Source organism: Cnephaeus nilssonii, assembly GCF_951640355.1.
Source record: "Cnephaeus nilssonii genome assembly, chromosome: 23".
Lineage (NCBI taxonomy): Eukaryota > Metazoa > Chordata > Mammalia > Chiroptera > Vespertilionidae > Cnephaeus > Cnephaeus nilssonii.
The window spans coordinates 18,067,841-18,352,840 of NC_137094.1; the positions used below are offsets into that span (position 1 = coordinate 18,067,841).

Here is a 285,000-nt window from a genome sequence, read left to right on the forward strand (position 1 = left end):
TGAATGATTTTCTGTGCATAGTTGCCTTCCCATATTTCACAGAGCCCTCAGTCCCTCTCTCGTTGGTTCCTTTGAACACAGCAGGCCTCCTTTTATTCTCTCTACTTTGCTACTCATCACTCTTCTGTCCTGTCTGACATCTGCATGTCCGAGTGCTTCAGGGCTCAGACTTGAGTTCTTCCCTCATTCTGTATGCTGTCCCCGGGAGATGTCACTTACCTGGTGATAATCCCACCTGCTGACCTGGCTAGCCCTCAACATTCAACTCTGTAGTTTAGAATCCAATGTTGATTGTCCCTGGGCAGCTGAACCCTCCTGTGCCCAAGTCAAAAGTTGAGATGTTCCTCCCAAGGAACTCTTTCTACTGCCCGTACCACCTTACCAAAAGTCATCTCCATTTACCTGCTCCCTTATGAAAAAAAATAAATAAAAAATCCTATACTAGTATAATAAAAGGCTAATATGCAAATTGTCACTTTGACGGAGAGTTCAACCAGGGAACGGCCGGCAAATCTCCCACAGCCCCTCCTCCCGGCTGGCCTGATCAGCCGAGATGGGGGTGGACAGACCAGACCCAACCCATACATGAATTTGTGAACTGGGCCTCTAGTTTAAAATAAACAGGTGAGTCCCTTGACGATTACTCTGACACCCAACACTCAGTAACGTTGTTTGCTACCACCAAAATGCATCCCAGATCTGTCCTGTTCTGCGTAGCTTCAGCCGTCACTTTGGCCCAATCTCCACCAAAAATTCTCCCCCTTCCTCAGTAGAATCCCTGATAGTTCTCAAGGATTGTTGGGTTTTCAAGTCAATTCATTCAAAAATTGCAGACATCCCTGGCCAGTTGGCTAAGTGGTAGGAACACTGGCCCACAGAACAAGGGTCCCTGTTTCAATTCCCAGTCAAGGGCACATTATTTGGTTGTAGGTTGGATCCCATGCCCAAGTTGGGGCATGTGTAGGAGGCAACCAGTCCATATGTCTCCCTCATATTGATGTTCCTCTCTCTCTCACTCTCTCTATCTCTTCCCCTTCTCCCTCATATCCACTCTTTCTCTAAAGATCAATCATATCCTCAGATGACGATTAAAAAAAAAAATCAAAGACAAATGAAAAGGGGGAAAGTCCTACTTAAGAAGGAGCTATATATTCAGGTCAGTTTGAACTCACCTTGTCCACGAACAGAGAAGACCCACAGAGTGAGGATGACCTGGACTAGGAACAGCATGGTGGGGCTCCCAGGGTGTGTTAACACAGATCGTCCAGCGCTGCTGTTTGGGGTATATGAGCTGATACCAAGTGTGGCTCTGAATTTAAGTAACAGTACCCGGAAGCTAGTTGACTGAGGTCACTAAGTAGATATCAAATTTCAAAGAATTTTGCTAATGCCCTCAATTTCCGTGAATAATTTCAATTCCTTAATTTGTTCTTCTCCAACTTTCCTTGGAAATGTATAAATTGACTCCAGATCTGTAATTTTTAAATGAATCACTTCTTGAGGATGCGTGAAGTTCTTTCTCACGCAAGAGATTCACATGGGAATAGCTCTGACTCCATGTCCCTGTGACTGTCTCTTGTCCTCTCGTTGCTCTCACCCGACTGCAGTCCTTAGGGGTCAATGGACACCAGCCAGTGTGTCCACACAGTGTATGGTCCTGTATGTAGGGCAGCACTGATTTTTTGTAAATTTACGACAGACCACACCACCAAGTCCAAGGATTCCGCACATTCAATGTTTTTCATATGTTTTGTTTTTAGAGAGACACGGAGGCAGAGGAAGAGAAATATAGAAACATCCATGATGAGAAACATCTATCTCTGCCTCCTGCACGCCCCCTACTGGGGAATGAGCCCATAACCAGTGTTTGTTTATAAAAGGAAAGATTACTAATTGCTTTTATTCATTTCTTTTACTTTCAAATCATGTATGATATCAGAAAAAAATCACGAATGAAAAGAACATAGGGTTTAAAGGGGATGACGACAAAACCTATGCAAATGAGTCCTGACCCTGGATGAACTAGTTCTCTTGGTGCATGGTATGATGTCCAACCAACAGAGCCACACTGGCCGGCCTAGGTACCTTTCATTTGAGGGCACCACATATTCAGAGGCATGACATGGAGAAAATGGGAAGCATAAAGTCTAACCCAAACTGAGAACTAGTTTGGCTAATATACTTCTGCTTAAATACAAATTGGAAACTAGTTATCACAGAGCTTCCATTGGACAGGACTTGGATTTGTTTTCCTGTGCTTTCTGAATGGGTTCTGAGAAAACAGAAATTCAGTTCCCATATTGACTTAGGGTCAGGGAAATTGTTCATTGACCAGGTTCGTTAAGATTTGTAGCTCTAATATAACTGATTATTTTTGTCAAATAGAAGAGCAAAGCTTCAACTCTGTCCAGCAGTTCAAACCCTGAAGGTGGAACCAATGAAAACTGCCCTTCATCCTCACAACAAGTCTTCTTCAGTCCACGATTCACCTCTGACTCCAGTAAGAGAACGTAAGGAAGTGGAGAGGGGGAGAGAGAGAGAGAGAGAGAGAGAGAGAGAGAGAGAGAGAGAGAGAGAGAAAGAGAGAGAGAGAGAGAGAGAGAGAGAGAGAGAGAACATCGATGTGAGAGAGACACATTAATTGTTTGCATCCTGCACATCCTCCAATTGGGACAGTGATCAAACCTGCAACTCAGGCGCATGGCCTTGACCAGAAACAGCTAAGGTACATCACCTGTGTGGGTGGCGAACATCCCAGAGACTGAGCCAAGGCCCTCGGGTCACACTACCGGGTCCACCTGATGAGCTCTGTGACCTTGGACAGGTGTGCCTGACCTTCCCTTCCCCTCAGCTTCCTGGTGTGTGAGGAGGAGCAGCTGCCTGCTGGGGAGCTGTGAGGGCCCACAGACCGGGGCGGAGGACAGGACTCGGCCCACGTTGAGGATGTACATTAGCTCTTCCGATAATTTCATCCTCTAAGCTAGTCATTGGGTTGAAGGTTTATTTGTTTATAAAGGAAAGATTACTAATTGCTTTTATTCATTTCTTTTACTTTCAGATCATGTATGATATCAGAAAAGATCATGAATGAAAAGAACATAGGGTTTAAAGGGGATGATGACAAAACCTTTGCAAAACAGGGCAAATCATTGAATTTATGTGCAAAACTGAACACAAAGCGGTGAGGTCAGAGGAGTCATTTCAACTGGTGTGTCGGGAAGGGTTAGTGGGGTTCCCCAGGTGTGAATAAAGAAGCCCTGTTGCCCCAAATATGTGGCCAGTCCCACCGACTGCTCCTCCTGCCTCAAAGCTTGCCAGTCTTCTGGCATTTCCTGCTCTTTCCCACTCTATTGCAAAGGACATAAAAGCAACATGTTAGCCTCCTTCTCAACTTAATCGTCTCCCAAAGATGTTAACGCAATTATATCATCGCTTACACTTGTACCAAGACAATAATTCTTCACCGTCGTGGGATTAGACTCCTTGCCAATAGAGCAATAAACAGCAAGGGCGGTAAGGGTGTGGCTTTCTGCCTGTTCAATTGGATGTTTACACAAACAAAACACGGGAGCTTAGAATGTATTGGGGAAAATAGTGCAATCAAAAATTATATGTCAAAATGTCCTTTCCGGTGTGGTTCAGTGGTCAGAGCATTGGCCCAAGGACCAAAGGTCTGGGGTTCAGTTCCTGGTCAATGGTGTGTACCTGGGTTGCAGGTGCTATCCCCATCCCAGTCAAGACTTGTGCAGAACACAAGCAATGGATGTGTCTCTCTCACCTTTCTCTCTCTCTCTCTCTCTCTCTCTCTCTCTCTCTCTCTCATCTCTCTGTCTCTCTGACTCTCTCTCTTTTTTCTTCCCTCCCTTCCACTCTCTCTAAAAATCAATGGAAAAAATATCCTCAGGTGAGGATTAACAACTATTCCTATATAATATACATTCAAATAATAAGTGGAAATAACCTCTTTACTATAGTCTCTTACTGGAGTCATAAGTGAGTCATGGACTGAAGACTTGTTGTGAGGAAGAGGGGCAGTTGTCATGGTTTCCATCTGCAGGGTTTGAACTGTTTGACGGAGTTGAAACCTGGCTCTTCTATTTGACAAAAATAATCAGTTATTTAAAAGTTGCAAATGTTAAAATATCTGGTCCATGAACAATTTTCCTGATGCTAAGTAGATATTTCAACTGAATTTTTATTTTCTCAGAACCTATTCTGAAAGCACATAAAAACAAATCCAAGTCCCGTCCAATAGAAGCTCTGGGATAACTAGTCTCCAATTAGTATTTGAGCAGAAGCGTATTAGCCAAACTAGTTCTCTGGTTGGGTTAGCCCTTATGCGTCCCATTTTCTCCACAGCATGCCTCTGAATACGTAGTATCCTCAAATGAAAGGAGACTCAGCCCAGCCAGGGTGTCTCAGCTGGTTGGACATCACACCATGCACCAAGAGAACCAGTTCATTCAGGGTCAGGACACATGCCCTGGTTAGGGGCTCATTCCCCAGTAGGGGGCGTGCAGGAAGCAACAGGTAGATGTTTCTCCTTGTACATGTTTCTCTCTCATCATGGATGTTTCTATCTCTCTCTCCCTCTTCCTCTTTCTCTCTCTAAAAGGAAATAAAACATGTGAAAAATACTGAATGTGAAGAATGTGCTGAAATCCTTGGACTTGTTGGTGTGGTCTGTTGTGAGTTTACCCAAAAAAAAATCAGTGCTGTCCTACAGACAGGACCGTACACTGTGTGGACACACTGGCTGGTGTCCATAGACCCCTAAGGACTGCAGTCGGGTGAGAGCAACGAGAGGACAAGAGACAGTCACAGGGACATGCAGTCAGAGCTATTCCCACATGAACCTCCTGGTTGAGAAAGAACCTCACCCATTCTCAAGAAGTGTTTAAAAATTAGAGTTTTATATCACTTTTTCATCCAGCCTTACAATAACTGTCCCTAAGGAAAGCTGTAAGTACGTGTCAGGGAATGAAGTCAAAAAATGATTGTGAAATAATTCATAAAAATTTACAGATATTCCAAAACTCTTGTAATTTGATATCTACCCAGTGACCTCATTCAACTAGCATCCTGGTATTTCACTTAAATCCGGGGTCTCACTCACACTTGGTAACGGATCATGAAGCAGATTTGAAACCCCAAACAGCAGCGCTGGACGATCTGTGCTAACACACCACGGGGAGTCCGGCCATGCTGTTACTAGTCAAGGTCATCCTCACCCTGTGGGTTCCTGGGCTCATGGGCAAGGTGAGTTGAAACTGATGGGAATATTTAGCTCCTTCTTAAGTAGGATTTTACCTTTATCATTTGTCTTTAATTTTTTTTAATCCTCACCCCAGGATTGATCTTTCAATCCTCTCTCCATTGATTTTTAGAGAGAGAGTGGAAAGGAGGGAGAAGAGAAAGAAAAAGAGAGAAAATGGGTAGAGGGAGAGGCAGAGAGAGACATCGATGTGAGAGAGACTGGGAGCCTCTCCCACAAGCCCAACCAGGGCCTGGGATGGAAACTACCACCGAGGTATATGCCCTTGACCAGGAGTCAAATCCACCAGCTAGGGCTATTTGAGGGTCATTTACCAAAACTTTGGTCTCTGCATTCATTAAGGGACAATCTCTCACAATAAGTCATTTGCAGGAATGATGAAAAGTACCAAGACCGGCTAAATAAAAACCACTTTTGGCCCAATTCATCCATCCCTCTGCAAATGGATGTTTCTACTGATTCACAACATGGAGTGCCAATATGGAACTATTATTCGTCTTCCAAATCTTAATGATGGCTACTAACAGTAAGAAAAATGAGGCCTCACACGTTTGTACAATCTCAGCTGTTACTATTTTGGATAGAGGCACCTGCCCTGGCAATGTTTTAACAGCACTGTTTACTTTAATGGAGATGATGAGAGTAGGGAATTACAATTTGTCAAAGGACTTATGCCCACTGCTTGAAAGCAACCACCAGAAGTTCTTCTATTCTTAACTAATTTAACAAAAGTTTCCCAGTAGTATTTGGTTGGTCTCTTAGGGAAACTTGTCATATATATATATATATATATATATATATATATATATATATATATATAATGTACATATACGTATATATCATAGCTTTTGACTTCAAGCATTGATATTAAGTTTAGCTATATTATGAAGTGAAAACTAAGATATATAGACTGGACTGCAATTGTGATATGAAAATATGATAGATATAGCAGATTAAAATGTGAGAGAAAATAAATGTATTTTTTATTTTTATTTTTAAAATATAGTTATTGACTTCAGAGAGGAAAAGGAAGATAGAAACATCAATGATGAGAGAGAATCATTGATCCCCTGCCTCCTGTACACCCCACACTGGGGATCAAGCAAAAAACCTAGGCATGTGCCTTGACCAGGAATTGAACCATGACCTCCTGGTTCATAGGTCAGTGCTCAAATACTGAGCCATATGGATGGGCTCAATTAGTCATTTTTTAATATTTACATTGGTCTTTTGTGAAACGGCTCATAACTGGGTTTTCTCTTTATTCAATTCTACTTCATCTTCTTTCTTATTGGCTTGTCATTGTAATTTTATACCAATAATTACTATTGACGGATGCATTTATGCCACTTGCCAATTGCTTCTAATTTCTCCCATGTGTTTCTAGGATTCTTTAGACCCTCTGCATTCTTTCACATTAGTCTATGCTTTTAGCATTTCATTTTACACAATTTGTTGGTGATTAGATATCTCTTTTTAGTGGTTGGTCTAGGATTTATAATATCTATCTTTGGCAATCAAATTGTAGTTGATTATTAATGAAAACTGAGGGGTCTTACAAGCCCCTTTGGACTTTGATATCTACTGAGTGATTCATGAACTTCACTTCCGGCAGCTAACCCTGACCATATGCCCACATCATTATGAAAGAGTGCTTCATATTTCTCAGCATGTATTGTCTTCCTTCTTGTATGTATTTATTTTAATTTAACATATTCTAGGGGCTCAAAGGTGATATATGTTAAAGTTAGAGGAATGGGAGGATATAAGAATTGAATCCAATGCCCACGGCTCTTATATCTAAACTAGAGGCCCAGTGCATGATTGAATCATGCACGTGTAGGGTCCCCTACACGCTTTCGGTTTCGATCCCAGGGGAGCTGGGTGCGGCGGAGGCTTCTGAAAGGCCTGGTGCCTGAGCGAAAAGGCACCCAGCTCCCCCGCTTTTGATGGTCCCCAGTGGGACGTGAGCTCACTGCCCCAGAGGCCCCTTCTGTGCCACAGCACAGCCATGGCGCAGACGCTGAGCTCGAGCCGCCGCGAGCTCAGCGTCCCGCCGGCCCAATCGGCCACCCCGGCCACCCCGAGTCCCGCCCCCCCGTGCCTCCTGGCCAATCGTGCGCATAGCGAAGGTACAGTCAATTTGCATATTTCTCTATTATTAGGTAGGATTGAACTGTAGTTGTGGTCGGTGTTTCATGGCTTCCTGCCAGTCTTTGTTCTGTAACCATTGGCTCACTTTGACAGCACACTGGATGAACGTGTTCTATGTGTTCATACTCGGTATTTTACCAGTTTTCAAGTCCATGGTACAATAGCTAGGCACCTGATTAGAATCTAGTACCTCTTTATGACCTGTTTGAAATATTGTATGTGCTAGATGGATATATCGATGTTGCATTTCATCATTTTGAGGGTATACTGAGCCATGGATAGATAAGCAAATCTAAGTAATAACCTCTCCCATCTATTGCCAACATGGGAATGACACAGTTGGTTTTCTTTTCTTTTTTATCTTTTTTTCTGCAGAAGTTTTATTGTTTCATTTGGTCCAATGCATGGGAGAGGTCTCCAGGGTGGTAAAAGGTTGCCTAGCAGTTTTGGGGAGAGGCTCAGGCAAAAGCCAGACACCAGAGGAATGCAGAGGGGCCCCTCCAAGGTTTCTGGGCCCCAAAGGCTCCTAGGCATGCTTGAGAGTGAGCCTCACACAGCATAGCCTCTAGGCCGGCCAGCTGCGGAGGTGAGCCAGGTGTGGCCCATGTTCTTGATGAGTTTCACCTCCTCACCCAGGAAGTGGTTCTCCCGGAAGTCACAGAGCTGAGGGGCTGCTCGAGTAGAACCAGGGTCCGCAGCTTCCAAAGGGCCTGGTCAGGCTCCTCTCCAAGTCCAGGGCTCCTTCCATAGCGTCCTGAGTTTTACCCACTCATTTGGGGAGGCTCCAGCATGTCCTGGAGAGAATGTGCTGGTTTGGCATCTTTCAGAGCCGCTCAGCGCCCTCGCGTTTCTTCTCAGCCAACTCATGGAAGACGTGGCCTGCACCCAGGAGAAAAAGAAGCCCAGAGAGAGGTAGGTGGGAGCCTGCTGATGCAGGCCAGGCAGTTATTGGCAGCCTCCCCTTCGGTGGAATAATTCTGATGGAGTTGGGAGCTCATGGTTGTTCAGCAATAAGGAGTTCAGGTAGAGATGCAGTGTAGGCTGGTCTTGGAGGCTGAGGATGGCTGAGGTGGTTCTGAAGGTGGTGACTGGAAAAGAGGTTGGGGATGGGTCGGAGGCTGGAAGAAGGGGCGTCCCTGAGTCTGCTCTGTCCAAACACTGTTGAGAGAAGAAACAGATCCGGGACAGCCAAGGGCACTGCATTAGCAACACTTAATCTTCTCTCTTGCTCTCTGGGATTATGTCCTTTGAAAAGAAGGATGGGCTACTGGCACCATTTCAATTCTGGTCTTACTGACTCTCTCCTTGGTTCAATCCCAATGATTCTTATCCTCTAAATGCCCTAAGATCATACTCCACCATTTCAAAAATTCTTCCCATTTTCCTGGCTTTCCAAATCTCACTTCCTCCTTTCTGAATTTCTCTGGGCTTCTATAGAGCATCCTTTGGATCTTGGTAGGTACCAGTGTGCTGCTTGTCAGAGCCACTCACCCTTGCAGCATGCACTCTAGAGGGGTTGGAAACCTAATTCTACTGTCCGCCAGCTGTGTGACCTTGTACAAGTTACTGAAACTCCCAAGACGACCTCATCTGTAAAATGGGGATAGTCATTATGGTCTCTACCTCACAGGATTCTTATAAGTATTACATGAGTTTATATTTTTAAATTGTTGAAAGCAGTGCCTGGCCCAACAAAAGCAGCCTGCGCACGTGTGTTTAAATTGACACTCCCTCACCTGATATTGTGTTCCCATCCAGCATCGCTAACAAAGGAAAAGGAATTAGTATACGAGCTTACTATTCACTGAGACATGTGAACTGGCTGCTCTCTGCTCTCAAAAATAGAAATTCTGGTCTTTTTAATCAAAATGAATAGTTTTCAACCTCATGGACTCTACATTGTGGGGTATGAAGGTAAGTTATGATGTTCATCCCATTACTACTAATTGTGGTTAAAGTAGGACATTTTAATATAAATATAAGGTTGAATTCTCAAGCACTCTCTTTTTTTAAAATAAATCTTTATTGTTCAGATTATTACAGGTGTTCCTCTTTTTTTTCCCCATAGCTCCCCTCCACCTGATTCCCCACCCCACCCCATGCCCTTATCGCCCGCCACTGTCTTCATCCATAGGTGTAAGATTTTTGTCTAATCTCTTCCCGCACCCATAATACCCCCTGAGAATTGTCAGTCCACTCCCTTTCTATGCCACAGTTTTTTGTGGGGTTTTTTTGACGTGTTTGGGAAGTGATTTTAAGGTGAAGATGGAGACAAGCATTTTTTATCCTTTCCTCTGAAATAAGAGTCTCAAAATGTCCCCACCGTCGTGGAGAAAGCTGAGAAAGTTAGGAGGGTGGTGGGGGGAACCAGAGGGGGAAGACATGGCATCTAATTTCTGGCCAGAGACGTTTCATGAACAGAACACATAGCATGTTGGTTTGTCACATTTTGAGCCACTTATTTCAGAGGATAGGGGGAAATGCTTGTCTCCATCTTCACCTTAAATCACTTCACAAACACGTCAAAAAATACTGTGTCATTCCCATGTTGGCAATAGATGGGAGAGGTTTTGCTTATCTATCCATGGCTCAGTATACCCCCAAAATGATGAAATGCAACATCTGCATATCCATCTAGCACATACAATATTCCAAACAGGTCATAAAGAGGTACTAGATTGTAATCAGGGGCCTAACGATTGTAACACAGACTTGAAAACTGGTAAAATATCGGGTATAAACACGTGTCTGGAAGGGACAGTGGAGTTCCCCAGGTTTGAATGAAGAAGCCCTGTGACCCCAAATATGTGGCCAGTCCCACCTACTGCTCTTCCTGCCTCAAAGCTTGCCAGTCTTCCGGCATTTCCTCCTTTTTAACACTATATGTCAAAGGACATAAAAGCAGTATGTTAGCCTCCTTCTCAACTTAATCTTCTCCCAAAGTTGTCAATGCAACTATATCATCGCTTACACTTGTACCAAGACAATAATTCTTCACTATCATGAGATTAGACTACTTGCCAATAGAGCAATAAATAGCAGTGGAGGTAACCGTGTGGCTTTCTGCATATTCAATCGGATGTTTAACCAAACAAAACACAGGAGCTTAGAATGTACTATGGGAAATCATACAGTAAAGTCATCTGTTAAAATTTTCCTTGTGGTTCAGTGGTCAGAGCATTGGTCCAAGGACCAAAGGGTCTGCGGTTCAAGTCCTGGTCAAGGGCATGTATCTGGGTTGCATGTTTCATCCCTGTGCCAGCTGGGGAGTGTGCAGGCTGTGTCTCTCTTCCATCGATTCTCTCTTTCACCCCTCTCCTCTCTCTCTCTCTCTCTCTCTCTCTCTCTCTCTCTCTCTCTCTCTGTCTCTCTCTCTCTCTCTCTCATTGCTTTTAAAAAGAAACAAAACATGGAAAAAATTGAATGCTAACAATGTGCTGAAATTCTTGCACTTTGTGGTGTTGTCTATTGTGAGTTTACAAAAATAAAAATCAGTGCTGTCCTACAGACAGGAACGAACAGTACGCTGTGTCCACAGACCCCTAAGGACTGCCGTCGGGTGAGAGACAGTCACAGGGACAGGCAGTCAGAGCTATTCCCGTGAGAACATCCTGGTTGAGAAAGACCCTCACCCATTCTCAAGAAGTGGTTAAATATTAGAATTTTATATCACTTTCGGATCCAGTTTTCAACTTATGTAAGGAAAGTGGCACAAATGCCTATCACAGAAGTAACTCAAAAATGATTGTGAAATCATTCATGCAAATTTACAGGTATTGCAAAACTCTTTGAACTTTGATATCTACCGAGGGACCCCAGTCAACTAGCTTCCCAGTACTGTCACTTAAATTCAGAGCCACACTTAGTAACAGATCATGAAGTGGATTTGAAACCCCAACAGCAGAGCTGGACGATCTGTGCTAACACACCCGGGGAGCCCCACCATGCTGTTACTAGTCAACGTCATCCTCACCCTGTGGGTCTCCTGGGCTCGTGGACAAGGTGAGTTGAAACTGATGGGAAGATTTAGCTCCTTTTTAAGTAGTACTTTGCCCTTTTTCATTTGTTTTTACTTTTTAAAAAATCTTCTCCCGAGGATATTTTTTCCATTGGTCTTTAGTGAAAGAGTAGATATTAGGGAGAAATGGGCAAGAGAGAGAGTATGTGAGAGACATATGGTCTGGTTGCCTCTCGCAATAGGCCCAATCAGGGCCCGTGAGGGAATCTGCCACCGATATATGTGCCCTTGACCAGGACTTGAACCCACCGGCTAGGGCTATTTGAGGGTAATTTACCAAAACTTTGGTCTCTGCATTCATTAAGGGACAATCTCTCACAATAAGTCATTTGCAGGAATGATGAAAAGTACCAAGACCGGCTAAATACAAACCACCTTTGGCCCAATTCACCCATCCCTGTGCAAACTGGATGTTTCTACTGATTCACAACATGGAGTGCCAATATGGAACTATTATTCGTCTTCCAAATCTTAATGATGGCTACTAACAGTAAGAAAAATGAGGCCTCACACGATTGTACAATCTCAGCTGTTACTATTTTGGATAGAGGCACCTGCCCTGGCAATGTTTTAATAGCAGCATTTGCTGTCATGGAGATTATGAGAATAGGACATTAATTTGTCAAGGGATTTATGCCCACTGCTTGAAAGCAACTACCAGAAGTTCTTCTATTCTTAATTAATTTAACAAAATTCTCCCAATATTATTTGGTTGGTCTCTTAGGGAAACTTGTGTTTTTATATATATTTCATAGCTTTTGACTTCAAGCATTGATGTTAAATTTAGCTATACTACAAAGTGAAAACTAAGATAGGTAGACTGGACTGCAATGGTAACATGAAAATATGATAGATATAGCAGATTAAAATGTGAGAGAAAATAAAAGTATTTTTATTTTTAAAATATAGTTTATTGACTTCAGAGTGGAAGGAAAGGGAGAGAGAGTGGAAACATCAATGATGAGAAAGAATCTTTGATCGACTCCCTCCTTCACAACCCTTACTGGGAATCAAGCCCCCAACTCAGGCATGTGCCCTGACCAGGAATTGAACCATGATTTCTTGGTTCATAGGTCAAAACTTTATGCCCAAGCCACACCGGCCTTGCAAAAAATTTAATATTTTTCAGGTTCATTTGAGGTTAGTGTCAATTAACATCAAACTCTGGAGACATAATTTACTTAACACGTGTGTCTAGAAGTCACATATATTTTCTACTAATTTTAATATAATCATTGCTAATATATATATATATATATATATATATATATATATATATATATATAGACAGGGTGCTCATTTGAATGCCCTTTTGTTCTTTGGAAGAACAAAAACATGATGTTCACTTTATTCTCATGTCCTTGATGATTTTCATGTGATTTCTGCATAAAACACTTGTCCTTTTACTTTTCAGAAATAGCATGTGACCCTCCAAGAATTGAAAACAGTCAGTACATTTCTAAAAGGACCAATTACCGACTGGGAGACACAATCACATACTACTGCACAAGTGGCTTTTTCCCTTCCTCCTGGGGAAATACTGCAAAATGTACTGACAAAGGCTGGGATCCTCCTCCAAGATGTAGCTGTAAGTTCCCTCCATATCTTGACCTGCTGTTTAATTCTGCAATTACTTCTCTTAAATTTAAAAATAAAGGGGATCAGCCTGGATGGCATGGCTCAGTGGTTGAGCATTGACCTGTAAACTAGGAGGTCACGGTTCAATTCTTAGTCAAGGTACATGCCCAATTTGAGGGCTCAATCCCCAGTCTGGAACATTGCAGGAGGCAGCAGATCAATGATTCTCTCTGTTCATTTCTCTCTCTCTCTCTCTCTCTCTCTGTCTCTCTCTCTCTCTCTCTCTCTCTCTCTCTCTCTCTTCTTTCCTCTCTGAAATCAATTAAAAAATTAATAATTAAAAAAATAAAGGTGACCTAATGAGTCCAAATCTTTGCCTCACTGAGAAGGTACAGCAGAGGGCTTCAAGGCAGTCTTTGATTTCCAGCCTCACTCAAGGAGATAGGCACGGGGCTCCCTTGTATGAGGGGGAATGAATTTAGGAGGCATTATGCACCTTCTAAAGCCATCCCCTGTCACACATGCCCCTCAGTCCACAGGGTATTTTTGTATATTTGCTCTTCTTTGTATATCAGTTCATTGCTCTTCCTTGTATATCAGTTCATTGCTGTTCCTTGTATATCAGTTCATTGTCAAAGGGGCCCGCACTTAAGCTGGATCTTCCATGGATGACAAATGAAATGATACACATAGCAGGTCAATGGCTCAGTGTTCATTCAAGGCCAAAGCCAAATGAATATGGACAGTCAGGTGCCTTAAAGAGGAAGCCCTGACCACTGTGACACAGACCTCAGTGAGCATAATAATGACAAGGAGAGTGATGATTTATGTGGATAAAATATCATTTAAATAATCATTGTGTATATAATGATTTGATATTTGTCTATATTGTGAAATGATCACAAAACAATTGTTGTTCATATCATCTGAAGATGATAATTTTTCTTGTCCTAGAAAGCCTAATGCAATGAGTGTAAGTATGGGCATATGAGAATCTAATTCATCAGTGAAACAAGGTATCTCTCATTACATTTATATTAAGGTAAAACATTACTTATCCTGTGTTTTGTTTGTTTTAATTGCTAGTAAATCCCTGTGAATTTCCAGAAATAAAGCATGGACTCCTATACAATGAAGAAACATATAGATCATACTTCCCAGCACCGATAGGACAATGGTTTTACTATTCCTGTGATGAAAACTATGTGACTCCTCCTGAAAAGGTCTGGCATTACATTACTTGCACACAAGATGGATGGACCCCGGAAGTGCCCTGCCGCAGTGAGTAAACCTCTCTGTCCTGTGCACGGGGCAATATTCAGAGTTCAGAGAGCAAAACATGAGCACCACTGAGCCCGTGTGAGAAAAATATGGGCAAGGGAAGAGTTCTATGAGCAGAAAGACCAATATAGATATTTTCTTTTACGACAGGTCCCTCATTAAAAACATGGGAGATGAAAAAAGACTTTATAACGATGTTGATATTATTTATACATAGTGCAGTTGTGAAAAGTACAGATAAATCATCTTTGATCTTGGTTTTTCTTTTTCAAACACATTTACTGGCAACTCTCGTTTTACTTAAATCTGCACATTGGGATACTTATGCCTTCTAGTTTAAAGATTATAAAATTTTTAATTCATGAGTATGGCTACATTTACTCTTTTTTATGATTATTGTGTAATTTTCAGGAAAGTGTATTTTCAATTATTTGGAACATCCACATTCTCCACCTCAAGAACAAAGATATTTACAGGGACAGTCCATCACTGTTACCTGCCCTTGGGGCTACAGTTTCCCAAACCTACAGAGAACAGTGACAGTGACATGTACGGAGAAAGGCTGGTCCTCGCCTCCCACATGCATCCGTAAGTGAACCACCCTGATATCCAGTCCATTTGGGATTTTCTAAAACCAGACGTATCCCTGTGGAAAGTTTAATGTGTCACCTCTCAAGGTGAATGGGCCACGCCTTCTTGGCTTTAAAACAATGGCCTACTTCATTTCCTGTTCCAAATGTGTTTGCAAAGTTTTAAATTTTTGATAACGAATAGGTCTTTAATATATTGTAGTAAGTGACAGTGAGCAATAAGGCATGAGTATTGTGAAATAATGTTAAGTGAAACAGAGATTAAGATCACGCACTGTGTGTGTTCATGAAAGAAGCATTGAAAATGTGGTTTAAATTAAAAATAAATACACTGCTTGCCCAATGTCACATGTATATCACTGTCCACCATTCCACCTATGAGTGTATGTATTCATGCTGTGAGGTTATCAATATGCAGTCATATCTGCCTTTTACATGTTAAGTACACAGGATTCTATAAAACATTTTGTGGGTGTTTAGAAATGAGAGAATAATTGTAATGGACATTGAATTATACAACAGGACCTAACTGAGCTGATCTTTAATTGGAGACTTCTTACATGTGTGTATCAAAGCAGTGATCACTGATTTGAACTGGGAATTCAGGAACATACTGAGCCCCCTGCACAATAACAGCCTGAGCCCCTAAAGGAGAGTCTTTGTCCAGCTTTGCCTACGCCCGGTACACGGGTTGAAATACATTAATTCACTCAGACTAAGAACATTTATAGATATTTAAAAAAGAAGACTGTTTTCAAGAAAAACTAGACTATATGCTACAGAAAGTGGGCAAATTGACTTAAAAAGCACACAACGAGATATCCGTTCTTACATTTTTAAAGCATGGCTTTCTATTTCATGGACTCCCTTTAGTGAAAAAGCTGTACCCTTTGCAATGCATTTTTAAAATCAATGTGGAGAAACTTTTTTTTTAATATATTTTATTGATTTTTTACAGAGAGGAAGAGAGAGGGATAGAGAGTTGGAAACATCGATGAGAGAGAAACATCGATCAGCTGCCTCCTGCACACCCCCTACTGGGGATGTGCCCGCAACCAAGGTACATGCCCTTGACCGGAATCGAACCTGGGACCCTTGAGTCCGCAGGCCGACGCTCTGTCCACTGAGCCAAACCGGTTTCGGCTGGAGAAACTTTTAATTCTGGGAATCATTAGGGCGGGTGTTTTATATAAATACATGGATCCTGTATCCAAGGACTACAGTCATTCTCTAAGACTCACACTCTTAGTGGTAGTATGTCTGCTACATAAATACATACATTACCTCTTACATTCACAAATGGTGTTGTCCTTCAAATGATAGCATCATATCATGATAGTAGTGTAATGTAGTAACAGCCAGTGCCATACTCACAGTTAAAAATTGGTTTTGACCAAAGGTTCCTAACCTATATTTAGAGGTTTTGAATGATAGGAAGAAGTATGGGTAAGGAAATCTATTCTTCATGTCATACAACTCATCCAGCTCACAATAACACTAACTCAGATAACTGTCACCTAATACTTCACTTATCCACGCACTGATGGTAAAGTTTAGTATTGCCAGCATGAGATTTTTCTTAGTTGGATTCTACATGATATGGCATTAGAAATACAATGGTGACCTTTATTTTGCTTCAGAACATTGTGACATGCCAATATTTGAGAATGCCACAGCCACAATCACTGGAAAACCATTTCGACCCAATGACACGTTGGACTACCAATGCCTGGATGGCTACGAAAACGAAGATGGAAATTCCCTGGGCTCCATGGTGTGCACTGAGAACGGCTGGTCCCACTTGCCAACCTGCTTTAGTAAGTGTTTTGATTCCAGCATTTCCTTTTCCAAGAATTGAAAAGTCTGCACGTATGGAGTCCTCGCTTGAGTGTGGGTGATCTAAGACATTTTGAACAACATGGTGGATACAAGGTTTAAAATGCAAAAGAGGGCCCTAGCCAGTTTGGCTCAGTGAGTAGAGCATTGGCCTGTGGACTGAAGGGTTCTGGGTTCGATTCCGGCCAAGGGCACATGCCTGGGTTGCGGGCTCGATCCCCAGTGTGGGGTGTGCAGGAGGCAGCCAATCAATGATTCTCTCTCATCATTGATGTTCCTATCTATCTCTCCCTCTCCCTTCCTCTCTGAAATCAATAAAAATATATTTAAAAAAATAAAATAAAATGCAAAAGTGGGACAATAGTTTCTGTTCAGCTTTACATGAATAGTTTCCAAGTAAACTACAATTTTTTCTTCAACAATTAAAATGTTCTTTCTCAGAATCTGCAGACAAGTGTGGGCCTCCTCCAGCGATTAGCAATGGAGCCATCACCTCCTTGCCATTGGAAGTGTATCCTCCAGGGTCAAGAGTGGAATACCAATGTCAGGCCTACTATGAACTCCGAGGTCCTAAATATGTAACCTGTAGTTATGCAAAGTGGTCCGAACTCCCAAGTTGCATAGGTAAGTTCTCAATATTCTTCTGGATCCTGAGACCATGAGGGTCATGTTTATGAGTTCGCGTGCGGTCTACTAGTCATGGAGTCATAGTCTAGAACTGTGCTCACCAACAGCTCTCCTGCTCAATGTTTCACATGCGGAGACTCGTGTGTAGGGCTATGAGCTTGGAGAATCCCTATGTAAACAATGAAAGATGGTCCTTTAAACAGGAACATTCAGAGAGGCTCATTCTGATACATTAACTGACCCCACCGTGGACCATACCTGACTCATCCTGTCCTGGGTATGTGTCCCCTTCTGTTGCAGATTATAGCAAACCCCAGTAAGTCCAGGACAGGAAATCAAAGTTACCACACCCAAGTCAGAATAGTCTAGAAATAGCTCCAAACTAGGTTATATGGAAAAGAAAGTACTGATTTCCAAGGTAAGTTCTAAATCTCAAGTTTAGATGGTTGAGTAGATGGACAAGTCTAAGATATGTCTCCCAGCACAAGACTTGTTCCTCACATGAAGAATAGGAAGCAATGTCCATTTTCTGGGGACACAAATCTGTTCAGTGACAGAGCTAAGACTGTATTTGAGTCTTGGAATTGAAATAAGCAGAAAGCATTTATGAAGATCATCAAAGACAACATCCAACATCTTGTAAAAAATTACACAGACATATGGTATATTAAAGCAAGGAAGTAAATTTTGCTTGGAGTAGTAAAGTTAAAAAGAAAAGATCAGACAAAGTGTTTTTAGCAGGTGTGTGGAACTCACATAATATATGCATCTGAATGTACTGGGAAACATTTCAAAATTTCTGGATATCAGGAGTCATATGTATTATTCTATTATGTTACATCATATAATAGTTAATGGGATATGTTGGAACATGACTTTTAGCTATGTCTAAGTCCTTGTCAAAGGCAATGATGGCTGAACTAGAATATAAAATACTTGCTTTAAAAGAAGAGTAATAGGAGTCCACGATATCTTCAAAATTTGACATAAGAAAAGTTGAAATACTGCCATTTGCAGCAACATGGATGGACCTTGAGAATATCGTGCTAAGTGAAATAAGTCAGAGAGAAACAATATGAACCATTTATTTCACTTATATGTGGAATATAAAATTGAAATAAACAAATGAAAAAACAATGAAATCTCACAGACAAAGACAACACTATAGTGGTTATCAGAGGGGAAGCAGGTGGGGCAGTAGTAGAGGGTAAAGAGGGTCAGATATATGTCAGTGAAAGATGATTAGATTTTGGGTGATGGACACACAATGCAATATACAGATAATGTTTCATAGAATTAAACATTTAAAGCCTATGTAATATAATTCACCAATATCACCCAATACATACCACTTTTTTAAAGTAAATTAAAATTTTTAGCATGTATAAAGTTCTACAATGTAAGAACAGTTTGCCCATATAAAAAAGAAAAGCTCTGAAACTTTATTACAATACTAGAGGCCTGATGCACGAAGCTCTGTGCACTTGTGGGGGTCTAGGACAACCTCGGCGGATGTCCACCCAGGGGAAAGGGGCCTAAGCTGTCAGTCAGACATCCCTCTGGCAGCCCAGGAGCCCTTGGGGGATGTGCAACTGATGGCTTAGGCCCGCTGTCCATGGGGAACAGGCCTAATGCAGTTGAACATCCTTAGAGCTGCTGAGGAGGCAGAAGAGGCTCCAGCCACCACCACTGGGCTCGCAGACATCAGCCTGGCTAGTGGCTGAGCAGAGCTCCCCCTGTGGGATTGCACTGACCACTGGGGGGCAGCTCCTGCATTCTGCATCTTCCCCCTGGTGGTCAATGTGCATCAAAACAACCTGTCATTCCCAGTCTTTCTGCCATTAGGGTAAGTTTGCATAATACCCTTTTATTATATACTAGAGGCCCAGTGCACAAATTCGTGCACCAGTGGGGTCCCTCAGCCTTGCATGCAGGATCAGGCCAAAACCGGCTCTCCAACATCCCCTGAGGGGTCCCATATTGCGAGAGGGCACAGGCCAGGCCGAGGGACCCCACCGATGCACTATCAGGGCTAGGGACGGATGCAGGAGGTTGGCCAGCCAGGGAAAGACTGAGGGAGGGCTTCCGGGTGTGTCCGGCCTATCTCGGTCAGTCCTGATTGGCCAGACCACAGCAGCAAGCTAACCTAACTGGTAAGAGCTTCTGCCCCCTATTGGTCAGTGTTCATCATAGCGAGTGGTTGAGCGGCCTTAGCATATCATTGGTATATTACGTTTTGATTGTTTGAACCGATGAATAGACAACCAGACACTTAGCATATTAGGCATTTATTACATAGGAGGATATGAATGTTACTTACAGTCACATTGCAAAGGCAATACACTTGGCCTACATTCTGGTACATTTGCTCTTTCCCTTATTTCATCCTTTAAGCTAGTCATTGGGAGGAAGGTTTATTTGTTTATACTAAAAGGCTAAATTACTAATTGTTTTTATTTATTTCTTCTACTTTCAGATCCATGTGTGATATCAGAAAAAATCATGAGTGAAAAGAACATAGAGTTAAAAGGGAAAGATGACAAAACCTATTATGTAAAAACAGGGGATATCATTGAATTTGTGTGCAAATCGGGACACAGGGCGGTGACGTCAGAGGAGTCATTTCAAGCCGTGTGTCTTGAAGGGACGGTGGAGTTCCCCAGATGTGAATGAAGAAGCCCTGTTGCCCCAAATGTGTGGCCAGTCCGACCGACTGCTCTTCCTGCCTCAAAGCTTGCCAGTCTTCTGGCATTGCCTGCTCTTTCCCACTATATTGCAAAGGACATAAAAGCAGTATGTTAGCCTCCTTCTCAACTTAATCTTCTCCCAACGTTGCTAACCCAACTATATCATCGCTTACACTTGTACCAAGACAATAAGTCTTCACTATCATGAGATTAGAATATTTGGCAATAGAGCAATAAACAGCCATGGACGGAACAGTGTGGCTTTCTGCATATTCAATCGGATGTTTAACAGTCAAACAAAACATGTGAGCTTAGAATGTACTGTAGGAAATAGTACAATAAAAAGTCATGTGATAAAATAGCCCTTTCTGGTGTAGTCCAGTGGTCACAGAATTTGGCCTGAGGACCCAAAGATCTAGGGTTAGAGTCCTGGTCAAGGACATGTACCTGGGTTGCAGTTTTGATCACTGTCCCAGTTGGAGGATGTGCAGGACGCAAACAATTGATGTATTTTTTATTTTTATTTTTAAAATATAGTTTTTTGACTTCAGAGAGGAAAAGGGAGATAGAAACATCAATGATGAGAGAGAATCATTGATCCCCTGCCTTCTGTATACCGCACACTGTGGATCAAGCCCACAACCCAGGCATGTGCCTTGACCAGGAATTGAATCATGACCTCCTGGTTCATAGGTCAATGCTCAAACACTGAGCCTTACGGGATGGGCTCAATTAGTCATTTTTAAATATTTACATTGGTCTTTTGTGAAATGGCTCAAAACTGGGTTTTCTCTTTATTCAATTCTACTTCATCTTCTTTCTTATTGGCTTGTCATTGTAATTTAATATCAATAATTACTATTGATGAATGCATTTATGCCACTTGCCAATTGCTTCTAATTTGTCCCATGTGTTTCGAGTATTCTTTAGAATCCTCTGCATTCTTTTACATTAGTCTATGCTTTTAGCATTTCATTTTATACAATTTGTTGGTGATTAGATATCTCTTTTTAGTAGTTGGTCTAGGATTTACAATATCCATTTTTGGCAATCAAATTGTAGTTGATTATTAATGAAAACTGAGGGGTCTTACAAGCCTCTTTGGACTTTGATATCTACTGAGTGATTCATGAACTTCACTTCTGGCCGCTTACCCTGACCACATGCCCACATCATTATGAAAGAGATCTTCATATTTCTCAGCATGTATTGTCTTCCTTTTCATATGTATTTATTTTAACTTAACATATTCTAGGGGGTCAAAGATGACATATGTTAAAGTTAGAGGAATGGGAGGATATAAGAATTGAACCCAATGCCCATGGCTCTTATATCTAAATTGAACTGTAGTTGTGGTCGGTGTTTCATTGCTTCCTGCCAGTCTTTGTTCTGTAACCGTTGGCTCACTTTCACTGCACACTGGGTGAACGTGTTCTATGTGTTCATACTCGGTACTTTACCAGTTTTCAAGTCCATGTTACAATAGCTAGGCCCCTGATTAGAATCTAGTACCTCTTTATGACCTGTTTGAAATCTTGTATTTGCTAGGTGGATATTTCAATGTTGCATTTCATCATTTTGGGGTATACTGAGCCATGGATAGATAAGCAAATCTAAGTAAAAACCTCTCCCATCTATTGCCAACATGGGAATGACACAGTTGGTTTTCTTTTCTTTTTTATCTTTTTTTCTGCAGAAGTTTTATTGTTTCATTTGGTCCAATGCATGGGAGAGGTCTCCAGGCTGGTAAAGGTTGCCTAGCAGTTTCCGGGAGAGGCTCAGGCAAAAGCCAGACACCAGAGGAATGCAGAGGGGCCCCTCCAAGGTCTCTGGGCCCCAAAGGCTCCTAGGCGTGCTTGAGAGTGAGCCTCACTCAGCACAGCCTCAGGGCCGGCCAGCTGCGGAGGTGAGCCAGGTGTGGCCCATCTTCTTGATGAGTTTCACTTCCTCACCCAGGAAGTGGTTCTCCCGGAAGTCACAGAGCTGAGGGGCTGCACGGGTAGAACCAGGGTCCGCAGCTCCCAAAGGGCCTGGTCAGGCTCCTCTCCAAAGCCAGGGCAGCCTCCATGGTGTCCTGAGTTTTACCCACTCATCTTGGGGAGGCTTCAGCTTGTCCTGGAGAGAATGTGCTGGTTTTGCAAGTTTAAGAGCTGATCAGTGCCCTCTCGTTTCTTCTCAGCCAACTCATGGAAGATGTGGCCCTCACCCTTGAGAAAAAGAAGCCCAGAGAGAGGTAGGTGGGAGCTTGCAGATGCAGGCCAGGTGGTGAGGGCAGCCTCCCCTTCGTTGGAATAATTCTCATGGAGTTGGGAGCTCATGGTTGTTCAGCAATAAGGAGTTCAGGTAGAGATGCAGTGTAGGCTGGTCTTGGAGGCTGAGGATGGCTGAGGTGGTTCTGAAGGTGGTGACTGGAAAAGAGGTTGGAGAGGGGTCGGAGGCTGGAAGAAGGGGCGTCCCTGAGTCTGCTCTGTCCAAACACTGTTGAGAGAAGAGACAGATCCGGGACAGCTGAGGGCACTGCATTAGCAACACTTAATCTTCTCTCTTGCTCTCTGGGATTATATCCTTTGAAAAGAATGATGGGATACTGGCACCATTTCAATTCTGGTCTTACCGCCTCTCTCCTTGGTTGAATCCCAATGATTCTTATCATCTAAATGCCCTAAAGATCATACTCCACCATTTTAAAAATTCTTCCCATTTTCCTGGCTTTCCAAATCTCACTTCCTCCTTTCTGAATTTCTCTGGGCTTCTATAGAGCATCCTTTGGATCTTGGTAGGTACCAGTGTGCTGCTTGTCAGAGCCACTCACCCTTGCAGCATGCACTCTAGAGGGGAAGGAAACCTAATTCTACTTCAGCTAGCTGTGTGACCTTGTACAAGTTACTTAAACTCCCAAGAGGACCTCAGCTTCCTCATCTGTAAAATGGGGATAGCCATTATGGTCTCTACCTCACAGGATTCTGATAAATATTACATGAGTTTATATTTTTAAAGTGTTTAAAGCAGTGCCTGGCCCCAAATAAGCAGCCTGCGCACATGTGTGTTTAAATTGACACTCCCTCATCTGATAATGTGTTTCCATCCAACATCGCTAACAAAGGAAAAAGAATTAGTATATGAGCTTACTATTCACTGAGACATGTGAACTGGCTGCTCTCTGCTCTCAAAAATAGAAATTCTGGTCCTTTTAATCAAAATGAATAGTTTTCAACCTCATGGACTCTACATTGTGGGGTCTGAAGGTCAGTTATGAGGTTCATCCCATTACTGCTAATTGTGGTTAAAGTGTGACATTTTAATATAAGGTTGAATTCTCAAGCACTCTCTTTTTTCTTTAAATAAATCTTTATTGGTCAGATTGTTACAGATATTCCTCTTTTTTCCCCCCATAGCTCCCCTCCACCTGATTCCTCCCACACCCCATGCCCTTCCCCCCACCACTGCCTTTATCCATAGGTGTAAGTTTTTTGTCGAATCTCTTCCCACACCCCTCACACCCCCTTCCCCCTGAGAATTGTCAGTCCACTCCCTTTCTATGTCACGGTTTGTTTTGACGTGTTTGTGAAGTGATTTTAAGGTGAAGATGGAGACAAGCATTTTTTATCCTTTCCTCTGAAATAAGAGTCTCAGAATGTCCCCACAGTCCTGGAGAAAGCTGAGAAAGTTAGGAGGGTGGTAGGGGGAAGCAGAGGGGGAGGAGATGGCATCTAATTTCTGGCCAGAGACATTTCATGAACAGAACACATGGCATGTTGGTTTGTCACATTTTAATGAGATGCTTATGAGAAGTGGTGCGTTGGTCTCAGATTACAATGACATCTCCCACCTGGCATTTAACAGGAATTCTGATTAACAAATAAAAGGGAGTTACACCCTACTAGAAAAATAAGTTGAGAAGAATTAGATTAATATTAAAACATTCTGAATGAAGGCGCACATTTTAATGTGAAAACTGCCACATAGCTACCATTTTAATGCACAAGTGGGATACTCCAGTTTTCCTTCTCGACATTGTGCTCGGAATGCAGATGCTGGTGACACTTTACGATAGCCACGTCGACACCTAAATTCAGTATAATCGTTTGTAGTAGCATAAATTTTTTTCCCATCTGACCATTTCAACGCTATGTTATGTTCTCTCATGATTTCTTCTGATATTACACATGCATCTGAAGGTTAAAAAAAGGAACATAAAATTTCAAGTATTATACAAATATTTTCCACAGACTTTACACTTTCATGTAGAATCTTCTACACAGACCCAGGAATTGATTCTCATATCCTTTTGCAAACCACTTCATTGAAAATCCACCATGTTGCTACAACTCTTTATAAACTATCTAGGATGTAAAAATGGGGTACTCTGTGGAATGTGTGATCACTGTATGCTATAATAAAAGTTCACAATGTCAACTACACTATGAAGGGCTTTCATTAAAGGATCCTTGAAGGGGGTGGTGGAAATGGATAAAGGTAGAAGGAACATAAATGGTGACGGGGAGAACAAATTAAAATAAAGAAAAGTGATAGTTTCTTGCTGTTGTTGCTCAAGAATTTTTCAGACTGTATACCCTCAGCCATGACTATTTGGTGGTCAACAGAAGAGGTGACAGTCCATGCAGTTTCTGTTGTAAGCAGCAGACATGGCATTCATTACACGGCTTTCCCAGGGCCCACGAGGATATTAAAGGACTTACCCAAGCACTTGGGTGGTTCAGACCACACTCCATCACGGCACGTTATTCTCCTGTTTCCCTCAAGTTCATAGTAGGCCTGGCACTGATACTCCACTGAAGACCCGGGAGCGTAGACTGCTCTTGGATACGTGGTAATGTCTCCATTGTCAATAATGGGAGGGGGGCCACATTTTCCTGTGGACTCTAAGAGAGGATATTGTTTGATTAATTGAGTGAGCAGTGGATTTTAAGGGAGCTGCGGAGTAGCAGGGAGCTACACTCACCTCCTCCCGGCCCCCAAACCCATTTACAGGAAACGATAGAGCAATCAACCTGAGTAACCAAATGAAAGCCAGCTGGACAGGAGCATAGTAACCAAGTGCTTACAGAAGCTGCACAGAGACTGGGAGGGGAGAATGAGGCACCCTACCCTTGCACTCAGGTGGGTCTGTCCACTTCCCACTTAGGCATGTCACCACTGCGTTCCCTAAGAGGTCCAAAAGGTGCCTGCATTGATAACGTGCTGTGTCCCCAGGTCGATACCTGGGCTTCTCGTTTGGTATAAAGGCATTTTGCACTGGGGGAGGGCTGCCACAGGAGGGATCTGAATAAAGAGAAAAAATGAATCTCTAATGCAGCGATCATTTAGACACAAGTGAGATTGAAAATCTTCATAAATTTACATGCAAGATTGAAAAAAAATAAAGCAATTTGGGGGGGGGGTAAGAGTTAAGCTTCTATATCTTAAACTTAAAATTTTTAAATTGATTTTTAGTTAGAGAGGAAAGGAGAGAGAGAGAGAGAGAGAGAGAGAGAGAGAGAGAGAGACATCTATTGGCTGCCTCCTGCATGCCTCCTACTGGGGATCAAGCCCACAACCCAAGCATGTGCTCTGACCAGGATCGAACCAGCGATCTCTTGCTACATGGGATGACACTCAACCGAGCCACACCAGCCAGGGCTACAGCTCTTTCTTTCTTTCTTTCTTTCTTTCTTTCTTTCTTTCTTTCTTTCTTCTTTCTTTTTTACTTTTTCTTTCTTCCTTCCTTTCTTTCTTTCTTTCTTTTTCTTTCTTTCTTTCCTTCTTTTTAAATATATTTTTATTGATTTTAGAGAGAAAGGGAGAGAGAGAGATAGAAACATCAATGATGAGAGAGAATCATTGATTGGCTGCCTCCTGCACGTTCCCACTGGGGATAAAGCCTGCAACATGGGCATGTGCCCTTGACCAGAATCATACCTGGAACCGTTCAGTCCTCAGACCAAAGCTCTTCCACTGAACCAAACTGGTTAGGGCTAGAATTGTTCATTAATCATCAAAATGTGATCATAAACAGGAAAACATATGCATTACACTGATTTTCTCAGAGTTCAGGAGGATATTAAAGGGCTTACCCAAGCATTTGGGTGGTTCAGACCACTCTCCATCACGGCACGTTATTCTCCTGTTTCCCTCAAGTTCATAGTAGGCCTGGCATTGATACTCCACTGACGACCCGGGAGCGTAGACTGCTTTTGGAAACGTGGTAACGTCTCCATTGTCGATAACGGGAGGGGGCCCACATTTTTCTGTGGACTCTAAGAGAGGATATTGTTTGATTTATTGAGTGAGCAGTGGACTTTAAGGGAGCTGAGGAGTAGGAGGGAACTATACTCACCTCCTCCCGGCCCCAAACCCATTTACAGGAAACAATAGAGCAATCAACCTGAATGACCAAATGAAGGCCAGCTGGACAGGAGCATAGTAACCAAGTGCTTACAGAAGCTGCACAGAGACTGGGAGGGGAGAATGAGGCACCCTACCCTTGCACTCAGGTGGGTCTGTCCACTTCCCACTTAGGCATGTCACCACTGCATTCCCGAAGAGGCCCAAAGGGTGCCTGCATTCATAACGTGCTGTGTCCCCTCGTTGATACCTGGGCTTCTCGTCTGGTATAAAGGCATTTTGCACTGGGGGAGGGCTGCCACAGGGGAGATCTGAATAAAGAGAAAAAAAATGGATCTCTAATGCAGCGGTCATTTAGACACATTTGAGACGGAAAATCATAAATTTATATGCAAGATTGAAAAAAAGATAAAGCAATTTTTGGGGGGTAAGAGTTAAGCTTCTATATCTTAAGCTTAAAATTTTTTAATTGATTTTTAGTTAGAGAGGAAAGGAAGGAGAGACAGAGAGAGAGGGAGAGAAAGAAACAGCTATTGGCTGCCTCCTGCATGCCTCCTACTGGGGACCAAGCCCACCACCCCAGCATGTGCTCTGACCAGGATCGAACCAGCGATCTCTTGCTACATGGGATGACACTCAACCAACTGAGCCACACCTGCCAGGGCTACAGATGTTTCTTTCTTTCTTTCTTTCTTTCTTTCTTTCTTTCTTTCTTTCTTCTTTCTTTCTTTTTCTTTCTTTCTTTCCTTCTTTTTAAATATATTTTTATTGATTTTAGAGAGAAAGGGAGAGAGAGAGATAGAAACATCAATGATGAGAGAGAATCATTTATTGGCTGCCTCCTGCACGCCCCCACTGGGGATAAAGCCTGCAACCTGGGCATGGGCCCTTGACCAGAATCAAACCTGGAACCCTTCAGTCCTCAGACCAAAGCTCTTCCACTGAACCAAACTGGTTAGGGCTAGAATTGTTCATTAATTCATCAAAATGTGATCATAAACAGGAAAACATATGCATTACACTGATTTTCTCAGAGTTCAGGAGGATATTAAAGGACTTACCCAAGCATTTGGGTGGTTCAGACCACTCCCCATCACGGCACGTTATTCTCCTGTTTCCCTCAAGTTCATAGTAGGCCTGGCACTGATACTCCACTGAAGACCCGGGAGCGTAGACTGCTCTTGGATACGTGGTAATGTCTCCATTGTCAATAACGGGAGGGGGCCCACATTTTCCTGTGGACTCTAAGAGAGGATATTGTTTGATTTATTGAGTGAGCAGTGGATTTTAAGGGAGCTAAGGAGTAGGAGGGAGCTACACTCACCTCCTCCCGGCCCCAAACCCATTTACAAGTAACTATAGAGCAATCAACCTGAATGACCAAATGAAGGCCAGCTGGACAGGAGCATAGTAACCAAGTGCTTACAGAAGCTGCACAGAGACTGGGAGGGGAGAATGAGGCACCCTACCCTTGCACTCAGGTGGGTCTGTCCACTTCCCACTTAGGCATGTCACCACTGCGTTCCCGAAGAGGCCCAAAGGGTGCCTGCATTCATAACGTGCTGTGTCCCCTCGTTGATACCTGGGCTTCTCGTCTGGTATAAAGGCATTTTGCACTGGGGGAGGGCTGCCACAGGAGGGATCTGAATAAAGAGGAAAGAATGGATCTCTAATGCAGCGATCATTTAGACGCATTTGAGACGGAAAATCATAAATTTACATGCAAGATTGAAAAAAAGATAAAGCAATTTTTGGGGGATAAGAGTTAAGCTTCTATATCTTAAGCTTAAAATTTTTTAATTGCTTTTTAGTTAGAGAGGAAAGGAAGGAGAGACAGAGAGGGAGAGAAAGAAACAGCTATTGGCTGCCTCCTGCATGCCTCCTACTGGGGACCAAGCCCACCACCCCAGCATGTGCTCTGACCAGGATCGAACCAGCAATCTCTTGCTACATGGGATGACACTCAACCAACTGAGCCACACCAGCAAGGGCTACAGCTATTTCTTTCCTTCTTTCTTTCTTTCTTTCTTTCTTTCTTTCTTTCTTTCTTTCTTTCTTTCTTTCTTCCTTTTTTTTCTAAATATATTTTTATTGATTTTAGAGAGAAAGGAGAGGGAGAGAGATAGAAACATCAATGATGAGAGTGAATCAATGAGTGGCTGCCTCCAGCATGCCCCCACTGGGGATGGAGCCTGAAACCTGGGCATGTGCCCTTGACCAGAATCAAACCTGGAACCCTTCAGTCCTCAGACCAAAGCTCTTCCACTGAACCAAACCGGTTAGGACTAGAATTGTTTATTAATTCATCAAAATGTAATCATAAACAAGAAAACATATGCATTACACTAATTTTCACAGAGTTCATGAGGATATTAAAGGGCTTACCCAAGCATTTGGGTGGTTCAGACCACTCCCCATCATGGCACGTTATTCTCCTGTTTCCCTCAAGTTCATAGTAGGCCTGGCATTGATACTCCACTGAAGACCCAGGAGCGTAGAATGGTGATATATATGTCATAATGTCTCCATTGTCAATAGCAGGAGGGGGCGCACATTTTCCTGTGGACTCTAAGAGAGGATATTGTTTGATTTATTGAGTGAGCAGTGGATTTTAAAGGAGCTGAGGAGTAAGTGGGAACTACACTCACCTCCTCCCGGCCCCAAACCCATTTACAGGAAACGATAGAGCAGCAAACCTGAGTAACCAAATGAAGGCCAGCTGGACAGGAGCATAGTAACCAAGTGCTTACAGAAGCTGCACAGAGACTGGGAGGGGAGAATGAGGCACCCTACCCTTGCACTCAGGCGGGTCTGTCCACTTCCCACTTAGGCATGTCACCACTGCGTTCCCGAAGAGGCCCAAAGAGTTCGTGCATTCATAACGTGCTGTGTCCCCATGTCGATACCTGGGCTTCTCGTCTGGTATAACGGCATTTTGTACTGGGGGAGGGCTGCCACAGGAGAGATCTGAATAAAGAGGAAAGAATGGATCTCTAATTCAGTGATTGTTTACAACTCAATTGAGACTGAAAAGCTTCATAAATTTACATGCAGGATTGTAAAGAGAAGATGAAGCAATTATTATTTTTTTTTTTTCGGTAGGAGTTAAGCTTCCATATATTAAACGTCTTTCCCATCCTCTCTTGAAGGTTAATAGACATAATTAGGCCAGTGAAAATGATGATTATGCTGTGCAAAACTTTTCAGTTTGATGTAGCTCTATTGGTTTATTTTTTTCTTTTGTTTCTCTTGCTCTGGGAGATATATCAGCAAGTATATTGCTATGTGAATTGTCTGACATTTGACTGCCTATCATTTCTTCTAGGATTTTTAAGGTTTTGAATTTTACATTTAAGACTTTCAACCATTTAATCACTGCAGAGAGCAACGTGTAGTTTTTGGTGTAAGAAGGTGGTCCAATTTTATTTTTTGGCTTGTATGTGTCCAATTTTCCCAGCACCATTTATTAACCAATGTAACTCCATTAAATTCAAGAAAAAAAATTGTAAAAAGTAATAGAAAAGAAAAAGAAAATGATGGTTTTTCTGAACATTTTCCTTGAAGTTTAGTAAACCAAACATCAATTATATATAAATTCAAAATGAATTTCTAAACCCTCGATGCTCTTCATAAATTCCTTACTTGGCATCACAATGTGTTTCGCCAACATCATGTTTTTGAATATTTATTTTAGGCCTTTGGAAGATAAGCGACAGTAGCCACTTTCTTAGACAGCAAGTCAAGAATTAACAGGCTTTGAGGGATATCACTTAGTAGTTGAAGGAAAAGATCACTTAAAAGATCCAAACAGCAACAGACTGTGGAATCTCAGAGGGATGGTGGGGGTGGGGATGTGAGTGGGAAGAGACAATCAAAGACCTTGTATGCATATATGCATAAGCCATGGACACAGACCATAGGCGGGTGAAAGATTGGGGCGGGGGCCAAGGCCAGGCTAGAAGGGGTCAATGGGGAGAAAAGTAGACTTTTGTAATGCTTTCAACAATAAAGATTAAAAATCAAGAGATCCACACTGAAATTGAGGAAAAAGAATATATTTACAATTTCAAAAAATACTTCAATAACTTGAGTGCCTAAGGGCACTGCAGTGAGCACTGTGCAGCTCATCAGGGAGATTCGGGTGGATGCAAAGTAATAAGAGGCTGAACCTACGGTTCCCAACAACCGTGGGCGTAGAACCCACTGAGAACTGCCACATCGGTTTTGGGGTCACAACCCCTGAGCTTCTGAGGCTGAGTCTGAGTGAGCCTGTGAGTTTGCATTTGACTTTCTGCCAATTCCCTGAGATGCTGACACGGCTGTGTCAGGGGTCACACTCTGAGGGCTCTGGGGCTCCGATGCCCACCATTGATACACATCCCATTCCTCTATGTGAGGCATAAACCTTCCTCCATCTGGTCTATACCAGAACAGATGTCTATTGTTAATGATGCTAGAAGCCATTCACCAAAATACCTTTGCATGTGGGTGTTCCTATCCATATGCCACCCTTGCACTCTACAAAATTGGATCCATCCATTTGACAATTTTCTGGACATCTATAAGTTACTTTTTCTCCTGACTTGTATGAGTTCTTCGGCTGGCCTATGAGGATGGCGTTGCCATAGCTGGGTGGTCTAGAACAAATTGTTTCTGAAAAAGCAACAACATGGACTTTTCAGTAAATCTTTAACATGTCAGCCAATAATTATACTCTAGAACAGTGGTCGGCAAACTCATTAGTCAACAGAGCCAAATATCAAAAGTACAACAATTGAAATTTTTTTTTTGAGAGACAAATTTTTTTAAACTTAGACTTCTTCTAACGCCACTTCTTCAAAATAGACTCACCCAGGCCAAAATGTTTTTGTAGAAGAGCCACACTCAAGGGGCCAAAGAGCCGCATGTGGTTTGCTGACCTCAGCTCTAGAATAATAGATACACACCAAACCAATGCCTACTGTTCAATGTTTTTCTTACAACTTGAAAATGTTAGCCATCTTGACTCAATTACATTGAATAATTTTACATTTATCCAAAGTGCAATGTGGGGATGGTGGTATTGAAAGCCTGAGGAGATGGGCATACAGGTCATGATTGAGACCAAACTTCTGACATCCAAATTCTTATTTGTCCACACAGGCCACAGACACTATGTACATAGTACATTTTTTGCTTCTGTCCAAATCAGTTTCCTATAATTGCATCAAACATCTTAAAATAACTATGTTGTTATGATTTCAGAGAGGAAGGGAGCTTCGGAGTAGGAGGGAGCTACACTCACCTCCTCCCGGCCCGAAACCCATTTATAGGAAACGATAGAGCAACAAACATGAAGGCCAGCTGGACAGGAGCATAGTAACCAAGTGCTTACAGAAGCTGCACAGAGACTGGGAGGGGAGAATGAGACACCCTACCCTTGCACTCAGGTGGGTCTGTCCACTTCCCACTTAGGCATGTCACCACTGCGTTCCCGAAGAGGCCCAAAGAGTTCGTGCATTCATAACGTGCTGTGTCCCCATTTCGATACCGAGGCTTCTCATCTGGTATAAAGGCATTTTGTACTGGGGGAGGGCTGCCACAGGGGAGATCTGAATAAAGAGAAAAAAATGGATCTCTAATGCAGCGATCATTTAGACGCAATTGTGAAGGAAAATCTTCACAAATTTACATGCAAGATTGAAAAAAGAAGATAAAGCAAATTTTTTGTTAAGAGGCAATCTTCTATATCTTAAGTTTCTTTCCCATCCTCTCTCAAAGGTTACTAGAGATCTTTGGGCCAATGAAAATGATGATTACGCTGTACAAAACTTTTTAGTTTGATGTAGTCCTATTTGTTTATTTTTTTCTTTTGTTTTGCTTGCCTGAGGAGATATGTCAGAAAACAAATATTGCTATGAAAAATGTCTAAGATTTTGTGGCCCGTGTTTTTTCTTCTATGGTTTTTATGGTTTTGAATCTTATATTTACGTTTTTAATCCATTTTGAGTTTATTCTTGAGTAAGGTATAAGATGGTGGTCCAATAGCATTTTTTGGGTTGAGTCTGTCCAATTATACCAGCACCATTTATTAGCCAGTGCCACCCCAAAAAATTCAATAAAAATTTAAAAACTTTTCAAAGTAAGAAAATGATGGTTTTTCTGAACATTTTTAAGTTTAGTAAAATAAACATAGATTATATAAAATCAAAGTGAATTTATAAACCCAAGAAACACATAACAAACGTATTACTTGGCAGCCAAATGTGGTTCACAAACATCATGTTTTTGAATTGTGATTTTAGGCCCTTAGAAAATGAGCACAGTAGCCAGGTTCTTAGAGAATCAGTCAGGTATTAACATGCTTTGAGGAATATTGCATGGCTCAGGAAGATGATCACTTAAGATTTCCACACAGAAACTGAGGACAAAGAAGAGTGCAGTATATTTACAGTTCCCTAAAAATACTCCAATAACTTGAGTGCCTAAGGGCACTGCAGTGAGCACTGTGCAGCTCATTGGGGAGATTCGGGTGGATGTAAAGTAATAAGAGGCTGAAGCTACGGTTCCCAACAACAGTGGGCGTAGAACCCGCTGGGAATTGCCACATCATTTTCGGGGTCACAACCCCTGAGCTTCTGAGGCTGAGTCTGAGTGAGCCTGTGAGTTTGCATTTGACTTTCTGCCAATTACCTGAGACGCTGACACGGCTGTGTCAGGGGTCACACTCTGAGGGCTCTGGGGCTCCGATGCCCAGCATTGATACACACCCATTCCTCTGTGTTGAGGCATAGACCCTCCTCCATCTGGCCTGCACCAGAACCGATGTCTATTGTTAATGATGCTAGAAGCCATCCACCAAAATACCTTTGCATGTGGGTCTTCCTATCCATATGCCGCCCCTACACTCTACAAAATTGGATCCATCCATTTGGTAATAGTCTGGACATCTATAAGTCACTTGTTCTCCTGACTTGTATGAGTTCTTCGGCTGGCCTATGAGGATGGCATTGCCATAGCTGGGTGGGCTAGAACAAATGGTTTCTGAAAAAGCAAGAACATAGACTTTTCAGTAAATCTTTAACATGTCAGCCAATAATTATACTCTAGAATAATAGCTACACACCAAACCAATGCTTACTGTTCAATGTTTTTCTTACAACTTGAAAATGTTAGCCAATTTGAATCAATTACATTGGATAATTTTACATTTATCAAAAGCGCAACGTGGGGATGGTGGTATTGAAAGCCTGAGGAGATGGGCCTACAGGTCATGATCGAGACCAAACTTCTTACATCCAAATTCTTATTTGTCCACACAGGCCACAGACACTATGTACATAGTACATTTTTTGCTTCTGTCCAAATCAGTTTCCCATAATTGCATCAAACATCTTAAAATAACTATGTTGTTATGATTTCAGAGAGGAAGGGAGCTTCGGAGTAGGAGGGAGCTACACTCACCTCCTCCCGACCCCAAACCCATTTACAGGAAACGATAGAGCAACAAACCTGAGTAACCAAATGAAGGCCAGCTGGACAGGAGCATAGTAACCAAGTGCTTACAGAAGCTGCACAGAGACTGGGAGGGGAGAATGAGGCACCCTACCCTTGCACTCAGGTGGGTCTGTCCACTTCCCACTTAGGCATGTCACCACTGCGTTCCCGAAGAGGCCCAAAGAGTTCGTGCATTCATAACGTGCTGTGTCCCCAGGTCTATACCGAGGCTTCTCATCTGGTATAAAGGCATTTTGCACTGGGGGAGGGCTGCCACAGGAGAGATCTGAATAAAGAGGAAAAAATGGATCTCTAAGGCAGCGATCATTTAGATGCAATTGAGACTGAAAATCTTCACAAATTTACATGCAAGTTTGAAAAAAGAAGATAAAGCAAATTTTTTGTTAAGAGGCAATCTTCTATATCTTAAGTTTCTTTCCCATCCTCTCTCAAAGGTTACTTGAGATCTTTGGGCCAATGAAAATGATGATTATGCTGTACAAAACTTTTTAGTTTGATGTAGTCCTATTTGTTTATTTTTTTCTTTTAGTTTGCTTGCCTGAGGAGATATGTCAGAAAACAAATATTGCTGTGAGAAATGTCTAAGATTTTATGGCCCATGTTTTTTCTTCTAGGGATTTTATGGTTTTGAATCTTATATTTACGTTTTTAATCCATTTTGAGTTTATTCTTGAGTAAGGTATAAGATGGTGGTCCAATAGCATTTTTTGGGTTGGGTCTGTCCAATTATACCAGCACCATTTATTAGCCAGTGCCACCCCAATAAATTCAATAAAAATTTAAAAACTTTTTAAAGTAAGAAAATGATGGTTTTTCTGAACATTTTTAAGTTTAGTAAAATAAACATAGATGATATAAAATCAAAGTGAATTTATAAACCCAAGAAACACATAACAAACGTATTACTTGGCAGCCAAATATGGTTCACAAACATCATGTTTTTGAATTGTGATTTTAGGCCCTTAGAAAATGAGCACAGTAGCCAGTTTCTTAGAGAATAAGTCAAGTATTGCCATGCTTTGAGGAATGTCGCATGGCTAAGGAAGATTATCACTTAAGATTTCCACACAGAAACTGAGGACAAAGAAGAGTGCAATATATTTACAGTTCCCTAAAAATACTCCAATAACTTGAGTGCCTAAGGGCACTGCAGGGAGCACTGTGCAGCTCATCCGGGAGATTCGGGTGGATGTAAAGTAATAAGAGGCTGAAGCTACGGTTCCCAACAACAGTGGGCGTAGAATCCGCTGGAAATTGCTGCAACGATTTCGGGGTCACAACCCCTGAGCTTCTGAGGCTGAGTCTGAGTGAGCCTGTGAGTTTGCATTTGACTTTCTGCCAATTCCCTGAGATGCTGACACGGCTGTGTCAGGGGTCACACTCTGAGGGCTCTGGGGCTCCAGTGCCCACCATTGATACACATCCCATTCCTCTTTGTTGAGGCATAGACCCTCCTCCATCTGGCCTGCACCAGAACCGATGTCTATTGTTAATGATGCTAGAAGCCATCCACCAAAATACCTTTGCATGTGGGTCTTCCTATCCATATGCCGCCCCTACACTCTACAAAATTGGATCCATCCATTTGGTAATAGTCTGGACATCTATAAGTCACTTGTTCTCCTGACTTGTATGAGATCTTTGGCTGGCCTATGAGGATGGCATTGCCATAGCTGGGTGGGGTAGAACAAATAGTTTCTGAAAAAGCAAGAACATAGACTTTTCAGTAAATCTTTAACATGTCAGCCAATAATTATACTCTAGAATAATAGCTACACACCAAACCAATGCTTACTGTTCAATGTTTTCTTACAACTTGAAAATGTTAGCCAATTTGAATCAATTACATTGAATAATTTTACATTTATCAAAAGCACAACATGGGGATGGTGGTATTGAAAGCCTGAGGAGATGGGCATACAGGTCATGATCAAGACCAAACTTCTTACATACAAATTCCTTTTTGTCCACACAGGCCACCAACAGTATATACATATTACATTTTTTTTGCTTCTGTCCAAATCGGTTTTCCATAATTTCATCAAACATCTTAAAATAACTATGTTTTTATTGATTCCCAAGCAGAAAGGAGAGGCGTTGGGAGATAAGAAACATTGCTTATGAGAGAGAATCATTGATTAGTTGCCTCCAGCATGCCCCCTACTGGGGATTCCATCCTACAATCTGGCATGTTCCCTCATTGGGAATCAAACTATCACCTACTAATTCATAATAATATGCTTAACCAGTGAGCCATGTGGGCCTGGCTACATCAACTATCTTAGAACATTATGGATTTATGAGGAAAAAACTGATAAACTCTCAATGAATTGAATAATGATGAGGTTGGTGAGCCGGGACCAGCTGTGAAACAGGAAGAGATGAGAAGTCAGAGGATGCCCATCAGAGCACGTGGACCGTGATCACGGATGACCTCAAATGAAATAATTTGGCTCCTGTTGCCAAAGTTTTTGGTATTACTAGGGCTATTAATTTTCTACCAGAATCCAGAACTTTCTAGAGATACCTTCTAGAATTACTACAGTGTTATAGTTTTACCATGGATGCTCTGAACTAAAGATATTCATCAGCCTTAGAATAAAATGAAATTCACTATACTTGTGCATTCTGGTGGACTGGACCATTTTTCTCCTGAGCATTCTACAGATGCAGGTCCCTGGATCTCAAAACCGATGTCACAGGTGTACGTATATTTTTGCCCATGTGGATAACTGTTTAATCTGCCAAATAGAACAGCATTGGCAATCTCAGGAGGAGGTCCACAAGGAAGTCCTAAGAAAAAGAAGAAAAGAAAAGAAAGAAAAAATGACTGTGTATTTCACTAACTGAACTTTACTTCATGTCCTCGTTGTCATATTTGGTACTTTCATCTTAAAGAAAACGATCACACAGGTGCTAATATCAGATGTCAAGAAAGGTACACAAATGCTTCTAAAACCGCCATGATGGTTGTCCAGCTGTCAGCTTGAGCAAGAACTTGGAGAAATGTGAACACATCCAAGAATGGGATTGTCAATACTTCTCTAACCAACCATGAGCAATAAGAAGAAACACATTGAGAATCATCTTAAGAAAAGTATCCTTCCTCTATTGTAAGACATCAGAAGGGACAATGGAAAGAGAACATAAATCTTTATAAAAACTGGCGACAAAGCCTTCATGGCAACCCATATGAATATGCAGGAATATGAACAGGTACACTTATATGAAGAGTTAGGTTTCATTTCACCACACTTCCAGTCTTAGCAGGAAAGAAATGCCCGAATTAAAAGTGATTTCATAAGGAGACAATAAAATGAATAAAAATTGATTGGATTTGTTTATGCAAAAATCGTTTGGCAAAACATGTTAATATATAAATGACATATAATGGCTTCTTTTTTTATATAATGGCTTCTTATGTTTATAATTCTAAAGAGTTACTTCTCATGACTTTGATGATGATGATGGATAGAACTTAGTTTGCCTGCTGTCCTCACCTACACACTGTGGTGGAGCACTCCATGTTCCCAAGTGGCATGTTATCCCATCTTCTTGAGACAATTTGAAACCATCCTTACAAATATAACTTAATGTGGTGCCATGCGCGTATAGCTTGGGTTCCGATGTTTCTTTTCCTTCTTCTGAAGATCTGGATGACTTAATGCTTCCATGTTCTACCTGAGGTGGTTGAGAACATGGAGTGTTTTCTATATGAAAAATAGAGGTTAAAAGGTCAAGCACAAGGATAATGTTTAAGTTAAAAATTAAAATCCATCACTGTTTGGGATTTTAAACTAGGAACATTGGAACAAATTCAATTATTTCATAATTAAAAATATGTGAAACTTGCAAAGATATATGCCCATAAAATTGATGCTACAATCCATTTGTCCCATATGCCTCTTCAGTCTCCTCCTGTTCATCTTGAGGAGTGAAATACGCATAGACAGAACTTTGGTATTTCCAGTCACCGGAAGTTTCTGTTTGCATTGGTTTCACATTAGAAGTGAAATAATGCTGGTTGATTTCTGCACCTGGATGGCATTACTGTTTGGAGATGAAGTGGCATGGATAGGGGAAACGGGCTCATCTTGTTCCTTTACACAAAGCGGGGGGAGTTTTACCCTCATCTGAAAGACAGTTGCAATGCAAGTGACCCACGACTCACCTACACAGCGCGGTATTGACTGCCATCGTCCATCCTGGCACACGATTTCCTCTCCTTCCTGCATTAGAAAGTTTTCTTGACAGAGAATAGATATTTTTTCTCCTTCTTGATAATTCACTGTCAGGGTCATATGTTGAGAATTGGGAATCTGAGGTGGAGGTGGACATCGTGGTGCTTCTAAAAATATTAAAATCAGATTTCTTGATGAAAAATCGTAAGTCAAAAATATTAAAATAACAACTCAGTGAAAAAAGTGATCAATAATAATGCACCTGGAAAGATCAAACTGTAATGCTCTGTTCTGTGTTTAAATATGTTATCTTTCCATCTTGTCACTCTAACATACCTCATGGGCTTATATTCTCATGGCCTTCCCTGAAGTTCTTTCCTTTATTCCTTCTGTGATCCATCTTGGGTAGCTTAGCTTATGTAAAATGCTTTCTGTATATTCTAGGCCCAAGGAAATTGGTAAAAATATTGAGGGTAGTGTGTCAAGGTGCCCCCCAGTTAAAGAACAGCAACACAGATATGAAAAGTGGGATGGCATTTGTGGTGGCAATAAGACGCGGAGTTTGCCAGACAGATATACATGAGCAAAGACAGATGCCTAGATGGGTAGATTCCTACAGCGATAGGTGGATGCAGACATAGATAGATGTGTAGATAGATGTGTACACCCACCCATAAATGCTTAGATAAATACACGTGTTTTAGGCATAGGCACATCTGAAGGTAAGAACTTGGTAGCAATGGGATTCCAACATTAATGCGCACATCCACTGCCCAATGTGACTTTAAAGCCACCGCACTGCTGGGTGGTTTGTTGAAAGCTGACCAAGGCACATGATACAATTCATATTCAGAAGCAGTGTTTTGGTTAGTTTCTAAATTACTTTCCAGCTACAAAATTATTGTCATAACACATACTTAGTAAAAATGTTTTAAGACACAAAGAGACACCTTTTACAAGGTAGGCAGAAAAAGCACATTTTGGAAATGATCTAAACAAGAGCTCACCGGTGCAGGTCACCTCAGGCTCCCATTTTCCGTTCATGCAGACGGAGTGTTTCTGCACTGATGTCCTCTCACACGTGTAACTGATTTTCCTATTATGCTCATAATGAATCCTACGTGTCAGTTTTAACTTATAGGGAGTTGCACCCGATAATTTACACGTCTTAAGTACAATTGTTGCTGTAAAATGAAAATATTCGATTGAAGACACTAATTATGAAAATCCAGGCAACTAATTAAAACAAACAAACAAAAAAAAAACACCCCAACACAACAATTAAAGAGTCCAGACTCTAATGAAATAGGACTTTAGGACCATAAATTCCACCAGCAAAGTTCTTCCTGATCATGTTGCATGAGGTGAGCTACAATGTGTGAACATATAGTCCTATGTCCAGTATTGAAATTTGAGAGAGAATAGTCATTCTAAAGCCATGTTGCCCTTTGGGAATGCCAGGACATAGTGGTTCACCTTTTGTCTGATCTTCATAGGAAAGAGTCATACATGACTAAATATGGTCCCATTTGAAATCTGCAAATTTTCACATCCATTTTTCTTGGTGCCAAACATCTCTACAGTATTTTTAGTCTACAGTCTTAAAATAGTAAAAGAAAAAAATTATATGTGGAGATAGAATATATGAATTTTCTAGGTTAATTATATATTTTAAAATAAATGTAATCTATACTAACAAGAAAAGTTGATCTAAGGTGTAGGGTATAGAATGTGAATGTTTCAGCGGATCTTTGGCATGATCACCAAAACCAGAATAAGAAATTTGGTTTTTAAGTCATAACACATTTTGTATATATGTTCTTAGAATCTTTGAGAAGCTATTTTATACACCAGATCATCCTAGAATGCAATAATATTATAATGCCATAATAATACATTTATGCTGGCTTCAGTGTGTTTTAGATATAGAATATGGAAGTTTTCATACACAGCTACATACTCCAAAAATGCAATGCTGGTGGAAATCCTTTTTGAATTTGATAAGACCTATTGGTGTAGATCTTAGGTAGTATTTGTTAATAATTTGTTAATGATAAAAATCAAATGAGGATTAACAGTACAAAGAAAAGTCAAGTAATTTGGCCAAAGAAAAGTAATGATTTTGCAATGAAACCTTGGGGGAAAATAATCTAAAGTAAAGGAGGCTAATTTAAAACAGAAAAGAGGCTTAATAATTAGTCTTATTTTTAGGATGGGTCCAGAGTGTTGAGGGACATAAAATGAGTCATCTTCTTCAAGAGATGATGACTGAAGGAAGATTTATAGTCATAAGGATGTGTGATGGTTTGGTATGTCTAAAGATCCTTGTTTTCTGAAAGAATTTGTTTATTCAGAGAAAAGAAACATCTTGATAGAGTGAAAGGCTGGTTTATAGGAAGTTACAAAATAAACACTGAAGAATAACATTTCAATCATGTGTCTTTAAGTAAAACTTAGCTTCGCAGGTTTAAATAATGTTAATATTAGGGACAGACACATAAAATTCTATTGCTAGTTTCTATTTTTCCTCTAGATCCTATTGAACTATAAACAATGAATGTTTGATTCATTATAATTGTCAACATGACATTTTCAAGACTATCTCTGAATTTCAAAAATATGGTTGCATGTAGAGTTTCACAATAGAAAATATCCAATGCTATTAAATGTCAATTACAGAAGTGTCTTCTCACCAATGCACTGAGGCGTTTGGGTCCACGTTCCCTTAATACATGTAACTGAGCTGTGACCAATCATTGTAAAGTCGTCTCTGCAAGTGAATGCTACTGAGTCTCCATGGTGATAGGTTGGCCGTGCTGGGGACACAACCTCGCCGTCCTCCAGCTCAGGTACGTCTCCACATGTACTGTGCTCCTCTGTGAAAATCCCACAACAAACATTCAACTTTAAAATGTAAGTGAGGTCTTGATATGAATAGAAACACAGAGTGTTGACGTAAGTCTAACGACTGAAATTGTGTGTACATTACCCACACACACGGGCAAGGGTGTCCACTCTCCATCAACGCACTGGATTTTCTTAGCGCCCTTCAGCAGGAACCTGGGTTTGCAGACATACTCCACCACCTCACCGTGTCCATATTCCTCTTTAGGTGTGTCTGCAACTGTCCCATTGGGGAGTTGAGGAGGTTGATCACAGGACTGTACTTTCTCTACAGAAGAAATACTGTGTAAGTAAAGGTTAAAGTGTCTCTTGTACAACTGAAAATCCAGTAAAATGAAGAAATTTTTTCTTTAATCTATGACTTATTATCTAACTTATTAGAGCATTCTTTTGAGAAAGGAAAAAGAATGGTGTTTACACCAGATTCATGGCTCCCAGTTCTGTTATGATACAGAACTAGCACATTGGACATAAATGTAAGCCCAGGAAACGTTTGATATTCTAGATCAGGGGTGGGGAACGTCCGGCCCAGGGGCCGTATAAGGCCCTAGAAATCATTTGGTCTGGCCCTGGCAAGGCATTAGGGGTGAGTTAATTAGATGTTTGACCAATTACAGCAGGACAATTTTTTTTTAAAAAAAGTAGATATATTACTTTCTTTTTTTATTAATATATTTCATTGATTTTTTACAGAGATGAAAGGAGAAGGATAGAGAGTTAGAAACACTGATGAGAGAGAAACATCGATCAGCTGCCTCCTGCACACCTCCTACTGGGAATGTGCCCACAACCAAGGTACATGCCCTTGACCGGAATCGAACTTGGGACCCTTTAGTCTGCAGGCCAACGCTCTATCCACTGAGCCAAACCAGTTAGGGCTGCAGGATAATTTTTTAAGTTGATAAATTTGTTTGGTCTGCGAATGATGTCATAAATATCCAAAAGGCCCTTGGCAGAAAAAAGGTCGCCCATCCCTGCTCTAGTGGTCTAAAACTCTATGCAAATCAACGAACAAATATGACTGTGCAACTTATAGCCATATTCACAGTCCATGGAAACATTTCATCAAAACGTTTTGAGCCGAAACCGGTTGGGCTCAGTGGATAGAGCGTCAGCCTGCGGACTGAAAGGTCCCAGGTTCGATTCCGGTCAAGGGCATGTACCTTGGTTGCGGGCACATCCCCAGTGGGGGGTGTGCAGGAGGCAGCTGATGGATGTTTCTCTCTCATCGATGTTTCTGACTCTCTATCCCTCTCTCTTCCTCTCTGTAAAAAATCAATAAAATATTTTAAAAAAAAAAAAAAAAACGTTTCGAAAAAATACCATCATTGGAGGCAAGCATTTGATCAACAAATTTTAACTCTCTGGTATATTGTACACAGGCTTGAATTAACTGTAAGATGCTTAAATATTGTTTAGACACATCCAGGGAAACTTGAGGTGGGACTCATGCTGTTAGAAATGTCCAATACCAGTGTTGGAAGTTATGCAAAAAATATGACAACAGAGGTAGCTTCAGTATCAGACACAATATGTCCATCTATGGAGACTTTCAATACATAGTTCAACAAATAATTGAAGATTACTTTCTTAAATAAGGAAATCTGAGGTATCTACTACCCAACACATGTTCCTCCAAAGTTTGTCTCTGGCTTAATGCACTGAGTTACAGACACACTGGCAGCCAACAGAAAATTAAGAGAGGAAAAGAACAGCTGGTTTCCAACATTCTAATTCTGGTTTGAGCAAGTGTCAGAGAAATAGTCACCTTTACATGTCGGAGGATTAGGGGACCATCCAAAGTGGTAGCACTGAAGAGAGTCTGGTCCAACAAGAGAGTGGAGTCTATTTCTGCAGGAGAATTTCAACACGTCTCCAATGACATATTTCTCTTTCCGGGGCTGAGCAATTAAGTTCTGCTCTATATCGGGAACGATGCATTCTCTTTCTATAAAAAGGGTAAATAATTTAATGAGAACATATGATTAATCAGTGCCTAGTAAACTTTATATGTCGTGCAAAAATAAGTGGCTGGGTGTTGCATATACGGAGAGGCGTCAAATAAAGGCTCTCCCTGGAAGTGCATTATCCATTATGTCTGACACATCCCTCACATTCATATGGGACCCTCTGAATCGCAATAGATGTGTCCTGAAAACTTGTTTGTAATATCAACTCTCTTATAGTGGATCTGATTTTATTACTTACATTAGTAAAACTATATGCTACGTTTTTGGTATTATCAAAACAATACTATTCTCTCGCATTAAAAAAAAATTAATGCTACAATTTTAAGTTGCATGCTTAAATAAAAATGGGTATTTTTATTTAATATACCTGGGGAACTAGGCCTTTTAGAGAGGCATTTCTCATATATTTCAGTAGAGGAACATTAAAAGTTGCTTAGTTAATAATTTAAATCAATTCCTACGTAGAATAAAATCCCAACTCTTTCACGCCTACACTTCCGATGTCATCTTATCTTTTCTCCCCTTTGTTGATCCAGACCCCAGGCTTCATGGTCTTTGAACATTTTTTTAAGAGTTCAAGTTCAGTGCTGGAAGCCAAGGGAAGGAAGGCCTACTGCACGAATCTCTTCGTGCAACGGGCCTCTAGTATGACTATAAAATTTTTAATAGAAAGCCATATTGGCCACGTTAAGTTCTACCGTTGTCTCTGTCAAGTCCACACCCTTTCCCTGTCATGTCTGGTGGGTGGCTTTGGCAATGCCAGGAGAATCTCATATTCCTGATTTTGCATTCTTTTCTAAAGAAGGCCCTTAGAGATGTAACACCTCTGGCTTCATACAACCCGGGGCTGCCTCTAATCCCAGAAAAGAAACACGTGGTGATCCTCTGAAAACCCTCCCCATGTAGGTGGAAGAAAATCCTAACTCTCTCATGCCTGTACGTCCAAGGCCATCTTATCTCTCCCTTTGTCAGTCCAGACCCCAGGCTGCGTGGTCTTCGGATATTGATTAAAAGAGGTCAAGTTCTTTGCTGTCCCTGTTGCATGGTCCTGAATGATTTTCTGTGCATAGTTGCCTTCCCATATTTCACAGAGCCCTCAGTGCCTCCCTAGTTTGTTCCTTTGAACACAGCAGGCCTCCTTTTATTCTCTCTACTTTGCTACTCATCACTCTTCTGTCCTGTCTGACATCTGCATGTCAGAATGCTTCAGGGCTCAGACTTGAGTTCTATTCTCATTCTGTATGCTTTCCCCGGGAGATGTCACTTACCTGGTGATAATCCCACCTGCTGACCTGGCTAGCCCTCAACACTCAACTCTGTAGTTTAGAATCCAATGTTGATTGTCCCTGGGCAGCTGAACCCTCCTGTGCCCAAGTCAAAAGTTGAGATGTTCCTCTCAGAGAACTCTTTCTACTGCCCGTACTACCTTACCAAAAGTCACCTCCATTTACCTGCTCCGTTATGAAAAAAAAAAAAAAATTCTATACTAGTATAATAAAAGGCTAATACACAAATTGTCCCCCCGACCAAGAGTTCGACCAGGGGGCGGGACCGGCCAGCCAACCGCCTGCGACCCCTCCTCCCAGCTGGCCTGATCAGCCGAGATGGGGGTGGACAGACCAGACCCAACCCATACACGAATTTGTGCACTGGGCCTCTAGTTTAAAATAAACAGGTGAGTCCCTTGACGATTACTCTGACACCCAATACTCAGTAACGTTACCTGTGTTTGCTACCACCAAAATGCATCCCAGATCTGTCCTCTATTCTGCATCACTTCAGCCATCACTTTGGCCCAGTCTCCACCTAAAATTCTCCCCCTTCCTCAGTAGAATCCATGATAGTTCTCAAGGATTGTTGGGTTTTCAAGTCAATTCACTCAAAAATTACAGACACCCCTGGCCAGCTGGCTCAGTGGTAGGAACACTGGCCCACAGAACAAGGGTGCCTGTTTCAATTCCCAGTCAAGGGCACATTATTTGGTTGTAGGTTGGATCCTATGCCCAAGTTGGGGCATGTTTAGGAGGCAACCAGTCCATATGTCTCTCTCACATTGATGTTCCTCTCTCTCTCACTCTCTCTCTCTTCCCCTTCTCCCTCATATCCACTCTTTCTCTAAAGGTCAATGGGAAAAATATCCTCGGGTGACGATTAAAACAAATCAAAGACAAATGAAAAGGGGGAAAGTCCTACTTAAGAAGGAGCTAAATATTCAGGTCAGTTTCAACTCACCTTGTCCATGAACCCAGGAGACCCACAGGGTGAGGATGACCTTGACTAGGAACAGCATGGTGGGGCTCCCCATGGTGTGTTAGCACAGATCGTCCAGCGCTGCTGTTTGGGGTATATGAGCTGATACCAAGTGTGGCTCTGAATTTAAGTGAAAGTACCGGGAAGCTAGTTGACTGAGGTCACTCAGTAGATATCAAATTTCAAAGAGTTTTGCTAATCCCCTCAATTCCCATGAATAATTTCAAATCCCTAATTTGTTCTTCTCCAACTTTCCTTGGAGAGTTATAAATTGGCTCCAAAACTCTAATTTTTAAATGAATCACTTCTTGAGAATGGGTGAGGTTCTTTCTCAACCAGGAGGTTCCCGTGGGAATAGCTCAGACTGCATGTCCCTGTGACTGTCTCTTGTCATCTCGTTGCTCTCACCCGACTGCAGTCCTTAGGGGTCTATGGACACCAGCCAGTGTGTCCACACAGTGTACGGTCCTGTCTGTAGGACAGCACTGATTTTTTTTGTAAACTCACAAAAGACCACACCACCAAGTCCAAGGATTCCGCACATTCAATGGTTTTCATATGTTTTGTTTTTAGAGAGACACAGAGGCAGAGGAAGAGAAATATAGAAACATCCATGATGAGAAACATCTATCTCTGCCTCCTGCACGCCCCCTACTGGGGAATGAGCCCCTAACCAGGGCATGTGTCCTGACCCTGAATGAACTGGTTCTCTTGGTGCATGGTATGATGTCCAACCAGCTGAGACACCCTGGCTGGGCCGAGGCTCCTTTCATTTGAGGACACAACATATTCAGAGACATGCCGTGGAGAAAATGGGAAGAGTAAAGGCTAACACAACTGAGAACTAGTTTGGCTAATACACTTCTGCTCAAATACTAATTGGAGACTAGTTACCACAGAGCTTCCATTGGACGGGACTTGGATTTGTCTTTATGTGCTTTCTGAATGGGTTCTGAGAAAACAGAAATTCAGTTCCCATATTGACTTCGGGTCAGAGAAATTGTTCATTGACCAGGTTCGTTAAGATTTGTAGCTCTAAAACAACTGATTATTTTTGTCAAATAGAAGAGCAAAGCTTCAACTCTGCCAAGCAGTTCAAACCCTAAAGATGGAACCAATGAAAACTGCCCTTCATCCTCACAACAAGTCTTCTTCAGTCCACGATTCACCTCTGAATACAGTAAGAGAATGTAGGGAAGGGGAAAAGGGGGGGAGAGGGGGAGAGAGAGAGAACATCGATGTGAGAGAGACACATCAATTGTTTGCATCCTGCACATCCTCCAATTGGGACAGTAATCCAACCTGCAACTTAGGCGCATGCCCTTGACCAGGAACAGCTAAGGTACATCACATGTGTGGGTGGCAAACATCCCAGAGACAGAGGCAAGGCCCTGGGGTCACACTACCGGGTCCACCTGATGAGCTCTGTGACCTTGGACAGGTGCGCCTGACCTTCCCTTCCCCTCAGCTTCCTGGTGTGTGAGGAGGAGCAGCTGCCTGCTGGGGAGTTGTGAGGGCCCGCACACCGGGGCGGAGGACAGGACTCGGTCAACATTGATGATGTACATTAGCTTTTTTGATAACTTCATCGTCTTATGTTGACCTAAACTCATCATTAGGTTGAAGCTTTATTTGTCCGTAAAGGAAAGATTATTATTAGTGCTTATTTCTTCTACTTTCAGAACCATGCATCATATCCAAAGAAAGCTTGAATGAAAAGAACATACGGTTAAAAGGGAAAGATGACAAACCCTATTATGTAAAAACAGGGGATATCGTGGAATTTATGTGCAAATCGGGACACAGGGCGTTGACGTCAGAGGCGTCATTTCAAGCCGTGTGTCTTGAAGGGACGGTGGAGTTCCCCAGGTGTGAATAAAGAAGCCCTGTTGCCCCAGATAAGTGGCCGGCCCCACCGACTGCTCCTCCTGCCTCAAAGCTTGCCAGTCTTCTGGCATTTCCTGCTCTTTCCCACTCTATTGCAAAAGACATAAGAGCAACATGTTAGCCTCCTTCTCAACTTAATCGTCTCCCAAAGATGTTAACGCAACTATATCTTCGCTTACACTTGTACCAAAACAATAATTCTTCACCGTCGTGGGATTAGACTCCTTGCCAATAGAGCAATAAACAGCAAGGGCGGTAACGGTGTGGCTTTCTGCCTGTTCAATTGGATGTTTAACCAAACAAAACACGGGAGCTTAGAATGTATTGGGGAAAATAGTGCAATCAAAAATTATATGTCAAAATGTCCTTTCTGGTGTGGTTCAGTGGTCAGAGCATTGGCCCAAGGACCAAAGGTCTGGGGTTCAGTTCCTGGTCAATGGTGTGTACCTGGGTGGCAGGTGCTATCCCCATCCCAGTCAAGACTTGTGCAGAACACAAGCAATCGATGTGTCTCTCTCACCTTTCTCTCTCTCTCTCTCTCTCTCTCTCTCTCTCTCTCTCTCTCTTTCTCTTTTCTTTCTTCCCTCCCTTCCACTCTCTCTAAAAATCAATGGAAAAAATATCCTCAGGTGAGGATTAACAACTATTCCTATATAATATACATTCAAATAATAAGTGGAAATAACCTCTTTACTATAGTCTCTTACTGGAGTCATAAGTGAGTCATGGACTGAAGAAGACTTGTTGTGAGGAAGAGGGGCAGTTGTCATGGTTTCCATCTGCAGGGTTTGAACTGTTTGACGGAGTTGAAACCTGGCTCTTCTATTTGACAAAAATAATCAGTTATTTAAAAGTTGCAAATCTTAAAATATCTGGCCCATGAACAATTTTCCTGATGCTAATAGACATAGCAACTGAATTTTTATTTTCTCAGAACCCATGCTGAAAGCACATAAAAACAAATCCAAGTCCCGTCCAATGGAAACTCTGTGGTAACTAGTCTCCAATTAGTATTTGAGCAGAAGCTTATTAGCCAAACTAGTTCTCTGGTTGGGTTAGCCTTTACTCTTCCCATTTTCTCCACGGCATGCCTCTGAATATGTTGTGTCCTCAAATGAAAGGAGACTCAGCCCAGCCAGGGTGTTTCAGCTGGTTGGACATCACACCATGCACCAAGAGAACCAGTTCATTCAGGGTCAGGACACATGCCCTGGTTAGGGGCTCATTCCCCAGTAGGGGGCGTGCAGGAGGGAGAAGGTAGATGTTTCTCTCTCCTTGTAGATGTTTCTCTCTCATCATGGATGTTTCTATCTATCTCTCCCTCTTCCTCCTTCTCTCTCTAAAAGGAAATAAAACATGTGCAAAATACTGAATGTGAAGAATGTGCTGAAATCCTTGGACTTGTTGGTGTGGTCTGTTGTGAGTTCACCCCAAAAAAAAAAAAAATCAGTGCTGTCCTACAGACAGGACCGTACACTGTGTGGACACAATGGCTGGTGTCCATAGACCCCTAAGGACTGCAGTCAGGTGAGAGCAACGAGAGGACAAGAGACAGTCACAGGGACATGGAGTCAGAGCTATTCCCACGTGAACCTCCTGGTTGAGAAAGAACCTCACCCATTCTCAAGAAGTGTTTAAAAATTCGTGTTTTATATCACTTTTCCAGCCAGCCTTACAATTACTGTCCCTAAGGAAAACTGTAAGTACGTGTCAGGGAATGAAGTCAAGAAATGATTGTGAAATAATTCATAAAATTTACAGATATTCCAAAACTCTTGTAATTTGATATCTACCGAGTGACCTCAGTCAACTAGCATCCTGGTATTTCACTTAAATCCGGGGTCTCACTCACACTTGGTAACGGCTCATGAAGCAGATTTGAAACCCCAAACAGCAGCGCTGGACGATCTGTGCTAACACACCATGGGGAGCTCTACCATGCTGTTACTAGTCAAGGTCATCCTCACCCTGTGGGTCTCCTGGGCTTGTGGACAAGGTGAGTTGAAACTGATGGAATATTTAGCTCCTTCATAAGTAGGGTTGGACCTTTTTCATTTGTCTTTTTTTTTTTTTTTCAATCCTCAATCTTTCAATTCTCTCTCCATTGATCTTTAGAGAGAGAGTGGAAAGGAGGGCAAAGGGAGAGAAAGAGAGAAGGAAAAACGGGTAAAGGGAGAGGCAGAGAGAGACATGGATGTGAGAGGGACACATGGAGTGGTTTCCTCTCACACAAGCCCCAACCAGGGCCCGGGATAGAAACTGCCACCCAGACATGTGCCCTTGACCAGGAGTTGATCCCAACAGCTAGGGTATTTGAGAGCCATTTACAAAAACTTTGGTCTCTGCATTCATTAAGAGACAATCTCTGACAATGAGTCATTTGCAGGAATGATGAAAAGTACCAAGACCGGCTAAATAAAAACCACCTTTGGCCCAATTCACCCATCCCTGTGCAAACTGGACGTTTCTACTGATTCACAACATGGAGTGCCAATATGGAACTATTATTCATCTTCCAAATCTTAATGATGGCTTCTAACAGTAGGAAAAAAATGTGGCCTCACATGTTTGCACTATCTCAGCTGTTACTATTTTGGATAGAGGCACCTGCCCTGGCAATGTTTTAACAGCTCCATTGGCTGTAATGGAGATGATGAGAGTAGGGAATTACAATTTGTCAAGGGATTTATGCCCACTGCTTGAAAGCAGCCACCAGAAGTTCTTCTATTCTTAACTAATTTAACAAAATTCTCCCAATAGTATTCGGTTGGTCTCTTAGGGAAACGATTTTTTTATATGTGTTTTTTATAAACGTGTTTTTATATGTGTCTCATAGCTTTTGACTTCAAACATTGGTGTTAAGTTTAGTGAAAACTAGAATATGTAGACTGGACTACAATAGTAACATGAAAATCTGATAGATATAGCACATTAAAATGTGAGAGAAAATAAATGTATATTTTATTTTTATTTTTAAAATATAGTTTATTGACTTCAGAGTGGAAGGAGAGGAAGAGAGAGTAGAAACATCAATGATGAGAAAAAATCCTTGATCGACTCCCTCCTTCACACCCCTTGCTGGGAATCAAGCCCCCAACCCAGGCATGTGCCCTGACCAGGAATTGAACTATGATTTCTTGCTTCATAGGTCAATACTCAACTAACTCCCAAGCCACACCTGTCTGCCAAAAAAAAAAAAAAAAAAAGAACATTTTTCAGGTTCATTTGAGGTTAATGTCAATTAACATTAAACTCTGGAGACATATTTACTTAACACGTGTGTCTAGAAGGTCACATATATTTTCTACTAGTTTTAATGTAATAGTTGCTAATCTATACTAATAAAAGGGTAATATGCAAATTGGTCAGGATGCCCTCACAGTAAGGACCAAACAGCAGGCTGCGTGGGGCGACCAGGCCGACAGGGGGGTTAGTGAGGGACGACCAATCGACTGAACAGCAGGCTGCGTGGGGTGACCAGGCTGGCAGGGGGGCAGTGAGAGGTGACCAGGCCAGCAGAGGGGGGCAGTTGGGGGTGATCAGGCTGGTGGTGGGAGCAGTAAGGGGCAACAGGCTGGCAGGGGGGGCAGTTGGGGGCAACCAGGCTGGCAGGGGGGACAGTTGGGGGAAATCAGGCCAGCAGGGAAGCACTTAGGGGTGATCAGGCTGTCAGGGGGTCAGTTAGGGGCAATCAGGCAGGCAGGCATGTGAGTAGTTAGGAGCCAGCAGTCCCGGATTGTAAGAGGGATGTCCGACTGCCGGTTTAGGCGCGATCCCCGGGATCAGGCCTAAACTGGCAGTCAGACATCCCCTGAGGGATCCCGGATTGGAGAGGGTGCAGGCTGGGCTGAGGGGACACCCACCCCATGCACGAATTTCATGCATCGGGCCTCTAGTATGTATGCATACATATATATATATATATATATATATATATATATATATATATATATATATATGTATATGTATATATATACATATATATGTGTGTATATATATATATATACACATATATATGTGTGTGTGTATATATATATATACATATATATATATGTATGTATGTGTATATATATATATATATATATATATATATATATATATATATATATATATATACACATACTAGAGGCCCAGTGCATGAAATTCGTGCACGGAGGGGGGTTGTCCCTCAGCCCAGCCTGTACCCTCTCCAATCTGGGACCTCTCTAGGGATGTCCGACTGCCCGTTTAGGCCCGATCCCAGTGAAATCGGGCCTAAACGGGCAGTCGGACATCCCTCTCACAATCCAGGACTGCTGGCTCCCAACTGCTTGCCTGCATGCCTTCCTGATTGCCCCTAACCGCTTCTGCCTGCCAGCCTGATCAGCCCCTAACCACTCTGCTGCCAGCCTGTTTGCCCCCAACTTCCCTCCTCTGCCAGCCTGGTTACCCCTAACTGCCCTCTCCTGCAGGGTTCATCACCTCCAACTGCCCTCCCTTGCAGGCCTGGTCCTTCTCAACTGCCCTCCCTTGCAGGCTGGGTGCCTCCCTACTGCCCTCTCCTGCTGGCCATCTTGTGGTGGCCATCTTGTGTCCACATGGGGGCAGGATCTTTGACCACATGGGGGCAGCTATATTGTGTGTTGCAGTGATGATCAATCTGCATATTACTCTTTTATTAGATAGGATAGAGGCCTGGTACAGGGTTGGGGGCCAGCCGGTTTGGCCTGAAGGGCGTCCCGGATCAGGTGGGGGTTCTCTTGGGGTGTGGGGCGGCCTGAGCGAGAGGCCTGTGGTGGTTTGCAGGCGGGCCACGCCACCTGGCAATGCAAGCGGAGGCCCTGGTATCTGGAATTTATTTTCCTTCTACAATTAGAACTTTGTAGCCTGGAGCGGAGCCAAGCCTGGGGCTCCCTCCAAGGCCGGTAGCCATTTGTATTGGGGTTATAATTGAAGCTTTGTTGCCTTAAGCGGGTGGACCCAGCCAGGGTGTGTGGAAAGCTTTGCTCCCCCTGTTGCTGGCGGCAACCCTGGCCTGCTCTCTCAAGCTCCATTCTGCCGCCATTTGTTTGAACTTGTTTACCTTCTATAATTGAAACTTTGTAGCTTGAGTGGAGGCTTAGGCCTGGCAAGGGCAGGCGGAAAGCTTGGCTTCCTCTGTTACCTAGGAAACCTTGCTCTCTATGGCTGTAGCCATCTTGGTTTGGGTTAATTTGCATACTCGCTCTGATTGGATGGTGGGCGTGGTTTGTGGGCGTGGCTTGTGGGTGTCAGAGGTATGGTCAATTTGCATATTTGTCTATTATTAGATAGGAGATATATATATATATATATATATATATATATATATATATATATATATGGACAGGGTGCTTATTTGAATGCCCTTTTGCTCTTTGGAAAGACCCAAAAAAATGACATTCACTCTATTCTCATGTCCTTGATGATTTTTATGTGATTTCTGCATAATTTACATTCTTTTACTTTTCAGAAATAGCATGTGACCCGCCAAGAATTGCAAACAGTCACTACATTCCTGAAAGGGCCAATTACGGACTGGGACAAGCAATCACATACTACTGTAAAAGTGGCTTTCTCCCTTCCACCCGGGGAAATATTGCAAAATGTACTGACAAAGGCTGGGATCCTCCTCCAAGATGTAGCTGTAAGTTCCCTCCATATCTTGACCTGCTTCTTAATTCTGAAATTACTTCTCTTAAACTTAAAAATAAGGGGGATCTGCCTGGCCAACATGGCTCAGTGGTTGAGCATTGACCTGTGAACTAAGAGCTCATGGCTCAATGTTTGGTCAAGGTACATGTCCAGTTTGGTGGCTCAATCCCCAGTGTGGGGCATATAGGAGGCAGCAGATCAATTATTATCTGTGTTCATTGATATTTCTCTCTCTCTCTCTCTCTCTCTCTCTCTCCCCCCCCCCTTCCTCTCTAAAGTCAATTTAAAAAATTAAAAAAATAAAGGGGACCTAAGAAGTCCAAATCTTGGCCTCACTGAGAAGGTAAAGCAGAGGGCTTCAAGGCAGGCTTTAATTTCCAAAGTATCCAATTCTAATTAAGATTAAAACCACATTTTTGTTAATAAAAACATAATTTTTTGTTATTCAGTGTTAAATATGTGATGTGTATGTACGAATATATATTTCTCTCACTAATACTCTAATATGTGAATTAGAACACTGGGTAAGAGCACTACCAGTCAACACCGAGTACATTAGATATTGATGTCTGGGTAACAAACACCCCTGAATAGACTGCCTCATACAACAGCCTCCCGTGTGTCAGCATTGGCGGGGTCAGCATTTGGGAGCCACTTAGCTGCCTGGTCTGGGCCGCTCCCTGCTGCACCTGGGATGCTGCCCAGGGCGTGTGCAGGAGCCTGCGCATCCGTCCATCTGGGCATCTCCATCGGAGGCCTGAGTGGAGGTAACCCTCCTCAGAGCGAGTGACCTGAGGGCCCTGGAGGCGCCTCCAGAGCATTGATGACCTGGTGGTCACACCCGGTCCCCTCGGCCACGTGAACTCTTCAGAAGCCCGTCCCTACGTCCAGCCTCACTCAAGGGAGGGGCACGGGGCTCCCTTGTATGAGGGGGAATGAATGTGGGAGACATTGTGCACCTTCTAAAGCCATCCCCTGGCACACATGCCCCTCAGTCCACAGGGAATTTTATTCCTGGGGGGTTGCCCTTTTCCCAGTGTTTTCTGTCTCTACAGTCTCATTGCTGTTCCTTGTATATCAGTTCATCGTCAAAGGGGCCCCCACTTAAGCTGGATCTTCCACGGGTGACAAATGAAATGATACACATAGCAGGTCAATGGCTCAGTGTTCACTCAAGGCCAAGGCCAAATGAATGTGGACAGTCAGGTGCCTTAAAGAGGAGGCCATGACCACATGACACAGACCTCAGTGTGCATAACAATGACAAGAGAAGAGTGACTATTTATGTAGATAAAATATCATTTAAATAATCATTGTGTAGATGATGATTCAATATTTGTCTATATTGTGAAATGATCAGGGAACAAGTGTTACATCATCTGAAGGTTATAACTTTTCTTGACCTAGAAAGCCTAATGCAATGAGTGTAATTATGGACATATGAGAATATAATTCATCAATGAAACAAGGTATCTCTCATTACATTTATATTAAGGTATAACATTACTTATCCTGTGTTTTGTTTGTTTTAATTGCTAGCAAATCCCTGTGAATTTCCAGAAATAAAGCATGGACGCCTATACAAGGAAGAAAAATATAGATCATACTTCCCAGCATCGATAGGACAATGGTTTTACTATTCCTGTGATGAAAACTATGTGACCCCTTCTGAAGATTTCTGGGATTACGTTACTTGCACACAAGATGGATGGACGCCAGAAGTGCCCTGCCGCAGTGAGTAAACTCTCTGTCCTGTGCACGTGGCAATAGTTCAGAGTTCAGAGAGCAAAACATGAGCACCGCTAAGCCTGTGTGAAAAAATACGGGCAAGGGAAGAGTTCTCTGAGCAGAAAGACCAATATAGATATTTTCTTTCATGATAAGTCCCTCATTAAAAACATGGGAGATGAAAGAAGACTTTATAACGATGTTGGTATCATTTATTCATAGTTTAATTGTGAAAACCACAGATAAATCATCTTTCATCTTGGTTTTTCTTTTTCAAACACATTTACTAGCAATTTTCATTTTACTTAAGCTGCATGTTGAGATGCTTATGCATTCTAGTTTAAAGATTGTAAAGATGATTTTTAATTCATGACTATGACTACATTTATTCCTTTTTATGATCATTGTGTAATTCTCAGGAAAGTGTGTTTTCAATGACTTGGAACATCTACGTTCTCCACCTAAAGAAAAAACATTTTTACAGGGACATTCTGTCAAAATCGACTGCCAACGGGGCTACAGTCTCCCATACCCACAGAGAACAGTGACGTGTACGGAGAATGGCTGGTCCTCGCTTCCCAGATGCGTCAGTAAGTGAACCACCCTGATATCCAGTCCATCTGGGATTTTCTAAAACCAGACGTATCCCTATGGAAAGTTTAATGTGTCACCTCTCAAGGTGAATGGGCCACGCCTTCTTGGCTTTAAAACAATGGCCTACTTCATTTCCTGTTCCAGATGTGTTTGCAAAGTTTTAAATTTTTGATAACGAATAGGTCGTTAATTTATTGTAGTACGTGACAGTGAGCAATAAGGCATGAGTATTGTGAAATAATGTTAAGTGAAACAGAGATTAAGATCACGCACTGTGTGTGTTCATTGAAGAAGCATTGAAAATGACTTTTAAATTAAAAATAAATACACTGCTTGCCCAATGTCACATATACACGGAGTGGCCAGATTATTATGATCTCTGAACGCATAATAATCTGACCACTCAGTGTGTGTTTGTGTGTGTGTGTGTGTGTTTGTGTGTGTGTGTGTATGTGTATATATATATATATATATATATATATATATATATATATATATATATATATTTTAGGCTCGGTGCATGAATTCGTGCATGGGTGGGGTCCGGCCAGCCTGGCCAGGGGGAGGGGGCATGGGCGGTTGGCCGGCCTGCCTGCTGGTTGAACTCCTGGTCAAGGGGACAATTTGCATATTAGCCTTTTATTATATAGGATATACACTGAGTGGCCAGATTATTATGCGTTCAGAGATCATCATCATCTGGCCACTCAGCGTACATCAGGATATATTAGAGTTGATCTTTAATTGGAGTCTTCTTACATGTGTTTATCAAAGCAGTGATCACTGATTTGAACTGGGAATTCAGGAATCTACTGAACCCTTAAAGGAGTGTCTTTGTCCAGCTTTGCCTACACCCGGTACTGGGGTTGAAATACTTACTATTAATTCACTCAGACTAAGAACATTTATAGATATTTAAAAAAATAAGACTATTTTCAAGAAAAACTAAACTATATGCTACAGAAAGTGGGCAAATTGACTTAAAAAGCACACAAAGAGATATCCGTTCTTACATTTTTAAAGCATGGCTTTCTATTTCATGGACTCCCTTTAGTGAAAAAGCTGTACCCTTTGCAATGCATTTTTAAAATCAATGTGGAGAAACTTTCAATTCTGGGAATCATTAGGGAAAGGAGGGTGTTTTATATAAATACATGGATCCTGTATCCAAGGACTACAGTCTTTCTCTAAGACTCACACTCTTAGTGGTAGTATGTCTGCCACATAAATACATACATTACCTCTTACATTCACAAATGGTGTTGTCCTTCAAATGATAGCATCGTATCATGATAGTAGTGTAATGTAGTAACAGCCAGTGCCATACTCACAGTTAAAAATAGGTTTTGACCAAAGGTTCATAACCTATATTTAGAGGTTTTGAATGATAGGAAAAAGTATGGATAAGGAAATCCATTCTTCATGTCATACAACTCATCCAGCTCACAATAACACTAACTCAGATACTTGTCACCTGATACTTCACTTATCCACACACCGATGGTAAAGTTTAGTATTGCCAGGATGCGATTTTCTTAGTTGGATTCTACATGATATGGCATTGGAAATACAATGGTCGTCTTTATTTTGCTTCAGAACATTGTGACATGCCAATATTTGAGAATGCCACAGCCATATTCACTGGAAAACCTTTTCGACCCAATGACATGTTGGACTACCAATGCCTGGATGGCTACGAAAACAGAGATGGAAGCAAAAAGGGCTCCATGGTGTGTGGTGAGGACGGCTGGCTCCACTTGCCAACCTGCTTTAGTAAGTGTTTTGATTCCAGCATTTCCTTTTCCAGGAATTGAAAAGTCTACATGTATGAGTCCTCGCTTGAGTATAGGGATCTAAGGCATTTTGAACAAAATGGTGGGTACAAGGTTTAAAATGCAAAATAGGGATAATACTTCTTATGCAGCTTTATGGAAATAGTTTTCAATAAGACTACAGTTTTCTCTTCAACATTTAAAATGCTCTTTTTCAGAATCTGCAGACAAGTGTGGGCCTCCTCCAGCGATTAGCAATGGAGAGATCACCTCCTTCACATTAAAAGTGTATCCTCCGTGGTCAAGAGTGAAATACCAATGCCAGGCCTACTATAAATTTCAGGGTCCTAAATATGTAACCTGTAGTTATGGAAAGTGGTCCGAACCCCCGAGATGCATAGGTAAGTTCTCAAGAATCTTCTGGATCCTGAGACCATGAGGGTGATGTTTATGAGCTCGTATGCAGTCTACTAGTCAAGGAGTCAGTCTAGAACTGTGCTCACCAACAGCTCTCCTGCTCAATGTTTCACATGCAGAGACTCGTGTGTAGGGCTATGAGCATGGAGAATCCCTAGGTGAACAATGAAAGATGGTCCTTTAAACAGGAACAATCGGAGAGGCTCATTCTGATACACAAACTGACCCCACGGTGGACCATACCATACGGGACTCATCCTCTCCTGTGTATGTGTCCCCTTCTGTGGGAGATTATAGCAACCCCAGTAAGTCCAGGACCGAAATCAAAGTTACCATACCCAAGTCAGAATAGTCTAGAAATAGCTCCAAACTAGGTTATATGGAAAAGAAAGTATTGAATTTCCAAGGTAAGTTCTAAATCTCAAGTTTAGATGGTTGAGTAGATGGACAAGTCTAAGATATGTCTCCAGCACATTCAAGACTTGTTCCTCCCACGAAGAATAGGAAGCAATGTCCATTTTCTGGGGACATAACATCAGTTCTGTGACAGAGCTAAGACTGTATTTGAGTCTTCGAATTGAAATAAGCAGAGAGCATTTACGAAGATCATCAAAGGCAACATCCAAGATCTTATAAAAAATTATACAGACATATGGTATATTAAAGCAAGGAGGTAAATTTTGCTTGGAGTACTAAAGTTCATAAGGAAAGATCAGAAAAAGTGTTTTTGGCAGGTGTGTGGAACTCACCTAATATATACATCTGAATGTACTGGGAAACATTTCAAAATTTCTGGATATCAGGAGTCATATGTGTTATTCTGTTTCTTCATGTGTGAACATGACTTTTAGCTATGTCTAAGGCCTTATCAATGACAGTGATGGCTGAACTAGAATATAAAATACTTGCTTCAAGAGAAGAGTAATAGGAGTCCACGATATCTTCAAAATTTGACATAAGAAAAGTTGAAATACTGCCATTTGCAGCAACATGGATGGACCCTGAGAATATCGTGCTAAGTGAAATAAGTCAGACAGAAAAAATATGAACCATTTATTTCACTTATATGTGGGATATAAAATTGAAACAAACAATGAAATCTCACAGACAAAGACAACACTATAGTGGTTATCAGAGGGGAAGCGGGTGGGGCAGTAGTAGAGGGTAAAGAGGGTCAGATATATGTCAGTGAAAGATGATTTGATTTTGCGTGATGGGCACACAATGCAATATACAGATAATGTTTCATAGAATTAAACATTTAAAGCCTATGTAATATTATTCACCAATATCACCCCATAAATAACATTTTTTAAGTAAATTAAAATTTTAGCATGTATAAAGTTCTACAATGTAAGAACAGTTTGCCCATAGAAAAAAGAAAAGGTCTGAAACTTTATTACAATACTAGAGGCGTGATGGACGAAAATCCGAGCACTTGTGGGGATTCCTCAGCCCGGCCTGCGCCCTCTTGAGGTCCAGGACCCCTTGGGGGATGTCCACCTGTCGGCTTAGACCCACTCCCCAGGGGATCAGGCTTAAGCTGGCAGTCAGACATCCCTCTCCCAGCCCGGGAGCCCTCGGGGGATGTGTGACTGATGGCTTAGGCCTGCTGCCCACAGGGAGCAGGCATAAACCACAGTCAGCCATCCATAGTGCTACCAAGGAGGCAGAAGAGGCTCCAGCCACCACCACTGCGCTGGCAGCCATCAGCCCAGCTTGTGGCTGAGTGGAGCTCCCCCTGTGGGATCACACTACCACTAGGGGCAGCTCCTGCATTGAGCATCTGCCCCCTGGTGGTCAGTGCGCGTCATAGCGACCGGTCATTCCCAGTCCTTCTACCATTCGGGTCAATTTGCATAATACCCTTTTATGATATACTAGAGGCCAAGTGCACAAATCCGTGCACCATTGGGGTCCCTCGGCTTTGCTTGTGGGATCGGGCCGAAACCGGTTCTCAAACATCTCCTGAGGGGTCCCAGATTGCGAGAGGGCACGGCCAGGCCGAGGGACCCCACTGGTGCATGATCGGGGCTGATGAGGGATGCAGGAGGTTGGCCATCCAGGGAGGGAACAAGGGAGGGCTCCAGGGTATGTCCAGCCCATCTCCCTCAGTCCTGATCAGCCAGACCACAGCAGCAAGCTAACCTACCAGTAGGAGCTTCTGCCCCCTTGTGGTCAGTGCACATCATAGGGAGCAGTTGAACGGCCTTAGCATATCATTAGTATATTACGCTTTGATTGTTTCAACCGCCGACCAGATGACCGGACACTTAGCATATTACACTTTTATTACAAAGGAGGATATGAATGTTGCTTCCAGTTACATTGCAATAGCAACACCCTTGGCCCACGTGATGTACATTTGCTCTTTCCATTATTTCATCCTCTAAGCTAGTCATTGGGTTGAAGGTTTATTTGTTTATAAAAGGAAAGATTACTAATTGTTTTTATTTATTTCCTCTACTTTCAGATCCATGTGTGATATCAGAAAAAATCATGAATGAGAAGAACATACGGTTAAAAGGGAAATATGACAAAACCTATTTTGTAAAAACAGGGGATATCATCGACTTTATGTGCAAACCGGGACACAAGGCGGTGACGTCAGTGGACTCATTTCAAGCCGTGTGTCTAGAAGGGACAATGGAGTACCCCACGTGTAAATGAAGAAGCCCTGTTGACCAAATATGTGGCCAGTCCCACATACTGCTCTTGGACTAAAAGCTTGCCAGTCTCTGGCATTGCCTGCTCTTTCCCACTATATTTCAAAGGACATAAGAGCGATATGTTAGCCTCCTTCTCAACTTAATCGTCTCCCAAAGATGTTAACGCAACTATATCATCGCTTACACTTGTACCAAGACAATAATTCCTCACCATCGTGGGATTAGACTCCTTGCCAATAGAGCAATAAACAGCAAGGGAGGTAAGGGTGTGGCTTTCTGCCTATTGAATCGAATCTTTAACCAAACAAAACATGTGAGCTTAGAATATACTGTGGGAAATTGTACAATAAAAATTTACACGTTAAAAATGCCCTGTCTGGTGTGGTTCAGTGGTCAGAGCATTGGCCTGAGGACCAGGGGTTCAATTCCTGGTCAAGGGCATGTACCTGGGTTGCAAGTTTGATCCCTGTCCCAGGTGAGGTGTGTGCAGAATGCAAGCAATCGATGTGTCTCTCTCACATCTCTCTCTCTCTCTCTCTCCCTCTCTCTCTCTCTCTCTCTCTCTCTCCCTCTCTCTCTCTCCCTCTCTCTCTCTCTCTCTCTCCCTCTCTCTCTCTGCGGGGTTTGAACTGTTTGACGGAGTTCAAGCTTGGCTGTTCTATTTGACAAAAATCATCAGTTATTGTAAAGTTGCAAATGTTGAAATATTTCCCTGATCCTAAGTCAATATGGGAACTGAATTTCTGTTTTCTCAGAACCCATTCTGAAAGCACATGAAAACAAATCCAAGTCACGTCCAATGGAAGCTCTGTGATAACTAGTCTCCAATTAGTATTTGAGCAGAAGTTTATTGGGCAAACTAGTTCTCAGATTAGGTTTGACTTTATGCTTCCCATGTCTCAATGTCATGCTTCTGAATATGTGGTGCCCTCAAATGAAAGGTGCCTAGGCCGGCCAGTGTGACTCTGTTGGTTGGACATCGTCCCACGCACCAGGAGGTCACAGGTTCATTCCAGGTGAGGGCTCATGCTAGGATTATGGGTTCGATCCCCAGTAGGGGGCGTGCAGGAGGCAGCAGGTAGATGTTTCTCTCTCCTTGTAGATGTTTCTATCTCTCCCTCTGCCTCCTTCTCTCTCTCAAAGGAAATAAAACGTGAAAACTATTGAATGTGAAGAATGTGCTGAAATTCTTAGACTTGGTGGTGTGATCTGTTGTGAATTTGCCAAAAAAAATCAGTGCTGCCCTACAGACAGGACCGTAGAATGTGTGGACACACTGGCTGGTGTCCATAGACCCCTAAGGACTGCAGTCGGGTGAGAGCAACGAGAGGACAAGAGACAGTCACAGAGACATGGAGTCAGAGCTATTCCCACGTGAACCTCCTGGGTGAGAAAGAACCTCCCCCATTCTCAAGAAGTGTTTAAAGATTGGAGTTTTGTATCACTTTTGGAACCAGCCCATTACTGTCCAAAGGAAAGCTGTAAGTACCTGTCAGGGGAGTACCTCAGGAGATGATTGTGAAATCGTTCATGCAGATTTTCAGATATTGCAAAACTCTTTGGACTTTGATATCTACCAAGTGGCCTCAGTCAACTAGCTTCCTGGTACTGCCACTTAAATTCAGAGCCACACTTGGTAACAGCTCCTGAAGCAGATTTAACCCCAAACAGCAGCGCTGGACCATCTGTGCTCACACACCCGGGAGCCCCACCATGCTGCTCCTAGTCCAGGTCCTCCTCACCCTGTGGGTCTCCTCGGCTCATGGACAAGGTGAGTTGAAAACAGAGCTGACCAGGCAGCGTGCTCCTACCTGGGACTTCATGTTACATCTACTTTCATGGGTCTGTTTTTTTAATGACTCGACTAGTAATCATAGTCTGTATTGGGAGATCATAACAGAGAATAACCTTTTTAGGAAAATGCAACCAATTATGTTGAATTTTGCTTCCCGAGTTCCACAGCAAAAGGGCTGGCAATGCCGATTACGGGAATATTTGAATGTGTTCATACACATTTGGGAACAATGGCAATTCTCATAATCGTATGTGTGGTGATTGTTTTATAGATTGCTTTGTGAAAACTCCTGAAAACATTCATTTCAAGTATGTGCCGATTACTGTATTTCAATTAACCCTTAATAAGCCTGTAAAAGTAATTAATATTGCAATCAATTTAGTATTTAGCAGTGGGTAAAAAGAAATATCTGTTTCAACAAAAAGTAAAATACATTCTTAATTTCCAATGGAATCTCAATAACTTTTACTAGATTTCTGAGTTCACTGTTAAGTGTTGAGGAAATAAATCAATGTATTTCATAGCATTATCTCTATTGTGCACTGACGTGCATTCTTTAGAATAATACATGGTCTCTATTATGTGTCAATGCAACCCTATAAAGTAAATAATTGTATCTTATAGCAAATATAATTGGTCGTTTCTTTAACTTATCTTTAATGCAAAAGCAATTTATTTTGTACATTAGTTCTAATAGCATTCATTGCATTTTAGAATCTGTAAGATTTTATTTACACAATGACATTTCCTCCCCCTTTACCCTCCTTCTGAATATTTCATCTTAACTATTCTATCATTTAAAATCCCTTATTTTCCTAAAATCAAATTCTCTCATTCCTGAGTCGCTGTGAATGAGACCTCTAGCATGCCTTAGAACACTTCATCCCGCCACTTGCAAATCACTGTGCTTTTTTCTTAGTTTACAGGAGGGATTCATTTATATAACTTGCAGCATGCCGGCTTTTGTCCATTAGGTCAGTTTACATTTGGGCAATTTCCTTCACTGGCCGCCACACAACAAAGCTTCCTACCCAGGTTAACAATGTTCTTCACTAATGAACTCTTTCTAAAAGTAACCTTTGAGCCCTGGTGTGGCTCCGTTGGTTGGGCATCATCCCGTGTACTGAACCATTTGCTGGTTCAATCCCCAGTCAGGGCACATGCCCGGGTTTGGGGCTCAATGGCCCATATCAATGTTTCTCTCTCTATATATATATATATCCCTCCTCTTTTTTCTTTCCCTTACAAATCAATAAAAAAAGAAAATCTTTTTTTTTTTTTAAGTACCTGGCCAGTATAGGTCAGTGGTTGACTGAGCAACATCCCATGAACAGGAGGAGGTCATGGTTTGATTCCTGGTCATACCCGGGTTGCAGGCTCGATGCCCAGTGTGGGGCATGCAGGAGGCAGTTGGACAGTGATTCTCTCTCATCATTGATGTTTCTGTCTCTCCCTCCCTTTCACACTGCCTAAAATCAATAAAAATATACATTTTTTTAAAGTTGGGTACCAGTCCACTCTTTTAAACGCTCTGTAGTAGGAGTTGTGCCAATGTTTGTCACGGGAAAGGAACCCACTTAGGGGCCAAGCCTTTTGTGCGGACAGAAACACCTCTGTGTATTCAGTTGGCACGGGTTGGATTGAAGTCCACACTCCCGGCACCTCAGCTTGTAACTGCTCCGAGATAAGGCCTTTAAAGAGGTGATTACCTTACAACAGGCCATTAAGGTGAGGGTAATAAAGGAGAATTGTTCGTTTATCCGGGATCCTATCTTTTCTCCCTTCAGGAAGAACTTGTGATTTTCCAGAAATAAAACATGGAAGCATATATGAGGAAAACAGATATAAGCCAACCTTCCCAGTGGCTACGGGGAAATACTTCTACTACTCCTGTGACCACAGCTTCGTGTCTCCTTCACGGTCACTCTGGACTCAGATAAACTGCACGGAGGGAGGATGGTCGCCCACCCCGAGGTGTATCCGTGAGTCAAAGCCCCCCTCCCCCCATTCCCCAATGAATGACTCAGGGACTCAGTGAAGGGGGCGGGAGAGGGGCATGCAGGAGGGATCCCAGAGTCTAAACAATTACCGCGTCAGGGACTGGTGGCACCAGCAAAGGTAAGACAGGTCTTTCTTTAGAAGTTGTATCAGAAAAATGTAGATGAAATATCTACAAATACCAATGGTCGGTCATTTCAACTGCTAGTATTTAATTTACTAGTAAACACGCTCACTTGTTAATTATAAGGACACAGATGTTTCTCGGGAGAGTTCATTTTTGACATGTAACCTCTGTCCACCACATGCTGTCCCCTCGGATATTCAAGGAGCGTTTTTACGAGTTTCCTTCTTTGTGTGGCTTTGCTGAGCTGCGTGTTTGTGAGTCTCACCAGTCTTCCTCTCTCAATGAGGGCAGAGGCGCGAAGAGAACGATTAGGAGAGAGAAAAAGGATGCAGGCAAGCCCGGGAGATGGAAGTGTAGGAAGCAACTGAGTCAATCGAATGAGAAAAACCACGTCACTTTTCTGATGTCCAAAAGAACGTGACAAACGTAAAAATGTGCTTTACATAGAAGTCATGAATGAGTGATGGCACACGTTCACATGTTCACTGGCATGAACTGATATTTAAGAAAATCCTTATTGCATTAGATTTCTGCCTGGAAGTTTGCCAAATGGAGCCGCTCTCCCGATGCAGGATTCCTATTGGTCATCCTTGCGTTTGCAGGACAGTGCTTCTTCCCGTGGGTGGAAAATGGCCATTCCACATCTGCAGGGCGGACGCACCAGGAAGGGGACAGCGTACAGATCGTCTGTGATAAGGGCTACAGCCTCGCCAATAACCAGGATGTCATCACGTGTGCGGAACGCGGCTGGTCCACGCCCCCGACATGCAGCCGCATCAGTAAGTAGAATGCTGTCCTCTGGGATTCTGTCTCCTTCATTTTATAAAGAAACTAGAGGCCCAGTGACCAAAATTAATGCACGGGGGGCGGGGGGGTGTTCCCCCTCAGCCCAGCCTGCACCCTCTCCAATCCGGGACCCCTCAGGGGATGTCCGACTGCTGGTTTAGGCCTGATCTTCCTGGGGATCCTGCCTAAACTGCCAGTTGGACATCCCTCTCACAATCCAGGACCACTGGCTCCTAACTGCTCACCTGCCTGCCTGCCTGATCACCCCTAACTTCCCTCCTGCCGGTCTACTTGCCCTCAACTGCCCCCTCTCCCCCGCCAGCCTGGTCACCCCTCACTGCCCTCCTCTGCTGGTCTGAGTGCTCCTCACTGCCCCCCCTGCCAGCCTGGTTTCCCCCAACTGTCCCCCCTGCAGGCCTGGTCACCCCAGTCAGCCTGTTGTTTGGTAGTTAGGTCGCCCTACAGCCTGCTGCTCAGTCGTTAGGCCGCCCCTCACTTACCCCCCTGCAGGCTGGTGGCCCCACGCAGCCTGTTCGGTTGTCCGTTCGGTTGCAATGGTCACTTAGGTTTTTATTATTATGTGTAGCTGTGGCTCTGGATGGTGTTCCTCAGTGGATAGAGCATCAGCCTTTGGACTGAAGGGCCTGGGTTTGATTCCAGTCAAGGGCATATGCCTGGGTTGCAGACTCTATCCCCAGTAGGGAGTGTGCAGGGGGCAGTCAATCAATGATTCTCTCTCATCATTGATGTTTCTCTCTCTCTCTCTCTCTCTCTCTCTCTCTCTCTCTCTCTCTCTCTCTCCCCCTCTCCCCCTCTCCCTTCCTCTCTGAAATCAATAAAAATGTATTTTAAAAAAGAAATAGCTGTAGCCCTGGCTGGTGTGCCTCAGTTGTTTGAGTGTCAATCCATGTACCAAGAAGTTGCTGGCTCGATCCCGGTCAGGGCACATGCTGGGGTTGTGGGCTTGATCCCCAGGAGGAGGAGGCATGCATGAGGCAGCCAATCGATGTTTCCCTCTCTCTCACATTCTCTCTCCCCCTTTCACTCTATCTAAAAATAATTTTAAAATGTTAAAAAAGAAAATAAAGGTTAAGTGCCTAGTGTCCCAAGGCACCCTGTGGAAGGTTGTATGAGAGGACAAGGACCCTCTGTGACCGTGAGCTATGTGTCAGACCATTTTTTCACCACCACAGGACAACGCACCTGTATTTCTTTCTGGCTTATGTGAGTCTCACCATTGCATCAATGGAAGGGCTGCAAAATGTCGTGATTCTCGCTTTAGATGATTAGAATTTCTCCAATTAATCCTTTCTCTCCTAGACCCCCTGCATGCCTTCCTATTACATATTGTGCAGGATTTGTACATGCCTCAGTGTTCTGTCAGATGGTTTTTGTCTCTTAATAAATCAAACAATATCCTCTCTTAGAGTCCACAGACAAATGTAGGCCCCCTCCTGCTATTGACAATGGAGACATTACCACCTTCCCATTGCCAGTCTATGCTCCCGGGTCTTCAGTGGAGTATCAATGCCAGGCCTACTATGAACTTCAGGGAAATAGGAGAATAACGTGCCGTGATGGAGAGTGGTCTAAACCACCTAAATGCTTAAGTAAGTCTTTTGATATTCTCGTGAACTCAGAGAAAATCAGTGTAATGCATATGTTTTCCTGTTTATGATCACATTTTTATGAATTAATAAACGATTCTAGCGCTAACCGGTTTAGTTCAGTGGAAGAGCTTTGGTCTGAGGACTGAAAGGTTCCAGGTTTGATTCTAGTCAAGGGCACATGCCCAGGTTGCAGACACCATCCCAAGTGGGGGCATGCAGGAGGAAGCTGATCCATGATTCACTCTCATCATTGATGTTTCTATCTCTCTCCCTCTCCCTTTCTCTCTAAAATCAATAAAAATATTTTTTAAAAGAAAGAAAGGAAAAAAAGAAAGAAAGAGAAAGAAAGAAAGAAGAAAGAAAGAAAGAAAGAAAGAAAGAAAGAAAGAAAGAAAGAAAGAAGAAAGAAGAAAGAAAGAAAGAAAGAAAGAAAGAAAGAAAGAAAGAAAGAAAGAAAGAAAGAAAGAAAGAAAGAAAGAAAGAGCTGTAGCCCTGGCTGGTGTGGCTCAGTTGGTTGAGTGTCATCCATGTACCCAGAGATCACTGGTTCCATCCTGGTCAGAAAACATGCTAGGGTTGTGGGCTTGATCCCCAGTAGGATGCATGCAGGAGGCAGCCAATAGTTGTCTGTCTCTATCTATCTATCTATCTATCTATCTATCTATCTATCTATCATCATCTATCTCTCCTTCCTCTTCTCTCTATCTTAAAATCAATAAAAAATTTTTTAAGCTTAAGATATAGAAGCTTAACTCTTAGCCCCCCAAAAATTGCTTTATCTTTTTTTTAATCTTGCATGTAAATTTGTGAAGATTTTCTGTCTCAATTGCGTCTAAATGATTGCTGCATTAGAGACCCACTTTTTCCTCTTTATTCAGATCTCTCCTGTGGCAGCCCTCCCCGAATGCAAAATGCCGTTATACCAGACGAGAAGCCCAGGTATCGACATGGGGACACAGCACGTTATGAATGCACGAACTCTTTGGGCCTCTTCGGGAACGCAGTGGTGACATGCCTAAGTGGGAAGTGGACAGACCCACCTGAGTGCAAGGGTAGGGTGTCTCATTCTCCCCTCCCAGTCTCTGTGCAGCTTCTGTAAGCACTTGGTTACTATGCTCCTGTCCAGCTGGCCTTCATTTGGTTACTCAGGTTTGTTGCTCTATCGTTTCCTGTAAATGGGTTTGGGGCTGGGAGGAGGTGAGTATAGCTCCCTCCTACCCCCCAATCAATAAAAACATAGTTATTTTAAAATGTTTGATGTAAATATGGGAAAGAGATTTAGACAGAAGCAAAAAATATCAAATGCACATAGTGTCTGTGGCCTGTGTGGACAAATAAGAATTTGAATGTAAGAAGTTTGATCTCGATCATGACCTGTATGCCCATCTCCTCAGGCTTTCAATACCACCATCCCCATGTTGTGCTTTTCATAAATGTAAAATTGTTCAATGTAATTGAGTCAGGATGGCTAACATTGCCAAGTTGTAAGAAAAACATTGTACAGTAGACATTGGTTTGGTGTGTATCTATGATCCTAGAGCATAATTATTGCCTGATATGTACTTTATAAGATTTACTGAAAAGTCTCTGTTGTTGCTTTTTCAGCAATGACTTGTTCTAGCCCACCCAGCTATGGCAATGCCATCCTCGTAGGCCGGAAGAAGAAGTCATACAGGTCAGGAGAACAAGTGACTTATAGATGTCCAGACTATTACCAAATGGATGGATCCAATTTTGTAGAGTGTAGGGACGGCATATGGATAGGAAGACCCACATGCAAAGGTATTTTGGTGAATGGCTTCTAGCATCATTAATAATAGACATCGGTTCTGGTGTAGGCCAGATGGAGGAAGGTCTATGCCTCACATAGAGGAATGGATGTGTATCAATGGTGGGCAATGGGGCCCCAGAGCCCTCAGAGTGTGACCCCTGACACAGCCATGTCAGCATCTCAGGGAATTGGCAGAAAGGCAAATGCAAACTCACAGGCTCACTCAGACTCAGCCTCAGAAGCTCAGGGGTTGTGACCCCGAAAACATTGCAGCAATTCCAAGCGGGTTCTACGCCCACTGTTGTTGGGAGCCGTAGCTTCAGCCTCTTATTACTTTACATCCACCCGAATCTCCCCGATGAGCTGCACAGTGCTCACTGCAGTGCCCTTAGGCACTCAAGTTATTGGAGTATTTTTAGGGAACCGTAAATATACTGCACTCTTCTTTGTCCTCAGTTTCTGTGTGGATATCAAGTGATCATCTTCCTTAGCCATGCGACATTCCTCAAAGCATGGCAATACTTGACTGATTCTCTAAGAACCTGGCTACTGTGCTCATTTTCTAACGGCCTAAAATCACAATTCAAAAACATGTTTGCGAACCACATATGGCTGCCAAATAACATGTTTGTTATGTGTTTATTTGGTTTGTAAATTCACTTTGATTTTATATAATCTATGTTTATTTTACTAAACTTAAAGAAAAATGTTCAGAAAAACCATCATTTTTTTACTTTGAAAAGTTTTTAAATTTTTATTGAATTTATTGGGGTGCCATTTGTTAATAAATGGTGCTGGTATAATTGGACAGACCCAAACAAAAAAATTATATTGGACCACCTTCTTATACCTTACACAAGAATAAACTCAAAATGGTTTAAAGACGTAAATGTAAGATTATAAACCATAAAACCCTGGAAGAAAAAACATGGGCCATAAAATCTTAGACATTTCTCATAGCAATATTTTATTTCTAATATATCTCCTCAGGCAAGCAAAACAAAAGAAAAAATAAATAAGACTACATCAAACTAAAATTTTTTGCACAGAATAATCATCTTTTTCATAGGCCCAAAAATCTCTATTAACCTTTGAGAGAGGATGGGAAAGAAACTTAAGGTATAGAAGCTTAACTCTTACCAAAAAAATTGCTTTATCTTCTTTTTTCAATCTTGCATGTAAATTTATGAAGATTTTCAGTCTCAATTGCGTCTGATGATCGCTGCCTTAGAGATCCATTTTTTTTTTCTCTTTATTCAGATCCCTCCTGTGGCAGCCCTCCCCCAGTGCAAAATGCCTTTATACCAGACGAGAAGCCCAGGTATCGACATGAGGACAAAGCACATTATCAATGCAGGCACCCTTTCGGCCTCTTCGGGAACGCAGTGGTGACATGCCTAAGTGGGAAGTGGACAGACCCACCTGAGTGCAAGGGTAGGGTGCCTCATTCTCCCCTCCCAGTCTCTTCTGTAAGCACTTGGTTACTATGCTCCTGTCCAGCTGTCCCTCAGTTGGTTACTCAGGTTTGTTGCCCTATCGTTTCTTGTCAATCGGTTTGGGGCCTGGAGGACCTGAGTGTAGCTCCCTCCTACTCCGAAGCTCCCTTAAAGTCCACTGCTCACTCAATTAATCAAACCATACCCTCTCTTAGAGTCCACAGGAAAATGTGGGCCCCCTCCCGTTATTGACAATGGAGACATTACCACGTATCCAAGAGCAGTCTACGCTCCCGGGTCTTCAGTGGAGTATCAGTGCCAGGCCTACTATGAACTTGAGGGAAACAGGAGAATAACGTGCCGTGATGGGGAGTGGTCTGAACCACCCAAGTGCTTGGGTAAGTCCTTTCATATCCTCCTGGGCCCTGGGAAAGCCGTGTAATGAATGCCATGTCTGCTGCTTACAACAGAACCTGCATGGACTGTCACCTCTTCTGTTGACCACCAAATAGTCATGGCTGAGGGTATACAGTCTGAAAAATTCTTGAGCAACAACAGCAAGAAACTATCATTTTTCTTTATTGTAATTTATTTTCCCCGTCACCATTTATGCCCCCTCCACTCTCTCCACCTCCACCACCCCCTTCAAGGATCCTTTAATGAAAGCCCTTCATAGCGTAGTGGACCTTGTGAATGTTGATTATAGCATACAGTGATCACACATTCCACAGAGTACCCCATTTTTACATCATTGATAGTTTACAACAGGCGTCCTGAAACTACGGCCCGCGGGCCACATGCGGGTGTTTCTGCCGTTTTGTTTTTTTTACTTCAAAATAAGATATGTGCAGTGTGCATAGGAATTTGTTCATAGTTTTTTAAAACTATAGTCCGGCCCTCCAACGGTCTGAGGGACAGTGAACTGGCCCCCTGTTTAAAAAGTTTGAGGACCCCTAGTTTACAATGAGTTAAAGCAATATGGTGGATTTTCAATGAAGTGGTTTGCAAAAGGGTTTGAGAATAAATTCCTGGATCTGTGTAGAAGATTCTACATGAGAGTGTAAAATTCTGTGGAAAATACTTGTATACTACTTAGTTTTCTTTCTTTCTTTCTTTTTTTACTTTCAGATGCATGTGTACTATCAGAAGAAATCATGAGAGAACATAACATAGAGTTGAGATGGTTATATGATAAAAAACTTTATTCTAGAACAAACGATTATGTTGAATTTAGGTGTCGACGTGGCTATCGTCAAGTGTCACCAGAATCTGCATTCCGAGCACAATGTCGGGAAGGAAAACTGGAGTATCCCACTTGTGCGTAAAATGGTAGCTATGTGGCAGTTTTCACATTAAAATGTGCGCCTTCATTCAGAATGCTTTAGTATTAATCTAATTCTTCTCAACTTATTTTCCTAGTAGGGTGTAACTCCCTTTCATTCATTAATCAGAATTCCTGTTAAATGCCAGGTGGGAGATGTCCTTGTAATCTGAGACCAACGCACCACTTCTCATAAGCATCTCATTAAAATGTGACAAACCAACATGCCATGTGTTCTGTTCATGAAATGTCTCTGGCCAGAAATCACCTCAGTGCCTATCTCTATCCATCATTGATGTTTCTCTCTCTCTAAAATCAATAAAACATGAAAAAAAAGTTGAAAATCAAGAATGTGTTGAAATCCTTGGATTTGGTGGTGTGGTCTGTTGTGAATTTGCCACAAAAAAAAAAAAAAATCAGTGTTGCCCTGCAGACAGGACCGTACACTGTGTAGACACACTGGCTGGTGTCCATAGACCCCTAAGGACTGCAGTCGGGTGAGAGCAACGAGAGGACAAGAGACAGTCACAGGGACATGGAGTCAGAGCTATTCCCACGTGAGCCTCCTGGTTGAGAAAGAACCTCACCTCAAGAATTGTTTAAAGATTAGAGTTTTGTATCACTTTTGCAGCCAGCCTTACTATTACTGTCCCTAAGGAAAGCTGACCAAGTACATGTCAGGGAATGAAGTCAAGAAAGGATTGTGAAATCATTCATGCAAATGTACAGAATTGCAAAAGTCTTTGAACTTTGATATCTACCGAGTGACCCCAGTCAACTAGCTTCCCGGTACTGTCACTTAAGTTCAGAGCCACACTTAATAAAGGCTCATGAAGCAGAGTTAAAACCACACACAGCAGCACTGGACCATCTGTGCTAACACACCCGGGAGCCCCACCATGCTGTTCCTAGTCCAGGTCATCCTCACCCTGTGGGTCTCCTGCGCTCGTGGACAAGGTGAGTTGAAATTGATGGGAATATTTAGCTCCTTCTTAAGTAGGACTTTGCCCTTTTTTCATTTGCCTTTACTTTTTTTTTAATCCTCACCCGAGGATATTTTTTTCCATTGATCTTTAGAGAAAGAGTGGATATGAGGGAGAAGGGGGAGAGAGAGAGAGACAGACAGAGAGAGAGAGAGAGAGAGAGAGAGAGAGAAACATCAATGTGAGAGAGACATACGGATTGGTTGCCTCTCACACTCACCCCAACCAGGGTTGTCTGTAATTTTTTAATAAATCGACCAGTAGACAGTTTCTGTGTTGTAAGGTAACAATAAATAATACCTTGATGGAGCCAGGCCCATATGGCTCAAGTGATTGAGTGTTGACCTATGAACCAGGAGGTCATCTTTCGATTCCTGGTCAGGGGGCATGCCTGGGTTGTGGGCTGGATCCCAGTAGGGGGCGTGCAGAAGGCAGCCTAGCAATGATTCTCTCTCATCATTGATGTGTCTATCTCTTCCCTCTCCCTTCCTCTCTGAAATCAACAAAAATGTATATATTTTTTTAAAAGAATACATTGATGGGACAATTACTAGTATCTGCATAATCCACATGTCCTTTTTCTTTTCAGAATTAACATGTGACCCTCCAATCATTCCCAACGGTGACTTTGCTCCTAAAATGAATCAATATGAACTTGATTATGTAATCACATACCAGTGTGGAAACGGCTTCTACCCTCCCTTGATGGGAAATAAGACAGAATGCACTCTTTTCGGCTGGCTACCTCTTCCAAGATGCGTCCGTAAGTCCCATTCATGTCTTGACCTGCTTCTTCGTTATGAAATTACTTCCCTTAAACACCAAGAAATGGGGCTCTGAGAAGCCCAGTCATGGCCTCGCTGAGAAGGTAAAGCAGAGGACTGACAGGCATTCTTTGCTTTTCAAAGTCTCCAATTCTAAGTAGGACAACATCCCGTCAGTGAAAAAAAAACTCTTAAATTTTGCTATTCAATGTTAAGTATGTGCATGTGTGTGTCTCAGATAATATAATTCTACTATCTGACCTAGGATATTGGGTAAGAACACTACCAGTCAACACCGAGTACATTAGATATCGATGTCTGGGTAACAAACGCCCCTGAACACACTGCCTCATACAACAGCCCACCATGTGTTAGTGTTGGCGGGGCCAGCATTTGGGAGCCAGTTAGCTGCCTGGTCTGGGCCGCTCCCTGCTGCTCCCTGGGATGCTGCCCAGGGCGTGTGCAGGAGCCTGCGCATCCGTCCACCTGGGCATCTCCATCGGAGGCCTGAGTGGAGGTAACCCTCCCCAGAGCGAGTGACCTGAGGGCCCTGGAGGCGCCTCCAGAGCATGGATGACCTGGTCACACACGGTCCCCTCAGCCACGTGAACTCGTCCAGCCTCACTCAAGGGAGGGGCATGGGGCTCCCTTGTATGAGGGGGATGAATGTGGGGGACATTGTGCACCTTCTAAAGCCATCCCCTGTCACACATGCCCCTCAGTCCACAGGGAATTTTATTCCTGGGGGACTGCCCCTTTTCCGGTGTTTTCTGTCTCTACAAGCTCATTGCTGTTCCTTGTATATCAGTTCATTGTCAAAGGGGCCCCCACTTAAGCTGGATCTCCCATGGGTGACAAATGAAATGATACACATAGCAGGTCAATGGCTCAGTGTTCATTCAAGGCCAAGGCCAAATGAATGTGGACAGTCAGGTGCCTTAAAGAGGAGGCCATGACCACATGACACAGACCTCGGTGTGCATAGCAATGACAAGGAACATTATTGTCTATTGATGGATTGATTTAGAGTAAAGTGGGCATATAAGTATTAGTTTCAGGTGTACCCTCTGATGATTCCATATTCATATATATTGTGAAATGTTCAGAAAACAAGTGTTATTTACATCACCTGAATTTTATAACTTTTCGTGTCCTAGAAAGCCTAATGCAATGCGTATTATCTGTACTGTAAGAAAGGGATATAATTCACCGTTGAAACAATTTAGCTCTCATTGGATTTTTGTGAATGCAAAACATTATTCATACCGTGTGTTCTTTGTTCTCGTTGCTAGCGAAACCCTGCGGATTTCCGGAAATAAAACATGGACGGCTGCTTCATGCAGATACATCTAAATCACACTTTCCAGTATATGCAGGGCGATCGTTAGCCTATTTCTGTAACTACGGCTACGTGCCTCCTTCACAAGCCAGCCTGGGGGTCATGACCTGTACACAAGATGGATGGTCACCGGAAATACCCTGCCTCAGTAAGCCAATCGCTTCATCCTGTGCACGTAGAAACATTCCACAGTGGAGAGAGAAAAACATGAGTACAACAAGGTCGAGGGAGGCGCTCTATGAGCAGGAAGACCAATGTAGGATTTTTCTTTTTTATGATAGATTCCTCATTAGCAATATGGGAGACTGCCCTAGCTCGTTTGGCTCAGTGTCAGCCCGCGGAGTGAAGGGTCCCGGGTTCGATTCCGGTCAAGGGCACGTGCCTCGGTGGCAGGTTTCCTAGCCCAGGTCAAGGCGCATGTAGGATAAGGTGACCAGACGTCCCGCTTTTGGCGGGACAGTCCCGATTTTTAACAATTTGTCCCGCGTCCCCCGGCGTTCTAAAAAAGTCCCGATTTTTGGAAAGAATGCACCACAAGCTAGGGAACGGCGGGAGAACGGGAAGGGAATATACGGTTTTCGGTGGCCATGTGGTTATTTAGCCAGGATATGAGTTTTATATTATTTTTGTTAATTTTATAATGTTAAACTTTAATAATAACCAATAATTGTTGAGAACAGATTATCGAGAACTGCTTATCAAAGTTCGCATTGTTGATCAGTTGTTAGAATTCGACCACTATTGTTTGGACTTAATGGACAATGGCATTTTGGGGGATTGGCAACGACGAAAACATTTTGTAACTGTCTCTCAGACGATACACATCGTACTGCGTGCTAGTAAGCTAGTTAAACAAGTGTAAGGTGACCAGACGTCCCACTTTTTAACAACTTGTCCCGTGTCCCACAGCGTTTTAAAAGAACCCCCACCCACCCACCCACCGTCAATGGTGTCCCGCTTTACCAATGTTAAAATCTGGTCACCTTAATGTAGGAGGCAACCAATCATTGTGTCCCTCTCACATCGATGTCTCTCTCTGTCTCTCCCTCTCCCTTCCACTCTCTCTAAAAATCAATGGGGAAATATCCTTGAGTGAGGATTAACTAAAAAAAGAAAAAGAAAATGGGAGATCCAAATAAAAACTTTATAACAATAGTGATGTCCTTTATTCATAGTTTAATTGGGAAAACAACAGGTTATCTTTCATCTTGATTTTTCTCTTTTAAAAAACACCGGCTGGCAACTCTAGTTCCTCTCAGGCTATGTGTTGTTTTTGGGTGCTCAGGCATTCTAACTTCAATGTTGCAAAGATGATTTTTTAATGTCTTAACCAAATTTATTATCTCTTATTATCCATTTACAATTCCTAGGAAAATGTTCTTTCAAGTCTTTGATACATGGATATTCTCCAGTTACTGAAGAAAGGTATGTCCAGGGCCAATCTAGAACCGTTATGTGCCATCGGGGCTACGGTCTTCCAAACCCACAGAATACGATGACCTGTGAGGAGAACGGCTGGTCCCCTCCTCCCATATGCATCCCTGTCAGTAAGTAAACAGCTCCAAGACCCAGTCTGTCATTTTCTGAGACCAGACTTATTTCTGTGAAAGGTCTTATGTGTCTACTCTCAAACTGAATGGACCAAGTCTTCTTTGTCTTAAAAGTAAGGCACATTTCGCCCTGGCTGGTGTAGCTAAGTGGTTAGAGTGTGGGCCCAAACACCCAAGGGTCTTCAGTTTGATTTCCCATAAAGGGCACGTACCTGGGTTGCAGGTTCGATCCCAGGGATATGCAGGAGGCAACCAATCGATGAGTCTCTCTCACACATAGGTTTCTCTCTTCCTCTCTCTCTCTCTCTCTCTCTCTCTCTCTCTCTCTCTCTGCCACTCTCTCCCTCCCATCCACTCTCTCTAAAAATCAATGGAAAAAATATCCTCGGCCGAGGATTAACAACAACCAAAACAAAGGTATTTTAGTTTTTTGTTCTAATTTTTTGACAGCAAATAGATTATATCATTGTATTGAATTACGTAACAGCGAACAGTAAGTCATGAATGTTACTAGGGTTCAATAAAACGGAGGTTAAATTTACAATACTTGAGTCATTTATACTGAAGCCATGCTGTGTGTTCACTGGAGAAGAATTTAAAATATAGCTTACATTAAAAATAAATACACTGCTGCCCAATGTCACATATATATTGCTGTCAACCATTTCACCTATGGTTGTATGTATTTTTTAAATGTATTTTTATTGACTTCAGAGAGGAAGGGAGAGGGAGAGAGTGATAGAAACCTCAGTGATGAGAAAGAATCATTGATCAGCTGTCTCCTACTGGGGACTGAGCCCGCAATCCGGGCATGTGCCCCGACCCGGAATTGAACCATGACCTCCTGGTTCATAGGTGGATGCTCAACCACTGAGCCTTGCTGGCCGGACTATGATTGCATGTATTAATGCTATGAAGTTATAAATGAGGGCTCTTACATGTAGTCCTATCTGGCTTTCACATGTTAAGTAGACAGGATTCTGTAAGTTGCTTTGTGGATATCATTTAGAAATGAGAGAATAGTTGTTATAGCCATTGCATTATACATCAGGATCTAGTAGAGCTGACCTTTCATTGGAGCCCTGCGTGTTTCAGAAAAGCAGTGATCACTGATTTGAACTGGAATTCAGGAATCTGAGCCCCGTGCGAAACAGCAGCTAAAGGAGGCTCTTTGTCCAGTTTTCCCTACACACGGTGCACGGGTGGAATTATTTACCGTTCATTCACTCAATAACCTTTGCAGAGTAAGAACATCTACAGATATTAAAAAATAAAACTGTTTTCAAGAAAAACTAAACCATATGCGACAGAAGGTGGGATGATTGACTTAAAAGAACCCAGGGAGATATCAGTTCTTACATTTTTAAAACATTGTTTTCCATTTCAGGGGCTCCCTGTAGTGAAAAAGCTGTACCCTTGGCCATTCGTTTTTGTACTCAATATGGATAAGTTTTCTATTCTAGGAGTCATTATGGAAGAGAAGGTCTTTATATAAATACATGGATCGTGGATCATACGACTACAGTCTTTCTCTAGATCAGATAGAAGGTTCCTAACCTGTATTTAGATGTTTTGAATGGTGGCAGAAAGGATGGGTAAGGAGATCTAGTCTTCTTGTTCTAAAACTTGTCCAGCCCAGAGTAACACGGACTCAGAGAGTTGCCACCTGAAACTTCACTTATCCACACAAACTGATGAGCTTCTCTTTCTTAGATGGGACTTGATTCGGCATTAGAAATACAATGGTCACCTTTATTTTGCTTCAGAACAGTGTGACATGCCAATATTTGAGAATGCCAGAGCCATATTCACCGGAAAACCATTTCGACTCAATGACACGTTGGACTACCAATGCCTGGATGGCTACGAAAACAGAGATGGAAGCACCAACGGCTCCATGGTGTGTGGTGAGGACGGATGGCTCCACTTGCCAACCTGCTTTAGTAAGTGTTTTGATTCCAGCATTTCCTTTTCCAGGAATTGAAAAGTCTACATGTATGGAGTCCTTGCTTGAGTGTGGGTGGGCTAAGGCCGTGGTGGGCAAACTGCGGCTCGCGAGCCACATGCGGCTCTTTGGCCCCTTGAGTTTTTAGCAAAGGCCAGCTTAGGAGTTATCTAATTAAGTTAATAACAGTGTACCTATCTATATAGTTTAAGTTTAAAAAATTTGGCTCTCAAAAGAAATTTCAATCGTTGTACTGTTGATATTTGGCTCTGTTGATTAATGAGTTTGCCGAGCACTGGTCTAAGGCATTTTGAACAACATGGTGGTTACAAGGTTTAAAATGCAAGAGAGGGAAATAGTTTCTGTTCAGTTTTACATGAATAGTTTCCAACAAAACTATAATTTTCTCTTCAACAGTTAAAATGCTCTTTTTCAGAATCTGCAGACAAGTGTGGGCCTCCTCCAGAGATTAGCAATGGAGACATCACTTCCTTCCCACTAAAAGCGTATCCTCCGTGGTCAAGAGTGAAATACCAATGCCAGGCCTACTATGAACTCTGGGGTTCTACAGGTGTAATCTGTAGTTATGGAAATTGGTCCAAACCCCCAAGATGCATAGGTAAGTTCTCAAGATTCTTCTGGATCCTGAGACCATGAGGGTGATGTTTATGAGCTCACGTACGGTCTACTAGTCATGGAGTCAGAGTCTACAACTGTGCTCACCAACAGCTTTCCTGCTCAATGTTTCACATCGGAGACTCATGTGTAGGGCTATGAGCTTGGAGAATCCCTATGTGAACAATGAAAGATGGTCCTTTAAACAGGAACATTCGGAGAGGTTCATTCTGATACATTAACTGACTCACTGTGGACCATACCTGACTCACCCTCTCCTGTGTATGTATCCCCTTCCATGGAAGATTATAGCAAACCCAGTAAGTGGCAAGACTGGAAATCAAAGTTAATATTCCCAAGTCAGAATAGTCTAGAAATAGTGCCAAGCTAGATTTTATGGGAGGGAAAGTGTTGAGTTTCAAAGGTAAATTCTAAACCTCAAGTTTGATGGACTGAGTAGATGGACAAGTCTAAGACGAATTTCACAGCACACGCAATATCTGTTCCAAACATCAGGACTAGAAAACAGTTACCATTCTCTGAGGCCATAAAATCAGGTCTGTGATAGAGATAACAAACAAGCAACAACTCATAGACACAGACAACAGGATGGTAGTTACCAGAGGGAAGGAGCGAGTGGGATAGTAAAGGATAAAGGGGGGGGTCAAATATATGATGACAAGAGATGTGATTTTGGGTGTTGGGTACACAATGCAATATACAGATGGTGCATTATACACTGAGTGGCCATATTATTATGATCTCTGAATGCATAATAATCTGGCCACTCAGTATATATATTAGAGGCCCAGTGCGTGAATTCGTGCATGGGTAGGGTCCGGCCAGCCTGGCCAGGGGGAGGGGACATGGGTAGTTGGCCGGCCTGCCTACTGGTAGAAGTGCTGGTCGAGGGGACAATTTGCATATTAGCCTTTTGTTATATAGGATATACACTGAGTGGCCAGATTATTATGCGTTCAGAGATCATAATAATCTGGCCACTCAGTGTAGAATTGTGCACTGGAAACCTATATAATTTTATTAACCAATGTCACCCCACTCAATTGAATAAAAAAAAGAAAATCAGCATGGTTAGCATGTAATACTTTCCACAATGCAATAGCACCTTGCCTGCAGGAAATAGACAAGGTTGTAAGCAATAGAATAATATATGAAATGATGCTTACAGACACATTACAATAGCAATAAACTAGTACCTCCCTCATGTCACTAAAAAAAACTTTCTGAAGAAGAAAATATTTATACTGATTTTACAGATAGGGTCACAGGGGGGATAGTGACGTAGATAAATGTGTTCATAATCAAGTAAGGATTCTAAAATTCTCTATGTATCTACCCTTGCATCCATGCAGCCTGCTTTTACCATGAAGAATGAAGATTAGATAGATGGTAGGTAGATAGATGATAGATAGATAGATAGATAGATAGATAGATAGATAGATAGATGATAAATGGATGTGGGTAGGTAGATGGATGGATGGATGCATAGATTGATTGATATAGAGATATAAAAATATATTATCAAGTATATATAGTTACTAGAGGCCCGGTGCACCGATTCATGCACCAGTGGGGTCCCTCGGCCTGGCCTACGGGGATTGAACCAAAACCGGCTCTCTGACATCCCCTGAGGGGTCCCAGATTGCGAGAGGGCACAGGCCAGGCAGAGGGACCCCACTGGTGCACGATCGGAGCCAGGGAGGGACCACAGGATGGCTCCACGGCATGTCCGGCCCGTCTCGCCCAGTTTGATGGGCCAGACCCCAGCAGCAAGCTAACCTACCAGTTGGAGTGTCTACCCCCTGGTGGTCAGTGTGCATCATAGCGACTGGTTGAACGTTTGAACAAAAGGTCAGACACTTAGCATATTAGGCTTTTATTATATAGGATATTTTAATAGAAGAATATTTATTAGAAATAGTGTGGTTTTCTATGGTTCTCTTTCCCCGTTTTGTGGGCTTAGAGAAAACTATTAGCATCATTTAACCCAGCAGAATGAGACTGAAGTGGGAGCATTTGTAGCCACTGCCAGCTGAGTGGGACATGGACAGGAAGAACCATGGCCACCGAGGAGCAGGCTCCCATGTCCACTGGATAGGAAGTCACTTTGTGGGTGCCCAACATCCCACAGACAGAGAGCCAAGGCCCTGGGGTCACACTGCTGGGTCCACACACATCGTCCAGCTGATGAGCTCTGTGACCTTGGACAGGTGCGCCTGACCTTCCCTTCCCCTCAGCTTCCTGGTGTGTGAGGAGGAGCAGCTGCCTGCTGGGGAGCTGTGAGGGCCCACACACCGGGGCGGAGAACAGGACTCGGCCCACGTTGATGATGTACATTAGCTCTTTCGATAACTTCATCGTCTTCTGTTGACCTAAACTCATCATTAGGTTGAAGCTTTATTAGTCCCTAAAAGGAAAGATTATTGTTTTTATTTATTTCTTCTACTTTCAGAACCATGCGTCATATCCAAAGAAAACTTGAATGAAAAGAACATTCGGTTAAAAGGGAAAGTTGAAAAAACCTATTATGTAAAAACAGGGGATATCATGGAATTTATGTGCAAATCGGGACACAAGGCGGTGACGTCAGAGGCGTCATTTCAAGCCGTGTGTCGGGAAGGGACAGTGGAGTTCCCCACGTGTGAATAAAGAATCCTTGTTGCCCCAGATAAGTGGCCGGTCCCACCGACTGCTCTTTGCTCAAAGCTGGCCAGTCTTCTGGCATTTCCTGCTCTTTCCCACTCTATTGCAAAGGACCTAAAAGCAATATGTTCGCCTCTTTTTAATTTTAAAGTAAACAGTATCATTGGTTACACTTGTACCAAGACAATAATTATTCGCCATCGAAGGATGAGACTACTTGCCGATGAACCAATAAACAGCAATGGCGGTAACTGTGTGGCTTTCTGCCTATTGAATCGGATGCTTACACAATCAGTATATATCTTAGAATATACTGGGGGGGGTATAGTGCAATCAAAAATGAGATGTGAAAATAGTAAAGTGAGCCTGGCCAGCGTGGCTCAGGGGTTCAGGGTCGACCTATGAACCAGGAGGTCACAGTTCGATTCCCAGGCAGGGCACATGCCCGGGTTGCAGGCTCGATCCCCAGTAGGGGGCGTGCAGGAGGCAACCCATCACTGCTTCTCTCTCATCATTGATGTTTCTCTTTCTCGCCCTCTCCCTTCCTCTCTGAAATCCATAAAAATATTTTTTTAAAAAAAGTTATAAAATAGTAAGTGAAATAACTCCTTTACAATATCCCCTCACTGGAGTCAGAGGGCGGATCCCTGGACTGAAGCATCGCTGAGGGGAGAGGCAGTGTTCAGGCTGTTTCCATGGGCGTGGTTTTACAGAGAATAGAAGAGGCATTGATCTTCTATTCGACAAAAGAATCGATTATTTTAAGCATGTGATCTTCAAACTACCTGGTCATTCCTGTTGCTAAGTAAATATAGGACCTGAATTTTTATTTTCTCTTCAGTTGTGTTGAAGACACATACAAACAAATGCAAGTCCCCGTCCGTTGTATCCCTGTGTGATAATTGGTATGTGAGCCCCTGAAACTGAAGGGTTGCGGGTTCGATTTCAGTCAGGGCATGTAGCTCTGTTGCAGGCCTGATCCCTGGCCCCTGACCGGGCACATGTGGGAGGCAACCAATCAATGTGTCTCTCTCACATCAATGTTTCTCTGTGTGTGTGTGTCTCCCTTCCACGCTCTCTGAAATTCAATGGGAAAAATATCCTCGGGTGAGGATTAACAGCAATAAAAAAATAAAGGAAGTGGACAATAGAAGACAGAAATATTTTGATGTGAAGATCAATAATAGAATGGGTGGAAGACGTACAATCAAACTAGAAATAAAGAGACCTGTTTAGATTTTTTATTTTCAGACAAAGAAAATGTTCATTATAAACAATTGAAATTCAAATCTTCAGGCAAGTTAAAACTTAGAGGTTTCTAATCCAACCATTTTCTTCTAAAAATTACGTTTCTCAAAGGATTTTACGATGTGTTGAAATATGGTTTCTATTTCTGCCATTCATATTTTAAAGGGTTCTTTAATAATATGACCTCCTGAGAGAGACAGAAAGAGAGAGAGAGAGAGAGAGAGAGAGAGAGAGAGAGAGAGAGAAAGAGAGAGAGTTGAAACAAGCATCATTTCTATTTAAATATTCATTACAATCTTAGCCCTTTGATATTTAATATAATTAGTTATTGTTTTGACTAGGTTTTTATAAAGCATAAGACCACACTGGAAAAATTATGCCACCAATTTATTTTTATAAACTCAACGTCACTTACTAATTCACACCATTTCCCCCCATTTTTCTGTTATTTACTTATGTTTCTCTTAGGAATTAGAAAGCCAAGATATACTAAAATATTTAAACAGCATATACAAATTTCCTATTCTGATTTTTACCACAGTTAAAAATACAGAGACGCCATCATCGTATTGTGTTATCATAATGTTTTTCTGATTTAAAAAAAAAGTTATTTTTCCGTTTGTCAAGAAGTGGAAAATATATGTTTTAAATTGTCCCATGAGAAAACACTTCAGTAAATGATTCCAAATTTGTGTAGAGAAACGTGTTCCTGGGAATAAATACCATTATTTTAATTATTGTTATTAACGTGCTCTCCTCTCAGTAAAAAGAAGAGCCACTGTGTTTCGAATCTCTATTAATTATTAATTATTCCTGAGCCTATACTGGGAAGTGGGAGAAAGTGTGATTTTCTACCTCAGAACACATAGGTTAATTTTTCCACATTTAAGTATTGCTCATCGAAATTGACTTATTTAGCAAATTGCCAATGTGTTATAAGTATCCCACAGCACGCAATGCTTCGAGTTCATTAATATTATTAGGAGCTTGCTTGGTGTTTGTTTGTTTGTTTTTAATATATCTATTTTTTATTGATTACAGAGAGCGAGAGAGGGATAGAAATATCAATGATGAGAGAGAATCATTAATTGGCTTGTTCCTGCACGATTCCTACTTGGAATCGAGCCCACAACCTGGGCATGTGCCCTGACCAGGAATCAAACTGTGATAACCAGTGAGCCACACCGGCCGAGCAACTTATTTGGTTTTTAAAAAACAGAGAACATTTGTCCTAGTTGTTTTGACTCAGTGGATAGAGCATCGGCCCATGGACTGAAGGGTCCCTCCGGGGTTCAATTCCCTTCAAGGGCATGTACCTTGGTTGCAGGCTCTATCCCCGGCTCTAGTAAGGGCATGTGGGGGAGGCAATCAAACTATGGGTCTCTCTCATCAATGTTTCTTTCTCTCTGTCTCTCCCCCTCCCTTTTACTCTCTAACATATCAATGGAGCCCTGGCCGGTTTGGCTCAGTGGATAGAGCATCGGCCTTCGGACAGAAAGGTCCAGGGTTCAATTCTGGTCAAGGGCTCCTCCCTGGCCCGGGCTCTGGTCAAGGTACAAGCAGGAGGCAACCCATCGATATATTTCTCTCACATCAATATTTCTCTCTCTTTCCCTCTCTCTTCCACTCTCTCTAAAATCAATGGGAAAATATCCTCAGGATTAACAAAACAAAAGGGGGGGGGGTATTATTGCTTCCCTTTATAACGAACATAAAGTGCGCGTGTTGTAGAACCTAATGTTTCTGAAATTGACCAACATGATGAATCTCTTGACTAAGAATATGACGAGAAAACAAAAGCCAGTTGTAGGAACAAGCCGCGTGTTACCTGCGTCTTGGAACGCATCTTGGATATTTTAGCTTCCCTCTGTCACACGGCACTCTGAGTTCCACGGCAAAAGCAGACACCTCCGTCATATAAGAATTTCTTCTACAGACAAATTCAATGTAGTCGCCATGGAAAACAAGTCGTCTATTGTCATAGCTCCATTTCAGAAGTAAATTATTCCTGTCCATTTCATCCAAAGATAACTTGCAGGGCTCTGAGAAAAAAAAGAAAGAAAGAAAAAAGGAAAAAAAATTACCTTGGTAGACCAGGAAGCCCTGTGTTGCCTGCTCGTGATGACCTGGAAGTTTCCAGGCATTAGAGAGAGAGAGAGAGAGAGAGAGAGAGAGAGAGAGAGAGAGGAGTAAGTAAACTAGTTAGAGTTAATATTTAAGTCCGAAAAAATGTTCCAAACTCTGCCCTAGCCGATTTGGCTCAGTGGATGGAGGATCAGCTGGTAGACTGAGGAGTCCCAGGTTCAATTCCAATCAAGGGCATGTACCTTGGTTGCAGGCTCAAGCCCTGGCCCTGGGGAGAAGGGTCTCATTTTATTAGGGAAACAGCCCTGGGCATTAGGATCTCATTCTATTGGGTCCAGCAGCCCTGGGCATTAGGATCTCATTCTATGGAGCAAACAGCCCTGGTCATTAGGATTTCATTCTATTGGGGCCAACAGCCCTGGACAGCAGAATCTCGTTCCATTGCGGGAAACAGAACGGGGCAGGTCAATCTCATTTTATTGCGGGCAACAGCCCTGGGCGGGAAGGTCTCATTCTATTGGAACCAACAGTTCAGGGCAGGAGGCTCTCATTCTATTGGGGCCAACAGCCCTGGGCATGAGGGTCTCCTTTCCATTGTGGGCAACAGAACAGGGCAGGTGAGTCTCATTTTATTGCGGGCAACAGCTCTGGGCAGAAAGGTCTCATTCTATTGGGGGCAGCAGCCCTGGGCATTAGGATCTCATTCTATTGGGTCCAGCAGCCCTAAGCATTAGGATATTCTATTCGGGCCAACAGCCCTGGGCAGGAGGATCACTTTCTATTGGGGCCAACAGGCCTGGGCATTAGGATCTCATTCTATTGAAGCCAACAGCCCTGGGCATTAGGATCTCATTCTATTGGAGCCAACAGCCCTGGGCATTAGGATCTCATCCTATTGGGGCCAGCAGCCCTGGGCATTAGGCTCTCATTCTATTGGGGCCAGCAGCCCTGGGCATTAGGATCTCTTTCTATTGGGGCCAACAGCCCTGGGCATTAGGATCTCATCCTATTGGGGCCAGCAGCCCTGGGCATTAGGATCTGTTCCATTGTGAGCAACAGAACGGGCCACATGAGTGTCATTTTATTAAAGGCAACAGCCATGGGCAGGAGGCTCTCATTCTATTGGGGCCAACAGCCCTGGATATTAGGATCTCTTTCTATTGGGGGCAACAGAACGGGGCTTGAGAGTCTCATTCTATAGGGACAAAAGCCCTGGGCAGGAAGCTCTCATTCTATTGGGGCCAACAGCCCTGGGCATTAGGATCTCATCCTATTGGGGCCAACAGCCCTGGGCATTAGGCTCTCATTCTATTGGGGCCAGCAGCCCTGGGCATTAGGATCTCTTTCTATTGGGGCCAACAGCCCTGGGCATTAGGCTCTCATTCTATTGGGGCCAGCAGCCCTGGGCATTAGGATCTCTTTCTATTGGGGCCAACAGCCCTGGGCATTAGGATCTCATTCTATTGGGGCCAACAGCCCTGGGCATTAGGATCTTGTTTCCATTGCAGGCAAGAGAACAGGAGTGTTGAGTCTCATTTTATTGCAGGCAACAGCCCTGGGCAGGAAGGTCCCATTCTATTGGGGGCAATAGCCTTGGCCAGGAGGCTCTCATGCTATTGGGTCCAACAGCCCTGGACATTAGGATCTCATTCCATTGCGGGCAACAGAATGGGGCAGGTCAGTCTCATTTTATTGCGGGCAACAACTCAGGGCAGGAAGGTCTCATTCTATTGGGGCCAGCAGCCCTGGTCATTAGGATCTCATTCTATTGGGGCCAACAGCCCTGGGCATTCGGATCTTGTTCCATTGTGAGCAACAGAACGGGGCATGTGAGTCTCATTTTATTGCAGGCAACAGCCCTGGGCCGGAAGGCCTCATTCTATTGGGGCCAACAGCTCTGGGCAGGAGGATCGCATTCTATTGGGGCCAACAGCTCTGGGCAGGAGGCTCTCATTCTATTGGTGCCAACAGCCCTGGGCAATGGGATCTCTTTCTATTGCAGAAAACAGAACAGCGATGGTGAGTCTCATATTATTGTGGGCAACAGCCCTGGTCATTAGGATCTTGTTCCATTGTGAGCAACAGAACGGGGCAGATGAGTCTCATTTTATTCCAGGAAACAGCCCTGGGCAGGAGGATCTCATTCTATTGGGGACAACAGCCCTGGGCATTAGGATCTCTTTCTATTGCGGGAAGAACAGGGATGGTGAGTCTCATTTTATTGTGGGCAACAGGCCTGGGCAGGAAGGTCTCATTCTATTGGGCCATCAGCTCTGGGCAGGAGGCTCTCATTCTATTGGGGTCAGCTGCACTGGGCATTAGGATCTCTTTCTATTGCGGGCAACAGAACAGGGCTGGAGAGTCTCGTTCTATTGGGGCCGACAGCCCTGGGCATGAGGGTCTCATTCTATTGGGTCCAGCAGCACTGGGCATTAGGATCTCATTCTATTCGGGCCCACACTCCTGGAAATTAGGATCTCATTCTATAGGGGCCAACATCCCTGGGCATTAGGATCTCATTTCCATTGCAGGCAACAGAACGGGGCAGGTCACCCTCATTTTAATGTGGGCAACAGCTCTGGGCAGGAAAGTCTCATTGTATTGGGGGCAGCAGCCCTTGACATTAGGATCTCACTCTATTGGGTCCAGCAGTCTGGATCATTAGGATCACATTCTATTGGGTCAAGCAGCCGTGGGCAGGAGGATCTCTTTCTATTAGGGCCAACACACCTGGGCATTAGGATCTCATTCTATTGGGGCCAACAGCCCGGGGCATTAGGATCTTTTTTTCCATTGTGGGCAAGAGAATGGGGCAGTTGAGTCTCATTTTATTGCGGGTAAAAGCCCTGGGAAGGAGGGTCCCATTCTATTGAGGCCAATAGACCTTGGCAGGAGGTTCTGATTTTATTGGGTCCAACAACGCTTAGCAGGAGGATCTTGTACTATTGCCCAGGAATGTTGGCTCCAATAGAATGAGATTCTCCTGACCAGGGTTCTTGCCCCAATAGGAGATGCTATTGCTCAGAGCTCTCAACCCCAATAGAATGAGACTCACCTGCCCTGAGTTATTGCCCGCAATAGGAGATGCTATTGCTCAGGGCAGTCAGCCCCAATAGAATGAGACTCAATTGGCCAGGCCTGTTGCCCGCAATAGGAGATGCTATTGACCAGGGCTCTCAGCCCCAATAGAATGAGACTCAATTGGCCAGGGCTGTTGCCCCCAATAGCAGATGCTATTGCTCAGGGCTCTCAGCCCCAATAGAATGAGACTCAATTGGCCAGGGCTGTTGCCCGCCATATGAGATGCTATTGCTCAGGGCCGTCCGCCCCAATAGAATGAGATCCTCCTGTCCAGGCCTGTTGCCCGCAATAGGAGATGCTATTGCCCAGGGATGTTGGCCCCCATAGAAAGAGACTCAATTCGACAGGGCTGTAGCTCATAATAGGAGATGCTATTGCTCAGCACACTCAGCCCCAATAGAATGAGACTCAATTGGCCATGGCTGTTGCTCATAGTAGGAGATGCTATTGCTCTGGGCTCTCAGCCTCAATAAAATGACACTAAATTTCCCAGGGCTGTTGCCCGCAATTAGAGATGCTATTGCCCATGGATATCAGCCCCAATAGAATGAGACTCACCTAACCAGGGCTGTTGCCCGCAATAGGAGATGCTATTGCTCAGGGCTCTCAGCCCCAATAGAATGAGACTCAATTGCCCAGGCCTGTTGCCCGCAATAGGAGATGATATTGCTCTTTGCTTTCAGATCCAATAGAATGAGACCTAATTGGCCAGGACTGTTGCCCGCAATAGGAGATGCTATTGCTCAGGGCTCTCAGCCCCAATAGAATGAGACTCACCAACCCAGGGCTGTGGCCCGCAATTGGAGATGTTATTGCCCATTACTATCAGCCCCAATAGAATGAGATCCTCCTGTCCAGTCCTGTTGCCCGAAATAGAAGATGCTATTGCCCAGGGCTGTTGGCCCCAATAGAATGAGACTCAATTGGCCAGAGCTGTTGCCCGCAATAGGATATGCTATTGCTCAGGACTCTCAGCTCCAATAAAATGAGACTCAACAGGACAGGACTGTTGCCCGCAATAGCAGATGCTATTGCTTAGGGCTCTCAACCCCAATAGAATGAGACTCAATTGCCCAGGGCTGTTGCCCGCAATAGGAGACACTATCAATCAGGGCTCTCAGCCCCAATAGAATGAGACTCAATTGGCCAGGGCTGTTGCCTGCAATAGGCGATCCTATTGCTCAGGGCTCTCAGCCCCAATAGAATGAGACTCAATTGGCCAGGGCTGTTGCCCGTAATAGGAGATGCCATTGCTCAGGGCTCTCAGCCCTAATAGAATGTGACTCAATAGGCCAGTGTTGTTGCACACAATAGGAGATGCTATTGCCCAGGGCTGTTGGCCCCCATAGAATGAGACTCAATTGGCCAAGACTGTTGCCCGCTATAGCAGATGCTATTGCTGAGGGCTCTAAGCCCCAATAGATTGAGACTCAATTGGCCAGGGCTGTTGCCCGCGATAGCAGATGCTATTGCTGAGGGCTCTAAGCCCCAATAGAATGAGACTCAATTGGACAGGGCTGTTGCCCGCAATAGGAGATGCTATTGCCCATAGCTATAAGCCCCAATAGAATGAGACTCACCTAACCAGGGCTGTTGGCCTCAATAAAAGATGCTATTAACCTGGGCTCTCAGCCCCAATAGAATGAGATCCTCCTGTCCAGGCCTGTTGCCCACAATAGGAGATGCTATTGCCAAGGGATGTTGGCCCCCATAGAAGGAGAGTCAATTTGACAGGGCTGTTGCTCATAAAGGAGATGCTATTGCTCAGCGCTCTAAAACCCAATAGAATGAGACTCAAATAGCCAGGGCTTAGCCCGCAATAGGAGATGCTATTGCTCAGGACTGTCAGCACCAATAGAATGAGACTCAATTGGCCAAGACTGGTGCCCACAATAGGAGATGCTATTGCTCAGGGCTCTCAGCCCCAATAGAATGAGACTCAATTGCCCAGGCCTGTTGCCCGCAATAGGAGATGCTATTGCTCAGAGCTGTTGGCCCCAATAGAATGAGACTCAATTGGCCAGGGCTGTTGCCCCCAATAGGAGATGCTATTGCTCTGGGCTCTCAGCCACAATAGAATGAGACTCACCTACCCAGGGCTGTGGCCCGAAATTGGAGATGTTATTGCCCATTACTATCAGCCCCAATAGAATGAGATCCTCCTGTCCAGTCCTGTTGCCCGAAATAGAAGATGCTATTGCCCAGGGCTGTTGGCCCCAATAGAATGGGACTCAACTGGCAAGGGCTGATGCCCGTAATAAGAGATGATATTGCCCATGGCTATCAGCCACAATAGAATGAGACTCAACAGGACAGGGTTGTTACCCGCAATAGGAGATGCTATTGCTCTGTGCTCTCAGCCCCAATAGAATGACACCTAATTGGCCAGGACTGTTGCCCGCAATAGCAGATGCTATTGCTCAGGGCTCTCAACCCCAATAGAATGAGACTCAATTGCCCAGGGCTGTTGCCTGCAATAGGAAACACTATCAATCAGGGCTCCCAGCCCCAATAGAATGAGACTCAATTGGCCAGGGCTGTTGCCTGCAATAGGAGATGCTATTGCTCAGGGCTCTCAGCCCCAATAGAATGAGATCATCCTGTCCAGGTCTGTTGCCCGCAGTAGGACATGCTATTGCCCAGAGCTGTTGGCCCCGATAGAATGAGACTTAATTGGCCTGGGCTATTGCCCGCATAGGAGATGCCATTGCTCAGGGCTCTCAGCCCTAATAGAATGTGACTCAATAGGCCAGTGTTGTTGCACACAATAGGAGATGCTATTGCCCAGGGCTGTTGGCCCCCATAGAATGAGACTCAATTGGCCAGGGCTGTTGCCCGCGATAGCAGATGCTATTGCTGAGGGCTCTAAGCCCCAATAGAATGAGACTCAATTGGACAGGGCTGTTGCCCGCAATAGGAGATGCTATTGCCCATAGCTATCAGCCCCAATAGAATGAGACTCACCTAACGAGGGCTGTTGGCCTCAATAAAAGATGCTATTGACCTGGGCTCTCAGCCCCAATACAATGAGATCCTCCTGTCCAGGCCTATTGCCCACAATAGGAGATGCTATTGCCCAGGGATGTTGGCCCCCATAGAAGGAGACTCAATTGGCCAGGGCTGTTGCCCGCAATAGGAGATGCCATTGCTCAGGGCTCTCAGCCCCAATAGAATGTGACTCAATAGGCCAGTGTTGTTGCCCACAATAGAAGATGATATTGACCTGGTTCTCAGCCACAGTAGAATGAGATCCTCCTGTCCATGCCTGTTGCCCACAATAGGAGATGCTATTGCTCAGGGCTGTCAGCCCCAATAGAATGAGACTCACCTACCCAGGGCTGTGGCCCGAAATTGGAGATGTTATTGCCCATTACTATCAGCCCCAATAGAATGAGATCCTCCTGTCCAGTCCTGTTGCCCGAAATAGTAGATGCTATTGCTCAGGGCCGTCAGCCCCAATAGAATGAGACTCAATTGGCCAGGGCTGTTGCCCGCAAAAGAGATGCTATTGCCCATGGCTATCAGCCACAATAGAATGAGACTCATTTGGCCAGGGCTGTTGTCCGAAATAGCAGATGCTATTGCTCAGGGCTCTCAACCCCAATAGAATGAGACTAAATTGGCCAGGGCTGTTGCCCCGCAATAGGAGATGCTATTGCTCAGGGCTCTCAGCCCCAATAGAATGAGACTCACCTACCCAGGGCTGTTGCCCGCAATAGGAGATGCTATTGCCCAGGTCTGTTGGCCCCAATAGAATGAGATTCAATTAAACAGGGCTGTTGCTCATAATAGTAGATGCTATTGCTCAGCGCTTTCAGCCCCAATAGAATGAGACTCAATTGGCCAGGGCTGTTGCCCGAAATAGGAGATGCTATGGCTCAGGGCTCTCAGCCCCAATAGAATGAGTCTCAATTGGCCATGACTGTTACTTATAATAGGAGATTCTATTGCTCAGCACTCTAAGCCCCAATATAATGAGATTCAACCACCCAGGGCTGTTGCCCGAAATAAGAGATGCTATTGCCCATGGCTATCAGCCACAATAGAATGAGACTCACCTACCTAGGGCTGTTGCCCAAAATAGGAGATGCTATTGCCCATGGCTCTCAACCCAGGCAACAGCCTTAGCCAATTGAGTCTCATTCTATTGGGGCTGAGAGCCCTGAGCAATAGCATCTCCTATTGCAGGCAACAGCCCTGTCCAATTGAGTCTCATTCTATTGGGGCTGAGAGCCCTGAGCAATAGCATCTCCTATATCGGGCAACAGCCCTGGCCAATTGAGTCTCATTCTATTGGGGCTGACAGCCCTGAGCAATAGCATCTTCTATATCGGGCAACAGCCCTGGCCAATTGAGTCTCATTCTATTGGGGTTGAGAGCCCTGAGCAATATCATCTGCTATTGCGGGCAACAGTCCTACCAATTAGGTGTCGTTCTATTGGGGCTAAGAGCACTGAGCAATACCATCTCCTATTGCAAGCAACAGCCCTGGCCAATTTCGTCTCATTCTATTGGGTGGTGAGAGCCCTGAGCAATAGCATCTGCTATTGGGGGCAAGAGCCCTGGCCAATTTCGTCTCATTCTATTGGGGCTGAGAGCCTTGAGCAATAGTATCTCCTATTATGAGCAACAGCCCTGTCGAATTGAGTCTCATTCTATGGGAGCCAACAGCCCTGGGCAATAGCATCTCCTATTGCGGGCAACAGCCCTGGGTAGGTGAGTCCCATTCTATTGTGGCTGATAGCCATGGGCAATAGCATCTCTTATTGCGGGGAAACAGTCCTGGACAATTGAGTCTTATTCTATTGGGGCTGAGAGCACTGAGCAATCGCATCTCCTAATATGAGCAACAGCCCTGTCGAATTGAGTCTCATTCTATTGGGGCCGAGAGCCCTGGGCAATAGCATCTCCTATTGTGGGCGACAGCCCTGGGTAGGTGAGTCTCATTTTATTGGGGCTGATAGCCATGAGCAACAGCATCTAATATTGCGGCAACAGCCCTGGCCAATTGAGTCTCATTCTATTTGGGCTCAGAGCCCAGAGCAATAGCATCTCCTATTGCGGGCAACAGGACTGGACAGGAGGATCTCATTCTATTGTGGCTGATACCCATGGGCAATAGCATCTCCTATTTCGGGCAATTGCCCTGGCAAATTGAGTCTCATTCTATTGGTGCTGATAGCCATGGGCAATAGCATCGCTTATTTTGGGCAACAGCCCTGTCCAATTGAGTTTATTGTATTGGTGCTGATAGCCATGGGGAATATCATCTCCTATTGCGGGCAAGAGGCCTGGACAGGAGGATCTCATTCTATTGGGGCTGATAGTAATGGGCAATAACATCTCCTATTGTGGGCCACAGCCCTGGTTAAGTGAGTCTCATTCTATTGAGGCTGAGAGCCCTGAGCAATAGCATCTCCTATTGCGGGCAATAGCCTGGGTAGGTGAGTCTCATTGTATTGGGGCTGAGAGCCCTGAGCAATAGCATCTCCTATTGCAGGCAACAGCCCTGGGTAGGTGAGTCTCATTCTATTGGGCTTGAGAACCCTGAGCAATAGCATCTGCTATTGTGGGCAACAGCCCTGTCTAATTAGCCTCATTCTATTGAGGCTGAGAACCCTGAGCAATAGCATCTCATTGCGGGCAACAGCCCTGTCCTATTGAGTCTCATTTTATTGGGGCTGAGAGCCCTGAGCAATATCATCTCCTATTGCGGGAAATAACTCAGGGCAGGTGAGTCTCATTCTATTGGGGCTGACGGCCCTGAGCAATAGCATCTCCTATTGCGGGCAATAACTCAGGGTAGGTGAGTCTCATTCTATTGGGGCTGACGGCCCTGAGCAATAGCAGCTCCTATTGCGGGCAATAACTCAGGGTAGGTGAGTCTCATTCTATTGGGGCTGACGGCCCTGAGCAATAGCAGCTCCTATTGCGGGCAATAACTCAGGGTAGGTGAGTCTCATTCTATTGGGGCTGACGGCCCTGAGCAATAGCATCTCCTATTTCGGGCAACAGGCCTGGGCAATTGAGTCTCATTCTATTGGGGCTGAGTGTGCTGAGCAATAGCATCTCCTATTATGAGCAACAGCCCTGTCGAATTGAGTCTCATTCTATGGGGGCCAACATCCCTGGGCAATAGCATCTCCTATTGTGGGCGACAGCCCTGGACAGGAGGATCTCATTCTACTGGGGCTGAGAGCCCAGGTCAATAGCATCTTTTATTGAGGCCAACAGCCCTGGGTAGATGAGTCTCATTGTATTGGGGCTGATAGCCATGGGCAATAGCATCTTCTAATGCCGGCAACAGGCCTAGACAGGAGGATATCATTCTATTGGGCTGAGAGCCCAGGACAATAGCATCTCCTATTGCGGGCAACAGTCTTGGCCAATTGAGTCTCATTCTATTGGGGCCAACAGCATTGGGCAATAGCATCTCCTATTGCAGGAATAAGCCCTGTTCTATTGAGTCTCGTTTTATTGGGGCTGAAAGCCCTGGGCAATAGCATCTCCTATTTCGGGCAACAGCCCTGGGTAGGTGAGTCTCATTCTATTGGGGCTGACAGCCATGAGCAACAGCATCTAATATTGCGGCAACAGCCCTGGCCAATTGAGTCTCCTTCTATTTGGGCTCAGAGCCCAGAGCAATAGCATCTCCTATTTCGGGCAACAGCTGTGGCCAAGGGAGTCTCATTCTATTGGGGCCAACAGCCCTGGGCAATAGCATCTCCTATTGCAGGCAACAGCCCTGGCCAATTGAGTCTCATTCTATTGGGGCTGAGAGCCCTGAGCAATAGCATCTCCTATTTCGGGCAACTGCCCTCGACAATTGAGTCTCTTTCTATTGGGGCTGAGTGTGCTGAGCAATAGCATCTCCTATTATGAGCAACATCCCTGTCGAATTGAGTCTCATTCTATGGGGGCCAACAGCCCTGGGCAATAGCATCTCCTATTGCGGGCAACAGGCCTGGACAGGAGGATCTCATTCTACTGGGGCTTAGAGCCCAGGTCAATAGCATCTTTTATTGAGGCCAACAGCCCTGGGTAGATGAGTCTCATTGTATTGGGGCTGATAGCCATGGTCAATAGCATCTCATATTTCGGGCAACAGCCCTGGCCAATTGAGTCTCATTCTATTGGGGCCAACAGCACTGGGCAATAGCATCTCCTATTGCGGGAATAAGCCCTGTCCTATTGAGTCTCATTTTATTGGGGCTGAAAGCCCTGGGCAATAGCATCTCCTATTTCGGGCAACAGCCCTGGGTAGGTGAGTCTCATTTTATTGGGGCTGATAGTCATGGGCAATATCATCTCCTATTGCGGGCAATAGCCTGGGCAGGTGAGTCTCATTTTATTGGGGCTGATAGCCATGGGCAATATCATCTCCTATTGCGGGCTACAGCCCTGGGCAATTGAGTCTCATTCTATTGGGGCTGAGAGACCAGAGCAATAGCATTTCCTATTATCAGGAACAGCCATGGCCAATTGAATCTCATTCTATTTGGGTTGAGAGCTCTGAGCAATAGCATCTCCTATTATGAGCAACAGCCCTGTCAAATTGAGTATCATTCTATGGGGGCCAAAATACCTGGGCAATAGCATCTCCTATTGTGGGCAACTGGCCTTGACAGGAGGATCTCATACTATTGGGGCTGAGATCCCAGGGCAATAGCATCTCCTATTGCAGGCAACAGCCCTGTCCTATTGATTCTCATTTTATTGGGGCTGAGAGCCCTGGGCAATAGCATCTCCTATTTCGGGCAACAGGCCTGGCCGGAAGGATCTCATTCTATTGGGTCTGAGAGCCCAGGGCAATAGCATGTGCTATTGCGGGCAACAGCCCTGGGTAGGCGAGTCTCATTCTATTGGAGCTGACAGCCCTGAGCAATAGCATCTCCTATTGCGGGCAACAGCCCTGGCCAATTGAGTCTCATTCTATTGGGGCTTAGAGCCCTGAGCAATAGCATTTGCTATTGCGGGCAACAGCCCTGGGTAGGTGAGTCCATTCAAATTGACCGTCACTCCAACACACAAGATGGCTGCCCCTATGTGGTCAAACATCCTGCCTCCCATGTGGACACAAGATGGCCACCACAAGATGAACAGCAGGGGAGGGCAGTTGGGAGGGACCAGGCCTGCAAGGGAGGGCCGTTGTGGGCATTCAGGCCAGCAGGGGAGGGCAGTTGTGAGGGACCAGGCCTGCAAGGGAGGGCTGTTGGGGGCGATCAAGCCTGCAGGGGAAGGCAGTTAGGGGTGACCAGTCTGGCAGAGGAGGGAAGTTGGGGGCAATCGGGCCTGCAGGGAAGGGCATTTGGAGGGAACCCTAAGCCTGCAGGCGAGAGTAGTTGGGGGGACCAGGCCTGCAGGGAAGGGCAGTTAGGGGTGACCAGACCTGCAGGGGAGGGCAGTTAGGGGCAAACAGGCTGGCAGGGGAGTGGTTAGGCATCAATCAGGCTGGCAGGGGAGTGGTTAGGGGGTGATCAGGTTGGCAGGCAGAAGCAGTTAGGGGCAATCAGGAAGGCAGGCAGGTGAGCAGTTGGGAGCCAGCAGTCCTGGATTGTCAGAGGGATGTCCAACTGCCCATTTAGGCCCGATCCCCTTGAGGTGTTCTAGATTAGAGAGGGTGCAGACTGGGCTGAGTGACACACCCCCCGTGCACAAATTTCGTGTAGCAGGCCTCTAATATATATATTTTTTCTCTTACCACGACTGCGCATTCATCTCACCCATACCACACCAGTACCTGGTGAATGGTGTATACTTAACAAGCACTTTTTCCAGCGAACTGGAAAATTTATGATCCAGAGGAAAGAATAGAAACCCATGGTGCAATAGGCTTTCTAACAAAATAACATACATGCACAGTGTGTAGCGATTCCAAGAGAACAGAAAGGGAAGAAAAGGTGGTTTCGTTTTATTAAATAGGAATACATACCTAAACACGAGGGCGGCTCGGTCCACACTCCGTCGACACAATAGGAATATATAGACCCTTGTAGGAAATAGAACATCGTACACCTGTACTCCACCGAGGAGCCGCTTTCGAAGGAGACATCTTGGAGGCTTATGTTAAGAATGTACGCATTATCAATACGGGGAGGTGGTCCACACTTGCCTTTGGATTCTGCAAAAATATACACAATGACTTGCTATCGTCAGAACCCAGTGCTCCCGTCATGGCTGTAAAAGACAATGACACATTTCATGGAAAAGCATTTACAGGGCAGCTCTCCAGCCCGGCCTGTGTAGCTCAGTGCTTGAGCGTGCAGGAGGCAGCCAATCCATGATTCTCTCTCATCACTGATGTTTCTCTCTCTCTCTCTCCCTCTCCCTTCCTCTCTGAAATCAATAAAAATATATATTTTTTTAAGTTAAAAAAAAAATCAATGGATCAGTCAGAGAAAGATAAATATCACATGATCTCACTCATTTGTGGATTATCGTGAACAGCATAAACTGATGAACAAAAACAGATCCAGAGACCGAGAAGCATCCATCAGACTGTCAAACTTCAGAGGGAAGTTAGGGGAGGGCGGGGGTAAGGGGGAGAGATCAACCAAAGAACTTGTATGCATGCATATGAGCATAACCAATGGACACAGACACCAGGGGGATGAGGGCATGAGCGGGGCGGGGGGGGGGGGGGGGGGGAGGGAGCGCAATGAGGGGATAAGGACAATATGTAATACCTTAATCAATAAAAAAATAAAAAATTTAAAAAATCAATGGGAAAAAAATATCCTCAGGGCAGATTAACCAAAAACAAACAAACAAACAAAAACACCCACAAAATTTACTTCTGGAAATTCAATGATATCAGCATAAGTCATCCTAGTGAAGCATGTGTGTGAACTGGAAAACTGACCAGATCCTTCCCAGTTCCATAGATGAGTGGGTGAAGGGGGTGCATTATCTTAGGTCTGACCCTTTGAACCCCAGGGGCGACACTGATCCCCCTACCCAAGAAATGGCAGAAGGCATGCGTTTACCTTTCCTCATGCATAAAGGATATTGCACTTGGCCTCGGTAGCACTGCACAGACAGCCCAGAGGACGGGGAGGATGGCGCTAAATCAAAACCCGGTTTGCACACAAAGTCTATCAGGTCTCCGTGGAGGACCTTCCCTTCGTACTCCCACCTCATCACGATGTTGTTTCTCTCCATGGCCTCCTCGCTGATCTCACACGGCTCTGCAACACCAAACGCTCTCGTCAGTTCTCTACTCAGCTGACTAATAGGAAAGCGACATGTTCTTTTTTTATAAAATATTTTTTCATTGATTTCAGAGAGGAAGGGAGAGAGAGAGAGAGAGACAGAGAGAGGAGAGAGAGAGAGAGAGAGACATCCATGAGGAGAGTCATTGATCAGCTGCCTCCTGCACACCCCCCGCATATTAAAAATAATAATAATAACAAAAAAAATGGTAATTATGTGAAGTGAAGGCTATGCTAAGTAGCCTAATTGTGTTCATCATCTCACAATACTAACCAAGTGTATCAAATCATCACATGGTACACCTTCGTCGTACGCAATGTTGTACGTCGAGGCTATCAATAAAGCCGGGGGAAGCCGTTTGACAGATTCCATGTGTGTCCGTCTTACCTAAGCAAAGAGGCGGGGAGGACCACAGCCCGTGGTCACAGGAGGATTTCTTTTCTCCCTGCATGATGTAGTACTCATTGCACATGTATTCCACGGACGCTCCCGTGGGGTAACTCTCCAACACCTTGTCCACAATGGCCCCGTGGGATATCTTAGGTGGATACTGGCAAATCTCAAAGTTTTCTAAGGAAAAAAAAGGTTATTTTTTAAATCGATATGAACTTATAATTGCATAACGATACGATACAGTTCCCGTACCATGGTGTCTGGATATGTGTCCAATATAATTTAGACAATTGATTTCTCAATTCACCGGAAGTGAGAAATGTTATTCCGCTCAAATATCTTTAAAATGGACTAAGCAAGACTAAACAGCAAATGTTTTGGTTTTGTTAGATATATTTTTATTGATTTCAGAAAGGAAGGGAGAGGGGGAGAGAGAGAGGGGGGGGGGAACATCAGTGATGAGAGGGAATCATTGATCAGCTGCCTCCTGCATGCCCCCCACTGGGGATCAAGCTCGGATCAACCTGCGGACTGAAGGGTCTGGGTTCAATTCCTGGTCAGGGCACATGCCTGGGTTGTGGGCTCGATCCCCAGTCTGGGGCGTGCAGGAGACAGCCGATCCATGATTCTCTGTGATCATTGATGTTTCTCTCTCTCTCCCTCTCCCTTCCTCTCTGAGACCAATTAAAAACATATTTTAAACAAACAAACAAAGGTGTGGATTACATACAGAGAATGAGAAATTGGGCACCCCCGGCTTAGCTATGGATGCTACCGTAGCGCACCTACCGACACACTCCGGGGGGCTTGTCCACATTCCACGTTCACAGGTGATTTCCTTGGAGCCACGGAGGTCAAAGCCGATGTGACAGCTGTAGGTCACGCGGTCGCCGCTGTAGTACGTGTCGGAGGTGTCGTTGGCTTCGCCGTTCTCCACTTCGGGGGGCTGATCGCAGGCGATCTTGTGCGTCTCTTCTGCAAAAGGCACAGTCGCAAGAGAAGAGACCATTTAGCGACCCTCACGCGGGTTTCCCCGGAGGGAAAGCTCGTGGGAGGTGTCGCTGACCGAGGCATTTGGGAGGGTCCGTCCACTTCCCGTTGACACAGCGCATCAGCTCGAGGCCCCGGAGCCTAAAGCTCAGCTGGCACTCGATGTAGATCACGTCTCCGTCCTGGTAATTGGGGGAGTTGGCTTTAAATTTGGCGTCTGGAGGCAAGGGTGGAGGCGGACACCGAGTTCTTGTTCCTGGGGGGAGAAATATCAGCACATTGAGTCATAACGTTACCCCCCCCCCAAGAAAACCCAATGCTCCAGGGGTAATAGGCACGTTCGTTGTGCCAAGTACCGTTAAGAAGGATGGCAGAAAGGACGGCTGATCGCCTGGCCGGTGTGGCGCAGTGGCTAGAGCGTCAGCCTGTGGCCTGAAGGTTTCCAGGTTCCATTCCCATCAAGGGCACATGCCCAGGTCATGGGCTCGATCCCCCATAGGGGGGCGTACAGGAGGCGGCCGATCAGTGATTCTCTCTCATTATTGATCTTTCTATCTCTGTCTCCCTCTGCCTTCCTCTCTGAAATCAATAAACATATATATTTTTTTTAAAAAGGAGGAGGAGGAGGAGGAGAAGGAGGAGGAGGAGGAGGAGGAGGAGGAGGAGGAGGAGGAGAGAAGAAGAGGAGGAGGAGGAGGAGAAGGAGGAGGAGAAGGAGAGTATGGCCGATAGTCCTAGTCAGTTTGTCAGTGTGGCTCAGTGGATAGAGCGTCGGCCCGCAGACTGAAGGGTCTCGGGTAGGATTCTGTTCAAAGGCATGTACCTAGTTGCAAGTTCGATCCCCGACCCAGTGTAGAAGGCAACCAATCGATGTGTCTGTCTCACATCGATGTCTGTCTCTCTCTGTCTCTCTCTCTCTCTCCTCCGTTCCTCCTTACCTCCCTCTCTTCCACTCTCTGTAAAATTCCAATGGAAAAAATATTCTTAGGTGAGGATTTAAAAAAAAAAGTATGACACACAGATTCTAGGGGCACCCCCTTGATCTCCACCTTCTGATGTCCAATTCCTTGTGTCCTGCTTGTCCCCAGGATCAGGAAGGGACACCTGCTTCTAACCCACAGAACCCAGCAAAGATGATGGGTGGCCGATGGAGGCGGCTATGGATACAAGATTTGCAACACGACATGACAGAGTCATCCTCGCTGAGGGACTCTGTCTAGAAGGCAAGGAGCAGCCTCCACGGGCAGCCAGGGAGAAAGTGAGGCCCTCGCGTGGGCAGCCAGCAGAGCCCCGGATGCCACAAGCCACCCCGTGAATGAGGAAGCCCGCTCCTGCCCCGTCGGGCCTTATCGAAGGCTGCCAACCATCCACACCCGGACCACAGCTCTGCTGGACCCAGACACAGGAGCCAGTGACGCGGTGCCCAGGATCCCGACGCCCAGAAATGGGCCAATAATACAAGTGGATTTACCCCACGGTTTTGAAGGGTGTGTTTTCCCATCAGGAAATGTGCAGCCAAACCAGAGCGTTCCCTAGCAAAGCTGTCAGCTGGGGGTTATTGGATCTAGTGACTCCCAATTTAAAAAAAAAAAATACTTATTATAAAAAGAGATTTAAAATGTATGAGATTGTTTTTAAAAACACATTGACAAGACATACCCACTCAACAATCCAATACAAAATGTCAGATGTCTTTACATGAACTGTATTAAAGTTTGCTGAAAACAGTAACCAATTTAAAAGACAATATTTATCTTAAAAAATAGCACTCAGGACACGAATTAGAGACTTTTTTTCCCCCATAGAATTAGAGCTGGTTAAGACATGATGTTTTGGCTAATAACTATGGATGGTGCCAGGTGGGTACTGGCAATATTGGGGGGAAGTACCCTATAAAGTATAGGATTGTCCAACCACTAGGCCACATACCTGAAACTAATACAAAATAATATTGAATGGAAACTGTAATTGAAAAAAATAATTTGAACATAAAAAAATAGAAGCATTTTATACAACAAGAGAAAAAAAGACATGATATTTTATTGGTAGGTGTGAAATTTTAAAAATTACCTTGGCATACAGGAATTTCTGGGTACCAGCCAAATTCGTAGCATTGGATTAAATCAGGTCCACTTAGATAATACTTTTCATGACAGAAAAACTGAACGACATCTCCTTCTTCATAGGTTTGCTTGACAGGTTGAAAATAACCATTTTCTATTGATCTTAAAGGGGTGCATATTGATTCTAAAAATGAAAGTAAAACACACACCAAAAAAATGTAATTTTTTTTTCCTGCTGGAATAAAATGCACCTACCACTTACACGCCATATGTGGAACGGACGTTACTAGATTTGCCGTATTTCATTTCACAAAAGGAAAGCTTGTCCATTTATATAAATATACTAGAGGCCCAGTGCACGAAATTCATGCACGGAGAGAGGGGGGGGTATGTGTGTGCCTCTGCCCAGCATGCACCCTCTCTAATCTGGGATCCCTCTCGCAATCCAGGACTACTGGCTCCCAACCACTCGCCTGCCAGCCTGCCTGCTTAATTGACCCTAAACACTTCTGCCTGCCAGCCTGATCACCCCCTAACCACTCCCCTGCCAGCCTGATTGACACCTAACTGCTCCCCTGCCTGACCGATTGCCTCTAACGGCCCTACCCTGCAGGCTGGGTCCCCCCTCAACTGCCCTCCAATGCAGGCCTGGTCACCCCCAACTGCCCTCCTCTGCAGGCATGGTCACCCCCAACTGCCCTCCTCTGCAGGCATGGTCCCCCCCCCAACTGCCCTCCCCTTCAGGCCTGATACCCTCCAACTGCCCTCCCCTACAGGACTGGTCACCCCTAACTGCCCTCCCCTGCTGATCCAGTCACCCCTAAGTGCCTTCCCCTGCCAGTCTGGTTGCCCCCAACAGCCCTCGCTAGCAGGTCTGGTCCCGCGCATCTGTCCTTCCCTGTAGGCCTGGTACCCTCCAACTGCCCTCCCCTGCAGGCCAGGTCACCCCTAACTATCCTCCCCTGTCAGTCCAGTCACCCCTAACTGCCCTTCCCTGCCAGCCTGGTTGCCCCCAACTGCCCTCCCTTGCAGACCTGGTCACCCCTAACTGCCCTCCCCTGCTGGCCTGGTCACCCCCAACTGCCCTCCCCTGCTGGCCTGGTCACCCCCAACTGCCCTCACCTGTAGGCCTTGTCCTCCTCAACTGCCCTCCCCTGCAGGCTGGTCACCCCAAACTACCCTCCCCTGTTGGTCCAGACACCCCTAACTGTCCTCCCCTGCTGGCCCAGTCATCTCAATTGCCCTCACCTGCAGGCCTTGTCCCCCTCAACTTCCCTCCTCTGCAGGCCCGGTCAGCCCCAACTGCTCTCCCTTGCAGGCCTGTTACCCCAAAACTGCCATCCCCTGCAGGCCTGGTCACCCCCAACTGCCCTCCTCTGCATGCCTGGTCCCCTACCCCAACTGCCCTCCCCTGCAGGCCTGATCACCCCCAACAGCCCTCCCCTGCTGGCCTAGTCGCCCCTAACTTCCCTCCCCTGCAGGCCTGGTTGCTCCCAACAGCCCTCCCCTGCAGACCTGGTCACCCCCTAACTACCCTCCCCTGCTGGTCCAGTCACCCCTAACTGCCCTCCCCTGCTGGCCCGTTCACCCTCAACTGCCCTCCTCTGCAGGCCTTGTCCCCCTCAACTGCCCTCCTCTGCAGGCCTGGTCACCCCCAACTGCCTTACTCTGCAGGCCTGGTCCCCCCCAAACTGCCCTCCCCTGAAGGCCTGGTCACCCCCAACTGCCCTCCCCTGCATGCCTCATACCCTCCAACTGCCCTCCCCTGCAGGCCTGCTCACCCCTAACTACCCTCCCCTACCGGTCCAGTAACCCCTAACTGCCCTTCTCTGCCAGCCTGGTCGCCCCCAACTGCCCTCCCCTGCTGGTCCAGTCACCCCTAACTGACCTCCCCTGCTGGCCCGGTCACCCCCAACTGCCCTACCCTGTAAGTCTGGTCCCCCCCAACTGCCCTCCTCTGCAGGCCTGGTCCCCCCACCAACTGCCCTCCCCTGACAGCCTGGTCCCCTCTACTGCCCTCCCCTGTAGGCCTGGTCACCCCCAACTGCTCTCCTCTGTAGGCCTGGTCACCTCCAATTGCTGTCCTCTGAAGGCCTCGTCCCCCCAACTGCCCTCCCCTGCCGGCCATCTTGTGGTGGCCATCTTGTGTCCACATGGGGGTGGCCATCTTTGACCACATGGGGGCTGCCATCTTGTGTGTTGGAGTGATGGTCAATTTGCATATCACCTGTTTATTATATAGGACTAAAGACCCAGTGCACAAATTTGTGCACGGGTGGGGTCCCTCGGCATGGCCTGCAGGGATCGGCCGAAACCTGCAGTCCAACACCACCTGCAGCTCCTGCCTGCTACTCCTGCTCATCCCGGCCCCGCTGCATCTGTCTGGTGCCCATTGGTCAGCTGAGCAGCACTCCCACTGTGGGAGCGCAGTGACCACCAGGAGCCAGCTCTTGCATTGAGCGTCTGTCCCTAGTGGTCAGTGTGCGTCATAGCGACCCGTCAACTGTTCAGGTCAAATGGTCACTTAGGCTTTTATATATACAGATTAATTATCAATAGGCTGATTTTAATGTAATTATTTGAGCGAAAAAGGAATTTGTTTTCCTAGTAGAGAGCTTCCAAGGATCAAAGACTACGCTAATCAAAACCAGAAGCAAAAAAAAGGGGGGGGGAGGAGGGGTAAAATTGACCATAATTAGCATCACATAATCAGCATGCACTTCTGTGGGAAGGAGAGGAGGTTGGCAGAGTGGACGTCACTGTGTTCCCAGGGAGAACCTACTGGTACATGATGGTGGGAGAAACCACCCATGCGAGCGACACTCGGCCTCCTCCTCCGACAGTCCGTTCGTGGTGTGGTAGCCAGGATCGCACCGGTACAGCACTTTGTCCCCGAGGCGGAACGTGGTCTGCGTTGTGGAGTAATTCCCATGAAGTAATTCAGGAGCCAAACATGTGTCTGACAGAAAGTACAGTTATATGTTATGAACGTCATCGCTGAACCTGGAAGAGCCAAAAGAAATCTCCAAGAGACTTTTCACTGAATCTTAAGAAACATATATGGCAGCTACCAATAAGTGGAAGCATGTACTATGTCCATGGATAGGAAGAATCAACAGCATTAAGATGGCCACGCTACCCAAAGCAATCTACCGATTCAACGCAATTCCTATCAAGATACCCATGGAGTGTTTTTACAGAAGTAGAGCAAACGTTTCGAAAATGTGTGTGGGACCCCAAAAGACCCCAAATGGCAACAGGGATCTTGAGAAAGAAGAACAAAGTGAAAGGAATCGCCCTGCTGATATCAAACTATCATACAAGGCCATCGTAATCAAAACAGCATGGTACTGGCATAAGAACAGACATATGGATCAATGGAACAGATTAGAAATCCCAGATCACACCTTTATGGTCAGTTAATAGTTGACAAAGAAGGCAAAAACATACAATGGAAACAAGACGGTCTATTCAATAAATGGTGCTGGGGAAAGTGACAGACAGATGCATGCAAATAAATAAAACTAGACCACCTTCTTATACTGCACACGAGGATAAACTCCAAATAGATTAAAGACTTAAACGTTAGACTCGAAACCATAAAAATCCTACAAGAAAACAAAGGCAGTAAAATCCCAGACATTCTCATAGCAATACTTTTTCTGATATTTCTCCTCAGACAAGGGAAACGAAAGAAAAAAATAAATAAATGGGACTACGTCAAACTGAAGCGTTTTTGCACAGCAAAGGAAACCATCAACAAAATCAAAAGACAAACCACCTAGCGGTAGAATATATTCACCAATGATACGTCTGATGAAGGGTTATTATCCAAAACGTATAAAGAACTTATAAAACTCAACACCAAAAAAGCAAACAGTCCAATTAAAAAATGGGCAAAAGCTCTGGCCAGCGTTGCTAAGTGGTTAGTAACTCTGGTTACTAACCGTGGTTGGCAAACTCATTCGTCCACGGAGCCAAATATCAACAGTACAACGATTGACATTTCTTTGGAGAGCCAAATTTTTTAAACTTCTTCTAACGCCCCTTCTTCAACATAGACTCACCCAGGCGATAGTATTCTGTGGAAGAGCCACACTCAAGGGGCCCAAGAGCCGCAGGTGGCTCGCGAGCCGCGGTTTGCCGACCACTGGGTTAGCCCATTGGCTCAAGCACTGAAGGGCCTCGGGTTCCCTTCCCAGTCGAGGGCACAAACCTGGGTTACACATTCGACCCTGGGCCCCAGTCAGGGCTCAGGTGGGAGGCAACCTTAGATTAAGGAAACACCTGGCATTCGATAAAAACAAGATAATCACTCCCAGCATTGGCAGAAATAATGAAAATTCTATTGCACTCACTAAAAACGCCCATCCAGCTCCGCCGGTGTGGCGCAGTGGTTGAGTGTCGGCCTATGAACCAGGAGGTCACAGCTCAGGGCACGTGCCCAGGTGGTGGGCTCGGTCCTCAGTAGGGGGCGTGCAGGAGGCAGCTGGTCCTAGATTCTCTCTTATCATTGACATTTCTCTCTCTGTCTCTCTCTCTCTCCCCCTCTCCCTTCCTCCCTGAAATAAATAAAAAATACATTGAAAAATAAATAAATTTAAAAAATAAAAACGCCCATTTGTATGAGAAAGGGGTAGGGAAGGCAGGGGAGGGGAGGAGGGAAGGGATGTAAGAGATCAACCAAAGGACTTGTGTGCATGCATCGTAGCCTAACCGATGGCCATGGGTACTGGGGCGGTCGGGGCTTGTCCTGGGGGTGGGAGTGGCCAGGGAGGGGACGATGGCGGGGGTAGGGGGGGGAGGAGACCTATGTAATACTTTAAACCAGGGGTCCTCAAACTTTTTAAGCAGGGGGCCAGTTCACTGTCCCTCAGACCGTTGGAGGGCCGGACTATTAGTTTAAAAAAAAAAACTATGAACAAATTCCTATGCACACTGCTAAGTCGGCTGCTCAGCAGGACAGGCAGCGGCGGCAAAAACACCCGGCGGGCCGGATGAATGTCCTCGGCGGGCCGCGTGTGGCCCGCGGGCCGTAGTTTGAGGACCCCTTTATTGTTCAAGTTTAAACCATAAAAAAAGGAAGAAAAGAAAAGAAAGGGGTAGCTTGGCCAGCTCCAGCCCCCGGTGTGGGGGCTGGTGGGTCACACGTACCCTGCTGCTCCCTGCAGGCTGGCGGCGGAGACCAGCCGTGGGCCAGGCACTGCACCTCCTCCTCGGCCCGCCCCGCGGGGGTCGTGAACCCCGGGGCGCAGGTGTAGCGCAGCTTCTCGTGGACGCTGTACAGCAGCTTGGCCTCGGAGACGTGGCCGTTGGTCAGGGCGGGCCGCGGGCACTTTTCTGGGGGGAGAGACATGTCCGCTGAGCGGGATGCCACGAGGCGCGTCTTCCGGGCACACGACCCGCGGCATCTCGGACGGCGACGGCGGGACACGCTCCCTCTGCGGCTCCCCGCTTCTGTTTCCGTTTGGAAATGGCCCGCGTTCGTTGGAAAAGCAACCCCGAGGACGTTGGCGTGCGTGGCGTGGCCAGCTCTCGGTTCTTAAGAGTCCTTCCTTCCTACCTCCCCCGTGCCCACGTTGAGAAAACACACCCAGAGCTCCCCAGTCGCTGTCACAAGTGGCAAAAACAAGGAATTTTTTTAATTGGCTTCCTACGGCTCTAAGTCCACTGGGTTTGTGGGTCGTTCACATCCTCAACTAAAGGACATGCCCACGGCAGGACCCTCCCCCAATCCTGCGCACGTCACGGACCCGTCGGGCGGCCTACGGGCAGTCACCCGCCTAAGCTCCCCTTCCCTTAAAAGGGACGCGATTGAAGGACAAGTTCAGCGATTATTTCCGTTCTCTTCACGGGGAACGATGAACAACAAATAAGGAAAGCAACGTTCTAAGGAGAAACGTTATTCACAGCATTTCAGAATATGCCTTCACTTTGTAAAAATGAAAGACGCCCGGCCGGCGTGGCTCAGCGGTTGAGCCTCGACCTGTGAACCAGGAGGTCACGGTTCGATCCCCGGTCAGGGCACATGCCCGGGTTGCGGGCTCCATCCCCAGTGTGGGGTGTGCAGGAGGCAGCCGATCCATGAGTCTCTCTCATCATGGATGTTTCTCTCTCTCTGTCCCTCTCCCTTCCTCTCTGACATCAATTTTAAAAGATTTGCATCAAGATTTCAAAAAAGATGGTGGGAGGAGGCCATAGAGGTGATAAATAAATGGGGATGGGAAAAACAAAATAAAGTAAAAGATACACGACAGTCCTTACGTTGTTCTCTACCGAAGGGACTAACCACATCTCATTGGCCGCTTCTATTTATTTATTTTTAATTGATGTCAGAGAGGAAGGGAGAGGGAGGGAGAGAGAGAAACATCCATGATGAGAGAGACTCATGGATCGGCTGCCTCCTGCACGCCCCACACTGGGGATCAAGCCCACAACCCGGGCCTGTGCCCTGACCAGGGATTGAACCGTGACCTCCTGGCTCATAGGTCGACGCTCAACCACTGAGCCACACGGGCCCGGGCGGCCCCTTCTGTTGACGACGGGAGGAGGCAGGTGGTGAGCCGGCCCAGGGCCCGGACTTACTGAAGCACCGGGGCTCGGGGGCCCAGCCCCCCGCGGTGCAGACGGTTTTGTCCTCTTGCTTCCCCGCGTCCGTGGTGTAGCCGGCCAGGCAGGAAAAGGCCAGTTTCTGGTCTACGGCCATTGGGAAGTAAAAGCTTTCAAACGTGTAGTAATAGACGGCGATCCTCCCGTTCTCCACGCGGGGCAGGCCGCAGGGCTTGTCTGCAAGGAGGGGACAGTCAGGCTGCAGCCGCGGGAACCACGACGGAGCCGAAACCCTGACATTCGTGGCCGGGCCACGCGACGGGGCCTGTCCACGCGCACCACCTACTTCGTTTTACCACCTACGTTTTTAAGGACTTCGGGGACGATCCCTTTCCATGGGAATTAACCAGCGAGCCCCCCCTCCTGCCCCCCAACACCCAACAGTCAGGTGGACCCTGGGCAGCCGCCGGCTCAGAGAGCGTTCCCCAACTTCATCAGACACCTTTCTACGAAACGGCGTGTGAGTCAACGCGATGCCACAGTTTCTCGGCAGAGGAAAAGAACCACAGGAAATGATCCGTGCAAGTATTATCGTTTTTAAAAAATATGTTTTTATTGATGTCAGAGAGGGAGGGAGAGAGAGAGACAGAAACATCCATGAGGAGAGAGAATCACGGATCGGCTGCCTCCTGCACGCCCCACACTGGGGATGGAGCCTGCAACCTGGGTATGTGCCCCGACTGGGAATCGAACCCTGACCTCTTGGTTCATAGGTTGACGCTCAACCACGGAGCCATGCCGGCGGGGCCATGTAAATATTACCTTATGGTGGGATTCCAAGCATCAAATAAGATGTATCCTACTTATTTCACTCTCATAACTTTATTTTTTTATATATATATTTTATTGATTTTTTACAGAGAGGAAGAGAGAGGGATAGAGAGTTAGAAACATCGATGAGAGAGAAACATCGACCAGCTGCCTCCTGCACACCCCCTACTGGGGATGTGCCCGCAACCAAGGTACATGCCCTTGACCGGAATCGAACCTGGGACCCTTGAGTCCGCAGGCCGACGCTCTATCCACTGAGCCAAACCGGTTTCGGCTCACTCTCATAACTTTAATTGCAGACCCTTTTTTTGGTAGAAAATTTGTAGGAAAGTATGTCACTAAAAGGCGATTATAACCTGGTAGGATATACATCTGAAGAGTGAGGATATTTTTTCCATTGGTGTTTAGAGAGAGTGGGAGAGAGAGAGAGAGAGAGAGAGAGAGAGAGAGAGAGAGAGATTGATGTGAGAGAAACACATTGATTGGTTGCCACCTGCTTGAGGCCCCCACCTGGGCCTGGCATTGAACCTGCAACCGAGGTAGGTGCCCTTGACGAGGAATCGAACCCGAGACCCTACTGTGCACGGGCCAACGCTCTAACCACTGAGCACACCAGCCAGGGCCCCGTTAGGGTACTTTATTTCAACAGATCCCCTCGGGTGTGCGCTTTAGGAGAGTCTATAGCTGTGGCTTCCCACTTTGCGTCCTCAGTCTGCTGACAACGGCCGCCCTGGTTTCTTACCTCCCGATAACACCCGCCGCTGGCCACCCGCCTCCCGCTCTCACTGGCCTCACGCGAGGCCGTCTGGCTATCAGGATGTCTTATCGTTACAGAGCCCACAGCTCCCGGTCTGTCTAAACTCCGGTCCTCATTCACACCGCCGTCCAGGTAATCATTAACAGAGCCACTCCACTCTCAAGTGTCCTTGTTTGCAAAATCAACAACGGGTCTCCCTACAAATCACTACTCCATGCCTTCAACCAGCGGAATAAATAGGATAAGGATCAATGCCAAGCCCGGTCAGCGTGGCTCGGTGCTGGAGCGTTGACCTATGAACCAGGGGACGGTGCGGTTCCCGGTCGGGGCACACGCCTGGGCTTTGAGCTCGATCCCCAGTGGGGGGCGTGCAGGAGGCAGCCGATCCCTGATTCTCTCTCATCATCGGTGCTTCTCGCTCGCTCGCTCGCTCTCCCTCCCCCTTTCTCTCTGAAACCAATAAAAATATATATATTTTTTAAAGTCAATGTCAAGAGCCGAAAACCTTTTCAATGCTTGGTGGTTCTCTTTGTCAAGTTCCCCACATTGAACTCTCCCTTTCGGAGCAGAGAATCCAATTGGTCCCGGCTTTGCGGCGTGAGGGAGGGATTCTGGCAGGAGGTGAGGGTTAAGGTTAGCGTACAACTTCTGGGGGACTGGTAGCCTGAACCCCCCTAGATCTCTGTCTCCTCTACCCTCAAACCTAGACATCCAAAGGGTTTGGGGCCTTGTCCTGCTTTTCTAAGTTAAGGTTGCTGTAAGAATAGTTCCCACGTTTTGCCCAAAGGAACCCAGTCCATCTAGATTTTATCACAAATTATAAGAAGTATTTTTTTTAATCAAATGGACACATCGAAGATGAACTACGGCATCAGACACGCAAGTGAAAAGAACGCCGGCATTTCCGTCTATGCTGTGGAGAGAACCAAGACCGTGAGAAGTGAAATTTACCTTCCGCATGGAGTTCTCCTGAGATGGCGAACAGGATGATGAAAGCCACGTCTTTGGGCCTCATCTTCAGGGGCGCGCTCAGCCAAGATTTGGAACAATTTTAAAGCCCCGGGGAGGGGGCGGGGGAGCCCTCGTTAAATACACAATGCTTCTGAGGAAAAAGTTAATGATTGACAGCACCCCTGTCCCCGGGTAACAAGCCCTGTGTTCCAGCTGAAAGATTCCCGAATCATACTCCAATAACACGGGCAATCAATACGTTTCACCCCCGAACCCAACAAGGGCGTGATGACCCAGAAAGGCCGAGGCACGAATCATTAACTCAGGCTGCGCTTAAGAAACCGGGTCAGCTTTCAACCTCGGCGCCCACAGAGTAAGGTTCGCCGCTGATTCCCTTATGGCCATGGATCAGGGGGAGAGCTGAACTTGGGGGCGGGAGAGGATAACCGACACCTGACCTTGCAACACTGCCGGGCCACGCCGCGGCCAGGGCAGTGACCTCGGGCCTCCTGAGCAACGGGAGGGGGACGTTGTCGATCGAAACAGCGCATGTTTGGAGCCGGGCGGTCAGCGGCAGGTGCGCCGAGGGATCGATGCTCCTGGGTGGACACCAGGCACCTGGCCAGGGTCTACCCTTGAGGACACACCATGAAAGACGGGGGAGCAGGACTGTTCTGGGGCGTCTGACGCAGTGGTCGGCAAGCTCATTAGTCAGCAGAGCCAAATATCAACAGGACAACGATGGAAATTTCTTTGGAGAGCCACATTTTTTAAACTTAAACTTCTTCTAACGCCACTTCTTCAACACAGACTCGCCCAGGCCGTGGTGTTTTGTGGAAGAGCCACACTCAAGGGGCCAAAGAGCCGCATGTGGCTCGCGAGCCGCAGTTTGCCGACCACGGGTCTAATGCATTGTAACGGGTTTTCACTTGAAACCACAAAGTCATGCCGGGAGGTGTGAGCTGGGATGAGTTCGATTTTGTAAACTTTTTAAAAAATTTTAAATATATTTTTATTGATTTCAGAGAGGGAGAGGGAGATAGAAATGTCCATGATGGTGGGACTCCTGCACGCCCGTTACTAGGGATGGACCCCACAACCCGGCATGTGCCCTGACCGGGAATCGAACCGTGACCTCCTGGTTCATAGGTTGGTGTTTAACCACTGAGCCACGCCGGCCGGGCGGTAGACACTACCTTGGCTTCCACAGCAGAGGCCCTCTCACGGGTTTTGTGCTACGTAAGTGAAGTCATCTAGTGTGTGTTTATGTCTGACGTCTCGTTTCACCTTTTGTGGGACCCACCCCCGTCGTGGCTGCAGCGTCTAGTCGCTCCCCTAGGTGGTCTGTATCTCATTGTTCCCATGCACAGGTCGCCTACGCATTTGACTCTTCATGGACATTCAGGTGGCTTCCCAGTTAGAGATTGAATATGGCCTCTGCTCATTTTCAATCATTTGTTTTTAATTTGAAAACTGTCCATCACCCCCACCATCGAGATAAAGTGGCTAAGCAGCTGTAGCCAATCAAGGCTACCAGGACTATCAGGGAGCTCATTAGACCAACCAACCAACCCGAAGGATCTGTGGTTTAGAGCTGGCAGCACAGATGGAACCACCAGTAACCCCTCGCCTCCTGTACGCTCTCAGTTCTATGTAAGCACCCAAACGACACCCACACTGAGGTGCAGGCAACTGGATAAACCCAGAAAAATCCAGAGTGTTCCCCCCGTTATGGAATGCCCCGCTTCTCCAGTGAGCCCCCGTGAAGGAGGCGCATCCCCCAGGGCGGGGCTGCTGCCTGGGGAGTAGCCACCCTCCGTCCCACTGTCTCATAAGAAACTCTGTCACGGTGACCTCTGTGCCGGCTTGTGAATGAATTCTTTCCCGCGAGAAGCCAAGAACCCAGAGAGGATCATGGGTGACCCAACCCCTGGATCACCTGGATTCTTTATATAATTTCTTTATTGATTTCAGAGAGGAAGGGAGGAGAGATAGAAACATCAATGATGAGAGAGAATCATTGATGGGCTGCCTCCTGCACGCCCCCTACTGGGGATCAAGCCTGCAACCCAGGCATGTGCCCTTGGCCGGAATCGAACCTGAGACCCTTCAGTCCATAGGTTGACTCTCTATCCACTGAGCCAAGCCGTCTAGGGCGATCACCTGGATTCTTTTCTGAACATCTTATCATTTAATTACATGTTTAAGCATCCATCCAGCCAGCCTTTTTCTTTATTTTTTGTTAATCCTCACCGAGGAGGATATTTTTTCCATTGGTTTTTTAGAGAGAATGGGAGGCAGGGAGAGAGAGAGAGAGAAAGAGATCATGTACGTAGAGCTATTGCTAAAAGAAACAATGACAAATGTACAAACTTTATTGGTACAAGTATTTCTTAAATTTTAATACAAAATCTGATTTTAGGAGTTCCAGAAAAAAATCCAAAACACTTTCCCAGCCATGATTAGCTTTACAGCGTCCTGTCCCTGCTCACGCCGACTGCTCCCGTCACGGGTAAGGCACGCCCAGCGTGTCCATCACCAGCTGAACAGCTTGCAGGGGCGTCGTGATTTCCTGCACGTTCTCCCTCCTCAAGACCCACTCCGGCTGGAGTCTGCGGAAGAACCGAGGCCTCGCGTTAACCACGTCCTTCTCCTGAAACAGCGCCTCCTGCTTCTGTCAACTCGCTGCTCCTGGCCACGGACTTCCCGGCCCGGTCTCACATCACTGCTCCCCATGCTCCCTCCCGCCACGCCCAGCGGCACCCCCTCTCCATCTGACCACCTCGCGGCAGCACCTGCTCCACCGGCGGGGATGCCACTGCCCTTGGGGGGTCCTCCTGTCCGGTTAGCAAGTCCCCGGCACCTCAGCTGGCCCCCCTCTACCTGACTTCTGGAGGAACGGGGCGGCCCTGAGGTTCATGTGGGGCCTCCCTGTCTGTGTTCTCTGCCCCCCAAGGTGACCACACCCCTCTCCTGGCTTAAAGGCTATGGAATGGGTCCTGGACCTCATGACCCTCACGTGACCTCTGCACTGCTCCTCCTCCCAGAACCACAGGCCCGACTCCCCGGCCGCAGCATCGGACGGCACTGCTTCCTGGGACGGCTGCCTCCGTCCAGGCTCTCCTCTCGGTCAGGGCTGCTCCTCATCGTCAGACACAGCACGCTGAGCGAGTCACGCACTCAGGATGCGTGTGCACCGGACACCACGCCGCAGAGCGCACCCTGCTTACCGTGCCACCATCCGGGCCCTGGCGGGACTTTCTGGGAGACGGGGAAGGCTCACGGAGGAGTTGTGACTTGGCCTGTGAAGTGTTCGCTCAGAGTCCGCTCTGTGCTTATGAGCTGTAAGCCTGTAGATGCTACACACACAGTCGGCAACCTTGGCCCTGTTCTGAGCATCCTGGAGAGGAAAGCGCGCACTGAATAGGACTGAGCAGTCAACTCTGCACTCCTTCCACCCGACCAATCAATCACAGCAAACAGCCATGACAGGCCAGCTAGCTCTCGGCTCTGAGGTCAGACTGGGGTCAATCGTAACCTGATTTATCAGGTGATGACAAAGAGGGCAAATATTCCACCCACCCTGACCCTTAAGTCTACACCGAGCAAAAGGGCAAGTACTCGTCAATGCCCGCTGTGTCCCGCTACCACGTCCTGTGACTTGACCTCCTCGCAGTCCCCCAGTCACACAGCCCCGCCGAGTCCGACCTCCTGCCCGACCACCACACCCCACACTGGCCCCTTCCCTCCCCCCCCCCACAGCCGACAGGCTCCCCGGTGCGTGCTTCCTGCGGCCCCAGACTGAGGGGGAAGGGGCCAGCTGTCAACTCACCGAGGCTCGGCCTGTCGCCTTCAGCAGAACGGCCAGCAAGCAGCAGGTCCTGGTGAAAATGCTCCCGCTCTTGTCTGCGACCCTGTCGCCCGGCTTCTCCCGGTACATCCGCAGGAGGCCCAGCAGCGTGTCCACGCAGCTGTCCACGGCGCACACCGCGGCCGCCGTCCTCTCGTACTTGAGGAGACAGGGGCGGGAGGGGACAGTGAGCGCGGCGTTGGCGGGACCAAGAGGAAGCCGAGCCACGCTCCTGCCCGCCGTCCCGAGTCCCTCTCCCAGGCACCCTGCTCCCCCTGCCGGACTCCCTGCAGGTCCCACAGGAAGGGGTCCGACCTCAGCTCTCTGCAGTGAACGCCCCGAACCCACGCAGACAAGGTGATGACAGGCCACCTCCGGGGATGTGCCCACAGCTGTGGCTGGGGTCGGGTGGGGGAGAGCCGTCCTCTCCCGCTCCACTGCCTGCATCGTGCCAGCACAGACCTGCGCCCCCACCGGAGGTCTAACGCCACGGAGCGAGCCGTGCCAGTGGCGGGCTGCAGCGCTCCTGGTCACCTGCCGCCAGGGGGCTCCTGTCCTGAGACGGCGCGGGCGGCCAGCACCGCTGGGGCGGACAGGACGGTCCAGCTCAGCCCACCTCACACGCGTCCTCAGGTGAGGACTGAAGCGCTGCCCTGCTCTCCACACGGGAGTAACAGCACCGACCAGCTCAGAGCCGGGCCCCCGAAGCGAGTGTCAGGAAGTGCCCGCTCCCGAACGCCCCGTCCAGACGAACACTGTCCCCCTAAGACGCCTGCAGACGCACGGACGGGACTGGGCATCGACATGCGGGGACGAGCGCACGGGCACCTCATTGCAGAGCGGACCTGCGTGAGGACCTGCTCAGCGAACTGGAGAGCTACCTTGGCGACGTGCAGCAGCACCTGCACGGCGTAGCTGACGACCTCCATACAAGGGACGCTGCGGTTACAGCTCCGGATCAGGAGGAACAGCTGCCCAATCGCTCCGCTCTGGGCCATGTCCTCGCAGCACCGTGGGGACAGCCTCGTGACCACCTCTGGGAGGGAGAGAGAGACTCAGCCGCACGAGGCCCCAGCCCAGCGGGGCCACGGGGCGCCCTGGGCCGGAGGCCGGCGTGGAGTCTGACCTCAGCCCAGACCGGCTGGCACAGGGACACTCGCTCACCCAGGTGCTTCAGGGCCTCAAGGACAGCCGACAGGTGCTTGTATGTCAACAGGTGGTAAAGGGCCAGCGCGGTTCGCTTGTACAGCTTGTCTTCTTCTCGAACCTCCCCACTCAGAGCTTGAAGGCTTGTGCGAATGGCTTTGATTTTTGTACAATTATTCTTCTTCCTCAGGGCGTAGCCTCTCCACAGTGCCTGGGAGACGAGCGTTGTTGGTTAAAGACCACACGCAGCACGCTTCGAGCTGGCACCTGCATTTATCTCCACCAAGTAAACATCCCCAGGGAGTTTACACGATGGACCAGACAGCTGGCAACGAAAGCCCCATTGCGGTTCCAAGAAACAGCTAACTGGTCTTTCTAAGAAGAAATGCACGAACATTCCTGTCCACAGTGCAAGTTCCCTCCCGACCTCAGACAGCTGGCTCTACTAAAATGCCAATGTCCTTTCATCAGTCTCACACACTCCCCCAGGGAACCTGGACAGGAAATTCTGGCAGCTCAGCGTTGATGACTTAGTCTAGGGCAGTGGTCGGCAAACTCATTAGTCAACAGAGCCAAATATCAACAGTACAACGATTGGAATTTCTTTGGAGTCAAATTTTTTAAACGTAAACTTCTTCTAACGCCACTTCTTCAAAACAGACTCGCCCAGGCCGTGGTATTTTGTGGAAGAGCCACACTCAAGGGGCCAAAGAGCCGCATGTGGCTCGCGAGCCGCAGTTTGCCGACCACGGGGTTAGGGCTAACAGCAGCTGTTTAAAGGGTGTGCGACTGTTTTCAAAACGTTAGGTTTCCCACCAACGAACTGCGAGCCGAAGCCTTGGCCTACCCCGCGGCGCTGCAGTCCCTCGCTCACCTGGATCCTCACGATCCCGGCACGGAGCTGCTCCTGCTTCTTGCGGAGGAGGAAGCGGCGCGCGGCGGCCTGTATCACCGAGGCCGCCCTGTCCTGCTGCCCCCGGCGAGCGTGAACTTGGCGCTGGATGGCGACGACGCTGTGACAGATCTGCATGAGCCTCTTCAGCCGCAGCCTCGCCCGGAACCATCTCTGTGGAGAGCATGCGAGGGTTTTACTTCGGGTGTGTGTGTGTGTGTGTGTATGTATGTGAGTGTGTGTGTGTATGTGTGTGTATGTATGAGAGTGTGTGTGCGTGTGTATGTGTGTGTGTCAGTGTGTGTGTGTGTGTGTGTATGTATCAGTGTGTGTGTGTGTGTTTAATTGATTGCAGAGAAGAAGGGAGAGGGACAGAGGGAGATAGAAACATCAGTGATAAGAATCATCGATTGCTGCCTCTTGCACACCCCACACTGGGGATGGAGCCCGCAACCCGGGCATGTGCCCTGACTGGGAATTGAACCCTGACCTCCTGGTTCATAGGTCGACGCTCAACCACGGAGCCACGCTGGCCGGGCTACTTTTGTTTGTAACGTAAACAGATGTACATGCACATGCACATTACTAATGACACCGACGTTTCAGCTGTAACAGGGCGCTGGAAACCACCCGTCAGCCTCCTCCGTGGCATCGCTTCCCACCCCTGCAGGCCACGCTGGTGTGCGTGAGCGTCTACGTCTAACCCTGGACACGTGGCGTCGCTTTCTGGTTTCTGTAAATCCCATCGAGTGCAGGGCCACTCTGCAATGCCTTTCTTCACGCGCTATGTTACATGTCAGTCTATGTTAAGTGTATCGTATGTACATACGATCGGGGTTCATAACCAGAACACATATAGAACTCCGATAAAGCATAAAAAAAAAATGCCCAACAGAAAAATGGGCAAAGTACATATTAGAAAAACCACGTTAAAAAAAATTTAAAAAGCCCAACACACAGAAGAATGTTAATCCAAAAGGAAAACGAGAGAGGATTTGCCACTCACTAAAATGGCAAAAGTCAGAAAGCCCGCTATAGGCACGTGTCGGTGAGAGTGTAGAGAAACGGGCCCCAGACTTCGCTGGGAGGAGCGTCAATGACATCAGAGCTGAGACGTAGCTGTGTCCCTGCGTCACACAACATCCACCTCTTCCTAAGCCGCCGAGTCATCCTCTCGGCTATTCAGCTAAGGGCTCAGTACGATGTGACCTAGCATAACGCACTTGGACATTACTTATTAAATATCCAAGGAGTATAACACACACGTCCCAGACGCCACTGCGAGAGGCTCACCTGGATACAGATGGCGGCACGCAGGCGCCTTTCCGCGCTCCGCACGGCCGCGTGGCGCCGATACGCTCTCTGGACCCGGACGGCAGCCAGGTGGTAGCGGGCGGCGGCTGCGAAGCGGAGGAGTCTGACTCGGGCTCTGCGTTCCGACGTCTAAAGGAGAGGAACACATTGGTAACCAGACACTCGACTCGTAAGACATCAATCAATGTCTCCTCCTGTACATCCCGCTATCAACCTGTGTAAGTCAGCGAGTTAACTTAAATGCTAACATTCTTTACACGGTAGCTAAGAAGTGCTGATCATCTTTCAAATATGCCCACGTGTGTAATCCATCCCTCAGGACATGGGGAGTGAAGTTACACTTCGTGCATTTTACTGAGTCACAGCACTTAGTTTAACTAGCGTTCCCGATAACAGCTAGTTAAGGCTTTGAAAGTGCTAATAATGATCACGAGGGGAGTGTGTGAATACTAAACTCAAAGGTTCCAGTGTCCCAGGCACAACTGCTGGAGATGGAGGCGTTCAGTCAGACAATGTGGGAGTTGGTGTCTCCAGGGTCTACAGAGGCCCAGCCCCACGGGCCTCTGGGGAAGCTTCCTGCCTGCAGGGGCCTGGCCGGCCTTGAACTTCTCAATGCAAAGTGTATGGGACCTAGGTTTGTCTTACAACATAGATTAACACAGTTCCCCCACCCCCCGCCACTAGCAGAATGACCTTGGGCAAGTCACCCTGCCTCCCTGGACCTCACTTTCCTCATCTGTAAAATGGGTATGCTAATGAGCACCACCTCACAGGGTTACTATGAGGATCAAATAAGTCAATATACAGCAGTATGTGTAATAATAAGTGGCTATAATCATAGTGATATTACATGAACATCAAAATGTCCAAGTAAAATTTTTATTTCTTTAATAAAAGGCCATAGGTACTACAACTATTCTAAAGATTTAATGTTACATATTTTAAGCAATTCACCAATTGTGGTTTACAGTATGTTTTTAAAGTGTGTGATTTTTATTAGACAAAATGCTACACCGATTATCACTTTATCCAAGTAAATGACTAATTCTGAAAGCCACTTTGAAGTTGGGTTTGAGGATCTCTTATAATTGCACGTGAATATATAAACAAAAATACTCACAAGTAGCACTTTGTGACAAGTTTCCACTGAGGACGGCGACGTGTCTGAAATAACGCCCTGGTGGGGAAGCACAGTCTTGTCTCTTCCGTCTCCCGAGGCGGCTCTTTGCAGACGAGCTGTGGGCCTGCTCAGACCCACCTGCACCGTCAGGACGTGCTCGCGAGCCCTCCTTCCGGAAAGTGTGGCCCTCCATCTCCTCTGGATGGTGACTGCTGACGCTCTCACGCTCAGGAACCTGAGGAGCAGTCATTGGGAAGCAAGTTCAGACCAATCCAATCAGTAAGTATTTATCGACCGCATTTACATAGATACTGGAGGAGGAAGAAAATACATGGAAGGCAATAACTAAAGAACATAACAAAGAAAAGTATAATTTATGCTTAGCTTACGTTCTAGCAACCATCATTGCGGACATGCACATGCACACATGCACACACGCATACACATGCACACACATGCACGCACACACATGCACACACGCATACACATGCACACACACGCCCGCCCGCCCCGGCGCCCAGCAGGGCTGCATTACCGTGCCCGCGCCCGCCCGCCCCGGCGCCCAGCAGGGCTGCATTACCGTGCCCGCGCCCGCCTGGCCCGGAAGCGGCCTTGCACGGCTCGCACAGCCTTCAGCACGGCCAGGTACCCCTTGCGCGCCTTCCAGCCCCGGAACCAGGCCTGGATCCTGCAGGCCGCCTTCACGGCACGTGCACGCCGCCTGGCTCTGTAGCTCCTCCACGCAGCCTACTCAACACAGAAACAGAGGCATGCCAGGAGGTGCTTCTTTACTTACTTACTCTGTGTAAATTCGGAGAACTGAAATCTTCGCTCAGAAAGAACGTCACTCAATAGAGAAGCCCCACTATCGCCCCCCGTTCCCCGGGAGAGCTGCGATCACACCTACGGAAACGCATCGGGAAGGCGGGGCCGCTGCCCAGCAACCCCGTCTGCGCTGTCTCGGCTCAGTCCCTCCCGGCGCCCTGGGCTCCCTCTCAAACACGCGCCATTTGGGGAGATCAGGAACACGGCCCTAACCCAGTACCCCTGTGCCCCGCGGGCGCTCGTCCCCTAGCCTCAGACACGGCGAGAATGGGAGCTTCACGGGGAAGGAAGTCCCAATACCTGGATCGTTACGGTGCTGGCCTTCATCTTCTGGAACCTCCGCCTCTGTAGAAAGCCCCGCGTCCACGCCTGAATGATGACGACACTGCTCCTGATGTGTAAGTGCCCTCGCCTCGGGAGCCTCGCGGACGCACAGGCGCGGTGGCGATGCTGCGTGGCCACGGTCGCTTCCCTCCGCAGCAGGAACCGCCTCCGGGCCCGCCGAGCCCGGAAGGACAGCGCCAGAGGAACCGCAGCCCGCCGCCGCCGCCGGACGGACCTGCTCCGACACCCGGCCGTGCGGAGGGAGCCCCGGGCCCGGGCACGCTCCCGTGCGCCCAGCGTCCCTGGGGCCGGTTCCCGGAGAGCTGGCGGGCTGGTGACCGCGGCCTCCCCCTGAGAATGAGCAGCCGGAGAAGCTTCGGCCCCCGAGGGCGGCCTGGCCGCGGGGCTCCGGGCGGCGTCCTGCTGAGCTCCAGCCCCGTCACGGCAAGATGCAGGGGGCCCAGCGCTGGCGGCCACCGCGCCCTCGGAGGCCTCTCCCGGCGCCCGTCTCCCTCTCGGGCCTCGACAGGCAGCCTCAACAGCTGGTGCGGGGCTGCGGGCTGCTGGGCACTGCCTTCCCCGCGCTGTCCCTCTGACGTACGCCCGGCAGTGACTCTGTAGAACAGCGGCTGCCCTTCTCCTGGCTCCGAAGGCGGCGCGGGCCCTGCGTCTCCGGTGCGAGGTCTGAATGAGGGTGGCGGCCCGGTGCCTGCGGTCGAGGTCCCTGTGTCCCCGCAAACCTCTGCAGGAAGGCTGCGGACCCGGGGCCGCTGGGGTTCGCGCTGCGGTGGCCGCTCTGCATCTTCTCTGAGCCACCACCACGGCTGCTCTCAAGTGGAGGGAACGCTTCCTCCTTCTGACGCCTCTGAAACGCGGCGGAACAGTGACGGCCGCCTGACGCTGCTCCTGACTCCGCTCCCCCACCGCGGGGTCCGGAGAACCCGCCTGCGTACAGGCCGCTGCCTTCGCGAGCGCACGGTGCTCGAGCACCCCGTTCTCATTTGCTCTGTCTCTTTCCTGTGTCACCGAGGGGGCCCCCCGCAGCTGCTGGTGGGAGAGACGCTGCCGGTGCCTCCTGTATGCGCTCTGAATGAGCGCAGCGGCTCTGTGCTGCTCCTGCAAGCGCCGTCCCGTCTTTGCTGCCTCCTGTGCGGCCGGCAGGGCCTCGGCTGCACCCCGCTGTCCGACACACTCTTCTCTCCGCAGCCTCGCCGCTCGGCAGGCTCGGTACCGCCGCTGGATCAGGACCGAGGCCCGTTTCAGGGCCTGGTACCCCGCCTGCGCTCGGTGCGTCCTGAAGGCGGCCTGGACCACGCTGGCAGCCCTGTGCATCTCGCACAGCCTTTTCCGCACCAGCCAACCTCGGGCCCAGGCCTGGATGGTGACAACGGCCTCTCGTAAGTGCAGGAACTGCAGGCGACGCTTGGCGCGAACGTTGGCACGATGCTTTCTCTGGACCCAGACGGCAGCGCTCCGGAGGGACAGGAACCTCCTCCTCAGCAGCCGGGTCCTGAACCGCCTCTGGATGACCGCTGCGGCCAGATGCATGGCCTGCACCCGTCTCCTGGCCCTCCTGCCCCGGAACGCAGCCTGCACGCGGACCGCGCTGCGCCGCAGGCTGGCGTAGCTCTGGAGCTGCACGCGTCCCGCCCTGGCCGCGCGGTACCTGCGCTGCACGGTCTCTGCGGCCCGCTTTAGCTGGAGGAAGGACGTGCGCGCGCGGTACCTGCGGTAGCAGCACTGGATCAGCACGGCTGCCCTCTGCATCTGCCGCAGGGTCCGCCGCACTCGCGCTCCTCGCCAACTCGCCTGGAGAACACGAACGGCCCGCAGGACGGCCACGTACTGCGCACGCTGCGTCCTGCCCTGGCGACAGGCCCTGTACCTCACCTGGATGACGATGGCGGCCGCTCGCACCTGGCGGAACCTCCCTTGTGCCTGGTGCATCCTGAACGCAGCCTGGATGGCCACGGCGGCCCTGTGCATGCGCTGCAGCTGCCTCCTGGCTCTCCGGCCCCGGCACGCAGCCTGGACGCGGGTCGCTGCCTCCTTCAGGTGGAGATACTCTCTGCGCTGCTGGCGGGCGGCTCTCACGTGCCGGTACCACCTCTGAATGGCGATGGCGGCGGCCCTGCAGGCCACGTACCTCCTCCTGGCCCTGAGCGCCCTGTACCGGGCCTGGATGACGGCCGCCGCCCTGCCGCGCGCTCTCCTCGCCCTCGCCCTCCGGAAGGCGGCCTGCAGAGTCACCACGGCCGCCTTGGTCTCCAGGTACAAGAGCCGCTGCTTCCTCCCGAGGCTGTGAGCCCGATAGCGCGCCTGGATGACGGCGGCGCACGCGTGTCGCTTCTGGACCTGCCTTCTCGCTGTCCTCCCCCGCCACGCGGCCTGCAGCGTCAGCGCCGCCTGCCGAAGCCCCGCGTACGCCACGCGCTGCCTCCTCCCCGCAGCCCTCGCTCTCCAGCGTCGCTGCAGGACCAGCGCTGCTGCTCTCAGCCGTCGAAACTGCCCCTGGGCCTGGGCCGTTCGGAACGCGGCCTGAATCTTCAGCGCCGCCTGCCGCTCCCTGCGAATCTGCGCCCGCACTTTCCAGCCACGATAGGCCGCCTGCAGGGCGAGCGCAGCCATCCTTGCCTCTGAAGACCGAGCTCTCAGGTCCCGAGCTGCCTTGCGGGCCCTGTACCACCTCTGGATCGTGACGGCGGACCGGAGCACAGCATGGAACCGCACCCTCTCCCTGTGGCCTCGGAACGCGGCCTGGATTGCACGCGCGGCCGCGGACTGTCGCCGGAGGAGCTGGCGTGCTCGGTGGCCTCTGTAGGCGGCCTGGATGACCAGAGCCGCGCTGCGCATTCGCAGGAAGCGCCGCCGCGCCGCTCCCATGCGGACGTAGGACTGCAGCGTGACTGCGGCTGACCTCTGCTGCCTCAGCTGCCTGCGGACCAGGTGGCCCCTGGCGCAGGCCTGTAGCCGGATGCAGGCTGCCCGCACCCGCCTGTACTCTTCCCTCGTCCGCGCGGCCGTTCTCAGGGCATGGAACCTCTGCTGGGTGAACAGGGCGGCCGCTCTCACACGTAAGAACTGTGCCCGGGCCTGTCTCATCCTCACAACCGCCTGCAGCTGGACGGCAGCGTGTTTCAGGCTCAGGAACCTCCTTCTGGCGACGTAAGTGCGGTAGTGAGACTGAATGGTCACGGCCGACGTGAGGGCGCGATGGAACGTCCTCCGGGCCCGCACCCCTCGGTACGCCGACTGCAGCACCAGCACAGCCGCGCGCGTCTCCCGGTAAGCCGCCAGAGCGCTCCGGGCTGCAACGTGAGCTCGAAAACGCGCCTGAATTACGAGGGCGGCGTTCTTCATCTTCCTGTATTTCTGCAGCTGCTGCTGTTTTCTGACGAGCGCCTGCAATCTGATGACCACTTTCCTAAGGCTCAGAAACCGCACTCTCTCTCGTCTCATCCGCCAATACGCCTGCAGCACGCAGGCCGCCCGAGTCTGTCTGCGCAGCCCCCGGGCTCTCGCGGCCCTGAAGGCGGCCTGCAGCCGGAGGGCCGCGGCCCGAGCCTGCAGGTAGCGGGCGCGCTCCGCCTTGCCCTGCAGGTGCGCGCGCCAGTGCCGCTGGAGCGTCAGGACCGACGCCTTCCTCCTCTGATACAGCTTTCGGGCTCGAAGGCCCCGGAATCGCGCCTGAATGACGACAACGCAGGCCCTGATGTGGCCGTATCGCCGCGCTTCCCGGTGCGCCCGGTACCACGCCTGGATGGCGGCGGCGGCCTTTTCCTCCCGGGCCCGCTTCCTGGCCCGCCACTGGCGGAAGGCCCTCTGCAGCGTGGCCGCGGCTCTCGTCTGGCACCGCAGCTCCCGGCGTTTCCACCTCCGGAACGCGGCCTGGATGACCAGGCACGAGGCTCGGAGAGCCCGGTAGCTCTGCTGGTCCCGCCGTCTCCTCACGCACACGCGCCAGTGCCTCTGGATGGTGACCGCGGCCCGCAGGCGGCGTCGGTAAGCAGCGACAGCAGCGACCATTCTTCTCCGAGACTGCAGGACGACGGAACAGTGTCTCAGCCGCAGGAACCGGTTCCTGGCGGAATGCCGTCTCCAGTTTCTCTGCAGGAGGCAAGGACGGACAGAGTAAGGGCATACCTCTGTACTCCGCACGTTCGAATGCGTTAACTTTTCAAACATATTGCTTAAGGAGCACGTTACATTAAAACAATGTCCTTTGAAAAAGATACCTGTCTCTTTTGTGTGTGTTTTCGTTTCTACATTGCTGCAGCTAGAGCCAACTCACAAATCTTTGTCTCAACCCTAATGAGATTACCTAAAACTGGGCACAATGCAAATATTCTTCAACAGATTACTACAGAATCAAAATGTGGACACGCATGCAGCGGACGTAGAGTGGAATGACGGGCACACAGGCCAGCACGGCCGCGGGGAGGCCTAAACCTCCAGGAAGAAGACACAGCAGAGGCGACAGGCAGCCTGGGGGCCCCCTCCGAGGAGAGCGGGCATCGCCCGTCTGCGCCTGCGGCTGCACACAGCGTTTACACGTGGCGGGGGGGGGGGGGGGGGGGGGGCACTCAACAAGTGCATCTGGCTTTTTAATTTTTCTAAGAGTTTCAGGCACACTGATGACATACACCAGGAAGCAACATCTCAAATGCTATTGAGATATTTGCTGACGTCGAGTCCCAGATAAAACGCAGAAGTCTAAACTACAATAATTTAAAAGTTGATCGTATTTCACTTTCTTCCTTTAAAAGTTATTAAAACTTCCTGAATTCCAAAGTGCCAGGACGCTCCACCTGAATCACCGATGCCGCCTGGTTCCATGCTCTCTCCAGGTGCTCCCGTTCTGCCCTCAGGACTTCCCGCCGCCGGCAGAGCCTCCGCCAGCGCTTCTGGATGGCCAGCGCGGCCTGAGCCTCCTTCCGCAGGCGCCGTCTGGTCAGGAACCCCCGCACAGCCGCCTGGATGGTTCTTGCAGCTTGGTCTCTCGCCTCAAAACAAGAAAGTAATTGAACCATCACGTGAGGCCCTAAATTATTACTTGTAAGAAAATCATTTGTTAAATATTAATCGAATTCGTCCTGGAAATAAAACACCCCACCCTCGTTGTGGGACACGCTCGTAGTTGGAGCTGGAGGACGGGCACCCTGGCGTGGTGAAGGGGCTGAGAGGTGGCCGTGCAGATACAGTTACGTGATGAAGCTAAGACTCCCAGGGAATATCGTAAGAGAAAGGTCACGGACATGTTTGACACCTCACAGATCGTCAGTAATCAACAGAGGCACTTAAGTGCGGTATGTCTCTCAGATGGTGGTCCAGTAAATTCATGCTTAACTTTCAAAAACGGGATGCAACGTATGAAAAAAAAAAAAAAAAAGAGGAGAAAAGACCCTAAAATAAAGATGCTCTACAGAATAAGGTCGGGTTGCTTGGTTACAATTTGAGCAAAAGAATTCACCAAAAGGAAGAGGAAACTGCCCCCTTAGCACAGAGTCCACGGGCTGCAAGCCCCGCGGTGCAGAGAACAAGCATCAACGAGAGGCGCTGCCAGAGCCACCCCAGCGTCCCTGCCAGGCGGGCAGGACAGGCCCGGTGATGACGGGACACCCAGGCAGAGGCTACACACGGTTCAAACTCAAGAAAATACCATTTTATGTTCCTGCAGCTTTTCGTCCTTTTGGGGCCACAAGGGAAATAGGAACTAACATCCCTGCCCCTGGGTCCTGAACGTTCTGAGAAATAAAACTATGGAAACCAAATGCTCCCTTTAGCAACCAAAGACCAACTGGGAGAGCTTCCCAGACAAAATGGGCAGCTCCCTGAGCCTCAGCTCCAGGCCCTGACTCCCCGCACAGACCTGCCTGCTCCCTGACCCCCAGCACCAGGCCCTGACCCCCACAGCACAGACCCACCTGCTCCCTGACCCCCAGCTCCAGGCCCTGACCCCCAGCACAGACCCGCCTGCTCCCTGACCCCCAGGCACCAGGCCCTGACCCCCACAGCACAGACCCACCTGCTCCCTGACCCCCAGCTCCAGGCCCTGACCCCCACAGCACAGACCCACCTGCTCCCTGACCCCCAGCTCCAGGCCCTGACCCCCACAGCACAGACCCACCTGCTCCCTGACCCCCAGCTCCAGGCCCTGACCCCCCACAGCACAGACCCGCCAGCTCCCGGGAGGTGGGGGAGAGTCCAGAGGAGGGAGGGCAGGGCCAGTCAGGCCTCTGTCTACTTCTCACACATTACGCGGAGGGTAAGTTACTCCACTGATCCTGCAGCTGACAGAGGCCGGGCGGGCAGGCGGGAAGGCACAGTGAACAAAGGAAACCAGGAGTGAAACAGAAGAGCCATCCCCAGCTACTGCACACGACCATCAGCACTCCCGGTGTACCTGATGGCACCGCAGGTCTGCTCTCAGCCTGTACTCTCTCCACGCCGCCTGGATGCGCCGAGCAGCCCGGGTTTCCCGGCGGAGGTCCAGCAGCCTGGCGCAGAGGAACGACAGGTAGGTGATCACCACCTAGGAGGAAGCGCGAGATGGAGCGACAGCGGCAGGCCCCTCCAGCCCGTCTCTGGGACGCTGCCTCCCGGTCCTCAGCGAAGAGGCTCTCCCTTCGCGCACCTTCTCGTCCGGGATCGTGTTTGACATGTCCGCGTGCTGGACCATCGCCGGGATCCCACCGAGGTCCCCGGCCGCAGCGCTCACCAGCTGGAAGTTCCTCCTCTCGTTCTCCAGGAGCTCCCGGTGCAGCTCGGGGCCTCTCCCTGCGAGAGAAGAACGCGATGATGAGCCGGCTCTGCCAACAGGCAGGCCTGGCAGAGTCAGCCGCCACGCCCACGACCCAGCGCGCCACGCCCACGACTGAGCACCACGCCCACAACCCAGCACGCCACGCCCACCACCCAGCGCGTCACGCCCACCGACCCAGCACGCCACGCCCACCACCCAGCGCGCCACGCCCACCACCCAGCGCGCCACGCCCACCGACCCAGCGCGCCACGCCCACCAACCCGCAGGACTGACCGAGCTCCAGGGCTTTCAGAGACAGGTCCAGGCAGCTCTCGTCCGACTCGGAGGAGGAGTTGAGGACCACGGAGCCCGACTGCGCGCACTCCACGGTCTGCGAGGTCCGCTGGCGAACGGCGTCCAGCGGCACGCAGCGGGGGTGGTAGTGGTGGATCAGGTAGCACAGCACGCGGCCGTCGGAGAAGGACACGGTGAAGTTGTCCACCTGGGGGCAAGGGGACGGGTCACCTGCCTCGGAGCAGCAGAGATGCGAACGGCTGTGTCCACCTTCCCTCCTGTTTAGTCCTCACCAGGCTTTCCCGGAAGACGCGGGCACACCGAACGCAGGCACGCACCTGGGTGCCGTAGAAGGCACAGACGGCCCTCGCCCACTCCAGCAGCAGCCTGACGCTCTCGGGACGCTGTTCCGAGGAGCCGCTCGGCCCCGGGTCCGTCTTCTTACCGACAACAGCGTCCGCACGGCGGGAGTGCGCAGGAATGCTTTTCTTCACCCTCCACGTGCGCTTCAAAAAGTCGATTTCTTCTTTTAACTCGTCTAAATTAAGAGAAATATCCACCTGAAACGTAAGAGAAAATGACTGCCTCAGTCCTTCGGATAACAGGCCTTTCGACAGAGTATCACTTTAACCCACAGAAGCTAAAGTCTATTTTTTAGACCAACGTCCGCATGGAGGCGATGGCAGGGCAGGGGTTTCGGGCCACACAAGCTGGGTCCCAAGCTCATGTCCACTTCCCACCCCGGACGCGGCCTTTCCCTTCGGTTTCCTCTCCTGGGGGGAGGTAGAGGGTGGGGTGTGAGGATCAGCCCCGTTCCTGGGACAGCACAGCAGCTAGGAGGTCACCGTTCCCACGGTCGGTCTACGCGCCGAGTTGACGGGAAGAGGACACGCCCCAGACGCGCTACCTGGAAAGCCAGGGCCATTCTCCACAGCAGCGCGAGCGTCTTCTCCCGGTGCCTGTCCACGATGTCCTTGGCCAGGATCGCGCTTCCTGCGGCGAGAGACGCCGTGAGCACCGGGGCGGGGCGGGGGGGGGGGGCAGGGCCCTCGGGGAGCGGCCGCTCGGGCTTACCCTGCTCGTCCTGTAACGGGACCCCTCGGGAGCGCAGGGCCTGCAGAGCAAGGTCAACGTTGTGCATCTTCTGGAGACGACTGATGGCGGGCATCCGGAGCTGCTTCGAGAGGTCCCAGTTCCGTGTGAGCAGCTCCATGGCTCGCCTGACAAACGGAAGGAATTTTCAGGTGAGAGTGTGATATAAAAACTAAGGGGGAAAGCCTCATTAAAATATGGTTACCACCCACATAACACCCCCCCACCCCACCCCACCCCAGTTAAAGAGTTAGGAAGACTCTAGAACATTCTCCTGAAACTCTCGCTCCAGCCAGCACGTGGAAAGCCGCGCCGCCTTCCCACACGGGAGCGGGGTGCTCACGGCTCTCAGCCACAGCCAACGCTGAAGCTGCCAGTTTGATCGGAGGAACGATCGTGCGATCTGACTCCGGACCCCGAGCTGTACCCTAATTCTAGGGTGTAAACCTGTCCCACTTGTGCAACCACTGCAGACAGTTACCCCAACATCTGAGGCTTCCCCCAACCCCTTCTAGGCACCGGTGGTTCCGACTCACACCCGTCACGCGCCACAGGGGAACCACTGTGGATAGGAGGTGGTGTCTGGGCCTAAAACTGACCCCATTTTCCCGAAAGTATTGCAGATACTTATTCCCGTTTTTTAACCCTAAATTCATTTCCAAACATGAAAAAGCAATGCAGACTGTGCAAATACAGAAAAAAAAGGTGCTTTTCAGAACATTCCAGTGAATCCCGAAGGAGACCAATTCTACGTCTCGTACTCACACAAGGCGCACCCCGCACTGCAGGTCCACGGCGAGGTTCGTGACGGCAAAGTCAAACTCGTCCAGGGGCGTCTGGACGTGGCTGACGGGCAGCCCCAGCCAGCTCAGGTGGCGGGACAGGTCGCCTTCCCCGCTGAGGAAGCTTCGCGAGAAGGCCAGCAGGATGTCTCTGCTCGCCTGTGGGGGCCCAGCGCAGGCATCAGACTCGGCCCTCCCTGCACCACCCCGGACAGTAACCTTTCAGAAACTGGCTCAAATGAACGCTCTCTAAGAACGAGCAGTGCTTGGCTAATGCGCCCGTTAGGAAAGACCTTCCCTCAAGCAGAAGCCCGGGAAGCCCCGTCTGCTCATCTCCAGGTTCAGAGCCGGCTGGCGAGCCTCAGGCCAACCCACAGACGGACACGCCTCTGCCCCGCCCCAGCCCCGCTCCTGAGCAGCTCCCTTTCTACAGAGAAAACGTGCGACAAGGCGAGCCCAGCCTTAGGCGTGGACCGGGCGCACCACAGACCAGGCGGGAACCGCACCTTGAACTCGGCGTCTTTGCAGAAGAGGCAGGGGTCGTGGTCGAGGAGCCGGGAGAGCTTCGCGCGGTCCAGGAAGCAAACCAGCAGCAGGAACTTCTTCAGCGTGAAGGCAGACAGGGCTTCCTCGTGGCCTGGAGGGCAGCACAGGAAGCGCGGCCGTCAGCCTGGCAGAGCAGTGTCCCCGTCGACGTGCGAGTGACAGGAAGCACACGTCGAACACCACGGGCCTCTCAGGCTCTGCCTGACCGGATGCACCGACTACCACGGTGGGCGGCACAGGTAGTATTTCCAAGGCAGGCACGCGGGAGAGGCGCGACGGCACCAAGGACTTCAGCTCCCCTCCCTCCCCGAATCCTGTTGGACACCTGAGCTACCCAGCACCAGCCCAGGGGCCACGTGCACAACAGAAACTCAAGCAGATCCCACCGCCACAGGCCACAGCCCACGTAGGGGAAGGGGGAGAGGGAGGGGAGGGGGAGGGGAGGGGGAGGGGAGGGGAAGGGGAGTGGGGGAGAGAGCGCAGAGAGGCAGGAGGAACTACAGGCGGAGGACATGCGGGGAATGGGGGGGGGGAGGACCCCGCTGGTGCTGTTTCCCCAGCAGGTGGTTTCAGAGGCAGAAACAACGAGCAGCCGCCATCTCTACGCGGCTGGACGGAGAAGGCGGCGGCGGCAGCACTGCTCACCGTCTCTGTACAGATGGGGGACAGAGGGGTGTCTGTACTCGGCGGCGATATCAGGGTTCCACAGGAGGCGGTTCAGAATAAACACAGCCAACCCCGTGACGTCGCTGTTGTCTTCCAAAGCGATGAGCTCCCCAAACACCGTCTGGAAGGGAACGAGAGCCGAAGTCAGGACCAGCACCTCTGAGCGGCCCCGGGGCTGGATGGGAAGGCGGACGACCCTCTTCGATCGAAGGGCCGGCCACGCTCTCCGTCCTAAGGAGCAGGGAAGGGACCGTAGCTGCCAAGCCACCTCTGCACACAGTGCGACATGTCTCTAACTCGGTCGGTTTTCACATTCTCAACACGACTGAGCCTTGGACGACGGGAAAACCTAAGTTCTGATGCCACCTTTATGCAGGGGTGCAGATGGCTGCCCTGCATCAGACCAGGGCAGGGTCACAGCCCGGCCAGGTGCTGGCCCTCAGGTCACTTCACATCACGCTGTGTCATCGGAGAAGAGGACACAGCAGCACAGCCCTCAGTGGTGTTATCAGGTTTCAATTCAAAATGGACTTAAAACAGCCTAGTTTTGTCAAAAAGGAGCTTACGCTACTTGTTATTCTGACTAGTACCACGTTATAGACATGTTTCAGAAACTAACGAAAAGGTGACTATAAAACTAAGAGGCGATGATCTACAGTGGCCTGGTCCCCTCACCTCATGAGCACTGTGATTTTAAACGGGAAGAACAGCTAACGAAATGCTCTCATCAGGGAAACCGTGTTTTACTTAAACGTCTCCTACAAGCAGGTTTCTCAAGCGTGGCCGCAGGGAGGGGGTCCTCACCTCCAGACCGATGCGCAGCCACAGCGGGTTGTAGGACAGCAGCCAGTCGAGGACCTTCTGCCGCTCTCCTGCAACGCAAGCACAGCGCAGCTCAGACCAGGCCCAGCCTCCACGGAGGACGGGGGCGGGCGGGGCCGTCACGCATAGGAAGTGACTCTAAATAAACGAACTGCCGCTCAAATACACGTGACGGCACCTACACACGCGAGACTGCAGGCACAAAGCCAGGCACGTACGCCGTGAACTCTGAAACTACAAGTCTCCGTGTTTAAAGAAAGAGCCGTAGGCTGCGGTCACGCGTACCCACATCCTTCCAGAGGTGTCTGTCCCTCCGGACCGCCAGCCGCCGCGCTGTGATCTCCACCTCGAGCTTTTTAATGGCCTTCACCATGTTCTCAGACGTGAACAAGCGGCAGGCTGCGTGACGCAGGTGATTGAGCCGGCGCCGGGCCGTGTACGCCCGCAGCGACACTTCCTCCTTGGTGGGAGCTCGGGGCACACTCAGCTTATGGTGGCTCTCGGCGCCCAGGAGCAGAGTGGCCGCGTTCACTGGGAGGAAGCGAGAGAGAGAGGGCTGGTAAGTGCGATGCTCACGTACCCTCGCACCCAGCAAGGAACGCGGTGGTCACCGCGCCCTCCCACGCGCTCTCCTCTCTCCCACCTCAAAACCAAGGCCCCGAGGCCCATCTACCACCACAACCTGCTGGTTCCACCGCAAAAGGCATCCCATCCCAAGCCTAGCCACTCCTCCCAACCTCCCCCACCACCCCCACTTCAAACACTATCTGCTCGAACCCAGACCGGGGAAGAGCCTGCTCGCTGGTTTCCTGCCTCCATCCTCTTTCTAAATCACAGATACGCCCCTAAGGAGTGCGGTTTTATAAACCAATTCCATTCTGAAATGCGATTTGCATTTTTATCAAACATGTTTTCTCTCAGGAAGGGAACGAACATCACCGGCTTTGTTTACTTTGGAAGAAAAGAAACGTGACCTTGGAGATCACCCAACCCAAGTCCTTTAACGTCACAATCCTGTACGGGAAGAAGGTGGAGACAAACGCCTCCGTGACGAGGCCACGCAAGCCGCTCGGTGTCTCCTCCGGGATTCATTCCTGGGACGGCTCTGGGTGGCCGTCTGCCTGTACCTGACTGACGGGGCATCAGAATAACCCACCCTCAAATGGCACTGGCTCGCATGTAAGAATGAAAAGTAAGAGGAAAACGTCAAGTTCCGTACGTTCAGCCCAGAATTCCCTAAAAACTCTCCCTGACACAACCTTCAGCGTTTCTGTCAATCAATGACGGAAGCGTGCCGTTACTATGATCAAACATGTGCCGTTAAAAAGGCACACTCCGTGTCGGACCCTCTCCATGGGAACAGGGTGCTGTTTCACTGACGCGAGGGCTGGCGTTTACCTTCCGAGACGTGTGTCTTCACGGCGAAGTCGTCGGGCGTCAGGATGAAGTTCAGCCACCACGTGAGGCCCTGCTGCTGCTTTTCCTTCCAGCGCTCGTCGTAAAACATGTTCTTGGCGGCGAATGGCATCGGGTGTCTAGGGATGTCTGAGGGCACAAGGGATCGGGGCGTGAGACCTTTTCCTTTAAATCGTCACAGGACACACAGCAACAGAGCACCCTGACTAGCAAAGGCGCCGAGCACAGAAAAGGGTTTCTCTCCCTGCTCGCTGGAGACCAAGTACAAAGGGAGAGCGAGGCGGCCCCTGCTGCTTTAACAACCCCGATTCCCAGGAGAGCTGGTTCATGAGAGTCAGAAAGCGCCCCCATTGCTACCGCACACACACCCTTTCCCGGTTCTTCCGGGCTCTCGTTCCACACACACCGCAATCCGACTCCACGGGAACACAATTCCTGCTCCACTCAAGGCCAGTTTCCCAGCCTGTGACGCCCATAGACACTTGCCTGTCTTCAAGCGTTTTATGAAGGTCAAACTAGCCTGGGCCACAGGAACCATGCGTGGTGTCCGTTTGTGTGTTTTAGAGTTAGGAGTTTTGAATGCTAAAGAATCTAAAATAAATTATAAAGCAGAACAAGAGCGTTAAAAGGTGACATGAAATCCCTGCATGAATGTTCCCCAGGTAGACGTGGCTTCTCCACGAGCCTGTCCGTGCAGCAAGCAGGGGGCGGACACGACGCGCCAGGCCGGACTGCGCCCCGGCGGGCCCATCACACCCACAGGACGCGAGCGGCTCTGCCCGTGGAGGAGGCAGAGGAAAGGGGTCAAGACTAGAGACCAAAGCGAACAGGAAGCTGCCGAGTGGCCACGTCAGCCATGATGAGAACCGGTTAATGCAGAAGCATGGAGACAGGTGAGGTGACAGTCCAACCACTGGGTCTTCGTAAAGGGGGCAGGGAGGAGGCGGCAGGGGTCTCAGGAGAGGAGAAGGGAGGTGGTGGCAGCCTGCAGCAAAGGGACAAGGTCACAAACCAGGAAAATGGAGCCGAGCTGAAAAGACTTAAGGGCTTCCCTGAGGTCGGAGGTCATGAATTTATTTACTTACTTATTACTTTAAACCCTCACATGAAGATATGTTTATTGATTTTAAAGAGAAAGGGAAGGAGGGAAGAAGGGAGGGAGGGAAGAGGGAGTGGGGGAGAGAGAGAAACATCGATATGAAAAACACCCATTGGTTGCCTCCCATTTGCGACCCAACCAGAAATCAAACCCACAGCCCGGCTCTGTGCCCTGACTGGACTGGGCATGTGCCCTCCACCTTCTGGTGAATGGTTGATGCTCCCACCAACTGAGCCACCCGGACAGGGCAGAGGTCACGCACTTAAGGACCCCCCAGCAGGGTTCAGGCATCGAGGCGGCAGCGCTGGCCTGGGATGGGGGTTTCTAGACAAGCACAGCAAGGGGAAGACGTGTGTGTGATGAGTGATGGCGTCCAGCTGAGTAAGAAGAACGGGGAGGCAGGCGGAAGTGGGGGCTGGGGGGGTGTGGGGGGATGAAAGGACTGCAGGGGCTGGAGGGCAGGAGGATGCTGGCGCCGGATTTCTAGAAACATGAGGAGTCGGAGAGATGGGACTGGAGAGCGGGATGCTTTGAGGAGGGCAGGGCCCCGTCCTGCACAAGGTCCCACCTCCCGCTGAGCGGATGGGGACTGCAGGTGCGGGTTAACCAAGCTCAGCAGCAGCCAGAGTGTGAAGCCAAAAGCAGCAGAAAGCGAGGCCGTTAGGGGGAAACAAGCTTTTATGGACAACTCACCGGCTTTCTTCTTCGGCTGTGACCTCCTTCTGCTGCCACCACCCTGTGCGGCGGGCGTCAGCGGCATTTTTGTTTTCTTAGCAGTGGAGGTCCTGGGCTCCGCGGGAGAAAAGTGGATTCTTTTGCTTTCTCGTTCCTCTGTGGGTCCCGTACCTGCGATCGCCCCATGTGCGTCCTCCCCGCTGCCTCCGCTCTTTCTCTTCCGCGCCGCGAAGGCAGTCTTGGAGGAAGGGGCTGTTTTGCTCCCGTTGGAGCTGCCTCCCGCTGGCTCTATGACCGGGAGGTGCGAGTGAAAAGCATCTTCCTCCCCTGGGTCGCCTGCTAGGTGTCCACACCCGCCTACTGCGCTGCGGAGGCACCGCCTGGCCTTCGGTCCGCTCGCCTCCGAGCTATGCTCTCTGGGACCCGGGGGCTTCGGTTTGGTAACCGTGGCCGAGAGGATGGGGCGGCGCTGAGGCTGCGCACTGGGGCCCTGTCCAGCGGGATCTCGAGCTGCGGGCAACTTGGGCTGCTTTTGTTTTGTGAAACTGGAACCATCTGGTATCATGTCCAAAGCCGTGGGTTCTTCAAAAACAGCTTCGGGAGAGTTCGAACCCTGGCTTCCAGGAATAAACAGTAAAACTTCCTTTATCCTCTGCCCCGGAGGAGACGGTGGGGCCTGAGCATTTTCTTTTGATAGCGGCGATAATTGACACGTTTGTTGAGATACAGACAAATAGGGCATATTATCTCTGACAAATTGATTTGGGGATACAAACGGATTCACTGACTCTGATTCTAGCTTCTGACTTAGTCCATAATTATCCTTAAGGAAGGAATCGGGACTTAAAATTGTCTGATAAATTTCATGTATAGTGTTTGATTCCAAATGCCTGGGCCTCGAATCACCTTTCAGAAACATGTCTGGTGAAACACAGGTCACTGGTTCTAGTTTATTACCAGCTCTGTGGCTACTCTTCACAAACGAATCAGGACTCAGAAAATCGCCGTGGCTCTGGGTCACGTTCAAAGTTGAAGAACAGTTTGGGGTAAGCACACGCTTACCGTCCTCCTCAATGTGGCCGCTGACACCAGTCGAGGAGTCAAAGGAAGTTTCCGGCATGACTTGCTCACTAAACTCTTGGCGCCTGTGGGCACCTGCTAATGTCCACAGCTGCCTGCTCTCAGGTGAATGGAGAGACGTGTAGGCGGTGGACCGACGGACACAGAGGGGCAAGCACGTGTCCCCGTGGCATTCGTCGAAAGTGGGGCTAATGGGTGAAATGGGTATTTTATTCTCTTGGAGGATCAGAGAATTGTTTTCTGTTGGGGAACAGCCTTCATTCCCACCCAAATTTTCACAAGCCTGTAGGGGGCTCCTCACTCTGTCCGCTTTGGGCGGAACACTAAACGTCTGATTGACATTCTGAATATCTGGAATCCTTTTCCTACGGTTTGAAGCGGCCGAAACTTTCTTCTTTTTAATGGTATCCCAAAGACTCCTCTGCAAAAATAAGCGAAACGTACAAATTAAGTTGATGGCTATTGTACATTACCTTTAATGAGAAAACCTATGTACGTTACTCACCGCAACAAGAGTGTTATCAAAGTAATTGTTACACATTATCATTTTCTTTTCTTTTTTTAAAATATATTTCATTGAATTTTTACAGAGAGGAAGGGAAAGGGATAGGGAGCCAGAAACATCGATGAGAGAGAAACATCAACCAGCTGCCTCCTGCACACCCCCTACTGGGGATGTGCCTGCAACCAAGGTACATGCCCTTGACCGGAATCGAACCCGGGACCCTTCAGTCCGAAGGCCGACGCTCTAGCCACTGAGCCAAACCGGTTAGGGCATTATCATTTTCTTAGAGTAAATCGCAGAATGATTAAAAGTTATTACCTTTTTCTTTCTTATCTCTTCTGCGTTTCCTAGTAATATGACTTCATGTTTCAGAATATCATTTACAAGAAATGTCAGGATCTCTCTTACTCGGCCTTCTTTTACTGGTGTCCAGTTAACAGAAATAACAATTTTTTCTTTCGGCTGTAATCAAAAGAATATTGTTAAATTACTGTAACAGTAGACTATGCATAATAACCAATACATATTATATACGACTCAAACTACAGTGCAAGATTAGTAACCGTTACTCACCAACACTCTACACCACAGTAACATGCAAGTCAAACACACTTTCCTAACCTATCTCATTTTAGTAGAAGGAAAAAAGCTACTAGCAATAACAAGGCTCACAATAAAATGAAATTGTAACAAGATCTTAGTTGTAAATAAAGCAATGGCACAGTCTCCAAATTATGTTTCATTATCGGGTTTTTTTTAATTTAAATCACATATTTCTACTTCTTTGGGACATGCATACTACTTCCAGTTCGAATATAGAAGAAGTTGTATTATTAAGACTTTTGCCCAAAAAATTCTGAAAAGAATCAATGAAACTCCTTTTCCCACGAGCGTCTGTGAGCACAGCCTCGCGACTACTGATAGTTGTTAAACCCCACGTGCCAGGCACAGTCTCAGGCTCTCCCGGACCCCTTCCGTCCTCACAGGGCCGGGAACAAGTACTGCGATCCTCCCCTTTCACAGGCCAGGGGACCAGGGGCCGGGACGCTTTCCGCACTCCGCTTTCTGTATTTCAGTCACACTCTCAGGGACCAGAACCCAGAGTTCAGAGCTGGGCATCTACGCCCCGCACGCAGCCTGAAAACCCGCCAGGACAGAAAAGACTCTGTGCCTGTGGCTGCTCAGGGCAAAAAAAAAAAAAAAAAAAAAAGGCAAGTTGTTTTCAAGCGGAAACTGTCAAACATCAGAAACATCTGGTTAAAAAAAACACACAAAACAATGAACTCGACAAAACAGTACATCAAGCAAAAGCAAAAAAAAAGTTCGTTCCACATGACAAAAAGGATTGTGAATTCTTATGCAGGCAGGAAACGATGGACCTGGGATCCCGAGGGAACTGGAGGGGAGGGCGGGGCCCGGGTGGCTGCCACCCGTTGACACTCAGGTGGGGGACCTCGGCTCACAGCCTGGGGCGGGGCCTCCCCCAGGAGCCCTTGGGACACAGGGGGAGCCTCCCAGCTCTGGGCTCACACACTCCGAGAGGCACTCCTCCCAATGGAAAAGCCGCCGCGGCCAAAAGAACTAAACCGGTGAGCAAACACAGATCCAGAGACAGGGAAGCAGCGATCAGACCGTCAGACCTCAGAGGGAAGGCAGGGGAGGGGGGGGGTGAGGGGGAGAGATCAACCAAAGGACTAGTGTGCATGCATATGGGACTAACCAGTGGACACAGACACCAGGGGGTGAGGGCATTGGGGGGGGGGGGGATAGGAGGGGAATGGGGGGATAAGGACACATATGTAACACCTTAATCAATAAAGAAAATTTTAAAAATAAATAAAATAAAAAAGAACTGACGTTCTGTGGTTCCGGTGACCAACGCCATGCAGAAAAGCCGCCGGGGAGATCACGGGAAACCACGCTGATGAGATGAACCTGAGGCATGCACCCTGAAAACCCCAGGGGGGCCACCCCGCTCCCACACCCCCGCACCTCCCAGAGGACACCACCACCAAACCCCAAAACCGCGCTGCTGTTTCTCTCCCGCAGCCGTTTCCCCCAAAGCTCCCCGTCTCCCTAGAAAAAAGCAGGGACCCGGACTCCACGTGGGGTCGGGGCCCCCCAACACGCACGGCCACTGAGACAGACGCGCACGATGACTGACAGGACGCACCAGGAGGCTCTGGCCGGGCCCGCCCCCGCGCGTCCTTCAAAGCGGGCGGAACGGGGTGCTGGTTAGCAGCGCCCTCTATCGGATGCCTGACGTCAAAACAGCCTCTCTCTCTCGTTGGGCGACTTGTCACGGGGATTGCGCAAGAATTTTTAAAAATGTAAGTCTGAGGCACTGACCTCTCTTGTCTTAAGATTGTCAAATTAAAATAATAAATTTAAAAAAAAAGACAGCAGCCAACACAACAATAGCGGTCCGGGGTGCATGAATCACAATTATACCTAATTTTTATTTTTATTTTTGGTTAGATCAGCAAAAAACATATATATGTGGAGGATCAGATGAGCAAAAGTTATATATATATATATATATATATATATATTTTGGGGGGTGGGGTGGGGGGGGAGGCCGGTGTGCTGCAGAATTCCAGGAGTTAGTTACGTGTGCCAGGAGGCGAACAAGGTTGAAAACCGGAGACAGGGAAGCAGCGATCAGATGCTCAAACCTCAGAGGGAGGGCAGGGGAGGGTGGGGGTGAGGGGGAGAGAGCAACCAAAGGACTCGTGTGCATGCATATGAGCCTAACCAGTGGACACAGACACCAGGAGGGTGAGGGCATGCGTGGGGGGGGGGGGGAGGAGTTTGGGATGGGAATGGGGGGATGAGGACAATTCTGTGATACCATAATCAATAAAGAAAAAAATAATAAAAAAAAGAAGCCGAAACCGGTTTGGCTCAGTGGATAGAGCGTCGGCCTGCGGACTGAAGGGTCCCGGGTTCGATTCCGGTCAAGGGCATGGACCTTGGTTGCGGGCACGTCCCCAGTGGGGGGTGTGCAGGAGGCAGCTGATGGATGTTTCTCTCCCATCGATGTTTCTAACTCTCTCTCCCTCTCTCTTCCTCTCTGTAAAAATCAATAAAATATATTTTTTTAAAAAGTCGCTGCTCTCTGCCAAAAGCTATTGAAAGGCTGCCCGAGGATGCTCCGCGCATGCGCGTTGGGGTGCGGTGCCCCCTCCCCGCCCCTCAGTCCCCCTCCCGAGATGGGGGACCGGGATGTCCCCCTCCTCTGAGGTCCCCCGCGTCTGTATCTGCCTCTCCGGGCCCCCACCCCACCCCCACCCCACCCCCACCCACCCCGGCAGGGCAGCGGGGGGACCGCGGAGGCGGGGGCACGGCCAGCCCGGCCCGCACACCCACCTGCAGCTCGAAGGCGCGCGGCCAGACGTGGAAGCCGCGCTCGGCGGCGGGCCCGCGGGGCAGCGTGACGGCGGCCGCCTCGGCGTTGGGGTTGAGCACGGCCAGCGGCAGCGTCCGCGCGGCGCCGGGGCGCAGGTCCCCGAAGCACACGAAGGGCCGCGGGCAGAAGTGGCTGAGGACCAGCACGGGCGGCGGCCCCCGCTCCCCGGCGCCCGCGCCCCCGCAGCCGCGCCGCGCCGCCATGGCAGCCCCCCGGGGCCGTGTCGCCGCGGGGCGCCCCGCCAAAGAACGCACGCCGCCTTTCCTTCCTCTCCCAGGCGCCGCACCCCGGAAACACCGGGAACGACTCCCCCAAAAACACTCGCCGGCCACACTGGGGCGACACAGGTGTGGCGGCTGCCTCCGCTTAAACTTCCCTCCTCCGCCAATGGGCGCGCGCGGAACCGCCCACGCTCCGCGCAGAGCCAATCAGCGAGCAGCGGCGCCCGTCAAGCCTCCGCAGGGGCCAATCGGGGGGCAGCAGCGCCGGGCCAATGAGACGGCAGCGCTTCATTTAAATGATGGCTCGGTCGCGCCCTGCGCGGAGGGGCCGCAAACCGAGGCGGGGTCTTTGCGACACCCCGGAACCCCGCGGCTTAGACGGGAAACCCGCCTTTTTGGTTTTGCAGAGAGGTTGCATGGAGGGCGGGGGAAGACGGAGGCGGCGGCGGCAGCGTTTCCTCCGGGGAGGTAGAGCCGTCCTTGCGGTTGCCAGGAGCAACCTTAGGCAAAACCGTTAAGGAGGCTAAGAGAGGCTCCAGCCAGCCTCCCGTCCAATGCACCCCCCAAACCCCGACCCCCTCACCCCGCCCAGGATCAGAGTCATCGGCTTTTCTCTCGCCGTTCCCAGGGCCGAATGGGAGAGAATGAAGACAGTGCCGTGCACAGTTTGTGCAAACATGCTTGTTTCACTGAGTGACCACAGCAGGGAGTCAGAGAGTTTACATGCTGGGTATTTATTTATTTATTTATTATCGGATTTATTGGGGTGACACTGATGAATAACATTATACAGGCCTCGGGTGCACAGTTGTACAATATTGCATTGTGTCTTTATATTGCATTGTGTGTTGGCTGGTTCTCAACTAGAGATGCCAGGAGCACAACTAGATGAAACCTGAGATTCTCGGCCATTCAGGACTGATGGTGACGGCAGGCCACCCCTGGACAAAGAACGCCTTGGTTTTTATCTCAGTTGTTGTTGTCTAAGAACATATTCCTAGATGCCCCCGGGTGGTTTTAAGCCTCAACCCTGTTGGATGGGACCCATTAACCTGTATTTTTACAGACGTGCGCTAGGGCCAGGAAGAGACAAAGCCAGGATATGGAACACAGGAGGCCCTAATCTTGCCCTTATGCCTCTAAAGGCAGTAGGAAACTCTATTTTTATGTTTTTATTGATTTCAGAGAGAAAGGGAGGGGGAGGGAGAGAGAAACATCCATGATGAGAGAGAATCATTGCTCAGCTGCCTCCTGCACGCCCCACACTGGGGATGGAGCCCGCAACCCGGGGCATGTGCCCTTGACCGAGAATCGAACTGTGACCTCCTAGTTCATAGGTCGATGCTCAACCACTGAGCCATGCCAGCCGGGCGGAAATTTTAAAAACATGTATGGGTATGGGTACACAATATCAGAAAAACATCCCTGGTTGAAAGGCAATGAGGAAGGTGAGACAGGACATTATATTCACGGATACCAAATGGGGCCTGAAGTGGAACCGTTACCTTAACAATATTTAAACAAAATGGTTACAGCGGTGTTCTGACCCCGTTAAGACTGGTGTACAATGAGAACACGACTACAGAGTTTTTTAAGCAAAAATGTTAGCATGAATGATCATTTCAAAAACACTTAATTTGTATTATTTCATACTGTGACTATCCTTTTTCAGATGAACATTGCAAATACAGGCCTTCTGACAGTCACTGAAAGGTTTGTTTCAGCTCAACAGTGTAGTTCATTTCGTTTACTCGTCATTGTTAATATTTAAGCGCATATTCATTAGCCACTTAAAAACCACTACATCATTCAATACATTTAACATGTAAAATATCTAGCTGGTGAGGAATAAAATGGACGTAGGTGTGCCCCCCGAATGCTCGGTTTTCCATTTGTTCGCGGTCTTGGACTCACCAAGGCGTGCAGAGGACTGCATCCCCAGGCTGAGAAACTGTTCCACACGACCTAGATCCACTTCACGATGACCCAAGAACTTTATTTGAAGTATCAAAGTAACAGAGAACTCGTTCCGCACACAACACACTTCCTAGTGGTCACAGAGGCGGGGCCTTTTCTATAAAGACGTTTGCACTTAGGAAACACGAGACAGCCCAAGTATCCAGAAAACGCGCCCGGTAAAACGTTACACATGATCGACACAATGATGCCTGTTGGTACTTTAGATGTCTCTTGGTAACTGCTCTGAAACGTGTCCTTAATGATTAAAACAAAACTTAGGGTTTGAGACGGAGAACTAAGTTCGAAAGCATTTCACTTGAATGATCATAAAGCCCCTTCATCGTGACATGTACCATACACGTGGAGCAGTTCAGCGCTCAGCTCTGTACTCATTTTTTTGGCAGCCACACCCATCAGCTGTACTCCAGTTTCATCTGTAAGTCAACTCCGACTGTTGGAAGGAATAAAAGTTTTGTAATGACACCGCAGTGTGCTGCCCAACTTGACTGCAAGCAGGAATACCGAGCAAAGAGGAGAAGTAGCCATGAGAAGTGTACATGCTCTTTATTCAAGAAATGTCTTAGCATTTCCAAACGTAATGCAAGCACTGAAAATACTTCTTTACTTAAGAATTTGGAGGGAAAAAACAAAGGAGGTATGTCCATCTCTGTATAACCTCTATTCCATTAATATAATCTTCGTTTCTATTTATATAATGGATACAGAGGCTAAAATTTAGGTTCTTTGGGAATTTTCCAATAGTCATAGACTTAAGATCAATCAATACACAGCAAGTTGATGTATGAAGAGTAAACAAATCATAGGCTTTGTCTCTCCCAAAATCTCGCATCTACCCTACAAGCTAATCCTATTACTTCCGTCTTCTTAAGGCTACTTCCGAAGTGCAGAGAGCATGCTAAAATTCCACCATAAAAGGACCGTTATGTAGAAATAGTTTGGAAGGAAATAAAGAGGCCGATCCCCCTCAAGAAACCGCTGCAGACTTTACCAAGAGACTACGCAAAAGCAATTGAAGGATCTAAGAAAGAACTGTCTAATTTTCTAAACTGGTTAGGAAACTATTCTCACCTGACCCATCATTCGCTCTAACAGCAAGTAACACTTGCCCATTACCCTATTTAAAGTTTTAGAGATGCCACTTGCTTCTTGCACATTCTCACCATGTTCAATTTGGCACTGAATCTTCCAGGAATCCAAACGCGACTCTCAAAGTCCTCACTCTTCCCGAGTGGATACACTCGAGTTGTATGTTGGTTGGGTTGTTCCTGCTCCTAAGGGGAGACTCATCTCAAGCCATCCCCTCTTCCTGTCCAGTTTCAGGCAAACTGAAATCAGAAGCTGTTCAGTATAGAGCTGTGTGGTTATGGTGACTGATTCTTGTTAAAAAACTGGGGGGGGGGGGGGGGGGGGCGCGGAGGAGGAGACAGACAGACAGACACAACTCATTTTATTTTATTTGTTCGATTCCTCTAAGAAGCATATAGAGCCAGGCCTGGGAGTGTCTTTGCAGTGACTATGAAGGCCAAAATAGACATAAAAAAAAAAAAAAATCAAACATTCACACAAGTACGCTAGTGCCTAGTTCCTTACATAAACATAAAGCATCCTAAAAAAAAAAATACCATGAAGTGCTGCCTGACCAGCAGGCCACACAAACGTAAGACCCAGAGCAACAACCAAATGAAAACCCTTCATCGGCGGAAGCAACGCGAAGCAACTACAACGCAGCATTCAATCCAGACCAGACGGTCAAAGAGCTAGTGCCCCGAGTCTGACTTGTCCCCCAGGGCCCGGTCGAATGATCCGGAAGGAGGAAAACGCAAACCTGCCAACATTAGCAGTCTAGCTGTGTCTTGAATCTGTTTGCAACTGTAGAATGACAAGCAATGCGTGATTGTTTTACTAGCCCTTAACTAACCGTTTACAGTTACTCCGCTAGGATGTTGTGACACTTGAAAAAGGTCGACAGAACATTGTTAGTGTACCTAACGTGACTCAAGAGGAAGTTACTCGGTCAAGCACCAGTTTAAACCCTACCTTGGCTACTCCGCCTTCTCCTGGCAATAAATGACTAAATTACTAAAAAGGATGCCAAGATCACTACCTTCGGAGTTGGTTAAATCTTGCTGGATGAAGAACAAACCCTAACCTTAAACGGTATTTTAGACTGCAAAAAAAAATAGGTGGAGTGTTTCATACAAAAATAACTTCAACTTGTCTTAAAAAGAAAAAAATCTAAGGCAAATGATTTCAATAGTGTAGTGTAAAAAATAAGCTTATTGTTATGCATTTAATAGTGATTCACTTAAGATAACATTCTATGAACTAAACCGAGGAAAACAGCGTTCTTACTTGTAATTCATTTGTCAGTCTGAATATTCCCAGAGCACTTTCTTCTGTTCTTATTTTTACACATATAAACACAAACACTTAATCTTAGTATTCAAACTAACCATTTTTTTTTAAATCCATAAGCCTAGGACTTCAACTGTGCTTCTTTGGACAAATATTTATTCGAACAACAAAGAATTTAAATTCTTTTGAACTACTGTAATAGCTACTAAAATCTTTGGTGCATTTAAGTAAAAACCGATCAGGTTAACAAATCTCTACCCTTTAATAAATTATTCCACTTACATATTAAGTGCTAACTGCTATCAGCTAAAACATTAATTTAAAACAATAAATTATGCTCATAAAATAAAAAAAAATTCTGAATGAGGCTAAGCTTAGTTGCAAAATTCAGAATTTAAGTACAGGTACAGAAGTAAGGTATTTTAGAGTTCATGGGGCATTTGTCCCCAAAACTCCCAAATAAGTACAAAAGGTTAAAATGAAAAGAGTGGGCCTCATTTCATATTTCTTGTGCCAACTTTAAGAACTATATACATTCAGTTTGCCCAAATCTATGAGGTTTTCACCAATTGAACGTTGCTGAGACTCTAATCTGGAAATTAGAGGCAGCAGATTGTGATTGATTGCTTGTTCCTCCGCTGAGACGCTCTCTCTCCATCAGAGTCACCCTTCCCCGCCCAGCCTGTTGAAGATGACGCGAGAAGACGCAGTGCCTGGCACCTGGGAGGCACGACGGATGCCATGTGTCCTTCTCTAGAAACCGGTACCTGCCACTCATCAATGATGAGGGCTTAACTGCATCCTCCACCTTGGACTCTCTCTCCCCAAACTGGGAAGACAGCACGTCCAACTCTCCCTCAGAGCTCGCTCTGAAGTTGAGACATGAGATAACTTGCGAAAGCAATTTATAAACCTCTATTCAAGGGTAGTGACCTACGATAACTAAATAGATTTGCATTTCATTTTACAGAAAAGATGCGTTCCAGAAAAGCTGCCTACTGTACACCAATTCCTACCAGCGAAGCATGTATTTAAAAGCATGAGGAGATTATTAAAAGGACCCTAAAGTGAATACCTTCGAAAAACAAAGTATTCTTTTCAATGTGAAAATGCAACACCCTTTTGTCCTGCTACCAAACAGAATACACCGTATACACACACACGTCTAGACCATCTGCCTTTATGCAAGCCCCAAGTCTTCCATGTGGCTATTAGGCGAGGCAGGGTACACTGCTAGGTATGATTTCTTTTCAAAAGAGGAACTTTTTTAGTTCAAAGCCGTGTTGTGCTTTATGTTAAAAACTAGAGGCCCGATGCACGAAGATTCATGCAAGAATGGGCCTTCCTTCCCCTGGCCGCCGGCACCGCCTTCACTCTGGCCCGGAGCCGCCTTTCCACCTTCCCACGCTGCCCAGAGGCCTGGAGCGGCTGGGGCAGCACATGGCGACGACGCAAGCATCCCGCCCCGCCCCCGGCCGCTCGACGCTTGCGTATGCAAATTAGCCCTCCATCTTTGTTGGGTTAATTTGCATACTCACTCCTGATTGGCTGGTGGGCGGCACGAAGGTACGGTCAATTTGCATCTTTCTCTTTTATTAGTGTAGATCATAAGGATACGTATTTCTCAAAGTCGATCTGAAAGACTAACCGACTAACAGTACCTCATCTTGTCAAGTTCAGTCATGTAAGTACCCAGATAGATTATCATTTCCACACAAAAGAATGTGTCGAAAAGGAGAAATAATGCATTAATTATATCTACTGGTCCTAGAATGATTATAACCAAATCTTCACAGCTGAGGCAAAAACTCAGGTTGGTTTTCTTATTTACAAGAGCTACTTGGGTCAAGTGCCTCAATTCTCAACACTTTTTCTCCTATTCCCACGAGTACGACAAACTGTCAAGTACCTTCCTTTCTTAAGTGCTTCAGCAACACATGTCCCCATTAAGTGGCTAAATTTTATTAAAACGTCATTTTATTTGTGATTTTTTTTTTCACAAGGGCTGGGCCAGACATTACAGTTTACATTTAAAAAAAAAAGTGCTTAAAGCAATTAGGGAGTGTAAACGGAACGGAAATAGCAAACGCTTAACATTGCTATTTTCCACTAGTTTACAAAAAATGACAAGCTAAGGAAGATCAACCCTGCCTGTTCTGATCCTCCCAGCAGCTCTACCAGGAAACAGTATCCTAGCTGACGTTTAAATTGACTTGGAGATAGGCAAAGTGCACATCTTTAAAGTATTTCACTGACTTTTTCCTCAATTAATTTTAATCAGTGAGGAGTCCCTGTAACCGCCATTTCCTTTCACCAAGTACTCAACTTGTGTCTCAGACAGCAATAAAAGTCAAGGATAATTAGACTCTAGGCTTCTGTGAAAAGCAGAGGTAAATCTGGACTCCATGTCCATTTGTGTACGCACAGTGGTTCCCTGTGATTAAACAACAGTGAGTTTAGATAGACACACAAGGGTATAATTTGGCACCTTTTCTAACAACTACGTGTGGAATATCTCGGTTCTGTTTCCTAGAGTGTCAGTTAGCCCAGGTCAACGAGACCACAAATCACCTGTTCATTACCTTTCATTAATTAGTGAGATGAAAATATATGCTGTGATACGTTAATGTGAAATAAATGGCAAATACGGAAGGTGAACGTACCTTGAACGATACCATCACGTTTTGCTTTCTACACATTAGCAATTGTGTCATTTAATGCCTAGATCTACATTTGCATTTCTTATTCATATTAACTGAAGCATAGCATAGGCAAAAACCAGTAATTTGGGTAATTATTTCCATTCTGCATTTCACTGAACACGCTCCTCTGACACCAGTTAGCTTTCTGGCTTGGAGTTTGTCAAAAGACCGAAGGATAATGACAACCTAAAATGACCAGATAACCAGATTAAGAAGCAACACAGAAATACCCAAGACTTCCTTATAAATTCAAATTCCTGATGCCCACTTGCAGAAACCTGGAGGAAATAATAACGAATCTTAGTTCGGATAAGGAAGGGCTGCGATTATCGGTAAACTCTCATAAATTCTTTCTTCAAGCCTACGTGGTCCTTAAACTCGTTTGGAAGATGGGGAAGGGAGACAAGAGGAATGAGACTAGAGAAGAATAAAATTTCCACTGATGATTCAAAAAAACAAAACAGCATCATGTCAACAGCTAATCGTTTTGAAAAGTTTGAGATTCCGTTAAAATTAGCGCTAAATAATCTTTTAAAAATCACAAAAATGTTCACTTCAAATACCTCGAAATGTGTCCAAATAGTCACATGTTCAGTAAACAGAGATACCTATTTTTTCTTGATTTGCGACGGCTCTGAGTACTTGAAAAGGAAGGAAACAGCAGCCTACTCAGTGAAAAGCCATCCTCGCCCGGCAGCCAGCTCGTGAGCATCCAACCAGCCTGCGGAACGTCTGGCCTTCCTCACGAGTGATGCTCAGCATCCGAGATGCCCTGCACGGCCGCGGCGCCGTCGAGGCCCAGCAGCGTCCCGAGGTAAGACTGTTCCCGGGGGTCCAGCATCTGCTCAGCGCGGACGGGGTGAACGATATTTGCAGGCTGAGGAGTCAGAGTGTATTTCTCCAGAAAAGCTAAGTCAGCTGCCCGGGGGTAGTCGGCGGGCGGCGGCTGTGGCGACAGGATGTCGTGCGAGGGCGGTGGGAGGGGGGCGCTGTGCCGCCCCAGATCGCTCGGGGCGTCGGGCATCTGCACGGGAACCAGCGTGACGGGCACACACACCTCGGCGGACACATCCTGCAACATCGTCTTGTCTTCCGTCGGATAGGCTTTGGCCTGGTCCATGTACTGCTTCGTGTCTGCCTGAAAGATCTTGTCGTCGGACGCGTACTGCACGGGCAAGGCCACGAGCTTTTCCTCGGAAGCGCTCGGGGGGTCGTCGGGGGACTTGATGCCATGCACGTGGTCGGTGTGGTACTTCAGCTTGTCTTTCCGCTTGAACGTCGCGTTACAGTACTGACAGTAGAAAGGCCGGGCGTCGGAATGAATGACCAGGTGCTTGGTCAAGGTTTTCTTAATTCTGAAAGATTGATTGCAGATCTGGCACTTGTATGGCTTTTCACCTGCAGGAACAAAAATGAAGTGACGTGTCAAAAGGCACTGGCTTGGGAAGACAATGGTTTTAAGTAGCCAATTTCCCATGCGGATTCTTACAAGAACTTGATCAAAGCAGTAATGTTACGTGCTATCACAAAACAGTGAGCTGGTCAAGAGAAGGGGCTCAAACGTTGAAAGATGTGGGTTTGAATTCTGGCTGTGCCACTTACTGGACAAACCTTAAGCAAGCTTCCCAATTATGAGCAGTTAGCCTCGGCCGTCATCATCATAGCTTGCTTTCACTCTCCTTTATTCTCACAGTGGCCTCTGTGTACCCCCAGATTAGGGCTTCTTCATTTGGAGGGAGGTGTGATTTTGCTTTTCATAAATTCTTTCCTGTAATTCTTGGCTGTTGGAATTACCCAAATCCCGTTATTTCCCCCATTCTGGTATTTATGAGCGCAATTATTTTTCTTTTCCGGAACAGCCGCCGGACAACACTCAGACTAAATATAAAACAAAGCAGCTGAAAACACATAAATGAGCCTCTTTCTCAAAAAGAAAGAGGAAGAGCACGAAAAACTCTTAATTTACATGAGACGTCAAACAAGGGCACACAGGGAAGATTCCACCATGCGAGTCTGTATTGCACAGTAGGGCGGCAGCGGAAGCAAGCCATTCTCCTCGGCCGGCCCGCGAGTGACAGCTGACCGGGCAGAGGAGAAGGACACGCGGGCACTGGTAGGCGAGGCAATGAGGCCATATTGGAATTACTTTTTTCAAAGGCAAGAAAATAAATGTCTTTAGAGAGTTCACAGATACAGAGGAACAAAAAACAAGCAGAAAAGAGGGGAAGGAGAGCCAAGCGTTGAGTAAATTCCCGATGAGGAAAGTTTTCCCCTAATTGTACAGAATGATATTCACAGCATTAACGCTTATCTATGATAATAAAAGTGTAGTATGCTAATTATACCGGACATCCTTCCAGACAACCTTCCGGACGAAGCCGGGGCTGCGAGGGAAGCCCGGGTCCCGGGTGCCAGAGGGAAGCCGGTGCCGGCAGCTGGGGGAAGGAAGGCCTACTCTTGCACGAATTTCGTGCATCGGGCCTCTAGTATCATAGAGAATGGAAGACCAGAATATTGCTCATTGATAACATCAAACTTTATATAAGGAGTAAAAATCTTAATGGGGGAAAAAACAAAACAACTTAACTGAGAACAACAAAGTTTAAATGCCTCTATTTTACTCCTGAATAATACACAAACATATATATATATGTATACATATACATTATATATATAAATTACCCATTAAGTTTTACCTGAATGCGTCCGAAAATGCATTTCGAGACTTGATTTGCCTTTAAAAAATTTCTTACAGACATCACACTGATGAAAGGTGGCTTTATATCTAAGAAAATAAAAAGGGTTGAGTTTTCTCAGCGTCATTTCAATAAACAATACACCACAAATCGAGGTACAATGGGGTCAGACAAGCACCTGTGAGACCGAGCTGGGCGCTGACGTGGCCACTGTCTTCGTGGAATAAAGACCACGTGACTCGAAAGAACGAAAGACAACCTGCAGTTACAGACGTGAGTGTGTTGGCAGGTACTTTCTCAACAGTTACATGAGGTGAGCCTGTCCCTTCCAGGGGAAGACACTGACAATACTTGTTGCTGATAAAATTGGAGCGTTCGAGCTAACGTAAGACTTCGGGGAAATCTGCATTTGCCCTTGATCTTGGCAGGGTCCTTGCACTCTGGAACGCTGGAGGAAGTATTAGCAAACGTGACTTGTTGACCCCGTCCTGTGAAATGTACTCACACTGGAAAGCCTGTAGCTCAGGGAGCCCCTATTTTCCGAACAACGAATGCGGGGTACGACAGTATCGTGTAGGTAACACACCCATTCAAAGTGCCAGACCGACCAAGAGGTGACAGGCATACGGGGATAGAACTTCATGCATCTTGTTCAGGTCCCAGCTTGCTCCTGCCCTTACGAAGCTACCACTTGCTGAGTTTTAGTGTGGCTGTCACGAATAACATCCACAATTATCTAAGAAAAGGGCTATGATAAGACCCCTCCTTTTACCAGCTGTGTATCTGAGGGAGGCTAGATTTCCTTCATTTCCTTCAACCAAAATAACACACGTGTCAGCAGATAGGACAATCCAGCTCTTAGCCCGTGGAAGAGATTTACAAGAATGTAAAACAATACCACTCTTTTGATAGTTTTGTTTTGTGAAGGACTTATTTTTCACATAATTGCTATTTGCGTGAGCATGTGATGGCCATATCATTACTAAATAAATTAATCAATAAGAACTTACATTTTTCTCATTCTAATTTCTAAGGATTCATATAATTTATCTAAACTATATATAATAGAGCATCTATGTTCTAAGTACATAAACTAAAGCTCCCGAGGTCCTGAACCATCTTTAAGGGCATAAGGGGTTGTGACTCTGGAGCAGTGGGCGTGCGGGCCCATCTTCCGCCCACTCGCACAGGATGCTGAGGCTCTTACTTCCTTCTCTGCGTGGCATCGTGGGTATTTTCACGGCCCAGCCCTTCAGAGCCTGCTGGCATCTTGGGAGCCCAGAGTACAATGACCCCTCTGAACACACTGATTCAATGAGTGGATCCCTGAACAAGGTCAGCGAAGGGAGCACCACACCAATGCATGAAAATGAGCAAAGGGCCCTAACCGGTTTGGCTCAGTGGATAGAGCGTTGACCTGCGGACTGAAGGGTCCCAGGTTCGATTTCGGTCAAGGGCATGTACCTTGGTTGAGGGCACATCCCCAGTAGGGGGTATGCAGGAGGCAGCTGATCAATGGTTCTCTCTCGCTGATGTTTCTAACTCTCTATCCCTCTCCCTTCCTCTCTGTAAAAAAATCAATAAAAAATATATATAAAAAAAAAAAAAAGAAAGAAAAGAAAATGAGCCAAGGATGCAAGCCGCCTGCCTCGTGGTCCTCCGGCCAGTCTGCAGCTTCTGCCTCTACAGATGCTGTGGAGCACGCTCAGTCTAGCAACTGAGTGTCCTGGCACCTCAGACCACGTCTACTACTCAGCACTTGCTCCTAATACCTCATCAAAGAGCATAAAAGTGTTCAACATGTTACACTCGACAACTCAGTTAAGCTTGGATCTCTAAATCGTATTAAAAAGTGGATCATCAGGACCATGCATGCCTCCTTCAAATAAAATGCCATGTTAAGTGCTTCGTGTGGTTAAAACGATTTAAGTTCTGACTACAAACATTCCCAGTAACTGCTGTCTCATCCTATATAATAAAAGGGTAATATGCAAATTGACCCTAATGGCGGAACAACTAGGAACAACCGGTCGCTATGACACGCACTGACCACCTGGGGGCAGACGCTCAACACAGGAGCTGCCTCCTGGCGGTCAGTGCGCTACCACAGGGGCATTACCACTCAGCCAGAAGCCGGGCTCACGCTGGCGAGCGCAGCAGTGGTGGCGGCAGCTGGACATCCCCCGAGGGCTCCTTGAATGCAAGAGGGCGCAGGCCGGGCTGAGGGACGCCCCCGCTGGAGGGCATGAATTTCATGCACTGGGCCTCTAGTTAAGTATAATACACAGGCAGTGTTATACACGCCAAGAGCCATGGCAGCCAAACACACGAATCCCCAAAGAGTGCCGAGCGTTTACATTCGTCATTAAGTTCAATGTCCCCCACCTCCTAGCTTCTGAACAACCGAGAACCAGTACCAAGGTATGCCTTGCTCAATTCCCATAGGTCTGCAGAGAAGCTACGGCAGTAAGAGAGAGCTGGTTAGCCCACCTGTCCCCAATGAAACAGCATAAACGGAGACGCCTCGTAACGCTCCTCCACCCCAGGCTGATCCGATGCGGCCCTGATGAGAAGCTGCCTTTTCACTTACTTCTGCCACACTTTCTCTCCCAGGTGCACGCTCTTGTAATGGACAGTGAGGTGGTCCCGGCGGCCAAAACATTTCCCGCATTCCTCACACTGATGAGCCTTTTCACCTTAAAGACCCAAGTACTTGATTATAATACGCACTTCAGTTTCTCCCCCCCAGAAATAAATTACCAAACAGGAAAATGACATGGGGAAAGTAAAGGCACCCTTAATTCTGGGCAATATATTTGCTTCACATTCCTTCCTCAAATACCTTTTGTCAATGAATCTACGCTTATTTTCATGGACGTGAACTCTATCCCCTATGTCAGCAGCCTTTTGCTGCAGACTCCAAATCTCACCTTTCGATGTAACAGAGCAAGATGAATGAAATTACTTCAAAACCCAGGGGTGCAGGGGAGGGGACATCTTAAGTGAACATACATTGAATCAAGACAAGGCTGTCTTACTATCTGAGAAAGGACCTGAACATTTTCAGATCTTTGTACTCTACTTTAAAAAGACTGACCTCTGTGGGGTTTTCTCACATTTACAAAAGGGCCAAAGTCTATATATAAAAGGCTAATATGCAAAGTGTCCCCTTGGGAGTCCAACCGGGAGACTGGGAGTTCGACCAGGAGACCAGGAACTTGATTGCTCGCTATGATGAGCGCGCTGACCACCAGGGGTGGCATGGAACCAAGGAAGGCCCCGGCCAGCAGCCCGCAGGCCCCGATCGGCCCTGATCACCGGCCAGGCCTAGGGACCCTACCAGTGCACAAATTTCGTGCACCGGGCCTCTAGGACAACTATAAAGGGAAATTCTAGATGAGTTCGATTTCTCATCTCTATTCTTATGTTCAGTTACAAAGGCTTGACCATTAAAAATCACTTTCTCAATACCAGTGTACAGTTAAACTACATGACCCCAGGATTATGAATTTAGAATTCTCCGCCTAAAAATGAAAATGTACAATTCCAGTGGGAACTTCGTAAGACTTTAACACGCTTTTGAAATGGTAACGGCTACTCAACCGCCCGCACTGGGATCACCTCAGCACATGATGGCCCACCGGCTGTATTCCTGATACTTAGCCGAGTGTACAGCGACGATAATAATAGCCACCTGCCCGCCCTGGCTGGTTTGGCTCAGTGGATAGAGCATTGGCCCGCAGACTGAAGGGTCCCAGGTTCGATTCCGGCCAAGGGCACATGCCCGGGTTGCAAGCTTGATCCCCAGTGGGGGGCGTGTAGGAGGCAGCTGATCAATGATTCTCTCTCATCATTGATGTTTTTCCCTCTCTCTCTCTCCCTCTCCCTTCCTCTCTGAAATCAATAAAGAAATAAATGTTTAAAAATGTGTTCACAAATAACAGTCACCTGCCCTACTGAGCACACAGATGTGGCCCTTTCCCACACTGTGCTCAGAGGGGGCTCCTGGAACACTTCCTGAACATCAATCTGAGAGGAAAATACAGAAGAAATCCCCAGAATATAAAAAATTACAGACACGGTATAAAGATCTGAAATCAATCAGCATGATTAAGGTACTCTTTTTTTTTTAAAAAAAAAAAGGGGTTTCAAAAATTCACTGCGACACGCAGCTACAATCATGTCTCTTCAAGCGTCCATGTTCCGCTAACTTCCGTCAACTCCAATCAAAATGCTAACTATTATCTTGGTGTCTCCCTTTAGGGAGCCAATGGCAGCAACGGCTGCATGTATCCACATAACGTGCACGATGCAAATGTTGAGCATTTGATTAAAACGATTTTAAAATATAGTTTGTAGTCATTAAAGACAACCACGTGATTAAAATGACAGTGAAAAAAAAAATAGGTCATAAAAGTATGTCCCTTTCAAATGCTTTTTAACCTTTTGCACTCGGATGGCGAGTGTGACTCGACACTGTTAGCATTAGAATAAAGGAATCAAGAAAAAAGCAAGCAAGTGCAAAGGGTTAAAAAAGGTAGTTAGAACCAGCGTTCAAAGGAGTGGCCTACATATACCCAATTATTAGACTAACTAGAGGCCCAGTGCATGAAATTCGTGCATGGGGGAGGGGAGGTCCCTCAGCCCAGCCTGCACCCTCTCCAATCTGGGACCCCTCGGGGGATGTCCGACTGCCCGTTTAGGCCCGATCCCACTGGGCAGTCGGACATCCCTCTCACAATCCAGGACTGTTGGCTCCCAAATGCTCGCCTGCCTGCATTCCTGATTGCCCCTAACCACTTCTGCCTGCCAGCCTGATCACCCCCTAACCACTCCCCTGCCAGCCTGATTGATGCCTAACTGCTCCCCTGCCAGCCTGTTTGCCCCTAACTGTCCTCCCCTGCAGGCCTGGTCATCCCTAACTGCCCTCCCCTGCAGGCCAGGTTAAAAAAAGGTAGTTAGAACCAGCGTTCAAAGGAGTGGCCTACATATACCCAATTACTAGACGAACAGTGAGCATTAATTAGCATTAGATAGCATGGACTGTTCAGGTGCTTACTACAAAGGCCTGGGGACAGCCTTCCCGAGCACCCCTCACCTGAATGGATCTTCTTGTGCTTGGTCAGGTGGTCGTGGCGAATGAAGGTTTTCCCACACTCGTCGCACTCGTACCTCTTATCGTCGTGATGCACTCGTAAGTGAAGTCTACGGGGAAGAGGAGTTGAAGAGCACTGGAGACGGGGACTCGGGAGGAACCACGGGCTCACTCCCCGCGGGGAGGGCGGGCGGTCTGCTCCCAGCTCATCCCTTTCCGGCCCCCTTTCCAGGACCCTGAGCCCTTCCTGCTCGGACCACCTGACGCCGGGCTCCCTGCTCTCCTCACCTCTTCGAACAAGCACTCAGCTCTGCCCAGGCTCGCACCACTTCCGGACGACACTGCTTCCTGGCCTTTCAGATCCTCCGTCTACTTCACTAAACCTAGCAAACGGCTAGGCTCGTATCTCAGAGCAGCCGAAGTGGGAGAGAACCCAGAAGGACTGGACGCAGACAAACGGGTGGGTGCCCGAGGGACACACACGGCTGGGGGCAAGTGACAGCCGGTAATTAGAGGAACCCTTTCGGAGAACTGGCAGCGCGGATAAAGCGACAGTCGAGGACTGAGTGAATGTACAAGTAATCAACTGTCTGACGATTACATCTTACTACTGTTCTTCACATTTAACCAAACAAAATATGGCTCATTTCGTAGTGACCCAAGGACAGATTATAAAAGGTTTACATTCTTAAAACTGACTTAACTGGAATTATTTTTATCCTGACCGTCCTCCAACCATGTATGTCCCAGAGAAGTGAATCGCTTGCTCATTGAAGTTGCCCACACATGCTGATTCCACTGTCACTAAGACTGTAAACGGACTGAATTACATGGAAAGGGAAGCATTCTGCTTAAACTTAGAGAGGTAAATAGCAAAGCCTTAAGGTTAACCTTCTTCAGAGCATTAATTAAAAGTAAAATTGTACACGTATCTCCCAGGACACAGTCACCTATTCATTCAGGGGGAAAAAAGCAACTTTTCAGAAACTGCAACTGTGGTCAAGGGTTCAGTTGCAGAAATAATTACATGAATTTCAAATAAGGAAGACTTTCAAAAACTGAGAATTCCGGAGTTTTCCATTTTGCCATATTTTCATACCAAACGATTCTTCGACAATCGAGAGTGAAGAAATACACTAAGTTTACAACAGCAGAGTTATACTAAATTGTGATTCAAAGAAAAGTAATGAAATAAATCTTTAAATGATGACAATTCAGACAGGAAAGCATCCAGCAGACTTGGTGATGAGGAAATGTTTAAAAATATTTTATAGCACAGAATGAAGACGATATTCAACGTTGTAGGGGGGAGTCTACAAGTGCTTTTGCACAACTTTGCTTGTTACAAGTGCTAAGGAATGTTTTAATTCAACACACAACTAAGCCACTGGTAAGAAAATAGAACTAAAATGAAGACGTAGCCCTAATCAGTTTGGCTGTGGATAGAGTGTCGGCCTGCGGACTGAAGGGTCCCGGGTTCGATTCCGGTCAAGGGCATGTACCTTGGTTGTGGGCACATCCCCAGCAGGGGGTGTGCAGGAGGCAGCTGATGGATGTTTCTCTCTCACCGATGTTTCTAACTCTCTATCCCTCTCCCTTCCTCTCTGTAAAAAAATCAATAAAATATATTTTAAAAAATAAATAAAGTCGTCATTTTCGCTTCCGTCCTAGGAAGAAAAAGGGCTGACGCACCTGTAGGAGCTACCGTGGCGGAAACGCTGCCCACAGATGCTGCAAAGATGGGGCTTTTCTCCACTGTGGATCCTCATGTGTTCCTTCAGCGTGGTTCTACGTTAAAAAATACACATTGAAACAAAAGATTTACTTAATGCCAGTGTGTACACGAAACAGAGCCCAGCAGGCTCACTAGAAACGTGTTCAAGCGAATGCTCTTCTTCTAGGATCAGTCTCACCGGCACACACACACACACACACACACACACACACACACACGCTTGTTGTTCTCTCTCCTCTTAAGAAACCAAAAAGTACAAAAACTGAACTTTGGCCTCCTTTGCCCATGATTTAACTATCTATCTTACACAAAACTTGGAGCAGAATAAAGAGGAGATACGTAATGGATACTGCTGAATTAGGGAGCTGTTTTCTCATCTGCCTGGAAGACCGAATCTGTAAGCCAGGGTGTTGGCCAGGATCAGGCCCGGGGCTCGCTGCCTGCAGGAGTCAGAACGCTGGGGGAGGGCAGGTGCCCAGCAGCCCTGGCCTGAGTGGGGGGTGGAAGAATCCAATGACCTCACTTCTCAAGCACCTTTACTCCAGGGGGACCCCAGGCTGCTGGTCCTTGTCCTTCTGTGGGTTCTGTGACGTCAACTAGGCTCTCCGTCCCTCCACTGCCTCCCTCATTCGGAGACCCAAGTCAGGTCCCCCTGACCCCCTGGCTTTCTAGCTATAAGCCTGCGTTGTTCTCGTTACCTTTCTCCTCGGTCTCTGTAGCTTACTGTCTTTAAGATAAATAAGTAAGTGAATCAACTTCAATGTATTTCTACGGGGGGGGGGGGGGGGGGGTGTTCCAGAAAAAGACAAAACGACACCTACATCACATTCACCATCTAAACTCACCCATCCTGACTTTATATCGTCGTCTACAGCATTTTACTTAAGTTATGCTCTTTTCCCCTTTATGCCTGAAATTAAAGCACGGCTCAAGCACGCCGTGTCTTGCGTCACTCTGATCCTCACCCGCGACACTTCTCATTTCTACGCGCCAGCCCCTGGATCTCCTGCGTGCGTGGGGACGCCTCACCTCTCCCGCACGGACTTCCCGCAGATGAAGCACGTCCACTTCCTCTTCCCGCCGTGCGTGCACTCTATGTGGCGCTTCAAGTTCCCCGTGTCGTTGAACTGGCGGCCGCAGATGTCACAGGGGAAAGGGCCTGGAAGGGCAGAACAGTGCAAGCCAAGCGTAAGGAGGAGATGCCACGGTCGACTTCCCCGGTGTGTGTGCGGCGAGAGGCTGTGGGCAACCTGGGAACCCACCGCTTGTGACTGGCATCTGCGGGGGGCGGGGCAGTGCTGAGGGGCTGAGCCCTTCCCCTGCGGGATCTGATCGGACCCTGTCTCCAGCCAGAGGGTCAGAACCGAGTGAACCTGCGGGACGGCCAGCCAGTGTCGGAGACCTGCCTGTCGCCGTGGGGAGAACCCACACGCGTTGGTGACCAGACGTTTCCGAAAGGAAGCGTTCTGTGTGAACAGCGAAGGAGACTCGCGGGGAAGGAGGGAGACGTGGGTGGTACGAACTGGGTTTCTCCCTCCTCAGGGGACTGACCGGGTTTTCTCCTTTACAGTATGTAGTAAGTGGATGCCCACAATGTCATGACACCATGAAATCACTTATTTACAAGTTATCTCCTCTTCCTAGAAAGGCAGATTTATAATCATGTCTGTATTTCTGGAATTGAAGACCCATCAATTCCCAACGGAAGTGATTTTCCTGGAACTCATGTCTAAAGAAATTTCTCGCATGCAACATGCAGTCATGAATGTTCCTTCAACCACGGTTCTTGCATTACACATATCACAATAGTATGTAACCCGGGCCACAGTCACTACAAAACCTGTTTCCATACGACGGCTTCTTAGACATGCTGAGATGAAACACTGTGCTAGAACAACTTACTAAACGCAGAGAGGTCTAAGCAAAAATAAATAAATAAGCCTCCAGCGGACGCTAGTGCTATATACTAGAACGGCAAAGCTGAAGTATTCCTCACCACACAATGGAGGCTTCAAAGTATTTGGAGAAAGATGGTCAATCTCTCTTCCCAGACAAAACCTCTCCCTATTTCCCAGACAAAGCGTTTTAAGTCCTTCAAACGTTTTATTCCGTGACATAACTGTACGGCCCTCGGTCACCAGAGTCGCCCACCTCTAGAATATATATTTGTCAATTTCCACCTTGAATGTGGTATCTAGAAATGCCATGCTCCAGATGAAGTTAAAATCGGTGCAACGACTACCTCCTAATTTTGAACAATATATTGTTATTAATATAGTTCAAAGCTACACTGGTGTCTGTCACGTCATGTGACACGGGTTCCGATTGTGCCTTGAAAGTCTCTGCTATAAATCCCATCTATAACACAGAGTTTGGATTCTGGAGGATTATTCCAGTGTCCCCCATGACCAAAAGTCAGATCGTCCCCATGCCGACGACTCCGCATTTATTCTTAAATAAATTTAACTTACTTTGTTTTAACCTTTTGTCCAGTTTTCTTTTTACATTTTTATCTTCTGCTGTATTTATCACCCCTACCAGCTTAACATTAGCTACAGATTTTATAAGCGCGAGGCACGTGGCTGTATCCGAGTTGTCAATGGGAAGGCTGGACAGGGCGGGAAAAGACCTCCACCTGGCATGACGATAACTCATCGCTGGGATTAACTACGGTGATTGCACCTCACCCACGACCTGCAGGACCACAAGTCTCCACTGTGCCCACAAGCACGGGGAGAGAATTCATCCAATACTGCCGGGGTTCTTGTGTCCCGGCCTTACAAAGGGTTCAGCATTCTGGAGAAAGGGGCTGATGCGTAGATGATTAAAGAGTCCGGAGACGAAAGATAATTTTGAAATGCATTGGGGGTCAGAGGAGCTTCAGCTAAAGGAACTGAAGACTCCCCTCCTTGACTCAGGACCCTGCTTTTATTAACACAATGTATCCTAAGGCAAGGTGGAGATAATACACTTCAAAGGGTAAGGTTTCAAAGGGTAGAATACAGAAGCGTTGTCAGTTTGGGGAATAGCCTACAGCTGTTCAGGTAGGCATTTGGCCAACAGGAGGCAATAAAATGCCCTGAGCTGTCTGGCAGCTAACAATCCTATTCAGGTTTGGGGGAAGTGCCGTTTTGCCATTCCAACAGGTAAACTACATATGTGGCTCACCCTTGTTGGGCCCACTAAGTCCCATCTACCTTTTGACGGAACTCTTGTAATTATTACATTCTGGAATTGGTTCCCGGCACAATGCGATCCTGAGTTCCAAACAGACAAAGTCTATTGCACTCCCTGAAAAAATTTTCCAACACAAAGAAGCCATATCCCAACCACTCCCAAAACTATCCGACTACTGGTATCAACGGTGAGTCAATGCAGTTCAGAACCACGGACACATCTGCCACCGAAACAATAAACAAACAGACGTATGTCCTCGTCTCCAGGAACTGCAGGACATGCCGTACCCCTCCCGATTGTCCGCCTCGTCTTCCTCCTCCTCCTCCTCGTCCTCCTCCTCCTCCTCCTCCTCGGTGGTGTGACAGCAGCAGGCTCCCCAGCACCCTGTGACCCCCACCTGCTGCCCCTGCTTCTGGAAAAAGGAATCTGCTTACCCAGATGGAACTTTTCTTGATGCTTTAACCGGGCAAACCGTGACTTGAAATGCTCTTCGCAGTAGGTGCACTTGAAAGGCTTGTCTTGAGAGTGCAGAATCATGTGTTCCTCCAGGTGAGGTTTCCGCGTAAAATATTTCTTGCAAATCTAAAAGAAACACGCACACGAAATGTAAGGGAACCCGAATTAAAAATTAAAATACAAACCTCGTGATGAGGAATAAACCCATAAATTCAAGTAGATTAAAAAAAAAAAAAGTGCCCTGGCCTGTTTGGCTCAGTGGATAGAGCGTCGGCCTGCAAACTGAAGGGTCCTGAGTTCGATTCTGGTCAAGGGTACATGCCTGGGTTGCAGGCTTGATCCCCAGTAGGGGGCGTGCAAGAGGCAGCCGATCAATGATTCTCTCTCATCATTGATGTTTCTCTCTCTCCCTCCCTCTCCCTTCCTCTCTGAAATCAATAAAAAAATAAATTTAAAAAAGTGCTGAAAGGGCTGCTCTGGGGCCTAAAAAGCCCTCTAGTTCTGGCTGAGGCTTCTTGGATCCCAGCCGCCATGCCAGAAGGAAGCTCAAGTAGCCCCACCAAGAGACCAAAGCAGAGAAGACGCAAGGGCTCCAACCAGCTGTCCTGACCCAACTCCCAGCTGTCGGCCAACACCAGGTGGCAGCGCTGAGTGAGCCACTCTGGAAGTGCCCCAGACCAGACCAGATCAGACCACCCGCTGGCTGCAAAGGACTGAGTGACGTCAGCTAAAACCACGTGGGACAGAAGAATCACCTTGCAAAGTCCTGCCCCAAATTCAGACGAATGACCAAGGAAATGGTGAGCGACAATAAAATGACTGTTGAAGGCCACGAGGTCGTGAGGTGGCTTGTTATGTAGCAACAGATGATCAGGAACGGAGGGGAAGTTCTAACGTTTGATACTCAAGGGCCATAGGGGTGTCACAGTTAACATACGCAAGCTCAAGTTCAAGGCATGATGATCACATCAAAATAAAGCCAAGACTATATTTGTCGGGTTCATCACCAGCCTTAATTTACCCAGCGTAGGATGTCATTGCATGAAAGGCAGATCTAAAAGGCAGCTGCGCTACATTTGTGTTGCGTGCAAGTCCAATTACTTTCCCAAAAGGCGCCATTACATTTAGTTTCTAATACAAATTAAAAGCTATTACCTCACATTTCCAACTTTCACTCTTAGTCTTCTTAATGGAAATAAATTCTTGTGCATTTTCAGGATGAAATCTGGAAGAGAAAGAGAAAAAGATGATCAAGAAAAGATTATATTAGTTAAATCAACATTCCATAGAATCTGTGGACAGTGATTACAAGAATCCCACAGAATTCCTTCCTTACCCAGACAGACACACATGAGTATGTTAAGAAGTGAATGCATATGCCTAAATTTATGCAGAAATCGTCAAAATGTCTAGACAGACTTTAAATACATTCAGGGAACTAGCTACTCAGAGATAATATTCAAGGTGATTCACTTAATTTTTGGGTTTGTTTTTTTTTTTTTGGCCAGATTTCAGTAAATTTAATGTCTTAGAGTTAAACAGTGTCTCTCACAAATTTTTATTTTATCAACTAAAGACACAGTTGAGCATGAGGAATAAGCTTCCTAGACTTCTAAAACTATATTATTTTGAAAACAAACTTGCCAAAACCCAAGACAGAAAACAAGATAACTAAACTGCTGTATCTGAAATTTCTACAGTCTAGACTAAGGAGCGCATTTCAACTTCAAAAGCCTTCGTCTCAACAGCATGAATAAAAAATGTCAACAAACTAACATTTGCCGCTCTTAATAAATTTATATTGATTTTTTTTTTAACAGAGAGGAAGGGAGAGGGGTAGAGAGCTAGAAACATCGATGAGAGAGAAACATCAATCAGCTGCCTCCTGCACACCCCCTACTGGGGATGTGCCCGCAACCAAGGTACATGCCCTTGACCGGAATCGAACCTGGGACCCTTCGGTCCGCAGGCCGACGCTCTATCCACTGAGCCACACCGGCCGGGGCTTCATAAATGTATAGTCTGCAAAACGTTAAGCAGCGACAGCACTGGAGACAAGTCCTCCACCGCGCGGTGTCCTGTGTATTTAAATCGGAAGGCAGGACACAGCGTGTGACGGGAGCGAGGTGGTACTCGCCTCTTCACGTGCTTGGCCAGCGTCTTCTTGCTGGCGTGCAGTTTGTTACAATAAGGGCACTTGTGCTCCTTCGGATGGAAGTCCGTCCCACTGCTGTGCTTCCGTCGGTGGACGGTCAGGTTAGACTTGGTCGAATAGCGCTGGTGACAGATGTCACACTCAAAGGGCTTCTCACCCGTGTGAACACGTGTGTGGCTCTCATATTTCCCTGGGAAGAGAGAGAGAGCCAAATTAAATTCGGTACCTTCGCCACAGTGACTGAAATTTGACAGTGCGGGGGGGGGGGGGGGGGAAGACCTCATGATTATTAGCCTAGTTAATACACAGACCCACACCCACACCTAAAGGAAGTTTACCTAAACTTGTAACTCTGATAAACCTCAATGACTTATTGTTTTGAGCTGACTGCTCAAAAGACACGTTCCCCCGAAAACCTGGGTCACCACTTGCCCTGTGTTCAAGGGATGAGAATGAACGCAGGCCTTGATCGGGAGACAGCTGTGCTTGGGTGTCCCACGGTAAAACGCGGAATGACTTTTCTCCGACATCACAAATAACGAGTAGGCTTTATAAATTAAAGAATGAAGCTACATTGCGCTTCAGATCAGTGTCCCACAATTCCTCGGGTTGTGAGCAGCGCTGGGGGCGGAGGGGAGGGACAGAATACAGTACAAAACATCAAAGTGCACTCACACCAGTTGGCACGTCAGAGACACGCAACCACACTAGATTCATGAATAACAAGAGCAGCCAGCATTCCTCAAACACCTTCTACGTTTCATTCGTTGTAAGCAATTCGATCCTCACAATAACCCCAGGAGAAGGTGCCGTTAGCATCTACCCCACTCTACTGACAAAGGACAGAAGGTTAAAGAACCTGCCCAAGATCTGGACTCAAAAATGCAGGCAGTGGGACATCCCCACAGCCCATGCTTTTTTAACCCGTATGTTCTAATACCAATTGCAATCTCTAAGTACTGGGGGGAAGAACACAGCCCCAATGAGGCTAAAGGGGGTAAGGGGTGGAATAAAAGGGAGGGGTAATGTAAAATACACTCAGAAAGGTAGGCTGGAAATAAGCCTGCAAGGTGACCAAGTTATTCCCACAATTACCTGCACTGCCCTTGGTTTAAAAAAGCTGCAAAAAGCTAAAATATCAGGACCTTCATCTTCAACAGTATTTTCCCAAATTATGCGCAAAGAACTTTCATTTCTTGGAGCCGTAAAAGAAGTATCCCAAAAGTGTCTGGTGATGGAATTATTTCAGGAAATGCCAGGTTATATAAAATGAACAGGTTTCTTCACCCAGACTTTGACAGCTAACACAGATGTTAGCACTGCTGTGCCATCAGTATGCTGTCGCATATTTTGAGAGGAAATGATTACCAATCCTATATAATAAAAGGCTAATATGCCAATCAACAGAATAACAGAACGACCAGTCGCTATGATGCTGATGCGCACTGGCCACCAGGGAGCAGACGCTCAATGCAGGAGCTGCCCCCTGGTGGTCAGTGTGCTCCCACAGGGGTAGCACCGCTCAGCCAGAAGCCGGCTCATGGCTAGGGAGCCCAGTGGCAACACTAAGCCATCAGTTGGACATCCCCTGAGGGCTCCCAGACTCCGAGAGGGCTCAGGCCGGGCTGAGGGACCCCACCCCCACCCCCCAGTGCATGAATTTCGTGCACCGGGCCCCTAGTACCTTATAAAACCAACTTCCACCTATACCAGTTACATGAGGAAGTCAACCCTGCCAGACACACGGGGATGGATTAAACTGAGTAATTTTACAAAGTCAGGTTGCACTCACACGTTCCTTTTATCATTTTATGTGGTAGAATACATCTCACAATTTCATCATAACTTTGATTTATATGGAAACTATAAATGGTTGCAATTTAGAAGTTCACATTAGAAAAGTTCATAAAATGAGACCTTCAAATATTATTTTACTAGCAAATATTAGATATCTTAAATATTCACTGACATATTTTTAACTTAAGCTGTTAGACATTTCCTACATATACTTTTCTAATAAGGGAAAAGTTGATTTACTCATTATTACAACCACCAAAGAATCTACTAATGAGGACACTTCTTAAAGACTCTTCCTACAAATCACAATCAGTACAGTTTTATTCTCAACTATAGAAGAGTCTAATCTGAAACCTCCCAGTTCTAAACAATGCCAGACACTGGAAAACTGACTGTATTTCTAACTAACATATTACCAAGTTCACGAGGAAATGGCATACACATGACGAAATTAAATCTAATATAACGTAATTCAATTTTCTATAATGACTCAAAAATAGCACTTATCTATGAAATTAAATTAGCATATAAATCAAATCTCTACATTCATAACTGATGCTCTGGAGTTTCTCAAACCAAACACACGAACCAATCACCTGTCACCTACTGCCAGGGCACGAGGAAGAGAAAATAAAGCCTTGTAAATACTTAAATTATTTCCTGAATCACAGCAAATTTAAACTAACAGGATGAAATCTGAGCTGAAAATCAAACACCCACGCTGGTGAAGTCTTCTTTTTAAAACTGACTTTCCAAGTTTCGTTTTCAATCATGGCCTCCAAAACACCCCTGCAAACTTAAGTTGTTAGAGACGGAAGGCACGCTCTCTTTCCTTACCTATCCGGTCAAAGGTTTTATCACATATAGGACACTGCAGGATTTTTTTGTTATTTATTTGAATGATCACGGGAGACAACCCCACGTGAATACTTCCTACAGAATCGCCCGTCTCAGGCTCCTCCTCCTCCTCCTCCTCCTCCTCCTCCTCCTCGGCATCACTCTGCTCCTTGTCACTCTGCTCTTCAAGGTCAAAGAACTCATTGGACATCTCCTCCTCTAGCACATTTTCTTCGGCGTTGCATTCGCTTCCCGGGTCCTCGGAATCATTTCTATCGGACTTCTCCTTATCCAAACGGTCCTGCATCAAATGGTCCGACCCATCGCCACTCTCCTGCTCGTCATCGCTGGTGTCGTCCAACTTCACAGGGAACTTGTGGTTCCTCTTGGACCTCCTCCTGGCGGAAAACCCTCTCTCCAGCATTTTTAACCCATGTTTCTTCCCCAGGAAAGGGGACCTGTGCGTCTTGGCCAGGTGCTTCTCCAGGGACTTCTTGTAGCAAAAATGCCGACTGCAGAATTTGCACTGATGGTTATCGGAGAGCCTTCCAGTTAACTCGCTGAGCGTCTCCTCCGGGGAGGACTCCTCCAGGAGCTGGGACGGGAACGGGGCGCCGCTCTCATCGTTGAGCAACTTGACCGCGTCGATGATGTCCAGGAACTTGGCGGCCTCCAGCACGAGGGGGATCTCGTACTTGGACACGAAGAACTCGGACGTGTAGAGGAACTCGAGCAGGTGCCGGAAGACGGAGTGCGTGACGTGGTCCAGCGTGACCACATCCGTGCCGGGGTTCTTGCTCAGGCACGCGTGGAAGTAGCTGCTGCCCACGGCCACGACCACCTTGTGGGCGCTGAACTCCTTCCCTTCCACCACGATGAGCAGGTCGCAGAAGGACGGCTGCTTCTGCCGGTCGGCATTGAGGTACCTGAGCAAATTCCTGTGGTACTGCCAGGAGCTCAGGAGCTTCCTGGGCTCGGGGGGAGCCGGGGGCAGGTCCTGGCAGCGGCGGAGGGCCTCCGGGGCCGGTCTCGGGGTGCAGGGAGCGTAGGTCAGCGGGTCACACGCCCCGGAGGAGGCGGCGGCGGCGGCGACATGTCCGTGTCCGTCGGGGGAATCGTGCCGGTGGCCCAGGTGGATTTTCTCGTCAAGACTGAAAGTCACCTTTCTCCTCTTCTTCATTGCAGGGCGACAGTTCCGGAACAAGAAACTTCATAAGCGTCGGAAGGGATGTCTCAAGGAAAAAAATAAAATAAAAATACAAATAGATTGTCTTGCCCTGGCCGGTTTGGCTCAGTGGATAGAGCGTCGGCCTGCGGACCGAAGGATCCCGGGTTCGATTCCGGTCAAGGGCATGTACCTTGGTTGTGGGCACATCCCCAGTGGGGGGGGTGTGCAGGAGGCAGCAGATCGATGTTCCTAGCTCTCTATCCCTCTCCCTTCCTCTCTGTAAAAAATCAATAAAATATATATATTTAAAAAAAATAGATTGTCTTGGAGATAGGCTGCTGGAGGGGCGTGCCCGAGGTTTCGTGAGCTGCAAAACAGTAAGAAGAACGGCGGCGTCAGATAGCTCCATGGCAAAGGCACCCCAAACCCCCCCAAAAACCCCACCCCACGCGCCCATCAGCCCTTCGGACATCACGGCGACAGGATGGCCAAGTCTCCGCGTCCGCTCCCCCGGGGCTGAGATTTCGGGGCGGGGAGCACGGAGGGCCGCGTTGGGAGAGACAACCCACAAAGGACTCGCGGGGGCAGCCCGAGCGCACCCGGGGGGCCCTGAGCGCGGGGCGCGGGGGGCAGGAGGGGCGCCCGCGACCCCCGAGGGCGCAGGTGGGCGAGGGCTGCGTCCGCGGGCGGCTCCGGGGCGCCGGGCCGGTGACAATGAGGCCTTCGCCGCCGCGACGTCCAAGGTCTCCCCGTTCACACGCTTTTCCGGGGCGCGCCAGGCTCCCGACTTTGGGGAGACACGGAGCGCCCCGCGGCCGAGACGCCACCCCAGGAGCGCGCCGCGCAGGGCGAGCGGGGTCAACCTCCCGGGGCGACCCCGTCCGCAGCGGCGCCCTCGCAGGCCCAGCCCCCGGCGGTGACGGCGCCCGCCGGCGGCCACCCCGCTCCCCTCCCCACGCCCCGGGGGTCCTCGGGCGAGCGCCCCCGCAGATGCATTACCGGGAACCCGGGGCTGCCCCGCTGGCTGCCGGCCGCCGCGCTCCACTCCCCGGCGCGCTCGCTCCAGCGCCGACCCACTTCCGGGTTCGCCCCCCCCCACCCCTCCCTCGGCGTCGGCCCCACCGAACACGTCACCGCGCGCGCCGCCGCCCAAGCCGCCCCGCGCCGGCCACTGCGCATGTGCGCGCGCCCCGCTGCGCGCAGTCTCCGTAAGCCCGCCCCGCCCGCTCTGGGGAGTCCAGCAGTGCGCATGCTCCGTCAGCCCGCCCCGCCCGCCTGGGGAAGTCCAGCAGTGCGCATGCTCCGTAAGCCCTCCCCGCTCGCCCTGGGGAGTCCAGCAGTGCGCATGCTCCGTCAGCCCTCCCCGCCCCGCCCTGGGAACCTAGCAACACCCCAAATCCGTGACTCTGGGTTTTCGGGGTGATTTGGCGGCTTGCAGGGATTGAAGCCCTGGGAAAGGAAGCGGGCCGGACGGATGGGAACTGGGGAGCAATGAGCAGGGGCGCCTTAGCACCAAGGATCGCACCTCCCTGGGTGCAGCTTTGGAATCGGCCACGCAGCCACCCACGGGGCCGGTCCCCAAACTCTGCATGGGAGGAACCCACGTGGACTGCGTTTCCTTCTTTTTCTTGAGTCAAAGAGCTAACGCGGTTGCTCCTGAAATTATTCTTTGATGTCTCGCTGTGCACAGAAGACATGGGGAAATGCACATATAAATAACATGCAGGCCAAGTAGGGCAGGCAAGGGAGCCAAAACAAAAGAAAAATGATGTGATGTCTCTAAAATATTTCTCTATTAAGCACACAGTCAATCATAGTCTTTCAGAAAATATTCAATAGGTGCATGTGCATGTGACCTGACTGTATCTTTCAATTTTAAAAAATGTAAAGAGCTTTGAAGCTCTTTTACTTTCCCAACATTTGAAAGTCGTATTTACATAATAGATTCAAACTCAGAGCAACTTTCTGGGGGCCCAGAAGAAATGAACAGCGACAGACATACATCAGTGCAGGTCATAAAACATTGTTACATTGAAATTTTTTAGATAAAAGCCCATTTGAATATAGCAAGCCTGCAGTGCAGCAACAGCCTAAATGTTTATGGATAAACTTTTTTTTTTTCCACTGGGGGGTGCAGTTTGTCAGTGTATCAAGATTTCCACAGCTCCTTTAGTGAGTGTACTTTATAAATAACTAGAGGCCTGATGTACGAAGATTCGTGCAAGAATGGGCCTTCCTTCCCCTGGCTGCTGACACCGCCTTCACTCTGGCCAGAGCAGCCTTTCTGCCTTTGCTCCAGCCCGGAGCCATCTTTCTGCCTTCCCACGCTGCCCAGAGGCCCTGAGCGGGTGGGACGGTGCAGAAGGCCTGCGTCATCACCATGGTGACAACGCAAGCTTCCCATCCCCAGCCGCTGGGTGCCTGAATATGCAAATTAACACACCATCTTTGTTGGGTTAATTTGCATACTCACTCCTGATTGGCTGGTGGGCGTTGGGAAGGTGCAGTCAATTTGCATTTTTCTCTTTTATTAGTGTAGATAACAAAGAGGTGATTATTTCCAAGACACTGTAGAATGTTGAGCAGAAAGAAAGGAAAGAAAGGAGGGGAAAGAAAGGAAGGAAGGAAGGAAGGAAGGAAGGAAGGAAGGAAGGAAGGAAGGAAGGAAGGGAGGGAGGGAAAGAGAGAGAAAGAGCAGGGGAGGCCTAAAGAGCATACTACAATGTTCTTTTTTGAGCCCTGGGTCTATGGGCCAGGCTACTTCTCTCTAGCGTTCCGTCTCCTTACATTTGCTTCATACATCGCGTCCAGGGTTTTTCATTAGCGAAAGGAAGTGGGAAAGAGACGCCCACTCCACTTTTCCTAGAAGAGGTCCCAAGAATATGTTCAGATTTTTTTTTTAAGCGGTGGGAAGAGAAAGCACAGAAGAAAACTAAAATTCCATGGCACGCGAGGATTCGATGAAATGCAAAATTCAGCGTCTGTCCATAAAGTTCCAAGTGCCCATGGCTGCTCTTGAGGTTGAGGAGTGGCATCCGAGACTGTCTGCTCGACACACCCTAAAATATTTACTAGCAGATTCTTTACAGCAATCGGCGGACCCCTGGGAAAAACGGGATGAATTACTAGCCTTTTATGAACAGAGCTGAAAAGAGCACCTCCTCAATCAAGACTAAAAGGAAGAGAATGGAAATTCTGGTAGCCGCTACCCAGTTGTAGACCCTGGGGAATATAGGCTAGGTTGCAATGTTGGTCAGGAAAAATGATGCTACTACAGAAGATTTTTTTTTTGTCTTCCTATTAGTACTTCCTTCACGTTTTAACATCTCTGATGTGACTTGTTATCGCTTAATTGGCAGCATTTTTTTTTCTTCCTTTGTGATACATAAAATGATGATGCACCTTACAAACGATGGTGTCTTAGACTCAGTGAAACATGACACTGGTCTGGAGTAATCACAAATAAATCCTTTAGCCCTAACCGGTGTGGCTCAGTGGATAGAGCGTCAGCCTTCGGACTAAAGGCATAAGAACACAGGGTTCGATTCCGGTCAAGGGCATGTACCTTGGTTGCGGGCACATCCCCAGTAGGCGGTATTGCAGGAGGCAGCTGATCGATGTTTCCCTCTCATCGATGTTTCTAACTCTCTATCCCTCTCCCTTCCTCTCTGTAAAAAATCAATAAAATAAAACAAAAATCAATAAAATATATATTTTTAAAAAACCAAATAAATCCTTTGCAATTAAAATATGTACATTTTTTTAGCTCCTCAGGTTAGATTGGACAACTTGTTTAAACATTGACCTCAAAGTCACTCTTTTAAAATTCTTGGTAGCGCAAATCCTTTTTCCAATTAAAAGAATTGCTAGCAGGGTCTGATCCAAACACCGTTACATATATTTTTTTTCCTACTCACCAAAACGTCCCCTAAGAAGCTTGAATGCTTCCCAAGAAATATTCCTGCTTACGGTCCCACATGCGTGTGTGTACCTGTAGTTGGTACTGGCACCTGGGAGCCCTACAACCGAGGCTGTCACTGTCAGAACGCTGACCCCCTCTTCATCCTCAGAGCCCTGCATAGCGAGTCCAACACTCCATGTGGAAGGCGTGACGCCAGAAAAAGAAAACAAACAAACGAGCCATTGTATCACTTCCCCCTCATCTAACCTTCCCAGGACCCTTCGCAGCGAGGAGACAGTTATTGGCACAGACAGGCTTCCCGATTAGGAGGTTCATTAGGGAGAAGGCACAGAATACTAATCGCAAGACGTTCATGCGCGCTGACAAGGCCTGACCCAGTGGGCACTCATCAATGACAGTGGAGCTGCGACCACGGGCCCGGCGGGGAACACGTGTTCCCCGTGGAGGAATGTAGCAAATGGGAGAAGGCCCCCATCACATGCCACTGCTTCTGGGGAGTCCCCCGAGAGCAGCCAGCTCTTCCCCGACGTCGGGGTTTGCTTGCTCTGCAAAAAGCTCAGGGGGCGTTTGCCTGTTACCGCAGAGCAGCTGAAACCCCGAGCTCTGGCGAAATCATGACTCTGCGCCTTAAATCATCAAATTGGGCCTGGCCGGTGTTGCTCAGGGGTTAGAGCGCCGGCCCTCGGACTTAAGGGTCACCGGTTTGATTCCGGTCAAGGGCACGTACCTGGTTACAGGCTCGATCCCTGGTCCCGGGTTGGGGTGCGTGTGGGAGGCAACTAATCTCTCTCACATGCATGTTTCTCTCTGTGTGTCTCTCTCTCCCTCCCTTCCACTCTCTCTAAAAATCAATGGGAAAAATATCCTCAGGTGAGGATTAACCACCCCCCCCCAAAAAAAAAATAATTGAACCAATCCTGAGTGGCTCCTTTGGTCAATACCAACTCTATAAGGGGGGGGGGGGGGTTCGGGGGGTACTCAGCTATTAACTTCGTAGTAATTGTGTGACAAACTCTTATTTCAGTGTTACAAGGGTACTCTATGAATATCCATCAAAACCACATATTTTATGCCCAGCAGGATATTTTCACAGTATGATTATAAAATGTGTGTTTAATGGCGCTTTTTCCAAAGGTCAGAATTTTCACCGAGGTCCTAGTATGCCCTCCTCATATGCTGGTTTGAGGCCTACAGTCTGTCCCCGCCCCCTCCTCCTGCCCCGAAGACCCCAATTCCTATTACCCAGACAGTCCCACTTTTCATAATAAATGACCGTGAAGTGTGGTGGGTCAGGGGGGAGTTGGGGAGTCCAAGGAGAGAAGGTGGAGAGAAATGGAGGACGGGGGAGAGATTGGTCAGCGTGGAGAGAGGCCTCGTCCTCCAGGGAAGTTCCTTCCTCAGCGCCAAAGTGAAAATGAACAGATGGGGAGCCCAAAGTGCTGAGGGTCGCAAGGACCCCCCATGAGTGGCCCTGGCCAGGTAGCTCAGATGGTTAGAACACCCTCCTGATGCACCAGGGTTTCGAGTTGGATCCCAGGTCAGGGCACATACAAGAATCAACCAATGAATGCATCAATACGCAGAACAACAAATCGATGTTTCTCTCTCTCTCTCTCTCTCTCTCTCTCTCTCTCTCTTTCTCTCTTTCTCTCTCTCTATGTGTGTGTGTGTGTGTGTCTGTCTGTCTCTGTCTCTTTCTTTCCCACTAAATTTATTTATTCTTCTTATTTTCTCCCTTTGTTTCCAGCAACATAGAAACCTTTAGAAGCAAAACTATCTTGGGAATGGAGCGGGGAGTCGGGGGAATGATGGCAAATGGATGAAAAGCCAGCTTCTTGTCTTCCGGTGGTTACTATAGCAATCATCGTGATGGGAGATTTTTTCCAGCCGAACGTGGTTTCTATAACAACATGAGAGGGGGCTTTAGAAATAGACCTGAGCGAAGAGATGCCTCAGGGGTCTCCCAACCCCGGGTAGACCACGGGATTAGCATCCTTGCAGAGGGTAGGTCTTCGTTGGCTTATATGATGGCAGCCTTAAACAGATTGCTTTTATTTCGTGCAGATTAGCACATTCGATTGTCCTATCAAGACCTGGCATTCGCTGATAGGATCTTAGGACTTCTTCCTTTTGGAAAACAATGGATGTCTCCATCCTGACATCAAAGTAGTCTTTTTTTTAAAAAATATATACTTTATTGATTTTTTACAGAGAGGAAGGGAAAGGGATAGAGTTAGAAACATCAATGAGAGAGAAACATCGATCAGCTGCCTCCAAACCCCCTGCTGGGGATGTGCCCGCAACCAGGGTACATGCCCTTGACCGGAATCGAACCTGGGACCCTTCAGTCCGCAGACCGATGCTCTATCCACTGAGCCAAACCAGTCAGGGCCAAAGTAGTCTTAAAGTGACTTCTCTCGTTATGTCGCCCTGTGCCTCGCCAGCACGGCCAAGGGGGAGCCTGAGTGGGGGCGGTGAAGGATTGAGAAAAGACAGACAAGAGAATGAAGCTGGGGCTGGGTGGGACACTGTCCTCTCTGATGGAGAGCTAGCGACAGCGCCACGGACTATGAGCCGTGTCTTTATTTTATAGAAGATGCCACGAGGCAAAGTGAGGGCATGGTCAAGCTGTTGACAACTTTCTTGTGGGTTTCCATTCTACTCAACTACATGCACCTGAACTCTATCAAGCCCACGTCACTCAGGCACGTGGGGCCACGTGTTCGGACCATAGGTTCAAGCTGACATCCACAGCTCTTGGCTATCATGGTGCTGGGAGGCTCTGCCCTCCACGCTGGGACTTGCACGTGGCCATGAGGGGACTGTGCCCTCTCATTAGCATGAGGCTTGAACCTGTCCAAACACTGTGGCCGCTCTCCACATTGCCCCTCCAATGGGGAAAGCAGTAACTATCCCCCATGACCAATTCTCTCCCAGGTCCCCTGAAGCTGCTCTAGGGAGACCCCGTACACCCCCTGATGGAGGTGACCTTCCTGCTCCAACACATGGAGCCAGAGTACTCCACCTTGACTGCGCTCCTTCCACCGGGCATGGCCCCTGTTCGACGGCTCATCTCACAGGGATCAGACGGGAAAGCTGGTTGAAGTTCTCTGAGTTGATTAGGTGTTAGCACAGTCAGCAAGTGACCTAGGCCAGTGGTTGGCAAACTCATTAGTCCACAGAGCCAAATATCAACAGTCCAACGATTGAAATTTCTTTGGAGAGCCACATTTTTTAAACGTAAACTTCTCCTAACGCCACTTCTTCAACATAGACTCGCCCAGGCCGTGGTATTTTGTGGAAGAGCCACACTCAAGGGGCCAAAGAGCCGCATGTGGCTCACGAGCCGCAGTTTGCCAACCACAGCTCTGAGGGACTCTACTCCACCTTATAACTGAGCTAAATGACCAACATCACTGTTTTCCCAGTAAATCGAATTGTTAGAAAATACAGGGAGTGTCCCCCCGCCCCCAAATGTATACAGAGGCTTTGAATAATAATAAAGGCAGTGTTTATTACAACACATTTCGTGTTCAAAATGGGGCTATCCGCTGGTAAAGTGTGCGGACACCTTTTGAGGACACCCTGCATCTACACACAGACACTCACAAAACAAAACGTTCAATGTTTGGGTGCTCCTTTCCTTTAAAAAACGGTCAAATCAGTGTTTGCGTCTCAGCAAAAATATATAGGTATAGTTCATGTATATTTGTATTAAAAAGTGGCACATATATATTTTTTTTAGCAACGGCAATACCAGAGTAGCACACACAAACAGAACTGCTTACAGTAACTACATAAAGTATTCTCTTTGGACAGAGATTTCCGAGTTGCTATCGTCAACCCTTCGTTGGGTATGTTTCTGGAAAGGGCCGGAGTCCAGTGACTGGGCTACAGGGTCTCCTCCCCTCCGACCTCCGCTCTCCGCCCTCTCCCACCCCTGAACTGGTCCACACCCCGATTTTGTGTATTGGGATTACTCATGGCCTTGGCCTGGAAAGAACTCTGAAAGAAAAGGCCTCAAACCCACTCTTCTAGAACTTCTAATAAGATCCAGTAGGTGGCGAACTTGACTTTGAGGAAACAATTTGGCAGACTATAGAAATTGGTCTGGAAATATCAATTCTACTTTACATGTATAGTGTGTGTGTGTGTGTGTGTGTGTGTGTGTGTGTGTGTGTGTGTGTGGTGTCCCCCCAAAAAATGTATACACACACTTTGAATTATTATAAAGGCAGTGTTTATTTTTAAATGTATTTACTTAATTAAATTCATTACTTAGGAGAGCACACCAAGGCAGTGTTTATTAAAATACATTTCCTTTTCAAAATTGACCTATCTGCTGTTAAAGTGAGTATACATTTTTGGGGGACACCCTGTATATATATATATATATATATATATATATATATATATATACACTGAGTGGCCAGATTATTATGATCTCTGAATGCATAATAATATACTAGAGGCCCAGTGCATGAATTTGTGCATGGGTGGGGTCTGGCCAGCCTGGCCAGGGGGAGGGGACATGGGCGGTTGGCCGGCCTGCCTGCTGGTCGAACTCCTGGTCGAGGGGACAATTTGCATATTAGCCTTTTATTATATAGGATAGACACTGAGTGGCCAGATTATTATGTGTTCAGAGATCATCATCATCATCTGGCCACTCAGTGTGTATCAAAATACATGCTATACAGGTCATCAAGAATAAAACAATCTATAGTAGGTACATCATAGAAAATAGAGCAATAAGAACTGAGGAAAAGAGTCCAGGCGTAGTTTTATTTCCAGGAAGGGATCCTGGAGGGAAGACACGAACATTGAGGAGCCGGTTAGACATTCCAAGATGTGGTCAGAAACCCAGAACCTGGAGGGGGGAATATCTAAAGCAGGGGACGATGAGCGGAGATTTCCTGTGCGGAACATAAGAGCTTTGCTCCCGGGGCAACCCTCCTGATAATGTGGGAGCCCCTATTAACTTCCCAGGGGTAGGCGCTGGAGGAGAAGGGTCGGCTGCCAGAGAGACTTCCATCGGAGATATTTGTACACATCCTCCTCCATAACCAAACCCATCGGTTTGAGGCCTACAGTCTGTATCCTTAGGATGCCGATGGTGTTGAGTCCCGTCGGCCAGCTTGGGATGGCACAAGGAGGAGAGTTCTTTTACTTTATCCTCAACCAGTGATGTGTAAGCTTCATCGATATTTTTACATTTTTGTAGATTCCTTTTCTTAAAAAAAATAATGTTCTTATTGATTTTTAGACAGGAAGAGAGAGGGAGGGACAGAAACATCAATGATGAGAGAGAATCATGGATCAGCTGCCTCCTGCACGCCCCCTACTGGGGATCGAGCCTGTAACCTGGGCATGTGCCCTGACCGGGAATCCAACCTTGACTTTCTGGTTCAGAGGTTGATGCTCAACCACTGAGTCACACCGGCTGGGCCTTAGTGAAAGCTTAATACCTGTGTTTGGTGACAAACATACGCACAGCCGTGGCGAACAGGAGTCTAGCTCTTTATGAACTCACTAGAGGCCCGATGTACAAAGATTCGTGCAGGAATGGGTCTTCCTTCCCCTGGCTGCCGGAACCGCCTTCTCTCTGGCCAGAGCCGCCTTTCCGCCTTCCCGCGCTGCCCAGAGGCCCGGAGCGGCTGGGGCGGTGCGGAACGCCTGCGTCGTCGCCATACTCGGCGCCTGTGTATGCAAATTAACCCACCATCTTTGTTGGGTTAATTTGCATACTCACTCCTGATTGCCTGGTGGGCGTTGCGAAGGTACAGTCAATTTGCATCTTTCTCTTTTATTAGTGTAGCTAGGTGCCCTTACCCCCACCCAGACCCTCCTTTTGTCTAAGCTGAGTGCAAATCCATGTGTCCACAATGCTAAGTCCTTGAGGAAAGCCCGTCTAAATACAAGGCCTCCTCAGGGGATCTGTGTTGGGCTCTGTCAGATAATCCCACTCAATCCCCGAGTGATTAGAAATAGCAAGACCAAATGATTCCTGTAATCTAAAAATAGGAGAACATAAGTCTCCGCTCCCATAATGAGGGCTCCTTCTGCCTTTTGCATAATTTATTGTTTCGTTTTCCGTTAGGGGCCTTGTTAATAGGCTCTTCATATAAGAGAGGGACCCGGGGATGTGAGTCGTTCATCCTCTCCCGCCTTCACCAACAGCAACAGCTCCGGTTAGCGCCGCGCGGCCGTAATTCATTCGTGTTTCTCGTGCGTGTCTGTGCCGGTTCTTTATGTGCGCATTTAATTCTCACAACAACTCCATGCCACAGGCACCATTATCTTCAATTTATGGACGAGGAAACTGAAGTGAGCAATCATGGTTTCCTAATAGCGTGGCAGGGAAAAGGAAAATACTGAAGCTGTAGTTCAAAGATCATGGGATGTTAATATGGAAACTCACAATGTCTTTAGGCTTATAGAGATAATTCCCCAGGGGTTTTGTTTGTCTGTTTAGTTTTTTAAAAACATATATATTTTTAAAATATTTTTATTGATTTCAGAGAGGCAGGGAGAGGGAGAGAGAGCTAGAAATATCAATGGTGAGAGAGAATCATGAATCGGCTGCCTCCTGTACGCCCCCTACTGGGGATGGAGCCCACAACCAGGGCACGTGCCCCAACCAGGAATCAAACCATGACCTCCTGGTTCATAGTTTGATGCTCAACCACTGAGCCACACTGGCAGGCTCCCCAGGGTTTTTGAGGTAAATATTAAAAACCTGCTATAGGTCTTGGGTCAATGGGCCACTGAAGAGATGGAATCAAGAGGTTTGATGTCAATGTGACCACGAGCTGATGGGATAATTCCATGGGACTCTTCAGCTTCAGCAGCACCTGCACAGGAAGTGGCTTCACAGGGACCTACCGTGAGCCCCGTAGCCTCCACGCTGGCCCAAGCCCTGTCACAGTAACCCTACCTGTGAGGACAGCGCTGACAGTGACACTTGTCACTGCTGGCCTGGTAAGTGACCAAATATCTCCCACCTTTTTCTTTTTCCTTAGAGTACAATCAAATTGCTTATAGCAAAGAGAAGGTAACAGTGCCTTATGGTTCAAGGCTTAACACCAAACCTTTGCGTTATCAGCGTCTAGTTCAGTGGTCGGCAAACTGCGGCTCGCGAGCCCCATGCGGCTCTTTGGCCCCTTGAGTGTGGCTCTCCCACAAAAGACCACGGCCTGGGCGAGTCTATGTTGAAGAAGTGGCGTTAGAAGAAGTTTAAGTTTAAAAAATGTGGCTCTCCAAAGAAATGTCCATCGTTGTAACTATTGATATTTGGCTCTGTGGACTCATGAGTTTGCCGACCACTGGGCTAATTTAATTGTATTCTTCAGTGCTCACCCATATCTACTGCGACACCGTGCATTGTCTCAAGTAGGTTACCAGGGTGCCCAAGCAACAGAACATTCTAGAAGAAATGGGGGGGGGGGGGGCGGTCGTGAGGGTTGGAATCAACAGAAGGCTCCATTTCAGCCATTCATGGGAGAAAATTTCACTAGCAGATGCTTCCTTTCCCTCCGCCGTGTGTGTTTGGACGCCTACCACACAGGAAAGCCCACGACACGACATTGAAATTCGAGGATCTTGCGTTACAATTCACAGAGTCAGCCGACAGGACGGCGGCGGTCCCCCAAGAGGGTGTAGAACGATATTCCAGAATTGGCGTCGTCTCCTAAGCATTTGCAATGTAAATGAGAACGCAAGCTATACACACACACGGTAACGGAAAACTATGCGGACAGGGGAGTCAGCCGCGTGTTGAAGAGGGGATGGTAGAAGCCGTAGAAAACTCTCTGTAACCCTTGTCATCGGGCCACCGATAAACATCGATGTGAATTTGGGCACGCAACCCGCCTGACCTAATTTTGGCCCAATTCTCACTAGGATCGCGATTGATAGAAATGGAAGAGCATTTCACCTCTCTTCTGTCTTGGCCCACTGGGTGTGTGTGTGGGGGAGGGGTGGGAGGGTAGGGGAAGATAAACATATGATTATTTTAAAATCTAGTTCCTCCTCTCTGAAATCAATAAAAACATATTTAAAAACTAAATCAAGAGAAGATTTAATGCTACAAGCTCCTCTCCATGTAAGAAAAAGAGATCAGCCCTAACCGGTGTGGCTCAGTGGATAGAGCGTCGGCCTTCGGACTAAAGGGTCCCAGGTTCGATTCCGGTCAGGGCACATGCCTGGGTTGTGGGCTCGATCCCCAGTAGGGGGACATGCAGGAGGCAGCCGATCCATGATTCTCTCTCAGCATTGATGTTTCTCTCTCTCTCTCCCCCTCTCTCTTCCTCTCTGAAATCAATAAAAATATATTTTAAAAGAAAAAGAGATCACACCATTGGGTCACAAGACCACTGTCACGGAGCTCAGTGGCGAGACTCCATGGTGATAACTGTGCCGGGGCCTCATCTCCAAAGTAATTAATCACAAGAAGCACCAGGCACCTGGAATGCTTCTCTTACAGATTTTCCTGTTCCCCAGATAAGACAGGATCTGTGTGTTTTCCTTAAATATACTTTTATTGATTTCAGAGAGGAAGGAAGAGTGAGAAAGAGATAGGAACATCCATGATGAGAGAGAATCATGGATCGGCTGCCTCCTGCACGCCCCACACGGGGGATCGAGCTCACAACCCGGGCATGTGCCCTTGACCGGAATCGAACCTGGGACCTTTCAGTCCGCAGGCCGACGCTCTATCCACTGAGCCAAACCGACTAGGCCAATTGGATCTGTTTTTTTAAAAAAAAAAAAAAGAAAGAAAGAAAGAAAGAAAAGAAAGGAGGAGCCCTAACCGGTGTGGCTCAGTGGATAGAGCATCGGTCTGCGGACTCAAGGGTCCCAGGTTCGATTCCGGTCAAGGGCATGTACCTTGGTTGCGGGCACATCCCCAGTAGGGAGTGTGCTGGAGGCAGCTGATGGATGTTTCTCTCTCATCGATGTTTCTAACTCTCTATCCCTCTCCCTTCCTCTCTGTAAAAAATCAATAAAATATATTTTAAAAAAAGAAGAAGAAGAAAGAAAGAAAGAACCCTAACACCCTGGGGACTGGATTCCACCTCACAGAGTTTCTGCAGCAAACCTTGTTAAAACCATTGACTGTGGTGGGGACGGGGTGGGGGTGGGGGGATCTATTCATACACATGGTTACAGGGAAGTGCAGGCCAACCTCCCCACAGGGTCCCGGCGGCGGGGACAGGGCTGGCCAGACTATAAATCAGAAGCTTCCCAGCGCTCCCCGCCGGAAGGAGAGAATGCAGGAGCCGGAGAGCAGGAGAGGATTTATGACGGCTCCGAGCGGCTCCCCGGCCCGGCCGATGGGGGAGTCTTGAGACTTAGGGGGAGAAGGAAATTGGAAATAGTTGGAGCTTTCTGCCCTAAGTCCGCTGGCGCACACCCAGCCCCGGGTTATAAAAACCCGTGGAAGCCGTTATTGAGCGACGACGGGTCCATCCCTCCGTGGGAAGGCGAAGCATTTAACAAGGACATGTTCCAGCTTAAGGGACTGAGGGTCCTCGGCGGGAGGGTCCCCCTGCACGACGGTGGGATCTTGATCTCACAGGTGCTTTTCGTTTCCGTCTTCAACTAGACGTTTCTTCTTCCGATGGTTGGAGGAGGACCCCAAGGGTCACGCGTCACAAATGCATTATTACTGGCGAGCAGCAGATTTATGTTGCGGTTCCACGGGGACATGTGATCCTTCTCGGGTTTTTATTAAAACTCCAAATTAGCGATGCAATCACATTCTCATTATTGGCTTATTAATAGTCCATTCTCCAGGTTTGGTTCTGGGTTTTTTTTGGCTAAGTTAGGATTATATTGTAAAGGGTTGATTAATACCTTCTCGAATGCCACTCCGTCCTTAATGGAAGGCCATCTCCTTCCATTTGCTCAGGACTGAAGTGGTGGAGACAGAAACAAAGTCCCTGCTTTGGGGCAGCTTTCCGTCTGTCGGGAGAGGCAACTCTACGTAAGAATAAATACGTGAGCCCTGACCAGTGTGGCTCAGTGGATAGAGCATCGGCCTACGGACTGAAGGGTCCCAGGTTCGATTCCGGTCAAGGGCATGGACCTTAGTTGCGGGCACATCCCCAGTAGGGGGTGTGCAGGAGGCGGCTGATCGATGTTTCTCTCTCATCGATGTTTCTAACTCTCTCTCCCTCTCCCTTCCTCTCTGTAAAAAATCAATAAAATATATATATTTTAAAAAGAATAAATACATGATAAGAATTATGCAAAGGGCAAAGACAGAGAAGAACCAGGTACTATGAGGGTCAATGAGAGGATCTAATTCCAAGCTCTCCTCAAGGGAAAGTCGTTGTGAGAACGGAACAGAAGGTCAAGTGTGGGAGCTAACAGCAGCCAATGACAGTTTTGGGGGGCGGGCACGGGTTCTGGGAGCGGGAACAGCGTTATCAGGCCCTGGAACAGAAGATGTTCTAGGATAGGGATGTCGCGATGGGAGTGGGGCCAGGATACAAAAGGGCATTTTAGGTGAATGATTGTGAATTTCATTCTAAAATAAAAGGAGTCATTGAATGATTTTGAAGTGTGTTTGTCACACACACACACTGAGTGGCCAGATTATTATGATCTCTGAACGCATAATAATCTGGCCACTCAGTGTATATCCTATAGAATAAAAGGCTAATATGCAAATTGTCCCCTCAACCAGGAGTTCGTCCAGCAGGCAGGCTGGCCAACCACCCATGTCCCCTCCCCCCGGCCAGGCTGGCCGAACCCCCACCCATGCATGAATTTATGCACTGGGCCTCTAATACACACACACACACACACACACACACACACACACACATATACTAGTATATATATATGAATACAGCATGGGCAAAAGTAGGTTTACAGTTGTCCGTATACAAAATAACACAATGATAAATAATAATACAAGAATGAACTCCGTGTTTCCCATACTCACAACTGCAAACCTACTTTTGCTCCGCCATGTATATAGTATACTATCTATAAATGATGTATCATATGTAAACATGTAGTATACATCTTTCATTTATTTTACATAGTATATTTTTTTCAGGTGCCCATGTTGCTAAAATAAAAATTTTTTAAAAAGCTCGTTCTGGTAGGTACTTTCTTTTATATTTAATATGTAACGTTTTTATAAAGTACTAAATCACTCCTGTTGTATTTCTCGTCTTGTCCCTCATCAAACTACCCAGCTAAATCGGCTCCAATACAAAATGGTGTCTCGCTGGGCCTCAGGAAGTGGGAGGAGGCCCACAGCGACCTTTCCTTGGAGTTTTAGGAGAAGAATCCAGGGTCCGCCATGTGGATACTGCCGGCTCTTCAGCTACTTTCTGGAAAAACAGCTCCTATTTTTCTTGCTGAAAATTCAAGCCATTGAAATATTTGAGGATGCGGGGGCTTGAGTTAAAATGTGTGGCTAAGCCCATTTTCCATCCAGTCCTAGCCATCAGATCTTTTTTTTTCCTCTCTTTAAATATATTTCTTTTTATGGATTTCAGAGAAGAAGGGAGAGAGACAGAAACATCGACGATGAGAGAGAATCACCAACTGGCTGCCTCCCGCACACCCCCTACTGGGGGGAGGGGGGCGGTGGACGGAGCCCAAAACCCGGGGTGCAGGCAGTCCCCCTTGTGGGCATGAACTATACCACGAATCACATGTCATCATGCCTCAAATCACAACAGTGTTGTAAGGTTGCTGTTAGAAGATACTATTCCCTCATTCACTGTCCCCTCTATGAGAACACAGAGTGAGGCCTCTCCAAGGTCAACATCAGGGTCAACATCAGGATAAGTAGTATTTTTCCTGAACAACGACTAGCTTGCAGGCTTTTATTTTTTTTATTTTTATTTTTTTTAAAAACATGATTTATTGAATTTCCATATGTTTTTATTGACTTCAGAGAGGAAGGGGAGAGGGAGAGAGAGGGATAGAAACATCCATGATGAGAGAGAATCATGGATCGGCTGCCTCCTGCACGCCCCCTCCTGGAGATCGAGCCCGCCACCCCTGCATGGGCCCTTGACCGGAATCGAACCCAGGACCTTTTAGTCCCCAGGCCGATGCTGTGTCCATGGAGCCAAAGACGCGAGGGCGCTTGCATGCTTTTATTTCCCCCTTCATAAAATGCGTGCAAATAAATCTTGATAAATGAAAAAAAGGCATGAAATAAATCTTGGGATGGGAGCTGTTTCCCAAGCTTGTCGGCCGCTAGAAATCTCACAGGTAAGCTGGGTTTCTCTGAGCTCAGAGCTTTTTCTGCAGCATATTTATGCATTGACCTCACCCCTGGGATTATTTAAATTTCCTGTTTCTGTTTCTTATGGTTGTCTTTTTTTTTTTTTAATTTCTTTCTAAGATTATTAGATCTTGGTGTATGCACTTTTTTTTTTTGTATGCATTTTTGTCGGCTCCAAGGTAGGGGGATTATAAATATTTTAAGTATTGGTTTTAGCGTCATAAAGAGGAGATTCTACCAAAATCAGAGGCCATTGCTAATAGTGCCTCATCAGCTAAAAGGATGGGGTTGACCAATGCATCTGCGAATCCTAAGAGGAGAAGCAGTGGAACATTCTAGAAAAGTGAGTTAGATTTGACTTCTAAAGAGCCGCCAAGAATGACCATGTGAGTTAGGAAGTCCTAGCTGCCCCAAATCTTTTTTTAAAAAATATATTTTTATTAATTTTAGAGAGGAAGGGAGAGGGAGAGAGAGATAGAAACATCCATGATGAGAGAGAATCATGGATCGGCTGCCTCCCGCACGCCCCACACTGGGGATCGAGCCTGCAACCCAGGCATGGGCCCTGACCAAGAATCGAACTGTGACCTCCTGGTTCATAATGCTCAACCGCTGAGCCACACCAGCCAGGCTGCCCCATATCTTCATGGCATAATGAAATAGTTTAGTTTTCACTCACGTGAATTCCAGAGTTGGGTTATCATGATCAACTGTCCTCAAAATGGTGATTCAGGGTCACAGGCCCACTTTTTCCTTTTTACCCCCTTTCCAAAATGTGGCTTTCAAGTTTCCCAAGTTTTTCTGCAGCAAGCCGAGGGAGGAGGAATGAGAATGCAGCGTGGCATCTAGGTTTTTATGGGCCAAGTCGTGAAAGTAGTGAAAATCTCTCTCTCTCTCTCTCTCTCTCTCTCTCTCTCTCTCTCTCTTTCGACAAAATTAATTTATTTCCCATAGTTTTGGAGGCTAGGAGTCAGCGTGGCAGCATGGTTCTATCATTTCTGAGAACGTCTTTATTGCCCGTTCTCCCTAAAGGATGGTTTCACTGACTATAGAATCCATGATCTATTCCTTCAGCATCTACAAAGTTCAACACCACTTCCTTCTGCCCCCCATGGTTTCACGTGAGAAATCTGCTGTCACCGTGCTGGTGTTCCCGTGCAGGTAATGATTTCCACTTGGTCGTTAAGTTTTCAGAAGTTTATTTATGAATTTATGATGTGTCTTGGTGTCAATTTACTTGGTTGGTTTTTTTTTTTTTTTCCTGTTTGGGCTTCATTCAGCTTTTCATATCTGTGGATTAATAACCTTTGCCAAATCTGGGAAGTCTTCACCCAATTTTTCTCGAATGCTCTTTCACCCCTGCCTTCTTGTTCTCTACTTCTGAGACTCTGGCAATACAAATTATGGGCCTTTTGCTATTATTTTTGGGTAAATTTCATTAATCTGACTTCAAATTCACTGATTTTTATCCCCTTTCACCTCATCTCTATGATTGAGCCCATCCAGGTAACTGTTATTTCTCCTGTTGTATTTGTCACTTGTATGATTTTTTTTTGTGGTAACATCTATTTCTTTGCTGATATTTTCCATTTTTTCCTTTCATGTCAACAGAATTTGTCATTGCTCGTGAAATCACTTTTATGATGCTGACTTCAAAAATCTTTGTTAGATAAATCCAGCCGCTGATTCAATTCAATGTTGGCATCAATGCATTTCCTTTTCTCATTCAAGTTGTCGTTTTCCTGGTTCTTGGGCTTACAGGTGATTTTCCATTATATCCTGGACATTTTCTATATCATGCTAAGAAACTCAGAATTCTCCTTGATTATTGTTTACATTTTACCAGGCAGCCACGTACGTAGGTTTGGCAAATGAGTCCCGGCTCACTTTTGTGGGCTACAGGTCCAATAATCAGTTAATTTTACAAGTGTTTATGGTGTTATTTTTTTAAAATATATATTTTATTGATTTTTTATAGAGAGGAAGGGAGAGGGATAGAAAGTTAGAAACATCGATGAGAGAGAAACATCAACCAGCTGCCTCCTGCACACCCCCTACTGGGGATGTGCCCGCAACCAAGGTACATGCCCTTGACCGGATTCAAACCCGGGACCCTTCAGTCCGCAGGCCGAAGCTCTATCCACTGAGCCAAACTGGTTAGGGCTACAGTGTTATTTTTTGTTTGCTTGGTCTCTCTAGGGCCATGGGGGCTCTCACTGGTCTCCGCTGATGATAGAAATGATCCATTTTACTTTTTTACATGCTATACATATGTGTATTTCTATCACTTGTCAGAGTAAATAAAATTTACATCACGATAAAAGAGATATAATGCATTCTATGAGCTCCATTCAAAGAAAGCATTGGAGTTGGTACATATAGCTGCAAATGATTCGGGTTTTATTGTAACTAAGAATGTGTGTATGACTCTTCGCGTGTATAGTTCCTTCCCATATTGAGAATGGCCGCAGATGCGGCTTCACTTTTCTAACGTTGTGTACTTAAAAGTGAAATTGTCCAGCACAAGCATTAACTGAGCATCAGGAGACAATGCCCGCGAAAACAGAATTAAAGAGCCTGAGGCCGGGAAAGGAAAAAATGGTGAGAACCTGGGCCTGAGGAGGCGGGACTTCCTGGGGAGAGGAACCAGGTTCCCCGGAAGAACTCCAGGTTCATCCCGGTTTCTCCTGGGATTTCCGGCAGGTGAAGCAAGTTCTCATGGCCCAGAGAAACCATATCTCCGTCAGTGAGATCAGTGAGAAAACCTGAAGATCCACTGGGGTATTTAAATATATATATATATATATATATATATATATATATATATATATATATAGTCTATTTCACAGAGGAAGGGAGACGGAGAGAGAGATAGAAGCATCCATGATGAGAGAGAATCATTGATCTGCTGCCTCCTGCACTCCCCCTACTGAGAATCGAGCCTGCAACCTGGGCATGTGCCCTGACGGGGAATCGAACTAGGGACCTCTTGGTTCATAGGTCGATGCTCAACCCTTCAGCCACACCAGCTGGACTCCACTGGGGTATTGTAATTATTAGAACTGACACTTGGGAAATGCGTGTGTCTAGCCCCGTGGTCGGCAAACTGCGGCTCGCGAGCCACATGCGGCTCTTTGGCCCCTTGAGCGTGGCTCTTCCACAAAATACCATGGCCTGGGCGAGTCTACTTTGAAGAAGTGGCGTTAGAAGAAGTTTAAGTTGAAAAAATGTGGCTCTCCAGAGAAATTTCATCGTTGTCCTGTTGATATTTGGCTCTGTTGACTAATGAGTTTGCCGACCACGGGTCTAGGGCAATAATGGTTACTGTTGGCTAAGTCCCCAAACTCATGACCATTTTTTCTTTAGCAAAATGTCCTCACACACTGACCTGACAATCCTCTGCTCACAGCTGCAAGGAGGTAGAAGGTGCATTCATTAGGAAAGAACAGTGCATAAGCACTTGATTTAAAGGCCTCTGTATCCCCTGAAGCTCACATATTCACATAACCATAAGGGGAAGCTCAACAGCTCTGTAATTGGAGAAGGCCTGGCGTTGGCTAACACTGTCCGGTTCACTCCAGAATCAGTAAATTATCTTTATTTTGCACGACCATCCTTGACCGCTAGAGGAAGGAATGTTGGCCGCTTCTTGCTATTGTGCCCTAGCTGTCCCGTGCACTCAGTTCTGGGGAGAGACGGTGAAAATACAGGGTCCCTGCCCAAAGGAAACTGAAAGACCATGGGGGTGGGGGGGCGGGGGGGAGACGCCTAAAAATACGGTCCTGGCCACAGTGAAGCCAGAAAAAGGTCCAGCCAGCCCCGTTCCCAGAGAGGACCTGTCTGTGCTGTTCATGCCAAGTGGAATTTAGTAGGAATCATAAGAATCCCGACAACTTGATAAGTTAACTATGGGGGTGTTGCTGCTGTTGTTGTTTTTTTTAACACAAATGACCATGTTTCTCCTAAAACCTAAGGCAGGATCTCATGACCCGTGGGCTCCTGCCGGCAGCAGCCTGCGCTAACCAAGCGAGCTGAATTGGAAACCGGCTCAGGCTCTGTAATGCTCACAGTTTGTTTCTGCTTATCAACACATGGGCGTGAGAAAACCTCGCCCACCTTTCCCAGCTGCCTCCTCGGCCAAGTCCAATGTTCGGTTCCCACGTTCACTCACCAACCCCAAGTAGCACGGGCTCCCGCGGAGAGCAGCACCCGCGGGGGGCTCTGGACCGCTCCGTGGTCGCCTCGGAGGCCGCATCTTGGTCTGCTTCCCCATCTGCGGGGATCCCGTGAAGTCCTGCCTCCCAACCTCGGGCAGAAATGGCGGGTTCGCCCTAACCGGTGTGGCTCAGTGGATAGAGTGTCGGCCTGCGGACTGAACGTTCCCAGGTTCGATTCCGGTCAAGGGCATGTACCTTGGTTGCAGGCACATCCCCAGTAGGGGGTGTGCAGGAGGCAGCTGATGGATGTTTCTCTCTCATCGATGTTTCTAACTCTCTATCCCTCTCCCTTCCTCTCTGTAAAAAAAATCAATAAAATATATATATTTTTTAAAAATAAAAGAAATGGCAGATTCCTAGCGACAAATACCCCAGTGAGAGCCACCTGGCGAGGGGACTGCGCATGGAACTCCTAGTCTGGAGTTCTTCACGTGTTTCCAGCACAACGTTCTGAAGGTTCTGAAAAGGTTCACTTATCCTTAACCATTAAGTCCCGCCACTTTACCTAAAATCCAACTAGCAGAGCCACAGAGGGCCACGCAGGAGGCGTGGGGCGTGTCACATATTAATGAAGCCACCGGGCATGTGGGACAGTCGATAGCGGCGGCCGAAGAGACGCTCTCCGTAGAATGTGTGCACCTGCTGACTGTATGCTTCAGGCTCATTGTTCTTCGAGATGCATTTTTCCCCCTTTAATTACGATGTCAAGTTAGAGAGTCTAGAGCCTAAGTAACCTGAACGGATATTAGAGACACACATACAACTCGTTCTATTTCCTCGTCTCTAACTCCACCTGCATCTCATGGACTCTCCTAGAGATGCACAGACATGTTTATGTCATCAACATTTTTATCTCCAGCTCCCGAGCTTCCCTGGACTTTTCCATTTAGACGACTAAAACGATTTTCTGACATAGCATACCTCCAAAAAGAAAATCTTTACCTCCACCTCTGTGCATTCTCTACCCCCGGGGCATTCCAAAATCAAACCAAAGCGAACAAAGAAACAAAGACAAAATGAACAACCCCAAAACAATGCTAACGACAGACCTATTTCTCTTTCCCAGCTCAGCAATGCTAACAGCACAGTCCCCCAGTTTGTGTCCGGGGCGAAAATCTAAAAGTGGCTAGAGCGTCGGCCTGCGGACTGAACGTTCCCAGGTTCGATTCCGGTCAAGGGCATATACCTTGGTTGCGGGCACATCCCCAGTCGGGGGTGTGCAGGAGGCAGCTGATCGATGTTTCTCTCTTATCAATGTTTCTGACTCTCTATCCCTCTCCCTTCCTCTCTGTAAAAAATCAATAAAATCTATTTTTTTTTTAAAAGGAGTGACTTTAAATAATTAAAGCATCTACCAATGGGGCCATCATCCTTGTGACGAATAGAGGTTCTATATGGTTCATGGACAGGAAAGAGAAGATCCTGAATCGAGAGGTAGGTTGAATGGGATGATGTCTTTGCTTCTTTTCAATTCCAAGAAAATATACAAAAACCAACTGAAGATTAATGTCCTAGTGGTAGCAGCCAGGCAATTACAAGTGTGCGCAAAGAAATTTTATTTTCTAATTTGTCAGTGAAGATGATATTGAGAAGATCCTTTAAAAATTGTTTTCCAACTTCATCCAGTCTGTACATTAAAAGAAGGATGGGGTGGGGTTTCCATTTTCCATGTTCATAGAATATTTTATTCTACGGGAAGAATACCTTCAATTAAGTCTGGGGTGGAAAGTTGGAGTAAGCTGCATAGGATCAAAGATTCATGGGTGAATTTTGTCAAATAGTGAAATTTTACATCTCTTCTTATTAAAGCTAACATAATTTTATTTATGTTCACCCATTAGGTGTTGCCTAGCTGAGGACAATAAAATTCTTTGGCCACTATGCACCCCACGTTCAACATCAGAAACTAAGATTTCATTATTTTGCCCGATTTCGTAATGAGGAATGAATGTTCTTCCACACGCGGCCATTTCATCTTTGTGATTTACACGTCTCCAAATACAACCTGCTTCGATGATTTAATATAAATGTAAAAAAAAAAAAAAGGCAAATAAAGATAAGCACTGTCTGTTTTTGCTACTCGGCACCTGGGTTTCGCCGAGCCCGGGGTGATTAAAACGAAGACAGCCTTCCTTCGGGGTCCCCTCTGAAACAGCCTTTCTGGAACGGCATCAAAAGTGGGGGCCAGGACGCGTCCCTTCTTGGATGGGAGGCCCCACAGAGGCCAGGGCCTCGGCTTTATCTAGTCCCTTTGAAATGAGGTTTAACACCCTGGGCCTGGCCCCTCTCCAACACCATTCATTACAGCCGGCCTGCCTCCATCGCCCTTGGAATTTTAATAAGGCCCCGTATTTCTTGTCTTAACCCACTTTCCTAAGACCGCTGGGGGCAGCCCGTCCAGCTGCGGTCTCTCACGTAAGGAGCCAGCCTTATCGCGCGGCGAAGGGCACCCCAGCATCTCCCGTGTGCCCCACAGAGGCAGGAGGAAGCTGGGTGAATTCGTTCCACTGAAAAGCTTTGAGCGGCTTAAGACAGATAGGTAGGAGCATTCAAGGACGATGATAATCCAATTCCAGAGGGTGCCTTCATTAGGAAGACAGAAATGATAGAAGGGGGCACCCGGCCGAGCACTTCACTGCCACCACCCCCCCCCCTGCACCCCAAGGTAGAAACGCTGGGAGAAATTAAAACGCAGGCCAGCGCGACACGGAGAGCTTTTCCAGGTCACCTGCAGCCTTCTGGGCCTTTGAATCCTCGCTTTGATCCATCCTGATCACATCCCCACATCAGATTCCACAGAGCAGCCCAGCGGGACCCCCAGGGCCCAGGAGCCAGCGCCGGGGTGTGTCTGGCGTCTGTCCTCACTGGACTGTCCTGGTGGGGAGGGATTGTAGGACGCAGACCAGGCCCCTAAAGGCAGCAGGAAAAGGGGAGGGGTCCCTCAGGTCCTCCCTGTTTCTAGTGAAAGATACATTTCCCTTCACGGCCCCAGGATGTCCCATTCCCGTTGGAATCACTGCTCCTGGGTCCTGGAAGATCATCAGTTCATATCAGCTCTTCACGGGAGCAACACCTCACTAGGACCTGCAGTGGACTTCCGTCCAGTGGGTCCCCCATTCTGGTTTTCTCTCATTCTCCGCACCCCCCCCCTTAATATTTTAGCCTATTTAGGCAATGCATATTGGAGAAATAGGAGAAATTTTTCACTGGGTGCAAGGAATATATTATAATAGAGAAACAAGACATTATGACTATGTATATATTTTTTCATATACATATATATTTTATATTGATTTCAGAGAGGAAGGGTGAGAGAGATAGAAACATCCATGATGAGAGAGCATCATGGATCGGCTGCCTCCTGCACGCCCCCCACTGGGGATGGAGCCCGCAACCCCGGGCCTGTGCCCTGACGGGGAATTGAACCCTGACCTCCTGGTTCCTAGGTCGATGCTCAACCGCTGAGCCACGCCGGCCGGGCCATTATGACTATGTTTGAGTCACTCAGATTGTCTGCCTACAACCCATTGACCCCCCGTTTCACAGGCAACTTCCGATGCTGGCAAACACGCCGAGGAAATAAAGCAATGGAGCGCTCCACATTCAGTTGCACAGAATCGGTAATTAATTTTCTGTGGGGCCTCACGGGGATGTCTTACAAAGGTTTTCTCCGGGGAGATCATACATCAATTTAATTTGTCTATTTGTACCTAAAAGCGCTTCCTCACCAACAATTATTTTCTTGTGTCCTTTGTAAATAAATCCTGTAGCTGTAATGTAGAAAATTGATTTGCTCACACTGAGCACCTGTAGGAAATGACTCAAGCCCGGCTGGCGTGGCTCAGTGCTTGAGCATCAACCCATGAACCAGGAGGTCCCGGCTTCGATTCCCGGTCAGGGCACATACCTGGGTTGGGGGTCCCATCCCCAGTAGGGGGCGTGCAGGAGGCAGCGGATCCATGGTTCTCTCTCATCATGGATGTTTCTGTCTCTCTCTCCTCTCCCTTCCTCTCTGAAATCAATAAAAGGGTAATATGCTAATTAGAGTGGTTGTCTTCTGGACATCCTTCCAGACAAAGCCGCAGCGGCTGCAAGGGCTGAGGCTCAGGCCAGCAGTGGCAGCAGCAGTGGGATAATGGGGGCGGTGCCCCCAGAGGGAGGCCAGACTGGGGGCCAAGGCACAGGCAGTTTGGGGTGATTAGGCCGATAGGGGAGGGCAGTTGGGGGTGATCAGGCTGGCAGCGGGGCAAGGTAGGGGCGATCAGGCCGGCAGGCAGAGGGGTTAGGGGCAATCAGGCAGGCAGGCAGGCAAGTGGTTAGGAGCCAGCTGTTCCGGATTCCGACTGCCGAAAGTTGGACATCCCCTGAGGGGTCCCAGATTGGGCTGAGAGGGTGCAGACTGGGCTGAGGGGCACCCCCCCCCCCAAGTGCATGAATTTCGTGCACTGGGCCTCTAGTAAAAATATATTTAAAAACAAAGTGATTAAAGGTGGAGCGTAGGCACCCAGCATAACTCATCGCCATAGTCATCATGAACGATGTTCCCGTCTCCCATGAGAAGGACTTTCCACGGCCCCTGAGCTCACAGGAGAAATCTCAGACACTTCCACGCCGATCGGCAACAACGCAGACAACGTGCCAACCAGCGAGATAGCTGACCCTCCCACGTTCCCCACTCGGTGAGGAGAGGGAGGCCTGACACCCCCCCCCCATGTAGTTCGCAGGCCCACACGGTGTGCCTGGGTGGCGCTGGGCGCCCCTTTCCAGCCGAAGGACTGAAAGCGTGATGGGGAGTGAAGGGTGGGCCATGGGGCCAGAGGTCCTGGGTGTGAAGGCACAGGATTCTGTGTCCCTCTGTTTCCTCACTTACAAAACAGGGGCCCTGACAGCAGCCTCGTTTGCAGAGGGGTTACAGGGGTCCAGGAGGGCACCCTCCATCAGTTTTCTGCATTTGCTTTTGCAGCTCATTCACACCCACGAGTCCCACAGGCCTGGTCAGCCCTCTGTGTTGGCAATCAGGGGGACAGATAACCAAACACCCACCAGCAGTCTCCCCTCGAGGGTCCCCCAAAGCATCTCACACTCCATGGCTTAGCATTTTGGGGACGCTAAGGACCGGAAGGATCGCCCGTGCCTGCTTCTGCTCCTTTGCCAAAAAACAAAAAAAAAATCAAAGTAAAACTAATCTTCATGAAAGGCGGAGAGACTTTTAATGAAACGGGGCTCGCTCTGAACTTCGGGGGATCAGCAGGGCCTTTGAAGGATTTTCTCATCCGAGGATCTTGGGGGCGGGAAGGGTCTGATTTGGCCAGGGCCCCGGCTAAGCTCATTCATTCAGTAACTTGTTTCTAAAGGGGGAATTTTTCCTGGGAAATGCTGCTGGGGCAGATCTGGGGCCGGGGGGTCTCTCTTTTTATTTCCAATATCACAGGGACACAGCGCTTTTGTGAATGAGTCGAATGAGTTGTAATGCTACACCGCGGTCTGTTAAAATTGGTACGGAGTCCTAACTTGTCATTTAAAGTTTAAAACGGCAATCAGGGATTGTTTTTCCCAAAGCAATGGTGGTGTTGTTGTTTTTTAAAAGGTAAATAGATCCAGGAGGCAATTTTTGAAGCTGCTCTTTGTTATTTTCTTAGTTATTCCACCATGAAAGCATATGTCTATGTCATAGGTCAGTGGTCGGCAAACCGCGGCTCGCGAGCCACATGCGGCTCTTTGGCCCCTCGAGTGTGGCTCTTCCACAAAACACCACGGCCTGGGCGAGTCTATGTGGAAGAAGTGGCGTTAGAAGAAGTTTAAGTTTGAAAAATGTGGCTCTCCAAAGAAATGTCAATCGTTGTGCTGTTGATATTTGGCTCTGTTGACTAATGAGTTTGCCGACCACTGTCGTAGGTCGTAATAATTGTGAAGGAGGAAGCAGATTTTTCAGGCTTCTCTTCTTTCTTTAGTCTTTGTCCCCAAACCACCCCAACTCTTCAAGTTCAATAGGTTATTTATAATAGTAATAATAATAATAATAATAATAATATATTAGAATAGGCTATATATAATAGGAATAGCATTAATATTCATACAGTGTACCAATATGTTGATATTAAAATTTCCATGTTCTATTAATATCTATAACATTCTATGCTGTCATAAACATACCATTGCGATTACTAGTATTCTATTTTGCCATTATACATGTTTAGGCGACCTTTACTCCTGGATTGCGTGAAGGTGGTCAAAAGGTACAAACTTTCAGTTATAAGATGAGTAAGTCCTTGGGCTGTAATGGACTTCATGGTGACTATAGGTAACCATACTGTACTGTACACTTGAATGTTGCTAAGAGAGGAGATAGATCTGAAAAGTTCTCGCCACATTCAAAAGTAAGTATGAGAGGTGATGGGTGTGTGAACTCAACTTTTGTTGTTTTTTGTTTTGTTTTTCATATATTCTATTGATTTTTTACAGACAGGAAGGGAGAGGGAGAGAGAGTTAGAAACATCGATGAGAGAGAAACATCGATCAGCTGCCTCCTGCACGCCCCCCACTGGGGATGTGCCCGCAACCAAGGTACATGCCCTTGACCGGAATCGAACCTGGGACCCTTCAGTCCGCAGGCCGACGCTCTATCCAGTGAGCCACACCGGCTAGGGCTCAACTTTCGTTTTTGTCATCATTTCACAATGTGTATGCGTATCACATCAACACGTGTATACCTTAAACTTATACAAGGTTATGTGTCATTTGTATCTCCATAAAGCTGGGGCGGGGGGAGAGAAAATGGGCTAATTAAAATATGTCATCCCCTCTCCCCTTTCTTTCTCATGAAAAAAGACAGCTCAACGGAGTCTCTCCTTCACTCTCAGTGACCCAATCTCTTTTTCTAGAAACACATCTCCTTTAAAACTATCCTTCTCTAGCCGAGGCCTTTAACAGGGGTCCTCAACCTTTTTAAACAGGGGGCCAGTTCACTGTCCCTCAGACCATTGGAGGGCCGGACTATAGCTTAAAAAAAACTATGAACAAATTCCTATGCACACTGCACATACCTTATTTTGAAGTGAAAAAACAAAACGGCAAAAACACCCGCCTGTGGCCCGCGGGCCGTAGTTTGAGGACGCCTGTTTAAGCATATGCAGGGATAGGACTGAACAGCAAGGCCATGCTCACGTAGTCACTGACGCATCGCAGATGTATATATATTCAGAGCGCAGTCTTTGTCTGGAATTCCGGGGAATTGTCCAAATGCTTCCCCGGGCAAGAGCTGCAGGCAGAGGTGGTTTCCTAGCGGCCAGCACCGGCATCCACCTGCCAAATGCAATTAGAACGAGCGAGAGCAGTCACCCGGAGACCAGAAACACAATTCCTTTTACGGCACCAGGGGGGCAGCCCGATTGCTCTCCGAAGTGGGATTCATCACACCGCTCGCCGTCTGAAATCCCCTGCCCAGGTCATTGGCGTGAAAACGGATTTGTTTTTAGTGTGGCCTGCTCGGGGAAAGAAACCTTCTAGAACCATCCGCCTTGGTTGGCCCGTCCACCTCTAATAACAACTATTGATCCCACTGGCTCGTTTCGCCCACCTCTGATGGGAGGCCACGGGGTCTAGAGCTGGCCAGAGTCTCATAAATTTCTCGCGGTTGCCCCGGATCCCTTCCGAAGGGGGGGTTAACGGCGTCATTGCGGGGCGTGTGGACCAGCAACGCCAGGCTCTGTCACTGTAATGGAAGATGATTGCCTCCAGAGAAGTTCGAGGGGAAACGAATGAGTGTGGGCGCCTGGCCGATTCCCCGCTAACAAGCCGGGCGAGCATCATCGATAACCCCGCGCACGGGCAGGCGTCTCGGCTTCCGAGAGCTGCGTCCCGCACCTTCCTAACAAATCCCACTCCTGGGTCTCGCACATCCACGCGGCCGGCTCTTTGTAGATTGCAGGCCGACGTAACCACTCCCAGGAGTGTGTTGGGGAGTCGGATGGGTGGGGGGGCGTGTGTGTGGGTGGAACAAATGAGAATCAAGAAGAATGGCAGGCAGGAAGCAGCAGACCCTCCCACAGGGATGTACCCCGGGGTCACAAGTCAAGTTCAAGTCTTGGATGGAGTCGGGGGCTCAGAGGGTCAGGGTCTGCGTGTCGCGGGGATCTGCTTAGAGTTTGCAGCTGAAAGGTGGGCGCCCTGGGGGGCAAAGACACATTGGATTCAGAGGAATGTGTCCAAAGAAGCTCTGAGGACGGAGGGAGGAAGCCAGGGGAGGGAGCTCGAGCTGGTGTCGAGTCCAGCGGTCGGCAAACAGCGGCTCGCGAGCCACATGCGGCTCTCTGGCCCCTTGAGTGTGGCTCTTCCACAAAATACCACGGCCTGGGCGAGTCTATGTTGAAGAAGTGGCGTTAGAAGAAGTTTAAAAAATGTGGCTCTCCAAAGAAATGTCAGTCGTGGTGCTGTTGATATTTGGCTCTGTGGACTAATGAGTTTGCCAACCACGGGTGTAGACTAACATGCAGGGCCCGCGCGGAAGAGGTCTAGGCCCGGACACAAGACAAAATAGCACATGTTCCATGTATTCTCATCCTGTTTAGGAGGAGCCATGAGAACTACCAAGCTATTGTTTCTTCCGCTGGGTTTCCTGCTGCCACGTTAATAGCCTCAGGATCCTGCTCGACCGGTGGCGTGGCTCCGTGGTTGAGAGTCCACCTAGGAACCAGGAGGTCACGGTTCAATTCCCGGTCAAGGGCACAGGCCCGGGGTGCGAGCTCGATCCCCAGTGTGGGGCGTGCAGGAGGCAGCCGATCCATGATTCTCTCTCAGCATGGATGTTTCTGTCTCTCTCTCCCTTCCCCTTCCTCTCTGACATCAATAAAAACACTATCTTTAAAAAATATAGTGTTGGAATCCCAACCTGTAGGATGCGCTGGTCAAGAACCGGCAGGAGCCCTGATTTGCCTCAGTGGATAGAGCGTCGGCCTGCGGACTGAAGGGTCCTGGGTTCGATTCCAGCTAAGGGCACAGGCCCGGGTTGCGGGCTCAATCCCCAGTGGGGGGTGTGCTGGAGACAGCCAATCAATGATTCTCTCTCATCATTGATGTTTCTGTCTCTCTCTCTGTCTCTCTCTCCCCCTTCCTCTCTGAAATCAATAAAAATGTATTTTAAAAAATAAAAATAAAATAAAAAATAAAAAGAACCGGCAGGAACAAGAGCCCAGCAACACCCCTGCGAGAGAAGGGTGGCCATGGCGGCTTAGGAGCGAATATTTGCAGTGAAAAGCTGGGCTGTTTTCAATTTTCCTCGGACAACCTTAGACACACGCACCAGGTACCCTCAGCAGCACCAGTCGCTTTAAGAGGGGTCATTTGTTACCGGAGGATAACAATTCATTATTGAAGAGGTGAAAGCAAATGGGGGGGGCGGGGAATACTCTTATTTTACTAGAAAAGGTCGAAGGATTTAGAGGAGTTAAGGAACCAAGCTCTTACCAAAAAAGTGTTGCCCGAGGAGCACAAAGCATGGCCACAGATCACGTTTCGCCCGGTGGAATTTGAAGTGTTTGGGGTATGACATGTTATTCCAATCAGAGCGCTCTGAAAACCCTACTTCCATTCGCAGGAATGGAATTCTTGTGAAGACTAAGTCACGTCAGTCTGTTCTTTTACTTCATTTTCCCCAAACTGCTTAACTCTACAAAATGCACTTCAGTAAGCATTGGAAAAATAGAATAAAGTCAGGTGACTACATAGCAATCAAGGACACTCCTGTTGAAATATTTTTCTTTCAAAACTACAAGAAAACGGTCTCAAGACCAATTTCAAAAATCTTCCTTTATAGAAAGTGTTTAGGCATCCTTCCTGAAAATTCCCATAAAATTTATAAAGTTTGGGGTCCCCCGTCAAACCCCGCCAGGCAGGGGATGCAGCCTCAGGTCCCCCGTCAAGCCCCGCTGGGCGGGGGGCGTGGCCTGAGGTCCCCCGACCCAGCACTGGGGGTGCAGCCTGAGGTCCCCCATCAAGCCCCGCTGGGTGGGGAGCATGGCCTGAGGTCCCCTGTCAAGCCCTGCCAGGCAGGGGGGCGCAGCCTCAGGTCCCCTGGCCCGGTGCTGGGGCGGGGGGAGCAACCTGAGGTCCCCTAGCCCAGCACCAGGAGGGGAAGCGCACCTTGAGGTCCCCCGTCAAGCCCCATGGGGGTGGGGGAGGGCGTAGCCTCAGGTCCCTGCTGATTGCTCATTAAGGCTCCTTATGGGAACTTGGCCTCAGCTGTGGGTGCAGCCATCTTTGTGACAGAGTGACGGTCAATTAGCACATTCCCTCTTTATCAGATAGGATAACGCATTATAGATAGTATAAAAGTACTTAGTTTGCACCAATGAATAACACAAACAATAATTCTATACTTCCATAATTATATATGTTATAATTACATTTACAATTCATCCTATACAATAAAAGGCTAATATGCAAATTGTCCCCTCGACCAGGAGTTGGACCAGGGGGCGGGGCCGGCCAGCCAACAGCCGGTGGCCTGCGGCCCCACCCCCCAGCCAGCCCCACCTGATCTGGCGGGCTGACTGGACCCCACCTGCGCACGAATTCGTGCACCCGGCCTCTCGTATAGGTTATAACTTACTTTATTAAACGTGTGAAGAAACTCAATGGTTAATTTGCACTTTGCTATTATGGTCCAAGGACTCTCCTGACTCCTGTCTTAGTCCAGCCCCTTCCCATGCAGGGACGCCCTTGCTGTGTGTGGCGGGACAAGCTGTCCGATTCCACTTCTCCAGACGTGCTGGCCGCATTTCTATCCGAGAGGGAGGCGGGGCCCCTCACAGAGATCCCGCTTTCTGCCGGGGGAGCAACAGGGAGGGGGCACGCAGGGGTCCTGGCCCTGTGTTCTGTGCCTCGGCCAGTTCCTAAGGCAACTAGAGGAATAAACAACTCGGAGGCAGCCATCGAGGGGCCTTGTTCTCACCCCTTGCTTTCCCTCTCAACCCCGGGGTATAGTCATTACTACCCACCTCGCAGAGAGAAGGGAGGTTGGGCCTCAGAGGTTGAGAAACTTGCCTGACATGACGGTGCCCACGGAAAGCTAGGATGGGACCCGACCAGTTGTCTCCAGACCACGGGCAGCAGAAAAGCTAGAGACCATTCCGAGTCCAGCTCCCTCCATGAGAACAGCCTAAGGCAGTGGTCGGCAAACTCATCAGTCAGCAGAGCCAAACATCAACAGCACAACGACTGACATTTCTTCGGAGAGCCACATTTTTTAAACATAAACTTCTTCCAACGCCACTTCTTCAACATAGACTCGCCCAGGCCGTGGTATTTTGTGGAAGAGCCACACTCAAGGGGCCAAAGAGCCGCATGTGGCTCGCGAGCCGCAGTTTGCCAACCACGGGCCCAATGAATGAGATATATTCTGACATTGTTCGAAGGGATGGTTGAATGAAAGAGCTTTTGAGAGCAGGTGTCTTCTGACGGCCAAGTAAAGTCCGTTATATCTGAAACCACTTGAACCTCTGAACTGGTCTGCAACCAATTATTCAGAGGCCAGAACCATACTCCCCGCCTCGGGGCGTGGCTTTGGGGAGTTGCTTAGACGATGACATTATATTCACTGAAAATCTACAAAAGTTAACAGAGAAGACTACCTGGAAATAGAGCCCCACGTTGGAACACGAGGGAAATACTGTATAAAAATGTTAGGTTGTGTCCTATCCGGTGTGGCTCAGCGGATAGAGTGTTGGCCTGCTCTACCTGAAGGGTCCCCGGTTCGATTCCGGTCAAGGGCACGGACCTCCGTTGCAGGCTCCTCCCCGGCCTGGGCTCTGGTCAGGGCTCGTGCAGGAGGCAACCAATCAATGTGTTTCTCTCACATCCATGTTTCTGTCTGTCTTCCCCTCTCTCTTCCCCTCTCTCTAAGAATCAACGGGAAAATATCCTCGGGTGAGGATTAAACCCTCCTCCCCACCCCCCTGAAAAAAAAAGTTAGGTTGTGATTCTAAAACCCCCTTTTTCTTTTCATCTTTAGAGACTTCCCAGGTCTCCTCTGGGTTTTGAATAAGCGGGGAGAGAGGGCGAGAGCTTGGAGGAGGCTTTCGCTGTTACCCTCCTGAAATGTTCTGCACCGATCATGTATGTTGTGGGCCGCGGAAGTCACTGGGGGCAAGGGGGAGGGGAGAAATAAAAGCCAGACTGTGGAATGTCAGCTCTGACCAGGCCAGGCATTTACTTGGAGATTATGGATTCGAACAGAAATACGAATTGATCGGTGAGAAACGCCCGGCAGCCCTCCTACCGCGTGGGAAGCCACCGCCCACCTGGGCAGAGAGAGCAAACAGGACAGAGAATAGCAACCCGTCCCACTCAATAAGACCACGCGGGTTCTCCTCACCCTCCCCGCTCCGGCGTGCAATCACTCACTCTTGACAAGAAGGGGGGCCGGAGCGGGGGGGAGAGCTAAGCAAGAGCAGAACGCCTCCCGATGATTTACGGATCAAAGCCAATTACCGTCGCTCCGTTTGAACTGGATGGCGTTTCTCCGAAATCACTTTCCAAAGCAAACGCAAGGGCGCGCCTACCCGATGCTGTAGTTTCTCCTCGATCGCCCGTCAAACAACCCCAGACCGCTGACCTGGGTCCACGGAGCTTCCGAGGGTGAGTTTCGAAGCACAAACACCAGGTGGGAACATAGAACCGAAGCACAAAGCTAGCAGAGAGGGGACCCTGGCTCCACGGGACGGCGCGTGCCCGGAGCCCCGCGTGGCCACAGACACCCATCCATCGGTGGGGACGTCCCCAAACTCCTTGGGGGGTTTCCCCGTGGATGCGACCAGCAACGGAGATGCTCCTCTGGACATCTCTGGTCTCCCCTCCGCCCTTCCTTCGTAGGCTGTCTCTGCGATGTTCAGACTGTCTGCACTCCCATCACCCTGGAGGGTGCATCCCCCCATCCCTGCCGTCACTCAAAAGAAAAATCAAGAGGGAAAGAAAGAGAGAAAGAGAAAGAAAGAAGAAAGGAAGAAGAAAGAAAGAAAGAAAGAAAGAAAGAAAGAAAGAAAGAAAGAAAGAAAGAAAGAGAAAGAAAGAAAGAAAGAAAGAAAGAGGGAGGGAGGGAGGGAGGGAGGAGGGAGGGAGGGAGGGAGGGAGGGAGGGAGGAAGGAAGGAAGGAAAGAAGGAGGGAGGGAGGGAGGGAGGAAGGAAGGAGAAAGGAAGAGGAAGGAAGGAAGGAAGGAAGGGAGGGAGGGAGGAAGGGAGGAAAAGTAACAACAGTGAAACTTGGTAGATGCCGTAAACGAATTGATCCCATTTCTCTAGCCCAGTGGTGGGCAAACTCATTCGTCCACAGAGCCAAATATCAACAGCACGACGATTGAAATGTCTTTGGAGAGCCACATTTTTTAAACGTAAACTTCTTCTAACGCCACTTCTTCAACATAGACTCGCCCAGGCCGTGGTATTTTGTGGAAGAGCCACACTCCAGGGGCCAAAGAGTCGCATGTGGCTCGGGAGCCGCAGTTTGCCGACCACAGCTTGACTTGTCTCTCACAATCCCTCACTTCCAACACGGTTCCCGAGATCTCTGTCGATAGCGATCGACAGGACACGTACCTGCCGCTCTTTATGGTGATGGTCACGGCGAGGGGATTGCAGCCGATCCTTTGACGTCTCGCTGTAACTCACCCCGAGATGTTCGAGGAACCTGACCGACGTGAGACCAGCATCTGGTAACGAGCCTCCTCTGTTTCCGATGAAAGTGAAATTGGAACCAGTCTTCGCCCGTCCCCGACGCCACGGCCGGATGGCTGGGAAGGACTGGGAACGATTCCCGGGCCTCCGGGCTAACCGACAGCGCTCATTACCGATCGCGGGCCCGGGCGACACTGAGCCCTGACACCGCTGCCTCCATGTCATATTTCACTCGGAACGGCGAGCCGCGGGGTGATTTCTCTTTCAGGGAGGACCGGGGAAAGGCTGGCGAGGCCGCCCGCGCTTTTTGAAGGGAAATTGTAACTGACCCGAGGCAATACGCGGGCTACAGAGTCAGAATAACAAACAGATGTTGACTCGTTTTGAGGGGCTCCCCGAGGCAGCGACCCGTGCGGTTCGTACGGACCACGGTGATGCCAGCCGCCCTGCTCATTAGAGTCAAGAGATGCCACTCCAGCGGCCTCTGCTTTCCTTTCGCTTCTTTTTATTTTCCCCCCCCAACTTGGAAGTTCATGAAGTTTTTACACCAAGTTTCCTGAATCGGTGACCCACCCCCACTTCTCCCCAAACCCCCACACCCCCCTCCTTTCCTTATTCCCCACACGACTAGAGACTGTTAAACCTTTTGCACTCGGATGTCGAGATTAAAATTACTCTTTGAATGTAACAATAATTTGAAATATAAAAAAAATCCAAATAAATTCGTTTGTATGAAAAGAAACTCTAGTTTTTTATTCTACTGCCGCACTTTGTAAAATCTGGGGTATTTAAAAAATTAAATCCCGAGTAGAATAAAGGAATCGAGAAAAAAGCAAGCGAGTGCAAAGGGTTAACCCTCATGAAACATCCTTCACAAGATACCTGCAAGATCGTCTCTTTCTGGAAATCCGAGGTTCAAGTTCAAGGGAAATTCTATTTTGTGTACCCCCTCTTCGTCATCAAATGAAAACATTCTGCATTTGCTGTTATCTAGGAGGAATGGTTGCTGGGGGCGGGGGAGGGGGGTTATTCCCATTATAAAAAGATGCTGTCCGGCCGGCGTGGCTCCTCGGTTGAGCGTCGACCTATGAACCAGGAGGACACGGTTAGATTCCCACTCAGGGCACATGCCCAGGTTGCAGGCTCACGATCCCCAATAGGAGACAGCAGATCCATGATTCTCTCTCACCATTGATGTTTCTCTCTCTCTCTCTCTCTCTCTCTCTCTCCCTCCCTCTTCCTTCCTCTCTGAAATCAATGAAAAATACACACACACACACACACACACACACACACACTAGTGGCCTGGTGCATGAAATTCGTGCACAGGAGCGGGGTGTCCCTCAGCCCAGCCTGCACCCTCACCAATCTTGGACCCCCTCGGGGGATGTCTGACTGCCGGTTTAGGCCCGACCCCACACCAGCAGTTGGACATCCCTCTTGCAATCCAGGACTGCTGGCTCCTAACCGCTCACCTGCCTGCCTGCCTGCCTGATCGCCCCTAACCACTCTGCCTGCCAGCCTGTTTGCCCCCAAACTGCCCCCCGCCCTCTGCTGGCCTTCTGCCCCTAACTGTCTCCCCTTGATGGCCTGATCGCCCCCACTGGCCCCCCCTGCCAGCCTGCTTACCCCCAACTGCCCCCCCCTCGCTGGCCTGATCACCCCCCAACTGCCCTCCCCTCCTGGCATGATAGCCCCTAACCACCTCTGCTTCAGCCCCGCCACCATGGCTTTGTCCAAAAGGACGTCTGGAAGGTCTCTCAGTCTAATTAGCATATTACCCTTTTATTAGTGTATATAGATAGATGATCGATAGATGATAGATAGATAGATAGATAGATAGATAGATAGATAGATGATAGATAGATAGATAGATAGTTATGAGCCGAAAGGAGAAAATGGCGTCTTTCTGGCCTGGTCCATGTCCATCCAAGAGGGAGGAGGCAGACTAAAGAGGGCAAAGGCAAACCCCCTTCTTCCCCCGCCCCCTCACATCATGATCTTGGCTCCATGCTCCCCAGTCATGGTACCCACTGCAGTTCACAAGCAGACGGACGGAGAATGCCGTCGGCTGAGTAGACCGGGAAGACACGTGGTCTTGCTCTCTTTTCAAGCTGATCGGCCCATCATCACGTTTCTCAAAGCATAGTTCCCGGATGTATTGCTGTTTTTCTTTTCTCTCCTTCTCCTTTCTTCCCTGAAATGAATAAAAACATGTTTAACATTTTTTTAAAAATAGATTTTACTGACTTTTTACAGAGAGAGATAGAGAGTTAGAAACATCGATGAGAGAGAAACATCAATCAGCTGCCTCCTGCACACGCCCTACTGGGGATGTGCCCACAACCCAGGTCCATGCCCTCGACCGGAATCGAACCTGGGACCCTTCAGTCCGCAGGCCGACGCTCTATCCGCTGAGCCACACCGGGGAGGGCTGTTCCAAGTTCTTTAAAAAGCCAAAGGCCTTCAGGATCCTAACGAGGAGGGCTGCCAGGCCCCTGGCGAGGAGCTCAGTGAACACACACGCCCCAGTCACGAGCTCCGGTGCTGTTTTCTCCTGCCTGATGCCTCCAAGTCAAGGTGTAAGGTGTCCAAGATGAACGTTCCCCTGAAGCACTTTCTAATGAGATGCAAACATTGTCTGTTAAACGTCAGGCGTACACAGAGCCTCCCATTTGCATTGCTAACCGGCCTCATTCAAAGCCGGTTGACATTGTTGGCTCTTTGGAAAACTGATCCTGATGGGTCTGTGGGAAAGCAGAATTGATTTGCCTTCTGGGAAGAGACACACTTGGCCAGCGCCCAGTTAGTTCTGCCACATCCTCTGCCGGGCCCACAACAATGGGTTCGATTCCTCTTGTATTTCCTGAATATTAATTATGAATCAGATTCCATCTGAACAGCGCCCTTAAAACCCTTTTTATTAAAAAAAATATTTTATTGATTTTTTTACAGAGAGGAAGGGAGAGGGACAGAGAGCCAGCAACATCAATGAAAGAGAAACATCGATCAGCTGCCTCCTGCACACCCCCTACTGGGGATGTGCCCGCTACCAAGGTACATGCCCTTGACCGGAATCGAACCTGGTACCTTTCAGTCCACAGGCCAATGCTCTATCCACTGAGCCAAACCAGTTTGGGCCTTTTTTTTTTTTTTATCCTCACCCCAGGATATGTTCCCATTGATTTTTAGAGAGAGTGGAAGAAAGAGGGAAAGACAGAGAGAAACATCGATGTGAGAGAAACACATCGATGGGTTGACTCCTGCACGCGCCCGGACCAGGGCCCAGGCCGGGGAGGAGCCTGCAACGGAGGTACGTGCCCTTGACCGGAATCGAATCTGGGACCCTTCGGTCTACAGGCCGAGGCTCTATCCACTGAGCCACACCGGCCAGGGCACAGCCTGTTTTTTAAACCCATCCCCTTCGTCCCACCGGATTCCATCTCACGATCAAGTGCTGCTTAGCTGCTAACCGTGTGTTCTGTCTTCTGCAAGGACTCGTTCATACAGACATCTTTGCTAGACCAGAGCCTCGCTCTGTTCCCCCACCCCCCCACCCCCCCACCCCCGGAGTCCTATAGAGGAACCTCGGCTTGCTGTCTGCCAAGCTCTGAATGACAGGAGCTAGGGAGCAGCAAGAGCTGGCCGGGCAACTGCAGGTCAGCCCTGAACGCCCGCAGAAGTCACGTGAGCGCTTGGCCAGCAGCGTGCGGGCCTTGCTCTCCCGGCCTCTGTACGAGCTGCCGTGTTTCCTGGGGGGCCCGGGCTGATTGATTAGCAAAGGAGCAACCCCTGAGGCTCATCCTGCTGCCCAGGGCATCGATCTCCATCTCCTGGACCCTGTAGAGATGGAAGATGTGAAGCTGTCTAGTCACAGCGCCCCCTAGTGCTTCCCCGAGAAAGTGAGTCTTCATGAAGCCTCTGTCCTTCAGCCAGCCCCCGGGGGTTTAATGAGTTTGGCCTAGACCCCGTACATGAGCTTCTCCCCCAAAAGTGTTCTTGAACGCCACGGACGAGATGAACAGCTTGTTCTTCAGGAAGGCCGTCTCCATTCTCCCTCCAGACACCCCCCATCACCCTCGACAGCCTGTGGGAACGAGAAGACGGACATCACGCAGCTCCCTGGAGGGGTCGCTGGGGAAGGGTGAGTGTCCTTGGGACATCGCGGAGGGGGATTCTGGGCTGAAGAACAGTGTACTTCTCCTCTCATTTCTTATCTCGGTTCCCACAGGAAACTCCCTGCTGAAATGCAGGTCCAGAGAGGGTCCACCCATAAAAAACCAAGAAACATGACTGTGGGGGTCAAAGGAGAGAGCGCTTCGTGAGCCAAGACGTCACACAGGGAAACACGGCTCTGAAACATGTCAAACGGGACCTTGTTCTGGCTGATCGCTGCCTCTGGCTTCACGCTCCTTTCCCACCAACTCGAGTACACGATGCAGATACGGCGGCCGTCGACGGAAAATGAATTAGACCTAAACGCTTGCCTCACAGAACTGCCCAGAACCGTGGTCGGCAAACGGCGGCTCACGAGCCACAGGCGGCTCTTGGGCCCCTGGAGGGTGGCTCTTCCACAAAAGACCCCGGCCTGGGCGAGTCTATGTGGAAGAAGTGGCGTTAGAAGACGTTGAAGTTGAAAAAATGTGGCTCTCCAAAGAAATGTCCATCGTTGTGCTGTTGGTATTTGGCTCTGTGGACTCATGAGTTTGCCGACCACGGGCCTAGAACCCTAAAAGCATACACAGCTGACCTACGAACCACATGGGCTGAAGTGCACCGGGCACTTAGATGCAGATTTTTTTCAATAAATACAGTCATTGTGTTGTTTTCTTCCTGATGATTTTTCTTAACAACATTTTCTTAGTGTACGAATACAGTTTATAACACACAAAACAGTCCAGTCAAGAGTAAGACTATCAGTACAGCTGGCCCTCAACATCCACAGCTTCCTAACCGTGGATTGGAAATACTGGTTTCAACCCTAGCTGGTGTGGCTCAGTGGATAGAGTGTCGGCCTACAGACCAAATGGACCCGGGTTCAATTCCGGCCAAGGGCGCGTACCTCGGTTGCAGGCACCTCCCCGGCCCGGGCCCTGGTCAGGGCTCATACAGGAGGCAACCAATTGATGTGTTTCTCTCACATCCATGTTTCTCTCTGCCTTTCCCTCTCTCTCCCACTCTCTCTAAAAACCAATGGAAAAATAATCCTCTAGTGAGGATTAATCAAAAACAAATAAAACAAAAATAAAGAAAGAAAATACTGTTTCCAGCCCGCCCGGCGTGGCTCAGTGGTTGAGCGTCAACCTATGAACCAGGAGGTCAGGGTTCGATTCCCGGTCAGGGCACAGGCCCGGGTTGCGGGCTCCATCCCCAGTGTGGGGGCGTGCAGGAGGCAGCCGATCCATGATTCTCTCTCATCATTGCTGTTTCTATCTCTCTCTCTCCCTCTCCCTTCCTCTCTGACATCAATACAAATATTTATTTATTTATTTTTATTTTTTTTAAAATATATTTTTATTGACTTGAGAGAGGAAAGGAGAGAGGGATAGAAACATCAATGATGAGAGAGAAACATCGATCAGCCGCCTCCTGCACACCCCCTACTGGGGATGTGCCCGCAACCAAGGTACTTGCCCTTGACCGGAATCGAACCCGGGACCCTTCAGTCCACAGGCCGATGCTCTATCCATTGAGCCAAACCAGCCAGGGCATATATATATATATATATATATATATATATATATATATATATATATATTTTTTTTTTTTTTTTTTAAAAGAGAGACAAAAGTAAGGCATTGAGAAAGACTAGCTCGAGGAGACGAGAAGACACTGGGCAATCCCCCAAAGTCCATAACATCCAAACTTATTGAACAGCTGTCCCCGAGCAAGTCGCCTCCCTCCCGGGGGGTGAGCCCTGCCGTCCGGATGATGGATGGGCTGAGCGCTCGGCCCACCCAGGACTGGGCGGGCTTGGCAGGCCCCCTCCCTCGTCCGGCTCCGCGAGGATCTAATCAGAGCCCTCTCCTCCCGGCCCGGGAGCCCGAGCCAAAAAAGGAAACGAAACGGCTCAGCTATGCTCGGCATCCGGCATCCGGCGGGAGAAGACGCTGTTCTTCTGGGAAGAAACCTCCTTTTCCCTCTTTATCTCGGCCCCGCCCCGCCCACCACCCGTCCCCTTCCAGGCTGAGCCCAGCCACCAGCCAGCGGCCCCTGCACGCAACCGTTAGTTACCTTTTGGGAGGTGCGGGAGGAAACGCTGCTGACATCAGGGGCCAAAGGTGGCCCGCGGGTCTGTAGAGGGAAGAGGGAATTTTCAAATCACCGCCGAGTTGGTTTCCCTTGTTTTGGAAAATCTGGCTTTTGCAAGTCATCCTGCCTGAGCATTCAGAAGTTGGACTTCGCCCTCGCCGGTGTGGCTCAGTGGATAGAGCGTCGGCCTGCACAGGGGTCGGCAAACTCATTCGTCCACAGAGCCAAATATCAACAGGACAACGATTGAAATTTCTTTCGAGAGCCAAATTTTTTAAACTTAAACGTCTTCTAACGCCACTTCTTCAAAATAGACTCATCCAGGCCGTGGTATTTTGTGGAAGAGCCACACTCAAGGGGCCAGAGAGCCGCATGTGGCTCGCGAGCCGCAGTTTGCCGACCACCACGGGGCCTGCAGACTGAAGGGTCCCAGGTTCCATTCCGGTCAAGGGCATGTACCTTGGTTGCGGGCACATCCCCAGTAGGAGGTGTGCAGGAGGCAGCTGATCAATGTTTCTCTCTCATCGATGTTTCTCTCTATCCCTCTCCCTTACTCTCTGTAAAATAAAATAAAAATCAATAACAAAAGTTGTGCTTAGCCGGGAACCACCTATGTGTTAAGCAACAGACCTTCCAATGATCTACTTTTGCTTTGGGGTAAAACCTGGGAGTCCAGCCCTAGCCAGTTTGGCTCAGTGGATAGAGTGTTGGCCGGTGAACTAAAAGGTCCTGGGTTCGATTCCGGTCAAGGGCACATGTCCGGGTTGTGGGCTGATGTTTCTCTCTCTCTCCCTCTCTTCCTTCCTCTCTGAAATCAATAAAAATATATATATATATATATATATATATATATATATATATATATATATATTTTTAAATGGGAGTCCAAAGGAAAATAAGAATTCAAACTCATCAGCTAAATTCTTGTTTGCCTTCGCCTAAGGGCACATTGCAGGTTGGCAAAATACAGCCTGAGTCCCATGGCTTCTTGGCACCCCTATAAACGGACCTTTTATTGGGTGGCAAAGAGACCAATACTCTTGGAGAAATCAGTTTCTTCCTGGCTCAGTTTTCTCTTGGTTTCTAAATATTTAACCTGTTTTCCATTCCAATTGATGTGTGTGTGTGTGTGTGTGTGTACAAATTACTTCCATTACCCCCCCAAATTCGCTAAGGAATGTGGAGAGCTATTTCCCCCGTGATTAAGCATGTATGAATTGTATGGGGGTTGGTACATAAAACTGTACCATTCCAGGTAGACGAGGCAAATTTTAGCCCTAGCCGGTGTGGCTCAGTGGATAGATAGAGCGTCGGCCTGCGGACTGAAGGGTCTTGGGTTCGATTCCATGCAAGGCCACCTGCCCAGGTTGCGGGCTCGATCCCCAGTAGGGGGCGTGCAGGAGGCAGCCCAATCGATGATTCTCTCTCATCATTAATGTTTCTATCTCTCTCCCTTCCTCTCTGAAATCAATAAAAAAAATAAATTAAAAAAACACCCACCCACCATTCTTCAAGTTTAAAATAAATTCAAGGACTAGTTCAAGCACATCACAGGTATATCAACCCTTTACCTAGTCTAGCTTTAAAGGTAAAAAGGCAGCTTTCTGACTATCACCAGAGACACCTCACGATGGACAATGTAGCAGAGGTTGATGATCGTTCTTAAGGTTTCCATAGTGGAATGAACTCTGACAAAGAACCCGTTTCCTCCCCCTCGCCCCCCGCACCCTCCTCGGCAAAGACTTGGAGGCATTCGTGAATCACAGAGTCCCAAATGGTCTGAGAATTGTGCTTCATCCTGAAGGCTTCTGGGAAGGACAGAGCCCTGGACAGTGGCCCCGAGTCTCCCTCTGTCTGCAGTCTCCCTGTGCTCTCCACGTGGCCCTCAGGAAAGGGGCGCCCGGATGGCAGTCTCCTCCAAGTACAATTTGGAGAGATACCGTCCCTCGCCACCGAGTTTCTTTGCGCTCAGGAATAAACACAGCGCTCCCATAAGACACGGTTCCGGCCCTGACCGGTGTGGCTCAGCGGATAGCGCGTCGGCCCGCGGACTGAAGGGTCCCAGGTTCGATTCCGGTCAAGGGCATGTACCTTAGTTGCGGGCACATCCCCAGTGGGGGGTGTGCAGGAGGCTGCTGATGGATGTTTCTCTCTCATCGATGTTTCTAACTCTATCCCTCTCCCTTCCTCTCTGTAAAAAATCAATGAAATATATATTTTTTAAAAGAATAAAGGTTCTGAAGCCTAAATTCTTTTTGCACACCCTCGCCTCGCCAGGGGCTCAGGCCCCAGCGTGTTCTGGGAAGCGGTAGGCGCGCCGTGGCAGTGCCTCCCGGGAGGATTCGCGCCCGCACTTGGAAATTAGCAAGTGCACGACGTGCTTCGCTCCCCATCCGTCTCAAACGTTCCACCCCAGCCCGATTGTGCTGATGGAAGTCAAACCACGCCGAGGCATTGATTCCAAGAACCTGCTGATGGAGTGAAAAAGCATCCGTGGCAACTGGTTAGCGACAAGGACAATTATCGGCGTCTCAGCAAATCACGCCAGGAATGTGCTGAGCTCAGGCGGCCGGCTGCCAGCGGGGAGCTCTCCCCGCCTCGTCGTCGCGGATCCTGACAGTTGGAAGCGACACGTGGCTGCGATGTCACTGCTGCACCCGGACAAGGAGCTGTTGGCTCGATACCTCGTTTCCCGACACGGAGGCTGGGCACCAGCTCCTTCCTGATCATCACCTGCTCCGAGGTGTGAGATCCACAGGGAAGCACGTGGCCAACGCAGGCATGCAAACGCAACCGTGTGATCCGCTGCATCGTTTAGTTCCGCGGTCGGCAAACTGCGGCTTGCGAGCCACATGCGGCTCTTTGGCCCCTTGAGTGTGGCTCTTCCACAAAATACCACGGCCTGGGCGAGTCTATGTTAGAAGTGGCGTTAGAAGAAGTTAAAGTTGAAAAAATGTGGCTCTCCAAAGAAATGTCAATCGTTGTGCTGTTGATGTTTGGCTCTGTGGACTCATGAGTTTGCCGACCACTGGATTAGTTGTTTTATTTCTCCACGGTCATGGGGGTGGTGTTAAAACCATAGGACTGAGCCCGGCCGGTGTGGCTCAGGGGTTGAGCATCGACCTATGAGCCAGGAGGTCACGGTTTGATTCCCGGTCAGGGCACAGGCCCGGGTTGTGGGCTCATCCCCCAGCAGGGGGCGTACAGGAGGCAGCCGATCAACGACTCTCTCTCATCACTGATGTTTCTCTCTCTCCCTCTCCCTTCCTCTCTGAAATCAATAAAAATATATTTTAAAAAATAAATAAATTTTAAAAAAAAACACAAAAAGGGCAGGCGTGGTGGTGATGGTGGTGGTGGTGGGGTCAATCAGGGAAAAAGAAGACATTCTTTAAACAATAAAAATAAAATAATGAAATGAATAATAACCAACACCCCCTCCCACACACACACACAAAGAAACAGACTCACAGGGAATATGCCTAACTCCTCTTTTATTTATTTCTTAATCTATTTTTATTGGCATCAGAGAGGAAGGGAGCGGGTGAGGGTTCGTGGAGTGAATGTCAGTGCGCCCCCTCTCACCCTGGACGGAGCGGGGCTGTGTGTTACGAGCACCAACCATGTCTGGAGACTGGGCGTCCGTCCTCGCACACAGAACTGGGGAGGGTTCCCCCAGACTGGGGACCGGGGGAGGGGTTGGGGGTGTGTGTGTGCTCATCACAGTGTCCTTCCCGGGGCTCAGCACCGCCCTGACCCTGAGGACCAGCCATCGAATGGTGACGGAACGGACTGACCGTCCAGACCCGGGGGAGATGGTGTGAGGGGAGGGGGGACGCTGTGACCCTGGGCTGTGGGGAGAAAGGGCTGGACTGAGCCACCAAACCGACGAGGCCCCGTCTACGGTGTGAGCGCTCGGCTCTAAGTCTCTTTGGGGGGGTTAGGACACAAACATCCCCTGCGTTTCGGATGATTGTAGGAAGGGGAAGACGCTCTCAGCCGTGACCTCCACCTTCAGGGGCTCAGAAAGTGCCCAGGCGTGACCCTGAACAAACAGCACACGTCTGAGCTCCCGGGTGCCCCCCCACCCACAGGCGGGTTTTTCCCCCATCCATACCGTGAACGTGTTTCCGGTGCCTTAGGATGTGTTTCTTCAGAGAACACGTGTCCTTTCCCATCACCCCCCTCACACCGCGCCATCGCCTGCCCCGGGAGGGCCGCCCCACCCGAGCGAAGAAATCACCTCGTCGGGAACCAGCACGAACGTTCAGGCCCCTGGTCTGTTCTCCATAAAACCGTCAGGGGCTAAACCGGAAGGTCCCGGGTCGCCCCGTCGGCCAAACAACGGGCGATAAGAGTTTTAGAAACGTTTTTCCTGGCCCTGGCTGGTGTGGCTCAGTGGATAGAGCGTCGGCCTGCGGACTGAAGGGTCCCGGCTTCGATTCCGGTCAAGGGCACATGCCCGGGTTGTGGGCTCGATCCCCAGTGTGGGGCGTGCAGGAGGCGGCCGATCGATGATTCTCTCTCATCATGGATGTTTCTGTCATCTCTCTCTCCCTCTCCCTTCCTCTCTGACATCAATAAAAATAAAATAAAATAAGTTTTCTTTATGGAGATGACCCCCCCCCCCCAGCTCTGAGGATTACTCCTCCCACTTCTTTGGTCCGGGACCCGCCCTCATCTGCGATCCTCACCAGCAGGAAAACCCGACCCGCGGGCCTGGGCTTCAATCACCCTTTGACGAACTAAGAGCCCCACCAGCCACGCTCACCTGGTTCCCCGCAGCCCAGGGGCGCGGTTCCAACCGGGAAACCATCCCCAGGTCCCCGAGTGAATGTGACCTTTCACCTTCAACCCGCAGCCGCGAACGAGCCACGCTCCCTGCACTGACCGGTGACGGGTGACGACAAAGATACCTGTTCCCCATCGGAGCCCGTTCTCCTGCGATGCGGTCCCCTGTGGGGCGTGGCCACAGCGTTCGGACAGGTTCAAGCCTCGGACTGAGGAGAGGGCACAGACCTCTCATGGCAAAGCCACGTGCAAGTCCCCGCGTGGAGGGCAGAGCCTCCCAGCACCATGAGAGCCAAGAGCTGTGGTTGTCAGCGTGAACCTGTGGTCCGAACACGTGGCCCCACGTGCCCGAGTGACGTGGGCTTGACAGAGTTCAGGTGCATGTAGTTGAGTAGGATGGAAACCCACATAGGCATCTGGCTATAAAATAGAGAGACGGCTTGTAGTCCGTGGCACTGTCGCTAGCTCTCCATCAGAGAGGACAGTGTCCCACCCAGCCCCAGCCTTTATTCTCTCGTCTGTCTTTCCTCCATCCTTCACCGCCCCCTCTCAGGCTCACCGAACCTGGCTGAGCTGGCCCGGCACAGCAGGCGCCCTGGGGCTGAGTATGCCATGGCCGTGCCAGCTCACCACAGTCCCTGGGCTTGGCCTCACCTGCTTCCCGGAACCTGGCAACAGCCTCCATAAAGCTGTCGGCAGCACCTGACCGAGGACCGCTGCTTTCCAACCCAGTCCCCGGGGCGGACGCTAAGCACGTGCAGTCGTGTCCCAGCTGGTGTGGTTCAGTGGATAGAGCATCGGCCTGCGGACTGAAGGGTCCCAGGTTTGGTTCTGGTCAAGGGCACATGCCCGGGTTGCGGGCTCCATCCCCAGTAGGGGGCGTGCAGGAGGCAGCCGATCCATGATTCTCTCTCATCATGGATGTTTCTCTCTCTTCCTCTCCCTTCCTCTCTGAAATCAATATATTAAAACAAACAAAAACAAAAAAAACATGCCGTCGCCCAGCCGGCGTGGCTCCGTGGTTGAGCATCAACCTACGAACCAGGAGGCCACAGTTCAATTCCTGGTCATGCCCGGGTTGCAGGCTCGATCCCCAGTGTGGGGCGTGCGGGGGGCAGCCGATCCATGATTCTACCTCATCGTGGATGTTTCTTTTCTTTTTTTTTTTTTTTTAAAAAAAGATATTTTTATTGATTTCAGAGAGGAAGGGAGAGGGAGAGAGAAACATCTATGATGAGAGAGACTCATGCATCGGCTGCCTCCTGCATGCTCCACACTGGGGATGGAGCCCACAACCCAGGCATGTGCCCTGACCGGGAATCGAACCGTGACCTCCTGGTTCACAGGCCGACGCTCAACCAGAGCCACGCCAGTTGGGCCTGAGACGCTTAGTAACACTCTGTGTGCCTGTCCTACAATTACAGACCCTAGCACACTGAGGTGGCCACACACATCCGGATGATGTAGGCTTGAGTCTGCAATGATGAGGTGAGGACAGTAGGTCTTCCCATCGGTCACCTGGAGAGACACGAAGGGGATACCTGCCTGGTTATAAGAGAAGAGCCACACCACCATGCGAAGGTTGGATTACAACCGATTTTATTTCCTAACTGCATTGTCGGGCACTTTATGGTAATGCGTAGTCCATCCAATATTCCTATTTGCATATTTTGTTTAAAAGACTCCCCCCACAGTCCTTTTCTACACCAGGTTCTCCCGGGAGGAGTCGTCAGCCTTTGAGATGAATTCCACTGCAGCCTCCAGGATGCAAGCACCGTGGAGCCCGCCCCCGTGCCCGCGAGGTGTTTTTCCACAGACACCTGTCCCCGTGGCCAGCCAAGGGCTCCGTCCTTCTCAACAGCTACCGCGCTAAAGCGAAAGGAACGCGCGACGGGCAAGTTCAAGTCCGGAACCTCTCGCGTACCGGACCGCGGCTGCAGAAAAAGCTGGGGGCATGGGAAGTTGGGGGGGCGGGTCTCACCCACGGCGTGTCTGCCTGCGGGGTGAGTACCGAAACCACGGCAGATTCGAGAAAGCTCGTGTCTGGCATCCGATGGTGAAAGGGGTCGCAAGTCCGGCGTGTAAGAGGGGGAGGGCTGTTCCCTGAAGGAGGCCGGCGGAGGGGCGTGGTACCTTGAGGATGCACCCAGCCTCTCGTGTCCCGTCCTCGGCGCCAGGGGACCAACCAGAGGCCGATCTGTCTGTGTCCCTCGTTGTCCCTTCTTGAGGGACATGGACAGCTGCCCCCCATGCAGAACGGGAGTCACACGGACCGAGAGCCTGAGGGGGGGGTCTCACATCAGAGGTAACCGATGATGCGGCTTAGGATGCCTTCATCCCACAGCATCCGGCGGGCGCCACCGCTCAGTACCTGCCTTCACTTTGTTTTTTTATTGTCTTTTGGTAGATTTGCATATTGTATCCCGGGCTACCGAATTCCCACAGTGCTTTTCTGCCGGATTCAAGTATCATAAAGGTAGAAACCTCGAGAAGCTGGGAGGCGAAACACACTGTCCATCACACACACAAAATGAACTTCATTCGCAGGCGGTCCCAGGCTGTGGGTGTCGCGGACAAACGCCCCTCCGATCGGCGTGGCGCGGGCCGGGCGTTTGCTCAAGGGACACGTCGCACCGACACGCAGCGCTGTGTCCGTGTCCTTTAAAAATCCCAGCGCGGCCACCACGACCCTAAGGTGGAGGATTCTTCTTCCTGCATAGCGGTTGCTGCTGAGGCAGTTCGCGACGATGCACTGAACGTCATTATTTTAAATAAACACACACACGTCTCCTGCCAACCACAGAAACACTAATACACATTTTTTTTCTTCCCCTAAAAAAAGTCACCTAGGGCGTGGCTGCATACAGTTTTACACCAACACTGAACAACACCGTCTTAAGGCGTCTGCCCCCGAAGCAGATTTGCATATGTTATCTGGACGAAATGATGCAAGAAATGATATTGCACAAAATCCTACCGTGTTCCCAAAACGAAATATCCTTCTTTCTAAGCGCACAGAATTCTCTAGAACAGATGAAGGTGCCAACTGGTTTGACCAAAACCATCCTCTCTCTCCAACAGGCTTGAAGACACAGACCCTGAGCAGAGGGCGGGCTCCCCGTGAGAAAGACGCCCAGTATTGACCCGTTCTGAAAGAACTCCTTCCTAGGTCATGAAGCGCTTCGGAGAAATTAGATCTGGGGACTCACGTTCGGAAACTTGTGTTCCCACGGACAAACCTCTGCCCAGAATCAAGGTCTCTTATGCTAAACTGAATGGCGTTCGCATGCGAAAATGTATTCATGCGAGTAGTTTGTTTTTTTTCCCCCCTGAAAATCCAAATTTTCTAGAAAAGAAGGAAGAGCTACTGATGTTGAGAATATTCACAGTTTTCTCCTCTGGCACAGAAGCCACTTCCTCTACCTGTGTAAGACACAACTGATTCACTCAAACCCTGGATCCTATTAGGGAGTTAGCACTAAATGCTAGCGACAGGACTCTCACCTACAGTCTTCATTGAAAAGGGAGGGGATGAGAGACGGGCTGGCCTGGCTCAGTGGTTGAGCATTGACCTAGGAACCAGGAGGTCACGGTTCGATTCCGGTCACATGCCCGGGTTGCGGGCTCCACCCCCAGTGTGGGGCGTGCAGGAGGCAGCCGATCCACGATTCTCTCATCATGGATGTCTCTCTCTCTCTCTCTCCATCCCCCTTCCTCTCTAAAATCAATAAAAATATATTTTAAAAAAATAAAAATAAAAAGTAGGTACCTCAGGTAGCAGCATTATTCTAGATTCTTCATATAATTCTTCATATAATTACAGAGAAAGTTCATGAACTTAGAAATGGCACTGTGGTTCTGAAATAGAGCAAGGATCAGATAAAGCAGCTTTAAAAGGCTTTTTTTGGTATTAGAATCTTGGGTTAATAACGTCTAAGCAGAATTTATTATTATTATTATTATTATTACTATTATTACTATTATTGATATTCGCAATTCCTTTCCACGGGTTCCTTCCCCGCAGGGACCATGTCAATCATTTTCTTTCCCTCCATCCTCCGATACTGCTCCCTGCACATGTCCAGGACGAAGAGTCAATGGCTACTTCCTAAATGAACGGGTGACTCGTGTTTAACCAGAACGATGATCATGCTCTTAATTGGGGTGCTTTTCTAAAACATGCGAAAAGGAGGTCCCCGTCCTACCACTAACACGCGTCATGCTACTTCATAACACTCTCACGTAAAGCAATCGCTGCGGAGTTCACACTCTGCTCTTCTGTCCCCCGCAATGCCCCGGGGACCCCAGCTCAGGGCGAAGGATGCAGGCTGGGGGTGGGGCCGGGGGGCCGGGGGGGAGTTCCGGGGAGAACCCGGGCTCTGTGGAGAGCCTGTCCCCGTCGCTGACACAAGTCTCTTAGTCGGACAAACAGGTGTTAGGTCTTCAAACACGTAAAATTCCAGCAGTGGGGGAGTTGGCAAACAGCTGGCTTCGCTGGGACAGAGGGGAGGAGCCGAGTAGACAAGAACACGGCTGCACACTGCAGGCCTCACGTCCCTGTCTCTCCGTCCCCCCGACGTCCACCGGGACTTCAGTCCGCAGGCCGAGGGAGAGTCCAGGGGAAGAGCAGGCGTCGAAGACTCAGCGTTTCAATGGGTTGAAAGGGGGATGCTCGCTCCTAGTCTTTGGGGTGGTTTCCCAGAACAGCACGGATGGTGCTTGATTTTGCTTTTGTTTCGAACGTGGACTCCCACGCCGACTCTGCGTGGTAAGGCACGGATCCGGCTGGAAAGACCTTGAGGGAAATGGTACCCGTGAGGGGCTGAGCAACTCTCACAGCCAAGGGGGGGGAGGGGATCTAAGACGACGTGACCACCCAATGAGCGTAGGACGGCAGGGAAGACTCAGGAAGTCTGAAAGAGGCGTGGACCAGCAATACTGATTCATTCAGCCCGGCCTGGGCGGCTCAGGGGTTGAGCCTCGACCTCTGAACCGGGAGGTCACGGTTTGATTTCCGGTCAAGGGCACATGTCCGGGTTGCAGGCTCGATCCCCGGTAGGGGGCGTGCAGGAGGCAGCCGATCCAGGATTCTCTCTCATCATCGATGTTTCCCTCTCACTCTCTCTCTCCCGCTCCCTTCCTCTCTATGAAATCAATACAAAAATATATTTTAAAAAAAATACTGATTCATTGATTGTGATGCACGGACCATCCACACTGACTTGGGACATTAGCACAGGGGAACCGTGGGTTAGGGATGGACGGGAGCTCAGGACTTCCCTGACCATTTTCCTAGATGTCTAAAACGTCTCACACACAACGTCCATGACTTTAAGACACAGCCTGAATGAAGATAGAAACAATTTAGAGAATTATTAGTTAAGGAAAGAAAAAGATCAGAACTTAAAAAAAAAAAAGCCCTGACTGGTGTGGCTCAGTGGATAGAGCGTCGGCCTGCGGACTGAAGGGTCCCAGGTTCGATTCCGGTCAAGGGCATGTACCTTGGTTGCGGGCACATCCCCAGTGGGGGGTGTGCAGGAGGCAGCTGATCGATGTTTCTCTCTCATCGATGTTTCTGACTCTCTGTCCCTCTTCCTTCCTCTCTGTAAAAAAATCAATAAAATATATTTATTTTTAAAAATCGGGATAGTGTGGGTGGCCTTTGGCTCTGTGTAGAGGGGGGATGGGGGGGAGGAAGAACTGCTAGCAAGGAAAGGCCCCGGAGAGGCTGGGGGGGAGGCGTGGAAAGGTTCTCGCGTGCAAACAGGAGGCATTCACTTCACATTGTCGTGCCAGCAGCTCTCCGGGTGAGAGGCGTGGGCCTGGAGACCGTGTTTCGGAAGGCGTGGCTACCGGGTCCAACAAGAGCTTTTCACGAAAAACAAAAAACAAAAAAGAGAGAGAGGTTTCTGTCCTGGATTCGACGGCGAGAAAGGCGTTATTGCTCCGCAGGCCACTCCCGGCGTCTCCGGGAGGATGTACCGGCCGTTCCACACGTGGCTACGTTCGCTGACGGGCGGCGGGAGATTAAGGCAGCGGTGGGTCAAGCGTTCCAGCAGTTGGAGGGGAGCGCGGACACGTGTTGCTAGCTGGATCGGGGCCCGCTCCGCCAGACACGCGTGTGGAGTCAGCGACGGGCGGGTCCCGTGCAAGGCTTCTGTGCGCATCCTCAGTTTAAATAAAATGCACGGCGGTAAGCACCAATCCTGGGAAGTCGCGTGTCCGATATATATACTCTCCACACACACACACACACACACACACACACACACACACCAGTACCTGATTGAAGAGCACAGTAGAAGTAGTAGCCTCACCCCGAGAGATCGATGGGTGACACAGACCCACCCGATCCACGGGCGATGTCTCCAACGGAAACAAGAATGTCTAGACAACAGCGAGCGTTGCCATGCCTACAAACAACTGTTTACCGCACAGGGTTCCGTGGGACCCTCCCGTGTCTCCCCGGAGACGCGTGGACGCCCGAGGCTGGCTCTCAGTTCTCGACGGAGGAGGAGGAGGCCTGGTTCCCACGCGTGCGCCCCCCCGCAACGTTCCCGTCGGGCCGGCAGGCGGGCGCCACGGCTTCGAGGAGCAGCCCGCCGTCTCCCGGAGCCTCCCGGGCGCCTTTCCCGTCCTTCTCCCACGGGACCGAGGAGGACGGCCGGCGTTCGAGGCTGGGGATCAGCAGGTCGTCGGGGGCCCGGGTTGGTGTTTTCTCCTGGTCTGCGTTCCCTTCCTCAGTCCGGGCGGCCGCGTCCGGAGGAGCCCGCGGGACACCCCGCTCCGAGGGGGAGGCCGGCGGGGCCGCCCCAGGGGGGCCGCTCCCGGGGGCCCCGTCCAGCGGTCTGGCAGCGCTCTCCTCCTCCAGGCTGAAGAGCGAGCCCGTGGCGCAGGTGGAGCTGGCCCGCTTCCTGGGGGACGGGGGCAGGTGCCGGCCGTGGAGGGCGCTGTCGTCCTGGCCGCGGTGCCAGTCGCCTTGGTCCCCGGACCCGCCACAGAGGGCCGCCAGGTTATCCTCGCTCGGGGCGTTGGATTTATTCTGGAAGAGGAAACAGCCCGTTCAGGAACGTCTCGGATACAATTGAGGGCATCATCGCTTTAGCAACTGTCATGATTTTATTCAGTTGTTAAATAATATTTAGTTATTAAGTATATTAGATTCATTTAGTTATTAAATACATATTAAATATATATATTTCCATTGACTTGAGAGGGAGAGAAAGAGAGAGAGAGAGAGAGAGAAACATCCATGAGGAGAGAGAATCATGGACCGGCTGCCTCCTGCATGTCCCACACTGGGGATGGAGCCTGCAACCCGGGCCTGTGCCCTGGGCCGGGAATCGAACCCTGACCTCCTGGTTCATAGGTCGACGCTCAACCACGGAGCCACGCCAGCCGGGCTAGCTCTAGTGTTTTTAAAAAGCATTCAGGTCCATTTGTTTAAAGCCACAGTTCCTTTCTGAGGCACGATGACAAAAATGTAGTCTATTTTAAGATCAAGGAAAATTTAGAAAATACAGTGGGGACATTTCATGTTTTAAAAAATCCCCCCCAAAAAGACAACTATAGACTGAGCTGGTCAGAAAGCTCTACTGCTTGGCAAAAGAATTTCCATTCCTAACCACCACTACCAGGGTTGGCTGAATAAAAGGGAAAACACTGAATGTGTTTTTACTACAATTAATTCTTCACGATCCTACGTTACCGTATTTTTGAAGTTAGGATACGTACCCCTGAGGTCCCACACATGTACGGACTGAGACGACAGCCTCAGGCCGTCGCGGCCACGGGAGGCACGTGGGCCTCGGACCCGGTCCCCGGAGCGCCCCTCACTCACCGCGGTCGTGTAGTCGATGTCGTCCATGGAGCGGAAGAAGTCCAGGCTCCTGGCGGCCGCCAGCTTGCCCGGGTCCGAGCTGTGCGTGCTTAGCGTGTCCAGGATCTCGCCCAGCAGGTCCATCTCCCCCGAGTACAGCGCCTTCCCCCGCGGCTCCACCGAGTCATCGCTTTCGTAGAAATCGGCCGCGGCCTCCTCCCCGTCCTCCGAGGACAACCTGGGGGGGGGGGGGGGGAACGGGACACGCTCTGGGGGCCGGCCGTGCGACCACGCGGGCTGCGGGTGCCCAGCCGCTCACCACTTCCGTTCCAGGGCCCGCGCGGGGGGACAGCCAGAAGGCGGAGCGCTGGTCCCTGGCCCAGTTCACCCCCGGGGGGTGATGTCTAGACCGGTTCACATCCGGGCAATTCCGAGCACCTGCATTAAGAACACGCAGCCGGGCCCTAGCTGGTGTGGCTCAGTGGATAGAGCATCAGCCTGCGGACTGAAGGGTCTCAGGTTCGATTCCGGCCAAGGGCACAGGCCCGGGTTGCGGGCTTGATCCCCAGGAGGGGGCATGCAGGAGGCAGCCGATCCATGATTCTCTCTCATCATTGATATCTCTGTCTCTCTCTCTCCCTCTCCCTTCCTCTCTAAAATCAATAAAATATGTTAAAAAAAAAAAAAAAGAGCCCTAACCGGTGTGGCTCAGTGGATAGAGCGTCGGCCTGCGGACTGAAGGGTCCCGGGTTCGATTCCGGTCAAGGGCATGTACCTTGGTTGCGGGCACATCCCCAGTAGGGGGTGTGCAGGAGGCAGCTGATCGATGTTTCTCTCTCATCGATGTTTCTAACTCTCTATCCCTCTCCCTTCCTCTCTGTAACAAATCAATTAAATTTTTTTTTTTTTTTAAATAAGAACATGCAGCAGGGCCGGGCCCGTGTGGCTCAGTGGTTGAGCGTCCACCCAGGAGCCAAGAGGTCAGGGCACATGCCCGGGTTTCCACACTCGATCCCCAGTAGGGGGCGTGCAGGAGGCAGTCGATCCATGATTCTCTCTCATCATGGATGTTTCTAGCTCTCCATCCCTCTCCCATCCTCTTTCTCTAAAAAAGTCAATAAAAAGATATTTTTAAAAAGCCGGAAAGTCAACGGCGCCTTCACCAGGAGGCAGGAAAGCCGGGATGCCACAGTCTGGTTCTGTGGGACTTGGGACTTCCGCCTTCGAAATGGGAGACCGAGCGCTCGCGCCAAGTGCTGGGGTCAAGTTCACATTCAATGTTTTCAGATGGTTTATCCTTGTTTATTTAGCCGCCCGTCTCGGAGAAGAATGCATATTCCCTTGTACAGACCAAGATTTCACAGAGAAAAGGAATGCTTACTGGTCGCGCCCCGGTATGTTAACATGGAGACATCAGACATACACTATGATGATTATTTCCCTTATTTTGTGGTAAAACTCGTCTTCACCACTGTGATTGTACCCTAGACCCGTGGTCGGCAAACTTGCGGCTCTCGAGCCACATGCGGCTCTTTGGCCCCTTGAGTGTGGCTCTTCCACACAATACCACGGCCTGGGCAAGTCTATGTTGAAGAAGTGGCGTTAGGAGAAGTTTACGTTTAAAAAATGTGGCTCTCCACAGAAATTTCAATCGTTGTGCTGTTGATATTTGGCTCTGCGGACTAAGGAGTTTGCCGACCACGGCCCTGGACGTACGTCTCCCTGATCCCCCGGCCCAGTCTGTTTCCACGGACTTGTGAGGCTGAACCTGCCCCCTTCCTGGGCGGGCCAGGGTCTAACGTGGGTGGCTTCCTACTTCCCCTCCCACCGCGTCCCCGACATCCCTGCAGGCGTGCTTGCTTCTCAAGAACAAGCTAGCCCAGGCCCTCCCTGCTCTCCCGGCTCCAGATTCACCCCCCCCACCCCGGCCCCCGAGTCGGGCTCAGAGCATCACCAGGGGGTAAAATCTGATGCCTGGGGGTGCGCACTCTCGGAAGTTGTCTTGTGTAACCCACAACTTCTGCCTCAAGCCCCTGGCCGGGGAGTCCTCAGAACCCGTTACTGACTTGCTGGTGCGGTCCACGTCCTCGTCCTCGTCCTCACACGGCGCGCCGTCGTCGAGGCTCTTGAGGGGTCTGTGTAAGCGTGCCTGGGGGGAGAGGGGGGACGGACAGATGGCGTTAGTAGGACAGCAAGTCTCCTTCCTCGTCACGTTTCAAGGAAAGGATTCGATTTGCAAAGGAACATTTTTTTAAATAAAATTTTTAATATATTTTATTGATTTTTTTTACAGAGAGGAAGGGAGAGGGATAGAGAGTTAGAAACATCGATGAGAGAGAAGCATCGATCAGCTGCCTCCTGCACACCCCCCACTGGAGATGTGCCCGCAACCAAGGTACATGCCCTTGACCGGAATCGAACCCGGGACCCTTCAGTCCACAGGCCGACACTCTATCCACTGAGCCACACCAGTTAGGGCGAGGAACATTTTTAAAAAAATCGATTTCAGAGAGGAAGGGAGAGCGAGGGAGAGACAGAAACATCCATGAGGAGAGAGAATCATGGATCGGCGGCCTCCTGCATGCCCCACACTGGGGATCGAGCCCGCGACCCGGGCAGGTGGCCTGACCGGGAATCGAACCGTGACCTCCTGGGTCATAGGTTGACGCTCCACCACGGAGCCACGCCGGCCGGGGGAGAAGGAACACTGTTAAAAGCAACACGCATTCAGGGTTTCCAACGTTACCCAATCAATTTGACGAGCTGGGCAGGAAGGAGGAGAGAGTGAGGGGTTATGTATCTCCACACTTACTCCACCTCACACTCACAAACCGAGAACAAATGAGAGGACTGAACAGGTGTATCCGTAGCCCACCCACCCGGTCGGTCGGTCGGTCGGTCGGTCAGTCCCTGCTTGTTCTGGGAACACTTGGCTTACAATCGATTCGATCAACACTCAAGATAGAGAACAGCGGCAGCTTATTCAACACAAGCATCGCCGGCTTCCGACGTGAAGGAACCCAGATGGTGTCTGCGTTACGGGTTCCGCTGGCCCGGGACTCGCGTGCAATGGTTTCTGGGAGGCAGCAGGCCCAACAGAACCACCCAACTTCCCGTCCTGACCACCCCCTGCTCCTCCCGCAGTTACCATTTCTGCCGCTAGATGGCAGGCAGACCCCAATCAGGCAAAGGGCCGGGTCCGTTTCATTCATGAGGGGGTTAGGGAGTGTGTGTGTGTGGAGGGGGAGGGGGGGGGATAAGGGATACAGGCAGAGGAATGGGCAAGTATGGTTTTTTTTAGACTTTATAACATTAAGATGCTTGTGATATGTGATGTGTCTGAAGGCCGACTGCCCCCATTTTAGAGTTGGAGTGGCTGAGGTTCAGAAGTGTCACCTTGCTTACCCAAACTCCACAGCAAACCCCTGAGCTTATGCATGTTGGGTGCCAGGACTTGCATGAGATAACGTGAACTCCACGGAATGATAGTGGCAGCAACCTTAACAAATGCACGCCGTTCAGAATCGGAAAAGAGCATTAAAAGCATGCGTGGCGTCGTTTTTGCTGGCGGGAACTACAGCCATGTGTAGGAGACCTCAATCCCGTTCGGATTATAATAAGATTCTGTCCGCCCGGCTGGCGTGGCGTGAGCATCGACCTAGGAACCAGGAGGCCACGGTGCGATTCCCCGTCAGGGCACAGGCCCGGGTGGCGGGCTCGATCCCAAGGGTGGGGCGTGCAGGAGGCGGCCGATCAGCAATTCTCTCTCATCGTGGATGTTTCTATATTTCTCTCCCTCTCCCTTCCTCTCTGAAATCAATATTTTTAAAAAAATAAGTAAAAAGTGTTTTAAAAAGACTACCCTGAAAGGTAAATTTTATCATGAATTTTGTATCATGCCGAGATCATCTTTCAAGGAAGGAAAGTATTGCCTCATGCCCACTAGAGGGCAGCCTTGTAACCCATAACTGAAGGTTGGGGGAGGGAGGTGCGCGGAGCACCAGTTGAACTAGAATTGTATGTTGATGTGCTGGAAATGAGTATTATTTCAACAATTTTTTTTTAAAAAACCACAGGGGAAATAGCTTTCTTTAAAATTAACAACGTGGCACCACTACTGTTCAATACTGGCCTTAAAAGGGCAAATTTAAAAATTAGTGACATTCGTATAAATTATACTATGTGCCGTGGAAAGAGTGACTTCGGGACAGAGATGCTCAAAGGTGTTTTCATTTAGACAGTTTTTCTTGGGCGTCTTTCAATGGGAACATGTTCACATAAGACACTTCAAAAAATATTTTTTTTATCATCTATCACTTTCTGATAGATTTCCTTATCACCTTCACTCAACATTTCTGCTTGATCATCATAATAGTATGCTCACAACCGAGCCGAAGTAAACAAAGTGCTAAACATTTAAATTAAAAACAAAAACAAAGCGACAACAACAGGTTTGTTTTTTACTTATCATGATTTGGTTAAACATTTTTCCTTTTAATTTTGCAAAATGTATATGAAGTGTTGGTTCCAGTGGCCTGGGCCGCCTCCTTCCTACACACAGGTCCCGCCCCTAGGTCACGGTGATCTTTCTCCTGGAGATTGACTGGCTACGTCCAACCCAATGACCGTGCCGTTTCTTTCTTTTCTTTCTTTCTTTTTTTTTTTAATAAATATATTTTTATTGATTTCAGAGAGGAAAGGAGAGGGAGAAACATCCATGATGAGACAGAATCATGGATCGGCTGCCTCCTGCACACCCCCTAACTGGGGATCGAGCCCACAACCCCGGCATGGACCCTTGACCGGAATCAAACCCGGGATCCTTCAGTCCGCAGGCCGACGCTCTACCCACCGAGCCGGACCGGCTAAGGCTCTTTCTTGACCCATCAAGCGAAGCTATGCCATGGACCGCGCGTGCCGTGTTCTGGAGTCCATCATGTCCCCTGAGCGGGAGGCACAACCTCCAGTGACATTTGTTTTATTCCCGGCGTCCGCCGAGTGCCAATGAAGACACGTGTGTCCTCAGTGCGATACCGTCGCCCGCAGCCGACGACGCGGCGTGCGTGGGCCTCCACTGGCGAGGCTCGGGAGCTAGGTAACTCAGAGACCGTGTCTGCCTTTCCCTGGAAAACGCCACAGACAGCGAATGACCTCGGTGTGGCATCTCAAAATAACGAGATCCATTATCTGGACCACGTCAGCCACCTGCTTGCTCCTATTTTTAACGATAGAAATCGCCATCCTGGGGTTTCTTTCTGGTCCCCCTCCCGCCAAGAGGCGGCTTTCAAATGCCCGACTCGCAGGTGTTTCCTTGCCAAACAGGCACACGTGACTTCCACGTACACTCCTTACACGTGAAACGGCGAGACCCATCAATTACCAAATGAGCTTGCGCCAGATCCCACCCACCCATTGGAGGATGTCTCCACCAACCTATATATATAAAAGCCCAGCAACCGAACCGCAGAAGGACCAGAACGACCAGCCGACCAGTCGCTATGACACGCACTGACCACCAGGGGGCAGACGCTCAACACAGGAGCTGACCCCCGCCCCCCACCCCCCACCCCGGTGGTCAGTGCACTCCCGCAGTGGGAGAGCGGCTCAGCTGACCGGGATGAATAGTTGCTCCCGCGGCGGGAATAGCCGCTCAGAGGATGGGTCCATGGCGGGCCGATCCCCGCAGGCCACTGCCCCCCACCCGAGCACGAATCCATGCACCGGGCCTCTCGTCCTAGATAACAAAACCCTCATATGCAAATCGACCGATCACTGTGATGCATGCTGACCACCAGGGGGCAGACGCTCAATGTGGGAGCTGCCCCCTGGGGGTCCGTGCGCTCCCACAGGGGGAGCGTCGCTCAGCCAGAAGCCTCACGGCTGAGCCTCTCCCACCTCCGCTGTGGAGGTCAGGGTTCGATTCCCGGTCAGGGAACAGGCCTGGGTTGCAGGCTCAATCCCCAGTGGGGGGCATGCAGGAGGCAGCCGATCCATGATTCTCTCTCATCACTGATGTTTCTCTCTCTCTCTCTCTCTCTCTCTCTCTCTCTCTCTCTCTCTCCTTTCCTCTCTGAAATCAATGGAAACATATATATATTTTTTAAGGAGCGAGGGGTCCCAGACTACAAGAGCCCCGGATTGCCAGAGGGATGTCTGACTGCCCCCTGAGGGATCGGGGCCTAAGCCGGCAGGTGGCCATCCCCTGAGGGGTCCCGGACTGCGAGAGGGCGCAGGCCGGGCTGAGAGACGCCCCCCCGCCCGCCCCCTGCAGGCTTCTAGTAAATCCATATGGACTCGAAAAGGCAGCCACGTTCCCTCTGAGGTGTGCATAACACCTTACATGACGGGTAGAACGTGGAACATCGCCTAATGATATCTGATCGTGCGCCCCCGCCCCTCTGTATCCACCGGAGAGAAAACGACTCGCATCTCAAACCACGCGCCTCTACGCGAAGACCCTCAAAAACAGAATACACACGTGGAACAGGCCCTGGCGTTCCTCATAGAAACGACGACGACGGAACCCACGTCCGCTTGTACACGCCGCGTGTGGGCGGGAGTCTTGACCGCATTCCAAGGAGCGGGGGGGAGGGGGCTGGTCACCCACAGGGACCCCGCCCCCCCGCCCCCTTTTCTGTCGTTGTACGCGCGGAGAAATAAGCTTCCCTCACCCTGTCCATGCGGGTCCGACACAATGGACTGGGTGGGCTGGAAAGAAACCGGGGGCGGACGGCTTTGGGGCCCAGCCGTGAAAGGGTTAAGAGCGAGGCCTGCCAGGGTTTCCAGGGCTCACCCACAAAGCGCCCCGCCCTGCACGCCCTGCACGGGCAGGGGCCGGGGACGCGGTGTTTGGCTTGTGCTCGGGGCCATCCATCTGCTAATGTTGATGTGCAGAACAGCTAAGCTCCTGCCTACAGCACACGCGTCCCGCTGCTGTGTGTGTGTGTGTGTGTGTGTGTGTGTGTGAGAGAGAGAGAGAGAGAGAGAGAGAGAGAGAGAGAGAGATGCAGACGCACACAGACACCAGGCAGCGGGAACAGCACCAGCTGTCTGGCCTCACCGGTGGGGTCCGATCAAACCTGGGTTCAGCCACCTGGGAGCTGGGTTCTGGCTCGGAGGTTAAAATGCCCCCTGAACCTAAATGTGACTGAGTAACTCCAGCCTGGTGGGAGATGTTTAGGCCTCGGGGTCAGCAGGAATGCTTCGAAAACAAACGACAGTCTTGAGTATCCGTGTTTGTGTTTTGCTTTTCCGTTTGCGGATTGTGTAGGGAAAGGCATTTCAAAACCAAATGCAATCTAATACTAGGCATATCCAATATATGAAAACTCAAAAGATTTTCTTTGTAAGCATTCAATGAAAACAATTGATCCCAATACTGGACTAAGACGGGCTACTACGATTACAAACACGGCCGTCTCTTCGGCGCACACACATTCGACGCGTCCTTTCAAGGGATTTCCCATCCTTGGAAAACGCCGCCCGGCTTCCCCAGCTCAGCATGCTCAGGCAGCATCACGGAGGAGAGACGGCGTCTAACCTCACTCACCAAGCCCGCGGGGTCTCGTTCTGACGTCGCACGGGTGAGAGAAGGCCCGTGTGCGGCCGAGATGAAGACGGACGCGCAGCTCGGATTCTCACCAGACCCCGCCGGCGGTGCCTGCCATGCCACGGGGGACCCCCTCCCCGGGGCCCCGTTAGGCTGGGGCCGCGGCCATCCCCGCCCCCCAGGGGCCCGGCCGGGGCTGGGCAGATGCAGAGCCTAATTGGGAGCCGTCCCCTGACCTGCCCTGGAGCCTCATCAGCGAAACGGGAAAGGGCCGGGCTAATTGGCACTCGCACCCGCGCGGGCTCCCGCGGGTCGGGGGGTAGGAGATGCGCAATCGATGCCGGCCACACGCGAGGTCACGCACACGGGCGCGGAGCCCAGACCATCCGGGGGTCGGCGTAGTCTCGTCCCCGGGACCCCGGTGGGGAAACCTGCCTTTTTTCGCTGCTAAGCACACTCTCGGAATGTCAGTCATCACCATCCTCTCGTTCACATCTTTGGCGGAACAGATGAAAACTGGGCGTTTCAGAGACACAAGTCCGCCCGGAAACTGGGCGTGGAAGGCTCTCCAGGAGCTGAGACCCGGGGCGCTCGCAGACAGCGAACGGGAGAGTCCAGATCCTTTATTTCGATAATTTCATTGACAACAAAACGACATCCTCAAGGTCTGATAGACCAAGATGTTCCTTGATACAACAGCTGTATATATATATATATATATATATATATATATATATATATATACACACACACACACACACACACACACACATACATACACACACACACACACACACACACACACACACTGAGTGGCCAGATTATGATGATCTCTGATCGCATAATAATCTGGCCACTCAGTGTCTATCCTATATAATAAAAGGCTAATATGCAAATTGTCCCCTCGACCAGGAGTTTGACCAGCAGGCAGGCCGGCTAACCGCCCAGGTCCCCTCCTCCTGGCCAGGCTGGCTGGACCCCACCCATGCACGAATTCATGCACCGGGCCTCTAATACACACACACACACACACACACACACACACACACACACTCTGAGTGGCCAGATTATTACGCGTTCAGAGATCATATTTTGGTCTAAATGTATTTGTATGGATTTCAGAGAGGAAGGGAGAGGGGGAGAAAGAGATAGAAACATCCATGATGAGAGAAAATCATGGGTCGGCTGCCTCCTGCACGCCCCACACGGGATGGAGCCCCCAACCCGGGCCTGTGCCCTGACCGGGAATCGAACCCTGACCTCCTGGTTCCTAGGTTGACGCTCAACCACTGAGCCCCGCCGGCCGGGCGAGAGCTGTCTATGTCTTTTCCAATCATAACCTGGGGTCTTCACGTCATTCCTACTTAAATGGAAACAGACAACGTGAGGGTCCCCGTGGCGTCAGTGATGGGAGGGTTCCTGTGTGGCCCTGGGAAGTGGCTACCGAGAGCGAAGACAGCGAGCAGGTGCGTTGCTCTGCGAGTCTCCGTGGCCGCCACCTCGCACGCTCCCTCTCCCGCCTGCGGCATCCCGGGGACTGACAGGTGTTGCCATCCCGTTTCCCCAGGGCCCGCGGCTCGGCTCGGGGGCGCTGTGTGCTGCTCCATGCTAAAGGCTGGGACCAGTCAGGTGTGCCTGGCTCTGAACCCCACACCCTGGTCCCTGACGGCCCCTCCCGCCGCCTCCCAAGGCCAAGGCCGGGCAGCGGCTTCGGTACCCGGGTCCCAGCGTCCGTCCGTCCCCCGTCCCACCCCTGCTGCTCTGTTCAGCACCTGCAGACACGAGGGCACCGGGACCCCTCCTTCCCGACGGATCCGCTGATTCTAGATTCCCCCTTTCACCACCTCCAACCGCCCCTGGAAATGCTCCCCTATCTCCCTGAGGATCTCAACGTGCTCAGACCCCGACGTTACTCCACTCCGAGAGACGGGGGTAAGAGAACCCCTTTTCTTCACACAAAGACCCCTCCCCCACCGTACACATAACCCACGTGCTCCCATATCGAGGCGGCCAATCTGCAAAGGTTAACTTTTTAAGAGGCGAAAGCCTGAGACGGATAGGAATCGAACATCCTGGGGAGGGGAGCCACATCGAGACGCCGATCTCAAACCCCATCAGCCGTTTACGAGCGAGTAAATGCTTCCCAGCTAACGGCAGGAGCCAGAACAGGTAGCTACCGTGGTGGAGTCATCATCATCATCATCATCATCATCATCATCATCATTATTATTTAACATTGTTAACTAGTTAATTAAATACAGTTTATAATTTTTAAATTTTTTTTTTAAGAGAGAGAGGAAGGGAGAAGGAAAGAGAGAAGAAACGTGGCTTGCCGCCTCCTGCACGCCCCCTACTGGCGGCGCGAGGGTGGGCAGCCGTACCTGGGTGAGCCTGCGCCTCTCCCGGCTTCCCGCCTGGTGGTTGTGTGCGGTGTAGACCGGGGTGTACTGCACAAGCCCGGAGCAGGTCCCATACTCATCCTCGCTCTCCTGCACGTGGGGGAGAGACAGGGAACGATTTCAGGACACTCCCCGGGTGACTGACGGAGGCTCCCGGGTTCCTCGGCCACGGGTCCGACGCAGACGTACATAACCAGCGAACCCTTGAGCTGGACGCGTCAAGGATCTACTTAGAAAAGTAGGTCCCGCTGCAATTTGTCCTGCATCGTGAGGGAATAATTCCCAGAACAATCTCTGTTTGGAGTAATCTGAGTAAAATGTGCACGAGGATCCTTCCCTCTCCGTCGCGACCATGAACGTGTTTGAGGGGGATTATGTTTCCTCCGGAGGTACAATTTCAAAACAGAGCCACCGATTAAAATCTGCCGAGACGTAATATGGAATCAGATACAAACAGACATACGCACAGACACATAAATATTCATATACATGCCATGGTCCTGGATTCCAATACATACGCTCACACACAAACTTTTGTCCATGAAGAACAAGCATAGTTTACAGTAGCTACTATTACTGCCCTAACCGGTGTGGCTAAGTGGATAGAGCATCGGCCTGCAGACTCAAGGGTCCCAGGTTCGATTCCAGTTAAGGGCATGTACCTTGGTTGCAGGCACATCCCCAGTAGGGAGTGTGCAGAAGGCAGCTGATCCATGTTTTTCTCTCATCGGTGTTTCTAGCTCTCTCTCCCTCCCCCTTCCTCTCTGTAAAAAATCAATAAAATATATATTTTTTAAAAATTTTTAAATAAAAAATAAAAAAATAAAGTAGCTACTATTGGAAAGAGCTTATCGACCAAACGAGGAGATTCATGGCTTAATTCTGCACCCCCAAATCATCATCTATTAAAGAATTATTAGCTTCACCAGGCCGGCGTGGCTCAGTGGTTGAGCGTCAACCTAGGAACCAGGAGGTCACGGTTCCATTCCCGGTCAGGGCACATGCCCGGGTCGTGTGCTCGATCCCCAGTGTGGGGCGTGCAGGAGGCCGCCGATCCGTGATTCTCTCTCCTCATGGATGTGTCTATCCCTCTCTGCCTGTCCCTTCCTCTCTAAAATCAATAAAAATATCTACTTAAAAAAATTTTTTTTTAAAAAATACATTAAAAATGATCAGCTTGGCGCAAAGCGCTTCGGGAGGGAGATATATCGAGGCCATGAACCTTGTGGAGACAACACAGCCTGTCAGAGCATCGCTGGAGCTCTCCCGAGCCCCGTGATAAAATATGCACGCGATAAAGAGATCGCTCCGTGGGCGCGCGCAGGATGGCAGGCGGTTTCCAGGGGGCTTGTTATGAAAAATCCACCCCGGAACACAGGGCTAAGCGCACTCCAAAGTCATTAACAACGAGCATCCCGTGTGATCGTGCGGTCTGAGCGCCAACCTTCAGCGAGGAGGAGGAAGAGGAGGAGGAGGAGGAGGAGGAGCAGGAGGAGGAGCAGGAGGAGGAGGAGGAGGAGGAGGAGGAGGAGGAGGAGGAGGAGGAGGACGACGACGAGGAGGAGGCGGCGTACCTTGTGTTTGAGTTTGCTTTTCACTTCCCTGATCCCCTGCTTGGCGTGGCTCTTGGCCTGGAAAACAAGAAGACAAGGGTCGGGCTCAGAATGCCACTTTCACCACGTAGAGAGCGAGGGCCCAAGCCCTGGCCGGTGTGGCTCAGTGGATAGAGTGTTGGCCTGCAGATTGGGTTCCATTCCGGTCAAGGGCACACGCCCAGGTTGCGGGCTCCATCCCCAGGGATGGGCGTGCAGGAGGCAGCCGATCCATGATTCTCTGTCACCATGGATGTTTCTATCTCTCTCTCCCTCTCCCTTCCTCCCTGAAATCAATACAAACATGTTTAAAAATACAAAGGAGGAGCCATCGTTAGCTTTTTTTTTTTTAAATATATATTTTATTGATTTTTTACAGAGAGGAAGGGAGAAGGATAGAGAGTTAGGAACATCGATGAGAAAGAAACATCAGTCAGCCGCCTCCTGCACGCACCCTACTGGGGATGTGTCCGCAACCAAGGTACATGCCCTTGACAGGAATCGAACCTGGGACCCTTCAGTCCGCAGGCCGATGGTCTATCCACTGAGCCACACCGGTTCAGTTAGCTTTTATAAATAAAATATCCTCCCTATACAATGATGCCATTAAAGCAATTGGATTTCTTTTGTTCAGTGTTATTTCTGTTGTTTTTTTTAGCATCGTATTTAAAAGGAAAGTAGGGAATATTCTAGACCAGTGGTCGGCAAACTCCTTAGTCAACAGAGCCAAACATCAACAGCACAACGATTGACATTTCTTTGGAGAACCCAATTTTTTGAATTTAAACTTCTTCTAACGCCACTTCTTCAACATAGACTCGCCCAGGCCGTGGTATTTTGTGGAAGAGCCACACTCAAGGGACCAAAGAGCCGCATGTGGCTCGCGAGCCGCCATTTACCGACAACAGTTCTAGACCGACAGGTCTCTCGGCTAGAAAACACGCCGTAAAATTTTATGGGTGGGATTTTTACATATCCAAGGAGGACTCACGTATTTATACGCTGTCCGCATCGCGGGGGTCGCTTTGGTCATGGCGGAGTTGAACAGGGCACCCCCTTTCTGCAAAGGAAACACAGACACTCGTTGCCAAATACTATTGACCAGATGGCCCTGCACACAAGCACGAGCAATAGTGTAGAAGAAAAGCTTTCGTCACAGGTTAAACAGAGACCTACAAAACAGCATTGAGGAGAGAGACTCATGGATAGGCTGCCTCCTGCACGCCCCCTACTGGGGATGGGGCACACAACCTGGGCACGTGCCCTCGGCCGGGAATCGAACTGTGACCTCCTGGTTCCTAGGTCAAAACTCAACCACGGAGCCACGCCAGCTGGGCTCACCTTGGAAGGTTAAGCCTACTGCCGTGATAAAGAAATCATAAAAAAGAAATCACAGCCCTCACCGGTGTGGCTCAGTGGATAGAGCATCGGCCTGCGGACTAAAGGGTCCCGGTTCGATTCCGGTCAAGGGCATGTACCTTGGTTGCGGGCACATCCCCAGTAGGGGGTGGTGTGCAGGAGGCAGCTGATGGATGTTTCTCTCTCATCGATGTTTCTAACTCTCTCTCCCCTCTCCCTTCCTCTCTGTAATAAAAAATCAATAAAAAATATTTTTTTAAAAAAAGAAATCACAACTGTTTTCATGCTGGGCCATCAAGTCTCAATTTGTGGAAGAGGGCTTTATATATTTGGAAAAAAACACCATATTAACAAAAAACTGTTCCGGAAAGGATAAAAGTCCCACCCAATCTCACTATTCCACCCGATTCCTTGTTTCGGGATAGAATTCACGGGGGCAGTGTGGACTCTTGCTTTTTCCAAAGGAGCCGTCTGCCTCCGGACAAAAGCTTTCCATCGGAAATCGTATTCCTAAAGACAAGCACACGAGAAGCATCCAACAAAGATGTTCCAATGTGAGAACATTCAACACACTGAAGAGACCGCCCATCCACCGCAGGCTGGCTGACCCCAACCCACAGACAGAGAGTGGGAGGAGAAGGAATTCGGAAAGGCTATCGCGTTACCTTGACCGTATGCACCCACTGCTGATACGACCTCGGGCTCCCTGGAATAAGGCAAAAGTAAGATGTCAGGAATACTTGACCAGAAATAAACCCATCAGCCAGAATTTATCAGGAACCAGTACTGCCAGGAATGCGGCCGGCAACGTTTACGGTTCTGCAATGGGGTGGAGGCAGCGAGGGAATACCACGAGAGAGAAGAAACTGTTCTATTCTTCGAACCGTGATCGCCATTTCTAAGCATAGACGCGTTTTCCTCACTCACAGAGGAAGCCAGGACGTTAAAAGATGCCGCCGTCCTTCCTTGGTTCAGAGTTTGTCCAGCTGGTCAACCTTGAAGCTCTGAAAGGTCAGAGCCAACCACTCCCTGTCTAATTGAGACCATGGTAACCGAGGCAACTTCCCCACCAGATAATCCTGTAAATCCTAGTCTGCCTGTTACTGGAATTACCTGCCTAAGGGCTATGGGTGTATCCCATATGAAAGGGATGGCATGCTGAAACCGGTGTGGCTCAGTGGATAGAGCATTGGCCTGCGGACTGAGGGGTCCCAGGTTTGATTCCCGTCAAGGGCATGTACCTTGGTTGCGGGCACATCCCCAGTGGGGTGTGTGCAGGAGGCAGCTGATCGATGTTTCTCTCTCATCGATGTTTCCAACTCTCTATCCCTCTCCCTTCCTCTCTGTGAAAAATCAATAAAATATATTTAAAAAAATAAAAAAGAAAGCGATGGCAAAGGCCAGAACCCAGGGTAGTCCTCCCACTAGAGGTGGGCTCCCGCCTGGCCCCCAATATTCCCAAATTTAAAAAAAACAAACAAAAAAAAGAGTTTCTTCAGAGGGGGAAAATACAACCTCTCTCTTGAAAGCCAAGATGCCCACATCTTTGAAAACTGATGTGTCAATGTTTCAGGTCTCTTTTACCTTTTTCTGCCTCTTCAACACGATCGGGTTCATTTTAAGATAATATTCCAAGCGGACAGGATTTAAAAAAACAAAACCAACTATGAGGATATTGAGAAATGCAGAGGACCTTGAGAACAGAAAAGATTCTCTATGGATGTTCGATATCAATTTTCATGGACAGCAAATCTGATTTCAATGCAATTCAACTGCAGCTCCTACTGGAAAGCAGTGTCTAGCTGAGGACCCAAATGTGAGAGATTCACGCCAGGAAAAGGGTAGCAGAGGCGGCTCCAGGCCTCTCGTCATCACAGTTACTGGCACGCTCAGAGGCAGGCAAATCCAGTGCTAATAACACCAGCGATTGCATACCCGGCTCCAAAGATGGTCATTTAGTCAATAAGAGGGTATCAGAAACCACACAGCTCACCGGAAGGAATGTCCTATAGAAACTGACCGAGTCAGATTTCATCTGCCTTCCTGGTTGTTGAGTTTTTTAAAATATATTTCTTATCGATGTCAGAGAGGAACGGAGAGGAAGAGGGAGAGAGAGAAACATCCATGAGGAGAGAGAATCATGGATCGGCTGCCTCCTGCACGCCCCCTACTGGGGATAGAGCCCACAACCCGGGCATTTGCCTTGACCGGGAATCGAACCGTGGCCTCCTGGTTCATAGGTCGACGCTCCACCACTGAGCCACGCCGGCTGGGCTGCCTCCCTGGGTGTTTAAATGCTTAAGAAAACCAAGTCCCAACAGCTACCCAGGGAGTATCTGGTACAAAGAATCCCTAAAACAGTTAATCTTTTTAAAATTGAAATATGATTGACACAAATAACATTATGTCTAGCTCCCATTCAGCCCTTTCCAGTTCTCAACATTTTTTTTTTTTACCTACATTACATTATTTGAGTTGTACTTTTCAACTCCAAAATGGGTAAAACCGGGCCCAGCCGGTGTGGCTCAGTGGGTTGAGCATCGACTTATGAACCAAGGGGGTCACAGTTCAATTCCCAGTCAGGGCACATGCCTGGGTTGCAGCTCGATCCCCAGTGTGGGGCGTGCAGGAGGCAGCCGGTCCATGATTCTCTCTCATCATTGATGTTTCGCTCTCTGCCTCTCCCTTCCTCTCTGAAATCAATAGAAATATATTAAAAGAAGAGAGAATCTGGAATTATGTGGCGCAGGACAAACAAGAAGTCCCTAAGAAAACTGCTTAAGATGGTAGGAAAACATGCGGTATAATTTAGGTAGAAGCCTGTTTTTTTTAAAAAAAAAAAAAAAACAAGTCTAAAGGATGCCTGTCTCTTTAAATTTCGTGCTTTTAAGATCCAAGGTTCCTATTGGCACAAAACTGAAGAGACAAGCACATTATTCTCTGAAAACGTTCTTTTTTAAAGGCTGTTTTCTCCTTAAAAAATGCATCTGAATGCCAAAAAGAAAAGAAAAAAGAAGAGGAAAAAAAATCCCCAAGACCTTCTGTTCGAGTAACAGGATTATGGGAATAATCAGCATTTTTTGAGAAAATTCCTCACATTGCTCTTGTTCATCAAAACAGCAATTTTCTCACACTCAGGGACGGACTCTCTCTGGTCTGCACCGAGACTGCCTCTCCTAACGTATTTGTTTAAATTCCAGTCATCTGTGGGGTCTTATCCCCAAACGTGTAAATTGGTCTAAATGGTTCGGTGCGGCCAAAAAGATGACACGAAAACGGATGATTGGTTACCACCCTTTCAAATTCCTCCGCTACCTTCGTCAGCAAGAAAGGAAACAGGACTGCCGGCCGGCGTGGCTCAGTGGTTGAGCGTCGACCTGTGAACCAGGAGGTCAGGGTTCGATTCCCGGTCAAGGGCACAGGCCCGGGTTCCAGGCCGATCCCCAGCAGGGGGCGTGCAGGAGGCAGCCGGTCCATGATTCTCTCTCATCGTGGATGTTTCTCTCTCTCTCTCTCTCCCTTCCTCTCTGAAATCAATTTTTAAAAATATATATAAAAATGAGAGAGCCAAAACCGGTTTGAGCGTCGGCCTGCGGACTGAAAGGTCCCAGGTTCAATTCCGGTCAAGGGCATGTACCTTGGTTGCGGGCACATCCCCAGTGGGGAGTGTGCAAGAGGCAGCTGATCGATGTTTCTCTCTCATCGATGTTTCTACCTCTCTATCCCTCTCCTTTCCTCTCTGTAAAAAATCAATTTATATTTCTTTTAAAAATGGGAGAATTCAAAACCGTTTGCATTTTCAAGAACAACAAAGTGGGTGGCATGAAGCCGTACTGAAAACGCAGTCTCCACGTCAGGTGCCCGCGAGTCCCCAATCCCAGTGGTCGGCAAACTCATTAGTCCGCAGAGCCAACTATCGACAGCACAACGATTGAAATCTCTTTGGAGAGCCAAATTTTTTAAACTTAAACTTCTTCTAACGCCACTTCTTCAACATAGACTCGCCCAGGCCGTGGTGTTTTGTGGAAGAGCCACACTCCAGGGGCCCAAGAGCCGCATGTGGCTCGCGAGCCTCCGTTTGCCGACCACGGCCCCGTCCTTGTTTGAAACAAGAAGACCTTCAGTGGAAACGGTAGGGACTGGCCTGGCTCCATCACCGGGGAGAGGGGACCCCCTCGCAATCCAGCCACATGAAAGGCTCGCCGTTCCCCCCTATCACTGTCACCCGTGTCACCTTCCCTTCCAGGGAGCCGGCAGCCCCACGGGTCAGAGAGATAATGAGACAGCACTATGTCAATGCCCCATAGACGCCTCCAGCAATTTGTCCAGGAGCTGACAACGCTTTGCTTGTCTGAGGTGAAAAGTAAAAAAAAAAAAAAAAAGTCTTATTTTAACATAAAAGTTCCATTGAAGCTAAATTCTTCCTCCTTCCCCTTGAGCTGAGGGGAGCAGGGAGGTGGGGGACTCCGGGTTCAGCACCTGCGGAGTCAAATCCACTAAGTTTTCCCCAAAAAATAAGTGCTTCCAGGGAAATTCTGTGCTCCCTTCGGGCCAAAGCCCTCCTGCACGCCCCCTGCTGGGGATCGGCCCGCCACCCGGGCCTGTGCCCTTGACCGGGACTCGAACCGTGACCTCCTGGTTCTTAGGTCGACGCTCAACCGCTGAGCCACGCTGGCCGGGCAGTCCTATTTCCCTGTTAACGAACAGACGGATGACGGCAATGGCTTTTCTAGTTCCATGATGCAAAAACAGATCTCATTTAAGAGTAAAATTCAACGTGGGGATGTCTGTAGATGAGTGCTATTTGTCTTTTCACGTCTTTTTTTTTTAAAAAAAAAATAGATTTTTATTGATTTCAGAGAGGAAAGGGGAGAGGGACAGAGAGCAAGAAACATCCATGATGAGCCCTGGCCGGTTTGGCTCAGTGGCTAGCTAGAGCGTCGTCGACCTGCGGACCGAAGGGTCCTGGGTTCAAGTCCGGTCAAGAGCACGTCCCGAGGTTGCAGGCTCCATCCCTGGCCCTGGTCAGGATGTGCGCGGGAGGCAACCAATCGAGGTTGACATCTCTCACACGGATGTTTCTCTCCCTCGCCTGTCTCTCCCCTTCCCTTCCACTCTCTCTGAAAAAAAAAAAATCAATGGGAAAATATCCTCGGGTGAGGATCAACAACAACAACAACAGAAGGTCAAAACCTCCACAAAACAGACTCACGGAACAATCTAGAAGCCATGCGGCGTTCAAACCTTTCTTTTCGGAGGGCACTTCCAGGTACCATGTCTATCGCATGCCCCTGAGTCCGTCCTAGCAGATGGTGCTGGCCAGGAGGAGGGCAGGGGCGGCCAGAGCCTGCCCCTCTGTGTGTACGTCCAGAAATAGTGGGCGATCACCCAAACCATCGCCCCGGCGGGAGCCCATCCCAACGCTGTGAGTCACGGAAACGGGCAAAGGAGAAGATGGCGCGGCTCCTCGGAGGCGAGAAGGTGCCTCTGACACGTCGCCAGTTTAGGAGGAAATGGCGGGGGATCGAGGCGCTGCCACCAGACACAGGGTCGAGGGAGCCTTCGGAAGAGGGAGCCTCCTCGCCCGGGACACGGTCTTTACCTCCAGAAAAGCCCCCGGAGGTGATCTCCTCCTCGAAGGCATCGGAGAACCCCTTTCCTGCGTTCAGCTTCGCCAGCCGGCCGTCAATGAACTGAAATGTAAGAGAGTCGGAGAGGTTCATTGTCGTGGCTCGTCGAAGGTTAAGTGCTTGCTTATATCAGAGATAGGAAGAGCAGACACTCATAGAAACATAAGTTATGCACACGCGCACGCGCACGCACACACACACACACATACATACACACACACACATATATATGCACACACACACAGACACAGGACAAGAAAATGCTCACAGGACTCAAATAGCCAGTACTCAGCGACTGCTACTGCTGTTCATCATCTACACTAATAAAAGATAAAGATGCAAATTGACCGTACCTTCGCGACCCCCGCCAGCCAATCAGGAGCGAGTATGCAAATTAACCCAACAAAGATGGCGGGTTAATTTGCATACACAGGCGCCGAGTGGCTGGGGGTGGGACGCTTGCATCGTCGCCATGGCGATGACACAGGCATTCCCCACCGCCCCAGCCACTCTGGGCCTCGAGGCAGTATGGGAAGGCGGAAAGGCGGCTCCGGGCCAGAACGAAGGCGGTGCCAGGGGCCAGGGGAAGGAAGGCCCATTCTTGCACGAATCTTTGTGCATCGGGCCTCTAGTTTAAACGTAAATGCACACAGCACAGACTAACTCACAAATGGGAATCAGAAACTACAGGAGGGCCTGGCGTGGCTCAGGGGTTGAGCGTCGACCTACGAACCAGGAAGTCACGGTTCGATTCCCAGTCAAGGGCACATGCCCGGGTTGCGGGCTCCATCCCCAGTAGGGGGCGTGTAGGAGGCAGCCGATCCATGATTCTCTCTCATCATGGATGTTTCTCTCTCTCTCTCTCTGAAATCAATCAATCAATCAATCAATACACATACGGAAAGAGCAGGAGGAAAGACCCAGGCTCTGGGCAGCTTGCTCAGTGCACAGGCATCGGCTGGCCCCTCTCGGCCTCCGTGTCCACAGTATCCGCTCCGGGCGCAGCTGCAAACCTTACGTGAACTTCACCTGGCGGGTGGGCTTCATTGCACAGCCACTGACACAGGGGGCAACCAAGGAGAGTCAGGCCCCTGTACCGCGGAGATCAAGTTCATCCAGCAAAACCCAGCACCTTCCTCTGAACCATCCTGTCCTACAGCAGATTGCAGCAGAGGTGATGCGAACCGCTTACCAATTAGTACACCTCTCCTTTTTGAAAATATACTTTTCTTGATTTCAGAGAGGAGGGGAGAGGGAGAGAGAGAGAGAAACATCCATGATGAGAGAGGCTCGTCGATCGGCTGCCTCCTGCACGCCCCACACTGGGGCTCGAGCCCGCAACCCGGGCATGTGTCCTGACCGGGAATTGAACCTGGGACCCTTCCGTCTGCAGGCCAATGCTCAATCCACTGAGCCACACCGGCGAGGACTCCTTTTTCTTTTTAATATATTTTTATTGATTTCAGAGAGGAGGGAGAGGGAGAGAGGGGGAGAGATAGGAACATCCATGATGAGAGAGAATCATGGATCAGCTGCCATCTCCACGCCCCACACTGGGGATGGAGCCTGCAACCTGGGCATGTGCCCTGACCGGGAATCGAACCGTGACCTCCTGGTTCCTAGGTCGACGCTCACCATCATGGCCCGGCTGTCATGTATAGAATTATTCATTCCATTTTTTCTTAGATCACAGGCCGTCACTTCTAACGAGGGCATCCCTGCCCTACAGAATACACGGCTAATTCGTAAGAAAAGCAGCTGAACGTGCTTGCAAAATTCGGCTTGCACGCATTTTCAGCCCAGCATTATCAATCAAACCAGAGGGATGGCATGTGACGGGGAAAGTATCATTTCGGGGGGGTGGGGGGGGGAAAACCAAGGCGAAGGAGAAAGATAAATTTAAAGCAATCCGTCCCTGACGATGGGGATCAACGCAGACATCCTTTTAAGGGCCTTCCCGGGCTCGAAGAGATTAAGCCCGCAGGACTTCCTAAAAGGTTCTCATCTTTGTGTTTACTGGACATAATCCACCCCTTTTACAGGGATCGGGGTGGCTCAGGTCCGAAGAGAGATAAATCCCCGCCTACCCGCCGACGGGGCGTTCCTGAGGGTGAGTGAGTACGTGGTGTGGCTGAACTTCGAGGTGAGCCAGCCGACACCCATCACCCGCTGATTCCACGCCCCACGCCTTATCGCCGGGCTCGGCGAGCCGGCCGGCCAGGGACAGCCGGACACGGACCGGCACGCACGTTTCCTGAGGATGCTCACGCTGCACGTCGAAGATGGGTCTGGGGGCGCGCGCACCCCCACGTATCATAAACGCCCACACAAACACAGGCACCCCCCGCCCCGCCTGGGGGGAGCTGGGACGGGGGACGCATGGCAGGGATGCTGAGGGGGAATCGTTCTCTCAACTCCCTTTTTCTATTTTTGACTCCATAACAGCTTCCCCCACCCTCCCTAAGTGGAGCTGGTTACCGGTCACACCCTCCTCTAATAACTCCCCGGCATTTCACAGCGAGAAAAAAAATAAAATAAAAAAGATAAGAACATGCTTGGCTACCGTGGCACAGAAATAAATTGTGAACGAAAAAAAACACAGCCTGTGTTGGAAAGCTGCGGCTTTATAAAGGGCCTGAACCTCGGGGAGCAGTTAGAAAACACGCAGCCCTCGGTCACTGGAAGACACGGGTTCTGAAAGAATGACTCTGGCATTGAGAGTCAGGACAGGAAACACTGCGAATAACAACCAACGTGCCAGAGAGAGAACAGAAGATGAGATGGTGGTCAGTCTTTAAAGGAATTCGGGAGTGCTTCCAGACGATGGCTTTTGCATAAATCTTCCTATCTGGCTGTTTAGTCCAGAGCCGTGGCCGGCCAACGGCGGCTCGCGAGCCACAGGCGGCTCTTGGGCCCCTTGAGGGTGGCTCTTCCACAAAAGACCACGGCCTGGGCGAGTCTATGTGGAAGAAGTGGCGTTCGAAGAAGTTGAAGTTTAAAAAATGTGGCTCTCCAAAGAAATGTCAGTCGTTGTGCTGTTGGTAGTTGGCTCTGTGGACGAATGAGTTTGCCGGCCACTGGTCCAGAGCATCGGCCCGCACACGGAAGGGTCCCACGCAGGTCTGATTCCCGGTCAAGGGCAGGGACCCAGGTGCAGGTTCATTCCCGGCCTGGACCAAGCGCAGGTGGGAGGCAACCAATCGACGTGTCTCTCTCACATCAGTGTTTCTCTCTCTCTCTCTCTCTTTCTCCCTCCTTCTCTCCCTTCCACTCTCTCTAAAAATCAACGGGAGAAAAATATCTTCGGGGGAGAATTAAAACTAGTAATAATAAAAGCTCAAAAAGATTGTTCAGGGGCGAGGGGGGGTCAATGGAGCAGTTCTTTGCCCGGCTGGGGAAGAGGAAGTCGGGGTGCTATTCTGTGTGCTAACCTGAGGCACAGACGCCAAATCTCAGAAGCGACACCCTAGACCCGTGGTCAGCAAACTCATCAGCCAACAGAGCCAAATACCAACAGCACCACGATGGACATTTCTTTGGAGAGCCACGTTTTTTAAACGTAAACTTCTCCGAACGCCACTTCTTCAACATAGACTCGCCCAGGCCGTGGTGTTTTGTGGAAGAGCCACACGCAAGGGGCCAAAGAGCCGCATGTGGCTCGCGAGCCGCGGTTTGCCGACCACGGCCCTAGACACAACCACACACCCAGATGCCTTTTCAGCCCGGAGAGAAAATGACCACGTTGCAAAAAACAAACAAACAACGATCTCCAATTAGCAGCCTTTCTTGGGCACGAAGATAACTAAGCTAATCCAATTCAAGCCTGGAGAGCTGGAGAAAAATACATTTTAAGTGAACCAGAAATCATTAGCAATTAAAAAAGTATTCTAAAAAAACACACACACTACTTTAAAAATATATTCATTTCTTAGGGGTCTCTAAATGTCCCTTTCTCTGGGCTAAAAAAAAAATGAACCAGGTAGTCTTGACTTAAATATTTCACCTTATAAATGCTCCGTAAACCTTGGCAGGTTAGTGAAAACTACGCTAAAGTGTTATAATAAATTAAGTCATCAGCTACTTATGGGCACCTGCTAACAGCGAGAGATTCAGCTGCTCGCTGTATACACACACACACACACACACACACACACACACACGCACGCCCCGTTATGTAACGAGGGGGAACACGCCGGGCCGGCCTCCGCGCTTAAATCCAGAGGACGAAGGTACGTGAAGGAGTAGAAATATAGTGTTATTTTTATTTCCTCCCCAAGAGTCCGTGGCCACGTGACCGTCACCCCATCACATGCTAAATTAAGACTGCCACGGAATGATGGCCAGAAAAGCCTGGCCAGGGGCTAAGCAGCCCACTCCGTGCCATTTATTACGAGACCCGATCGCTGAAAGCAGCACCGATGGGACAGCAGGGCCCTCCAGGAATATCAGACAGACGGACAGACACGAAATAATTCTCCCCAGCCCGGAGCCTGTGGAACGTCATGACCCTCGGGCCGAAGAATCCATGAATTCAATCATTCCATAAACACCTCATGGCGTGCCTGCTACCCACCGGGCACTTCTCTAAGCGCCTGACGTACGAAAATGAATAAAACAGACCCAAATCCAAGTCCTGGTGATGCCTCAACAGCTGGCGGAGGGGATGGAGGAGGAGGAGGAGGAGGGGGGTAGAAAAAGCAAGAAATAATGTGATCAATGACTTAGTGCGTGAGAAGGTGGTGAGTGTTGGAAAATAAACTGAGATGGTGTGAGGGAGGCTGGGAGTGTGGGGCAAGCCCTTCCCATTTTAAATAGTGAGGTTGGGCCCTGGCCGGTGTGGCTCAGTGGACAGACCATCATCGGCCTGCGGACGGAAGGGTCCCCCCCCCGCGCCAGGTCTGATTCAGATCAAGGGCACAGGCCCGGGGTTGCAGGCTCGATCCCCAGCAGGGGGCGTGCAGGAGGCAGCCCATCCATGATTCTCGCTCATGGTGGATGTTTCTAGCTCTCTCCCTCTCCCTCTCCCTTCCTCTCTGAAATAAATAAAAATAAATAAAACATTAAAAACATGCAATATGCATCCTTGTGCTGATACCCTCCCGGCTGCAGCGTCTCCATCGCCCGCCTGGGTCATGTGACACGCTTAGTCCTTTCTGGTGCCGGGAAACATGTGTCTGATGCAGTTGCCGCCTCGCATGCATTCACGCGACAGATGTGTTCTCACACCCCCAAACGGCGCGATCGTCAGTCCTACTAATGCATGTGCTGAGCTCGGCTATAAATTACCTACCGTAAGTAACGAGCTATGTGTTTCTTTTTTTTTTTTTAAGAAAAAAAAAAAAAAGATGAATAGGAAGGTGTAGAGATTTATCAGAATTTATTGTTATGTTAAAAGCTTTCTAAAATCTCCCCAAATCTCCAGCGGACATAAAAGGGGAGCACGCTTAGCTTTTGACCCGTTTCTCTGATCCGGGATCTTGTTAACGTCGGAGAAAGTGGGTCAGAGCACAAAACATAAAGGCTCTGGACCTCAGAGAATTCTCCCTCTACGCAGGCAGCACGTCCTTACGCGGCGACCCCAGGTTTCAGATGATAGACACCATGCCCGGCCGGTGTGGCTCAATGGTTGAGCATCCACCTAGGAACCAGGAGGTCAGGGTTCGAGTCCCGGTCAGGGCACAGGCCCGGGTTGCAGGCTCGATCCCCAGTGTGGGGCGTGCAGGAGGCGGCCGATCCAGGATTCCCTCTCATCATGGATATTTCTCTCTCTCCCTCTCCTTTCCTCTCTGAAATCAATAAAAATACATTTCATATATTTCTTTCTTTTTTTTTTTTGTATAGATTTTATTGATTTTTTTACAGAGAGGAAGAGAGAGGGATAGAGAGTTAGAAACATCGATGAGAGAGAAACATCGATCAGCTGCCTCTTGCACACCCCCTACTGGGGATGTGCCCGCAACCAAGGTACATGCCCTTGACCAGAATCGAACCTGGGACCCTTGAGTCCGCAGGCCGACGCTCTATCCATTGAGCCAAACCGGTTTCGGCTTCATATATTTCTTTATTGGTTTCGGAAGGGAGAAGGAGAGAGAGATAGAAACATCCATGATGAGAGAGAATCATGGATCGGCCGCCTCCTGCACGCCTCCCTACTGGGGATCAAGCCCGCAACCCAGGCCTGTGCCCTTGGCTGGAACCGAACCTGGGACCCTTCAGTCCACAGGCTGACGCTCTATCCACTGAGCCAAGCCGGCCAGGGCCAATAAAAACACATTTTAAAAAAGTGGGGGGACAAGAAACCAACACAGGTGCGCTGCTGCTGAGGGACCCCCAGGTCAGAGGCCTGCAAAGAAAGGCTCGAGTCTTCGGGAGGCGGCCGCCTAAAGGATGGAGCTGTCAGGGCTGTGGGCTTAAGGAGCTGCTTCTGGGCTGCTTTCCAAGTCCATTATCTCAGGAGGAGCGGGCCCAAATGGAGCCCGCTATCACCCGGCTGCGTTCTGTTTATTCCTCGGTATCGTGGAATGCGAGAGCCGGCCGGAAGGCATCTCCAACCCGGGGACGTGGCGGGCTGACTCATGGCACAGAGGCCCAAGGAGGTCAGGGAGTCGACCGCCAAGAAAAACACTTTCAAACCTGGGAACGTCTGAAAAACAGGTTTGTTTGTGGGGGTTTTTCTTTAAATGTGTTTTTATGAAATACGTTTCTATTCAGGTTTCTCCATCTGCATCTGCTCGTTCGAGTCGTTTGCACAATTGTATTGGAGGTGACGCTTTACTGACACACGGAAGTTTGTTTTGTTTTATTCTAGAGTCTAAGTTCATGGGTGGTTTCATATGGATTGCAAATATGGGGTGTCTTTTAATGGCCAAAAGTTCTTTATTCCCATGAGCGCAAAGGTGTTGGCTATGCGTTTGTGTCTTAGGAAATAGGTTTCTATCGTCAAAGTAGTGAACCTGTCAGTTTGGGCCCGGCCGGCGTGGCTCAGTGGTTGAGCGTCGACCTATGAACCAGGAGGTCACGGTTCGATTCCCTGTCAGGGCACATGCCCGGGTTGTGGGCTTGATCCCCAATAGAGGGCGTGCAGGAGGCAGCCAATCAGTGATTCTCTCTCATCATTGATGTTTCTATCTCTCTCTCCCTCTCCCTTTCTCTCTGAAATCAATAAAAACATTTTAAAAATATATGCTTTTTGTAACTATATAAAAGAAGAACTTACTGCGTCGGAACTTGCTCTAATGGTAAGACTCTAGTCATGGAGTTCTGATGGTCAGAGGGAAGGAATCAGTCAGATCAAGCATGTCAAACTCGCGGCCCGCGGGCGGCATACGGCCCACAACGAATATTTTTGCAGCCCAGTCAATATAACAGTATGTAAGAAATGTTTTAATAAAAATCTCCTAACTTAATTTTTACAATATCCTGTTATACATAATTATTAATAACAAACTACAACGTTCGCTAATGACTGATGACTATCATCGTGTTGCATTCATTTCCCTTACTCGCAGGCGCGCCATTTCTCGCCACTAATACCAGCAGCGAATGTTTTAGCAGCCGATGGCCACAGCATTAGTCTCGGACTGACTTGCTGTGAGCAACAGGAAATATTTCGCTTTCGGAGAACAAGAAAAAGAGGTTTATTTGCATTACGCTTATTCATTCGTGCAGTTATTCAGTGTCCGGTAAGTTAATGTTCAAGAACAAATATTCATTTTTATTAAGATGCTCCATTACTTTATGTTCACGGTGACTCATGTATTTCAGCCCTTTGTACTCAGCATGTCTCTATCGAAATAAATCACGGGTCTATGATCATTGAAGCTTTTGTTTTCTTGGTGGCCCACGTACACTTCAACCTTGTTTATCTGGCCCGCGTGAGCCTTTGAGTTTGACATGCTTGAGTCAGATCTTCTATTCTCCCACTCCATCCTTGACCCCTACAGAATCTGACCTTCACAACTCACTTTGCACACAGACAGGTGGTACGGCCTCCCCTGGACAGATAAAGACACAGAAGGGCACTAATCCCCCACACGAGGGGGCCCCACCCTCACCTGCTTGAACAGCTGCAGGTTCACGGCCGTCTCCAGGAATTGCTTCATGGGGCTGGAGCGGTGCCTCACAAAGCTCTCCTCACAGAAGGTGACGGGCTCCCCCTGGGGGGAGAGAGAAGGTCAGGGCATCCGTGGACGGGAAACCAGACAACCAAGGGGTCCGGGCGGCCCGTCACGACTTGAGCCAATCCAGCATGGACAGGGTGGAATCCTACACAGATGAGCGTTCGTTCCAATAATGCCCGGCAGCCGGGGAGAGCAACCGTCGGGGCAGGTTAGGGGCAAACACAGACTATTGGGGACTAGCTACGACCTCACAGCCCAAACAATGGGATCCCATCCCAGCCCGCATTGCCTAGCTCCCCCCTCCTGTAATCCCTGCTTCCCCAGGCCATCTTTGTCCTTCCACCCTATAGAAGCAGCTGGCTTCTGGGGGGGCTGCAGAGCAGATGTTTGTGGGTGACCTGCCGCTGTGGAGGTCAGGGTTCGATTCCCGGTCAGGGCCCACGCCCGGGTGGCGGGCTCGATCCCCAGTGGGGGGCGTGCAGGAGGCAGCCGATCCACGATTCTCTCTCCCCGTGGATGTTTCTCTCTCTCTCTGCCTCTCCCTTCTTCTCTGAAATCAATTAAAAAATATATATATTTTTAAATAAAGCGCAAATGCAAATGAACATCGCGACGAAAGGTGGGCTCACGGGTTTGTATCTCAGCGCGTCTCGGTAGCATCCGAACAAGGCGGCCTGCGCGCGGAGGAAAGCCCTGGCCACGCCGTCCCCCGTCGCCGTGGACTGCTTCTTCAGCTTGCTTTTCAGGGCCGAGACCTGCGGGACAGAGAGGAGCCGTTACATGCACACCTCGGAGATGGGCCCGGGGAGGCGGCACGAGCCCGATCGGCAGGCAGGCCGACCCCGGTGCCTGCGGGGACCCTCCCCCCGCAGCTCGGACTCCTCCCGTAGCTTCTCTCCTGAACTGCGGGAGCGCCTGCTGGCCTGTGAATTGAAGGGAAGGCGGGGACCCCGAGGAACGCGCGGATGCAAATGGCTCTGTGCTCCCTCTTTTCGCGTCTCCCAGGGCCTCTTGACATAATTGAGCTTTAATTGTTTTACAGTCAACTGCGCGGGCGCCACGCCGGTGCCCATGTTTTAGCAATGACAACAGGTGTCTACCCGTCTGGAGAGGAGCCCGGGTGGGTATCCCCCATTTCTGCTCTAAAAGGCTCCCCGTTCTAGGTCCTCCAAGGTCCCTTCCCATTGAATCTTAGTTTTTTTAAAATATTTTTTTATTGATTTTTTACAGAGAGGAAGAGAGAGGGACAGAGTTAGAAACATGGATGAGAGAGAAACATCGACCAGCTGCCTCCTGCACACCCCCCACTGGGGATGTGCCCGCAACCAAGGTACATGCCCTTGACTGGAATCGAACCTGGGACCCTTCAGTCCGCAGGCCGACGCTCTATCCACTGAGCCAAACCGGTCAGAGCTCTTCCCATTGAATCTTATTTTTGGAAGCCTTGCCTGCCTATGGGATTTTCTGATCACTTGCTGAATAGTTTTGAGCATCTATAATAATAACAGCAAAATATGCTAATTAGACCAGACGTCCTTCCTTCCGGACAAAGCCACAGCGGGCGAGGGCTGTGGCAGAATTTCGTGCATCGGGCCTCTAGTTAGGACATAAAAAGGGGAATGAAGGTAAAGTGATTGAGAACCTACGGTGAGTAGAGAATTGTGTTATGCAAATGGTATACACGGTCTTGTTGAATTATGCTTTTACTAGAGGACCGGTGCATGAATTCGTGCACAGGTGGGGTCCGGCCAGCCCGCTCCGATCCGGATGGTTAGCTGGCCAGCCCCAACCGCTGGTCGAACTCCCAGTCGAACTGGTCGAGGGGACCATTTTCATATTAGCTTTTTATCATATAGGATTGATTTCAGAGAGGAAGGGAGAGGGAGAGAGAGAGAGAGAGAGAGAGAGAGAGAGAAACATCAATGACGAGAGAGAATCACGGATCGGCTGCCTCCTGCACGCCCCCTACTGGGGAATCGAGCCCGCTGCAACCCGGGCATGTGCCCCTGACCGGGAATCGAACCGTAACCTCCTGGTCCCTAGGTCGATGCTCAACCACGGAGCCACGAAGGCCGGGCAAGAAGGGATATTTTTATTTCCTGACGTACGCGGTGGTCCCGACCCCTCTGGTCGATGATGGTTGTCAAGGAAGGGTCAGCCTAATTAGCAACTCAACTTAGAATAATGCTAATGAGGCGGGAACACAGCATCCGAGGCAAGGCCAGCTCTACAGGTGATAAACCTTCACAGGCGTGACATTTTCCAGGGAAAAGTCACAGTGACTCTGATCTGATCAAAGGGAGAGACCCCCACTGGGTCCAATTATACCCACGGTTTGGAGAAAATGATGGAGTCAGGATATTCATCATCTCTGCAGCAAGGCCCGTGTGGTGGAGGTGGCCTCCCAAGAGCTGGTCTTCCCATTTCTACCCAAGCTCCCTAGAAGCTCCCTCTCCCTCCTTCTCTGAAATCAATTAAAAAATATATATTTTTTTAAAGAAAGTGGATTTTATTCTTTTTTTTTTTTTAAGGAATCCGCATTTTATTTCAAGTGTGAATCTGAACAGGGTGGGGATGGGATATGATTAACATTTTGTTTTACTTGTTGAAAACATACTCGTATTGATGTCGGAGAGGAAGGAAGAGGGAGAGGGAGATAGACACATCCGTGATGAGAGAGAATCATGGATCGGCTGCCTCCTGCACGCCCCACACTGGGGATGGAGCCCGCAGCCCGGGCCTGTGCCCTGACCGGAAATGGAACCGTGACCTCCTGATTCCTAGGTCAATGCTCAGCCACGGAGCCACGCCGGCCGGGCATCGCTGCTTAATCTGTGCTGATTTAGTCTGGGCTTCACCTAAAAATTTCAGGGGCCTCCATTTACTGTCAGACACCGTGAGGGTTACAGCAGAACTGTGGCACACCGGGAACTAATGGAGAATTCTCTGGGGCCTTTTTTTTTGCTTCTTGATGACGTCGTTACCTATTAAGCCTTCATGTCGGATTAGAGGGAAGAGCCAAAGCATTTGCCCTGTCTGTTGACTCTCTCTAGCTGTGAGAGTGCCGTTTGTGTACATACTTACCTTTGTTTTTTTTTTTTAAAAAAAAAAAAAGCTCATTTAAAACATTCTCTGAAAAAGCCCATTCTTTTCCAAACTTATTCCCAAATTCATTACCTCGCTCGAATGCAATTATCTAAACAATTTACTTAAAGTCAGAGTTGTTGTTTCTAGTTCTTCAGCCTTTTCATGGTTTTTTGGTGACTGAGAACAATTCGTGCTTTTCTTTTTTAAAAAAAATATATTTTATTGATTTCAGAGAAGAAGGGAGAGGGAGAAAGAGATAGAAACATCCATGATGAGAGAGAATCATGGATCGGCTGCCTCCTGCACGCCCCACACTGGGGATGGAGCCTGCAATCCGGGCATGTGCCCCGACCGGGAATCGAACCCTGACCTCCTGGTTCAGAGGTCAATGCACTGAGTGAGCCACACCGGCCGGGCTCGTGCCCTTTTTTTTTTTTTTGTATCACAATAAAAACATCAACCTGTTCCTTCAGGGGAAGCAGGGAGCCTCGGGGGAGGTGGCCGGGATTTTAAATGACCCATTTTATATCAGGGCCTCTTCAGTGCTTCAGTCACGACAGACACTCCATACACACGTGGCCGTCCTGCATAGAACGCTCTGTGGTTTCCAGCGAACTGCAGGATCACTCTTTTTTTTAAAAATATATTTTTATCGACATTTTACAGAGAGGAAGTGAGAGGGATAGATAGTTAAAAACATCGATGAGAGAGAAACATCGATCAGCTGCCTCCTGCACGCCCCCTACTGGGGATGTGCCCGCAACCAAGGCACATGCCCTTGACCGGAATCGAACCTGGGACCTTTCAGTCCGCAGGCCGACGCTCTAGCCACTGAGCCACACCGGTCAGGGCTGCAGGATGACTCTTGCATGTACCTATTTTCTACACGCCCTCGGTATAGGAAATAGGAAATCGTTTTCCAACGGGATTCTAGACAGGATGCGAACGAGTGGTTCCGACCGTGCGGAAAATCCGAATTTCAATCAAACAGGCCAGAGCGATGTTTCCTTAACAAGACTGGAAAGGAGAGAGGCTTGTATGGGGAATCTTAAAAAAAGAGTTAACTCGTGGCCCCGGGAACCAGGCTTATTGGAGAGGGACCGTGGTCGTGTGTGTGGGGCATGAATCTGAGGGTCAAAACCCATAGGACCCGAAGCTCTAGAAACACCATGAACAGCACAGCCTCTGAGCTGTCATCTTCAAAACAGGAGACCCGAGACAGGTAACCTGGCTCAGAGTATATTATTATTAATTATTAATTATTATGATTATGATTTACTGAGTTAAAATGAAAGACAGGGAAGCCATATAGGCCCAAATTCACCTGCCTAGCAATGGATATTCGAAGGCACGTCACCGCCAATGTCCATTCTAACCTGCCATCGGGTACAAGAGCCGCTTTATCGTTATCTTACGCGTCGCCCGGAGACGGATTTCCTGCAGCTCGTTATGATCCCAATGCGCTTCCTTTCCCAACAAGGGGGCCGCCCTATTTATTTCTGAAATAGTAACCCTTGTTCAAGTCACTTGTCAAAGTGTCACTGATGATAAAAATTAAAACGCGCAGTGAGAGCTTAGAAATGCACTACTTTAAGCGAGTGTGTAAATGGACACGAAATTTGTGTTGATATTTGGAATTTGGTGTCTCCATAGTACATTTTCTTAAAGTGACCTCGTGTGAGATTTCAAATGTTATGTTTAATCCATCTGGTTCTTCTCCCGCCCCTCACTTAGAAACCTAACACAGTGACACTAACTTCAGTGGATATTGTTTATAGCCCTAAAATGGCCTTTTTTATTTACTTCCAAACACTCAAACTACATCTGTTTGGAAGTCTCCATATTTGGGGCACAGCCAATAAAAAATAAAATCGACACACACACAAAAAAACTAAACATAAAAAATAAAATCACAATGTTCTCACTAGCCTCTCTGAACGGACCCCCGGCTTTTAAAAGCGATTCCGCCTGATCATCAATATCGTTAAAATCACTCCCAATCAAATCTGCATTCCGTTTCCTCGGAGCGGCCCAAATCCGTAGTGAAATGATGAAATCGCCAAACAAGTGTTCTTGTCAGAAGACAGAAAGGGAGTCCCCCCGCCCCCCCCCTCCCTTCAGGTACACAAAGGGTCCCCGGACGCCTGGCCCTGATTTATTTCTCCAATTTTGAATTCCTTGAGTAACGGAACTGCTACTGGCAGGGTCGTATTTCTAACAGCCCATAAATCTCCGATATTATGTGTGAATATTGGAACGAAGCCATTAAGAAGATTACAGCGTGCGACGCCGCAGAGGGTCCCCGGGAAGAAAGACGCGTAATTCAGGACAACTGTGACCACTGACCCGGGGCGGGCCGCGGCCCGTAATCGGGAGCACATGGGCCCGGGGCCGGCCGGCCTCCGAGCGCCATTTAAGGGCCCGCCGCACGGTTTTAAAAGGCCCCCGTTGAACTATCAGTTAATTTATTAAACCACCGAACAACGCCAACCGACCCGCGCTTCAGGCCCCGCGTCCAGTTTATGAACTCCCGTCGCACACGCAGAACTTCAGGATGGTGTCTGACATCCCTGGAAACATCCCCAGCAGGGAATACATGCACCTGATTTGGACTTAAAGTCCTATTTTCCTACCACTAGCCATAAACACAATCAGGTTTCGTTTTACTGTATTCTTTTTTGAGTACGAGATTTTTTTCAATTCCATTTTTTTCAAACGCCCTCATCATGATTTCAGAATACTTGCCATACTACAGGAAAAAAATATATTGGGACATAGGACTTCATACGTGATCCTCTTCCCTTACCTGTAGGAGACGGCGTTGGGAGAAAGCGGAGGGTAAAGCTTAAATGTGTGAGAGATGGGGGAGCAGTCATCTGAACTATTTTTGAGACAATAAGTATGACTTCAAACATCGCATGCTTGCGGTCATAGCTCTAGTGCTACCCGGCAGCTATTTAAATTTCTTCTTTCTTCCTATTTGTAAGTCCATGGCCCTCAGCTCCACGCACGCCCATAGTTCTGTCCACGCCACCTCGCCATGGCCTTCTAAGCGATGGTTTTCACCGTCTCAGCGATTCCTAGTTAACTGTTGCTAGAAGATGGTCCCTCGTGTCAGTGTACATTGTGTGAATGCTGTTTAACGGCTTCCCATCTTGAACTACATGCTTCCATATCAAGCTAATTCTACTAGGGAATCTGCTCCTTCGCTTAAAAAGAATCACCCATCAAAACAATTACCGTGAGAGATTCTTTTTCTCAAAGAAAGCATGAGCCATCGTTAACGTGACTAAAAATTTTATTAGGACACAAAAAAACGCTGATTTCTTCCTCATTTTTCTTCTTCTTCCTCCTCCTCCTCCTCCTCCTTTTTTTTTTAATTTTTTTTTAACTAAACAATCTTTTCTCCTTAGGGTATTGAGAGCAGGGAATACATGCACATAAAGAAAACATTCTTAAAAGTGGGGGCTTTATTTTCATAATTATTTCTCTACCCAGTGAAGGATACTTTTGACGGATTTCCAAATGAATAACTCTAATCATTTCTAGCAGCTTCTGCAAAATTTTTATAATGAGGCAATCTAGTTATAATGAGCTCAAAACATAATAAAATTCTCCTCTGAGCGGGGTGTGGGTTTGTCCGTACGTAGCATTAATTTCACGATGGTAAGATAAAGAGGTTCGATTTAATTTGCTTCAAGGTCAGCAAGCATCCGGGGTTATTTATTTATACGCATAGACAACCTGATTTGGACTTAAAGCCCTATTTTCCTATCACTAGCCGTAAACACAATCAGGAGGTGTAGTTTTACTGTATTTATTTTTTTTTTGAGTATGAGATTTTTTAAATTCCATTTTTCAAACTCCCTCATCATGATTTCAAAACACTTGCCGTATTACAGGGAAAAAAATATATATTCTGGAGGTTTTGTTTATTCTCCAGTTTTAATACCTCTGAAAAGAATGGATTTTAAAAAAGGGGGGGTTGGGGGACCAGTCTTTTAACCTCGAACTAGGTTATAAAGATATTTTTCAACCACCATTCAGAAACAATCCCTGCCTGCATTTTTTTTTTTTTTTTTTGGCCCTGTCGTCAGGCATACAAAGGCCATAAAATGCACTTTTGGAGACTATTTAACATGGAATACAGAATCTACCCTATTATAAGCTGTAGACACACACGTGTGTGCATGCACACACACACACACACACACACACCCTCTGCAAGATCAAAGACCAGCAGAGAGCCGGCACTTAATTCATCAGCCTTCACCGACACGAGACAGTTTTCGTCATTTCAAAAGGATCCGATGTCTTTTATGACGAACCGGGGCCCGCGGTTTAATTGACAAACAGAATCCCGAGCAGGCAGGTCTCGGCGCGCGGGGGCCCAGGCCCGGGACACGCCGCCGCCCGCGTGGGGGCTCCCCTGCCCACCGCCCCCCCCCCCCGCAGGACCGGGGAAGATGAAAAACGAAAACTGAAATAATTTAGGGAAAACAAATAAATGTTTCAGGAACGTCGGGGGGCGGGCGGGGGGGGGATCAAAGGCAGCATTTTCTGACCCCGACGGTCCCCGCATTTCTGATGAGCTTGACCGGGGCCATCGGATCATTAATTAAAAGGCACGGCGCTGGCAGGTGGCGGGAAGTGCAGCCCGGTAATTGGCTTCCTTCTCTCTCCTTCAAAAAAACTCTCCCCCCGTTCTCTGGCAAGACATGCCACCGGGCAGACAGAAATGCCTACTTTGTAGGATAATGATGAGGATGAGAGGGAGAGGCGTCCGTCCCGAGGAGCGCGGCCTAATGAAGGCGCCCGGCCTGTTAATTACGGCCCTGCTTCTCCGGGAAGGAGCGGGCTGCCCCTCTCGGCGTCTCCCCAGCTGCCAAGGAGGTAAAAATAGGAAACGCAGACCCGCACACGCTGGACCCCTTTATCTCAGAGTTTATACACGTCGGGGGGGTGGGGGGGGGATCGCTCTCGGGAACTGGAGGGAGGGCGCAGGAGAAGACGCGGGTAGCCGGACTGATGGGCACCACCCCCCCCCAAGGGCCCTCCTGAGACTCACCACCTCACTGGGGAGGCTGTCCAAGTCGGGGAACGGCGATTCCCAAGTGTTGGTGTCCACGTTGAGCATCACCACGTCCTCCAGGGATTTGCTCCTCACTCTCTGTTTTAAAACACGTAATGATCAACGAAACAGCTCAGGGGTGTCTGTCCTTCCGAAAGCTACCGAGCTTAGAAGGGTAGAGAAGAGAATTGTAAGGCATGAGTCTGGGGGGGCAGGAGGGGGGAGAAATAAGGGGAAATCCTACATCATAAAAGAATGTAAACAACTTCGCTGTATGAGAAAAAACAGGTCCTATCCAACCATTCGCAAAGGTTGGGTTGAAAATGCTTCACCGGCCTGTTTGCGCATATCAACACACTGATGTGGTTTGGAGGAAATGAATGCGATTTAGCTACCTAAGGTATCTTACAGCTAAGACTTGCAAGGAAGGCACGGTTATAGCAAACTGTGCAACGTTCTATTCTTTTCATCTGATGAACTGAATTTCGATCTTTGATACAGGAATGTGTGTCCGGTACTATACCTATTATTTTTTTAGCATAAATCATAATGTAGGTCTAACATAAGCCAACCAACGTTTACAGCAGTCGATATTTTCTCTATATTTCCATTTCGGTTTGGTGTACGTTTATGATGACAAAGTCAAATTTAAAAAAAAAATGACAGAGGGAAGTAATATGGAAGTCATTCTTAGTAGTATTTAGCACATGCATTTCAATATAAAAGATCAGATTTCACAGCCTATCAGATGAACTCGTTGACTTGTTTGTTTGACAGCTTAGTCAATTGGTCAAATTATCTCAATATGTGTACAAATAATAGTGAATTAGAATTTCATCAAATGTTTCATCCCTAAAAAAGAAACTATTTAAAGTTTATGTTTCCTATTTAACCTAAAACATGTATACTTAAATCATATAATTCTATTAGTCTTTTATAGATGATAGCAACTTGTCTTATTCCCTAATGCAAATAAGGTGTTCTTCAATAAAATTTATCCACCAACTCAGAACTCCATAATTGTATAGGTCAATTAACTTCAGCATCATATTTTTAAAGTGACATTCCAGCATACTCGCCATTTTTTGAGAATTATGAAATACTTTAAATTTTAAATTGGCCAGACCAATTATTTCGTTTTAAAGTTGGGCAGGACTAAAATTTCTCTGATTCATTTAGAATTTCAAATCTCCGCATATTAGGTAGAATTTTAAATTTGCTAGCGAAATGGTCATCTTGAGTACAGAATTCTTTTGTATTAAGAAAGCCGTGATATCCATGTGGAACATGGACTTGCAGGGCAACACATAATTCTAAAAAATCTACGTTGTAAAAGACGTAATAAATCTAAAGGGAGGCTCAGAACATGGCCATGTCTAAGAGATTAACAGAGACTCGCTTGGAATAGCGGTACTATGACAAAAACATGCATAAATACACTCATTTCCTTTCCATGTGTACACATTGCTGTAAACAAGTTTACATTCATAAATAGGTAGTTATCTACAAATGATAGCACGACTACAAAATAACCTATTTTATAAGCAAGAATACATTTATACGCGTGGCATTTTTGAGGGAAAAACTATGCCATAATTTTGATTTCCACCTTCAATTCTAAGTGGTCCTCTTAACAGAAGCTGCAAAGTTAATCCACAAACCTGATGCATTTTTTTTAAAAAAAAAGAATGAAAACAGCCTACACTCATGGTTATGTAACCCCCAAAATGTTTTGTGATGGCACGAACAATAAACCCTGAAGAAAGGCAGTCAGTGTTAATAGGAAAAGTATACGTTTTTCGCAGTGGTTCGTTTCAAAAGGGTCGGATAAAAGCTGGATGTTAAATTTGGTTCCAGGGGTCACCCACAAAGGATGGAAAATGTGTTCATTTTAAGAAATCAACACATTTAAGAGCCCCTAAAATGAGAGCCATTTTATGTTTTTAAAACAATACTATAATTTAAATATTTTTTCTGAAGTTGGAACCATGTGAGGGTTTTACCTATGTTTTCCCTCCAAACCAGGCTTTAGCTACTGTTTTGTTGTTGTTTTTTTCTAAATAGAAGAGGTGAGTCATACTGCCTATAAAACGGTACCACTTTCATATTTTTATATCGTAAAAGTCATCCTTGTCTAGATGGGAAAAGAATAAGGAAATACAAAAAGATGATTTTCCTTTTTCTTCAAAAATAAGAGAATGAGCCCAGCTGGGGTGTGGCTCCGTGGCTGAGCATCGACCGAACCCAGGAACCAGGAGGTCAGGGTTCGATTGCCCGTCTGAGCACGTGCCCGGGTTATGGGCTCGATCCCCAGCAGGGGGCGTGCAGGAGGCAGCCGATCAATGATGTGTCTCTATCACTGATGTTCCTATCTCTCAATCCCTCTCCCTTACTCTGTCTCTAAATGTATATACACAGAGAGAGAGAGAACATATTTTTTAAAAGAATGATAAAGTTCAAAATAATATTAAACAAGAAACTGATCCGGGGCCAGAGACTGGGAGTCTTATAAAGAGACACAAGGTGTTGCCCGGCCGGTGTGGCTCAGTGGTTGAGCATCGACCTAGGAACCAGGAGGTCACGGTTCGATTCCCGGTCAGGGCACATGCCCGGGTTTCGGGCTCCATCCCCAGTGGGGGGCGTGCAGGAGGCAGCCAATCAATGGCTCTCTCTCATCATGGATGCTTCTCTCTCTCTCCCTCTCCCTTCCTCTCTGAGATCAATAAAAATAAATTTAAAATAACAATAGAGCCCAAGGTGCTGAAGGTGGTCAGCCTGCCTCCCATCCTTGCGAGAGGACACTGCTGGGCAATGAGGCTAGCGTGGACCAGGACCATCCCTGCAGGAGGAGGCCACTGGTCTTGTGAAACAGGGTCAGCATTTTCTCTAGAACCCTCTGTGCGCTCACACGGTCCACGTAGCCCTCCCTTGTGCGGCCTCTACTCATTTTTATTCCTCGTCACTGACAGGCCTCAGCCAGCCTTGGGTGCATCCCTCAAGCCTAGTTTTCAAGCAGAACAAAATGTCCTTATCCTTCATTTTGGAAAGAGATCTCCCCTTTCAAAAGAGACGGCTGGCCTTCTTTTATGCTCATGATTGCATAAAAAGAATTAAAAGGGAGATTGAAAAGGTCACTCGTTTCATAGCTTTGAGCAACGATGTTTACAAGTCTTGAATGGCCTTGACTGAGAGAGAATAAGAGACTATGTGATTCTTCCTTAAAAAAAAAAAAAAAAATTCGTTGCAATTGCAGCCGATTAAGATAGAAACATTACTCACTTCAGCCTCAGCTATAAAGCATGTAAGCAGATATACCTACATTTTAATTATAATACCGTTTATATAAAAATCAAAATTTTAGTGGAAAAAAAAAAATCTGCCAATAATGACATGATAAGAATGGAATTGGAGCTTTCGTAACATCTCCTAATACAGCGGTCGGCAAACTCCTTAAGTCCACAGAGCCAAATATCCACAGCACAACGATTGAAATTTCTTTGGAGAGCCACATTTTTTAAACTTAAACTTCTCCTAAAGCCACTTCTTCAACATAGACTCGCCCAGGCCGTGGTATTTTGAGGAAGAGCCACACTCCAGGGGCCAAAGAGCCGCATGTGGCTCGCGAGCCGCGGTTTGCCGACCACGGTGCTAACAGATTAAAGAGAAAGTTACTAAAAAGTGCCCAGCTAGCTTAGAGACATTCTCATTCCTGAATGAGAATGTCCTTTCTCATTCACGATGAAACCAAATAATGGTTCATTAAGAACTAAAGTTTTCCGGATTTAAAACTGCACCGTGTGATTTCTACCATATGTAACCTATTTTCATGGGTTTCGTGCCATTGAAGATGCTCATTTGGTATAAAAAATTTAATTGAGGTTACTTCTGTGTCACCTTTTTAAAAATGACCACGTGAGTATGACATAAAACTAGTCACCGCTTTGTGCTAGTCGACGGATATTCTTTCAAAGCACAACTGTGTAAGCTATTACTTTTATGAGTGAATGGATCACTATCTTATGGCTGACGGATACTCACCTCTAGGAGGCTGGAGTGTATTCCAATCAGGTAGGGCATCGGAGCACTGAATTAAAAAAAAAACACACAACCACATATTCACCGTTCATTCAAACTGAAACAACAACATACGTAATTCTGCATGCTTAAAATTACTCACATGCACAGTTCTAAAGTAGCATAGTAGAGGTATGTTAAATTACTTTGTAGATACAATTCAAATGTAAAGGCCATTAATAGATTCACGTTAAGGTTGATTTATATATTTTTTAAAAATCACAAAATATTTCTAAGTAAATCGAGAAATGAAATGCCTTAAAAAAAACTTTACCAATGAAAAATATTAGGGTCTAGGCCATAACCTGAGTTGAATCTTTTCCATATACTTCATGTCAAATATATCGTACATAATCATCAAATGTATTCGTGTTTCTTTTGTGCATCTTTTTATTCAATTACATTCTGATTTCTATGACTTTCTTAATATATCATTATTTCACCCCTACTACATCAGCAACCTTTTTTGAGTCCGTCAGTACCAAATACTTATGGAGCCCTACTGTGCGCCAGGCAAAGTTCCTCCTCACTGTCATCATCCTATTTCTGTCCTTCTGCTCATGTACTCTGTCTTTTCATTCAAATATTATACTTTCCTTTTTATCCCACATTCATACTTATTAATAGAATAATTTTAATAAATTAGAAAATATTCAAATAAGTTTAAGAATCACATCATATTAAATTAATTAAAATATGGAACGCACACCAGGCGCCCTGGTCTAGGGCCGTGGGTCCAGCAGTAAACAATATGGACAGAGTATACTCCCCTGTGGGTCTCATACTCTGGCGGAGAATAAAGTCATTCCATCATTTTTGTAACACATACACTCAGACTCTCCACTCATCTAAAAAAAACATTCCCCATGAACTAGAAGAAGGCAATTGTTCAACTTGACATTTCAAAATTAAAATTCTGTTTGAGCCCGAACCGGTGTGGCTCAGTGGATGGAGCGTCGGCCTGCGGACTGAAGGGTCCCGGGTTCGATTCCGGTCGAGGGCATGTACCTTGGTTGCGGGCACATCCCCAGTAGGAGGGCGTGCAGGAGGCAGCTGATCGATGTTTCTCTCTCATCGATGTTTCTACCTCTCTCTCCCTCTCCCTTCCTCTCTGTAAAAAATATCAATAAAATGTATTTTAAAATTCTGTTGGACAAGAAACCATGAGAGTGGGCAGATGTCTACAAAGGTGATAGGAAATACCCAAATCAACAGCTATTTAAAAATGAGACACTTTTAAATATGTTCTTCCTGACTTCAGAGAGAGGAAGGGAGAGAGAGAGAGAGAGAAACATCCATGATGAGAGAGAAACATCCATCAGCTGCCTCCTGCACACCCCCCACTGGGGATGTGCCCGCAACCAAGGTACATGCCCTTGACCGGAATCGAACCCGGGACCCTTCAGTCCGCAGGCCCGACGCTCTATCCACTGAGCCACACCGGCCAGGGCCCTGGTGCTATTTCTGAAGTGGAATCGGAACCATGGCGTGGCAGGCAGGGCCTCTGACATGGGCCTCCCTGCGGCTCCCCGACCGGTCTGACTAGAACCGCCTGCAAGGACGCAAAGAGAAGGAAGTCGTGCCCCCCCAGAAAGCAGCTGGGTCCCCAGAATTCTCTGACATGGAGGCAGCTCGAGTCCCGGAGGGCTATTCCTCGATACACGGGTGTGTCCTCCTGCCCCATCCCCCGAGCGCTGAGCCCATCCTCGTGGCCTGGACGCCCGGACGTGTTGGTCATCTCCCCGGTCCCCCCCTGCCCCCGGGCCAGGGGCCAGTCTGGCCTGAGAACCTGTCCCAGAAGCTCCCCAAGGGGCTGGAGCTGGTCAGAAAACTCCAGGGACGAAGCCGGAAACAAGCTCCCTTCGTGACCATGGAAGCAGCAGGAGGAAGGACTGGGGGGCTGGCCAACCCCCAAAGCAGGGTCCAGCGCGTCCGGGCACATATGTACACCTCAAGCTCCGTGGGTGAGCATCCACCTAGGAACCAGGAGGTCACGGTTCGATTCCCGGTCAGGGCACAGGCCCGGGTTGTGGGCTCGATCCCCAGTGGGGGGCGTGCAGGAGGCAGCCGATCCATGACTCTCTCTCATCATGGATGTTTCTATCTCTCTCCCCCTCTCCCTTCCTCTCTGGAATCAGTAAGATTATATTTAAAAAATAAAGAGAAGAAGAACTGGGCTTTCTCCCAGCGTGACCCGGGGTCCAGGAGCCGGCGGGGAGCCGGGGGGCCGGGGGTCGGGGAGCCGGGGGGCCGGCGCTTACCAGCAGTAGTCCAGCAGGTGCGGCGGCAGCACGGGGATGTAGATGTGCTGCCAGAACATGGGGTACAGCAGAGCGGCCGAGCCGTGCAGACAGGCAGTCAGCTACGGGATGGAAGAGGACCCCAGCGTGAGGAGCAGGCCCCCTACAAACACACCACCTGCCCCCGCCCCGCCCCCCAACCCCCGTTCCCCTGGCCCCGTGGTCCGCAAACTCATGAGTCCGCAGAGCCAAATATCAACAGCACGACGACTGACATTTCTTTGGAGAGCCCAAGTTTTTAAACGTAAACTTCTCCTAACGCCACTTCTTCCACATCGACCCGCCCAGGCCGTGGTGTTTTGTGGAAGAGCCACACTCCAGGGGCCAGAGAGCCGCAGGTGGCTCGCGAGCCGCGGTTTGCCGACCTCTGCCCAAGACCATCATCACACGACCCCACGGATCTCCTGACCACCCCCCAACACCCTCTGCCAATTCCTCCCTGAACAAACACAGCCTAGAAACGGTTCAAGGAGTTTCTCGGGCGTCTCGGGGAGACAGGTGTGTGAAAACACAAGGTTTCGGGGTCCAAACAAAGCACAGGAACAGAAAAATCAGGGGAGACGGTAGGAAAGGGCCGGGCATGGCTGGGATTCACGCTCCGCGATGAGACGTGGAGAGGGAGAGGGGGGGCCGCTCCGGAGGGGGAGCATCAGGGCGAGCTGCCAAAGCATGACACACAGGCCCGACAGCCGGGGGGGGGGACCGGGCTGCTCGACAGTTGGGGCCTCGGCCGCGGGCGGACCGCGGGGTGCGGTACCCAGAGACGCTGCTCGCTGACACGTGGATGTCCCCGCTGACCAGCGAGGGCCCGAGCCTGACAGCTGGGCCGCAGGAAGCCAGGAATATCATCATTTCCTCCTTCGGCTCCTCGTTCCCGACGCCCACGTGCCGGCCCAGCTGTGCATCGAGACAGCTGCACGGACGAGGCCGCGATGGCAAAGGGAATTGCCATCTTAATTGTTTTGATGTGGCGAGCGGTTAATTAAATATGTTGAATGCCTCCCGCAAAGAGATCTCCCCACCCTCCCCGGCGTTTTCCCCCTCCTCTTCCGCCCTCCGGACCCACAGCAGAATTCTTCCCATGTGATTTCCTGTGCCTTTTAAATTCCATTCCTGTGAGAGGGGAGCCATTCCCCTCCCCCCGCCCCCAATGTTTAAGGCAATAAGCGAATCAGCATGCATCATCATTTTAAAGGGTTGCGATGGCCTGCATGTCCAGGCTACTCATGAAGTCATTTTGTCCAGCTTGAAAATCAGGTTTGAAAAATAAAAACCACCGGAAAACGGGCCACAGACTTTCTATTAACCATCACTTCTGTCTCATGACATAGGAAATTAAAATGTTCACATAGTGATCAAATTAATTTAAAAATCAAATGTATACAAAGCAATTCAGTATTTCCTTAGTATAGTGATCAAATTAATTTAAAAATCAAATGTATACAAAGCAATTCAGTATTTTCTTATTATTGACTCTCTTGGGGTGACACTGGTTAACAAGAGTATGTAGGTTTCAGGGGTACAAATCTATAGCATCCTCTGTATATCGTACTGTGTGTTCAGCACCCCAAGTCAAGTCTCCTTCCATCACCATGGATCCCCCTTTCCCCTCTGCTCCCTCCTCCCACCCCTCTCCCTCTCAATCCAATCTTAATAGCAACACTGTCTATATTCAAGCGCCAGGGTTCTACAGAATTTCTAAAAAATCATTGAAATAATCTAATCGGAGCCAAAAACACAAACATTTTGATTAAAAGCGCATTCCTCTTTGCCGTGTGTGTTCTGTATTTTGCCAGCCAGATTTTAAATTAATGGCAGGTGATCATCGATCGATGTGGGGTCCGTTCAGAATGCCACTGGCGGGTTTTAGGGCTTCCCCCTTGCAGGCTTTAACAGCTCCTCGACAGTCGTCTTTCCATCAACCCTCGTTTTCAATTCCTTCGTTCCGACACGCCACCTGCCACCAGGAGGCATGCAAAAGCTTCCTGTTAGAGATCACGGACCACGGACTCCGTTCTCTGCCGTAGCTGAGCCGGAGGGAAACAAAAACGGGGTTCAGCTCACCCGAGTCGCATGCAAGCCTCCCCGAGAGGAAGAAGCGTCAAGAAAAAGACAGCTCGCCCTGGCTGGTGTGGCTCAGTGGAGAGCGCGCCAGCCTGCGGACGGAAGGGTCCCAGGTTCGATTCCGGCCAAGGGCACATGCCCGGGTTGCTGGCTTGATCCCCAGAGGGGGGTGGGCAGGAGGCAGCCGATCCATGATTCTCTCTCATCATGGATGTTTCCATCTCTCTCTCCCTCTCCCTTCCTCTCTGAAATCAATAAAAATATTTAAAAAAAAGAGAGAGAGAGAGAGAGAAAAGAAAAAGGCAGCTCACTTGCTCCGCTCCTCCATTTCTCCGGAGATGGCTTTAAACACCCCTCCTTTCACACCTTGAAAAGGACCGTGTCCCGTGTGGATGGTGGAGGGACAGGATGGACAGGAAGAAGACACATCCTCAGGGCGAGGAATGTACTCGGGGTCACTTATCTTCCCGGCCACACCCAGAGCCCAAAGTCCGCTGTCCCACGTCACCCAGATCCGTCCCCGACGCCCCGAGGGGTCATCCTTCCTGAAGTCATGGATGATTGATCACCGAGGCCCCAAATCAGCGCGAGCATCCGACTGGCCTCCGGAAGGATGATCTCCTACTGCTAAGCAGTCACAACATCTGACGACGGGCAGCTCGGGGGCTCTGTCCCTGCCGCTGAGACAGCGCTAACTGTCCCGACAAACCCTGTCCCTCCCCGCCTCTGAGAGCCGGGCCAACGAAGGAACATAAACTACCTATTTTATTAGTTTGGTTAGAAGAACAAAGTCCTATCAGGAAATAAGCTCCATTTAAAAGCCAGTGAAAGGAAGAAGTCTCTTGCATTTTAATTATTCGTGACCTATTGCAGTGGTCAGCAAACTGCGGCTCGCGAGCCACATGTGGCTCTTCGGCCCCTTGAGTGTTTAGCAAAGGCCAGCTTAGGAGTCCCCTAATTAAGTTAATAACAATGTACCTACCTATATAGTTTAAGTTTAAAAAATATGGCTCTCAAAAGAAATTTCAATCGCTGTACTGTTGATATTTGGCTCTGTTGGCTAATGCGTTTGCTGACCGCTGACCTATTGGAGCCTGAAGCTTCAAGGGTAGCGACAATCACATTTTGGGGCTAGATTACCCGAGGTTCTGCCTGGCTGGTGACGAGGCTAGGAAGCCACATTGCTTTTCCTTTTTTAAAAAGATATTTTTATTGATTTCAGAAGGAAGGGAGAAGGAGAGAGAGAGAAACATCCATGATGAGACAGAACCATGGATCGGCTGCCTCCTGGACGCCCCCACTGGGGATCAAGCCCACAACACGGGCATGTGCCCCTGACCGGGAATCGAACTGTGACCTTCTGGTTCATAGGTCAACGCTCAACCACTGAGCCACACCGGCTGAGCCACGTTGCTTTTCTAGTATCTTCCGGCTGCTTCTTTCATCGTCCCTGCTGCTCCCTGGGAAGTTCAGAGAGGAACAAATTGACCGAGTAACGGTTTAAGAGAAGAAAAAAATACCACCACCACCATTCCTTCCCATCTTGGTCAAGTGGCATGTGACTATCTATCCTCAACCCATGGAACTGACAGAGCCCCAGAGTGCTGACTAAGGCGAGGACAAATCCCCGGGAATACCGGTTCCCCGCACACTGCGATGGTAGTCAGCACGGGTGGAAACCACGGGAAGAGACGAGAAGTCCGGGGGAGAAACCTGACAACGAAGGCTGGGGACAGTGAACGTGGCGATGGGACAGTGGACGTGGCCATGGGACAGTGAACGTGGCCATGGGACAGTGAACGTGGCGATGGGACAGTGGACGTGGCCATGGGACAGTGGACGTGGCGATGGGACAGTGAACGTGGCGATGGGACAGTGGACGTGGCGATGGGACAGTGGACGTGGCCATGGGACAGTGGACGTGGCCATTGGACAGTGGACGTGGCCATGGGACAGTGAACGTGGTGATGGGACAGTGGACGTGGCCATGGGACAGTGAACGTGGTCAGGGGACAGTGGACGTGGCCATGGGACAGTGAAAGTGGCCATGGGACAGTGGACGTGGCCATGGGACAGTGGACGTGGTCAGGAGACAGTGACCGTGGCCGTGGGACAGTGGACGTGGCCGTGGGACAGTGGACGTGGCCATGGGACAGTGGACGTGGTCATGGGACAGTGACCGTGGCGATGGGACAGTGGACGTGGCCAGGGGACAGTGAACGTGGCCATGGGATAATGGCACCTGGAACTTCCGGTCCCAGGCCCCCCCGGTCGAATGTCACAGATGATAACAACAATAGCAAACGTCTCTAGGACGCTGACCATGTGCCGGCACTATTCTGAGAACCGGATACACTCACATCTATTCTCACTGTTCCCACCGACAGACCAGGGCCCCGTGGCAAAGGTAGACCAGTTGCCCAAGACCACGCACCTAGCACGCGGCCAAGCCAGGACTCCAGCCCAGGCAGGCGCAACCGGTAACCTTTCTTTCCGACTGCCTTTCCACATACCAAGAGTCAAAATGCCCACCCTGATGAGGCCCTGAGTCACATCTACGGACTGAAAACATTTTATCCGCACGACATGACGGACAGGGAGTCTTAGGAATGGACAGACGGACAAGCACAAGACGAGAGGAGAATGTTCCTGTCTTAGACGTTCCCTCCGACGAACCTCCAGCCGTACCTGCCAACAAAGCGCCACGTGACCACCCCCGTGGTGACCTTGAACCAGGAGGTCATGGTTCGATTCCCGGTCAAGGGCACATGCCCAAGTTGCGGTCTCGATCCCCAGTAGGGGGCGTGCCGGAGGCAGCCGACCAATGATTCCCTGTCACCTGGTCCTATCTCCACGCCCCAGTCCCTCTCCCTTAGCACTGAATGGAAATACACATCACACAACACCCTGGGAAGGAGAATTAGCAGGGACCGCGTCGGCTGCCATCACTGGTTGCTCTGGGCTTAGGGGAAAATTAAAAATCTAAAATTCCCAGCATCCACCGAAACCGGTTTGGCTCAGTGGATAGAGCGTCGGCCTGCGGACTGAAGGGTCCCAGGTTCGATTCCGGTCAAGGGCATGTACCTTGGTTGCGGGCACATCCCCCGTAGGGGGTGTGCAGGAGGCAGCTGATCGATGTTTCTCTCTCATCGATGTTTCTAACTCTCTGTCCCTCTCCCTTCCTCTCTGTAAAATATCAATAAAATTCCCAGCATCCCCCTCCCTGAGAGGTCTCGATGGCCTGACAAGCAGGAGGGGGGACGTGCGCTTGGGTATCTTCGCAAAGAAGCGGGCCTGGGTCACCCCTGTTCCCTCGCCCACTGCTCCGTTCCTGATCTCCAGAAAGATGCTCGGAGCTTCGGGGGTTCGGATTCCGTGCCCACACAGCTGACCCCAGGGAGAGACAAGTCACGGATCCCCACGATCCAGATGGAGAGGTTCCAATCCCCCGGGCCCCCCTTCAGTCCAAGGCACCCGGTAAAACCTCCGTCTTCAGGGCCGGCTTTCCGGGGATCACAGAGCTTTGTTTCCGCGGATGCCCTGGACGGCATTGACGAGAGGAGGAGCGAAAGCATATGCCGGGGCGCCTGGGGGCCTCGCTCACAAAGGCCGGCGTTACAGTTTATTCTCACAATTCCAGCACGCACGCACGGCATATTGCTCGCCGGGCGTCCTCCAGGGGGGACCTGTGCCCACACCCCAATCCCTGGAACTAACGTGCTTATGGGCTTCGGGAGGGAGATGCTTACCAGCTAAACGCGGGTCCGCACAATGAGAGATATGCTTTAGAGAGAGGCATCTTGCTCCCCCCCCACAGGCCACAGAGGTCCACCCTCGTTAGCACGTGACTGACAGCACGACGGGGAGGCCCTGTCAGAGGCCGGCCGATGGGCCGGAGCCGAGACAAGACGCACAGCCCCGGCTGACTGGTTCGAGGGGGTCTGAGGGGCCGTCACAGAGGCGGATGACAGCCCTGCACGCCCGGCCGCCTGGAGACGGGTGACATGACTTTCGACAGCGATGTTCCCGGCTCCGGTGGCAGAGCAGCAAGGAGGCGAGGGGTCTACGCGTGTACCATCATGATGGGTCCTCTGCTCCGATGTTCCGCAAGCCCGGCCGAGTGCACCCCGCGGGGACGTGCCCGTCTACTGCATGGATGACACCCACGTGCTCCCTCAGGATTTCCAGGTCGCCCGCCCCCCCCCCCCCAACCCCCCAGCCGTGTGTACTTGACAATGGATGGATGTATCAACAGGATAAACACAGAGGTGCGATGTCCCAGTGCATGAAACTCAAACACATAAAAACGTAATCATGGGCCCTCACCGGTGTGGCTCCATGGATAGAGCGTCGGCCTGTGGACTGAAGGGTCCCAGGTTCGATTCCAGTCAAGGGCACATGCCCGGATTGCACGCTTGATCCCCAGTAGGAGGCAGCCGATCCATGATCCTCTCTCATCAATGATGTTTCTGTCTCCCTCTTCCTCTCCCTTCCTCTCTGAAATGATTCTCATCATTGATGTTTCTGTCTCTCTCTCTCCCTCTCTCCCTCCCTCTCTGAAATCAATAAAAATATATTTAAAACAAAAACATTTTTAAAAAAAGATGAAGTACATTCTAGTCTTTATGGTATAGAAAAAAATATAAGCTTTACAGTAAGTCAGCTCACAGACACTTTACTCTTTCCTCGGATGTCTCTGAGGCTTCGCTAAATTCTTTCTAAAAACAGCTCCTTCCCAATTTATGTACGGTCCTGGACTTTGACCGTAAGTGTCACCGTGAGTAGGATTCGTGGCCGATCTAGACATGAATTTTCGAGAGAGACCCAGGTGAAGCGGCTTCCCCCACATAAGACGGGCAGCAGACCCTGACCGTGAACTTGATCCGTGTGTCTGTGATCCGCCCTACGCCCCAAAGAGGGAACCAACGCAAAGCGGGGAGCTTAGAGACGACGCCGCCATCGAGCTTTCCCGAACGGCCATAAACCATTGGCAATGGGCTTAGTGCCTCGAACCTGGGAAACAGCTCCCTGAGCAACACCAAGCCTTTAGTAAAATAACTTATTTTATTTTTTTTAATATAGTTTATTGATATTTTACAGAGAGGAAGGGAGAGGGATAGAGAGTTAGAAACATCGGTGAGAGAGAAACATCCATCAGCTGCCTCCTGCACACCTCCTACTGGGGATGTGCCTGCAACCAAGGTCCATGCCCTTGACCGGAATCGAACCTGGGACCCTTGAGTCCGCAGGCCGACGCTCTATCCACTGAGCCACACCGGTTAGGGCTATTTTTTTTAATTCAAATCATATTAAAAGGCAGGTGTGTCATTCTTGACTCTCAACTGCATTATCTAGGCCAGTGGTCGGCAAACTCCTTAGTCCACAGAGCCAAATATCAACAGCACAACGACTGGAATTTCTTTGGAGAGCCACATTTTTTAAACTTAAACTTCTTCTAACGCCATTTCTTCAACATAGACTCGCCCAGGCCGTGGTGTTTTGTGGAAAAGCCGCACTCAAGGGGCCCAAGAGCCGCATGTGGCTCACGAGCCGCAGTTTGCCGACCACTGGCCTAGTCCATTTGAAAATGATAGCTGACCATCACGGGAGAATCGCTGGGTCTCATGCAGATAGAATTCTTAGCACTTCACCTGTATGTATATGTATGTAGGTGCAGGTGTGTATATGTACATGTGTGTGTATATGTGTGTGCATATGTATGTGTATGGATGCATATGTGTGTGTGCATGTCCAAAAAAGGATGAAGATGAAGAGAAGAGGAAGAAGAAAGAAGAGTGGTTTTACCTCAGTGGTAAATTTTTTAAAAATGGCAGAAAAGTGAATTTATACAGTTTCAGACTGAATTTCTCGATATCGCTTTAAGAAAATGCCAGCCATCACCTCTGTCACCGCCTAGTACACCCTCCACGCTTCCTCCCTTACGTTCAAGATGTAAAATAATCTATGTCTTCAATTTTGTTTGAAAAAGTGAGCCTGTCGGTATTGCAATTCAAAATCTCCAAACCGTGTTTTTTTTCGGTTGAAGAGTGACGGGAACAACCCCAAATCAGAATCAGAAAACCCAGGATCACATGACCTGTCTGAGGCCTGTGGGTGGGCACGTCACCTCTCCGATGACACCTCTACGAAACAGACCCCCCTAGAGAGATCCCGAAACTCCCTCTACTCGACAATACCAAACTTCGTAGTTTTTATTTCTGCTTCAGAACGAAACGTGTGTGCGTTACCTTATTTTCACCAGCTTACCCAAAATGCTCACGACGGCAAAGCCATGCCCGTCTTAAATAACGGGTTTTCACCCGTGTCTCACCGATCGCGCTAAACGCTAAGCGGATCATTAACATTTTTAAGCCGATCGAACCTATTAAAAATGGCAACGTCGAAAGCAGGAAGGGGAAAAAGAAAAGAAAGAAAAACGGGGAAATGCGGCGAAAGACGCGTGACTCTCTCTCTCTACGGCCCGAAGACACTTCTATTCTCACCGCCTTCGCCGCGGCGATCAAGAGCTTCCACATCACATCTCAGTGAGCGGCCGACAACGTGTGATTAATAAAAAAAAAAAAAAAATAGAAAAAGAAAGAAAGAAAATGCTGCTTTGACTTTTAAGTTATTATCCGCCTGAAGAGCCCCCTCCAAGTCGCAACGCCTATAGAACCTTCTACCAGACCAGCGCCTGGCAACAAAGAGGCACGCACCTTATTGCCAGGGTGGGAGGGCGGCTAATTCTCCGGGGGCCCCGGGTCCCTTTTCAGGGAAGTGCCCGGGGAAGAAGCCACAAGTGAATAATCACCATCTCATAATAGCCCTTCAGAGTGCTTTCTAAGGCGGGAGGCAGTCAAATGAACTCGGGAGAGTGAAAAAGAAAAACGGAGGGGGAGGAGGAGGGGAAAGAAAAACACAACACACACACCCACCCACACACAACGCTCATCTCCTGGATCCGGAGAAAATAATTAACCCGACTTAATGCATGGCGGGCCGCCTCCCATCAGGCACTTTTGTCCCTCAAGAGCGGCGGGACAGCCACTTATCAGAAACGGGGCCGTGGACATTGTCTCCCGGGACACGGGACGGCCTGAGTCCGCCCAGGCGCGCGGCCTCCTCCTTTGTGATGCTCGGGATGGGACGCCGGGGCCCTTTGTGATGCGCGCGGACGCGGTTGCCTAGGAGACGGGGTGGTACTCACGGTGCTGAGCTTGCTGGAGGTGATGAGGATGCGCCGCTCGTGCAGCATGCTGGCGTACAGCTGCAGCATGTTGCTCACGTCCACCGCCACGAAGTACTCCGTGAGGTTCCGCTGCGCGCGAGAGAAAACCAGCGAGCGCGTCACGGCGCGTGGGGATGACCACGGGACGCGTCTCACACAGCGAAGGGCCTTTTTTTTTTTTTTTTTTAATCTACACGGAGTGGCCAGATGATGATGATCTCTGAACGCATAATAACCTGGCCACTCCGTGTCTATCCTATAGAGTAAAAGGCTCATATGCAAATTGTCCCCTCGACCAGGAGTTCGACCAGCAGGCAGGCCGGCCAACTGCCCATGTCCCCTACCCCTGGCCAGGCTGGCCGGACCCATCCATGCACGCATTCATGCACTGGGCCTCTAATATATATATACACACACACTGAGTGGCCAGACTGTGATGATCTCTGCATGGATAATAACCTGGCCACTCAGTGTACATCCTATATAATAAAAGGCTAATATGCAAATTGTCCCCTCGACCAGGAGTTCGACCAGCAGGCAGGCCGGCCAACCGCCCATGTCCCCTCCCCCTGGCCAGGCTGGCCAGACCCCACCCATGCACGAATTCATGCACTGGGCCTCTAATAAATACACACACACACACACACACACACACACACACACTGAGTGGCCAGATTATTATGCGTTCAGAGATCATAATAATCTGGCCACTCAGTGTATGTATGTGTGTGTATATATATATATATAAAATATATTTTCATTGACTTTTTTAGAGAGAGAGTAAGGGAGAGGGAGAGGGAGATAGAAACATGTTTGAGAGAGAAGCATCATCTATTGGCTGCCTCCTGCACTCCCCCTTACTGGGGATCGAGCCCGAAACCCAGGCATGTGCCGTGACCGGGGTGGTTCATGGGTCGATGCTCAACCACTGAGCCACACCAGCTGGGCACGTACCTGGGTTGCAGGTTCAATTCAGGGTCCCAGTCAGGGTGTGTGCGGGAGGCAACCAATCAATGTGTCTCTCTCACATAGATGTTTCTCTCCCTTTCTCTCTCCCCCTTCCCTCCCTCCCACCCTCTCTTCCACTCTCTCTAAAAATCAATGGGGAAAAAAAAATACCCTCTGGTGAGGATTAACAAAAAATAAATAAAATAAAAACTCTGACGGGAAGGGTCCAGGGTCATATAAGTCCAGGCCTGGCCAGTCAGCTGCCAGGAGGACAGAGCAGGGGGCCCGGCCTAGAGGAAGCAGCCCTTGGGCTTCAGGCTGGGAGGTGCCCTGAGTGTTGGGGTGACCCATCTCAGGCCCACACTCAGAGCAGCGCGCGGAGACTCTCCCAGGAGCCCTCTGGATGCGTCTGCACGAGCAGCACCACCCACGGACCGTCTGGGTTTGACACGAGACGATCCACAACCAATGTCTTGGGCGTCTTCACGCGTCACACGCGTGCTTTCGGGAAACAACGCACTCGGGAGCTTTGAACACACGTTTGGAAGAGGAGTGGCGTTCCGAGGACATACTAAATATTCCCGGAAGCATTGTTCTCCCCGTTGATGTCTCCCTCACGTGCGATCGAACTGTTTCTACCGGTTCATTTTATCTTCCCCAGGGGAGCAGACCGGAAGTCACGCAGAGAAAAATACTCCCGTTCCACACAGCATCCGAAAGCATCGCTGCCACGGACACCGAGCCACATGCGCTTCTCTACGCAACAGTGACCGGGAATAAATAGTAACGTGCTGAGGGTATGTCTCGTAGGGCTCCCACCAACTGGGACATCAAATGCAAAACGTAGCCATTTTTATAATTCCTTGTTCATACGCCCTCAGGCCTTACAAGGTGTATTATCGCTTAAGAAAGAATCCAGGAATCAGGCCCAGGACACCTAGGAGCTCACCGAGACAGAAGCAGGGATCTGAAACACTCCGGTCAGTTCACTGAAGTAACTCTTTGCGTGGAAATATTTCCCACCGCTGTAGCCGTTACCCACCCATAGACGTCCTCTCCTGAGAAACAACCCCTCCCTGATCCTCACTGAAATATACACCGAGTGGCCAGATGATGATGATCTCGGAACGCATAATAATCTGGCCACTCAGTGTGTGTGTGTGTATATATATATGTTAGAGGCCCGGTGCATGAATTCGTGCATGGGTGGGGTCCGGCCAGCCTGGCCAGGGGGAGGGGACATGGGCGGTTGGCCAGCCTGCCTGCTGGTCGAACTCCTGGTCGAGGGGACCATTTGCATATTAGCCTTTTATTCTATAGGATAGACACTGAGTGGCCAGATGATTGTGCGTTCAGAGATCATCATCACCTGGCCACTCTGTGTGTGATCTCCTGAACTATCTCAGTAGATGGAAAGATTGGTTCTCACACCATTTTCCTGACTACACTCTGATATTCAGAAGGGGGTAAAGTAGCGGGAACATAAAAAAGAGAGAGAGAGAACCACATTACTCCTTATTTCTCAGAGACACAGATAGTCACTCCATATCCTATTTCTTTGCACAGGAATCCTTAAACAGGGAGACTGAAAGAAATAAAACCCATACAGCGACTAGAATGAAAAACGTAAGGCGCAGGAAACTTACACTCTCGGGGATGGTTGGGAGTCCGGTGACGTCGGGGGCGATGAAGTAGGAGTGCTAACGGATGGAAGGAAGCACACGAGGAAAGGAGAATCACCGTTGGACGGCATCGCAGACAACGTGGGGCAAAAAGAAGAAAAAATAGAGCGACTGAGTTTATATAGTAAATACCGAGGACCCGTGCTCAGATTTGTTGAATTTGAGAGATGATTTAAATGAGGTTTAAAGGAGATCCAACAATCACTTTCTCGTATAAAGAATTACGTGTTGGTTGAAAATATTGAATTTTAAAATTAAAATGGAAGTCCTAAAAACAGTTTAAGACCAAAAAAAAGCCTATTACTGTTAAGATATATTATCTCTTCATTGTTGTATATACGTATATATTTAAAAACACATTTAGTTTAGGGAGACTGCACAAATAAGGCTTGCTTACCCAAAAACAGTCGTCGGCAAACTCATGAGTCCACAGAGCCAAATATCAACAGGACAACGATTAAAATTTCTTTTGAGAGCCAAATTTTTTTTTAAACTTAAACCATATAGGTAGGTACATTGTGATTAACTTAATGAGGGTCCTCCTCAGCTGGCCTTTGCTAAACACTCAAGGGGCCCAAGAGCCGCCTGTGGCTCGCGAGCCGCAGTTTGCCGACCACTGCCCAAAAAGATACCAAAATCTTAAGACTTTCTATGGACAGCCACGACAGATTTGGACATATCCGTCACTCTACGATTCAGAAAGCGGCAATAAAACAAGCTTTAAGTCTTCAAGACTTCTTAAAAAGACATGGGCTCATTTCAAAACGTTGCGGCCTTCACGCATTCCCCTAAAACAAACACGAATTAGCTTCAATATCCAAAGCAACAGGACAGCTCACGATGGAGGCGGATTAAGAAAGCACACGGTGTAGGCCAGCCCGCTCCCCCCCCCCCCCCCCGCATTCACCACCCAGAATCAGCGTGCCAGTGAATCACCAGAGTTGTTGTATTTTCTGTTCATACCCATCTCCAAAACCACGTCCCTGTCTGAATCACATAGGCACCTATTTAATACTGTTTTAGGGTTAAAGATGGGGGGGGTGGGGGGGGCCATTCCAGCCAATATCGGCTCGTTCCCACAGGCCACGTGTCTTTTGTCCAGGGTAGGAGAACAAGAGGAGAGACACGTCGCAAGGTCTCCAGGGACCCTGTGACAAAAAGAAAAAAAAGGGACAGAACTCTCACTCCTAAAATGCGCTGCGGCATCCCTGCTTCTGACAACGGAGGAGATGCGTGGATTTGGTCTCTCTTCCCTCCTTGGACTTGGAGGGGGTTTTCTATAGAACTGAATGTCACCCCGCCGGGCTTTCAAAGAGAGGATAGCCCTAACCGGTGTGGCTCAGTGGATAGAGCGTCGGCCTGCGGACTGAAGGGTCCCGGGTTCGATTCCGGTCAAGGGCATGGACCTTGGTGGCGGGCACATCCCCAGTAGGGGGCGTGCAGGAGGCAGCTGATGGACGTTTCTCTCTCATCGATGTTTCTAGCTCTCTATCCCTCTCCCTTCCTCTCCGTAAAAAATCAACAAAATTTATTTTTTTTTTTTAAAGAGAGTATAAACAGAAAATATATCCCACGTGATCGATTTCCTTCCGAGAGACCCACTCCCCGCTTCCCCAAGACGGGAGCGCATCTTAAAGGCACAGCAAAAGGAGTCTGTGTCGGCCCGATTGGAGAGTGATTTTGAGACGCCGATGCCCTGAGAACTCACCGGTGCTAGGGATGGCTGATCTCTCAGAGCTTGCTCACTGGCAATAAATATCTCTTGGTTCTTACGACAGGTGAGAGAAAAATAAAATGAATATTTTACTTTCAAGGGGGACGTGGGCACCACACCTGGCTTGTGTCTCTGAGCCAGACCCACGTAGCCACACTGCCCACTGAAAACAGCTAAGGAGCACTGATGGTACATGTGACGTTAAGGGCAGATCTGCTCATTGTATGTTCGCGTGACCTGGAAGGACATATTTCCATCCCCTCCTGAGAGTGGAGAAGGCCGGGGGGGTAGGTCAAGATTCTGAAAGACGGTTTCGAAATAGTCATTCACATGGGACATGACACGTTCACAGCCTCCCTGCGATATTCTAGCGGTCCTAACGCCACGTCCTGAAAAAAAAATTCATGTGCTGGAACAGGGAGACTGTACGAAATAGGAGCTGGTAAGAAAATCAGAGTGCCGCCCTGACCGGTGTGGCTCAGTGGATAGAGCGTCGGCCTGCGGACTCAAGGGTCCCAGGTTCGATTCCTGGTCAAGGGCAGGTACCTTGGTGGCGGGCACATCCCCAGTGGGGGGTGTGCAGGAGGCAGCTGGTGGATGTCATTTTTCCTAATGGAAATTCTGGAAACAAAACAAAAATTTCTTTCCATTTGAGGGAGGAACAAAATTCCTAACTCGTAAAACTAGAACCGCTACCAGTGGTTAAAAATAAGTGATTTAGCCCTAGCCGGTGTGGCTCAGTGGGTAGAGCATCAGCCTGCAGACCGAAGGGTTCCAGGTTTGATTCTGGTCAAGGGCACATGCCTGGGTGGTGGGCTCCATCCCCAGTAGGGGGTGTGCAGGAGGCAGCCGATCCATGATTCTCTCTCCTCTTGGATGTTTCTCTCTCTCTCTCCCTCTCCCTTCCTCTCTGAAATCAATAAATATGTATATATATATTTAAAAAATACGTGATTTAATCGCAACTTTCGCCCCTCGTTAAACAGCACGGGGCTGGGCGGGTGACGAGGCGCCTGCCCTGAAATCCAATGCAATTTCGAAATAAGCTTTACACGAAGTGAAGGCGATGTTTTATTCACCTGCGGAGTGTACCAACACTTCCGGTATTGTGTTGAGAACAGGTGCACAAGATGGGAAGGCTATCAGAGACGACTGATTCAAAATGTTACAAAAAGGCCAAAAATAAAAATTAAAAAAATAAAAACCAAAAGACTGATTTAACAACTACCGAGATACACCTCCAACGGACTAGGTCAGGATCGTTAAAGCGGGTCCGAAGGTCGCAAGGCGATGTTCGTTCTAGCACGGACGTTTTCCTGGGAGTGGAGTGACTGCATGGTGAAGTTTCTTAAAGGGGCAGGTGCTCTTAAAGGAGACACATCTGTAACGCCTCCCACCGATCAATGAAGATCAATGAACGGCCTACGTACTCACCACACTCAGGTTGACAGGGCTGTTCGCCTTCGGGACGGGGTGGTTATAGAGCGCCGTGAGCGTTGCATTCAAATCATTTTCCTGCAGTAAACAAAGAGGTAAATTCTATAAACCAAGTACGTATTAAGCAAAATATGATTTAAAACGATTCGATCAAGTCAGGCACCCTGCCTTCTCAGATCCACAGAAATGTTCTACATACCTAAAACTCAAATATTTCAATCTAATAAATCTGGAAAAGATATTCCTATGGCTTTATCCAGAAAGAGTAACAGCGATCCTTTAGTATTAAATATATATCTGGCAACATTTAATTCTTATAAAATATACTGGTATCTAAGGAAAGGAATTATGTAAAGCATTAAATCCAAAGAACAAGGGAACTGTATAAAAACAGCAATACCATTCATCAGGTACTGAAAGCTTCCACCTCCTATTTTAATTTAAAAAATCTCAAACCAGAAATGTTCTAAATACCTAAAACTCAAATATTTCAATCTAATAAATCTGGAAAAGATATTCCCATGGCTTTATCCAGAAAGAGTAACAGCAATCCTTTAGTATTAAATATATATCTGGCAACATTTAATTCTTATAAAATATACTGGTATCTAAGGAAAGGAATTATTTAAAGCATTAAATCCGAAGAACAAGGGAAGTGTATAAAAACAGCAATACCATTCATCAGGTACTGAAAGCGTCCACCTCCTATTTTAATTTTAAAATCTCAAACCTAATTTTTAAGGACTAAGTATATCTTAAGATATCATACTAAGATCTAACACAGAGGTTATCCTAAATATTTATTTTCTAAGTAGCAACTGGTCACTACCCGACCCACACACACACAAAAAAATGGAATTAAATAAATTAAATAAACAGATCTACCTCCTATATTTTTATAATTAAAATATGTCTCAATGTGCACACTTACTTTTTCTGAATTACTCATGCAAATCCAGTAATAAATATAGGAAGGTAACTTTTTAAATACATAGTTGTTTTTATTCTCTCTTAAAATGTTTAGGTTGGGAGAATAAACGAAAGGAAAAGCAATTCCTCAAGGAAAGTAACAACTAATTTTAAGGGATTTGGACATGAGACACACGGTTTCTCGAACATGGCCATGTTCTTTAACTTGGCCATCCAATTTAATTCCGATCGCTATGAACGTCTGCAAAAGCATGCACTCCGAACTGCCTATCTGAAATTCTCTTCAGAATGACCTAAAAAGAAGACAATAAAGACTTTATCCCTTTACCATTTCAACAATGAAATATGCCACAGAATATTCTGGATGATATTGATGCTCTGGATAAAGTTCCTATGGCTACACAGAATTTTGTGAAAGTCCAGCTTTTAAAAATCCTTTGTACTTGCCCACTGTAGGTTGCGTAAGGATAACCTGAACGATAAAATCTGAATATCCGTCTAAATAACCGGTGGGACTCGATTAAAAATAAAAAAATAATAAAAATTAAAGATTTCCTTCTGGTTATTAATACCGTGAACTTATAATATTTTTCCTCTAATAAAGAACACAAGTGTAGTCTTACGTCCTCTTCCCAGAACACCAAAATTATACGGATCACACAACTCTTCAAAAAAATTTAAATATGGCCCTAACCGGTGCGGCTCAGTGGATAGAGCGTCGGCCTGCGGACGGAAGGGTCCCAGGTTCGATTCCCGGTCAAGGGCACATGCCTGGGTTGCGGGCTCGATCCCCAGTAGGGGGCGTGCAGGAGGCAGCCGATCAGTGATTCTCGCTCATCATTGATGTTTTCTATCTCTCCCTCTCCGTTCCTCTCTAAAATCAGTAAAAATATACTTTCTTGAAAAAGGAAAGAAATTCTGACATAGGATAAACATGGGATGAACTATGAAAACACGAGTAGTGACATAAGGCAGGCACAGAAGGACAAATATTGTATGATGGTAGTTATATGAGGCACATAGTCATATGTGGCCCGTGGAGGTATGCATGTCCCAGTGTGGTGTGGGCAGTAGGAAACATAAACACAATGGATGTTGCCAGGGATGTGGGGGAGGGGAAATGGGAAGTGATTGCTTCATGGCACCTAGTGTCAGCTGGGAAGATAAAAAAGTTTTATTTTTATTAAATATATTTTATTGATTTTTTTACAGAGAGGAAGGGAGAGGGAGAGAGAGTTAGAAACATCGATGAGAGAGAAACATCGATCAGCTGCCTCCTGCACATCCCCCACTGGGGATGTGCCCGCAACCAAGGTACATGCCCTGGACTGGAATTGAACCTGGGACCCTTCAGTCCGCAGGCCGACACTCTATCCACTGAGCCAAACCGCTTAGGGCTAAAAAAAGTTTTAGAGAGGATAGGATGGGTGGCTGGAGAGCAATGTGAATGTACTTAATGACACAGAACTGTACCCTGAAAAATGGTTTAAGACAGTCAACTTTATGTTATATGTATTTTACCTCAGTAAAAAAAATGGGGGGAAAACACAGCTTACCTGTTCCTTAGCCAAGTAGTCTGCCAGCGTATTGAGAAGCTTGTAATAGACTTCAAACCATGGCAGGTAGCTGTAAAAAAAAAAATAAATAAATAAATAATAATAATAGCAATAACTGAAAAATGTCTATATCATTTAGAACCAAGAAACAAGACGACCAAATGAACATAAGATGGACATGATTTCAAACCGTTGGATCCTGGGAGGCAGAAAAGCACTGAACCTGTGTTCTCCCGACGGTTACAGGGAAACGGAATATGACCTGTGATTCGTTTTCATAACATGATCGGAATCCAAAGCTCTGTGACAAAGTGTGTCCATGGCTCCCTTCTATTTTGGGTCAGCAGTGTCTAAAACGACTCAATCCCATGGCACTGCCCCCCCCCCCTTGCCCCCGCCGGCCTGGTCGCCCCACGCAGCCTGTTCGGTCGTCCGTTCGTTTGCGATGGTCGACCTAGGCTTTTATATATAGAGATAAGCTCACCTTGCTAGGGCAAGAAATGTTATTCTCGTGTTTTTATCTTTGTGGTCTCTTAGAAAATTTTCAAACAATACACGTCCCACGCCATTCATTTGTAAGTCATGGTGAAGCTCTTCAACGGATTATCAGTACGTTAAAATACCTTTCCACTCAATTTTAGTCCCAAAGACCATCAAAATCTTTCTCTGGCAACCAACCACAAAAAATCCTAGGGGGGGAAAAAACTTTTTTTAATGTATTCCACATCTACGATTGACTGAACAAGGAATTTCACTTCAGTTTTTATAAAACGAAAAATGTCCTTTCTTTAGCAGAACATCAGATGTGATGCTCAGAGCCTGGTAACGTATAGAGACATACACCAACTACGTCAGGACCAATTCTTCTAAAACAAAAGGCAGGAGATGATTCAAGAGTTTGTTATGAGATTATGTAGAGCCCTGACCGGTGTGGCTCAGTGGATGGAGCGTCGGCCTGCGGACTGAGGGGGTCCCAGGTTCGATTCCAGTCAAGGGCGTGTACCTTGGTTGCGGGCACATCCCCGGTGGGGTGTGTACAGGAGGCAGCTGATAGATATTTCTCTCTCATCGGTGTTTCTAACTCTCTCTCCCTCTCATTCCTCTCTGTAAAAAAAATCAATAAAATAGCCCTAGCTGGTTTGGCTCAGTGGATAGAGCATCAGCCTGCGGACTGAAGGGTCCCAGGTTCGATTCCAGTCAAGGGCACATGCCCAGGTTGTGGGCTTGATCTCCAGTGTGGGGGGCGTGCAGGAGGCAGCTGATCAATGATTCTCTCTCCTCATGGATGTTTCTCTCTCTCTCTCTATTACTCTCTGAAATCAATAAAAAATATATATTTTTTTAAATCAATAAAATATATTAAATAAAATAATAATAAAAACAAGATTCTGTAGAGACCTCGGCTAAAGGCAAGATGTAGAGAGAGAGAGAACCCGGAGACCTCCCCCCCACACGTGTGCCTCCACTCCGGAGCAGACACAACTTTTACATTCCCAAGTCAAAGGTTAAACCAAGGAGAGGAAGTGTTTTGTGTTAAGTGGGCAGGGATCTGACGTGGGGGCATCAGATGAAACCAATAAACGGCCTTTCCTGGCAGAACGTCTAAGGTCCAGGCGCTGTTTTTTTTTTTTTTTTTTTCTTCTTCTTCTTTCTGGAAAATTGACACAAAACGTGTAAAATTGAAACACGCTGCTTCTAAGGGGTTTGCCCAGAGGAAGAGTGTGAAAGCTTCACGTGTGGTATGAGTTAGAGGGTCGGGGGGCCGGGGAGTGGGGGGGGGGGGGCGACACTACAAAGGCCTTCGCGTCCGTCCGTCTTCCCGGCGAGGGCACTTCCGTCTGAACCCTGGCGACAATTTTATAGTTGGAAAAGCACGTTAATCCCATTAGGAAAAAAGATGTCATTGCGGGCGTCGGGCTGAAACCAGCAGATGAAAGCAATTAGGACGATACACAACGGGGTAAGGTTTGCGTGAGCGCTATCTTAGGGTACGTCTGAGATCGCGTTCAGCGAGGGCCAGACGTGTCCTGGAAAGAGCCGGAGATACGACGGGGGCTGGACATTCAAAATTCAGTCTCCACGTTGCTATAAATAAACCGAAATCCTAATATTCCCGCTAAAAAGTGAGCAAAACCAAATAGAAATCAACTCCATTTACTTTCAAGTCACAGAATAACGTAAGATCCAGGAGACAGCCGAAACCGGTGTGGCTCAGTGGATAGAGCGTCGGCCTGCGGACTGAAGGGTCCCAGGTTCGATTCCGGTCAAGGGCATGGACCTTGGTGGCGGGCACATCCCCAGTGGGGGGCGTGCAGGAGGCAGCTGATCGGTGTTTCTCTCTTATCAATGTTTCTAACTCTCTATCCCTCTCCCTTCCCCTCCGTAAAAAATCAATAAAATACATTAAAAAAAAAAAAAGATCCAGGAGAGAGAGAGAGAGAGAGAGAGAGAGAGAGAGAGAGAGAGAAATCAACCCTCATTTTTACAGCCTCGTGTACCGAGTTTCTTGCTTGGAACTCGACAGTGAATTCCAATTGCTTTTGAGTCTTAGCACAGCATCATCCAGGGATGGAGAAAGGCGCTGTAAAGCATTGGGTGCACATTTTCTGGCTCAGAAATGTAAGGGATAGAATGAGGTACGTGTGTGTGTGTCTGTCTGTCTGTCTGTGTGTGCATGGGTGGGGGGGGCCGGGAGGAGGAGGGAAAGAGAGGAGCTTGATTGAAAATGTGAATCGAGGGGATGTGTAGGTGAGCCCATGGTACACGTCTTGAAACTCTCCTGTACATTTGACTTTTTTTTTTTTCTCTTTAATGAAAAGACTTAAAAATTCACAGGAGAAAATCAGGAAGCACATGCGTCTTTGGTCTTCCTACGAGGGCACGCCTGGGTCGGGGAGAGCCCATCAGGGCAGACTCCCCTTCCAACTCCAGCCTCTGAACTTCATCGTGAAACAAAATGATGAAAAGGGCCCTCCCCACCCGTCTCCCACGGCCACACCCCCGCCCCCTAAGGCCCGACCAACCGGCTTCAAACTAGGAGACTCCACCCTCCATCGGCAGCACAGAGCCTTCTGCATAGAACACACATGTTTCAGACAACGTCAATTCTGTGCCAACATTTTCTTTCTTTTTTTTAATATTTTATTGATTTTTTACAGAGGGGAAGGGAGAGGGATAGAGAGTTAGAAACATCGATGAGAGAGAAACATCGATCAGCTGCCTCCTGCACACCTCCTACTGGGGATGTGCCCGCAACCAAGGTACGTGCCCTTGACCGGAATCGAACCTGGGACCCTTCAGTCTGCAGGCTGATGCTCTATCCACTGAGCCACACCGGTCAGGGCCTGTGCCAACATTTTCTCTGCCAATATTTTTAGTGACTAAACGTTCTTTCTTTCCCTATAAACATGTCCACAGACTCTAGTTTGGCCAATACCCGTATATTTTTTTAAATATGTTTTTGTTGATTTCAGAGAGAAAGGGAGAGGGAGAGAGAGAGAGAGAGAAACATCCATGATGAGAGAGAGGATCATGGATCGGCTGCCTCCTGCACACCCCACTCTGGGGATCGAGCCCCCAACCCCGGGCATGGGCCCTTGACCGGAATCGAACCCGAGACCCCTCAGTCTGCAAGCTGACGCTCTATCCACTGAGCCAAACTGGATAGGACGCAATATCCATCTTATAAGCACAGCATAGAGTCCTATTTTTATAAAATACTCTATAGAATGTGGAGTTATGACTCATCGAGACTGACTAAGGGAGGACTAACCTTGAGACTCTTTCTCCCCAGCCGCCAGGACCTCAACATGCTAAGTGCCCAGACAGGAAACTCAGTGGTAACCATCCACCCCGTCAGATGACGTCAGCGAAGGAAGTGGGGCAGTGGGACCTGGTGGTTGACCAGCAGACTCGGGACACAGCTACTAGAAGCCTGGGGCTCAGCCCTGGCCGGTGTGGCTCAGTGGATAGAGCGTCGGCCTGCGGACTCAAGGGTCCCGGGTTCGATCCCGGTCAAGGGCACGTGCCTTGGTTGCAGGCACATCCCCAGTAGGGGGCGTGCAGGAGGCAGCCAATCATGATGCTGTCTCGTCGATGTTCCTAACTCTCTATCCCTCTCACTTCCTCTCTGTAAAACATCAATAAAAATATATTTTAAGAAATAAAAATAAAAGCCTGGGGCTCAGCTTCCTGCTGCTCCTGGGAACGCCTTCGGTTCTGCTCAATCTTCCCATTTGGCAAAGGGAATGAGGAGCAGGAATTTCAGGCACAATGTCACTAGAATGTGTAAGGCCAGAAACATCTTCTAACATGTGTAACAGACCGTGTGGCCAAAGAAAACACCTCTCAACCCTCCAGTCCATCAGTTTGCAACGTTTGCCTGAGAGCAGCAAGTCACGTCCAGAAACCCGAGTGCCGGGCCCGGGAGAGAAAGGAACACAGTCATGGCAGAGTCCTGCACCCTCTGTCCCGTGTGAGACATGGGCTATTTGAACTCCTGCCTGAATATCTCATTTTCCAGAAGTAAACCTGCAAAAACGAATCTTTAAAAGAGCCAGACTCTTTCAGGAAAAATCCTACTGCTGCTGGTCAATCTTTACACTTAGTAGATGCTATATAGAGAAAGTAAATTAAAATAATTTACAAAAAAATAAAAATAATAATAATTTACAACTGCCCAGCCAGTGTGGCTCAGTGGGTAAGTGTCAACTTAATGCACCAACAGGTCAGGGTTCGATTCCCGGTCAGGGCACATGCCCAGGTTTCCGGCTCCACCCCCAGCAGGGGGCGTGCAGGAGGCAGCCAGTCCGTGATTCTCTCTCATCACCGATGTTTCTCTCTCTCTCTTTCCCTTCCCCTTCCTCTCTCTGAAACCAATAAAAACATTTTTTAAAAGTTTACAACTTACTTGGACGTAGAGAAGACAAATAAAGAGGCAATTATATGCATACTAGAGGCCCAGTGCACAAAATTTGGGTCCCCAGTGGCTGCCAGTCACCGGCCAGGACCTTCCTTCATTCCGTGCCACCCCCTGGTGGTCAGCGCACGTCATAGCAAGTGATCGAACTCCCGGTCTGTCGAACTCCCACGGGGACACTTTGCATATGAGGCTTTTATATATATAGACTAGAGGCCCAGTGCACGAGATTCATGCACTCAGGGGGAGCGGGGGGCCCTCAGCCCGGCCTGCACCCTCTCACAGTCTGGGAGCCCTTGGGAGATGTCCAACTGGCCAGCAGTCCACCCTTAGGGCTGCCGAGGAGGCAGGAGAGGTTCCCATCACAGCCGCTACACTCATTACACTCACCAGCCATGAGCCCGGCTTCTGGCTGAGCGGCACTCCCCCTGTGGGAGCGCACTGACCACCAGGGGGCAGCTCCTGCATTGAGAGTCTGCGCCCTGGTGGTCAGCGCACATCGTAGCGAGCGGTCGAACTCCAGGTCTGTCGAACGCCCGCGGGGACACTTTGCCTATGAGGCTTTTATATATATAGCTCTGTAAGCACCCCGAGCACACTGAAGCACAGCAGAAAGACACTTCCGCTCTGTGCCCAGGTTTTATTCCCCCCCACAGGGCTCACCTGAGGATGCATAAGCAGATCCTGCCGCCGGAGGTGAGTCTGCAGAACCCGAACCGCTGCTTGCTGTCGATGTCCGTCAGCACGAAGGCGAAGTGCTGTCCCACCTGATTCTGAGACACCCTGGAACACAGGACAGCCCGCACCTCAGCCTCGGGCGAGAACGTTCGTACAGAAAAGCCAGGGCGCCCTGGCCGGTGTGGCTCAGTGGATAGAGCGTCGGCCTGCGGACTGAAGGGTCCCGGGTTCGATTCCGGTCAAGGGCATGTACCTTGGTTGCAGGCACATCCCCCGTAGGGGGTGTGCAAGAGGCAGCTGATCGATGTTTCTCTCTCATGGATGTTTCTCTCTCTCTATCCCTCTCCCTTCCTCTCTGTAAAAAATCAATAAAATATATTTTTAAAAAATTAACTAGCCCTAACCAGTTTGGCTCAGTGGATAGAGCAGCGGCCTGCGGACTGAAGGGTCCCAGGTTCGATTCCAGTCAAGGGCATGGACCTTGGTTGCGGGCTCATCCCCAGTGGGGGGCGTGCAGGAGGCAGCTGATCGATGTTTGTCTCATCGATGTGTCTCACTCTCTATCCCTCTCCCTTCCTCTCCGTAAAAAAATCAATAAAATATAAAAATTTAAAAAAATAAAAAAGAAACGCAAGGGCAAGAGCACAGTTGTGTGTGGCAGTGGTTTCTCCTTTCCAAGGAGTTGGCTCTTCAAGCCAGAACCGCGTTCTAGAACCAGAAGGAGTGTCCCACGTGTGAGCGTGAACTGGATCCTGCGTCCAACATCCAAGTACGCCGTGACGCCTTACAGGCCAAGCAACCCTGCGTGTGCTCCTCCCTTCCAGGGGGTCACCGGTCCTAGGGGATCATCCGGGCAGTTTCTAGTAATTTCCGCACCCGGGGGAGCCCCTCGGACGCCTCCGTGCCCTCCAGGGCCCCAGGCGCACAGCACCCTCTCCTCGCTCCTCTCCCTCTACTGTGTCCTCGCCGTCAACGTGGAAACGGTGCCGCTGGCCGGTCCAGGCAGCTCCCCCACAAGGGGGCAATGCGAGGCCGTCGCCAGCGTCAATGATCAGCACCCCTTAGCCCAGTGGTCGGCAAACCGCGGCTCGCGAGCCACAGGCGGCTCTTTGGCCCCTGGAGTGTGGCTCTTCCACAAAACACCACGGCCTGGGCGAGTCTATGTGGGAGAAGTGGCGTTAGAAGAAGTTTAAGTTTAAAAAATGTGGCTCTCCAAAGAAATGTCAATCGTTGTGCTGTTGATATTTGGCTCTGTGGACGAATGAGTTTGCCGACCACTGGCCTAGCCCATCTTTCCGAACAGTGTCTTCAATGTTGTAAAAGGCCCAGCCGGCGTGGCTCAGGGGTTGAGCGTCGACCTAGGAACCAGGAGGTCAGGGTTCGATTCCTGGTCAGGGCACATGCCTGGGTTGCAGGCTTGATCCCCAATAGGGGGCGTGTAGGAGGCAGCCGATCCGTGATTCTCTCTCATCATGGATGTTTCTCTCTCTCTCTCTCCCTCTCCTTTCCGCTCTCTGACATCCATAAAAACATAAACATTATATATAGATATATAGATAGGTAGATATAGATATAGATATATATAGTAAAAGTTTAGGTTTTTACTCATCCTGAGCGAAATATTTTCCTAAAACATATTTTTGGTTAGCATCCCCTCCTACCAGGTTCAAAAAAAAAAAAAAAAACACCACCTGAGAACAGGGTGTGAAAACCCATGAAAAACCACAAATGATCTGCTGTTGTGCTCCCAGGGCTGGGGACCCTACGCTATTCCGACTGCGCCCAGGTATGTACTCGGCACAATGCAGGCGGCATGAGGTCCTCAGCCGAGCCCGGAGCTGCCCCGGGGCATCCGGACGGGGCCTGTCTCTCTAAAGCTCTCCTCAGGAGAGACAGGAGAGACGGCTGGGGCCAGGTTGACAGCCTCACACAGATGGCCCTTTCAATCAGGGGTGGGGGATTGCGGGGGGAGGAGATGGAAGCCGGGACGTGTACATCTCATTTTAAAAGACACCCTTCTAAGGCTCTGATAAGGTCTGATTAATCTTTATTTTTATTTATTTTTTTTTTGCTGCTGGTGCAGAGCCTGTGCCTCTGAAGCACAAAAGGAAGAAATGGGAACCTCAGACGTGTCCTCACGGGGCCGCAGAGGAGGAAGCCCAAGGCCCCGGGGTTCGGACAGCGCCAAACCGCCCTCCCTCTACCAGGTCCCACTGAGTGCTGAGCCGCCCGCCTTTGGTTGCTGTTGCTGCTGTTGTTGTGGGAGGCGGGAAGGAGAAAGGACATTTCATTTTACTTTTTTAAAGTGGGAAGGTTAGGGAGAGGTGGGGGAGATAAGAGACCAACCGAAGGACTTGTATGCACGCATATACACATAACCGATGGACGGAAAACACTGGGGGGTGAGGGCATGTATGGGAGTGGGGTGGGGGTGGGGGGCAATGGTAAGATATGTACACATATAATACCTTAATTTAAAAAATGGAGAAAAATTAAAATTGCAAAAAAAAAAAATGCAATCTCCGTGCTCGCTGAGACGGGGGAGGGGACGTTAGGGATGACGGAGACGTACCTTTCCACGTCGAAGGGGAAGCAGAATTTGGGCACGCTCCTCAGGACTTCCTGCGAAGGCCGATTGGAAAAACAAAAACAAACAGAAAAAGAGCTTTAGGGTGTGTAGGAAGACGCCCTTAAACCTTTGCTGAGACAGCTCTCCTAGGAGAAAAATAAATAATAAATTAATAAAATAAAAGGGCTCCTTTCTTAAGCAAAGCAGCCCAGGTTGGGCGCCGACCTAATTGATTATGAAGAAGGAAGGAAGGGGGTGCGAGGGCAGATTGCAGGGACAATGCCCCGGGGCCCCAGGAGGCGGCGGGGTCTGGCCTGAAGGGTATTAACACCCTTCACATCACCGCTGGGGGCCCCTCAGCAAGGCCATATGGATTTTACCAGAAGCGCCACACCATATGGGGAGGCTACCGGCCCGCAGA

General features: G+C 48.5%; 9 protein-coding genes across 20 annotated transcripts in view; 4 read left to right on the forward strand and 5 right to left on the reverse strand.

Annotated features, from left to right (window-relative positions):
- The first annotated feature begins 5,135 nt into the window (after positions 1 to 5,135).
- On the forward strand, positions 5,136 to 20,279 carry LOC307094646 (complement factor H-related protein 3-like). 5 transcript variants are annotated; one of them, XM_079763666.1, is made up of 9 exons: positions 5,137 to 5,259; positions 8,288 to 8,341; positions 9,188 to 9,343; positions 12,862 to 13,035; positions 14,112 to 14,306; positions 14,718 to 14,894; positions 16,537 to 16,713; positions 17,174 to 17,356; positions 19,836 to 20,279. In XM_079763666.1, exons 3-9 carry the CDS (start codon positions 9,298 to 9,300, stop codon positions 20,030 to 20,032), a joined length of 1,149 nt encoding a protein of 382 aa, XP_079619792.1. In that variant the 5' UTR covers positions 5,137 to 5,259; positions 8,288 to 8,341; positions 9,188 to 9,297; the 3' UTR covers positions 20,033 to 20,279. The 5 variants fall into 5 exon arrangements, with proteins under 5 accessions (XP_079619790.1, XP_079619792.1, XP_079619794.1 ...); XM_079763664.1 differs by lacking the exons at positions 8,288 to 8,341; positions 9,188 to 9,343 and adding an exon at positions 11,203 to 11,431 and having other exon boundaries at positions 5,136 to 5,259; XM_079763668.1 differs by lacking the exon at positions 8,288 to 8,341.
- Positions 20,280 to 23,801: 3,522 nt separating this feature from the next.
- On the reverse strand, positions 23,802 to 45,287 carry LOC307094642 (complement factor H-like). Of its 2 annotated transcripts, XM_079763655.1 has the most exons (22): positions 45,176 to 45,287; positions 42,742 to 42,921; positions 41,059 to 41,241; positions 40,763 to 40,945; positions 39,077 to 39,253; positions 38,060 to 38,236; positions 37,389 to 37,598; positions 36,508 to 36,681; positions 35,410 to 35,586; positions 33,980 to 34,153; positions 33,238 to 33,414; positions 31,809 to 31,982; positions 30,868 to 31,044; positions 29,185 to 29,358; positions 28,777 to 28,959; positions 27,861 to 28,034; positions 27,453 to 27,635; positions 26,529 to 26,702; positions 26,121 to 26,303; positions 25,156 to 25,329; positions 24,747 to 24,929; positions 23,802 to 24,218 (listed from the first exon to the last, which is right to left on the reverse strand). In XM_079763655.1, the coding sequence occupies exons 1-22, from the start codon at positions 45,246 to 45,248 to the stop codon at positions 24,013 to 24,015; spliced, it is 3,870 nt and encodes a 1,289-aa protein (XP_079619781.1). In that variant the 5' UTR covers positions 45,249 to 45,287; the 3' UTR covers positions 23,802 to 24,012. The 2 variants fall into 2 exon arrangements, with proteins under 2 accessions (XP_079619781.1, XP_079619782.1); XM_079763656.1 differs by lacking the exon at positions 30,868 to 31,044.
- Positions 45,288 to 48,941: 3,654 nt separating this feature from the next.
- Positions 48,942 to 60,242, forward strand: LOC307094645 (complement factor H-related protein 3-like). The gene is made up of 7 exons (XM_079763663.1): positions 48,942 to 49,076; positions 52,551 to 52,724; positions 54,272 to 54,466; positions 54,880 to 55,050; positions 56,651 to 56,827; positions 57,045 to 57,227; positions 59,717 to 60,242. Exons 1-7 carry the CDS (start codon positions 49,004 to 49,006, stop codon positions 59,911 to 59,913), a joined length of 1,170 nt encoding a protein of 389 aa, XP_079619789.1. The 5' UTR covers positions 48,942 to 49,003; the 3' UTR covers positions 59,914 to 60,242.
- Positions 60,243 to 61,544: 1,302 nt separating this feature from the next.
- LOC307094644 (complement factor H-related protein 1-like) lies at positions 61,545 to 71,041 on the forward strand. 3 transcript variants are annotated; one of them, XM_079763660.1, is made up of 9 exons: positions 61,545 to 61,683; positions 63,495 to 63,689; positions 64,435 to 64,611; positions 66,046 to 66,228; positions 67,107 to 67,280; positions 67,834 to 68,010; positions 69,260 to 69,433; positions 69,651 to 69,833; positions 70,564 to 71,041. In XM_079763660.1, the coding sequence occupies exons 1-9, from the start codon at positions 61,626 to 61,628 to the stop codon at positions 70,758 to 70,760; spliced, it is 1,518 nt and encodes a 505-aa protein (XP_079619786.1). In that variant the 5' UTR covers positions 61,545 to 61,625; the 3' UTR covers positions 70,761 to 71,041. The 3 variants fall into 3 exon arrangements, with proteins under 3 accessions (XP_079619786.1, XP_079619787.1, XP_079619788.1); XM_079763661.1 differs by lacking the exon at positions 67,834 to 68,010; XM_079763662.1 differs by lacking the exon at positions 66,046 to 66,228.
- A 614-nt stretch (positions 71,042 to 71,655) lies between these two features.
- Positions 71,656 to 80,622, forward strand: LOC307094731 (complement factor H-related protein 4-like; the record flags this gene model as incomplete). Its single annotated transcript, XM_079763771.1, has 5 exons — positions 71,656 to 71,713; positions 72,329 to 72,502; positions 77,159 to 77,299; positions 77,774 to 77,956; positions 80,426 to 80,622. The coding sequence occupies 5 exons, from the start codon at positions 71,656 to 71,658 to the stop codon at positions 80,620 to 80,622; spliced, it is 753 nt and encodes a 250-aa protein (XP_079619897.1).
- A 3,066-nt stretch (positions 80,623 to 83,688) lies between these two features.
- Positions 83,689 to 109,840, reverse strand: F13B (coagulation factor XIII B chain; the record flags this gene model as incomplete). The annotated part of the gene is made up of 11 exons (XM_079763580.1): positions 83,689 to 83,906; positions 95,963 to 96,151; positions 97,017 to 97,217; positions 97,630 to 97,812; positions 98,425 to 98,610; positions 98,702 to 98,881; positions 100,696 to 100,872; positions 103,471 to 103,647; positions 105,843 to 106,028; positions 107,274 to 107,474; positions 109,777 to 109,840. 11 exons carry the CDS (start codon positions 109,838 to 109,840, stop codon positions 83,689 to 83,691), a joined length of 1,962 nt encoding a protein of 653 aa, XP_079619706.1.
- A 2,326-nt stretch (positions 109,841 to 112,166) lies between these two features.
- Positions 112,167 to 138,706, reverse strand: ASPM (assembly factor for spindle microtubules). Of its 2 annotated transcripts, XM_079763617.1 has the most exons (27): positions 138,336 to 138,706; positions 135,285 to 135,428; positions 133,400 to 134,882; positions 132,094 to 132,198; positions 131,590 to 131,736; positions 130,477 to 130,722; positions 130,174 to 130,241; positions 129,349 to 129,490; positions 128,664 to 128,794; positions 128,141 to 128,316; positions 127,358 to 127,503; positions 127,191 to 127,276; positions 126,622 to 126,843; positions 126,284 to 126,491; positions 125,882 to 126,024; positions 125,651 to 125,779; positions 124,056 to 124,250; positions 119,224 to 123,354; positions 118,679 to 118,845; positions 118,099 to 118,333; positions 116,958 to 117,107; positions 115,647 to 115,838; positions 114,791 to 114,983; positions 114,508 to 114,662; positions 113,609 to 113,785; positions 113,007 to 113,176; positions 112,167 to 112,388 (listed from the first exon to the last, which is right to left on the reverse strand). In XM_079763617.1, exons 1-27 carry the CDS (start codon positions 138,576 to 138,578, stop codon positions 112,283 to 112,285), a joined length of 9,690 nt encoding a protein of 3,229 aa, XP_079619743.1. In that variant the 5' UTR covers positions 138,579 to 138,706; the 3' UTR covers positions 112,167 to 112,282. The 2 variants fall into 2 exon arrangements, with proteins under 2 accessions (XP_079619743.1, XP_079619744.1); XM_079763618.1 differs by lacking the exon at positions 132,094 to 132,198.
- Positions 138,707 to 139,327: 621 nt separating this feature from the next.
- ZBTB41 (zinc finger and BTB domain containing 41) lies at positions 139,328 to 164,768 on the reverse strand. The gene is made up of 10 exons (XM_079763731.1): positions 163,582 to 164,768; positions 160,930 to 161,137; positions 159,948 to 160,017; positions 158,771 to 158,918; positions 156,189 to 156,318; positions 155,117 to 155,212; positions 153,428 to 153,534; positions 150,920 to 151,025; positions 148,330 to 148,418; positions 139,328 to 147,031 (listed from the first exon to the last, which is right to left on the reverse strand). The coding sequence occupies exons 1-10, from the start codon at positions 164,759 to 164,761 to the stop codon at positions 146,376 to 146,378; spliced, it is 2,790 nt and encodes a 929-aa protein (XP_079619857.1). The 5' UTR covers positions 164,762 to 164,768; the 3' UTR covers positions 139,328 to 146,375.
- A 46,665-nt stretch (positions 164,769 to 211,433) lies between these two features.
- The window catches only part of DENND1B (DENN domain containing 1B), a 107,454-nt gene continuing 33,887 nt past the window's right edge, over positions 211,434 to 285,000 (reverse strand). For 2 of the 4 annotated variants that reach the window (XM_079763518.1, XM_079763519.1), the window contains exons 4-23: positions 284,583 to 284,632; positions 281,996 to 282,115; positions 276,415 to 276,484; positions 273,926 to 274,006; positions 272,486 to 272,545; positions 270,742 to 270,795; positions 268,127 to 268,237; positions 258,817 to 258,917; positions 256,520 to 256,565; positions 252,479 to 252,580; positions 244,953 to 245,078; positions 244,258 to 244,359; positions 236,176 to 236,266; positions 231,239 to 231,279; positions 230,206 to 230,274; positions 229,197 to 229,253; positions 227,605 to 227,712; positions 219,741 to 219,823; positions 217,696 to 217,912; positions 211,434 to 216,897 (exon numbers count right to left, since the gene is read on the reverse strand). In XM_079763518.1, coding sequence (XP_079619644.1) covers positions 216,352 to 216,897; positions 217,696 to 217,912; positions 219,741 to 219,823; positions 227,605 to 227,712; positions 229,197 to 229,253; positions 230,206 to 230,274; positions 231,239 to 231,279; positions 236,176 to 236,266; positions 244,258 to 244,359; positions 244,953 to 245,078; positions 252,479 to 252,580; positions 256,520 to 256,565; positions 258,817 to 258,917; positions 268,127 to 268,237; positions 270,742 to 270,795; positions 272,486 to 272,545; positions 273,926 to 274,006; positions 276,415 to 276,484; positions 281,996 to 282,115; positions 284,583 to 284,632 — 2,235 coding nt within the window. In that variant the 3' untranslated portion in view covers positions 211,434 to 216,351. The remainder of the gene's footprint in view (positions 216,898 to 217,695; positions 217,913 to 219,740; positions 219,824 to 227,604; positions 227,713 to 229,196; positions 229,254 to 230,205; positions 230,275 to 231,238; positions 231,280 to 236,175; positions 236,267 to 244,257; positions 244,360 to 244,952; positions 245,079 to 252,478; positions 252,581 to 256,519; positions 256,566 to 258,816; positions 258,918 to 268,126; positions 268,238 to 270,741; positions 270,796 to 272,485; positions 272,546 to 273,925; positions 274,007 to 276,414; positions 276,485 to 281,995; positions 282,116 to 284,582; positions 284,633 to 285,000) is intronic. The other 2 variants (XM_079763520.1, XM_079763521.1) reach the window with 2 other exon arrangements.

What these genes read in the sequence shown, in the direction of transcription:
- ASPM (XM_079763617.1), bottom strand. Translation starts at nt 138,578, where the DNA reads ATGGCGGCGCGGCGCGGCTGCGGGGGCGCGGGCGCCGGGGAGCGGGGG. An exon ending in GAATGGCCCTGGCTTTCCAG is followed by an intron (nt 126,844 to 127,190) that starts GTAGCGCGTCTG and finishes CTTACGTTTCAG; the next exon opens with GTGGATATTTCTCTTAATTT. An exon ending in CAGACCTGCGGTGCCATCAG is followed by an intron (nt 124,251 to 125,650) that starts GTACACCGGGAG and finishes TCTTGTTTTGAG; the next exon opens with GCGAGAGACCAAGCTGCAAG.
- ZBTB41 (XM_079763731.1), bottom strand. Translation starts at nt 164,761, where the DNA reads ATGAAGAAGAGGAGAAAGGTGACTTTCAGTCTTGACGAGAAAATCCAC. An exon ending in GGGAAGTCCGTGCGGGAGAG is followed by an intron (nt 155,213 to 156,188) that starts GTGAGGCGTCCC and finishes TTTTTAACGTAG; the next exon opens with AACCACGCTGAAGGAACACA. An exon ending in GGAGAGAAAGTGTGGCAGAA is followed by an intron (nt 148,419 to 150,919) that starts GTAAGTGAAAAG and finishes TTATTTTCTTAG; the next exon opens with ATATAAAGCCACCTTTCATC.
- LOC307094642 (XM_079763655.1), bottom strand. Translation starts at nt 45,248, where the DNA reads ATGGGGAGCCCCACCATGCTGTTCCTAGTCAAGGTCATCCTCACCCTG. An exon ending in GCCTGAGGTGACCTGCACCG is followed by an intron (nt 38,237 to 39,076) that starts GTGAGCTCTTGT and finishes TAATATTTTTAG; the next exon opens with AAGCACCACGATGTCCACCT. An exon ending in GTCAATACCGCGCTGTGTAG is followed by an intron (nt 37,599 to 38,059) that starts GTGAGTCGTGGG and finishes TTTTTCATATAG; the next exon opens with AAAACACTCCATGTTCTCAA.
- LOC307094645 (XM_079763663.1), top strand. Translation starts at nt 49,004, where the DNA reads ATGGGGAGCTCTACCATGCTGTTACTAGTCAAGGTCATCCTCACCCTG. An exon ending in CTCCTGGGCTTGTGGACAAG is followed by an intron (nt 49,077 to 52,550) that starts GTGAGTTGAAAC and finishes TTTACTTTTCAG; the next exon opens with AAATAGCATGTGACCCGCCA. An exon ending in CGAACCCCCGAGATGCATAG is followed by an intron (nt 57,228 to 59,716) that starts GTAAGTTCTCAA and finishes CTCTACTTTCAG; the next exon opens with ATCCATGTGTGATATCAGAA.
- LOC307094644 (XM_079763660.1), top strand. Translation starts at nt 61,626, where the DNA reads ATGCTGCTCCTAGTCCAGGTCCTCCTCACCCTGTGGGTCTCCTCGGCT. An exon ending in GCCCACCCCGAGGTGTATCC is followed by an intron (nt 63,690 to 64,434) that starts GTGAGTCAAAGC and finishes TTGCGTTTGCAG; the next exon opens with GACAGTGCTTCTTCCCGTGG. An exon ending in AGGAAGACCCACATGCAAAG is followed by an intron (nt 68,011 to 69,259) that starts GTATTTTGGTGA and finishes CTCTTTATTCAG; the next exon opens with ATCCCTCCTGTGGCAGCCCT.
- LOC307094646 (XM_079763664.1), top strand. Translation starts at nt 11,374, where the DNA reads ATGCTGTTACTAGTCAACGTCATCCTCACCCTGTGGGTCTCCTGGGCT. An exon ending in TCCTCCTCCAAGATGTAGCT is followed by an intron (nt 13,036 to 14,111) that starts GTAAGTTCCCTC and finishes TTTAATTGCTAG; the next exon opens with TAAATCCCTGTGAATTTCCA. An exon ending in CCACTTGCCAACCTGCTTTA is followed by an intron (nt 16,714 to 17,173) that starts GTAAGTGTTTTG and finishes GTTCTTTCTCAG; the next exon opens with AATCTGCAGACAAGTGTGGG.